Source organism: Panonychus citri, unplaced genomic scaffold (assembly GCF_014898815.1).
Source record: "Panonychus citri isolate SS breed McGregor unplaced genomic scaffold, ASM1489881v1 Contig00143, whole genome shotgun sequence".
Taxonomy (NCBI): domain Eukaryota; kingdom Metazoa; phylum Arthropoda; class Arachnida; order Trombidiformes; family Tetranychidae; genus Panonychus; species Panonychus citri.
In genome coordinates, this window is record NW_026515548.1 from 1,486,380 (window position 1) to 1,764,246 (window position 277,867).

The 277,867-nt window shown below is 32.9% G+C and overlaps 51 protein-coding genes, 1 long non-coding RNA gene, 2 other non-coding genes and 1 pseudogene across 73 annotated transcripts; 24 read left to right on the forward strand and 31 right to left on the reverse strand.

Moving 5' to 3' along the window:
- The first annotated feature begins 2,888 nt into the window (after positions 1–2,888).
- On the forward strand, positions 2,889–5,427 carry LOC128396304 (bursicon-like). 2 transcript variants are annotated; one of them, XM_053356874.1, is made up of 4 exons: positions 2,889–4,377; positions 4,491–4,696; positions 4,775–4,891; positions 4,961–5,427. In XM_053356874.1, exons 2-4 carry the CDS (start codon positions 4,502–4,504, stop codon positions 5,075–5,077), a joined length of 429 nt encoding a protein of 142 aa, XP_053212849.1. In that variant the 5' UTR covers positions 2,889–4,377; positions 4,491–4,501; the 3' UTR covers positions 5,078–5,427. The 2 variants fall into 2 exon arrangements, with proteins under 2 accessions (XP_053212849.1, XP_053212847.1); XM_053356872.1 differs by lacking the exon at positions 2,889–4,377 and having other exon boundaries at positions 4,412–4,696.
- A 58-nt stretch (positions 5,428–5,485) lies between these two features.
- Positions 5,486–7,927, reverse strand: LOC128396296 (epoxide hydrolase 4-like). Its single transcript, XM_053356864.1, has 3 exons — positions 7,254–7,927; positions 6,675–6,944; positions 5,486–6,585 (listed from the first exon to the last, which is right to left on the reverse strand). The coding sequence occupies exons 2-3, from the start codon at positions 6,897–6,899 to the stop codon at positions 5,755–5,757; spliced, it is 1,056 nt and encodes a 351-aa protein (XP_053212839.1). The 5' UTR covers positions 6,900–6,944; positions 7,254–7,927; the 3' UTR covers positions 5,486–5,754.
- A 435-nt stretch (positions 7,928–8,362) lies between these two features.
- On the reverse strand, positions 8,363–9,940 carry LOC128396293 (histidine-rich glycoprotein-like). Its single transcript, XM_053356860.1, has 4 exons — positions 9,840–9,940; positions 9,332–9,757; positions 8,900–9,259; positions 8,363–8,820 (listed from the first exon to the last, which is right to left on the reverse strand). The coding sequence occupies exons 1-4, from the start codon at positions 9,871–9,873 to the stop codon at positions 8,363–8,365; spliced, it is 1,278 nt and encodes a 425-aa protein (XP_053212835.1). The 5' UTR covers positions 9,874–9,940.
- LOC128396287 (glucose dehydrogenase [FAD, quinone]-like) lies at positions 9,577–24,961 on the forward strand. The gene is made up of 7 exons (XM_053356855.1): positions 9,577–13,077; positions 17,039–17,241; positions 17,303–17,492; positions 22,399–22,530; positions 22,625–22,746; positions 22,828–22,998; positions 23,092–24,961. Exons 1-7 carry the CDS (start codon positions 12,927–12,929, stop codon positions 23,980–23,982), a joined length of 1,860 nt encoding a protein of 619 aa, XP_053212830.1. The 5' UTR covers positions 9,577–12,926; the 3' UTR covers positions 23,983–24,961.
- Positions 13,206–15,262, reverse strand: LOC128396301 (bifunctional endo-1,4-beta-xylanase XylA-like). 2 transcript variants are annotated; one of them, XM_053356870.1, is made up of 4 exons: positions 14,971–15,262; positions 14,226–14,396; positions 13,953–14,154; positions 13,206–13,822 (listed from the first exon to the last, which is right to left on the reverse strand). In XM_053356870.1, exons 1-4 carry the CDS (start codon positions 15,173–15,175, stop codon positions 13,588–13,590), a joined length of 813 nt encoding a protein of 270 aa, XP_053212845.1. In that variant the 5' UTR covers positions 15,176–15,262; the 3' UTR covers positions 13,206–13,587. The 2 variants fall into 2 exon arrangements, with proteins under 2 accessions (XP_053212845.1, XP_053212844.1); XM_053356869.1 differs by having other exon boundaries at positions 14,226–14,408.
- LOC128396286 (stromal interaction molecule 1-like) lies at positions 17,855–21,622 on the reverse strand. 2 transcript variants are annotated; one of them, XM_053356853.1, is made up of 6 exons: positions 21,250–21,622; positions 20,294–21,001; positions 19,771–20,095; positions 19,540–19,700; positions 18,959–19,209; positions 17,855–18,896 (listed from the first exon to the last, which is right to left on the reverse strand). In XM_053356853.1, the coding sequence occupies exons 2-6, from the start codon at positions 20,966–20,968 to the stop codon at positions 18,287–18,289; spliced, it is 2,022 nt and encodes a 673-aa protein (XP_053212828.1). In that variant the 5' UTR covers positions 20,969–21,001; positions 21,250–21,622; the 3' UTR covers positions 17,855–18,286. The 2 variants fall into 2 exon arrangements, with proteins under 2 accessions (XP_053212828.1, XP_053212829.1); XM_053356854.1 differs by having other exon boundaries at positions 17,856–18,896; positions 20,294–20,795; positions 21,250–21,615.
- Trnaq-cug (transfer RNA glutamine (anticodon CUG)) lies at positions 24,282–24,353 on the reverse strand. The gene has a single exon. It is a non-coding gene; the product is annotated as a tRNA-Gln (tRNA).
- A 206-nt stretch (positions 24,962–25,167) lies between the features above and the next one.
- Trnaq-cug (transfer RNA glutamine (anticodon CUG)) lies at positions 25,168–25,239 on the forward strand. Its single transcript has one exon. It is a non-coding gene; the product is annotated as a tRNA-Gln (tRNA).
- A 4,026-nt stretch (positions 25,240–29,265) lies between these two features.
- On the forward strand, positions 29,266–31,517 carry LOC128396297 (transmembrane protein 53-like). Its single transcript, XM_053356865.1, has 2 exons — positions 29,266–30,083; positions 30,152–31,517. The coding sequence occupies exons 1-2, from the start codon at positions 29,940–29,942 to the stop codon at positions 31,028–31,030; spliced, it is 1,023 nt and encodes a 340-aa protein (XP_053212840.1). The 5' UTR covers positions 29,266–29,939; the 3' UTR covers positions 31,031–31,517.
- Positions 31,518–31,958: 441 nt separating this feature from the next.
- On the forward strand, positions 31,959–32,713 carry LOC128396305 (RRP15-like protein). The gene has a single exon (XM_053356875.1). It carries the CDS (start codon positions 32,080–32,082, stop codon positions 32,452–32,454), a length of 375 nt encoding a protein of 124 aa, XP_053212850.1. The 5' UTR covers positions 31,959–32,079; the 3' UTR covers positions 32,455–32,713.
- On the reverse strand, positions 32,592–34,983 carry LOC128396285 (DNA ligase 1-like). The gene is made up of 3 exons (XM_053356852.1): positions 33,452–34,983; positions 33,282–33,364; positions 32,592–33,213 (listed from the first exon to the last, which is right to left on the reverse strand). The coding sequence occupies exons 1-3, from the start codon at positions 34,959–34,961 to the stop codon at positions 32,686–32,688; spliced, it is 2,121 nt and encodes a 706-aa protein (XP_053212827.1). The 5' UTR covers positions 34,962–34,983; the 3' UTR covers positions 32,592–32,685.
- A 93-nt stretch (positions 34,984–35,076) lies between these two features.
- Positions 35,077–36,770, reverse strand: LOC128396292 (tRNA (guanine(10)-N2)-methyltransferase homolog). Its single transcript, XM_053356859.1, has 3 exons — positions 36,565–36,770; positions 36,424–36,489; positions 35,077–36,346 (listed from the first exon to the last, which is right to left on the reverse strand). The coding sequence occupies exons 1-3, from the start codon at positions 36,613–36,615 to the stop codon at positions 35,120–35,122; spliced, it is 1,344 nt and encodes a 447-aa protein (XP_053212834.1). The 5' UTR covers positions 36,616–36,770; the 3' UTR covers positions 35,077–35,119.
- A 135-nt stretch (positions 36,771–36,905) lies between these two features.
- On the forward strand, positions 36,906–37,619 carry LOC128396303 (protein PBDC1-like). The gene has a single exon (XM_053356871.1). It carries the CDS (start codon positions 37,027–37,029, stop codon positions 37,495–37,497), a length of 471 nt encoding a protein of 156 aa, XP_053212846.1. The 5' UTR covers positions 36,906–37,026; the 3' UTR covers positions 37,498–37,619.
- Positions 37,610–39,601, reverse strand: LOC128396288 (dolichyl-diphosphooligosaccharide--protein glycosyltransferase subunit 1-like). Its single transcript, XM_053356856.1, has one exon. It carries the CDS (start codon positions 39,513–39,515, stop codon positions 37,692–37,694), a length of 1,824 nt encoding a protein of 607 aa, XP_053212831.1. The 5' UTR covers positions 39,516–39,601; the 3' UTR covers positions 37,610–37,691.
- A 994-nt stretch (positions 39,602–40,595) lies between these two features.
- LOC128396282 (spectrin alpha chain-like) lies at positions 40,596–49,143 on the forward strand. 2 transcript variants are annotated; one of them, XM_053356844.1, is made up of 5 exons: positions 40,596–40,745; positions 40,988–45,014; positions 45,481–48,002; positions 48,068–48,683; positions 48,756–49,143. In XM_053356844.1, the coding sequence occupies exons 2-5, from the start codon at positions 41,019–41,021 to the stop codon at positions 48,882–48,884; spliced, it is 7,263 nt and encodes a 2,420-aa protein (XP_053212819.1). In that variant the 5' UTR covers positions 40,596–40,745; positions 40,988–41,018; the 3' UTR covers positions 48,885–49,143. The 2 variants fall into 2 exon arrangements, with proteins under 2 accessions (XP_053212819.1, XP_053212820.1); XM_053356845.1 differs by having other exon boundaries at positions 40,618–40,745; positions 40,873–45,014.
- A 137-nt stretch (positions 49,144–49,280) lies between these two features.
- LOC128396284 (CSC1-like protein 1) lies at positions 49,281–52,417 on the forward strand. 5 transcript variants are annotated; one of them, XM_053356849.1, is made up of 8 exons: positions 49,281–49,449; positions 49,510–49,586; positions 49,646–49,889; positions 49,953–50,700; positions 50,783–51,332; positions 51,420–51,742; positions 51,804–52,090; positions 52,161–52,417. In XM_053356849.1, exons 1-8 carry the CDS (start codon positions 49,321–49,323, stop codon positions 52,347–52,349), a joined length of 2,547 nt encoding a protein of 848 aa, XP_053212824.1. In that variant the 5' UTR covers positions 49,281–49,320; the 3' UTR covers positions 52,350–52,417. The 5 variants fall into 5 exon arrangements, with proteins under 5 accessions (XP_053212824.1, XP_053212826.1, XP_053212821.1 ...); XM_053356851.1 differs by having other exon boundaries at positions 51,804–52,081; XM_053356846.1 differs by having other exon boundaries at positions 49,646–50,700.
- LOC128396298 (aldo-keto reductase AKR2E4-like) lies at positions 52,275–53,543 on the reverse strand. The gene has a single exon (XM_053356866.1). It carries the CDS (start codon positions 53,392–53,394, stop codon positions 52,468–52,470), a length of 927 nt encoding a protein of 308 aa, XP_053212841.1. The 5' UTR covers positions 53,395–53,543; the 3' UTR covers positions 52,275–52,467.
- An 87-nt stretch (positions 53,544–53,630) lies between these two features.
- On the reverse strand, positions 53,631–55,239 carry LOC128396299 (IST1 homolog). Its single transcript, XM_053356867.1, has 3 exons — positions 55,081–55,239; positions 54,294–54,925; positions 53,631–54,230 (listed from the first exon to the last, which is right to left on the reverse strand). Exons 2-3 carry the CDS (start codon positions 54,793–54,795, stop codon positions 53,866–53,868), a joined length of 867 nt encoding a protein of 288 aa, XP_053212842.1. The 5' UTR covers positions 54,796–54,925; positions 55,081–55,239; the 3' UTR covers positions 53,631–53,865.
- A 426-nt stretch (positions 55,240–55,665) lies between these two features.
- On the forward strand, positions 55,666–58,783 carry LOC128396300 (tropomyosin-like). The gene is made up of 10 exons (XM_053356868.1): positions 55,666–55,822; positions 55,918–56,099; positions 56,158–56,283; positions 56,349–56,482; positions 56,538–56,655; positions 56,744–56,814; positions 56,911–56,986; positions 58,237–58,299; positions 58,402–58,471; positions 58,546–58,783. The coding sequence occupies exons 2-10, from the start codon at positions 55,986–55,988 to the stop codon at positions 58,626–58,628; spliced, it is 855 nt and encodes a 284-aa protein (XP_053212843.1). The 5' UTR covers positions 55,666–55,822; positions 55,918–55,985; the 3' UTR covers positions 58,629–58,783.
- A 2,890-nt stretch (positions 58,784–61,673) lies between these two features.
- LOC128396294 (deoxyribonuclease-2-beta-like) lies at positions 61,674–63,215 on the forward strand. Its single transcript, XM_053356861.1, has one exon. The coding sequence runs from the start codon at positions 61,682–61,684 to the stop codon at positions 62,888–62,890; it is 1,209 nt and encodes a 402-aa protein (XP_053212836.1). The 5' UTR covers positions 61,674–61,681; the 3' UTR covers positions 62,891–63,215.
- On the reverse strand, positions 63,032–65,018 carry LOC128396290 (lysosomal acid glucosylceramidase-like). The gene is made up of 4 exons (XM_053356858.1): positions 64,425–65,018; positions 64,180–64,349; positions 63,713–64,113; positions 63,032–63,631 (listed from the first exon to the last, which is right to left on the reverse strand). The coding sequence occupies exons 1-4, from the start codon at positions 64,956–64,958 to the stop codon at positions 63,186–63,188; spliced, it is 1,551 nt and encodes a 516-aa protein (XP_053212833.1). The 5' UTR covers positions 64,959–65,018; the 3' UTR covers positions 63,032–63,185.
- Positions 65,019–65,457: 439 nt separating this feature from the next.
- LOC128396295 (inositol monophosphatase 3-like) lies at positions 65,458–66,892 on the reverse strand. Its single transcript, XM_053356863.1, has 2 exons — positions 66,575–66,892; positions 65,458–66,502 (listed from the first exon to the last, which is right to left on the reverse strand). The coding sequence occupies exons 1-2, from the start codon at positions 66,733–66,735 to the stop codon at positions 65,539–65,541; spliced, it is 1,125 nt and encodes a 374-aa protein (XP_053212838.1). The 5' UTR covers positions 66,736–66,892; the 3' UTR covers positions 65,458–65,538.
- A 99-nt stretch (positions 66,893–66,991) lies between these two features.
- Positions 66,992–69,051, reverse strand: LOC128396289 (uncharacterized). Its single transcript, XM_053356857.1, has one exon. The coding sequence runs from the start codon at positions 68,951–68,953 to the stop codon at positions 67,388–67,390; it is 1,566 nt and encodes a 521-aa protein (XP_053212832.1). The 5' UTR covers positions 68,954–69,051; the 3' UTR covers positions 66,992–67,387.
- A 607-nt stretch (positions 69,052–69,658) lies between these two features.
- LOC128396086 (uncharacterized) lies at positions 69,659–72,513 on the forward strand. Its single transcript, XM_053356610.1, has 2 exons — positions 69,659–69,900; positions 70,007–72,513. Exon 2 carries the CDS (start codon positions 70,056–70,058, stop codon positions 70,851–70,853), a length of 798 nt encoding a protein of 265 aa, XP_053212585.1. The 5' UTR covers positions 69,659–69,900; positions 70,007–70,055; the 3' UTR covers positions 70,854–72,513.
- A 5,831-nt stretch (positions 72,514–78,344) lies between these two features.
- On the forward strand, positions 78,345–82,256 carry LOC128396268 (FERM and PDZ domain-containing protein 4-like). Of its 2 annotated transcripts, XM_053356823.1 has the most exons (4): positions 78,349–79,548; positions 79,730–81,405; positions 81,509–81,529; positions 81,806–82,256. In XM_053356823.1, the coding sequence occupies exons 1-4, from the start codon at positions 79,520–79,522 to the stop codon at positions 82,063–82,065; spliced, it is 1,986 nt and encodes a 661-aa protein (XP_053212798.1). In that variant the 5' UTR covers positions 78,349–79,519; the 3' UTR covers positions 82,066–82,256. The 2 variants fall into 2 exon arrangements, with proteins under 2 accessions (XP_053212799.1, XP_053212798.1); XM_053356824.1 differs by lacking the exon at positions 81,509–81,529 and having other exon boundaries at positions 78,345–79,548.
- Positions 82,249–83,653, reverse strand: LOC128396270 (inositol monophosphatase 3-like). Its single transcript, XM_053356826.1, has 2 exons — positions 83,308–83,653; positions 82,249–83,235 (listed from the first exon to the last, which is right to left on the reverse strand). Exons 1-2 carry the CDS (start codon positions 83,466–83,468, stop codon positions 82,284–82,286), a joined length of 1,113 nt encoding a protein of 370 aa, XP_053212801.1. The 5' UTR covers positions 83,469–83,653; the 3' UTR covers positions 82,249–82,283.
- An 885-nt stretch (positions 83,654–84,538) lies between these two features.
- Positions 84,539–90,045, reverse strand: LOC128396267 (uncharacterized). The gene is made up of 2 exons (XM_053356822.1): positions 89,041–90,045; positions 84,539–88,615 (listed from the first exon to the last, which is right to left on the reverse strand). Exon 2 carries the CDS (start codon positions 88,611–88,613, stop codon positions 84,873–84,875), a length of 3,741 nt encoding a protein of 1,246 aa, XP_053212797.1. The 5' UTR covers positions 88,614–88,615; positions 89,041–90,045; the 3' UTR covers positions 84,539–84,872.
- Positions 90,046–90,568: 523 nt separating this feature from the next.
- Positions 90,569–91,572, forward strand: LOC128396271 (39S ribosomal protein L32, mitochondrial-like). Its single transcript, XM_053356827.1, has 2 exons — positions 90,569–90,770; positions 90,877–91,572. The coding sequence occupies exons 1-2, from the start codon at positions 90,662–90,664 to the stop codon at positions 91,422–91,424; spliced, it is 657 nt and encodes a 218-aa protein (XP_053212802.1). The 5' UTR covers positions 90,569–90,661; the 3' UTR covers positions 91,425–91,572.
- Positions 91,573–94,647: 3,075 nt separating this feature from the next.
- Positions 94,648–111,347, forward strand: LOC128396205 (basement membrane-specific heparan sulfate proteoglycan core protein-like). Of its 5 annotated transcripts, none has more exons than XM_053356753.1 (16): positions 94,648–94,804; positions 95,157–95,369; positions 95,664–95,762; positions 99,178–99,753; positions 99,835–99,996; positions 100,078–100,209; positions 102,194–102,345; positions 102,452–102,724; positions 102,807–103,382; positions 103,448–105,363; positions 105,472–105,578; positions 107,193–107,348; positions 108,054–108,446; positions 108,718–110,261; positions 110,531–110,693; positions 110,801–111,347. In XM_053356753.1, the coding sequence occupies exons 2-16, from the start codon at positions 95,288–95,290 to the stop codon at positions 111,079–111,081; spliced, it is 6,612 nt and encodes a 2,203-aa protein (XP_053212728.1). In that variant the 5' UTR covers positions 94,648–94,804; positions 95,157–95,287; the 3' UTR covers positions 111,082–111,347. The 5 variants fall into 5 exon arrangements, with proteins under 5 accessions (XP_053212728.1, XP_053212731.1, XP_053212730.1 ...); XM_053356756.1 differs by having other exon boundaries at positions 107,193–107,312; XM_053356755.1 differs by having other exon boundaries at positions 95,664–95,753.
- Positions 111,348–111,539: 192 nt separating this feature from the next.
- Positions 111,540–134,678, reverse strand: LOC128396208 (RYamide receptor-like). The gene is made up of 4 exons (XM_053356761.1): positions 132,934–134,678; positions 112,902–113,002; positions 112,571–112,661; positions 111,540–112,272 (listed from the first exon to the last, which is right to left on the reverse strand). Exons 1-4 carry the CDS (start codon positions 133,741–133,743, stop codon positions 112,099–112,101), a joined length of 1,176 nt encoding a protein of 391 aa, XP_053212736.1. The 5' UTR covers positions 133,744–134,678; the 3' UTR covers positions 111,540–112,098.
- Positions 134,679–136,290: 1,612 nt separating this feature from the next.
- Positions 136,291–137,696, reverse strand: LOC128396210 (uncharacterized). The gene is made up of 3 exons (XM_053356762.1): positions 137,527–137,696; positions 137,160–137,453; positions 136,291–137,085 (listed from the first exon to the last, which is right to left on the reverse strand). Exons 2-3 carry the CDS (start codon positions 137,197–137,199, stop codon positions 136,337–136,339), a joined length of 789 nt encoding a protein of 262 aa, XP_053212737.1. The 5' UTR covers positions 137,200–137,453; positions 137,527–137,696; the 3' UTR covers positions 136,291–136,336.
- Positions 137,697–137,774: 78 nt separating this feature from the next.
- Positions 137,775–138,679, forward strand: LOC128396211 (CDGSH iron-sulfur domain-containing protein 3, mitochondrial-like). The gene is made up of 2 exons (XM_053356763.1): positions 137,775–138,159; positions 138,263–138,679. The coding sequence occupies exons 1-2, from the start codon at positions 137,878–137,880 to the stop codon at positions 138,446–138,448; spliced, it is 468 nt and encodes a 155-aa protein (XP_053212738.1). The 5' UTR covers positions 137,775–137,877; the 3' UTR covers positions 138,449–138,679.
- LOC128396206 (DNA topoisomerase 2-binding protein 1-A-like) lies at positions 138,607–141,118 on the reverse strand. The gene is made up of 2 exons (XM_053356759.1): positions 139,909–141,118; positions 138,607–139,830 (listed from the first exon to the last, which is right to left on the reverse strand). Exons 1-2 carry the CDS (start codon positions 140,572–140,574, stop codon positions 138,748–138,750), a joined length of 1,749 nt encoding a protein of 582 aa, XP_053212734.1. The 5' UTR covers positions 140,575–141,118; the 3' UTR covers positions 138,607–138,747.
- Positions 141,119–142,149: 1,031 nt separating this feature from the next.
- Positions 142,150–142,868, reverse strand: LOC128396262 (echinoderm microtubule-associated protein-like 2). Its single transcript, XM_053356818.1, has 4 exons — positions 142,851–142,868; positions 142,690–142,783; positions 142,352–142,584; positions 142,150–142,288 (listed from the first exon to the last, which is right to left on the reverse strand). Exons 1-4 carry the CDS (start codon positions 142,866–142,868, stop codon positions 142,157–142,159), a joined length of 477 nt encoding a protein of 158 aa, XP_053212793.1. The 3' UTR covers positions 142,150–142,156.
- On the forward strand, positions 142,578–145,420 carry LOC128396207 (major facilitator superfamily domain-containing protein 4A-like). The gene is made up of 4 exons (XM_053356760.1): positions 142,578–143,987; positions 144,056–144,214; positions 144,311–144,745; positions 144,826–145,420. Exons 1-4 carry the CDS (start codon positions 143,780–143,782, stop codon positions 145,359–145,361), a joined length of 1,338 nt encoding a protein of 445 aa, XP_053212735.1. The 5' UTR covers positions 142,578–143,779; the 3' UTR covers positions 145,362–145,420.
- A 10,710-nt stretch (positions 145,421–156,130) lies between these two features.
- Positions 156,131–163,674, reverse strand: LOC128396106 (echinoderm microtubule-associated protein-like CG42247). Its single transcript, XM_053356632.1, is given in 17 exon segments — positions 156,131–156,818; positions 156,886–157,118; positions 157,224–157,317; positions 157,384–157,638; positions 157,753–157,878; positions 157,950–158,099; positions 158,511–158,630; positions 158,698–158,847; positions 158,923–159,063; positions 159,126–159,212; positions 159,286–159,390; positions 159,460–159,535; positions 159,599–159,613; positions 159,615–159,755; positions 160,604–161,681; positions 161,763–162,054; positions 162,334–163,674. Coding segments are annotated over 17 exon segments (3,918 nt in total). The 5' UTR covers positions 163,057–163,674; the 3' UTR covers positions 156,131–156,686.
- On the forward strand, positions 157,967–158,929 carry LOC128396107 (uncharacterized). Its single transcript, XR_008326773.1, has 3 exons — positions 157,967–158,095; positions 158,180–158,420; positions 158,541–158,929. It is a non-coding gene; the product is annotated as an uncharacterized LOC128396107 (long non-coding RNA).
- Positions 163,675–165,123: 1,449 nt separating the features above from the next.
- LOC128396070 (uncharacterized) lies at positions 165,124–165,958 on the reverse strand. The gene is made up of 2 exons (XM_053356591.1): positions 165,848–165,958; positions 165,124–165,774 (listed from the first exon to the last, which is right to left on the reverse strand). The coding sequence occupies exons 1-2, from the start codon at positions 165,891–165,893 to the stop codon at positions 165,323–165,325; spliced, it is 498 nt and encodes a 165-aa protein (XP_053212566.1). The 5' UTR covers positions 165,894–165,958; the 3' UTR covers positions 165,124–165,322.
- A 366-nt stretch (positions 165,959–166,324) lies between these two features.
- LOC128396064 (uncharacterized protein DDB_G0283357-like) lies at positions 166,325–168,884 on the reverse strand (annotated as a pseudogene).
- Positions 168,885–171,145: 2,261 nt separating this feature from the next.
- Positions 171,146–176,743, reverse strand: LOC128396099 (ATP-binding cassette sub-family C member 4-like). Of its 4 annotated transcripts, XM_053356621.1 has the most exons (16): positions 176,470–176,743; positions 176,294–176,404; positions 176,058–176,178; positions 175,748–175,969; positions 175,590–175,679; positions 175,366–175,529; positions 175,174–175,299; positions 174,844–175,093; positions 174,659–174,778; positions 174,505–174,594; positions 174,149–174,435; positions 173,975–174,061; positions 173,147–173,913; positions 172,990–173,069; positions 172,780–172,930; positions 171,146–172,718 (listed from the first exon to the last, which is right to left on the reverse strand). In XM_053356621.1, the coding sequence occupies exons 1-16, from the start codon at positions 176,541–176,543 to the stop codon at positions 171,496–171,498; spliced, it is 3,963 nt and encodes a 1,320-aa protein (XP_053212596.1). In that variant the 5' UTR covers positions 176,544–176,743; the 3' UTR covers positions 171,146–171,495. The 4 variants fall into 4 exon arrangements, with proteins under 4 accessions (XP_053212596.1, XP_053212597.1, XP_053212598.1 ...); XM_053356622.1 differs by lacking the exon at positions 175,590–175,679 and having other exon boundaries at positions 176,470–176,742; XM_053356623.1 differs by lacking the exon at positions 176,470–176,743 and having other exon boundaries at positions 176,141–176,178.
- Positions 176,744–177,088: 345 nt separating this feature from the next.
- LOC128396263 (uncharacterized transmembrane protein DDB_G0289901-like) lies at positions 177,089–184,527 on the reverse strand. The gene is made up of 4 exons (XM_053356819.1): positions 184,368–184,527; positions 178,230–179,222; positions 177,822–177,950; positions 177,089–177,117 (listed from the first exon to the last, which is right to left on the reverse strand). The coding sequence occupies exons 1-4, from the start codon at positions 184,525–184,527 to the stop codon at positions 177,089–177,091; spliced, it is 1,311 nt and encodes a 436-aa protein (XP_053212794.1).
- Positions 184,528–185,930: 1,403 nt separating this feature from the next.
- Positions 185,931–188,065, reverse strand: LOC128396323 (oleandomycin glycosyltransferase-like). The gene is made up of 2 exons (XM_053356894.1): positions 187,732–188,065; positions 185,931–187,356 (listed from the first exon to the last, which is right to left on the reverse strand). Exons 1-2 carry the CDS (start codon positions 187,770–187,772, stop codon positions 186,081–186,083), a joined length of 1,317 nt encoding a protein of 438 aa, XP_053212869.1. The 5' UTR covers positions 187,773–188,065; the 3' UTR covers positions 185,931–186,080.
- A 410-nt stretch (positions 188,066–188,475) lies between these two features.
- On the reverse strand, positions 188,476–190,370 carry LOC128396322 (sodium-dependent glucose transporter 1C-like). The gene is made up of 4 exons (XM_053356893.1): positions 189,913–190,370; positions 189,643–189,801; positions 189,106–189,546; positions 188,476–189,029 (listed from the first exon to the last, which is right to left on the reverse strand). The coding sequence occupies exons 1-4, from the start codon at positions 190,118–190,120 to the stop codon at positions 188,482–188,484; spliced, it is 1,356 nt and encodes a 451-aa protein (XP_053212868.1). The 5' UTR covers positions 190,121–190,370; the 3' UTR covers positions 188,476–188,481.
- A 1,098-nt stretch (positions 190,371–191,468) lies between these two features.
- Positions 191,469–193,772, forward strand: LOC128396319 (acetylcholinesterase-like). The gene is made up of 3 exons (XM_053356891.1): positions 191,469–193,009; positions 193,218–193,390; positions 193,540–193,772. The coding sequence occupies exons 1-3, from the start codon at positions 191,535–191,537 to the stop codon at positions 193,569–193,571; spliced, it is 1,680 nt and encodes a 559-aa protein (XP_053212866.1). The 5' UTR covers positions 191,469–191,534; the 3' UTR covers positions 193,572–193,772.
- A 153-nt stretch (positions 193,773–193,925) lies between these two features.
- On the forward strand, positions 193,926–197,044 carry LOC128396320 (acetylcholinesterase-like). The gene is given in 5 exon segments (XM_053356892.1): positions 193,926–194,169; positions 194,969–195,715; positions 195,718–196,387; positions 196,587–196,759; positions 196,833–197,044. Coding segments are annotated over 5 exon segments (1,662 nt in total). The 5' UTR covers positions 193,926–194,141; the 3' UTR covers positions 196,877–197,044.
- Positions 197,045–202,916: 5,872 nt separating this feature from the next.
- On the forward strand, positions 202,917–204,907 carry LOC128396112 (acetylcholinesterase-like). The gene is given in 3 exon segments (XM_053356636.1): positions 202,917–203,850; positions 203,853–204,224; positions 204,421–204,907. Coding segments are annotated over 3 exon segments (1,509 nt in total). The 5' UTR covers positions 202,917–202,993; the 3' UTR covers positions 204,701–204,907.
- Positions 204,908–209,917: 5,010 nt separating this feature from the next.
- LOC128396087 (uncharacterized) lies at positions 209,918–214,462 on the reverse strand. The gene is made up of 2 exons (XM_053356611.1): positions 212,939–214,462; positions 209,918–212,881 (listed from the first exon to the last, which is right to left on the reverse strand). Exons 1-2 carry the CDS (start codon positions 214,290–214,292, stop codon positions 210,495–210,497), a joined length of 3,741 nt encoding a protein of 1,246 aa, XP_053212586.1. The 5' UTR covers positions 214,293–214,462; the 3' UTR covers positions 209,918–210,494.
- A 168-nt stretch (positions 214,463–214,630) lies between these two features.
- Positions 214,631–215,581, reverse strand: LOC128396264 (uncharacterized). The gene is made up of 2 exons (XM_053356820.1): positions 215,091–215,581; positions 214,631–214,890 (listed from the first exon to the last, which is right to left on the reverse strand). Exons 1-2 carry the CDS (start codon positions 215,446–215,448, stop codon positions 214,631–214,633), a joined length of 618 nt encoding a protein of 205 aa, XP_053212795.1. The 5' UTR covers positions 215,449–215,581.
- A 2,351-nt stretch (positions 215,582–217,932) lies between these two features.
- LOC128396101 (uncharacterized) lies at positions 217,933–219,850 on the reverse strand. Its single transcript, XM_053356625.1, has one exon. It carries the CDS (start codon positions 219,675–219,677, stop codon positions 218,076–218,078), a length of 1,602 nt encoding a protein of 533 aa, XP_053212600.1. The 5' UTR covers positions 219,678–219,850; the 3' UTR covers positions 217,933–218,075.
- A 46-nt stretch (positions 219,851–219,896) lies between these two features.
- LOC128396102 (uncharacterized) lies at positions 219,897–221,320 on the reverse strand. Its single transcript, XM_053356626.1, has 2 exons — positions 220,302–221,320; positions 219,897–220,218 (listed from the first exon to the last, which is right to left on the reverse strand). The coding sequence occupies exons 1-2, from the start codon at positions 221,280–221,282 to the stop codon at positions 220,003–220,005; spliced, it is 1,197 nt and encodes a 398-aa protein (XP_053212601.1). The 5' UTR covers positions 221,283–221,320; the 3' UTR covers positions 219,897–220,002.
- Positions 221,321–221,635: 315 nt separating this feature from the next.
- Positions 221,636–223,244, forward strand: LOC128396085 (uncharacterized). Its single transcript, XM_053356609.1, has 6 exons — positions 221,636–221,729; positions 221,794–221,853; positions 221,910–222,028; positions 222,124–222,430; positions 222,512–222,741; positions 222,796–223,244. Exons 1-6 carry the CDS (start codon positions 221,642–221,644, stop codon positions 223,180–223,182), a joined length of 1,191 nt encoding a protein of 396 aa, XP_053212584.1. The 5' UTR covers positions 221,636–221,641; the 3' UTR covers positions 223,183–223,244.
- Positions 223,245–224,792: 1,548 nt separating this feature from the next.
- On the forward strand, positions 224,793–231,097 carry LOC128396215 (ATP-binding cassette sub-family C member 4-like). The gene is made up of 14 exons (XM_053356771.1): positions 224,793–224,952; positions 225,027–225,140; positions 226,357–226,465; positions 226,540–226,848; positions 226,937–227,226; positions 227,299–227,548; positions 227,613–228,118; positions 228,195–228,281; positions 228,366–229,108; positions 229,180–229,259; positions 229,327–229,477; positions 229,550–229,780; positions 229,847–230,664; positions 230,751–231,097. Exons 1-14 carry the CDS (start codon positions 224,876–224,878, stop codon positions 230,946–230,948), a joined length of 3,963 nt encoding a protein of 1,320 aa, XP_053212746.1. The 5' UTR covers positions 224,793–224,875; the 3' UTR covers positions 230,949–231,097.
- A 14,354-nt stretch (positions 231,098–245,451) lies between these two features.
- On the reverse strand, positions 245,452–249,336 carry LOC128396216 (uncharacterized). The gene is made up of 4 exons (XM_053356772.1): positions 248,817–249,336; positions 248,293–248,435; positions 245,989–247,474; positions 245,452–245,885 (listed from the first exon to the last, which is right to left on the reverse strand). Exons 1-4 carry the CDS (start codon positions 249,215–249,217, stop codon positions 245,663–245,665), a joined length of 2,253 nt encoding a protein of 750 aa, XP_053212747.1. The 5' UTR covers positions 249,218–249,336; the 3' UTR covers positions 245,452–245,662.
- A 3,241-nt stretch (positions 249,337–252,577) lies between these two features.
- LOC128396214 (ATP-binding cassette sub-family C member 4-like) lies at positions 252,578–258,529 on the forward strand. The gene is made up of 16 exons (XM_053356770.1): positions 252,578–253,152; positions 253,236–253,346; positions 253,413–253,533; positions 253,798–254,019; positions 254,085–254,174; positions 254,244–254,407; positions 254,524–254,649; positions 254,732–254,981; positions 255,117–255,227; positions 255,304–255,393; positions 255,469–255,755; positions 255,836–255,922; positions 255,985–256,742; positions 256,831–256,910; positions 256,978–257,128; positions 257,197–258,529. The coding sequence occupies exons 1-16, from the start codon at positions 253,079–253,081 to the stop codon at positions 258,435–258,437; spliced, it is 3,963 nt and encodes a 1,320-aa protein (XP_053212745.1). The 5' UTR covers positions 252,578–253,078; the 3' UTR covers positions 258,438–258,529.
- A 518-nt stretch (positions 258,530–259,047) lies between these two features.
- Positions 259,048–264,411, forward strand: LOC128396212 (ATP-binding cassette sub-family C member 4-like). 4 transcript variants are annotated; one of them, XM_053356764.1, is made up of 16 exons: positions 259,048–259,206; positions 259,276–259,386; positions 259,461–259,581; positions 259,650–259,871; positions 259,930–260,019; positions 260,102–260,265; positions 260,340–260,465; positions 260,530–260,779; positions 260,866–260,982; positions 261,059–261,148; positions 261,219–261,505; positions 261,593–261,679; positions 261,742–262,508; positions 262,611–262,690; positions 262,762–262,912; positions 263,081–264,411. In XM_053356764.1, exons 1-16 carry the CDS (start codon positions 259,133–259,135, stop codon positions 264,316–264,318), a joined length of 3,975 nt encoding a protein of 1,324 aa, XP_053212739.1. In that variant the 5' UTR covers positions 259,048–259,132; the 3' UTR covers positions 264,319–264,411. The 4 variants fall into 4 exon arrangements, with proteins under 4 accessions (XP_053212739.1, XP_053212742.1, XP_053212741.1 ...); XM_053356766.1 differs by having other exon boundaries at positions 259,080–259,206; positions 259,258–259,386; positions 259,461–259,871; XM_053356767.1 differs by lacking the exons at positions 260,102–260,265; positions 260,340–260,465; positions 260,530–260,779.
- The last annotated feature ends 13,456 nt before the right edge of the window (positions 264,412–277,867 follow it).

Here is a 277,867-nt window from a genome sequence, read left to right on the forward strand (position 1 = left end):
TTTTTTTTCTTCTCACTTTTTAACTTCAATTCTAATCTCGTTATTAATGATTTTTTTATTCTTCATCTTTGTTTTTACTCATTCTCTTAATCAATCTGTATATATGAATCTTTCTCTCTCTCTCAGTTTAATTAATAAATGATGATCATCTTTGATCGCTGGGCATATATTTCAGATGAATTTAGATTGATCCGCTTTTTTTTCCTGGTTCATTGAGGTTTCACCATGAAGATGAGCCTTAATTATGTGAATTAAGTGAATGAGCGATGAAACATTGACATTGAATCTCAATTCCTACTCAATTTGATTCTTATTTGTTTCTCATAAATTTGATTCTTTCAACTTTATTATTATTCTGAGATAATCATGATGATGATGATGATGATGATGATTAGACTGATATTTCATGGAAGGTACAAATTTAGATCCATTTTAGCTTCCTGATTTGAATCAAATTCAAAATGGTTTCATATTCCGGGCCTGAGTTTAATTATTTGCATGTTGATAGATTTAAATTCATTTCAATTGATTCAACTTGAAAGGTGATCAATCAACAGAAACATGAATAATATGAAAGGGAAATAATTTTGTTTCTGGTTTAATTTTTGAGAGATTTTCTTAATTGTAGATTGTCATGGGTTTCATTTAATTGCTATTACCGTAATAGAGGAGGTTTAATTATCTATCTCAATGTTTAATCAACATGGGGAGCAACTAAATCAACGGTGAAATGATTAACAAATTAGTCGCAACGGTTATTTCAACTTTTCTCTTGGATTGTTTTAATTTAGTTGATCGGATTAATTTTTTTTTGTTTCAATTTTCGTTAATCAACTGATTGGTTAGTTTACCTTTTCATCATTTAGTGACATTTATTGTGATTTGGATTTAATCATGAACTGGACAATCGAGTTAATTGATTAAGGCAATAAATATCAACTAATTAATGGTTGAGTTTAATTGGGAAATTAAATTTATGGTGAAAATCATAAATTATCATCAAGTTTTTATAATCAGTGTTAATTATGTAATGATTAAGGCTTGGGTCATCTTACTGAGAAAATCAGTTGATTGTATATTAGATAGAAATTAGTTACAACAATTAGAATGATCTTAATTGTAATTGGTCAATCAAATTTTGTCTGTGAAGAAAATAAATTGATTTAATTACTGATCATTTCTATTGGTTTTGATGACATGAAATTGTCTTGATTAGTTGATTGTTTGTGTGCAACTTTTCAGATCAGTTGCAATTAATTTTGATTATCCCATAATTACTTTAATTGCTTATAGAAATAAAATTAAATTCCCACCGAATTGATTTCTCATGGAGCTTGGATCAAGTTAATTGCATATTATTGAAACAATTTATTTGAATATTACTTGAGTTCATCACAATATCAAGGATATTGATCATAAAGAAAAGGTAATAATTATCTAAATCATCAAGGCCTGGACTTGGCATCGTAAATGGTTAAGTTTGTTGATCATAATAAACACCGAGTGGAGGAAACTTGTGATTAGATGGTCACCTTGACCATTGGTCAGTTCTCTCTCTGATTTAATTTACTAATAGAATGAATCATTGGTAAGGTTTAAACGAATAAGAATTTCGTTTATTTCATCTTTAGATTTAATTTACTAATAGAATGAATCATTGGTAAGGTTTAAACGAATAAGAATTTCGTTTATTTCATCTTTAGAATCAATTGATCGATGATTTTAGATATTCTTCCGTTTCGAAATACTGAGAAACTAATAAGCACTTCGAGCACAATAATCAAGAGCATTTGAAGAAATTGTAATAAACGTCCTATTAAATTGATTCTTTGGACAATCACTGAAACTAAATCGTTAATCAATTGAACTCGATGAACTCCAACATGAGATTAAGTTAGAATTTCAGAAAGAAAAGAATCAATTGAACATGTAAATGATTTAAATTTTCTCACTGATCATTCAACTAACTTATTCTCGATTTCTGACAATCTAAATCAAAGTATTTTTAATCAATTGTCTAGTTGACGACAATGGTGATGATACAATGACGATTTAAACAAGTGATGGAATATGAATCGTTAGTGAATTAGAAAAAAACAGTTTGATCATCCAAATTTCAATAAACTAGAAGAAAAATTTTTGGGTTATCAACTAGTGAGAATATGTTAATAATAGGAATAAGAACAAATCTATTGATTGTTAATGAAGCAATCAAAATTAATTTTTGATTTAGCAGATAATTAGAACGCTACAAGTTCCATCTATGGAAAGAAAAACAAACTAATTCCAATTTCGCTGAGGAAATTATTAGACTTCAAGTTAAAAATCGTTATGATCTGTTGTCGAAACGATGAATTTCTTTATTAGAGAAGGAGAATCAAAGGTCATTTAAGGTCAAGGTAACTTTCAAAGAACATTTTCGCAAACGATCAGGCCAAGATTCCAAGTCTACATGATCGCGTCCGAGAAACTTGTGGCTTGAAAGATGAATAGAAGAGCGGATATTGAAAGGTCAAGGTCGTTAAGGCTTTTGGCAAACATCAATTTTGAAGGTCATTCGAACAAAGTTCACGAAAACGTACCTTCTAACTGCAAAAGTTTTGAGTCTCTTCGATTAAGCGATTTTCATTCAAATTTTTTCAACGAACCAATGGATCGGGTATCTGGATTCGAATTGTATCCAATCTTATGTATCTGATCTTTCTGATCTTTTCCTGGTGAATTTTCAACTTTTTCATGTTAATTTGATTTTCTAATTTAATTATCTCATTTTAAATTTTAATTTCTAATTTAATCTTAATTAGACTAATCCATGTTCGATCAGTAATAGGAATCAATTAGTTATTATTCAATTTGGAATTATAACAATTTATCAAAGATTCTTTTTTCTTTCTCTTTTTCTCTTTTCCTCCCTTTCAAATGTGTTTTTTTCTTTTCTCTTTTTCCATTGACCTGTCAATAATTGGCTTTTCTGATTAATTTCCTGTTTATTTTATTTCACTTCTTCTCTAATAGTGATTATTATTAATTCTATAAACTGATTCCCGATGTTTCAATTAATGGTTCTTCCTTTTTAAAACTAAAGAGCTTCTACTTGGTTACCCATCTACAGTTTTCCATTATTTTGTCACTTTATTTTCCCTCGCCCATTTTGTGTTAAGTGCTGCTGCCATTGGACCAGTTTTCAAATTCTTTTTCTCTTTCTTTTTCCTTTCTCTTCTCTTTCTCTCTTTATCCAACCTCTGATGGAACATTTTTATTTGGTTTGCATTTCGATTAATTGATTTCACTGGTTTTCCCGTTCGAGACTTGGTATCTTGATTTTTTTCCCTGGCATTTCGAGTTCTCCAAACTTGAGTGTTTACTGTTTTCTCTTTCCTTCTCTTTTTTTCCTTCTAATTCTGCACTTAACTGTGTTTATATTTCTAGTTTGGTATTTTTAGGTCATCTTTAAATTACTTCATACCCACCCACTTTCAGCCATTTTATCTTGCCTTCTCTCTCTTCTCTTCTATTTCTCTATCTTTTTCTATCTCTCTCTCTCTCTCTTTCCTGTCTTCCTTCCTTTCTATTTTTCTGTTTATCTTTCAAACTCTCCATCTTTTTCTAGCAACAACTTCTCTCTACTCTTTCTGTCTTTTTCTTTTTCTCTTTCTATCTCTCTCTCTCTCTCTCTCTCATCTTGATGCTTCTATTTTTCCCTCTATTCTTTTCTCCTTTATTTTCCACCATTATTTTTTTAGTGTCTTTTTCTTGTGTTCAAATTTATGTAATATTTTGACAATTATCTTTTTCTTGGTGGAAATGGTGAATTTACTTGCATTACTCTGGCTCGTCAAAGAGGCTGTGAAATGTAAATAACCAATTCTAATTACTCATATCACAGCCAGCTTTGATGATTTTGGTAAAATGCAATTCTCATCATCACCATTTCCTCCTAAATCTTGATTCTATCCATCCAACAAATCTCATATTTCAAAGGATCACATTGTTTACTTTTTTTCTCATTGTGCAGTTGATCAATTTTCTTTCAATTGATATTTTATCTTCTCTAAAGCTCATTGACCTGTTTACCTTTTTTTAGTCTTGACTTTAAACATTTTGATTAGTTGTAACTTTCTCTCTCTCTCTCTCTCTCTCTCTATGTTTCTCTGTTGGATAATATTTCTTAATTCACTGTCAGGGTTATCGATTAACCTTTACAACACTTTGTATCAACTGAAAATTTTACCAATGGAAATCCAACTGATCCAGTGAACTGTAATTCTGTTGATCTACAATATCAATATTCTCGATAGGAGGTTAGTTTTTTTCTTCCCTCTCCATTGAGATAAAATGAGCTGTTACAATGAGAAGATGATGGTCAATCGCCTCAAGGTCAGTATTACAAGAAATTAACCATTGATCATTTGATTACTTAGATCATTTATCAACTCGATTGGTTTGATTATACTTGAAAAGTTTTTCTTATTTGCAAATGAAACATTCAGATTTACTGTCAATGGATTTTGTTCAAGTGAATAATTTTTTAATCGCGATCATTGTTATCATGGTATTGATGTTAATCACTGGATTAGACGGATCATCGAAAGGATGCCATTTAAGGCCAGTTGTTCATGTACTAAATCGCCCTGGGTGTTTATCTAAACCCATTCCATCATTTGCTTGTCATGGTTCTTGTTCATCTTATGTTCAGGTAAGTTAATTGAGACTTTGAACTTTTTTTTCTTACTTCATGTGTCTCACATTTTCTCATGTTTATCATCTTGTTCAGATCTCGGGCTCTAAATTTTGGCAAGTTGAAAGGTCGTGTATGTGTTGCCAAGAAATGGGTGAAAGAGAGGCAACAATTGGTATTTTTTGTCCAAAAGAAACACCCAAAATTAGAAAGGTAAATTTTAATGATAATTAACAAGAATCAGTTTACTTTATTATCTTTTTTTCATAAACTCTTATTTAGATTATTACCAAAGCTCCTGTTGATTGTATGTGTAGACCTTGTACTGGTATTGATGGATCAACAATCAAGCCTCAAGAATTGATTAATTTGACCGAAGAATTGAAAAATATCGAGTAACATTTATCACTACAATCAACTCTTGCCGCAAGATTTAATCATATCCTAATTGGAATAATAATACACAAATGATCGGTGATAATTTGATGGATTAAGTTGAAAGATTATTAATTGCTCCAGCTATTTGTGTTGATTTGTATTCTAATTTGTCTAATTGATACAATTTTCTTACAATTAATCATCTTTTTTTTGTCAAGTCGATTTGTTGTTTACAATCAAACAAAATTTTTGATCAACTGATATCTTCAATTGGGTATGTTGATCATGGACAAACTGATTCAATCTAACGAAACATAATCACGATTTATAAATCAAATCAAATCATTAAATCATATTGTTGATTTTCTCAATCTTAATTGATATTTTCCCGTGTTTATAAACAATTAACGATTGATAATATCTACAAAATCAAAGTGAAAAATAGATTGAAAATTTAATACAATTTGAATTTGAGATTAAAATTAATTCAAGTGGATTAATGAAATCGAGGATAAACAAAATCACTTTTTACAACTTTCCAGATAAAAAAAATGTTGCAACAATTAACAAAGTAGAAAAAAAAATCAAGATTAAAAAGGTAAATTTATCAAATTAAGTCGACAGGTAATTTGATTGAAATGACGAAGCTGAGAAAGACGAACGGTCAACAATTAGGATAATCTAATGGACTCGATGGATTAATCATTGGGAGAGATAAATTTGCTGATCAGATCGTTAACAAGTTGAGGAGATTCGATATGAGCGTAATGTCCAATTCGAGGGATATTTTCAACTTCGACAGAGGAAAAGTATCTCTGAAGGATCGTCTTCGAACCCAATTTAGGACACAAAGTGGAATCTTTTTCGCCCCAAATGATCAACGTTGGATTAATTATTCGTATGGAGGGATCGGTACATTTTAGACAATCGATATTGGCTCGAAAATAGTTGAGGGCACATGTGACGGCCCCTGGTCGGGCGAAGGTGTATTTATATGCTTCCATTTCTTGATCGTTGAGCAGGGGAACGCCGATGGGTGAACGGAAGGTATTCTCGAGGAAGGCGAAATCTTTACTGAGGATAACAAATTCGGGCAGAAGATGAAGTTGGAAGAAGAAGATTTGCCAAGAGTAAAAGAATTGCTTCCAATCGGAGGTTAAAATTTCCGTGTAGAACTTTAATGGTGTCGAATTGATTAGAATTAATTTATCCACCATGGTTGGATTTTTCTCTGTGAAAAGGGTAACAATACAACCGCCGATATCGTGACCAATCAGAATCGCCTTTTCTTTTCCTAGAACTTGAATCAATCCTTTGATATCTTCCAGAATTGAATCAAATTCATAACTCTTCAAATAGGGTAACCGATCGGATTCATTGAAACCTCTCAGGTCCAAAGCGACGGTGAAAAAGTTGTCAAAATGAGGTAATTGGTTTCTCCAAGTGAACCAGAAATCGGGAAATCCATGAATGAAGAGTAACAGGTCATTTTTGGGATCGCCTTTGGCCACATAATGAAGATAAACATCCTAAGGTGGAAATGGACAAAAAAAAGTCGAACTTGAATATTGGAACGGAATCAATTGATCGAGAAAAGGAATAACAATCAAGCACTTACATCGACTTTCACTTTGGAATGTGAACCATAGATTGGATTTCGAAGACAATTGGGTTGACTGTCCCGTCGGCGAATTTGAAAATATTGTCGGCGATGCCGAATCATCGAAAAAAATGTGAAAATTAGAACAATGTAACCATAGAAAAGCGAAACCATGGCCAAGATCGATCGACGAATTAGTTCACGAAGGGAGATCCGAGTCATGGAAAAAGGAATCGGTATCATGGTTAATCGGTTTTTGGGTTAGCACTTTCGAAAAGTAATTAAAATCTATTAGAATCAAGAAGAGAATCAATTATTTGATTGAGAAGAATTAAAAATTTCTACATTTAAGGAGAGAAACACTTAAAGGAAGGTGATCTTTGATTCTCATTTTAATTGTTTGAGAACAACAAATTGAAAGCTCATTTCATTCATGATAATCTCTCATTTCATTAAAGTGAACTTTCAACTGAATTAATCAACAATGTGAATTAATTTTCTCAAACGATTAATTTAAGTAACTAAAGATGAAGATCTCAAGTCATTTGTTGTCCTCAAAGTAATTTAAACATTGAGAGAGGATGAAAAAAGTGTTACCTGATATGTGACCTGAGTTAATTAAAGAAAGAGACAATTGAAACAGCTAATCAATAATTACAATCATCAATTACAACAATTAGAAGCACTAAATTTGAATTGATTATAATCAAGGTTCCAAAAAATAAACAATTGCACCAAAACAACAACAGGAAAATCTTCAAGAGGCCAAGAGATTAACAAGAAGCAACAATGAGACGAGATTGTGATCGTTGATTGTTTGATTAAGGCACAGAAATCGTCTAATTAATGGAAACAATTAATTAGAATTGTGTAAAATGTGTTGACAATATGATGATGGAAACATAGGAAAAGACAAAAGGTAAAAAGGATTGACAAGGTTTTCACTTTGATTCCATTGATTGTTTACTAATTACAGGTGAACATTAGAACAGGTTAATTGTGGTAAACAATTAGATGGTTGATTGTTGATTGTTGATTAGAAGATGAGAACACATAATATAATCAATGGTGTTTTTTTGTTCTACAAAAATAAAAACAATTGAACAAAGAAACGCACATAAGGTAATGAGAGAATTGGAGGAAAATGTTGCACATTAAATTCTCGAAGGTTGTCAAGCAACTCTTTCTTTTTCTCTTCATTATCATCTCTTTTCTTTCTTTTTCTCTTTCTAATATAAATTCGTTTTCTTCTAAATTGTTACAAACTACCAATTAATTGAGAATTGAAAAGAATTTTTAAGAAATCAATTGAAAATGATTCACAATTAACAAAGAAAACAAGTTGAAATCGTTAACCAGTTTCTCTGTTTTTCTTTGAATGTTGTTGGAAAATCAGCTGATCGAGTAACCGAAAAGTAAACATTTGGTTTGATTGTTTTTCTTTGGAAATAATTTTTTCTTTGTTTAATTTAAATTGGAAAACAACAACAACAACAATTAATTAATCATTGGAACAAAGGTTTGTATCAAAAATAATTGGAATATATTAATTGTAATAAGTGGAAATATTGATTATCTATGTCAAGGAGATTCTAATTTTCTTGATTCTTTTCTCATGATGACAATTTAGTTTTTTTTTAATTCTGTATTTTAGATTTTGGGTTAATCATTTGATTTTTTTTTCCTCATTTGGTTCAGATTGGATTTTATTTTCTTCGTTTGATGAAACTGGCCTTTGGATAGTGGTGACCATTGTAATGGTGACGATGATGATGAGGATAATGGTGATTGTAACCTAAATGGTGAGGGTAATGAAGATGGTGATTGTAAGAGCCGTGATGACCATGGTGCCCGTGTCCGTGTCCGTGTCCATGTCCATGTCCGTGTCCATATGAACTGTGATGGTGTGGATGATGATGGTGACCTCCGTGGTCTAGGTAAATGATTGCATTCGACTTTTGTGGACTAGATTTGTGAAGGAAATGAAGGATCTCCCAACGACCTGATCGATTACCCGGAAGTACAACTTGACACCGAGCTTCAATATCCGATGGATAACCAGTGTGTTTAATATGAGAGCACTTAAAATGTGTCGGGGGAAGATGACTGTAAATTGGATGACGATGATCATATGAAGATGAAGCTGGATCATAGTATCGATGATCTATCATTTCAAACGAAATACAAAACAAAATGTTCATCAAATTAATTCCCTTCTCACTTGATTGATTTAAGGTACTTACCGTAACCATGATTGTAATGATGACGATAATCCCTTGGTGGGTGAGTTAAATCGTCGGCGACAAGTTCACCGTTAGTTGGTTCACCGGGGACATTTTCAATCGGAATCTCTTCAACATCACTTTCAATCGGATCTTCTGATAAAGTTTCCTCATCAATTGGTGTTTCGGTCACTTCCTCCGTCTCTGGGTCAACAAGTTCACCATTGACCATCGGGTCAACAGGTTCTGATGCTCCGTTACTATCAGGCCCAGCTAAATCATCAACACCTTCCTCAATCGGATCAACTGAATCCACTGAATCTACAACTCCGCCGTCGACAGCTTCACCTGTATTGGTTATCTCCGAGCCGGTTTCATCGACTACAATTAAAAACAATCTCGTCAAGTTAATTGGTCAAGTTGATTAGTTGGAAAAATTTTCATGACTATTACCTGATGGATAATAATGTCCATGGTGGTACTCAGGGTATCGATGATGATGATTACCGTAACTATGGTGAGGGTATCGATGGTGGTAATCACTTGGACCATAGTGGTGTCCATAATGGTGACCATTATGATGACCATTGTGATGACCATTGTGATGACCATAATGGTGATAAGGATGATGACCATGATGGTGATGATTGGAACGGAAATCATGATATGAATCTAAAAGTAAAGTTCCATCACGATTTGTTTCCGGTGTTGAGACTCGAAATGAATCAAACGATGCAGATGCTTTGGTTTCGTTTAATTGTTTCTCCAATTTCGATCCAGTTTGTTGATTATCATTCTGATTCCCTGATTGTGGTAACGTTAATCGCGGTTGATTTAATGATACAGCCTCAGAAATGGACAAAGACCAAGCCAAAGAAACTTTAAATTGTGAAAACATTGGAAACAAATATTAGGAAAACAATTAACCACTAAAAAAGAGATACAATTTAATCACAATTACCTGTTAAAACAGTTATACACGAGTTGATGTTCATCGTAACAATTAAAATTTCCAATATTTCAAATCGCAAAGGAATCACTTTGGTCAATCTATGTTGTTGATTGTTGGCTATTCAACTACAATTTAACTTTTTCCTCTTGATTGTGATTCATTTTATATACTCAGCAATTGGTCAGAAAGAATCAAATTAAAGGAGGATTCAAGATGAATCAATCAAAGGTCAATTATGGTTAATCAATATCTTAATTAACCTTTTACCAAATAATCAAAGACAAAGTCAAGTTTTCAATTGATGGAAAAAGTTTTCTTAATTGTTTACAATTAAACGAGAAAACTAATCAACAAATTTATTGGGCTGAACCGAGAAAAATGATTTACTTAAAATCATATTGTTTTCAATCAATTGTTGATTCTAATTGTTGAGTGAAAGTGAAACTCAAGCTGAGTTATTGTTAATTAACTTTTCCTATTTTGATAATTAACCAAATCAGTTGATAATCAAATCGATGGTAGTTAATTATTTCCGTTGTATTGGAAATATTAATTTGATTGACCTGATAACCTTGCTGATGATTAATTAAACTAGAAAACAATTAACCCCATTGAAAATCAGTGAAATTTAAAGATGATAATTTATCACAATTAAGGAGAAAGGTCAATGATTGACAATCTAATTGTCACTTACCAGACAAATTGATCATTTAATTTAAGACCATAATTTAGGCAAAGCAATTAACTTGCGACTAAATTTAATTGCTGTTAAAAAAAGGTTTATTTTAAACACAATTTAATTTCATGTAATTAAGTGTTTACCGTTATAATTAACAACAATTTCTTGCAAAAATGATCAATCAATTAAATTGCAAGCCAAGATATTTAAACTAATTGTTAGACAGAAAATAATCAATGACAAACAATTTAAATCAATTACAATAATCATCGATTGGAAACTAATAGCAAACAATTTAAATTATTAATATCTAATTGTCACTGATTCTCATCATAAATTATTTGATAAATATTAACTATTAATCCATTGATTGTTGATTAAATTTTCATTCTTAATCATAATTAACTTGATTAATGATTCCTTTCAATTATTTGATTACAATTTTCATATTTCATGGTGATTAACTTGTGCCTCTTGATTAACTAAGTTGCAAATCAAATTGTGTTATAATTTAATCAACAATTAACAAATTCAAGAGTTAATTTTGTACCTTTAATTGTAACTAAATCAGTTGATTGTTGGATTAAAAAACTAAAGTTTTCCCAAAGTTTAACACCTTTTAAATTGCTGGTTTACAATTTAAGCTCCAGTGATTAAGCCTTTAATCATATTATTAAAATGATTATTGTGTTGATTAAAGTGTTAATCATGATCCCGATGATTATGATCACTTTTTTAATTGTTACTATTAAATAAAGATTCAAATGTGATAATCATTATAAAAGTGATAATAATAGTTACGATAACGAAATATTTAGATTTCTGATTTGAATTCAATCAACCAGTTAACTTAATTGTTGTTAAATTGTTAAGAGACCAAAATCAGTTTCTATTGATAATCTTAATCATAATAATCTAAATTGTAATTAACTTGAATACATTAATCACTTTCATCTCATCTTCCGCACTTGAACTTGACTATTAAATTATTTTCGGTGAAAGTTAAAACATTAAATTGTTAATCGTTAATCACAAACCTTAATCACACAATTAACTCAGGCCATCCAACCTTAGATAACAATAATAATCAAGAAAGCAAAAAGTTCAATTCTTTAATTGTTACAACTTAATTGTAGCTTCATCTTATTATTATTGTTGTTTGTTTTTGGTTAATTTTTTCACTTTGATTCATTACAATTTATTAATTGTCTTGTTCATTGTTGAGATTGATTTTAACAAAACTGATCTTGTTTCAACTGTCAACAATTTAATCAATCATTGTGATCTTGATTATCAACATCAAATTAATCAATTGAGCTCAAGTAAAAATAATCAAGATAAATTTCAAGAATCAGTGATTAACGTGATTGTTTTTGATTAACCATGAAAAAAGGATTTGATAATCAACCAACAATCAAATAATTACTTAATAATAACAATCAAAAAGTTGTGTAACAAAAATCATAACTTAATTGAACAATAAATCAACAATTAAATGGATACCCAATGAGTTAAAATTACTCAACAAAATTTAACATAACAATCAAAGTAAATTTACTAATTACTAATTCCAATGAGTTGATTGTTGTCACCACAATCAAAGTTAATCGTTTCAACCATACAAGACTCTAAATCGTCCCGAAACTGACCAAATCATTGAATCCTCTCAACAATTAGTAGATTATCTTGATCACAATTTAACGACCATCATGATGGTGATCATTTACCACTACAATTTAAATTGCTTCTGATAATCTACAATATGATTTGTCATCGTAATTCAACCAACCGTTAATCGAAACGACCGTCACCCTGGGTTGGTGTACCCACCTTCAAACCCACTTCTTATCGTCATCCTCATCATCCTCATCATCTTCATCATCTTCATCACCATCTCTTACGATTGAGAATCATCATTTAACTGTAATCACTTAATCGGTAAACTTCATCTTCAATGGATCCAAACTGAATTTAACTGATTGTTGAAAGTCAACTTGAAACAATCTAATTTTTTTTTCGTTAACTTTTTGTATTCTCGATTCTCATCTTAATCACTATCATCATCATCTAATTTTTTTTCTCTCTCTCTCATAAATTGTCAAAGATTAAGGTTATGTGAGAAAATTAAATTGTTAACAATTTAATGTGTTTGTTTTGTTTTGTTTGTGATTTACCATCAAAACTAATCAACTGAATTGTGTTTCTGTTGATTGGACAAATTTTGTGCTTTTTAATTGTTCATCTTTCTAACTTTTTCTCTGTCCATTGATTTACCTGATTATGGATTTACTAATTGTCTCCATCTATTTTTATGTCAACTTAATTGTTTACTGTTGATTGTTAACTGTGAATTTGGGAGGCAAAAAATAATACAGACAATTTGTTTTTCGTTGATCAATTTTATTTAATCAATAACGATGATCGCTAATCCTGATCTTAAGACTTTAATTGGACTAATCCCTTTATTAGCGTTTTTTGGACCAACAATCGACGATCGTTCCGATAATAGTAAATCATCATCACTTTTATCCCGAAAAAATTGGGAAAAGGAATATGATTATATCATTGGTGAGTAATTAATCGTTAATCCGGCAATTAAATGATACAAATTTTCATCTAATTTTCTTAAAGATTATTTATTAATTGATAATCTACAAATTGGATGATTGTTATTCAACAATAGATTTTACAATAAATAAGATTAATTATCAACACTGTTGATGATTTATTGATGGTCGTTTTCAACGATCATGTTATTTAACAGATTAACAGATTTTCAACTGAATTAAATTATGGAAATTGGAAAGATTTAATTGTTTGGTTGGATAAGGGGAGAGAAGAGAGAGAGAGAGTTTGATGATATTGATGATGATGAGGAGGAAAAGGAAGAGGAAGATTAATTATCTGGCACAAACGCTTGATCCTTTCATGAACCAGTGGTCAAGTGTTTCCACTGATTAGTGTAAATGGTCAAGCGGATATAATGTTGATTTAAATTACAAATATAAAGACAATTGTTCAATAAATTTCATGTTTTTCTCTAGAGTCTAAATTAAATGTTAACTAATGAGCGACTCTCTAGTATTCGTGTCCACCATGTCCCCAGCCATGGTGCTTATCGTAACCGTGTTTGTGGTTCTTGTGGGCCCAATGATGACCATCGTCATATTTTTCCTTTCCCCACTTTTCGTTATTCTTTTTGTGTTGACCATGGTCACCCCAGTTCTTTTTGTAATCCTTGTGTTTCCAATCGTCGTTGTGTTTGAATCCACCTTGTTTCCAATGTCCCTGATCGTTGGCGTTGTGTTTTTCCCTATTAATATAACAAGAGAGAGAGAGACAATTAAGGTCAATCCGATCGTTTACAGAAAATCAGACAGTCGATCGACGGATAATGTCCATCACTGATCAATTGTCCTTCGTCATTAGATCCGATCACTTACCAATAGTCTTTCTTTTCTCCGTGTTTGTAGTCCTTGTGATTTCCACCCTTTGACCCTTGCTTATATTTCTTGGCGTGTTCCTTGTCCCATGAGTATGACTTTTCGTATCCATGACCTTTGTCCTTGTCGTAGTTCCATTTGTCTTCCCATTTCTTCCAGTGATCTTCCTTTTTACCCTGATCCCAATGTTCCATCTTTTTACCTGAGGAGCAAATTTAGAACAGAATATGAGTTTACAATTTTCTTTTTTTTTCTATCGATTGTTATTCTTACCTTTCTTTCCGTCGTCATACTTTTTCCATCCCTTGTCAGCCCAATGTTTCTCGTCGTGATGAGCACCGTTTCCCTTTTTGCCCCATTCTTCGCTGTGTTTCTTCCAGTCGTCGTACTTCTTGTTTCGATCTCCCCAGTCCTTGTACTTGTTCATGTGTCCACCTTTTTTACCTTCATTCGAAGCTAATTAAGATTAATTAATCACATAGATTTTCGTTGGTCCGTAAAAATTTTTCTCACTCGAATTCTGGTCAAACTTTTCAATACATTCAACTTATTGAACCAATTCCCTAATTCAGTTCGTTACTGTTTCTATTTAACTTAATCAACCCACTAGATTGGTTGTTTTTTCATTTAGTCTGCAGTTTTTTTTTCTCGATTGTTAATTAAGTTAATCATCTGAAAACTACTACAGGATTTGTAAATTGTAATATTATTCCTGTTCTGATTAAATAGAAATCACTGAATCAACTAGTTGAGAGTTGATTCCTGAAGAGAATCAGCAATATATTAAATCAGTGAAGATTTGGCCGAGTGATTAAAGAAACTGGGATGTTAATTAAGATCAACTAAATGGAAATGTAATGTTAATTTTTGACTCAAATTCGAAAAAAAAAATTTCTTTTTCGAAAGTCTTATTCTCTCTTCAAAGAGACAACCAAAGTTATCGAATTGTTTTCATCGAAAGTTTTGATTGTTCAATTTGTTTGAGAGAAAATGATTTTCACCACTTATGAACACTTACCCCATTCATCGTGTTCCCATCCTTTGGCATCGTAACCCTTAGGTTGACTCCATCCCTTGTGTTCCCATCCATTGGTCGAAGCGGCAACTAAATCACCAACAGTCAATCCGGTAGCACTTGAATCGGTTTCCAATGATTCAGCATTAGTCCATGAGATCAATGAGACATACACCAAACAAGAAACTAATGTTAACTTGATTATCATGATTTTTTTAATTCTTCAATGAAACAGACACAATATTTAGTAGTAGTTTAATCCTTGTCTTTTAGTCACTTACGACTGTCTGTGTCTTTAAACAATCAAACTCGAACCTTTATATACCTCGAATGTTCAAGTAAACACCCAAACCAAATTTCTCTCTCTCTCTCTCTCTCTCTCTCTCTCTCTCTCTCTCTCTCTCTCTCTCTCTAATTGAATTCTCAAACTTCAGGTCATATTATTCGAAGGGGGTGGGAAATTTTAGAACAAAAAAGAGGACGTGTTGACATCGACGACAGTGATGATAACGATAACGACGGCGATGATAACGAAAAGATATATTTATTTATTCAAATAGAGATAAAAAAAAGAGGGAGAGATACTTTAATCTAATGGTGTTCGATAATCTGGAATACAATATATTATATATTTTGAGATAATTCTGATGATAGTAACAGACAAATAAGTTAACCAACTACTTCGACCCCAATTTACTCCCGTTAATCGAAAGAAACACTTTTAACAATTAAATTAGATTCTAAATGAAAGCGGAACCCAATTCGAAACCCTGTAATCCGTCGTGTTCACACTTTCCATCTAAATTTTCATTCTTCCCTTCAACCATATCTCTCTTTCTTTTCTTTCTTTTCTATCATCATTATCATCATCTTTCTTTCTCATTCTCTTTCTTTATCATCACAATTCGATATCATCCAAATTGTCATTCTAATTAAACTAATTTTCCAATCCATTAGGTTGATGTTATATAATAACCACAATACGGAAGCCCTATGATAGTGTAAATTGTTAGCCAACAATCAATAACAATTATCATTAAATTTTTACCAATAGTTAATCAAATTAGATTGAATTAGTTGACAATTTAATCCCAAAGTTAATCCGACAAGGGAAATAATCACAATTTTCAATTGATTTGAGATTGAAACAATTAACACAATTCAATTATTAGATTGACTCAATGAAAAGTTTGAATAATAGTTTGTTAATTGTTGTTTAATTGTTTGTCAATATTTTTCTTTTGATATTAATTCATTGAAACAATTAATTTCTTAATCATGATCATGATCAACTTTTGTCATTTTATCAACAGAGCAAAAAGATTACAATCTAATGTGAACAATATACAATTACAATTAAATTGAAACAATCAACTGATCATAATTATTGTTTTTGTTATGATTAATTTTTGCCTCTCATAACAATTAACTAATTAACGGGTTTAACGAGTTAATTTTGATTGCGTTAATTGTGATTAACTTATTTATCTAGTTCAATCAGAAACATTTATGTTATTGTTAATTTAAATTGTTTCCGGAGTCTCATAATCTACCTTAATTGTTATAATAATATTAGATTGTCATCTTGGTGTAATTATATTGATCGTTAATCATCAACTGATTTCCCAATAATTTAAATTATTTTTTGTTTCTTTTTTCTTTCTCTTAATTGTTAATATTACAAAAAGAATTAATTTTCATGTTAATTTGTTCACCAATCATTAATTCCGCCAACAAATTAATATCTTGTTCATCAATTAACTTTCTCCTTCTTAACAATTAGTTAAATCATTCAAGTTCATTAAAATATTCACTCAAATATACAACCAACAAATTCAAGGATTCATCACAAAATAAATCAATTAAATCGAGAAACCAATTGATCTAATTAAGTTACGAACAAATCTATTCAATTTACTTCCAATTAGCTTAATGATAAACAGTAATTTTCATAATTTACCAACAATTAACTTTAACATCGAGTGAAATATTATATCATTCATTTGATTGGAAATTTAGAGAATCCAGAAAATTGTTGATTAATCGTAATTCTTGAATTATTATTGAATAGTTGGCGGTGGAACTGCTGGTTCAGTATTGGCGAGGAGATTATCAGATAATCCTGAACATCGAGTTCTGTTAATTGAAGCCGGGGGAATGGAAAACATCATGCATGAGATTCCATTAGCATGGTGGACATTGAAAAAATCTGAATACGATTGGAATTACCGAACGGAAGCTCAAGAAGTGGCCTGTTTTGGTTACGACGATAAGGTTTGTTCCAATGAGTTATTATCGAATTGTTAACAATCAACTGATCAACTCTCTTCAACAGCGGCTTGTTTGGCCTCAGGGCAAAGTTCTTGGCGGAAGTAGTTCAATGAGTAATATGATTTACGTCCGAGGAAATTGCCTCGATTTTGATGGTTGGCTTAAAGATGGAGCACTCGGCTGGAGTTGGGATGAAGTTTATCCCTATTTCCTCAAGTCGGAAGATAATTTGGACATTGAAATTGCCTTTAATGGTGAGTAATTAAGCTTAATTAACAATTAACTGGCTACAATTAAAAACCCATTAGGTAATTATTACTTAGGAGACAAACAATCAACGGTAAATCAAACTTTCAACTTGTAAACTTTCAATGTAAACATAAATAATTTTTACACTCCATTGATCAGCTGTTAATTAACTGATATTAATTAACTTTACTGTTTAACTAATCATCAAGATCAGAGTATTTGTTTTATTAATTATATCAGTTTCTCTTAATCACAATTAACCTTTTCATCAATCATTGACTTTTGTTTGCTTGTTTAAGGTTCAAACCTTTGGTTTAATTGTTGATCCTTGATTGTATTATGTTTATTGATTGATTTGAATTGTTGATTACGATGAAAATTTAATATTTGATGTTATCAAATAAATAGATTCAATTTTTTGTTATTGTTCAAATGTTACAAAGCTAAATTGTCGTAAGGTAAACAACCCTTGATTGTTACAAATTGATTTGTAGTTAGTTTTACGTTCCAATTGATACAATGACAATTAACTAATTGTAACAATTGATCATCAACAATATTGACATTATATTAAAACCAGAACGATGTAATGATTACTTAATTTCTGATAATATCCTAAATGTAACAAAAAAGTTTAATTGTCTTAACGATTATCAAGTTAATCAAGGTAATTTTATTACAATTTCTTGTCTCATTCCTGAACAATTAGTTAAATCATTTCGATGGTAATTTAAAGTAACCATTTGTTTAGATTATTTTTGAATATATGAATTGTGTTAATTGTTATTCTTTTTAAAGTTTAATTTGATTCTTTATTGGAAACACTTTGATTCGATGGTTCGATTTTCGTTGTATTTTCATCGGTTGATGATCTTTTCCGTTTTGAACTCATCAACTTGAACGATCTTCGAGCACCTTTGAAGTAATTGGAAATTGAGTGTTTATGTGGATGAGATGACGTTGGAATTGGTTTATTATCATCAGCTGATTGTTCAGAGGAATTAATTGTTTTTCCAATGGGATTAATTTTCTTTCCCTCTGAAACTAATTTCTCTACATCCTCGTCTTGATCGTTGATCGTTGATGAAGATGCTTCATTCTGAGTATCTTGTTGTTTTATTGCTTCTTTTATCTCGACTGTATCCCCATAGGAAACACGTGGTATCGATTTACGTGTTTGATGGTCTGAATTTGACCTTCGTTCGTCTTGTTGTTGTTGATCGATTGTCGATCCAATTTCCGTTTTGTTATCATCGATTGTTAAAGAAAATGATTTAGATACTTCGGTGTTTTTTGTATCATTTCCTCGTCGTGATCGTCTTGGTGCTCGACGAATCGAGCTCCAGGTTCGTCGGTGATGAGTTGAAAATGAACTTTCATCAGCTAAACTTGATGCTTGGTCCAAGAAACTGAATTAAAGATTAAGATGGTTAGTTAATTTTCAGTTGATTCGTTAATCTTGTTCACTTACCCATCTCCTAATGTAAATATCACTCTATCATGGTTATAGCTGGATGAAGATGTCGGCGGTGGAGGAGGAAGAGGTGGAGGTGATGGTATCGGTAGTGAATGTTGGTAAGAGTTGTAATGATGAGCCGGATAAACATTTGCATGGGGATGACGATGAGATGTTGAAGATACTGTTTCCAAATCTGAACCAGAACTTTCATCGTCCGGTGTTGACTCGTTTTGATCATTTGTCTCCGCGTATCCATTGGCAGGCTATGAAAATCATTCATCATGAAAGGGAAAATAATGAATCAATTAAGCAGTGAAAAAAGTTCTAATCCCCTCAAAGATTAAAGATTATCTTTAATCTCTATCCAAAGGATAAGAGGAAATGTTATTATCGATTCGGTATTGATATAAGATTGACGTCATCTAATCACACACACATGAAAGTTAATTCTTAAATTGATTAACATGCTATTATTAGAATTAATATTTTACGTAATCAAATCTTAGATGATTGAGTTTGATTATCGTTCATTGAGAACACAATTTGAATAATTCAAGTCGATCATTAATCCATTTCAATCAGCTGATATTTACCTCGGTTCTTGATAACTGTGCATGTAGATAATTGTGTTGAATATGATGTGATTGATGATAATTAGCTGATGTTGATGAAGTCGATAAACTTGATTTGTGATCTGAAGAGTGACTTGATCGAAACGATCGTTGATTAAATCCATATCGAGATATACCTGGACCTTAAGGTAGAAAAGGATTATATTAGTAATCGAAGTGAAAAAGAAATTGATAAAATATGAATTCGCTCACTTTTGGATAATGTTAATGTTTCAGTTTCGGTTTCAATGTAATTCTCGCTTGTTGATCGGTTCAGGTCAACAGGCGAAGGTGAATTTTTGTAATTGGTGAAAATTTCCGCCTGAATTTGAACGATTCCTCGATTATGGACTATTGGGAATCCACAGAGATGTTCAATCTGCTGCCAACGATACAATCGCTCCTTGAGCTCTTTGGTTATTTCGGAAAGCGCTTGTTTGGCCTGGAGAATACGATTATCAACATCGTCGATTGAAGATCCATGGGCGACTCGAAGAGAGCCGAAAAAAGTTGATCTTTTCCTCTTTAGTTTTTCACACTAATAAAAACGATGAAAAGAACAATAAACAAATAACACATACGAAAGCAATTAGAAGACAATTAAAAATCAGTTAGTTGTAATTTAGATAATTTAGATTAGATTATATTCTAAGGTGAAGATTATTAATTGTTCTCGGTAAGACAAATATCGCTACTGGGAACTTATTACATTTCGATCGGGTAATTGGTAACTTACCCCTTCTTTTGCGGCAGCTAATTGGTTCTCGGCTGCTGATCGCTTGGCGATATAATGATTCAGCTCAAGTTCGTGGGTTAATTGTAACCACAATTGGAGTTGATGAGGTGGTGCCCATGATTTATTAGCTAATGCAGTTTCCGCTCTGTTTAATTGTTCCCTTGTTTGTCTTAGCTCTTCCTCCAATTCATTGATTCGAGAAAAATCTGACCCAAGATCAGATGTAACCATGAGGCTCGATGAATTGTAGTAATTGTAAAGATCGTTATTATTATCGGTAATTTCTGAATCCATTGAATATTGATTTCGATTGATTGATTGTTCATCGTTGTGATTGCCTGTTTGTCTATTATTATGATCACTAATTGCTACGATATTGGATGATTGTCCGATTGATGTTGATTCCATTTTCACTTTGTCCAATTCCCGTTGTAGCTCGTGAATTTGATCTTCGGCCTTTTGTAATGACGCCATATCTTTGAGCATTTTTCGTTGATTAAATCTTGAATAACGATATTGAATTAGAGCAACAATTATACCAATTAAAGAAATGAGGAAGCTTAATAACACAATTAAATCTTTCGCTGAATGATGAACCTCTTTAATTACTCCAATGGGTGAAAAGTTCATTGATTTGATTGAAACTTTTTCGTTGAAGAAATCATCATCATCCATAACGAACTCATATTCTGAATCAATTCTCACAATCTATTGGAAATTAAGAGAATCGTAATTAATTAGATAACAATTAAATCTAATAGAAGTTAATTTTGAGCAGAATTAAATTACTAACTCAATTGTTTGGATAATACAAAGATTTAAGTCTAATTTATTAATAGTTGATTAGCAATTAAGCTTGACCATTAAAGAGATTGGAAAGGTTATCGACAATTAACCAAACAATTTAAGATCAAATTGATTATAAATATAAAAGATGAACTTAATTAGTTACAAACCTTTTTAAATGTTAAATGTTCAATCAAATGAATTGATTACCAATGGAAAAGTTGATTGATGGAAAATTGATTAACAATTAACGTTTCTAGAGGTTAACAATTTAATCTAATCACATGTTAATATAATCAATAAATGGACAATTTATTTAATTACAAGGATTGAAATTGACTTGGTGATTTTTTCTCGCTGCTTTGATTGCAATTAGTTAATTGTGATCACTAGTTTAATGAGATATAAATTGAATGATAATCAAAATTGTAATGAGACAAATTGTTATGTGACAATTATGGTTTACTGTTGACGCTTAAATTGATAACAATTAATCGACTAATTATCTTTATAATACCATATTAATCGTAGTTAGTTACTTGATTGTTATTAAATTACCTTTTTCTTTATCAATGGAAAATACAATTAAGATGATTTTTCATCATCAGGACACAATTTAACTTGAAAGATAATTTAATTGTTTATCAACTTTTATTAAATAACTGACGAACAATTAACTAATCATTTCATACATTAGTTAATCAGTTAATCTATTAAACCTTTAATCAGTCTATAAACTGATGATATGTTAATTGTTAACAATTTATTCAAGGATTCAGGTGATTCTGATTATTCAATTTCTCATATTAATTAATCTCATGGCCAATTATTGATCAACTGACAATTAATTGTTAAACCGATTCGATTGATTAACATTTTAAAATCTTAATTGTAACTATTAAACAATAATTAACTTTGTCTCTTGATTAACAGAAAACAATTAAGATTCATGTAAACTTCAATTAAATGATTTAGTTGAAATAAATTAATTCTTGTGAATCTTTTTAATTGATATGAAGCAAAGTTTTGATTAATTGTTAATTATCAGGTTGATTGATTATCCCAATTGTTAAAGGAAAAGGTGAGAAAATGATAATGATTGATTTAATGGTTGTAATCAATAATTTAAATTGTAACAATTAAATAAATTGTAAGTTCTGTTAATAACATTACACTTGAATGGACTTGATTATTGAGTACAAATGATAATTTACCTTTTAATTGTAATGGTTAATTGTTATTTCTGTTAAGATTTCTGATCGGTTTGACTTTCTTTTTTTCCCCTTAATTGTTATTCGTTAATTGTTGATTAATTACAGGTTATCATAGGCAAGGGGGTCTAATGGGAATCTCCAAGTCCCCGTTCACCTCTGATCTTGGACGGACTTGGCTCCAAGCGGGTTTAAGTTTGGGCTACCGATCAACTGATTGTAACAGTCAGAAACAATCAGGTAAATTAATCAATTGATTATCATTGTAGATGGTTAATTGTGTCACCCTTTAATTGAATTAATCGTTCTGTTCATTTGTTAATTGTTGTTTTAGGTTTTTCGATTCCTCAAGGTTTCGTTAAAAAAGGAGGCCGTTCGAGCGCTTATAAATCATTCATCGAACCAATTAAAGATCGTAACAATTTACATATTATGTTACATTCTCGTGTTACAAGGGTAACTAATTGTAGAGTGTTTTTTTCCCAGCAATTAACGATTTTTTTGCTTCTCTAAATTGATTGTTCTCTATGTGATTAGGTTCTTTTCGGAGATAATAAAAGAGCCGTTGGTGTACAATTTGATCGCGATTCATTATCGTTCGTGGTCTATGCTAAATCAGAGATTATCTTAACTGCGGGAACAATTAGTACACCTCATTTGTTGATGGTCTCTGGTGTTGGTCCAGCTGATCATTTAGAAGCCCTCAAGGTAGATTGATTCATTTGAAGAGTTTTCGATTCCGGGAAAGATTTTCTTGTTCTGATTGTTAATTGTGACTTTTTTTCATCGATTGTTGTTTAGATTCCAGTGGTCGCTGATTTACCTGTTGGTGAAAATCTTCATGATCACCCTGTTACCGGTGGGATCACGTTCTCGGTGGCCAAAGTGAAGACTCTCAAGATTGATGAGATTTTCAGTCCTCAAAATTTTCTCCGTTATTTGGTCTCAGGTTCGGGTCCGTTGACTTCTTTCGGTGGGATTGAAGGTGTCGCTTTTATGTCGTCCAAGTATTCAAATAGTTCACTTGATTGGCCCGACATTGAATTACTTTTAGTTAACGGTGATTTACAGGATGGATCCAGGGGAATGACAATTAAACTGAAAGATTTGTACAATACGACAAAGTCGATGGACACTTTTACCATATTACCGGTTATCCTAAGGCCAAAATCTCGTGGATGGATTAGACTGAAAACTGCTAATCCAGTTGATTATCCTTTAATTGATCCACTTTATCTAACTCACCCTGATGATATCATGGTGATGGTTGAAGCAATTAAATCAGCTCTCGCTGTTGGCACATCAAAACCTTACAAAGAGATTGACTCTTCATTAGTACCATTGATGATACCGAGTTGTGACCATTACGATTGGTTATCTGACCAATATTTGGCCTGTTGGGCTCGAGTGATGACCGGTACCATGGGAGACGCTGTTGGAACTTGTAAAATGGGTCCACCTTGGGATAAATCATCTGTCGTTGATCCAGAATTGCGATTACTTGGTGGGATTAGCGGATTAAGAGTTGCCGATGCCTCGATTATGCCAAAAATTATCTCCGGGAATATTAATGCCGCTGTTATTATGATCGCTGAAAAAGCGGCCGATATGATTGTCGGTAAAAAATTGGAAGCATTTTCAGGTCCAATTCCACCCGATTATTCATTATTGAAACAGTTAAATCGAAACTAAATCAATCAGATAAAATGGTTCGGTTGATTCGATTCTCTTTGTATTATAATCTTTTGTTCATCTATCGCTAATTGTTATTTTACTTTTAATTTGGACAACTAATTAAATCGTTTTTGTTCAACTAGAAAAAAATTAGTTAAAAAATTTAAGTTAATTAAAATCACCTTAAGCTTGGAGAGAGTCAAGACAAAATGGTTACAATGGTTTATTGTGAGTTCGATGTGAATTGTTAACTTAATTTGGCTTAGAATTAAAAAGGAACCAAAATTTGAGGCTCATGCGTAGAAGGCCAAAATTAAAGGTTCCACCGAGATTTGAACTCGGATCGCAGGATTCAGAGTCCTGAGTGCTAACCATTACACCATGGAACCAAATGTTAAGGGAAGAGGAAATTTTTTGGTGGTAACCTTGTTGACCAATTGGAATTAGTTGAGAAATTAGTTTGATTAGTTCAAATTAAAAATAATTAAGTTTTCACTCTGTTTAATTGTTTCCTTGTTTGTCTTAGCTCTTTCTCTAATTCATTGATTCGAGAAAAATCTGACCTAAGATCAGATGTCACCATGAGGCTTGATGAATTGTAGTAATTGTAAAGATTGTTACTATTATCGTTAATATTATCGGTAATTTCTGAATTTATTGATTGGTTGATTATTTAATTAGTTACAAACCTTTTTAAATGTTAAATGTTCAATCAAATGGATTGATTACCAATGGAAAAGATGATTGGGAAAATTGATTAACAATTAACGTTTTTGGTTATTAACAATTTAACCTAATCACATGTTAATTTAATCAATGAATGGACAATTTATTTAGTTACAAGGATTGAAATTGACTTGACAAGTGATTCCGATTATTAATAGATCTCATGGCCATTCATTAATCAACTGACAATTGTTAAACCGATTCGATTGATCAATATTTTAAAATCATAATTGTACTTACTTTAAATCTTAAGTCACAGATGACAATTAATCTTCATTCATGTAAACTTCAATTAAATGATTTAGTTGAGATAAACTTTTTCTATTGATATGAAACAAAGTTTTGGTTAATTCTTAGTTATTAGGTGGATTGATTATCCCAAGTGTTAAAGGAAAAGGTGAGAAAAATAATTTGATTGATTTAATGGTTGTAATCAATAATTAATTTAATAATAAATTTCCTCTGAATATAATGCTTGGTTCCATGGTGTAATGGTTAGCACTCAGGACTCTGAATCCTGCGATCCGAGTTCAAATCTCGGTGGAACCTTTAATTTTTGATCATTTAATTAATTTTTATCATGCGGTCGCAAAATTGCGACAAAATTTAACCACCGAACTGATTTAATGGTTTATTTGAAGTGGCGTTTATATCAACCCACCTTTTTTGTTTACTATTAAAAAATGACATTTTACTTGGATCCATAGTTGAATTACCAAAATTAAAAGATGAGCCAATGTTGGGGTTGGTTTGTTGTTGTTGTTGTTGTTGTTGTTGTTGCTGGTGGTGGAGGTGAGGTGGTGGTTGAGAAGGACCTAAAGAGCCCATTGGTATTTTTGGAGGGCCTGGTGGTGCGTTTTGAGCATTCTGGTCATCCTTTTCATCCTTGTTAACCCATTTTTGTAACCTGTCATCCCAGATAATTGAGGGATCTTTATCATCTGGAAGAACAGCTCGTTTTGGTAGTGAAGGTAATTTTGAGAATAGAAAATCAAATACACCTTTTTGTTTTGCAGATTGTTTAGAATCTAATGTATCACCTTCACCAGATTTATCTTTGTCATCACTTTTTGTATCCTCTGTTTCTCGGTCACGAGGGTTAACTTGTTGCTGTTGCTGTTGTTGTTGGACTGTTGTATCAAAACTGATATTGCTTCTCATTTGACTGTAATCTGTTGATGGTGATGCGATTGGAGATACAATTGGAGTTGAGATTGAAGGTGCAGCAAGTCCGTTGGTTGTTGTTGAATTGAAGTTATACTGATTTGAACTTCTGTATGATTGTTGTCCTGTTTCTCTTTCTTCGTATCTATTAAGGTCATAAGAAGCTGATTGGATTGAAATATAGTTCATTGGCTGGGACTGCCCTGACTCAATAAAATCTTGGTTTGGTTGTTGTTGTTCTTGCTGCTGATGCTGAAGTGGGGAGACGAGGGGTAATTGTTGTTGTTGAGTTTGCTGCTGTTGGTTTTGAAAGGGTATTGGAGGTTGTGACTGAAAAGGTTGAGGTGGTTGTGAAAAAGGCTGGAATTGATGAGCTGATGAACCTTGAAGAGCCCAAGGCGCTGGTTCTGTCACTCTCGGTGTTTGCGGTGGTGTATTTGTGGAAACATCATCAGCTATTGAGCTCATTGTTGAATTAGTACGTTGTCTCGGTCTCCAAGTTTGATTCCGTTGTTGACTGTTAAATTGGCTTGATGACTGACTGAAAGGAGCAGGTTGATTAAAGTTTAGCTGTTGTTGTGGTGCGATTGGTGGTGGTGGCTGTTGTTGTTGTTGTTGTTGTTGTTGAGATTGTTGTGGTTGTTGTTGACCAGAAACCGGAAAATTATCACTTAAAGAGATTGGAGTAAAGGTATTGACTGGTGTTGGAGCTGGTGGAGGTGATGGTGGTCTCATTGCTGGGGGAGGTGCTGATGATTCCACTGGCGTTGGTTCTGGAAGTATACTTGATTGCGTTGAGAGGATATTGAATGGTTCGGGTCTACTAATGTAAGAAACGGGTTCCGGTCTTTGAAACTGCGATGAATTAGGCCTTGGGTAGATTGAAGCTTGCTCATCAATCACAGATGAATTTCGTGATTTAAGTGGAGAGGAAACTAATGAACCAGCATTTTCCTCATCAATACCAACAGATAATCCACCGACACCTTCAACCAAATTATCAACAGAAACTTCTGAAACTGATGGTTCATCATCTCCAGCAATCGCATCACTTGATGCCAAACAACTTTCATTTGGTGAATCAATGAGAGATCCGGTAATGCGACTCTCTAGATCATCAATGATTTTGGTAACAAGATCCCAGTTAACATTGGCGTAATTGATCAATCCTGGGCTTTGATTTGTATAATAATTGACAGCTTCTCGTATTTTTTCACAATAACTTTTAGCTTGATTAATAAATCCATAGTCAAATAATTTGCAAGTAAATAAAACTTTGTAAGGAATGAAGTCGACAATAATCTCATCACAGTTTCTAGAGTACTCAAATATTTCATTGATAAATACAAGCTCCTCGGAATAATCCAATTTAACACCTCTCTTTGTATCAATCTCATAAGACGCAACAGGTGAAATTGAGATGAGATGTTGTGAATCGTTGTTTCTCAGAGCAATTATGAAATTAAGAAGTTCAGATGATGCCGCTGGAACAACAGAATTAATTTCACATTCATTAGCTAAAAGTATCGTGAAATGATGAAGACTTGAAATAGGTAAAGGTTTAGCGATATTCTTGTTATAATAAGTCCTTAATTTGTTAAGAAGACATCGATAGAGGATATAAAGGGCATCCTGATTGTTTAAAGTTGTATTGATAAACTTAGATGCTGCTTCCATCATGGCTATCGGTGGATTAGAATAGGAAAGAGTTTCTCTTGGTAAAGTGAGACAAGTAAGTGTCCAAAAATGATCCCAGAGATTATTTTTGGTGGCAAATTCTAAGGCATTTTTCCTTTGCCCAAGAGTTAATAAACGTCGGAATTGATTAATTTCGTTATTTTCTTCAGAGGTAAATTCAGCTTCATTATGATATAAAAGTAATTCAGCAATATCAGATCCAGAAATGTTACCATTCAATTGCACCAACATTTTCAATATTTGCCAAATCTGTTTCTTTTGTCTATCATAAATGGAAACTTCTATTGCTTCTCCAATTGTCTGATGTAAACCATCTTGAGCTTTGACAAATTCCATAACATCAGATTTGTCTGTTTTATCAATAACTAATGGACCAGGCCAAGTACTGATGCTAATTTTACTTTCATAATCAATTAATGAAGGTTGAATATGGTGGATTATTATATTTTGTCCATCAGCAACAACAAGTTGATTTAATGGGCCAAAGGTTACCCTTGAATGTCTAACAGGATAAAGTGGAGGTGTCAGTCTTTGTCTTCTTCCACCCGCTTCACTGCCACCATGAGTGGCTGAATACCAGCGTACATAACGTTTATACCAGTCAACAAAACCTGGAGGTAAATTATTAACTGGATTACCAGGGAAAGCACTTGGGTAAGCTGGAGGCACAGCAGCCGATGGATAACCACCACCAGCCATATTGAGAGATGGGGGAGGCATTGATGTATTAGCGAAACTATTTGGACCAAAGCTACGGTCAAATGATGAGCTACTTGTGTTAAGATCATAACGTTGAGGTGGACGAGAATAAGGATCATTTTGATAAGGACGTTGACGATTTTGATCATAACCTTGCATCGGATAATAAGGATACATTCCTGGACCAGGTGAAGGTGCACCATAACCAGGATAATTATGATATTGTGGAATTGGTTGGTAAAAATTTGGATTCTGTTGTGGCGGAGGTTGATTACCATAAGGTTGATAATGATTAGGATGATAGGATGGACCCCCAATTGGGCCACCATGTTGTGGCGGTGGTGGTCCACCATAATAACCTCCACCATAAGCATTTGGAGGTTGATGATGATAATGACTATAAGGCTGTTGATGGAAAGAGAGAGTAGCACCGGGTAAACTGTAAGATGAAAGTTGATCCGTTTCCCTGACCGAAGAGGCTCGTGAAATATTTGATTCAGTTGGAGAAAAACTGGGTCTGTGTGTTGGTGGACTGACAATTCTTTCCACTTCCACTTCAACATCAATTTCTTCCTCTTTCTCAATCACTTCTTCCGGTCTCTCCGGTCTCTCCGGTGGCTCTGAAGGTTCCTCATGGTTATCAGCAAAATCCCAACCATCCAGAGAGGTTAATGATCGCCTTAATTCACCGTTATCTTCCGATGTTTCCTCATTTAAATTGATATCACACATTTTATCCATTGCCACGTACAAATCACAGCAAAAAAACACAAGCCGGATTGATGATGATAAAAAAATAAGAGAGAGAAAGAAAGAGAAGAAGAGAGAAACAAACAACTTAAAACAAGAATCGAGTTAACTGGGTCTCCAAAAAGAAAGAGAAAAAGACACACAAACAGAAAGAGAAAAAAGAAAGAGTCAAATTTAGAAAAGAAAAAAAAAATTCTCTTTTACGGTTAACCTTCTCTTCCACCAGATGGCGACACCAAATTCTCTTCTATGTTTACATAGTCGCTAAGCCGAAATGAGATCAGGTGACCTCACCTTAGATAAGCTTACATAACAATCACCTTATTAATTGGTGATTGGAAATTAATTAATTAGTGATTTGAGTTGATTATGTGTTAGCAGTGAACTTGTTTGCTCTTTAATCTTGATTGAGATTAATTGGCAACGATTCGAATCGTGAACATTTAATAATCATCACCGTGGTTTTTGTTTGGGAAGAGGAGGAAGAGTTAATTTTTTTTCTCTTTTCTTTTTCTCTTACATTGTAACTTCTATTCTCTCTCACTTGCTGATATTCTTCTTTACCATTCACTCAACTCGTGTTTCTCTTTTCTCTTTCTTCCTCTTTCTTTTTCCTTCTTTTCATCATTAAAACCCCTCCGATGTCTTTGTTTTGTCAGATCTTCATAGTGGTTTGAAGATTTAAATCAACTTTTTTTCTCTCCCTTTTTTTCGCTCTCTCACTATTCCTCTTCCATTTTCTCGTCATCTTCATCATTCTTGTTCTTTTAAACATCATCATCATTTTTTGGTCATAAAAAACTGATCATCTGTAAATCAATTTGGATTCAGTTTTTCTCTACAATTAGTGTTGTTTGATTCCATTCTTTACTTTTTAAAAATCTCGAAAATCATCAACCTTTTCCATTTTCTCTAGAAAAGAAAAGAAAAATTCGCTAATGATAATGAATTTCTCCAATCTCTCGGTTAATCAACTTAGATGTTTGTCTTCAGGTGGAAATCGATCACTTTGCAAACTTGTCATTAAATCGTGTTTAAATTATCAACTACCTACCTCGTCATTTATCAGTATTAGATTAAAGGTAAGTCAAAATATACAAACGTTTAAATCAATTCCGATTTTAATTCAATTTTCTTCTCTATTTTTCAGCATAACCATGGCAATAATAGTAATAACAAACACGGAGTTCATTTCGTCAACAAAGGTGTCTCCATAAAATATGCTAATCAATTGGAAAAAATTAGTGATACTAATAACAAAAATGACTCTGATTCTGAACCTAAACGTTCAAGTAGATTGTTGGTTCTAATAGCTTGGATTCGTGCTGCTGAGAAAAATTTAGACAAATATCGTGATATTTATCTGAAAAATTATGGTTTCGATGTGCTAACCGTTTACACAAATCCAATTGATTTTATGTTTCCCACTTCGGGAACCCAAAAGACTGCCCATAATCTTGTAAATTATTTGGTCAATGAAGGAACCAAATATTCGGACATTGTGATCCATGGATTTTCGGTTGGTGCCTACGAATTTGGGGAAGTACTACTTATCCTTAGTAAAGCCTTAAAAGAAAATAATCCAAACGTTAGTGCCTATCATCGTTTGGTTGACACAATCAGAGGAATGATCTTTGACAGTGCTGTTGATGTCAGCGGTGCTCCACTTGGTGTATCACGTTCTGTTGGCGGTGAAACTTTTCTCGCCGATTTCATTCAACTCATTATGCGTTTCTATATGTGGTTAGCTTATCCAATTGCAACCAAACATTACCAAGCATCTTCAGCCATGTTTCACTCTATGTTTCTCCGATGTCCAGCATTACTTTTATTCTCAAAGCAAGACGTTATCTCCGACGCTCAGATCAATTTATCCTTAGCCGCTGAATGGTCTTCTCTTGGTATTAATGTAACCGTTAAAGATTTTAATCATTCTCGTCATGTTACTCATTATCGAAAGTATCCCGATGAGTACGAGAAGCAGATTGATGATTTTATCCGTAAATTACCTTATGCATCACCGTTTTAGATTAACCATTTCAAATTCTACAAATTAATAAGTGACCAATATTTGGATAGCGAAGCGAAAAAACAATCAACAAACTCAAATCATTCTCAAGTCAAAACCCAGAGCGAAAATCTAATTTACTTTTCTCTATTCTTCTTCAACCAAAGGTCCTAGTTATGTTATCTCTTTATCTCTCTCTCTCTCTCTATCTCTTTTTTGTTTCTAGTTACTTGTCAATTCTGATGATTATCGGTTCGATTAACATTTACAATTATCAATTGATTGTGAAGCTTTTGATTGCAAACAGCACTTTTCATCTTCATGCTGTGATCTCATGCAACATTTTCTGGTGTCACTCAATATTCATACTGATAAGTTAAGATTAGTTCATAATAATTGTTACATTCATCGAGTGTGGTAATGAATGTTAACGAATTAATCAACTAGCAATATAATAACAAAAAAAAAACAAAGTTAATCACATTCGATAATTAACAATTTCGACTTATCTGTTGAATATCTTCTCAATAACTTTTTTTCTCTCTAAAAGTTAACAACATCAATCAACAATAATCATCATTATTACTATTGCATCTCATCAAATCTCTGTAATTTTCAGGAATTTTTGTTTTCAATCCCTTCACTTATTCAAAAATCAGTAACAATTAAATTAGAAAATAAATTAAAATGAACAAAATTTAACGTTTTTTTCTGAAAACTGACAAACTTCCCTTTCCCTTTCATATAAACCACATTAAGGATTTTACTTCCTTCAAAATGTAATTAACTTAATTCAAATTCTCCTTGGTTTATTTCTAATTTATTCACAGTTTACTAATTAAAAGCTACTCAATTAACTAGAAAATTTAATTTTCATCAACATTTTCGCTACAAATCGACCCACCAGATGGCGCCGAATATCATGGTTGCCATGGTTACGAATTCATTTGTTGTCATTTGGTTTATCATATGGACCACATGGTGAAGTTTATTTAATTGATTATTTTTCATTTGGTTTCGTCTCTTTCATTGTTAATTATTTATTAGTTGTAAGTTTTTAATTAATTAAAATGTCGGCTGGTTGGTCAGATGTTCTTAATCGTTTGATCAATAGATCTGAGAAGACAAATAAGAAGCCCTTGAGTCGAGCTTTGGTCAACAAGGAAAAACCTTCACAAGGAAAATCGCGGAAACAGATTATCGTTAAATCGGGTTATGAAAGTGAACGGAAAAAGCCAAGTATTCAGGATAAAGAATATGAAAGGATGTTACAATCTATTGCTACCAAAGGTGTTGTTCAATTGTTTAATTCGCTTACAGCATTGGAAGAACCCGAACCTGAACCAAAGAAAGTGAAAAGAGAAGAGCCTGTTGCAAGTACTTCGGTTCTTGATAAATGGGGAGATTTAACTGTGGAAGATGATGAAGAAGATGATGCAGTTTGATCTGTTGGTAGGAAAAATTTATTATTCTATTTTTACTATTCATGGATCAATGGTTACAATCATGAAGATGCTAAATCGATGAGGAGCAAATAGGTGAAAATGTTGATAAGAAAATGGAGTCAAAAGAAACCAGAATCTTGTTAATGTATGAAAATCTTGTGATTGGATCGGTTGATCAATTTATTAAAAGAAAAAAAAACAATAAACCATTAAGTTGATTGGCTGAATTGTTCATTCAACATCCATTTCTTCATCGCTATCGTTACCTTTGGTTTGAGTTTTAATTTGTTCTTGATTGTTGTACATATCGACGACTTGCATTGCCGAAGTCGCTTCTTCAGATTTTTTGTCCTCTCGAATTCGGATAAAACGAGGAAATCGAAGAGAAATTCCTTTTTCAGATTCCAAAGAACCAAAAGCTGCTCGATGAACTGGAGATATCGATAAATCTGCACATTTGACTTCCCAAACTTGAACAGCATCAAACCAAACATCAGGTTTGATTGTCTGATCATAATTATAATAAGATTTTGGTCTTTCAATAACCAATTCTTTGAATGCTTCATATTGATTCTCAAGATCTTCATCTTTAAATCCAGTTCCAAGTTTACAGATTGATTGGAATTCCTCTTTTTCATCATCATAACAAGCTAATAAATAACCTCCATATCTACCGGTCCTTTTACCTTTTCCAATATAAGCTCCAATTACTACGAGATCAAGTGTATCACCAACACCTTCAAGGTAATCTTTTTTGATCTGAGGAAAAAAAAGAGAGAAAAATTAAATTATAAATTTAATTCCAAACAAATTGACGAATTACAAACCTTGAGCCAACTACGAGATCTTTTTGCTATTTCATAAGTCGCATCCACATCTAAAGTCTTGACCATTAGTCCTTCACATTTGGCTAAAGAAAATCATATATTCGTTGAAAAAGATTAGTTACAATTTTGAATAGAATAGAAAATAATATTAGTGTTAGAATTTAATTAACCTTTAATTGATTCATCCAAAAATTCTTGAATCTCATCGGTTGTTTCGACGTCTCGAGAAACGGCCATCATGAATTTCCCTTCGATATCTTTGAAACTTTCGCGAAGATGTTTACGTCGTTCACTAAGACTTTCGGTGACGAAAGATTTTCCATTTAAATATAACAAATCGAAAGCGAAAATACAAACATGCACTTTAATTTCATCTTCAGAAGCATCTTTCCTTTTCCTTGTACTTAACACTTGGAATGGGAGAATCTGTTTATCATGTGAATCCCATGCAACTGCTTCCGAATCGATGATGAAACTTTTGACATCCGGCTTGATGACATCTTTCATCCTCGAAATAATATCTGGATACTTGGATGTATTGTCTTCTTGATTTCGACTGAAAATTCTGATTTCACCATTTTCCATCAAATGAATTTGAGCTCTTTCTCCGTCATATTTAAATTCACAGGTAAATTTAGCTTGATTAAATCGACGAAGAACTTCATCAACACCTTTCGTCGGATGAGCTAACATTGGTTTCAATGGAACACCAGGAATCAATTGACACTTTTCGTCTAATGATTCCCATCCATGTTCAAGTAGAACGTTGATAATTTGTTGATAATTTGGACATCGACAGTAAACTGTTTTCAAAATTTGAGTAACTGTGTCCACCCGCGATTTGAATGAATCACTTCCTCTTTTTGATTTACCTTCGCCCAAAACAATACTCTGGGCTAAGGCTGATAATAACGATTGCTCTGCTAATCCAATTCGCAGTTTACCGGCTAAAGAACGGACTAAATAACGAGCTTCACAGTCTCTACAAGCGACAATCAACGATTGAATTTTATCGGTCTTTTTTTGACCTGAACTTTGTCCTGAAAACAGAGCAATTTCCCGGAAACTTTTGAAAACTCCTTGAACGGTCAATCTTGGTGGTCGGAACAATAAGCTCTGAGTAGTCCGACTATCCTCAGCAACCAAACCAAGATCCCCTTTCTTTTTGATATCAGCTTTAATGTGATCCACCTTACGTCCGGTAGCATTTGCTAAAGCTTTCATGATAATTGTCTCACCGATTCCCAGTTCAAGGCCTTCATATGCAGGACCCAATTTATTGAGACACAAATAGATTGAAGGAAGCAAATCCTCTGGACTTTTCTCCTTCACTGACCACAGGTAATTGGCAAGTATCTCGATCATTTTAAGACGTGATGACACTTCTTCTATCGCCTTCAATGTAAGTGTAAAATAAATGAATGGCGTTTTATCTCCATCCTTCCAAGAAGCATCTTTAATTGCATCATAATTACTCTTACCAGGATTATAGTCAACAGAACCATTGGTTGAAGGAGCATTTGGTTTACTCTTTGTCTCCGATTCTTCACGTTTACGTTTTAACGCCATTGTGGTGGAAATTGTTGATCTAATTAACACTAAGAAATTACAAGGTTCTAATTTTAAACAATTAACTCGATAACAACAAGAGACAATCTTTAGACAATAAGATTTAATCATTAAGAAAAGAATGATATTTACGCGCCTTTTTTTCTCCGCCAGGTGTCGCTTTTCTTCTAAGGGAAAATATTCTAATTTCTAAAATTTTGATCAATTGATTTGGAGAAAAATAAAATTAATTTAATAGAAAACTTATTTTTATTATTAATTTGATTGTTTTATTCTTTGATTTTCTCTTTATTTTTTAGACCCAACGCAGCCATTCCTTCGAGATACAATTCTCTAAAATTTTTAATTATCTCAGGAATGAAAACTTGACAATTAGAATCATTTGAAATCTTCTCATAAGAAACTAGAACTCGAGAAACGTTAAATTTCATATCTTGGTTACAACAATCAACTAAACGAAATGAGGGATGATTTGGTAAACTGTCTTCCATTTGGTAATCAGTTATCCTTGGAATCCAGAAAACTAATCGACCTCCAATTCGTAAATTTTTTAATGCCAATCGAAACAAATCTCTCATAATATCCTCGAACGGATAAAGAACCTTAGATGGATAATGACAATTTAAATATTCTTCGGGTACTTTGTAAGTTTCATCGTATTTATCAGTTCCTATTTTTCTTGAGTTTTCCCTAATTCCATAAGGAGGATCAGTTATAATCGCATCCACTTCAAATGGCCTGAATGGAGATCTCGAAGCATCGGCGACAAAAACATCCAAATAATTAGATGTTAATCCGTATTGTTGGAAATTGGCATAAACACTTTCGTCGGGATCTCGTTTGGTTGCATATCGACGGGAGGGTTTTCGTTCACCGTGAAGTAATTTGTAATCAATGTCACTGCCGATGGTAAAGGCTCCATATTTCGCTGCGGCCACTAACAGGGATCCCGAACCTACGAACGGATCATAAACAATGTCACCATCTTTGACGAACCCCAAATTGGCCATAACGGCCGTTAACCAGGGGACCATCGAGGTGTTACTAATGAATTTACGTTTCTTAAGGCTAACATCATGAGAGAATCGGTTATCTCCATTGGTAAGGAATCGACCAAAGAAAATATCATAAGGTTCTTTCGGTGCTGAATTAGATAATAGTCCAAAATATTCAATCAGATAGAAATGATTATCTGGTTCGGTCAAGTTGATCGGCCCTTCAAATGGTAAAAACGAAAGTTGCTCAATCTTATCGACCTTTAATTGACTAGTGATCTTTTTCCCATAGGTTTGAACGGTAATTTTAAATGATCGATCAGCACCAGTAAACTCTTTCTTTCTAATCAAGTCACATTGTTTAAGTTGAGAAATTAAATCTTCTCGGTTTGATGAATGAGACCAAAGATGAAACAATGATCGTACACAAACAGCCCGACTAGCTGCTTTGATTAATTTCTCTTCTTCTTCAACTGTATCACTTTTAACAATCAGGAAAGGCTAATATAAAGATAAGAGAAACAAATCAAATTAAATTATCATCATCCAAAAATAGAATAATAAACAAATTAACTTACATTTTCCTTTGGAGTATCGGAAAGTTTTACATTACAATTGAATAGAGTTAAAAGAGCTTTAATCTCCTGTGGGTAGAACAAATTGAAGAAACAATTAACCAATAATTCACACCAATAACAGCACAATTAGACGATACTTACAGCTAATCTGAAAGCTGGACTTTCTTGACAAAACCAAATTAAATAATTCATTTAATATTCACAAATGATCAACAAAACAAAAACAAATGCAAATTCAAAACATAAACTTCATTAGATTTAAGCTTATCTTTTATAAAGACTAAACATAAACAGAATTGTCTTGAGTTGACCAACTCAAATTGTGATTAAAGTGAAAAAGAATAAAAAAAATTAATAACAATTAGAAGCAATTAGAAGCAATTTAATTAAAAGTAAACAAATTTTTCTTAACAAAAGATTCACTCGATTCAAAAGGAACCGCTTCAAGTCCCATGCTGAGTCTTAATTCGGATCCAGATTCGAATCCAAGTTCCGAGTCCCGAGCTGAAAGTAAATTAAGTTTTCCTTTTGATTGTTACAATTAATATTGTTTTTAACTTTAATTGTTGGGTATTTAATTGATTGGATTTTGTGAGAGGTTCAATGGCTGCATCAATCAAATCGCTGTTCACCAAACCTGCTGATGAATTTGTCAATGATCCTGAGATTGAACATCTTTGGACAATTAAAGCTGTTGATCAAATGATTGTTCATTATAATCTAATTTCAAGTGTTCCACCTAAAGATCTTAAATTAACCAAAAAAGATGATATAATTTATGAGAAATTTTGTCAATCATTTCCTGATTTTCCTTGTGATAAGTTTAAAACGGAAGATTTAAAATCGGACGAATCAAAAGCTAAATGGAGACCATTTTGTGAAGAGTTTAAAGGAGAAGTTGAAGATTACAATTTCGCTTCTCTTTTGAGACTTGATTGTACCGGTGATTATTCGGAGGATAATACAGTTGTTGTTCCAAGAATACAATTTTTAGCCCTTGAAATTGCTCGAAATAGACTTGGTCACAATGATAGTGTTTATCTCTCGAAAAAAGCAAAAAACGAACAATCATAATTTTCTTTCTTCCTCCTTACTGAAAACCTTCTCAAACCTCAACTTCTAACAAAAATCTGATTTATATTTTTCTCTCCATCTTCTGTTATAAAATAAAGGTACAATTTAAATGTATTAAAAAATTCTTTTAATCAATTTAATTGTAGTAGCCCAGGCAAAATATTGGAAATGGAAAAGAAGAGAAAAAAAAATGTTTACAAAGTTCCCGAAGTCGCAACCATTTTCTTGGCTAATTCTGCCTTCTTTTTGGTAATGTTAAGATCAGTGTCGAGATAAAGTGACTTGTTGACCTTTCCGGAGACCAATTTTTCAACAAGTAATCGTTGTTGATGAAGTTGCTCTCGTAATTCTTTATCTAATCGTTGGAGTTCATTAATTTTATCCAAAAGTGAATGTGAGGCTCCTTCACTTTTCATTCGGGAAACCAAATCACTTATTGATTGTGATTCTTGTTTAAGATCAGCGCTAATCTGTTTGATAGCAGTTTGAAAAGCTGAATCATCTTTCGAGGTTTTAAATTTGTTTGATGTTTGGTCAAATTTAGCATATAAATTAGTCCGTTTTGCATGATGATTAATAACCGATTCAACTAAACTGCTAACACGTTGACTACTCTCTTTACCGGGATTTTTAGTTAAACTAAAATCAAGACGTAAGATTATAATTGTCAGGATAGTGATGATGATCAGTGAGATGACAAAAAGAATCGGCTTTTGGAGAGTGTTAATTGTTGCGTTAAATGTAAAGGTAATTTTGACATTTTGAATATGATCTTCAACCAGGTTCGATTTTCGTAAAACAATCTTAGGCTCTCCAATTGTGTCCAAGAATGACATGTGAATTTGATCCTTTTCCCTAATCACGGAATAAGGTGTATTCAGTTTAACGTCTGTAGCTCCTTCGGGTAAGATGATGTTAATTGTGGCCTCGTCGATAACTGCGTTATCAAAGATATGATCAACAAATGGAATCCTAAGTGAATATTGGTCACCCTCATTGGAAAGATATTCTGACAATGGAAGTGAATAACCAATAACATAATGAGTTTTCCAACCACCAAACAAAGGGAATCTTGGCCTTAGATCGGCGATCACATTTTTAAGACCATTACGAAGATTAGAAGTACTAATGTTTCCAATTTCATCTCGATAATAGACATCATAGGCTGATGGTGGTAATTTTGTTCTAAAGGTTTTAATTGATGAGATTCCATTAGTTGGTTCTCTTTGAAATTCATATCGGGAAAAGGCTCCTCTTAATTTTGCACCATCATGATGAATGTCAATCACTTCTTCAATTGAAATAACTCCTGACCAAATGGACAGATGAATATTTCTATCCAATTTTGATACGGTTAGGAAAGGTGAATTATTCTCATAGTGAACTTGAAGTTTTGATTGAGTAAAGGCTGCGATATTTTCATAAGGTCCATAGTTGATATTTTGATTGGCAGTTGAACTTGGTTTCAATTTGGTGTAAGATTCAATCGATCCAGAGGCTAATTTGACTTTAGTTGTTTGACTTTTGGTCAAATATGGACTGAAGAAGTAATGATTTCCATTGTAGAGAACTAATTGTCTCTCTGATTGAGAGATTGTATTAGGATAAGGCTCAAGAATATGGGTAAAAACAGCTTCCACTTCAATACCATCCAATGAAGAACCAGGGGCAATCTTGTTCTCACTTAAATCTAATGACCAGGCCTGTTTACCATTGGGTAAAGTCGATGAAGAAACCAACAAATTAACCTTTGATTTATCACTTTTAACCAGAGAAGCTTCGATAAATGACAAATGGGCCAAATGATTGTCATCGAATGAGACCAAATATTTATCCACCGATGTCTTACCAGAGTTTTCAATCACAATGCGACACGTAATGGTTACCAGTTGGCTGGTTACGTCTATCATCCGGTCAACTTTTCTATTGATAACATCACTGTAATGATCGCCATTAACGATCGAAGAGGACAATCCGATGATCAGCAATAAGCTGATTGTTCTAATAATCATTGACATAATTAAAGAAAAACAATAGAATAATTAAATTCAATTAATTTAAATTCTAATGTCTTCAATTTGGTTTTGGAAAGAAAATCCTAAGGCTTGATCGGTATTCCAACAGATGGCGCTAGTGGTTCATCGGTTTTTCGGTTACCAGAATTAAATTTAATTCAGTTAATCAATATTCTTGTAATTTAACTTTTAATTGCTTTTAAAATTAAAGAATTTTTTTTCGATAAATGTTAACTAATTGAATCTGATTTTATGGGTGTTAATTTCTTGAAAATAATTTTATGATTCAAGCGAGAAGATCAATAATAAAGTGATAATTAGGATAATCAATTTATGACAATTTACTTTTTCAGTGATTAGTAAATCAATTGATTTGAATTTTTGTGAATTAAATTGTTAAACAATGAAATTGAAGTTTTTCGTTGTAAATTGTTAATTTGTTTTCTCTTTCATTGAGAATTAATTTAATAACAAAACACTTGTAACAATTAATCCATCACAAGGTTAACAGATTAACAATCAATTAGACAATTAAAGTTTCCATGATTGAAATTAATTTCTATCATTTAATTGTTAATCAAAGAGGAACAAAAAAAGCTAAAAAAATGTTAATTGTTGTGAATACCAAATCAATAAATTTCCTCATCAACTAATTATAACAATTGAAACGAAACAACTAAACTTGATGTTAATCACAATCACCGATTAACCAGATTAACTTAATTGTTGGATTAATAAATGTCAATATCATAAGAATAATAAACTAATTGTACAAAGAGAAAAAGTTAATTGTTTTCTTTTTTCATATCGATCATCAGAATTTCCGATTGTTCAGTCTAATTGAATTGGCGATTTTTTTTTTGATGATGAGACAGAAATTAATTCTTATTAAAGGTAAGAAGAGAATTTATTTTCTATCATGAAACATGAAGACAGAATCATCCACACCCAATGAGAATATGGAACACGAGAAAGAGAGAGAGAAAAGAAAGAGAAGATGAGAAAAGGTAAAGATGATCAACAGAGAAAGAGAAAAATTAACAAAAAGAAAGAGAATCGATTCTCTGTTTTGGTCGATCGAAGCGACGCCAAGCGATCGAATTTCTTTTAGGTGAAGGACACACAACATATACTCGACTACGCCCTGAGTTGTGTTTAAATTAGTGAATTAATTGAGTATCGCAATCGAATTTAACTAAATACTGTGTTAATTGTGGTTAAATTATCTATTGGGTAAGTTAATTAGAAGAGTATTTGATTCTCATGTGTTAACTATTGACTGTTTTCTTTAAATTCTATTTTGTGTCTTCCCTTCAATTTTCACTTTTCTTTTTTTTTCTCTTGTGATTTATTTTTAAAGGTCTCTAGTTTTACTTACCTGGATATAAATTTACATCTATTATTTTATTTATCACTTTAATTGTTTGTGTCTGTGTTTTTCTTTGTTTCTCTCTCTTGGTTTTGCTGGTTTTTAGAAGGTGATTGATTATTGTGCAAGTTTCCACCATGGAAACATCTACATCCAGTGTTACCACCAAAGAGATTTCAATCTTGGAAACTGTTGAAGATATTCAAGAGAGAAGGGAACAAGTTCTTGGAAGATATCAAAGGTTTAAGGAAGAAGCTAAAGAGAAAAGAAGTCTATTAGAAGATTCGAAGAAATTTCAATATTTTAAAAGAGATGCCGATGAGCTTGAATCTTGGATCTTGGAGAAACTACAAACAGCTTCAGATGAATCTTACAAAGATCCAACCAATTTACAGGCTAAAATACAGAAACATCAAGCCTTCGAGGCGGAAGTAACTGCTCATTCAGATGCCATTGTTTCTCTCAGTGCTGGTGGAGGGGAAATGATTAACCAGGGACATTTTGCCTCTGAAGTTATCACCCATCGTCTTGATGAACTTCACCGATTGTGGGAGCTTCTCCTTTCCAAATTGATTGAGAAAGGACTCAAACTTCAACAAGCTCTTTTACTCGTTCAATTTAACCGTCAATGTGATGAGGTTATGTTCTGGATTAATGACAAGGAAACATTTATTACCAGCGATGAATTGGGTCAAGATTTGGAACATGTTGAAGTACTTCAAAGACAATTCGATGAATTTCAGAAAGAGATGGCAAGCCAAGAATTTAGAGTTCAAGATGTTCACAAACAAGCCGATAAGCTTATTGGAGAAAATCATCCCGATCATGAAGTGATTGTTCGCCGTCGAAACGAAGTTGAAGAAGCATGGAAACGATTGCGACAACTTACTTTACTTCGGCAACAGAAACTCGCTGGTGCCCAAGAGATTCAAATATTCAACAGAGATGCTAATGAAACTATTTCCTGGATCCTTGAGAAAGATTTAGTTATATCTTCAGATGATTATGGTAAAGATCTTGTTAGTGTTCAAGCTCTCCAACGAAAACATGAAGGGATTGAAAGAGATTTAGCTGCTTTGGAAGACAAAGTTCTCATCTTAGGTCAAGAAGCTTATCGTCTTTGTGAACTTCATCCTGATCATAAAGACAAAATTCAAGCTAAACATTCAGAAATTGTTTCTAATTGGGATAAATTAAAATCTAAAGCTCAAGGAAGAAAACAACGACTCGATGAAAGTCATCTTCTTCATCAATTCTTGGCTGATTATCGTGACCTGACTTCATGGATTAATGATATGAAATCAATCATTAATGCCGATGAACTTGCTAAAGATGTTGCTGGAGCTGAGGCTCTTCTCGAAAGACACCAAGAGCATAAAGGTGAAATCGACGCTCGAATGGATAGTTTTAAGGCAACTGACGATGCTGGTAAAATTTTACTCGACCAAGGAATTGCAACTGATGAAGTTCGTGAGAAACTAATGAGCCTTTCCAGTGAAAAGAATTCACTCCTTGAATTATGGGAGAACAAAAGAATTTTATATGAACAATGTATGGATTTGCAGCTATTTTATCGTGATACTGAACAAGCCGACACTTGGATGGCTAAACAAGAAGCTTTCTTGGCTAATGAAGATCTTGGTGATTCATTAGATTCTGTTGAATCGCTGATCAAGAAACATGAAGATTTTGATAAAAGTTTGGCAGCTCAAGAAGAGAAAATCAAAGCATTAGATGAATTTGCTACCAAAGTGATCGAAGGTCAACATTATGCAGCTGAAGATGTTGCACAGAGAAGAGCAACTCTTCTTGAGAGACGAGCCGCTCTCATTGAAAGATCTGAAGCTCGAAGAGCGATTTTAAATGATTCCTATAAATTACAACAATTTGAACGAGATTATGATGAAACTAAAGGCTGGGTCATGGAAAAGTTGAAGACAGCATCAGATGAAAGTTATTTAGATTCAACTAATTTAACTGGTAAACTTCAGAAACATGAGACATTCAAGCAAGAATTGACCGCCAATGAGCCCAGGATTAGTGAACTTAACTCAAGTGCACAGTCTCTCATCCAAAGTAATCATTATGCCGCACCCAGAATCAGTGAAAGAGCTCAAGAGATCAGTGAATTATGGTCTAGTTTAGTTGAGGCAACTGAACGTAAAGGAAGTAAACTCACTGAAGCAGCTGATCAGCAACTATTCAATCATGGGGTTGAAGATATTGAACTTTGGCTAAATGAGGTTGAAGGACAATTAATGTCTGAAGATTATGGTAAAGATTTAACCTCAGTTCAAAATTTGATCAAGAAACATGCTCTTCTTGAATCGGATGTTGCTGCTCATCAGGAAAAAATCAACGATGCCATTGCCCAGGCTGATGAATTTATCGTTAATGGACACTTTGATGCTGATAATATAAAATCAAAGCGTAACAATGTCGTCGACAAATACAAGTCACTTAAAAAGCCAATGATTAGCCGACGTAATCGATTGAAAGATGCTCTTCGGTTGCAAAAGCTTTTCCGTGATGTTGAAGATGAAGAGGCTTGGATGAGAGAGAAAGAACCAATTGCTGCATCAACTAATCGTGGTCGTGACTTAATCGGTGTACAAAATTTAATTAAGAAACATCAAGCTGTCATGAATGAGATAAATAACCATGAACATCGTATCCGAACTGTTTGCTCGAATGGTGAAGATATGATCAACGAAGGTCATTTTGCATCCGATGAGATACAAAAAAGACTCTTCTCTTTGAACGATAAATGGCAAAGTTTAAAGGAAAAAGCAAACAAACGAAAGCAGGATTTAGATGATTCTCTTCAAGCTCATCAGTACTTTGCGGATGCAAATGAAGCAGAATCATGGATGAAGGAAAAGGAGCCGATTGTTGGTGGGCAAGATTTCGGTAAAGATGAAGATTCAACCGAAGCTCTTCTCAAGAAACACGAGGCTCTCATGGCCGATCTTGAGGCCTTTAGGAACACGATCTCGAGTCTACGTGATCAGGCAGCTGCGTGTAAACAACAAGAAACACCGATTGTTGATCAAACTGGTAAAGAGTTTGTCATGGCTCTTTACGATTATGTTGAGAAATCTCCTCGTGAGGTTTCAATGAAGAAAGGAGATGTTCTCACTTTACTTAATTCCAATAATAAAGACTGGTGGAAAGTCGAAGTCAACGACAGGCAAGGGTTCGTCCCAGCGGCTTATGTCAAAAAGATTGAAGCTGGTCTTTCAGCTAGTCGACAACATCTTGCTGAACAAAATTCAATTTCAGCTCGACAAGGTCAAATTGATAAGCAATATGTTAACCTTTTAGATCTTGGCGGTGAACGTGCAACTCGACTTCATGAATCATGTAAAGCTTATCAAGTGGTTCGAGAGGCCGCTGAATTGGGCCAATGGATTCGCGATAAAGAGCAACATGCACAAGTTCAAACTGTTGGTGATGATTTGGAAGAAGTTGAAATTCATCAGAAAAAGTTTGACGATTTCCAATCTGAATTGAAATCTAACGAAGCTCGTCTACGAGAAATGAATGAAGTTGCTACCAAACTTGTTAATCTTGGTCAAACTGAAGCCGCTGTCCGAATTAATCAACAAATTGACGAATTAAACTCTAAATGGGTTAACCTACAACAAGCAGCTGACAAACGAGCTGAACAACTTGGTTCAGCCCATGAAGTTCAACGTTTCCATCGAGATATCGAAGAAACTAAAGATTGGATTCGTGAAAAAGATGAAGCTCTAAACAATAACGATTACGGTAAAGATTTACGATCAGTTCAAACGTTACAAAGAAAACACGAAGGTTTGGAACGAGATCTCGCTGCTTTGGGCGATAAGATCAGATCTCTTGACGAGATCGCCCAAAGACTGATGAAAACACATCCAGAAACCGCTGATCAAACATACCAAAAGCAAATTGACATAAATCGCGAATGGGATCAATTAATTGCTAAAGCAACTGCTCGACGTGAGAAACTTGATGATTCCTATGAACTTCAACGTTTCCTTGCTGATTATCGTGATCTAATGTCATGGATCGTCTCAATGAAAACTCTAGTCTCTTCTGATGAGCTCGCAAATGATGTAACCGGAGCTGAAGCTCTTCTTGAAAGACATCAGGTAATTTTCCATTATTATTATCATCATATTTTTCTTTAATCATGTTTCAATAATAAGAAGAAAAAATCGTGAGTCACCCTGATTAACAGAATTAGTAATTTCCATATCTACACTAACCACTCCTTAACTCCTACACCCAGCTCACTATTCAACAAAGATGAACACTGTTGATGTAATTCAACCTTCAGAAATGTTAAACAAAATGATTAGTTAAGTGTAAATTTAACATGAATAATGAATTGAAATTTTTAAACAAAACAAAATAGATTGACGGTTTCTATTGAATTAATATTTTTACCACATTACTGATAACTAAAAATTCTTATTCATTGCAATTTAAACCTAATTATAAATCCTGATCCTAAATGACGTTGATTATATTTTCATATAAACGAAACATTTAAATGTCAAAAGTTTTCTGTATTCCGATAAATATAAATTTATTTTCTCTTTGTTTACATTTCAGGAACATCGAACTGAAATTGATGCTCGAGCCTCAACTTTCCAAACATTTGAAATATTTGGTCACCATTTGTTGGACAGAGGTCATTATGCTTCTGATGAAATCGCTGAGAAGATGAGAGAGATCGCTCAGGCAAGAGATGATCTTGAAAGAGCTTGGTTTGCTCGGCGAGCTAAGCTTGACCAATGTTTGGAACTTCAATTGTTTTATCGAGATTGTGAACAGGCCGAAAACTGGATGGCCTCTCGTGAGGCTTTCCTATCTTCGGATGATATGGGCGGAGATAATGTTGAAGTATTAATTAAAAAACATGAAGACTTTGATAAAGCGATAAGTGCACAAGAAGAAAAGATTGCACAATTAACTTCACTTGCTGACCAATTGATTGGTCATGATCATTATGCATCGCAACCAATCAAGGACAAGAAAGATCAAGTTTTGGATAGATGGCAGAATCTTAAAGAAGCTCTGATTGAGAAGCGTTCTAAGCTTGGTGAATCGCAGACTTTACAACAATTTTCACGAGATGCTGATGAGGTTGAAAATTGGATTTCGGAAAAACTTCAAATGGCACAAGATCAAAGTTACAAAGATCCTGCAAACATACAATCAAAACATCAAAAACATCAAGCATTTGAAGCTGAACTTAATGCTAACAAAGACAGAATCACTTCCATCATTGGTATGGGTGAGAAACTGATTGATCAGCATCAATGTGCTGGCTCAGAAGATGCTGTTCAAAATCGTTTAACCTCAATCAGGGAGCAGTGGCAACATTTATCAACAAAGACAACTGAAAAATCATTGAAATTAAAAGATGCCAATAAACAGCGAACCTTTAATGCTGCCGTCAAGGATTTAGACTTTTGGTTGGATGAGATTGAAGGTTTATTGAAAACTGAAGATTCTGGTAAAGATTTAACATCAGTTGAAAATCTCATCAAGAAACATGATCTACTTGAGGTTGATATTTCTGCTCGAGATGATCGAATCAAAGATCTTGACCATTTAGCTGATAGTTTAATAGAATCTGGACAATTCGATCCTTCTGTTATCCAAGAGAAACGTTCATCGATCAAGGAACGTTATGAAAGAATTAAAACTTTAACCGATAATCGTCGACAACGACTGAATGAAGCCAATACTTTACAACACTTTTTCCGAGATATCGCCGATGAGGAATCATGGATTAAGGATAAAAAGTTACTAATTAGCTCGGGTGATTTCGGCCGTGATTTAACCGGTGTTCTTAATCTTCGCAAGAAACATAAACGTTTTGAAGCTGAGCTTGCGACTCACGAACCTTCCATACAAGCCGTCCAAAATGCCGGTCAAAAACTCATGGATCAATCTAATCTGGGAATTCAAGAGATTGAATCGAGACTTCAAGCATTAGAAAATAACTGGCAAGATTTGAAGTCATTGTCGGGTGTTAGAGGAAATAAGCTTGAAGAAAGTCTTGTGTTCCAACAATTTTTAGCCAAAGTAGAAGAAGAAGAAGCTTGGATCTCAGAGAAGCAAAAACTGATCGCCGTTGAGGATTATGGTGATACAATGGCCGCTGTTCAAGGTTTAATCAAAAAACATGATGCATTTGAAGCTGATTTCACTGTTCATCGGGAAAGATGTGCTGACATAATTTCCGCTGGTCAACAATTGATTGTTGAAGGTAATCATCACAAAGATACCATTGATCAACGTTTGAATGCTCTTCACGCTCGGCTTGATTATTTACAAGAAAGTGCTCGTAAGAGAGCCGGTAAATTGAATGACAATGCAGCTTACCTTGAATTCATGTGGAAAGCTGATGTTGTTGAAAATTGGATTGCAGATAAAGAGGTTCAAGTGAGCAGCAAAGACTATGGTCGGGATCTTTCATCCGTTCAAACTTTATTGACAAAACAAGAAGCATTTGATACTGGATTGGTTGCATTTGAGCAAGAAGGTATCCTTTCAATTACACAATTGAAAGACCAATTGATTGCCAATAATCACATTCAAAATGAGGCTATTATGAAGCGTCATGGTGATGTAATGAACCGTTGGAATGAACTTTTGGCTGCTTCACAAGCAAGAAAACAGAAACTTCTTCACATGCAGGAGCAGTTTAAGATGATTGAAGATTCATTCCTTACCTTTGCTAAAAAAGCTTCTGCATTTAATTCTTGGTTTGAGAATGCTGAAGAAGATTTAACTGATCCTGTTAGGTGTAATTCTATTGAAGAGATACGAGCTTTAAGAGAGGCTCATCAACAATTCCAAGCTTCTCTAACCTCAGCTCAGACTGATTTCCAACAATTGGCTGAACTTGATAGTCAAATTAAATCTTTCAACGTTGGTTCTAATCCGTATACCTGGTTCACCATGGAAGCTCTTGAAGATACCTGGAGAAATTTGGAGAAAATTATTCACGATCGTGATGCTGAACTTCACAAGGAATCACTTCGTCAAGAGGAAAATGATCGACTACGAAAAGAGTTCGCTAAACAAGCCAACAGTTTCCATCAATGGCTCGCAGATACAAGGTAAGTAAATTATTCTCTCACTTAATTGATTAATTTCTAATCAAATTAACCTTATCTCTGTTTAGAATGTGGCTACTTGATGGCTCAGCGATGAGAGAGGGAACAGGCTCTTTGGAAGCTCAACTCGAGGCAACTCGAAGTAAAGCGACCGAGATTAAACTGAAGAGAGATGACCTGAGGCAGATTGAAAGGTTGGGTGCTACTCTGGAGGAACATCTTATTCTTGACAATAGATACACCGAACACTCTACTGTTGGACTTGCCCAACAATGGGATCAATTGGATCAACTATGCATGAGAATGCAGCACAATCTTGAGCAACAAATTCAAGCCCGAAATCAATCTGGTGTCTCTGAAGAATCGCTTCGTGAGTTCAGTATGATGTTTAAACACTTTGACAAGGAGAAGGGTGGAAAACTTAATCACCAAGATTTCAAAAACTGCTTACGAGCCTTGGGTTATGATCTTAAAATGGTCGAGGAAGGGGAGTTCAATCCTGAATTCGAGGGTTTATTGGACCAAGTTGACCCCAATCGTGATGGTTTTGTAACTCTACAAGAGTACATGGCTTTTATGATTGGTCGGGAAACTGAAAATGTTTCTAATCGTGAAGACTTTGAAAATGCCGTCCGGGCCATCGCCGAGGAGAAGCCTTATGTTACCTCCGAGGAATTATATTCTGTAAGTAAAACTTTTCCTCTCCAATGAATTGACTGATTTCATCTCATTCTAATGAACTTTTCTCTCTCTCAGAATCTCACCAAAGACATGGCAGATTATTGTTTACGTCGTATGAAACGTTATGTTGACCCCAAATCAGGACGAGAAATAACCAATGCCTATGACTACGTTGATTTTACACAAACTTTATTCCAGAATTAGTTTCCTGCTAAGTTTTTTTTCCTTCGCAATTTCATGAAACACGCTCTCTCTTTTTCTCATAAAAAAATCAATCAATCAATTATATATTATAATCTCTACCACCGCCACAACTTACATGAAAAACACCACAATCACTTGTCGCTCTTTGCTCTTTATCTATTCTTAAAATGGTATTTATCCTTATAAAAACCACAGACTATTAATTAATATTATTGTCATGATTATTATATACACCAAATATATTTACGCTAAAACCAAATCAATTGATTTCCAATTATTACTCATATGAAACTGTAAATTAATTTATCCAAAACTGAATTGATTTTCCCGGGAAAATAATCAAATCAAATAATCTTTACGATTTATAATCCATCACAATTAAGACCATTGTTGCCTATGATTAGGTTAATTTGATTGTAATTGTAATAATTCAGAAATGACTGACAATCCAGTGGTTACGAACACTTCAAGCTCTGGGTTCGCGTGCAGTTTGGTGGCCATTCAAGATGGTAATGACACTTTCGCGATCATGGTCACATCAATTGCGAATATCCTTGCGTTTTCAGTGAGTATAAATGAACACAATTAACTGATTGTATTTGTAATTCGGATTTTCGCCCATCAGCTTATGGTTGTTGCTACTAAATTTCTCATTTCCAAAGCGATGAAAAAATGCAAAAAAGGAACCAAACGAAATGAAAGGTAAAGTTGATTGTTGTGATTAAAGTAAATTCTGATTGATTCTGATTAATTTTCTCAAGTTGGTTAACATTTGTATTTTGTGAAAGACCACAAATTATCCAGCATAATATTGTTCCGATGTCGATTGGTCATCATTCGCATCCCATGTCAACATTTTCGCCTCATTATTCATTTGGTATGCGAGAAACGCCCGAGGCATCAATCCAGAGCACTGAGATTTCGGTGGCTAATGAATTACAATCTGCGGATCGATCGAAATCAACAACGGTCTTCAATGAGGTCGAAATCGTTGATTGTTTACATGTTAGTAATTTAGAAGATGATCTGATGGTCAATGATAAAAATCGCGAATTTTGTCTTGTTCAGGGTGAATTAGATTCTGAGATGGAGAAAAAGGATTCTGACCCTGACGGAATTTTCTATATAACAGATGAAGCGATTCGTAAACGAAGAGGAATCGATGCTCTTAATTATCTTCTATTTCTCCGACATTTGATCTATTTTCTTGGATGTGTCGCATTTCTTTGTACGTTCATCATTTTACCGATTAATCTGATGGGCAAAGACACCAAAGGTCAAGGATATTTTATTCATTTGACCATCGAAAATGTTCCCCCGGGATCGCAATTCTTTTGGGCTCACATTTTGGTGGCCAATTCATTTCTACCGATTGGAATTGCGATCTTACTTCACAATTATACAGCTTCAGTGCTGCAACATGAAAGGTTTGCCTCTCGAACTTTGTTCATTCGCAAGAAAACAAGTAAAAAACCAAAGCTCGCACGAGAAGATATTGTTTCTTTAGTTCAAGAAATTACCACCAACGAATTGGTCATCGAGGGAATTCAATTCGTTTACGATGTTCGAAACATGAGACGACACAAAGATGATTTCATTTGCAATTTCAGCGCAGAAAAATTTTGTCTCAATTATCTTAACAATTACGACGAATCATTTGAACTGCGGCCTTATTCTTGCGGCCAATGGTTAGGACTTTTAGGATTAGGATGTTTTTTCCCGAAAACATATGCACTGACCCACTATCGACGAAAGAAATGGGAGGCCATTCGAAACTTAATCCGTGACTACTCCAGAGTGATTTCCCGTGCTCAAGGTTGTTGATTTTTCAGAATCACTATCGATTGCCACTCGAAATTAATCACTTTCTAATCGTTTAAATTGTTCCCCTCATTCAGAAGCCTTTTTCATAACATTTAAAACTGAAGAAATGACTCGAAATGTGTACAATCAGATCAATTGTTCGTGTTTCTGTTCAGCGTGTTGTCGCAATTTATCCCCTTTATCTACACCTCACGAGACGGAATCGTGGAAAGCATCATTCGCCCCCGACCCGATGGACATTAATTGGGACGCATTGGTAGTTAAGAAGAGGAACATGTGGGTTCGATCGTGTTGGGTCAACATGACCCTTTTTGCGATCTTTTTCTTCTGTACCACCCCATCTTTCGTCTTACCTTTCATGTCCAACTGGTCAACTTTCGAGTCGTTCACCGCCTGGCAACAGGCAAACAACGTCTACGGACTAGAACCGCTCTCGTTTCTGGCCCAATACAGTAAACCTTTGGCTCTACTTTCGATCGCCTCCGTCCTGCCCAATGTCGTCTTCTACTTTTCCTCTCTTGTCCCTGCTCCATTGAAATCGGAACAAACTCACGCTGTCATGTGGAGAACCTATTGTTTTATGATTCTAATGATTATCATAATTCCTTCACTTGGACAGTCGAGGTAAAAATCGATTGATTCGTTTTCTCTTTTTGCTTCGAAAACTATTCAAAGTTTCGTTTTTTTCTTCTTCTTTTCACCAACTAACAGTTTCCACGAAGTTGTTCGTAGTATCGTAAGTAAACAAACGTTCCAATGGTACTGCTTATTCCATTCATATGAATATTCATTCTTCATCATATACGTCGTTCAATCGGCGTTCATCGGTAATGGTTTAGAACTATTGAGATCTTCTCGAATAATTTCCTACTTTTTTGTCAAGATATTCCAAACATCAAGTGAAGCTGAATTCGATCATGAAATCAATCAAATTGATCTTGAATTTAATCTTGGATTGAAATATTCTCGAATTCTTTTCATGGTAACTATGATTCTATTGTACAGTGTATCTTGTCCACTTATAACGATCGTCGGTAAGTTGACAGTCTAGAAAAAAAATTCTAATTCATTAATGATGTTTAAAATATTCTTCAGGCTTAATTTTCATGGTGATCAAATATTATGTCGATCGTCATAGTCTCTATCATTCATGTTATCCAAGTTCCGTTTCATGTAAAACTTATCGTCGGATTACCGTTATGTTTTTCTCGACGATTGTCATGATGCAATTTCATTTGTTTACAATAATTTACACCAAAAACGCTCCAAGAAAGGCATTAGCATTTGACCTGATTCTTTTGCTAATATCATTGGGAATACTCCCTTGTCTTACCTCTTTGGTTCGTTCGGCGAAATCAACTGATTCATCGAAGGTACATACAGTAAGTTCAACCTCGATTCGAAAATAACGCAAAAATTGATCAATATTTCAACGATTTTTGATCATTTCAGACAACCAATCAACCGACTGACGATCAACAAACGACTGATCAATCGGACAATCAACCAAATTGGTGCTGTTGTGCTTATCTACCTGAGATAATTAAGCAAATGGGAAAATCTAAATTTCAACCCAAACAATTTAATGACGATACTGAGACAGCCAGTTTAGATACTCGTACGAAAGATACAAAGGATTAACATGATCAACAATCAATTCTTTCAATATTAATTAATTATCATTAAAAACAAAATTTTCTTCTCCTTGATTATGATATTTGAATGTAAATCTTTCCTTTCGATTCGAGGCTAATTAAATTCACCGTTCGAACGGGTAAAGAGGATGATCTTTGGTGGCATCGAATGTGATAGTTCGTACATTTTTGTTGATCGATTTAATTGTTTCCATATCTTGTTGAGTTAATTGGAAATCGAATATTGAAATATTTTCAATCAATCGCTGTTTACTTTTAGTTTTCGGGATAATTGAAAGGCCTCTTTGGTAATTGTATCGCAGAGCGACCTGAGCCCATGATTTGTTGTATTTAGCACCAATTTTGATTAGATGAGCGTCTTTTGATAGATCGTGATGATTAGCGACAATTTCAACTCTACTTACATTAGCAAGTGGAGAGTAACAAGTAACCAGGATTCCTTGAGATTTACAGTAATCAACTAAATCATCATTGGAAAAGTAAGGATTAACTTCAATTTGATTGACTGTCGGTTTGATTGAACAATTAGCGAGTAACCTTTCCAATTGTGATACAGTAAAATTAGAAACTCCAATTGATTTAGCCAATCCTGCTTTGTAAACATCTTCCATACCCTTCCAGGTTTCCAAGTAATCAACATCAGAGATTTTATTGATTCCTGATTCAGGATCATTATCGTAGCCCATTGGCCAATGGATTAGAAACAAATCAAGATAATCTAATCCGAAATTAGCTAAACTCTCCTTACAACTATCCATCACTTGGGATTGTCTATGTTTATCATTCCAGCATTTTGATGTTATCCAAATGTCATCTCTTTTCAATTTACCAGAATCGATCACTGATCGAACAGCCTGGCCGATTGGACGTTCATTACCATAGATCCAAGCACCGTCGATGTGCCGATAACCGGCTTCTAATAGAGCAAATTTGATTAAATCATCCGCTTCTTCAATGGTCAATTTGTATGTACCCAAACCGAGAGCTGGGATATTCCGACCATCAGATAGAGTGAAACAAGGAGATGACATTTCAGAAACAATTAGAGATGATTGACACAATTAACTTAATTGCTTGGCCAATAAGAAGAGGCAAAGGTTGTCGATTGTTTCAAATTGATCACAATCAACAAAACAATTACGTTTGTAACAAAAGGTTAGGGTTCTTATTGTAAGGAACAACTGACTTTCCAAATTGTAGATTTTTAATTTTCCCTTGAACAATTAATTAAACGAAAACTGAGTTTCAATTGTTATCCGATTATTAATTGTTGTGAGATTGTGTTTAATTGTCCATTGTTCAGGTTTGTACAATTTATTGTTGACTTGATTTATGTGACAATTTTGGTAATAAAGTATTATGATTATATGAAAAGTAAACCATTGGGAGATAATTAAATGAATCAAATTTGTTTGGTGTAACTAAGAATCGTAATTAACTATCAACAGATAACAAGATAATTGATAAAAAGGTAACAAGTGATTATATTAATTTGAATCGATTCATTTTGATCTTTTCAGAGCTTCAAATCTTTTTGTCAATTCTTCAAATTCTGCATCCGCTTTCATCTGAATTGCTTCCGGTTTATTGTGATCTTTTTGTTGAGATAGTTGAGGAATTGAGGTTGGAACTTGTGGTAAAACATTTTCAATATCATCTAAATTGTCGCTCGTGTTGTTAACATCGTCTTCGGATTGAATGGTTGATGTTGACCCATTGGAATCTCCATGGGAAGGCGATGGAACCAGAGCGGGACTTGGGTCATCCGATTCGAGGTCTAACAGGAATCGGTCCACCATGTTGAGGTTTTTCTCATTCAGAATATTCGGATCGGGTTCATAAGCTAAATCCAAGCTTTTTGCAATCTCTGTGAAGAAAATGAGATCAACAATTAGAATGATCACAATTTATCTGATTTAAATCATCTTACCGACTAAATATTTTTCCACCAATACTTTGGGAGGAACCTCAACACCCAATCGATGAGCTAATTTCTTGTTGACTCTTCCAAGTGAGTTTTCTCGAGCGGCGATTGCGAATTGTTTCCCATATTTCTTGGACAAAAGATCGGCGACAACTTTCAGTTCTTGACATCCCTCGACTCTTGGTGCTGCCCAGATGATTGACGAAATGGCCTCAACCAAACCTTCATCAACGGTTCTCATTTGTTCAATCATTCCAAATCGGGTAATCAATAGATCACAATACATTTCGAGCATTTCAAATGCTTCAACCAGATAATCCTCTCTTATGATATGTTCAACTCGAATCCGAGCTCGATCAATTTTACCAGTGAAAATGTATTGACCGATTTCATTGCGAGATTTTTCAGTTAATGAGGTTTTCTTTTTACCAAGTAACCTTAATCTTTGGATTGATAATCTAAGATTAGTCTTTAATTTGGTAAAATTTGGTGAAATTGGAGGAACCATTTTGAGTTAATCCAATTGCTCAAGATGAGAAACCGAAAACCAAAACCAAAACAAATTCACAAAAAGTAAACAAAAATCTTTGACAATCCAAATATCCAGAGAACCGAATGAGCGATAATCAACAATTAACCTGAAATCGAATCAATAAAATCAAGAATAAACAACAATAATTAATGACAACAATATAGAAATCAACTGAAAGATAGAAACAATCAAAACAATCAACAGATTTGGTCCAAGAACATTTTGGTTACCATGAAATTAGTTGACATTTAATTAACTTACCAGACAAAATGAAACAGAATTCAAGTTAATCAGATTGATCAGTTTAGTGATATTTATCAATAGTATCAGATGAACAATTAAAGGAATGAAACATTGAGACAATTAAATTAAGTAAACAAGAAACATTATTCTCGGGCCTTTGATATTGACGTTTAATTGTAAACAACAATCTGGTTAATTGCTTAGTAACACAAAATTTTAGGTTAGTTCAAAAGGATTGGCGGTAAAAATAATAATGCAAATCAAGACAAACAATTAGCAAAACAAAATTCTTAATTGTAATTGAATCATTTGATTGGCTATTGAGAGGGAATGTAATTGATTCCAATTATTTGAAATTGATTAATGATTACATTGAGATCGGTGTTGAAATGATGTTGTTGGTGATTCGAGTGATGATCAAAGTTTAGCTACTCGAATGATTGATTGTTAGATAAACAATTATTCTTGGCTTAATTCAACAATCAGTCAATCAGTAAATCAGTAAATATGATTTGAAATGAATTCATCTAAACATTCACCATGTTGATTACATGATATAAAACTCACTAGGTGATGAAGATGAAGATGAAGATGAAGATGAAGACAAGGATGAGGATGAACAAAAAAGTTGCGTGTAAATTTACATGGTGAAAGTTTCATCCTTATTTTCAGCTGAACAACAGATAATTTCATCACTTGTGCTCTGTTCATCATCCTCATCTCATCATCATCATCTTCTTAATTATAATCTTAAGGAGAGGCAAGTAAATTGTTCTTGTAATAAGAATCAAGTAAACTTTAATTTCCCAGTGAATTTGGTTTCATTGTAAAAATTTTTTTTCTTTCTTGTTACAGTTCAACTTATCTAATTGTTTATCGTTAATTGTTTATCAAGTGATTAACTACAACTAATCAATCTCAAAATGGAAGCAATCAAGAAAAAGATGGCGTCAATTAAAATTGACAAGGACAATGCTATGGACAGAGCTGATACCGCTGAGAATCAATTGAAAGATGCTCAGACCAGAGTTGGAAAAGTAATTAGAGTTAATTGTGTTCCTTGGATTGTTGGTTAATTGTTTTCTTATTGTTTAGGCTGAAGAGGAAATCCAAGGGCTTGAGAAGCGATTAAATCAGATTCAGGAGGAGCTCGCAAAGGCCACTGCCGATCTCGCTAAAGCCAATGAAGATCTTGAAAGTAAAGAGAAGACCTTACACTCCGTGAGTTAATTTAATCGTTAGAAATTAAGGTTATCAATTAATTAATTGTTTCGTTGAAATCATAGGCTGAGAATGAATTGGCTTCGTTGTCTCGAAAAGTTCAACAACTCGAGGAAACTTTGGAAAACACCGAAGAGAGAACTCGAACTGCTCAAGTTAAATTCGAACAAGTTTCTCAGGCCGGTGAAGAAAGTGAAAGGTAATATTGATCCAATTTCGAATAACAATTAACTAATCAATTGACCTTAATTTAGATTACGAAAAATGTTTGAACATCGTTGTACCGTCGACGAGGAGAGACTTAAAGTATTGGAATCTCAACTGAAAGAAGCTCGAAACACCGTTGAAGAGGCTGATAAGAAGTGCGATGAGGTATATAAATTAATTAACACAATTAAAAAGAAAATAAATCAAATTCGATTGTTAATTGTTCCGTTTAAAATTAATTTCTATTTCCTAGCTCGCCAAAAAAGTCGCCGAGGTTGAAGATGATCTAGAACGAGCTGAAGAGCGAGTTCAAACTGGTGAAGTGTAAGTATTTAAAACTAAACAATTGATTATAATTAATGATTAATCAAATCATAAGAATTTACAACAATTAGACTAAATTAACTTAATTTATTACAGTAAAATCTTGGAGTTAGAGGAAGAGTTAAAAGTTGTTGGTAACAATGTGAAGTCATTGGAAGTCGCTGAAGAAAAGGTAAATTGTTACAACCCAATGAAATAAATTGCCAACAATTAACCCAATTTCCAATCAATTTCACTAATAATAATCACTCCCAATATCAGCTAAGCTAAAGTTGATTAAGTTTCCTTAAAGTAACTGATATCAGATAATATCAAATAGATTAACATTTAGATTTAGATGTGGATTAAGATTATGATGAAGAGGATTACCAATAGATGATTAGAAAGATAAATGAAATAACAACAGATTCTTAATAAATGGTTTAAATTGGGATAATCTAGATAATCGACTGGCTTAATGCCCAAGAATTAAAATGCTAACCAAACAAATTTCACTGTTGATCATCTTCATCTTGTCTCTATTTCGTAAATTGTTGAGAAAACAATTGTTCCTAAATTTGTATTGTAAGATTTTCATGAGACTTGCTCTCGATTTAAATATAAACAAAGTTAACATGATGATCTAAATGTTGATTAACTTAGAAGGAGAAAAAACAACCGTTAGGAACTTTTTACTTTCTCTCTCGTTCTCTCTTGATTTGGTTGAGTTGATAATCACACTTTCTCACTCCAACGAATCAACAGAACAACAGAATTTTCAGAATTTAGATTCGTACCTAAGACATTTACTCATTTTTGGCGAGAGGAACCAAATTAGATGCCAGAATATTATCTACCCAGATTACAGGGTAAACCTTTATCATGAACGGATAATCAACTAATCGGAAAGTGACAATATCATCATGACAACTTTCAGGATAATCTTCAGGATTATCTTCATGTATCATGTTCATGAACAAATTTGATCATGTTGATCATTTTTGCTTTGTTTCAACAACTTTTTCCCCTCTAATTTAATGTATATTTTTATTCAAGTAAAATGATAACATGAAATTAGATTGAGCCCTTTAATTAGAAACTATTTTAAGCAATTAACTAATTTAATCGTGGGTGTAATGTTAGATTAGATTGGGAAATGAGTTGGTTTTCCTTGTTTTGTCAACTTTTTGATTGTTTGATTTGATTGTTTGATTGACAATTAACTGGGATTTGTTGTTGTTTGTTGATTTATTGTCAATTGTGACAAAGACTTTGATTCAATGGGAAATTAGAATTACAATTAAAGGCGTTGAAGGAATTAAAAGTTGATTTTTTATCTCTCACAATCTAACAACAATTAATCTAATTGTTCTCACTGTTAATCAGTTAATCATTTTTAATTTCTTCTTTTTTTCTCTCTCTTCTTTAATCATCACAATTAAGTCTCTTGCCAAACAAGATGAATACGAATCAAGTATTCGTGTTCTAACAACTCGACTACAAGAGGTAAGTTTTTCTTCTTGCTGTTCACAATTAAATCGCTTAATTGTCAACAATTTGAATGGAAATTTGTTAATTGTTCAATCATGTTTTCGATTATAATTTAAGGCTGAAGCTCGAGCTGAGTTCGCTGAAAGAACAGTTCAAAAACTGCTCAAGGAGGTTGACAGATTAGAAGGTAAAGTTTTTTTTTCTTTCTACAATTAACTGATTGTTGGAATTAACTAATTGTTCTATTTTAATTATTATCAGATGAATTGTCTCACGAGAAGGAGAAATCAAAATCTCTTACTGATGAAATGGATCAAACTTTTGCTGAATTAACTGGTTACTAAATTGTTACGACAATTTAAAAGTAAAATCGCTTCTGCTACACAATTAACTATTTCCAAAGGAAAACGAAAGTAATTAATCAAATCAATGAAATTAATTTAAATTCAATTGTTAAATTGTCTCAATCAACAACAATAAATTACTTTATTTCCTTTAATTGCTTTTCTTTGTTGATCTCTTCCAATCAATTGATTGTTACTCTTTAATTACTATTACATATATAAAATTATTTCAATTATTAGATTAGTTAATTTGTCAAATGTAAATGGACACAAAATAAATACATTAACAATCAATTTAGTTAATTGTGGTTCTTAATTGTAATCAGATGATTGGCTTTTATCCCAAGCTACTTATTTGGTAATATTAATTGTGAGTTAATCTCAATTGTATTTACTTGACGATTTGTTGATTGTTAACAATAAACAAACTTTGAGAGGAAACAGTTAACATTGTTAAATATAAATTGTGAATCCATGATTTGATTCAGTTCAGTTGATCAACTGAACTTTTTTACACCGAGTTAGTTAACTATGGATTTTGTTATAACAACAATTTGGCTTAAGAAATTAAATTTCATGCCAAATCCAGTGGATTAGGATTAGGATTAAAATACAGAATCAAATATTTCCCAAGACACTTTGAGTATTATTTTCATGGGGAAGCAAATGAAATTCATGATATTCATTGAAATGGAAACAGATAATCAACTGATTAACATGGTAATCGAATATGTTAAATCCAATTGATTGTTGGAAATTAAATTAACTTGAAAAGTTTTCGAGATCATTTTTTTTGTCTTCACCATTTAAACTTTGGTTAATTGTGGACAATTTAATATTCATTTAGGTTTGATTTTTAATTGTGATAATAAATTGGCAACAATCATTAATCAAACTATTCAAGTTACAATTAACTTTCAAGAGGAATGAATAATTGACAATTAAGATCTCAACTTCTGTTTAATTGTAGCTTCCGTTGAATATATTTCCCTGTCACTAATTAATTTACTAAATTCATAAGTTAATTGCCAAGTTTATGTTTAAAGCCAAAAAAAAATTAAAAACCAAAAATTAAGTTAATTAAATTCACAATTTGATTAATTATTTCAATTGTTGAATCTAAATTTAAATTGAAAGGCCTGAAAATTTAAGTGTGAAGGTAAAACTTTGACAAGTTTACAAGATTCTGATAGATTAATGATTAACAATTAGATGTTAATTGTGTCAAGATTAAATTTGTTAAACTGATCAAAAAACTAATTATAAATTTAAATTAATCTAAAACCTTTGAAAATATTGAATTTCAATCAACTTGTTGTTGTTATTGTTTAGATATTGGATCAGCTGTTTACCAAGAAAAAAAGTGAATCGAGTTGATGTTTTCAAGTGATTAATTGTTTTCTAATTACACAATTTAATCAATGAATTTTGAGTTAGTTTGTAGTGGACAATTAAAATATTGTCCATCAGTGGTTGATGTTATTGATCAATCTCTTGATTGTTATATTGTTGGTTGTTATCAGTTAATTGGTGAAGGTGAAGATTCTGGTTTGTCGGATGATCAATTAGCCAACATTAATCAACGATTGGGTTGTCTTGTTTACATTGATTCGTCGGTGATTAAGTTTAATTTTGATTGTCCTGATGGTGGTGTGTTTGATTTAAAGGTGATTAAAGACTCTACTGGATCGGGTTGTGGTCAATGTTGGACTGCCCATTCAAATGGTACAGTCGCTTGTTATGGTTTAATCAATGAGACGATTGTTTTAAATCAAAGGATAATTACTGGTAGTTTAATGTTGTGTTCATTGATTGTTTGTGATCCAATTCTGGTTTGGTGATTGTCGGTGATTCTGATTCAAAAGTGATCGCTGTCCAAAAGGATAAGATAATTGCTGATTGTAAGGTTACCAGTTCATCGGGTGATCCGGTTTGGTGTCTTAATTGTATCCAATGTGATTCCAATTCATTTGTTATTTTCTCGGGTTCTGAAGATTCACAATTGAGAATTAGTTTACTTCAATCTGGCTCATTCTCGCCAATCTTGAAGACAATTAAAGATTTTACCGCTGGTGTGACTTCAATTGCGATAATTAACAATCCAAATAGTGAACATGATGATGGCGAAAATCACAATTACGATTATATTGTTTACATTGGTTCTTATGATGAGACCATAAGAGTTTATCGGCTAATCATTTCCATGGATGGAAAAGGAGACAATTTAATGGACCAACAATCAATTAGTTTGATTTGTTTACAATCAATTGGTATAAATAATTCGGGAATTTGGAAATTGATTCCAATCAAATCGCAACAGAATTGGCCTTACATTTTGACCGCTTCCATGTACGCTGGGGCTCACATTGTCCAAGAGAAATCAATTGTAACATCGATCACAATTCCCAACCAATTAGATGATAAATCTTCAAGTGATCATTTGATTTATGGTGTCGCTGGAACAGTTAATTGTAATCAGATAATTGTCACTTCATTTTACGAGAAAACTTATCATATATTTAGACGCTCTTTTTAAACACCAACAACGCACTAATTGAGAATCAATTGACGCGTTTCTGTCAACCAACTTGTTGAAAGAAAATTGATTGTGCCAATTACCATGTAATTTATATTCGTATTTTCTGAGAAGGCAAAAAATAACACCAATTGCATGTGGTAAATTCATTACCATGAAATGATGATTCAAATTTCAATGATCTTTCAGTTGAATGGGAAAAGGATGTTGACTCATCAGCGCCATTTCTGTTTACAAACATTTCCTTTTGAAAGTTGTGATGTTTTTGTTTTGTCTCCGGTGATTTTTCCTCATTTTTGTTTCTTTTTTCATGTTAATTACTTTTATTTAATCGATTTAAAACATTTACCATCACCAAGATGATCTAATTTCCATTAAGTGACCTCAAACTCTACGGAAATCCGCAAGTTCCAAGGCGTTTTTTCAATTTTGTTTCTTCATTTTCTCATCAAACTTATTCAACTTTTTCTATTTTCCTGATACAATTTCAATTCTTTTTCATTTTCAACTGATTACAATGAATTCTGATCTTGGTGATGCATTGGTGAACTTTTTACTGGTTTTTTGTATGTTCAGTTTGTCTCATGGTGACCCGATAAGATGCAGAAATGACCAAGGAGATTCTGTCGACTGGTCAGTTGTTTACAAAATACCAAAGGAAGCAAAAAATTATCAATCCAATGGACTTGAAGCTGTTTATTTATCGGACAAAGGTGAAAGTTCATGGAAACTATCAAAATACCTAATGAATGATGAGAAAAATTTGATCGGATTAACATTGTCACCATTGTATTCCTCTGGTGGAGATTCATCTTTAAATTATATTCTTTATTCTGATCAACCTCATAAAGGAGATACTCTGGGGGCTGGAGGTCATTCCAAAGGGGTCATAGTTTTTGACTCAACATCGGGCTACTGGTTAATCCATTCGGTTCCCTCATTCCCACCCGATCCAGCGACTTCATCTCGTTATGATTATCCTGCCACCGGAACAATCAACGGACAAATATTTCTATGTCTTTCTTTTAACACTCACGACATGCTATCGGATATAATTGAACAATTGCTTTACATTCAACCTCATGTATTCAGTAATTCATTGAGTCAATCAGCTTTCCAACAATTTCCCCAATTAAGTTCACTAATTGGCAAAAAGTGGATCAAACAGCCTCACAATCAATTAACTCTGAAAACTATTGGTGGACAATCACTGATCAGCTTTGGAAAAAGTCCCGATGCTCATATTGACATTTATTCACAATTAGCGGCTCAATCATTGAAGACTGACCTGTTAGCCGAAACCTGGAGGAGAGGAGCTGGTGGACCTTTACCCTCTGAATGCCAATTAACTTATCAGGTTGTTAATATCGACGAAATCACAATCAACTATTCAGACAAATCAGCGGTTTGGTCTTACATGGAGGACCATTCAAAATGGGCGATTAGTGGACAATCAACTAATCCATACATTTGCATCGGTGACATCAACCGTATGGCCTCACAGGCTAAACGAGGCGGTGGCCTGGTTTGCATGAAGAATCAGCGGGTTTGGAAAGCTCTTCGTGGTTCCATCAATCAATTTGAACCATGTCCTCGAAATAATTCCCAGAGAAATCAATCATTTTTCCAACGGGCTCTCCATTTTTTCACCAACATATTCACTTCTAAATTTTCACTTCCAGCGAAAACAATCACCAGAGATCGAAGGAAAAAGGAACTCAGATGAAACGGGAAACCATCGATCAGATCATTCCAACGGAAATATCATATCACTCGAGTGACTCAGTTCTCACAATCAACTTACAAAAATCATAAATTATTTTTTGACGAAGAAACAATCTAATCAATTTGACGATAATCAATGAAATTATTTACAAAAATCTGATCAGCGATTTAATTGTTTCAAATGATGACATGAGAAAAAAACATCATATGTGTTTTTGTCTTGAACATTTTTAATTATCTTTTGATGTAAAATCATTGATTGGTTGTAATTGATATTTAAAACAATCAAAATTTGATTATAAAGCAATCACCATGTTACGAATTGATCTTGGTTTGAGTGTTGTTGTTATCGATTTGCTAGCGAAACCATTGATTGTCATATCTACATGATCATTGTTGGTATTTAACAGAATTAAAACTAAATTGTTGTTCGGAGTGATGAATGAGGTAGTGTGAACATTGGCCGGAGCGTTGAGAACACTATTACCAACTCGAGTTGATCCGATGGGTAAAAATTTCGTGAAATGGGCTAATGCATAGTACATTGGATTCTTGTAATACTCTTGGGAAGTTGCGTTGATAACGATTGTAGCATCGACCCAATTCTTTGCCCAATTAGGTCCACCATCGGTGTTTACAGCTAAAGCCCAGTCGGTCCACCCTGTTGACCAATGTTGAAGACCTTCCAGAATATCGATAGCATAAGATTCAGCTCGATCCCAAGCACCAAGGAATTGAGAAGCTAAAAGAGAATCAATTGAAAAGAGATGAGAATCAAATTGTTCCGTTATTCTAGAAATACAATTTAAGATAATCAACTTACCAATTCCGAAATTACCCGCTTCACTTGAGAATAAAAAGTAATTCGGATATTTATCATGGACTTTGGATAAAATTTGATACGAAGATGGATAATTTCGAGAATACCAATGATAAGCGATACCGGTGACGTAAGAAGCGGCCTCAGCATCGTCCAATAAGACGGATGAATAACTTTCGATATCGTTAGTATTATCATCGTTAATCATGAGGGTTAAATTTTCCTTTCCCCAACCAGCGGCTTTAAGAGCTGGACCCAAGTCGAGTTTAACAAAGTCTCGAATCTCTTCAGGTTTCATACCCAAAGCATTCCAAGCATAACCTGACCTGAATCCTTCAGCGGGTTCATTTTCAGTGGTCAATCCCCAGAATTTGATTCCTTGTTCCAAGTAAGCATTCAAATATCTAAAATCAATAAGATAAAATAATGTTAACATTCAAGTAAATCGATAGTTGATTTTAATCACTTACTTGACATAATATTTAGCCCAGAGTTTGTAATAAACATCACCGGGTCCCCAAATTAAGCCTCCGGCACCATTCAGTTGATGATTAACTTTCATCCACGCAGGGGATGACCAAGCTGAACCAAAGGCTCGGAACTGAGGATTCAATTCCTTAGCCAACTTGAGTAATGGAATCTGAATATAAGATTTTTCGATAAAAAAGATCGATTAATAGAATCATGAAAGAAAAACAAGAGCATCGATACTCACTCGGTATTTGGTGTCTTCTTCGGCAAGAGCGAAATGTTTCAATTCAAAATCGAACTCGGTATCGTCCAAGGAATAAGCTCGAACCGATGAATCAGATCCGCCGATTGGAACTCGTCCAATATTGTATTCGAGACCATTAGGTCCAAAATAATCTGCCATAAATTGTCCAACTAAATCATCTGAAAGTGTATCGATGTTAATTGCTGCTCCATCGGTGAAACAACCACCGAAACCCAAAATGTTTTGCTTTTTATCATTGACATCAACGTTCAACACAAATTGATTGTCATTGTAAATCTTGGCCTTTGCTTGATCAACGGTAACAATTGTCTTCTCTAATCGTGAGGTTTTCTGATCTGAATCGTAGATGAATATTTTACCATGTTCGAAGGTCTTTTCAATGTCCAAAGTGTCACACGAATTTGCATCACAAACACAGACAAACGAATCGGCGGTGTAAGTCCGTTTATTACATTCGCTTGCTAAGGAAACGGAGAAAACAAGAAACAAACTAATTAAAGTTAGAAAACTCATCACGATTAACGAATCAACTTTTCGAGAACTCAACACTAAATACAATTAAACATTTTCTCTTCTTATATTTATACACCAATAAACTAATTCTTGCCAAGAATATTATCTAATTAACAGTTGATCGTTAATCGAATCCATTGTTTTATAATCAATTTCCATCTGACGAAAACAAAGCAAAGGTAAATGATAATTTCTCTGATATTTTTACATAACAATCAACAATAATTAACAACAATTCGATGTAAATTAATGATTATTATTGTTCCATGTTATTGTTTTACGATTAAATTGTTGTTACAAAATTTTGCTCTTAATTTGTTGCTATGATGATGATAAAAGATACAATGTACTTACATATTGATCTTGATTCGTGAAAGCGATCGATCAACTTAGAAAATGACCTGAAGTTCTGATCTTTTCTGTTCGATGAAACTTTCATCTGTAAGCTCGAATATTTTGTTCAACAATTTCAAGAACGAAAGAAACAAAACTCAAAATCTATTCTTTCAATCATTTTATCGTCATAATAAATTTACATTTAGATTAATGTATTTAGTAAATGTACTATTAATCTGATTGACTAAATTTGATTGTGTTTTGTATTCGAATGAGAAATTAAATCGCTGAAAAGTTTAAGTATTTTTTCATGATTCATTTTCAGAGTTGCTATAAGACCGTTTCTATTGTAAACATCACCGGTATCGTTGTAATCGATTGGATTTCCCTTCAGATCGGTCATGATACCATTTGGAATTGAATTGAGTAAAGCATTTGGAGCGCAAATGTCCCACTTCTTGATCGATGTACTGTGAACATAAGCATCGGCGAAACCCTTGATTAACTGGAGTGTCTTGTAACCCGAACCACCGGCACTTTTCACATCGTAACTTTTATCATCGTTTTTGTACATTTTGGCTAAATTTGATTTTATATCTCCAGTATGTGAACGAGATACAATGAATCGTAACTTTGATTCACTTTCACTCTTCATTGGAGTTGGAACATTTAAAATTAAGTCTTCGATAGATTCGGAGAGTCCGGTGTCTTTCCAAGCCCAATAAGTTTCCTGGCTGAAAGGTTCGTGGATAATTCCTATGGTGGCAACACCTTTCACCGCAACACAGGCCATTGTTGTGACATATTGGGTCAGATTCTCTGAGTATTCTTGGGTTGCGTCTAATGGATCAATCCAAACAACCAGATCTTCCATAGAGACCATGGAACTTGGTAGATTGTGAACATCGTCCGCATAAAGTACATCTTGAAGTTCACCGAAAGGCAAGAAAAATCCTTCGCCCTCGGGGCTATCTTTTTCTTCTGAAATGATTCGTAGGCCAGGAAATTTAGCCGATACTTGAAGAACCATCATTTGGTGGGAACGTAAATCTCCTTCGGTTAATAATTCATCTTTCCCATTCTCGTCCTTTGATTTAGATCGACTATGTAATTCTCGGTTCTTCATCACTCCGACCACTTCTTTGCCCCCTCTTTCCGCTGCTTTGATTAATGTCACCAGAAGAGTCTTCAGATCAATAGATTGTCCTCTGAAAAGTTAAACAACAAACAAATGAGAACCAAGATTAGTAATGGAAATCATTGAAATTCTGTACACGTACCCAAGGGATGTTGGTAGATTTGGCTCTCGTTTTCGAGCTTTAATGTGATTAAGAACATGATTAGTGATTGATGATGATGAATACAGAAGATAAATGCTAATACACAAGACTAGAACTACTATAAATCCAAAAGGATTTACTCGAATCATGTAAGGCCACATTTCTGTTGACCCAAAGTATCAAATACTCTGTGATACCAGATGAAAGAGAGTGGAAAGTAATTAAGTGTCATGAACAGTCAAAAAAATACGAAAGAAAAAAAAGAAACAATTAATTAACTAATCGAGAAAAAATGATTAGTAAATTCGATGAGAAAAAAACAACATGAATTCACAAGAATAGATAAAAAAATGTAAACAAAGATTTAAAAGGTAAACATGAGAGAGAGAGAATCGATAGTATCAGCTGTAAATGTGCGATAATATCGAATCTTAATTAGATGAGTGTTTAATCGGATGAATAGAAAATTTGTTTAATTAGAATAGTCTTTCGACTAATCATACAAACAGGATTAGTATTGTTGTTATGTATGGATAATAGAGTTGGTAGAAAAGGGAAAAAATCAATGGAAAAATTGATTTTGTTTTCGATTCCAACTTGAGGTAGTTTGGTTTCCATTTGGAACTTTTGAACTTTTATCAGTGATATACATGGAATAATGTTGAAGTTTCGAATGATGATTAGTGATGAATGTTAGATGTAGTTGGGGTGAAAGAGAATTATAAGTTAATCTTTGTTTTTTGATCAATTCGAAATGTAAACAAAGTCGAAAATGATTTGATCAACTTGACAAGATTATGGATAATGTTGAGATTATGCTGCCAATTCGTTTGCTTCGAGTAATATTCCTTGAGTAAATAGTTTCGATAGCGATTGGTTTTGCCAATACTCGATACTTTGCAGTGAAAAGGAATCAGTTCTGGTGAAGATTTTATCCATGAAAAGTTGTTCGAAAAAATTGACGGAATTGTTGTCGTTCCTTTTGACGATTGTTGTTTTATCATGATAAACGGCATAGTTGGGATATTCGAAAAATTGAAGAACTTCTCGGCTTCGAACAAAAACTCCAATGATATACTTCGGGCTGGTTTTCTTAGGCAGTGTAATCGATGATGGGACAGGTGAAGGAGGAAGATAGATGATCTGCAAAGGAGTTAATATAATATTCTTCATGAAATTATCTCCAAATTTACGATTCGAGCCGCGATCTGCAACACATTCAAGAGCTTTCTCGAGTTGGCCAATAGCTCCAAGAGAAAAATGGGAATTGAATAGCTCATAAAGAGCTTCGACAATGATGTCCATTTTTCCAGCGGCGATGTAAGAATTGATCTTCTCGAAAAGGATATTTTTGTTATTGTAGATAAAAAGGTCATCGGCAAAAGCATAAGAAGTAGAATTGACACATTCAAGAGCGTATTTAACTTCGAATGGGAAATCGTTCTGCAGAAAATCTTCTCCATAATTAACGAACAGCTTTTTAATCGCCATGAATTCAAGATCATCACAAGAGCTACTCAAGAAATCAGCATGAATCACTCTGATGAGAGTCGATAAATTTTCTCTTGATTGTTGATGAATTTTGAACATTAGAACAGTACTTTTTCCAAATTGATCTCGAGACAATATTCCAGAATTCCAGTCATTCCAAGAGTTCCAATCATTTCCCTCTTTTACAAGTAATTCTGGTGGACAGATTAATCTAAAGTAAAATTCACCATCCAAATCGTTCACTGAGGTATAGAATTTATGAATTATATTTTCATCGACCTTTAGTTTGAACAATTTCTCAACCCTGCCTTTGGTTATCATGAAGTTGAGATGGAAAATTTTGGCTTTGTTATCAATTTCCACTGAGATTTCATTGATTTGTATTGAATCAGATTGTTGTGAACAATTGGAATCAAAATGAATGGCAAACTGGTTCGTTCTGATCAAATTTCCCAAAGAAAATGAATCAACATCCATATTAATGACATTTAAATTGGTTGGAGGATCGAATAAACTTTTAGGAGAACCATCGAGTTTCCATTTGATTTCATATCTTTTTCCTGATTGACAAATATTGTGAATAAACGAGATCATCATATCAACGGATATCAACGGCAATTTAGCGGTTACCCAAATGAAGTCCATTCGTTTTTCATTGAGCCGTTTGAGTAGATTACAGTTCACCTCATCTCGATTTCCAATTGCAATGAATTCACCTCCTTCTAGACGGTAAAAGTTTTCCAATTGAGCATCAATTGGCTTCAATTCCATCAAAGAATAAGCAATTTGTTGAAGTAACAACGACAATTCATTTTCTCCGAAAACATAATCAACGGGCAAAAGATCAAGATCGAATTTCGCATAACATGAAGATTCTTGAGAAAACATAATTAAAGGAAAGAATATTAATCACTGAGAGAGACAGAGAAAGTAAACAACAAAAGATTAGAATTAAATTACAATTAATTTAATCAGAGAACTTTCAAAATCTTGACAGAAAGAAAAAAGATCGAGTCTCTTTGGAATGAGTCCAATTCTAATAGAGTGAAAGGCAGATTCCAATATCGAATCCGAAGAATCTGATATTCTAAAATCGATACTTTGATCGATGTATCGAAATAACTTTTTACCTTTTTGTTGATTTTTAATGAGAAAATAATCAAAATTGATGATTAATTAGAAAGAGATTAAATTAATTGACCTAATTAAACGAAAATATCGAGAAGAAATTGGCGAAACTGTTCAAATATGTTGAATGGAGCAAAAGAATCAATCGAAGACAAAAAATTTCGACTCATTTTTGACGTTTTTGGTTCGATGAAACAATTAACTTTAAATAGGAAGTTTAATTAGAAAAGAAAATACCAATAATTCCAACAATTAACTAATCCTTTAATTATCCATAAATATATCAATTCCTAGATAAATCCAATGTTCATTGATTAGTAACATTGATTAACAATATTGATAGAAAAGTAATACAATGTAATTAAAAGACAAAATTTTTCCGGGATTAATTAGTAGACAAGGTTAACAATTAACTCTTCAAGGATTGATTTAAAGTTGACGTGTTCTAATTTATCAACAGTTAAAGATTCTAAATAAAAAAAAAGATGATACAATTCACTCACCAGTCAATCTCTAAATTCAATTGAATTGAGTTCAGTTAATTGTTCCAATTGTCGATTCTTTTACTTTTCTCCCAAATGTTAATCGGGTTGCGCAGATTCTGAGCCAGATGATCAGTCAACTATTATTTTCATGTTTCCATCTGATTGTTTACTAAATTTCTCCCTGAAATCAACTGAATATTAACTCGATTAACTAATTGTTAGGTAAGTAAACGAACAATTTGACCAATTGGACTCTTGTTTCTTTCTGTTTATCAAAATCCATCAAAGGGTTAATTTTGTTTTCTTTTGTTTTTATTTTTTTCTTTAGTCTTGTTGATGTTTTTCATGTCTTTCTAAACGTTGATCATTTATCCTTGATGATGAATTTACTTACATCTTATTACGTGGTTTTCATTGTTATTATCAGTGGAATTGTTGATTATATTGATTGTTACTCAGCTGGTGTCAAGTTGAAAGATGTTGACAGTTTGGTCTTCAAGGCTGGTCAGTTTACCTTTAGTCGCAAGGGTGGACACTCTGAGCCTCAATTAAAGTGTCTTGGTGGACCAGTTAAGTGTAAACATCAACCTAAATTGGTTAAATGTTACAATCAAGGAATCAAAGGTTCAGGTGATTCATTTCGAAATATTAATTGGCGATGTGAAGCTGATCTTGCTGATGGTTATTCATTTGATAAAATCAAAGTTAATTGTGAACCATTTGACTATTCAAATGATTTGGTTGTCAAAGGCTCTTGTGGCCTTGAATATGTTTTAGATTTTGACAACGATGATGATGATGATGATGACGATGATAAAGACAATGGTGACAAAAAGGATCGTATTAAAAGGCAAAAGAATATTGGAAATTGGATCACCTATTTAATCACCAGAATTCCCAGAAAATCAGCTGAGCTATTTTTCCGAAATATCTTTTCATTTGTCTTCTTCTCTGCAATTGTTTACTTATTTTTCTTTGGTTGGCCTACTCTTCCAAGAAGAAGACGATCATCATCATCAACCCCACCCTGGAATCCTGATGAATCAACTCAATCAATACCCAATAATAGATCGAGATTCAATCGACAAGATCGTGAAGAAAGTATTTGGGCAACAATCATCAAAGTGATATTGGAATTTGCATTTGAAAAACTATTGAAAGCTTTCATCAGATGAACGGTCAATTGTCCCTTCAATTGGTCAGTTTGAATGGACGATTCTCATAAAGTTATCAAAGGTGATTCGATACTTGGATTGTGATATTTTCTTGAAACCAAAAAGCCAAAAAGTTTCGACGAAAACCTTGGTTAGAACTTTATTTTCTCATCAAATCGAAATCAAAAAAGAAACCCAACCAACTTGATTAACCCTCAGATTAATTGTTATTGTAATTTAAAAATGTCCCTTTTAATTTCCTGCATCAATACTGATTGTAAATGATAAATTGTATCATAAAAGACCTTAACTGTGAATATCCAAGGTTAATTGTTACTTAAACTCAAACCAACTCATCATAAACCAGATTATCTAAATAAGAATAATTAAATTGTTACCCTGACAATTGTCAACGACTTTGACAATTACAAGAAGACAAAAACAATTGGAACAAGAAATCGGCGGATTAGACAAGAAATTAAACTTGGTGACAATCTATTAATAGATAATCAAAAATTAGAATTCAATTCTATTGTAATCGATTGTAATCATCTTGAAGATTAACTAACAATTTGTTAACTAATCAAAGGTCAAGCATGCTCATTGTTGATGATTGATAAATTGCTTTAGGCGCCTCTAATCACATTGATGGCAAGTTAATAATTCACCAACAATTACCCTTACATGTTAATCAATCAATTAACTTTTCTATTGTTAATTTAATTACCTTTTCCATTGTTAATTACTCTGCCTTTCCAATGGCCTACAGTGAACCCAATGCCTGTGAACTTAATTGTGCCCACGATGAGTTGACCAGTTATGGTTACGAATCAGAACTTTTTGTCGAACCAAGTAAAACAATCGATTTTCTCTGTGTCATTTGTCAACATGTCGCTAAACGACCTAGGACCCATTCCCAACTAGCCGATGATGTTACATGTAAAGTGATCTTTTGCTCCGAATGTTTAAAAAGTTATATTCGCCATCATGACAATTCCTTGACCACTTCGGAAACTCAACGATATGCTCTCTGTCCATTTCGATGTGGTGCTAATTTAATTATTCGAGGAGTGAATCGTAACATTACATCAATTCCAAAAATAGTCTTGAATAAATTGGCCTCATTACAGATGTTTTGTCCATTCGCCCGAGGGACAGTTCGATATTCAAAGTTCGAGAATCATTTACAAAATGGTCAATGTGAATGTCGAGGATTCACTTTAAATGAGAGATTATCATTAGAGAAAAGAGTTGACTCCATGTTGAATAGGGTTTGTTCCGAACAATATGAGACCGATGAACTAATATTAGTTCGTGACTTCGCCCGATTCATTTTAGATTCACTTTATCCGGATTAAAGGATAATCTTTTCCAGGCCTAATCCATAACATCTTCCAGAATTAATGTAAAAACCAAAGGTAACAGAAAAAAGAGGAAAAGGAAATACAACAAATCTAATCTGAGTTTTTTTTTCTACAAATTTTCTAACTCCTTAATTACTTAAATCTTTATCTAATTAATATATCGTGAGAATTTGATTACAACTATCTAATCATTGACTCGTTTTTTTTTCATTCGCATCAATTTTTGTAACATTAATTCAATTGATTGATTAGATTGTCAAGACAAACTAATAACGGTTTTCATTTACTCAATAAAATCCAAATTGCTAATCATTGAATTCTAATTGCAATCATGTTTTTTAATTACTTCTCTTGGTGGATGATAAGATTAAAGGTGATTACAAGGTAACTTTGTTGATCGATTGGGGGGTGGGAGTGGAAACAGAGATTCAGAGCTGCTCCATGGTGGAGATCTGGATACATGGAGGGTGGAAGAAAATGAAACCAAGAGTTGGAACATTGATCCTGATTTATTATTAATATTCTCATTGATTCTTTAAATGTTTTCTATTAGATAATTGAAATTAATTCTATCATATCATATTCTAAATTAGAACTCGACTGATTTGGAGGGAGAAAGTGATAGAGAGACAGAGAATCTCCATCAATTTGAATCAACTTAATTTCTAAATTGTCGCGAAAACAACAAATATAATCACCATTCCCCGTCAACCAGTTCCCGGTTCCTCTTACTCTTCCTCCTCGAACTCAATTCCACCCTCTTCATCAACACTCCACCATCAACCAGCGAATCAGTTACAATCATACACACACTCCCACTCTCTTCGTCACCACCACCACCACCTCCACCATCTTCATCACCTTCAACAACCTGGACCCTCATCTTCATCACCATTGGCTCTTAGGCATCCACAGCATCCACAACAACACCAATTGATTTCGAGTGTCACCTCAGCCAATCCCAATCAACAACAATTGATTAAGAATCGACAACAACAAAGGGCCGTCGGTGTCGGTGGTGGTGGCGGTGGAAACCTTGGTTCGCTTGGCGGAAGAATGTACCTACTGGTGTCGAGCTACGAAAGTCGAACCGATGGTCCAACCTATGTAACCACTCGAGATGCAAACATAATACAGAAATTAAAAGCTCTCAGGATCATCGAGGAGCCACTTAAATTTACTAATTACAATTGTTACAATTATAAATTTGAATATCCGGACATTTGTGTCCTCGATTGGTTTCAATTGCTTGGATATCGAGTGCAAACAATGGCCATGACTTATGACCCCGGTGTCGCTTGTATCAAACACATTTGGACGATGTATGTGTGAATCAAGAGCAATTTAAATTGTTCAATTCAATTGCTGGAAGCCATTCAATTAGATTTTCATATTTGCTATCTATTAGGGTCAATTGTTGCCATGGATTAACAATCAACCATTGAAATCATCAAAATCGATTGGATTAAAAACTCGAACCTTGCAAACATCAATCATTGAAATTAATCCAATGATTAAATGATTACTGGTCATGATTATCACAATTTAGAATCACAGTTAATTACATTTCTCTTTTTACTCGTTTCTTTTGCTTTCCTTTCCAACAATTAAACTAAACAATCAATACTTTTGAGCTTCCCTTTTCATCAGCATTGTTTTTTTTACCTCTGATAATTTTTTCAACTAATCATTATGATTAATTAACAATTAAAAGTTGTAAACACAAGAGAAACAAAAAAGTGCTTCTTACAATTAAAAAAAACTAATTAAAGACTAAATCATTGTGGGCTTTTAATCACAAGAAAATTGGATAGATAATAATTTGATTGTCTCCTCGCCAAGATTAACCTTTGATTGGATTTTTATTTATCTTCTAATCAACAATTAGTGTTTGATTGTAGTAAAAAAAGAACAACAAAAAAAACAATAGATTAGATTGATTATTGTAAAAGAAGATGAGTGATCATATATTAATTGTATAGATTTAATTATAATTATAATTTATATAAATATGATTCTCTAAAGATTCATCCGAGAATCTAAAGTTAAGTTTAAATTTCTAATGTCGGATGATTGACGTTCTGTTAATACAATTGATGAAGATGATGAGTTTTCTTTTCAAACTGTAGTGAAGTGAAATTTCAACTCGCCCTCCAAAACAGTTACTTATCTAACTCATAGAGGGAAAGACAAAATTAGTTATTTCATCATCTCTTATAACCAAAGATGAGTAACTAATCAACGAGCAAAGAGTAATATAAGACTGCGACCTCCTGAAAAAAGAGCTGTTTGGGGATAAATCTCACGCGAGTCGCCACTGTCGTTTTTCTCTTTCTTTTTCCCTTTCTTTTTACTATTTTGATTTCCTCTCTTACTTTTCTCTTTCTTTTCGCAAAAAATTGGTTAAAGCTTTAATGAATGTTAAATTCAAGCTCAATTAAAATCTCGTTGAAAAATGGCCTTAAAATCATTCAGAAAACTTTTCACAATTTAGTTGACGAAAAGACTACTCTTTGTCAACGAGTCATTTTCAAAGAACTAATTAACTATCATCAACCTAATTAACTATTTTTAGTCAACTTTTAATTTTAATTCAATTCCATTAACTACCATTGATTAATTACCAACCGTAATCTCAATTAACCAAATGAGTAATTTGGTCTCTCTCCCCTTAAATTGTAACAATTAACCAATGGCAGTTGGTTATCAATAATATACTTCTTAGAATGGATATAAAAGAGATGATTTTCCTTAGGAAAATCAGATACCAAAATTAATCTAAGATTAAATTGTTTTAAATTTCTCTTAGAGAAATTATTGTGTCTCAAAGTTAACCCTAAATTAATTAGTTAACCTTAATCAATTTCACCTTGTTTTTTATTTGTGTTCCCCCATATTAACCTTGTGCTTAATCACCTAAGTTGATTTACCTTCATATTACCGTTTTCAATTTAGTTTTGTCAGTTCAAGAGGTAGTCATTTAATCACAATAAATATTTAATTTTTTGTTATGATTCATAAATTGTCACTTGGTTATTTTTATCAATCTTAAGACAACGGGAAGTAACATCCTGAAAATCGTTGAGGACTATTCAAACTCTAACGGTTTCAAACATCCGAATATTAAAGTGAATTGCCGAGTTTTCTCAGTCTCTCATTTTAATCTACGACAAAACAATTAGTTTTGATAATTAAGGAAGAATTAGAGGAGAGAGAGAGAGAAAAAAAAGAAAGATTTGTATGAGCGAGAGGGAAGAAAAAAGAATATTGAGTTTTAACCATCAACCTTATTGGTTTTTGTTGGTTTTAGTTGGATAATTACTTCAATTTTAGTGATAATTTAAACACAATCAAGTAATTGATTAAAACAAGAAGAGAAATGAAAAGAGCTGTTAACACAATTACGTTCATCAACTAAAGACAGTTTTATTTAATTTTGTTTGGGTTTTTATACGGAGAGAAAAACAGTTGAGAAAACATTTTAAAGTAATTGGTCCGTTTGAATATTTGGATTATGTTGTTGTTTAGAGAGAAAGAAAAAGACAGAGAACATGAGAGAGAGAGAGAGTAAGAGAGGGAAAATAGACAAAGAGAGAGAGATTGGTTTTCAATGGCTGTTGCCAAAGAGTAATAGCAAGAGAGAGCACTTGGATGTAACCATCGATAAGGTTTTATCTCTCCTTATCTTAGGGAAAAGGATGAGATCCAGGTGGAAGCACAATTCGTTCCGTACAAAACGTTACCGAGTCGCGGATTCGGTAATTAGAGCCTTGTGAAGAGAAAGTTACGAGAATCTGGTGCTTCCACCTGGATCTCATCCTTTTCCCTAAGATAAGAAAGATAAGAGCTTATCGATACATTTCATTAAGTGCTGTCTCTTGTTATTACTCTTTGGCTGTTGCGGCCTTCGGGGGCTTCCCACTAGTTGGGGGGAGCTCGGCTTATTCCACGCTTTCGCGTATTCACCTACCCGACTATTTTAGCCGACGTACTCAATCGGCTGTATATAGTTTAAACTACTAATCGAGCATCTAAATAATAAAGGGGGAGAAAAAGAGACTCGAAAATAATGAGTTCCCATGTTAAGCTTAAGGGTAAAAACGAAAAAGTTGAAAACGCTTACGGTAGGGGGAGAGGTTATTCGTAGGGGCCTAATCCCACGCCAGAGGCTTCTCTCCCCAATGCTGGATCATAGCATCAGTACTCGCCTCAGGAGTCGAACGCGGGGCCACAGAGGTAGTAAGGCCAATGTAAAGGCTTATCCTCGTCGCTAACCACTGGACTACAGCAGAGAGAGAAAGTAAGTTGGCGGTTGGAGCAACAAAGAAAAATAGTTGAAGCTCCTAATGGATATTGGTAATGATAACAATCATCTTAAGATGAATAATTATAATAATAATAATAATAATATAAAGATAATTAAATCATAGAGAGAAAGAGAAAAGCGTAATTAAGAGTAAATGGTTAATTGTGATTATGAGAATTGACCAAATGTAAATGATCATAACTTGGTTGTTATTTATGTTATATTGAAGATAAATATATAATTCGATTCACTGATTAATTATCTTTCTAATGATACCCTTATGATAATCTAATTCTGTGTTTTTATGATTATCGGGTCTGTGTCCCAAGTGTTCAACTGGACCTTAATTATTGACCAAAAATCAAAGTTTTTAGTTAATTACTTTTGAATCAATTAACCAATCAATTATGTTTATATATTGTCTGAATGTACTAATCAAGAGCTACAAGTTTATGTACAATTGAGCATCTAAATAATAAAGGGGGAGAAAAAGAGACTCGAAAATAATGAGTTCCCATGTTAAGCTTAAGGGTAAAAACGAAAAAGTTGAAAACGCTTAACGAAATGATTCCAATGATTAAATTGCTGTTAATCAAGTAAATTTAAGTTGAAATTAACTCTAATAAACCAACAGTTTTCATTGATTCGCATGTTAAATTTGATTAGTTGGATAATTAGGAGAGAAGAAATTAACTAATCAACCTAATAAATTATAATCTTTTAACGTATTTTTCTTAAAGAAATTAAGAAGACGAGGATCAGTCTTCATTCGGACATCAGTGTTAAACAATCCTTCGTACATTGAATAGTCGATCTTTGGTGCGGTGATTGGATGAAGACGATAATCAAAGTCGCTTTTGAACGCTGATTCTGATGGTTTATTACTCGAGGTGAAATCTTGGAAAATGTTGACCACAATTTCTTCATTCAAAACATGCTACCATTTATGAATCGGAAACCCTCGCTAGTTGGACTTGACCAGTGGAATGGTCACATTAAGACCGGGGAGATGTTGGCAAATAAAATTAGTGGCAACTACTCATCTCCTAACCAGAGACGAGTTAAAAATAAAAATAGCGATGAAGATGAAGATGAAGATGGAGATAAATATAAAATACCATGTAAACTACAGTAAATCACTTGGAAGGAAACACAAAATCATTAATGTAACGTAAAAAGTTACTTGATGAGTGATAAATGAATTAAATAAAGTAAGAACACAATTAGAAGAACTTTAACTAATATAATTGAACTTTTATCATCCAATGGTTGATCCAATGATTGTAATGAATTACACAGATTATTGGAATGGGTTAACTTAATTAAAAGGATAATGACAAGATGAAATCTATTAGAATGTTTTAACTTGAATGTTGTGATGATTCTAAAAGAAATGAACATTCTATTAGTAGATGATCTGGTTTTATACGAGATCGTCGAGAGTCACGAGTGTGTCATGTGAGTTGAAAGTTTATTCATCTTTGTCGGTTAGTAATAAAAGATTCAGGTTGATTAGTAATTAATAATTATGATCCAAATACAGTCAAGTACCTAAAATTGTTCACTTTTTGTACGGGTTATTCGTAGAGCGGGTGATTTGAAAGGGGTGAAAATTAATCAATAATTTTGATCAAAAAAATATTTTACTTGAACTAATCCTCTAAACAATCAGAAATTGTCATGAAAATGATAATTTTAATCTTTTTAAATTATTTTTATGAGATTTAATTAAGAAAAAAATATTCGCTCTAATTAATTCAATGGGGGTTAGTTCCAATTAGAAAGATGGAGCTACGATCGGTGGACAGTTTTGGGTACGGACAATTTCAGGTACTTGACTGTATAGTAAAGACCATATATTGATTAACACGAGCAATTGGTTATGGAAGGACGTAATCCTAAATAAGGGTTAAATGGTTATTGGTTATTGATAATGAACGGATTTATCCTTGTACGGGTTTGTAACCAGTGATGAATAATTAGACTGTAATTTACGTTACATTTCCCCCGACTAGAAGTTGAAACAGTCCCTTGTTTCAGTTTTCACTGTTGCAAAGTCGTTGATTTCTTGGATCCTTTAGTCTTAGAGGAAGTTGAACGCCAATTCAATGATGAAGATGAGCTTTCGCATGTTGTACGGGTTTGTAACCAGTGATGAATAATGAGACCGAAATTTACGTTACATTAATTTGAAACAGAAAGCATTTTATTGAAACTGATCTGCTTAAAGTCAACTCATCTAATCCGTTCAAGTCAAAATATCGAAACACAATTCATTTTTCTAAAACAGAATTCATTTTTATCGGAACACTAAAGGCTATTTCTATCTCAAGACTAGTCCTACACTTTAAATGGATTCGAAGCACTTTGGCCTTAGGATGATAAACATACTAATTTCGATAGTTTTTTCGATAAAAATGACTTGTGTTCCGAGAAAAATGAATTCTGTATCGATATTTTGAGCAAAAAAGATTAAGCGTCTTAACCTAAAACGGATTAGTTTCAATAAAATGCTTTGTGTTTCGAATTGTTGATTTTTTGTTCCCTTCCAAGTGATTTGACTGTAAATGTTTTTAGTTAGTTGGGATGATATTCCCTTTCTCCCAATTTTAAATTGATAAAGTTCTCGTATAAAATAATAAAGTAAAAGTGACAATTGATAAAGTGAATCAATATTACTTCAATCAGTTTCCCTCAAAATTTCTGATATGAGTGAAAACGCCAAAAAAAATCACCATAGTTTCCCGAGTTAATCAAAGCCACCAAGGTGAATATGATCAACACCAGGATTAATGTTATCATAACCCCATGGAAATAGTAGTGAAAATAACCAATGAACTTAACCTCAGACTGTAAGAATAGACTTTGACTAGATAACTGTTCAGGTTGGATGTCAGAGTGAAAGCAAATTCTGCTCCGTGTAACTGTTTATTGTCCAAGAACATTTTCAATTAATGTTTCATCATTTTAGATTGCTAATTGATTTACTGTTTAATTAGAAGTTGATATTAATCAAAATGTTTTTCGAAAAAATAACTTACCCTAGGTAATTAAAACGCAACAAATTCCATTTTATTCCCGAATCTTTGTCATTATTTTTCTCCTTTTCTCTATTCATCTCTTATATTATCGATCGATTTCCCTCCCCCTCTTTGACTGTTCTACTTTCTCTTCGAGTTCACCAAGTTCATTTACCTTTTCTTTCTCTTTTTTTTCACCTTTTCTAGTGCAAAAAATCCTCCTTTGAAGAAAGAACCAAACTGCTCAGTAGTTCCTGATGATCGAACTTATTACATTAACCCCTCGAACCAATCGACCACTTTGCTACCACCGATCGACGAATGGGATGCGGGGGATCCTTGTTTACCCTATGGATGGGAAATCGCCTGCGACTCGGTGGGAAAAAACTACTACATCAACCATATCAATAAGACAACAACATACGAGGATCCACGAAAGGTTGATCATTATGAACCACCCGAACCTCGGGAGGTTGAATTGGTTAAAGAACCTGAGAGTGACTTTGGATTTATTCTTGGTTCGGAAAATCCGGTGGTTATCCGCTCAGTCCGAGAAAAAGGCCCAGGAGAGGGTAAACTACTCGCCGAGGATAAAGTACTTAAAGTCAATGGTGTTGATGTTTCTGAATTACCTCGAGATCAAGTGATGGACATGATTTCGGCTGGTGACTCAGTTAAACTAACGGTTTGTCAGCCCAATTCGTCTCGTTCATCGGCCATTCTAACAGCCGCTAAAAAAGCTAAGGCACATTCATCTCGAGTTCGATTCGCTGATGGAATCACCATTAAAGGCTTCTTTCCGTTCCAAATGGTAAATGCAGCCAATGAACTGATTCCAATTCCTCATATATTGAAAGTTCAAACGGAAATCGGTGTAACCAAAATATACAGATTCGGTCGATCGATAACTGTACAAAACTTTGTCGATTCTCTAACGAAAAAGCTTGACCTTCGCTCACCAGAATGCTATGCTCTGTGTGCGGAAGTTTATAACAATGCGTACGAACCAAAAAGGATCTCCATTCTTGACCCCAAAGAATTGGTTTCCAAAATCGTAATTCGACTTCGTAGAGTTAAGAAACTCCGATACATGCTCAGGTTAACCTTCCTGCCGAAAAATATCAAGACTTTTATCGACTACGATCCAAAGAGTTACGAATATTATTACACCCAGTGTGTTAATGATCTAATTCTGGACAGATTTCCACTCGATTTATACAAGGAACCATTCGTAGTGTTCCGTTTATGTGCTCTTCGAGTTTACGTACACGCTTTGGAAAATAAGTTGATCAATAAGCGAGGAAAAGTTAAGATGAAAAATATCGAATACTTTTACGGTTTACCTCCTTTCGTACCAAAATCTTACGTCGAAACAATGTCACTTTCATCAATTCGAACGGGTCTCAAGAGACATATTCCAAAGTATCGAGGTCGATTTCTAAAAACTCAGAAGAGACTCACCGAAGAAGAGGTGAAGACAAAATTTCTAGTGACCATCAACTACACGACTTGGTATGGAAGTAGGTTTTTCCCCTTGAACAATCGTATCAAGCCAAATCAAAGATTATGGTTACTCATATCACCTTTGTATGGGATTTGCCATTATTATTATGGGTTCAGAGTAAACGTAAAATCCTTGGGGCTTATTGAAGATGTGACCGGGATGCATTTTCACAAAGAAGAAGATGGCAATTTTACTGTCAAGATAAAGCTGAACGGACCAATTGAAGAGCCACCGCTCATTTTCAATCTCAATTCTTGTGATACTGAACAACTTTATCTGACCATTAAATATTACCATCAAATTTTCACTGAAGAGGAAAAGGAAATAAAACAGATTCACACCTATTGGAATGCTGGACCTAAATGGTGGACTGCTTCAGGTGAGATAAGTTTCACAATATCGAGTCGAGAATCAATTCTAATTGTCTATTCAACTAATTGAACTATTATGCTTTTCTTTTACTTCTCAAAATGCTATCAAAGATGTACTATTATCACGGATTGGTAAGAATATTGAAACTTTATCATTTTTTAAACTATCAATTTTTTACTTTTTTTTACCTCCTTTACATTGAATATGATTTAAATACTATCACAATCAAAACCACAACTTAATTCAATGATTAGTTAGGTTTCTTTCAACTCAATTTAATTTAAATTCTTTCAAAGGTTTCGAATGTTTAATTTTGTTTTCTTTTCCTTGTTGATCTTCACACTTACTTGTTAGCATTTATGTATTAATATTATGTACATTGAATTATTGATTTATTGATCTTTCAGCTCCAAGATATTATGGTCCACACATGGTTAGAGTTGCCCCCTGGTCATATCCAAAAGCAAATCCAAATGAGTTACGAGCGGTTGACTTTTCCAAGCCATTGAAATCCTCAAGTCTTGATGATAATGGTTATGAATCAAATAGAGATGAATATGATCACCAAACCTTCAAGCCGATTTCTGCTGCAGCAAGTATTTCCTCCCTTGAAACGGAACCAGAGGAGAGTGGGAGAGATGATCGCACAGATAATCCATCGGATTAAGCCACATTCTAATCACTTTGTTAACCTTTTCAACTATTAATACAATAATTGATGGGACGAAAAACGGACAAAAATTTTACAAAAAAAAAGTTCCCAAATCATTTGATCGTTTTCAATTATCCATTTAAATGTAAAAGTCGAATACGAAATTGATTAGTAAAAAAGATGATTGTTTGAAAATCGTTTTCATATAATCTAATCTACTATTGTGACTAGATTTATTTCGAGTGTGAATGAGAAATTAAATCGCTGAAAAGTTTAAGTATTTTTTCATGATTCATTTTCAGAGTTGCTATAAGACCATTTCTATTGTAAACATCACCGGTATCGTTGTAATCGATTGGATTTCCCTTCAGATCGGTCATGATACCATTTGGAATTGAATTGAGTAAAGCATTTGGAGCGCAAATGTCCCACTTCTTGATCGATGTACTGTGAACATAAGCATCGGCGAAACCCTTGATTAACTGGAGTGTCTTGTAACCCGAACCACCGGCACTTTTCACATCGTAACTTTTATCATCGTTTTTGTACATTTTGGCTAAATTTGATTTTATATCTCCAGTATGTGAACGAGATACAATGAATCGTAACTTTGATTCACTTTCACTCTTCATTGGAGTTGGAACATTTAAAATTAAGTCTTCGATAGATTCGGAAAGTCCGGTGTCTTTCCAAGCCCAATAAGTTTCCTGGCTGAAAGGTTCGTGGATAATTCCTATGGTGGCAACACCTTTCACCGCAACACAGGCCATTGTTGTGACATATTGGGTCAGATTCTCTGAGTATTCTTGGGTTGCGTCTAATGGATCAATCCAAACAACCAGATCTTCCATAGAGACCATGGAACTTGGTAGATTGTGAACATCGTCCGCATAAAGTACATCTTGAAGTTCACCGAAAGGCAAGAAAAATCCTTCGCCCTCGGGGCTATCTTTTTCTTCTGAAATGATTCGTAGGCCAGGAAATTTAGCCGATACTTGAAGAACCATCATTTGGTGGGAACGTAAATCTCCTTCGGTTAATAATTCATCTTTCCCATTCTCGTCCTTTGATTTAGATCGACTATGTAATTCTCGGTTCTTCATCACTCCGACCACTTCTTTGCCCCCTCTTTCCGCTGCTTTGATTAATGTCACCAGAAGAGTCTTCAGATCAATAGATTGTCCTCTGAAAAGTAAAACAACAAACAAATGAGAACCAAGATTAGTAATGAAAATCACTGAAATTCTGTACACGTACCCAAGGGATGTTGGTAGATTTGGCTCTCGTTTTCGAGCTTTAATGTGATTAAGAACATGATTAGTTATTGATGATGATGAATACAGAAGATAAATGCTAATACACAAGACTAGAACTACTATAAATCCAAAAGGATTTACTCGAATCATGTAAGGCCACATTTCTGTTGACCCAAAGTATCAAATACTCTGTGATACCAGATGAAAGAGAGTGGAAAGTAATTAAGTATCATGAACAGTCAAAAAAAAATACGAAAGAAAAAAAAGAAACAATTAATTAACTAATCGAGAAAAAATGATTAGTAAATTCGATGAGAAAAAAAACAACATGAATTCACAAGAATAGATAAAAAAATGTAAACAAAGATTTAAAAGGTAAACATGAGAGAGAGAGAGAATCGATAGTATCAGCTGTAAATGTGTGATAATATCGAATCTTAATTTGATCAACTTGACAAGATTATGGATAATGTTGAGATTATGTTGCCAATTCGTTTGCTCTGAGTAATATTCCTTGAGTAAATAGTTTCGATAGCGATTGGTTTTGCCAATACTCGATACTTTGCAGTGAAAAGGAATCAGTTCTGGTGAAAATTTTATCCATGAAAAGTTGTTCGAAAAAGTTGACGGAATTGTTGTCGTTCCTTTTGACGATTGTTGTTTTATCATGATAAACGGCATAGTTGGGATATTCGAAAAATTGAAGAACTTCTCGGCTTCGAACAAAAACTCCAATGATATACTTCGGGCTGGTTTTCTTAGGCAGTGTAATCGATGATGGGACAGGTGAAGGAGGAAGATAGATGATCTGCAAAGGAGTTAATATAATATTCTTCATGAAATTATCTCCTTTCCTTTCCAACAATTAAACTAAACAATCAATACTTTTGAGCTTCCCTTTTCATCAGCATTGTTTTTCTTTACCTCTGATAATTTTTTCAACTAATCATTATGATTAATTAACAATTAAAAGTTGTAAACACAAGAGAAACAAAAAAGTGCTTCTTACAATTAAAAAAAAAACACTAATTAAAGACTAAATCATTGTGGGCTTTTAATCACAAGAAAATTGGATAGATAATAATTTGATTGTCTCCTCGCCAAGATTAACCTTTGATTGGATTTTTATTTATCTTCTAATCAACAATTAGTGTTTGATTGTAGTAAAAAAAGAACAACAAAAAAAAACAATAGATTAGATTGATTATTGTAAAAGAAGACGAGTGATCATATATTAATTGTATAGATTTAATTATAATTATAATTTATATAAATATGATTCTCTAAAGATTCATCCGAGAATCTAAAGTTAAGTTTAAATTTCTAATGTCGGATGATTGACGTTCTGTTAATACAATTGATGAAGATGATGAGTTTTCTTTTCAAACAATTAGTTTTGATAATTAAGGAAGAATTAGAGGAGAGAGAGAGAGAGAAAGAAAGATTTGTATGAGTGAAAGGGAAGAAAGAAGAATGTTGAGTTTTAACCATCAACCATATTGGTTTTCATTGATTCGCATGTTAAATTTGATTAGTTGGATAATTAGGAGAGAAGAAATTAACTAATCAACCTAATGGATTATAATCTTTTAACGTATTTTTCTTAAAGAAATTAAGAAGACGAGGATCAGTCTTCATTCGGACATCAGTGTTAAACAATCCTTCGTACATTGAATAGTCGATCTTTGGTGCGGTGATTGGATGAAGACGATAATCAAAGTCGCTTTTAAACGCTGGTTCTGATGGTTTATTACTCGAGGTGAAATCTTGGAAGGGAGAGTTACCATCATCATCGTTACTGGAACGTTTTAATCGAGGATCACGACGCTCAGTTCCAGGTAAAGGTGGAGTTCCTGATAGAGAATCTCTAAAGTCAATACCAGAATTTGATCCTGTCGAGCCTACGGTCAAGGTGGCGGCTGATGAATTATTAGCTAAATTTGTTCCACTTAAAATGTTTTGCCAGAAATCAGCGTGTTTATTTTCATCGCTTGTATTGGCTGCTGGTTGGGTCACTTGGAGTGTCGTTTGTCGGATAACATTTAACATTTTAACGATGTCAAGTTTACTTTTCACGTTTTTGTCCTTTTTCGACTCGTGTTTCATTGGGGGTGGTGTTGTATTAGGAGCGTCTTTAAGGTTTTTCAAAGCCGCTTTAACGGGCTCATCTTCCGTGTCATCATCTGAATCGGATAAAAGTTGCTTCATCTCTCCTCCACTTGTAACATCCAAAGGTTTGATCATTTGGTCAGATGATTGACCAAGATCGGAATCATTTTTCTCTTTCTTTATGTTTGATTCATTGAAAAGAAGGTCATTAGATTCGGAGTCTTCAGGAGTACCAATTTTCTGATTATTTGAAATACGTTGTAATAAATGTCGTGCAGCAAGAGGCAAATTATCAGGTATACTAGATGATGCTGATGGTGATGAATGTTCAACCTTTATGGATGAGGTGGATTCCATTGTATCCTGAGGGGAAGCAAATGAACTGCTAAATTGTTGATTATGGGAAATTGGATTGAAATTAGTTTGACCAAGTTGGTTTGTATTAATATTATCATGCCCAGCTGATTGGATTGAGGATAAATTGACTGACGGTTGATTAGAGGTTAATGATGATGAGCTGATAATTGATTCAATGGGCACTACAGGCTGTGGACCATTGAAACTGTTAACAGCGTAAAGAGGAGGAGGTGGGCCAAGATTGGTAGATTCTTGGTAAGGACCGGGAGGAAGATTTTCTTTAAGTGGAGGTAGTGGCATTTCTTCCGGCATCACAGGAATAGAGTACTGATTGTTATTTACAAAGGAAGGCGTTGAAAAGGAAGATGGATGCTCGTTATTAGCATTTATCAATTTTGGCTGCATTGGTAAGAGGGGAGGTGGACCTGAGGGAATCATCGTCGTTAAACTGGACGGTGAATTATTTGAGTGAACTGATGGTGTTGAGGATATTAAGGCTTGAGAGTCAAAAGGTATTGATGGCGGAGATGAATTTAAATTTGGTAGATGATGAGGTGGAAGCGATGATAAATGATCCGGTGGTAGACCTGGAAAAGATGATGAATCAACTGGTGCTGGACCTGGGGCACCCATGGGTGGAGGTAATCTCGGTGGTATTATACCTGATGAAGGTGGTAACCTTAAATCTTCATCATGAAAGCTCATCTCGATTAATTTATCATCTTCATTGACTGGACCAGAAATGGGATCACATTTAGATTGATCTGACATGGTATCAATATAATAAGACATGACTTTGGGTCCACCACCACCACCGCCTCCACCCTCTGGTCCTTGTCTCATCATCATGTCCATTTTATCATTACGATAATAAGGATGAGGATCACCTTCGGGTTGTGGTGGTTGTTCAATTATTGCAAATTCTTTCTCGATTAGAAACAAATTTCTTTTCGTACCAGTATAAGCTAATTCCAATTCTTTCATCTCTTGTTGCCATAACCATGTTAAATAGGAAGTTTTCATCTCTTCGGTTGGATCACCAAGAATTGCAGGTTTCTTTGCCCTGGAATGATTGGAATCACCTCTATTAACCTCATCGGGTAATTCACCGGAATCAAGATAACTTTTAAGTAGAGCTCGAGTTTCCTCTGTAAGAGGTTCATGGCTAAATCGACATTTATCACCTGAATAACATTCAGCACCAGTGTGGTAAAATTTACAAGGGAATTCACCATGCATGAAAAGACAACCATCGCCTTTACCACAAAATCCTTGGAGATAAAATTTACAAATATCTTTTTTCTTGGCTGGTTGGGAATCGTGGGGAAAGGGACATTCAGCGCCTTTGTGACATTTACCATCAAGATAAAATCTACAAGTATTTTTGGGTGATTTCTCACGTTCTCTGTCATTTTCTTTAGATGATTGATTTTGAGGAATCACAGAAGGATTTTGAGATGAAGATGATGTTGTGGTTGTGGTTGTTGACGGTGATGATGACGATGTACTTATTGGTGTTGTTGATGAGGGTGATGTTGTTGTTAATATTGATGCAGTTGTGGTGGTTAATGTTGAGTCTGTTGTTGATGTGACTGTTGTGGTTGTGTTGGTTGTTGTTGTTGTTGGTGATTGGGTTGATTGTTGCTGTGACTGAGACAATTGTTGGGATTGCGATTGATTTGAAGAGTGAGATTGATGGTGATGGTGGTGATGATGATGATGAGATTGATCGATGCCCATCATTTTATCTCTGTCTCTGAATCTATCGCGATCTCGGTCTCTATCTCGATCACGGAAATCTCGCCTATCACGATCTCTTTCTCGCCAAATCATTCGGTCCATTGTTCGTTCTCTCATCCTTCCACCTCTACCCCTTCGATCTCTAAACCCTCTTTGACCAAAACGATCGAATCTATCACGAGAACGATCTCTTGATGATGGGCGAAATAATCGACGATTTTGACGGACAATTTCCCTCATCTCTCTAGGATCCGATCCACTTTGAAGTCGCTTAAGTTTCTCCATCATTTTCTCAATTTTTTCCCTCTTCTTTCTCTGGCCTTTGTCTTTACCAGATTTTAACATCTCCTCCATTTGTTTAACCATTCCCTTGAAAAATTCTTCATTAAAATCAAGAGAATCATCATCAGAATCTGTTCTATCACTTTCATCCGATGATCCAGTGTCATTCGCTTCCCCTGGTTCCCTGGAAGCGGCTCGACGCTGTTTCGAAGGCCTTAACCCATTATCATCTGAATGATCTTTAGATGAGCCACTTTCTTTATCTCCTTGATCTTTTCCATCCTCATCTTTGCCATATTTTCTTCTTTTCCTTTTGTCAGAACTGTTATTCCTTGAAGATGATGATGTGCCTGCACCTGAGGTGCTGTTGTTGTTGTTGTTGTTGTTGTTGTTGTTGTTGGTGTTGGTGTTACTTGTGCCAGTGCTACTGCCACTGTTGGTGCTATTGTTACTCTTTTTAGAGTCACTTTTCTTTGAAGATGACCTATTTTCATCTTTCTTGTTCCTTTCAGAAGACCTTGAAGTTGAATTATTACCAGATGCTGAACTTGTGGATAGACCACTAATTAACAACCCGGACCCACTTTTATCACCTTGATTACCAAATGAAAATGCAGTTGAAGTTGATGTTAAAGATGATGAATTGGTAAACGTTGTTGCTCCTATTGTGGTTGGTGTTGTTGTTGTCGATTGAAGTTGTTGCTGTTGTTGGAGTTGTGACTCATCCTCTTCATCATCATCAATGATTTCACCTTCTTCAGCATCTTCGTTTTCCATTTCTGTTTCCTTTTTATCAATGGGATCACCACCTTCCTCCATAACTTACAAAAAGAATGAGGGAAAAGATGATAATTATATAGAGTAAATTTTACCAGAGAAAAATGTAAATTGTGAAGACCGAATGAGAGAGAGAGTTTAGCTCAATGAGTCAAAGTGAGTAAGAGAGAGAGAGAGAAAAAGGAAATCAAAGTGAGTGTTTGTATAGATAAAAAAAGAAAAGGGGGGAGGTGAAAATGTCAATTTGAACACACAGAATTAATTGTGCCCCATTTACAATTATTGTGCATCCGAAAAAAAAGGTTAGTCAAAGTAAAAGAAAAAACTTAATCGATTAACAAAAGTGCGTGTTTTCAGCTTCACACCATTGAAATTGGACAAAAACAATTTGTTTCTTTTTCTTTGATTGTTGATTGTTGGATGTTGAATGTTGGGTTGATGGAGAAGAAGAAGAAAAGGTGATGCTCACTAGATGGCAGATCGATCGAAAGATCAAATTCCTTCTTTTTTGTGTTGATGTTGAATCTCTTTGCTTTTGGTTTGAAAATAATCAAAAGTAAATTCAATTGTTTTTGATTATTAAAAAGGCAAAAAACAAATGATAATTACTTTTTCATTGAGTGTTAAAAATAGAACGTTTTGTGAAATGTATACTTGATACTTTGGAAATCCAGTGAGAGTAAATGTATGTATTTGTAAGAGTAATTGTGTATGTATGTGTGTATATGTATGTATATATGTGTGTGTGTGTATTAATGTGTATGTGTATTTGTATGTGTGTGTGTGTGTGTGTGTGAGTGTCAATGCAAAAAATGTGAAAGTTTAAATGTTAGAGAACCAAATCGTAGACAATTAATCATTGTAAATTAATCAATTATTGAAGAAAATTATTAATTTTTAGATTGTAAGCAAAAAAAAATAGAAACAAAATAAACTGAAAATAAAAGTATAAGGGAAGACAAATTTATATGAATGGTTTGAAAAAACATAAAGTGAAGTGATCACGAGCGAGTCCTACTTGAAAATAAAGCTCATTCAATTGAATATGTCAAAAGAAACAGGGAAATAGAAAGAGAAAATAGAAAGAGAGAGAGACAGAGAGAGAGAGAGAGAGAGAGATGGACTGAGACAGAGAAAGAGATCAACCAACTCCACCTTTAACATTAATGGGAAAGAAAGAGGAAGATGGAAGATAAAATGAAAATAGAAAGAGAGAGGAAGTGATGATGATGAAAATGTAGAAGCAGAAAAATATCGAAAGATAAAAAGACAGACAAATAGAAAGAGGGAAAAAGAGAAAACCAGAAAAAGGTGATGGCGGTTGAAGAGAGAGAGAGAGAAACAAGGAAGGGGAAAGGGAAAGAGAATAGAAACAAACCAATAAACTCGTTTATCAGGTTTTTTTCTAATTAGAAACAATTAAAACCAGAAGAAAAGAGTTTCTCACTTAACAAAAAAAACGGTTTTTACTTTAATCCGTTTCCATTAACAAGAAAAAAGCTTAATTATTGATTAAATTTTCAATGGAAAAGAATTTAAATTTCTATCCCCCTTTTCCCCTTTTCTCTTTCATTGTTGATAAGAATTCACAGGAACAGTGGCGACTTCTTTTATCGGATTAAAAGACTACTCTGAATCTCGAAAAATTAACTAATGAGAATTACTTTTAATTATGATAACCAATAGATGACAATTTAATAAATGAAACGTTTGTTTTTTATTGGAAAATTAATATTCTAAATCCAATCAATTTACCCTTTTATTGTATTTATCTTTTTGCATTTTTTTTCTTTAATTGTGATTACAATCATTATAAAGAAGATTCAATTTTATCCTCTCACGAGATTGTAACAATTTATTTCCCCTGATTTTCAAAACAATTAATTAACAATTTGTATTAGTCGTTGTGCTTATCAATCGGATTTAATTAAATTCTCTTAATTTAATTTCTTTTTTCCTCCATTTGAATTGACCGCCATTCTTTTCCCTGGTTACTGTAAACAACTTAAACTTCATCACATGTTTACATTTTGTCTCATTTGATTTATTTTGATTAACTGATTTACCTTTTAATTAGTCATTAATTAATTATGTTTTTTGATAGATTGAATGTTTCGTTAATTAGATCTTATTGTTATCTAAAGTATGTTTTCCAGAATAGGATCAATCTCTTTGGACCAGGAGGTCCATTTGGTCCTGGTAATGAACCTTTTTATTTTTTGATCCATTTTGTTTTCTTTAATTGTTAATCTTTATTTTAGTTAATTGGTTTTTTATTTTGTTTTTCTCTCTTTTCATATAATAGAACCTGGTTGTTTGATGCTACTTCCATTGGGTAATAATATTATTGAACAAAGAATATTGGACAATTATCATCAGTATGATTCAAATGTTTCTTCTGAAAAAGAGACTCCATCTTTTTTGGATAATATTTTTTTCGCTGTTCCTAAACAAAGGAAAACAGTTGAACAAAGATTAAGATCGCGATTCGGTGCTGCCCAATGGGGACCTCATGGATCTAAAATGTTAAAACGTCGATTTGATTTGGTTACTTGTGAAACTTGTGGAAATTATCGTGAAAAGATTCGTTTGTGTCTCCATTGTTTCAATAGAGTAGAAGAAGAAAGTAAGACAATTAAAGAAGCCATTGCCCGAGAATATGGATTGAATCCAGTGGAAAAACCAATGGAAATTCGGTACAAAAATGACCCAAAAAATGAAGTTACCGATAAAATATTGATCGAAGTGGACAAAGAGAGACCAATTTGGTTTAGCAAAAATTTATTACAACGAGCAAATGAAATAATACCCGAAAAAAGTGTAACAATATCAGATGATGGATCCAAAAAATGAAAATCATCAACAAAACCAAAACAAAATCTTGTTAGATATTGTAAAAATGATTACAATTATAGTCAAACATCACAAGTACATTTATTATATGCTTAATTGTTGTAACTTTTGCAACTAATTAAACACAACAACAACAACAAAAAACAAACTTTTCGTTGTAAACAATTAAGGTAAGAACAAAAAAGATCTGAGTTAACATCGGTAATGAACCATAAACTCTAATTTGAAACACTTTGGCAGAAAAAGAAACGAGTGACACTTGATCACAATTTAAACAAATCGACCATATTTACGATAATATGGAATCAATTGATTCTCATGTTGAGCATAATAATCTTTCCACATATCTTTTGATGATGAATAATTAAGGAGATAAGCCAACAATCCGACCGGCGGTCCTTTCCCTCGGCGGGTTAAGAAACCAGCGGGCATCCCGTATGGAATTACTCCTAAACTGTGTCCCAATTTAGGTGAATCATCTTCATAATCTTTGAAAATATCATGAAATCCAAATCTAATTGAGTAAAAGAAACGATCGTAAATTGGTTCAACAAGATTACACTGAACAATTAATCCATTTCCAACAAATGACACAATCACAATCACGATAAAAAGGGTTAACTTATTTTCCATTATCTTAATCTCATAATTTTTATCACTTCGATATTATAACATTGACACTGATTTGATGACCATCGAAACAATCAAAACAACACAATCATAATTTAGATATTAATCTCATCTTGATTGTTGTAATCTCTTGATGACAATTTCAATCCAGCAAATGATGTTAATACGGATTAAGAAGCAGAAAACAAGGAGAGGGAGAAAAAGAGAGAGAAAGAGATTAACAAATTGCTTTTTTTGGATTCTAAAAAAAAAGAGGTGCAATTGAATTAGAGGAACAACGAACTGTACATTTACCTGTAATCCATGACACCCACCGAACACAGGGTGATCCATTTGATGGCGAAATTCATGGCTGAATGAACGACAGAAAATACTCCTTACCTGGATTAGAATCATTTGTTTATCTCTTTATTATACCAATAAGAACATGTATCAATTATAATCAAGATTAGATCGATAACAAGCAATTAGAATCAACAATTAGAATTAGCAATTAAAATCGGCGGGAAGGAAGAGGTAAATTAGTTAATTGTTAAACAAATCAAATCTGCGATATGTTAATCACTTTTTCCGTTTTCTTTTCTTATTATTATCACTTTCACTTTTTCCAACATTCGTATTTAAATTGTTCCATTAATAGAAAGTCAACAATTTAATAAATCACAATATGATTGGAAAAAGAGAGAAATAAATTAATCTAAAATAATTGAGAGCAATTAAAATTGAATTAGAAAGACAATTAAGTGGGAGAAAGAAAAATTGTTCAGAAATTATTATGAAACGATTGATTTAGATTCGGATTTGATTGTTGTTAACTTAATTGTTGATCAATCATTGGATTGACAAATTTATCAATAAAGAAGGAGAATTAAAAAAAAATTAAGCTAAATGATTAACCCATTGGACCAAATCATGTAATCGATGATTAAATAAAAACCTTAATCATTTATTGGGATAAGAATCATGATCAAGTTAATCATTAACAATCAGTTTAATCATCTCATTAATCAATTGAATCCAATGATGGATAACAATTGATTGTAAAGTTATTTAATTATTATTATGTAATTACAATTAAAACTTGTTTTCGCAATTTGTTAATTGCAATCAATTTGTATCATCGGAATTTTAATTGTCATCTTAATTGTGTCTGTAACTTTTTTCACAGACACAGAGATTTAATTTAATTTGATGAAATTAATTTCAATCATAATTGATTATAATTTAATCGAGAGACAACAATTTAAATTCAATTAGTACGTTAAATAAACAATGATCAAGTTAATTAACTTAATTTAGTTACAGCAATCAAATTATATTATTATTTGTGTGTGTATGAAAATATTAATCAAAGCTTTTGATAAATTGAAACTGTTGATTAACAATTAACTTAAATCGATGCTGATTAAATTAAATAACTACATGAGCCCTTGAGGCAATGATTAATTGTTAGACTGTGTTGTTTAGTTTAATCACAATTAATTAATTTCCAGGTCAACTTTTTTCTGTTTAATTGTTAATCAAGTTCATTGTCTGGTGAGATGATCAACTAAATTATCAAATTAAATAATTTCTCATCAAATGTTTAGTTAATTAATTGAAAATAATATCAAATATTTGGATTCAATTAACCAGGAAACGTTTACAATTAACTTTAAACTGATCAACTGATTAGAGACTTAATTGTTTATTGAAAAAAAGTTACTTTGTTATTGCATAATTTGGCTAATTAATTGTAACAATTAGCAGATTGTTATCTATTAATAGAGTCAATTACAAATTTTCATGTCATTAAAAGCATTTAAATTGTTTCAATTAATTGTAAGAAAACAATTGAATTGCAATTAAGTTGATTTTTGATAAATCACCAAGAATCAAACATAACCATTAAAAAGTTAAATTGACAATTTATTGATTGTTATTAGAAGTTGATAATTGAACAATTTCAATTTCCCTTATTCTGAACATCATATTTACAATTTATTTCAATTACAATTAACTAATTAGCAACAATTAAGCTTTTCATTGATTTGGCCAACACGTTGAGTCAATTAATTTAAATTGTTCACTTTAATAAAACACAATTTTACATAAAAAATTAACATAGAAGACAATTAAAAACTAATTGTCGTAATTAATTGGGATCATTAATTTTTAACCAATCGAAAGTTCAATTTTTTAATTACCATATTAAATATCAGGTAAACAATTAAAGATTGAAATTGAATACAAAAATATTAAGTTAACCAGAGTGATTAACCTTTTCCCCCGTAAAAATCAACAACAATTAGCCAACAATTAAGAAGGAAATTATTAATTATTTCACCAAAAATTCACTCGAACTCTAAATTGCAACGAAATCAGTTCACCTACGATCTAAGGTCAGTTTCTACTCCCAACTGACCGCTGATAACTAACTAATTATCAACACAGCACTTTACACATCAACACTAATTAAAGTTAATTCCATCCAATGATTAACTAATTGTGTAATCGATAAATAATCAACCGATAATGTAAGAAAATCTAGTTAGATGTCGCTGTGACTTTCCAATTTCTTGTTACCTTTTTGAATGAAAACAAAACATTGAGTTAAAAGTGTTAATTGTTGCCCAGAGTTGCAAGTCAATGTGTTGACCACAATTAATTAAATTTCCATTCCACAATTAGTTCAATTGTCAACTGGTCAACAATCAATTAATTTTCTATTCCAATTAAATCAAAGGTAAAAAAAGAGAGGAAAAGAAAAGGTAAGTTAACCGATTGGATATTTTTCATTTTCTTTTTTTTTATTTATTCTTCTTAGAATTATTTTCTTCCCTTGTCTGGTTATCTCTTTCTCTCTCTCTCTCTCTCTCTCTGTGTCTCTCTCCTTCTCTCTCAGACTCTCTCCATTTACTAGCATGTAGTTTCTTTGATTCTATTTCTATTGTAATTAATTAATTCTCTTCCCTTCTCTCTCACTCTCTCACCCTCTCTCCCTCTTAATTCTGTCATTAAACTTGTGCTCCTCTTCTGATTCTGTTTATATGTAACATAATCAACAACAATCAACAATAAGAAATTAACTCTACTGTTTACATTTGTTTTTCTCTATCAAAGTAATTAAATCGTAATTGTCTATTGGAACCTCATCGTAATCATCAACTTTTATCCACATCAACCTTGATTGTTATCAATTGTTTCATCATCACCATCACCATCATCATCATCAATTAATCACTTGGTGAAAAATGAGAAAAAAATTGAACAATTTATTTATATTTACCTGTTTTCTACTTATACAAACGGTACATTCCGCTCACTATCCTCAAGGTAAGTGTGTTTTTAATTAGTCGTAATTATTGATTAGTGTTAATTGAGTTAATCTGTAATTTAAATGTAACAATTTCAATCTTTTTGCAACAAAAAAATTGCAAAGAAAACACATTAGTTGAAACGACAACGAAAAGAAATTGAAAAATTGAAAAAGGATTTGGGAGGATAAGCTTAATCCTTTCCCTTTCGTTGGGATAAACAAGATAATTAATCAATCTCTTTAATCATCTTCTCTCTCTCTCTCTCTCTCTCTCTCTCTCTCTCTCTCTCTCTCTCTCTCTCTCTCTCAAGCACCTGATGATGATGAAGATTCTGATATCTATGGGAGCGGCAATGGTCCTGATCCTGAAGGAGAAAGTGTTTTCCCATATGAAGAATATGGTAAACATGGTAAATATTATTATCCTTTTGAATAATTTAATTCCTTGAATCGGAATCGTGATTATAATTATTACTTGTTCCAGTCTAAAGTTACATGTAATTTGATTCACCATCTTTTCAATTAGGTTAAGATAATTGTTGTAGGCTTGTTACAATTAGATGGGATGATGATGATGATTAAAAGACAATCATGATATTTAATCAACAATTAAGTAATCATTACACTTAATATTATTACTTTGGTTAATCTTTAATTGAACACTCTCTTGTTGTTATTAACTTTCTTTACATCTTTAATTAACTTAATCAACTTGTTAATACAAGTTAGTTAGTTAATTATCTATGGTCAGCATATTTTCAATTAGATGATAATCTAAGGTGACCTTGAACTTGTAATCTCTTAATTTTGTTGTTGTTACTCTGATAATCCAATACTGAACATGATGATTATAGATTTACATGATTAGTTTGATTTAGTTTTTCTTTTAAATCAATTAACTGTTTCAATCTTTAATTTACTTCCTCTATTGATAATATAATTTAAAGATTTACTCATGATACTATTGATTTGTTTTTCTCTCACTAATCAGTTAATTGTTGGTCATCTTCTTAATCCGAAAGTCGTTGATCCCGAATAATTTGTTAATCATTTAGAGTAACAAATTTGTAACAATGAGTAGCCAGTCAATCAATTAATCATCAATGATTTTAAATAATTTGATACTTTTTGTGTGTAATTAGTTAATCATTTACCTTTTTTTTTTTAATTTCTTGGAAATGAAATTTTCTCGATTTGATCAAATTAAATGATTTCTTTTTATCAATCAAACTTGACAGTTAATCAAAGTTAGTTGATTATCAATTTTCAATAATTTACACATTAGTTGTACAATTTATATTTTAATCCAGTTTCAATCCAATTGAGAAATCAAGTTTCTCTTAATTAAATTAACTTTGTTTGTCTTTACATCCCATATATACCTTTAAGCTTGAATATTATCAATTAGATGATTAAGATTGATTAAGATGCCATTTTGATTGATATTGATTGCGATGATCAATAAAATGACAAGGTTACAATTAAAACTTGTTAGACAATCAAGTTAAACCAGGAATTAAATTATCATCACTTGTAATCAAAACTTTGGATCACAATTAACCATAATATTTAATCAGTAATCAATATAATTAACTTTAGACTTTCTCAATATAATATTTACTCTTCAATTGATTGTCACTTTAATTATAATTGATTTTTGTTAAACATTAATTGAGATAATCAAAGCTAATAATAAATTATAATAATTAAATGCCATTGATTATAACAGAAGTTATAATTACTGAGTTTGTAGAGTAATTTACAATTGATTAGTACCTTGAGATTTTTTTTAATTGTTATCATCGTGACAATAATTTACAACAATTAACTGTCACTAGAAATTAGTATTTACATTGATGATTAATAACTGATTTCTATGTAATAATAATCAATTAAAGATAATGAAAACTAATTATACAAGTTGATTGTTGCCATTGTCAGACAATGAGATAATCCAATGATTTAAATCACAATTTAAGTTGAATATGTATATTAATTACATTTAGGTGTTACAATCAGCCTACACTAATTAACTATTGGTGTCTCATTGTATTATCATTAATTGTGTTTATAACAACAATAATTAACTAACTACACCCGAGACATGAATGGATTAAGTTGTTGTTGTTAATTGTTGACAATTAAGGTTTTGAAATTTCTTGCCATTTGCTTAGCTTGATTGTTGAATTAAATTTAATTCACTTTTACCAAAATTTCTGTAATTTAATTTGTCAGCCCATTAATTTAATCAATGATTTCATATTTATTAATATTCACCAAGAGAAACAAAATTAATTCAAACAATTAATTTTATATAATACTCACAATGTTTCCCACTGTCAATTTATTTGATTATCATGATTACTCAATTAAACTTTTGGGTAAATCAACATTGATAATCATTCCTGACAACCATGATTCCTGTTTAATCTGAATTGTGATTTAATTTATGAGTTAAATAAGGAATTACAATTAATTTTACTTCATTTTATAATCAACTTGACAAGGTTAAGGTAAATCATCATTAAAATGAAAATTCAACTTTTTTTTTCTCGAAAATTTAATTCCACTCATTAGTAACTTAACTATCTACTAGATGGCGACACTGTACAGAAAAGTTTCTTTTATTATCTGATATTGAACATTGAATATCTGTTGATTGTAATGCTTTCAATTAATACAAACAATTTGATTTTTCTAATAACAATTTGATTAATTGCTTTAGTTGGATGACATGATCGGTTTCCAATGAAAAGTTTTTTGTTTCTAATTGCAACTGATTGTAATAATAATAATTATTATTATTGATTCTCAAGAGGATAATGATAAATTGTAATTACAATTTATCGGATTAAATGTATTGAAAGGGTTAATTAAATCAGTCAGGGGTAAATTAAGTTTAATTACATTGATTACCAAACATTCAATTAATTTAATTCTCTTGTTTCTTTATAATAGTTAATTGTAATGATTATCAAATTACTTGAGCAATATCAAGATTTACAATTAGTCTAGAAAGTTGATTAACTTTTTTACACTATTTTGATTTGATTGTTTGATTAATTAAGTAAAATAAGTAATCAAATATAGACAAGAAATACTTTTAATGATTGTAATCATTTAATTAAGTAAACAATTAATTACTCTGAGTAATATAAAACATGAACCAGAAACAGATCTAACAATTAATTGATTAACTAATTATATTGATGAAACACTTGATGCATCACAATTAGTATCGCCTCTCATTTACTTTTTCAAACAATTAGCAATCAAAATTTTCCTTACATCAATTTTAATTGCATTCAAATTTAAAACAATCAACAATTGTTGAGAAAAAAAAATTAATCAATCAATCAGTTCAAAAGTAAACACTGATTCCAACATTTGATTAATCAACTACAATCAGTGTTGCTGTGCATTTACAATTAAATACCAGTATCTAGTATTTAATTATCATCTTAATCATGATAACGATAATATCATCATCTTAATCATTTGGGTGACAAATGATGAAGATGCTAAGTGAGCAAAGTCCTTTTATTTTTACTTTTAGTTTTCATCATTTTCTTTATGCTTTTTTTAGACATTATCTTTAAGAGTTAATTAGTTTACTAATTGTTCAACAATCAGATCGATATTGTTGATATTGATTATATAAAATTGAAGAAGAAAAAAAAACTCAATATTAGAAAAGATAGAGAAAAACCCGATGAGAAACTAATCATAATTATCAATGATTATCTCAATCAATCTTTTAATTGGACAAATTTATTATTATTTTTTACACTCTTTCAATTGATATATTTTCTCCCCCACAATCAGTTAATCGTCACAACGTAACCACATCAACGCCAGCACCCGAAAAAAGCACATCGAGGGCACCATTCAGATGGCCACCCTATTCTTATCAATATTTTATCACAACACCTTCATCACTATTATCACAACCTTCATACTCTTATCCTTCATATCCTGGAAGATCCCGAGAAATGCCAATAACAATCACCACCTCGACCTCTACCACGACCACAACAACAACAACAGCAGCAACCCCAATTTCCCATGTAAAATATTCATGGCAAGAATATCAATCATCAATGAACCATGGAAATTCAATTGATCGAGATACGGTTTCGATAAAAGTTTATCCAACAAGTCAGATAATCTATACAACCCAAGAAGTTGTCATTAGATGTCGAGATGAAAGTTATCGTCGATTACCAGTTATATGGAGTCGTTCCGATGGTAGGCCAATGTCACCCGAAGCTATCGATAAATCTGGTCGTCTCATTTTACCAAATATCAAACTTTCCGATGCTGGTGAATACAAATGTTCACCAATAGATCAAAATTATCATTATTTATATTCCAACATATCAAAGGTTATTGTTTATCCAAGTAAGTCAACTACTGATTGAAGATTGTTGTTGATTAAAATTAACGAGCAATTAACACACTCACAATCTTAATATTGTACAGTTGAAAGCCTACGATCTCAACAAATGGCCTCAGGCTATGAAGTTTTCCAATGTCCATCCAGTAATTTAGAAACTTGTCCAGAGAGCACTAAATGTATTCCCAAGGCATATTTCTGTGATGGTGAATTAGATTGTCCCAATGGAAAAGATGAAGATAATTGTGGTAAGTTGATCAACAATTAACTTTCGAAAAATAAGAAAACCATTAATCATTTAATTTCTTTTTTAAATCATCAACAATCAGAATCATGTAAGTTATATCAATTTAGATGTCGAAATGGTCAATGTATTGATAAACCAAGAAGATGTGATGGATCAACTGATTGTCGAGATGGTTCAGATGAAATTAATTGCGATAATAATATTAATCAAAAAGGTAATTAAACAAAAATCCCACACAAAAAAAGTCATTGCTATGCGACATTAACTTAAATCAACAGAATTTAAATATCAGCTGATCAACAATTAACTTTTTCCTCCCAATCAAATGTACTAATAACTTTTTGTTTTCAGCCAATTGATCAACAATTTTCAAGATACAATTGAGTAAGTAACAATTGACTTTATCCATGAAAAAAAAGTACAACTAATCAACTCCAATCAATCAATTAACTTGACAAAATAATCAAATGATTTAATATAAATATTAAGAGAGAATCTTTCAAGTTTAATTAGAAGCAGTAATTTGGTTGATTGTTGAAGAAAAAAAAGAGAAAAGTTAATTACAATCAATAGTAATTACCTTTTCTCTCATTTTCTCAGGTCAACATTCTTTACGATGATATTAATTTTGATTGTAACAATTAAGTGAATGTTGATTAATTTTCGATATCTTATTTTCATCTCTTGTGTGTTTATGTTGTGGCAAAGGAAAGGGAAGATTATGATGGAAGATGAGTAAAAAAGCCTCTTAAGAAGACAAATCATCTTGTATCTTGCTGGCAGATCTCTCGAAAGCCACTTCTCTTCATGAGTTAAAATCGATTCCAGTGCCGATATATTTACGCACTTACCACGTCGCTGTTTCAAGAGAAGATGAACAACAAGATGAAGAAGAAAATGAGAGAAGATAAATTTTCATTTTCTTTTATTTTTCTTCTTCTTTCAATCTTCTCTAATTCTGATACTATCTAAGAGATTAAGAGGGAGGATAGAGAGAGAGAGAGCACAATTTACGATAGATAATTTAATTGGTCTCTTAATTGTGACTATTAACTTGATTGTTTCATCAGTTTAGTTATCATCTTCACACGGGCAAGGATGTTGCCCACTGAGTCGAGAAAATCTAATCCTTATAAAAGGATAACATCATTATCATATTCACCTTCATCTTCTTTATCCTCTTCTTCATCTAATTGTTTATCTGTGTCTTCATCTAATTGTTTACCAATGACAAGACGGAATAATAATTTACATAAATATCTTAATTGTTGCTTAATTGTTATTCCATTGATTGTTTTACTTAACCTTCAAACTGTTACCAGTTTAACCTGTGCCGATAATCAATATCCTTGTGCCGATGGGTTTCATTGTGTAGTTGAAACTTATCTTTGTGATGGTGATAAAGATTGTGCCGATGGTTCAGATGAATCCCGATGCTGTATGTTTCCTAAAATTCATGATAACTCATGAGATTCTAGAAATATAGCTAATATATGGATAATCGAATAACATTTTTTCGTAACTTTTTTTTTCTTTTCTTCTAAAAGCTAATCCAAGCTTCATTGAAGGTGATCATGGGGACAGATACTTACGAGAAGGTGAAAGTATTTCATTAACATGTCGAGCTACCGGATTCCCGATTCCAGCGATTCGTTGGAAATTCAATGAAGCTTTTATCACTTCGTCCAATTCCCGATTCCGAAATCAAAGTGCCAATGGTATTGGTACTTTAACCATTACTGGTGCTAAAAAGGATGACGAAGGAACCTATGAATGTGTCGCCGAAAATGCAAACAATTATGTTCACTTTAACTCTGCAGTTAAATTGAGAGTTAAATGTAAGTTGATTAGTAACAATTATCCTTTTTGATTAGATTAATTTTCAACTTTCTCTCCGTCTCTTTCCCAGCCCGTGACAGTGCCAATGATTATACGACACCAAGATCAGATCATTATTATCCCCAACGAGGTTTGTTTGTGATCTCAATTGCATCCTAATTGCTGTTTCAATTTTCTTAATTTAATATTAATCATTTACTTTTTCCTCATTCAAATTTATGTTGATCGTTTTGATTATTTTCGACTTTTTTTTCTGTTGATTTATTAACTTAATGTCTATGGCAATGTTCAATTTTGTGGGTCCATTTTTTTCATGGAAATTTTGTTATTAATTAATCATTTCTTAATCATTAAATTAGGTAATGTTGTACCTTTACAATTATCAATTGTACCACCATATATGGACGTTGAACGAGGTGCTTTCGTTCAATTTGCTTGTGCTTCGTCAAATCCTGGTGCCCGATTAGATTGGGTCTTCGAACAAGGTGAACTACCAAGAACGGCTTCTGTTGTAAGTGTTGTTTTGTCGCTATTTGGACAATTGTATCAGAATCTATTAGATGGGAAATTATCGAGAATATTTTTGAATGAATGATTTTGTGTTTTCTTTGACTTAGATTGGTGGCACTTTGACCATTCGAAATGCCCAAGAAACTGACCAAGGAACTTACATTTGTATGGGAACTGGAACTTACGGAACTAAAGCTGAAGCAGAAGCAAGATTAACCGTTAGAAGGCCACAATCAATGGTCACTGTGAATATCGTTCCAAGATACGTTGAAATTGAAGAAGGTGGTAATGTCATTCTGACCTGTAATTCATCGGCAACTATCGGTAGTACTTATATTTGGTCTTTTAATCGGCAACCACTTCCTCCTGGAGCTGAAACTGTAAGTTATCACTTTTTGATTTTTCTTGGGAAAATCGATTACAACGATTGATTAACTAATATTCAATTATTTCTCAATCAAGAGCAATAACAATCAATTGAGAATCCGATCGGCCGATCAACGTCATTCGGGTTACTATCAATGTAGTGTCCGATCTCAATATGGAGCTGGTGATGCGGCTGCTTTGGTCTCCATTAATCCAGTTTCAAGTGAACGTCGACCAGCAATGCTTGTTAAACCTTCTCACGCCGAAGTACCGATTGGTGGGTCTGCTCGATTCCTTTGTAATGCAACCGATCCAAGACCAAACCAAATTATATGGCAATTTAAACGAGGCCCATTACCTGCTGGTGCTCTTCAATCCCGTGAATTATTAACAATCAACCCAGTAAATGAAGCTCATTACGGTGAATATGTTTGCTTGGTATCAAACTCTTATGGACGAAATCAGCAAATTGTTGAACTTCACCGACCAAGTTCATCAGGTAAGAATCCAGTTGTATCTACTGGTCCGCTAGTTGCCATACAGCCTACGGATGGAATAAGTGTAGAAATTGGAGGTTTCGCTCGATTAGAGTGTCGGTCAAGTGATACTCCAGCCGAAAATATAAGATGGACTGTTCCGGGACGAAGAGATTTGCCTGAAGGTATCACAAGCGTAAGTATTATGATCAAATTAGACACTTTTTGGATTCTTATTTTTTGATTTCATTCTTATTCCAGGTAAATGGAATCTTAATGATCCGATCCGTTACCGAGGTTCATTATGGTGTCTATACATGTGAAGCCACTAACCACCTTGGAACAACTCTAGAAATGACTGAAATACGTCGACCCTCATTGAATCCAAACATATCACCACCCTATCGACCAGTCACAGGTCCAATCGATGCAACAATCGAACCACAACAACAAACAATTGTTCAAAGTAATTCAGGAATCCTTCGATGTATGGTAACAGGTTTACAAATTCCAAATATAATTTGGTCTAAAGTTAATGGAGTTTTGACCGAACGACATCGTATCGATGGTGAAATATTACGAATTGAAGATGCCGTAATTTCTGATCGAGGTCTTTATGTTTGTAAAGTTGAATCTCCACCAGGAACTGTTGTAGCTCAAGGATCGGCTATCGTTGAAATTGAACCTCGAGAAGCTCCAATTGTGGAGATTTATCCATCGGTATCTCAATCTATTCCAGTTGGAGGTTCGGCACTTTTCCAATGTCGACTCACTGCTGGTATTCCAGAGCCTAAAATTCAATGGACCCGAGCCGATAATTCACCTTTCACAACAACCACCGAAACTATCGAAGGTGGTGTAATCAGATTCCTCCAAGTTACTGGACCTGAAGAAGGTGTTTACAAATGTACCGCTGAAAACATCGCCGGTCGTGTTGAACACGAGGTAACACTTCGAATTGAGAGAAGTGAAATTCCAGTATCTCCACCCAGACCACCTTATCCTCCCCGTCCAAGGGAGCCTGAAGATGAAAATGATCGACCCGAATATCCACCAAGGCCAAGTACTAAAGTTTCCGTCAAGATTAGCCAACGATCACCATTAATGATTAGAGAAGGTGAACCTTTGGTGTTAGACTGTATTGCCGAGGGCTCAGTGGATGCTCAGGTTATTTGGTTGTCCAATTCAAAAGGTCAATATATCACAAAACCATCAATGCGACGAAATGTTTACCAAAAATCAGACACAACATCCGAAGATACCGGAGATTATCAATGTATGGCTCACTCTTCAGTTGGAACTACTCGAGAAACGATTCGAGTAATGGTCGAACCCAATTCTGGATCTCAAACTATCCCTCATCGTAACCCCTTACAACCGACAGTAACTCCTTATGAATCGATTCGTAATGTAACCTTGGGCGTTGGTGGATCGACTGAGCTCAAATGTCACGCCTCAGGTCCTGGTTTAGCTTCACCCACAATGACCTGGACTCGGGAATCAGGTCCACTTCCAGAAAATTCATTCCAACAACAAGGTACATTGTATATTGATAGGATTACCGAGGATAATAGTGGTACTTACACTTGTACTGGTCGAGGATCGAGTGGTGAAATTGTTGCCATCCAACGAGTACTTTTAAATGTCCAATCAAAGTTGACCCTTCACCTTGATCCCGTTTCTCAAGTTGTCTCTGTTGGCCAACGAGTTGCAATCAACTGTGTTGCCCCTGGAGCAGGAGCTGAACCAGTAGTGATAACTTGGAATCGTGAAGGAGCATCAATGTCATCAAGAACCCGAATCATTGGAGGACAATTGCTTTTCACTGAAATATCAACAACCGATACAGGAAGTTACATTTGCAAAGCAACAAGTTCCCTAGGAGAGGCTCGAGCTGTCGCTCATGTCCAAGTTGGCTCATCATCATCATCATCATCATCATCAAGTTCCCATCAAGACCATTACCAGCCCAGTCCAACACCCGTCAATCCAACTCCTTATTATCCACCAAACTATGAAACTCGACCTCCTCAGGGTAAACGAGAAATTGTTGACCAAAGGTCAAGTAAAACACTTTCCTGTGAATTCCGTCGTCTTCCCAATCATATAATTCAATGGGAATTCAATAACTTAAAAACATTACCACCCAATGTTGCTCCCTATGGAAATAACCTTGTGTAAGTGGCTTTTGTCTTATCACCAACAATTAACTAAATCTAATCATTTGTGTCTTGAGAGGATGAAACACTTAATTAAAATCAATTTCCTTATTTCCCTTAATTTAGTATATCAGATATTGGCAAAATGAATGAAGGACGTTACATTTGCAATGCCCATTTACCAGGATCCGAACGACCAATTGATCGTGACTTTATTGATCTAATTGTTAGAGGTAAGAAATTAACAGTCAATAATTAACTAATCATCTGCATGTTACCTGCATGTTACACCTAATTGTTTGTTGTATTAATGTTTCACTGTTAATTTACCGCATAAACATAACAACCAAATTAACAACAATCAATTAATTTTCCGATTGAGGAAACAGTTTTAAATTTTTCACTTTTTACAGATTAAAAATATTCCACTATCACAATTAAGGTTCAAGTATATTAGTAAATTGCGATGATTAAGAAGATGGAGAAACTAAATTATCATGATTATAATTTATCACATTTATTTTTCAAAGTTAATTATCAAATTTACAATTAATATGAAGAAAACAAATAATAGTTAATCAAGTGTTTACTTGTTGATCAATTGAAAGTCCAGTAAAAGTCAAGTATCTGATAATCAATTAAACATAAATCTTACCAATCAATTATCAATTTTACAACAATTAACCATGTAATTTAGTTGTGTTTGTTAATCACTAGTGATTACCATTGGTTTTAACACCCTTTTTTTCACGATTATCATTATTAATTATGATTAAATTAACCACTCAGACATTAATTGTTATTTATATTAAGATTGACAAACACTTAATGATCAGTAAATTGCTTACACTAGGCAATCTGATTTAACCAATGAAAATTTAACTTGACAATCAATTAGATGATTACCTTGACTTGATAATCTGCTTATTTATTAGTTTTTACCAGTTTCTCAATTCAATTTCTGCTTAATCAGCTTCTTAATATTAATCAATACAATCAACGATTATTATGATTACTATTACAACCTATTTGAAAAGGCTTAAGATTAACAATACATTTTATTAACTCTAATATTTAGATAGAAGATTAAATTGTGATTAACTTACTAATTCTTACATTAATATTAATCTATCTTTCTTAATCCATTTGATTAACCTTTTGTCTTTGTCCACCATTAATAATATTCTGGCTGTTTAATAGCATGATTAAGCTTTGGGATTAACGATTAATTACCGATAAGATTGAAACAATCAAATCAATAATTTCATATATTTAATTACAGATAAAATCAATGAATCAGCAACTTCCATACCAACAATTAATTCACTGGACAATATACCTTTGATTTCTCGTAAAATCAAACCATTTGATGAACATTATTTCTGGAAATAATCTAATTCTAATCAATGGAAATTAACCATTACAACCGCAATCTAATTAACAATTAACCCATTTACAATTTACTTACTTTTTAGTTTCAATTGATTATACCTTTTTAATTAATCTATCATTTACTATTTGTTGATTTCTGCCATTAACTTTGTCTTAACAGTTTTCTCATTCGTTGCCAAAACAATATTTTTGTTTTTCCAAACAATTAATCAACACGTTGTTACAATTAGTACTTTATTTAAATAACAATTAATTATAATCACTGGTCAATGTTTACAATTAATTGATAATCTTTTTCTTATTACAGTTAATCGTCCAAAATGTCATCAATCAATATCGTCTCTCGAAAAGAGTGTCTTCTCGAATTATTCGTGATTCGAAACTTTTTTTTTCTTCTAATTCTTATTATCCAATTGATATTAACTTTTCCATGAATTTTTCTTTCTAATTTTCAGATATTTCATCATGTTCTCCTTATGAGTTTAGATGCTACGATCAATCTTGTATTGATAGAGAATTGAGATGCAACGGAAGGCCAGATTGTCGCGACGGAAGTGACGAACAATTCTGTCACGGTGAGGAGTTGCCTCCTTTGGATTGTGATGATAATTGTGCGTCCATTGATTCCCATTTGTTTTAACAATTAACTCTAACTCTCACTAATCATGATCAACCTCTTGTCAATTCACAATTACCATCAAATTTAATCTTCAAAATAAGCTTAATACCTGAGCTTTTTTATCCTCATCAGTCAAATGCTGCCAACACCTTTAACCAATTTACCGTTAGGTTTTTGTTAATCTCTAAATCAATTTATCTGTCTACTAATTTAACTTAATTTTCACAGTTAATCTTAATCTCTATTTCTCTAGATATTATTAGATAGTCAATTCGACACCTATTTCTTATATTCAAACTGTCCGTTACTTTTGAATGAGTTTAATTTTCATTAGGTAATAATTAATCTCTTAATTCTAGACAATTACAACTTGTAATACAATCTCTCATTCCATGTTCAATTCAGAGCTCAGTTAATCATGACACAGATAATGATGATAATAGATTGACACAATCTTCTTGTTGTTCACCTTCGTTTCTGTGGATTTTCATTTGATCCTTTTTTCATAATAATTGATTGTTCTCAATTTTATCATCTCTCTTTCTCTTACCTATGCTTTTCTCTTGCTTGTTTATCTTCTTCATCCTCATCCTCATCCTCTTGATTTCTTTTTCTTTTTCTCCATGTTATCCTTTCTTTATTTCCTTTTATTTGGTGAAATAATTTTCTCTTTCTCTTTCTATTCTATTCTCTTTAGATTCGCAAGACTCTTATCCTCGATCACCAGATACCCGATCACGTTATCCATCTGATCCTCGGCCATATTATCCTACTTATCCCACTCAACCATCTTATTCTGATCCTCGGTATCAATCTCAACAACCAGTTCGAGTTGAAGTTAAAATTGAACCTAGTGAGCCATTGGTTACCGTTAATGACGATCTTGAGTTACGTTGTCGTGGAGATCAGCCTGATTATCGTTATGAATGGTTTAAAGATTCCCAACCAGTTCGAAGTGAAAACATCGAAATAAATCACAATATTCTAACTATTAAGAAAATCAAACCCGAAAATGGTGGAGTTTACACTTGTAGAGCCAGAAATCGTTATGGATTCGGAACTGATGATCATGTTGTCATGATACAAAGAGGTAAAGAGAGAGAGAGACAATCGAATCTCATTTAATAACATCGATACCAAATTAACTCAATTTATATTCGATTGGAAAGAAATAGAAAATCTCTTTGTTTTTTTCGAAATATTTTCAGTTCATTAACTTTTTTATTCTGCTGAGAAAAAAACTAGCAAACCTTGGCGATTCTCTGGTTATTAATATCATGAGTCTTTGAGTTACTCATTTTTTTTTAGAATTAAAATATCGACTGATTGTTTCTTTTTTCTTGAAACATTTTCTTCGTTAGTTTCACCTCAAGATGACATTAGGATTGTCGAAGCTGATCTTGGTTCATCTGTTGGTCTTGACTGTCCACGAACTATTTCTGGAGCTGCTTATACTTGGTCTCGACCTAATGGACAATTACCCAAAGAGATTGAAACATCAAACGAACGGTTAATTGTACGAAAAATTAAACCAAATTTCGGTGGTCAATATGAATGTACAGCGAAATCTGCTCAAGGGTCAACAGTATCTTTCGTCTCATTGGTAGTTAAAAAAGTTATCCCTCGATTCCGACGTGATCACAATTCACACATTAGATTATCAGCTATCCCTGACCCAGAGAAATCATTTGATATTGAATTAGCTGTTAAGCCAGAATTTGGTGAAGGTGTCATTCTCTACTCTTCGGGTCCCGTTAATCCATCAAATGGTCAACGAAACTTTATCTCCATCACTTTAAGTCGAGGTTTTCTGGAGTATCGAATTCGAAGTGGATCAGCTGCTGCGGCGAAATTGAAATCAACTAAACCCTTACCTCTCAACGAATGGACTAAAATCGTTATAACAAAAGATGGACCTAATGTTGTCCTTTTAATCAATGATGCGGCTGAAGTTCCGGTTACATTGACCGGTGATAATCTGGATCTTAAACTAGGTGAACCACTTTACATCGGAGGTGTCCCAAGAGAGACTGAAATAATATCGGAAGCAGGTTATCTTGAAGGCTTTAATGGTTGTATGTCTATCCTTAAAATCAAAGGTCGGTCCGTTCTGATGGCCGATGAAGGTGAAATTTTCAGTGTATCATCTTGTTCAACTTGTTCATCTGAAGTTTGCTCAGGTCACGGTGCTTGTCACGAAGATGCTTCAGTAACAACGGGCTTCCAATGTATCTGTCACCCTGGTTTCTCTGGTTCTAACTGTTCAGCCAATGTAGATGCATGTAAAGAGGGTTCATGTGGCCTTGGTAAATGTATCAATCGACCTGAAGGTGGTTATGATTGTTATTGTCCATATGGACGAACCGGACTTCGTTGTGAACGGGAGATAACGATTCGTCGTCCATCTTTCGGGGGTAAATCATTCGCAGCATATCCATCACCTAAGCCCATCACAGCCGAAACAAAACTCGAGGAAGAGGAAACCGCTGGCACTCCAAATAAACCAATGCCACAATTACAGGTTAAAATGCAAGTAAAACCAAGCCCAGAAAAAGAGGGTATAATCATGTACTCAGGTCAAGACGATTCGGGTAAAAATGATTTCGCAGCGATCGCGATTAAAAACAAGGCCATTGAATTTTCTTTCGATGCCGGATCGGGACCTGCATTCATCAGAAGTGCCCCATTGGAAAACTTTGACGATTTTGTTACCTTTAAAGTTTCCACCCATGAAAATATCGGTATTTTAACGGTCAACGGTAAAGAATACACCCAAACTGCCCCAGGCCCAACTAAAAGTTTACAATTAGAAACACCAGTTTACATTGGTGGTTTTGATCAGCAGAAAATGAAATTACCAAGATCACTTAATATTTCCCATGGTTTTGACGGTTGTATTGCTCATGTAAGTTGATTAGCATTTGTTTATCCTTCTTAGAATCATTTTCTCATGCTCTCATTATTTTCATCATTTATTTGCTCAAATTTCATCCTAACACAAACAATATAATATAAACTGACAGTAAATGAATGAAACAATTTATCGAGAAAGAAATTAACTAAATGACTTGAGCAACAACAACGAAAAACTTTCCTTTTGTTACCATTATGATAAAAAAAATCTTTATCCTCTTTTATATCATTTCCACCTCCACCTCTCCACCTCCTCTACAGGTTGAAGTAAATGGAGTCGCCATTGACTTTGCAAGTCAAGTTTTGGATGCAGCAAATGTAGATGATTGTGGTCCCCATGATTCATGTACTGAGGCTAATCAACAATGTCAAAATGGAGGAACTTGTCAAGGTGAATTATGTGTTTGCCCAACAGATTTCACAGGTAAATACCATCATTAACAGATGAAATTGATTTCTTTTCTTTTCCATTAACTGTATGAACCAATTAAACTGAACCAAATCTATTGTATTTTATTTATCCTGTTACAGGTCAACGTTGTGAGACATCAATTAAATCTGATGAAAGCCTAGGAAATACACTCAACGCAACAACAGCAATTACAACAGCGTCTTCGACAACAACAACATCAATATCAACAGCAACAGCAAATACTTCATCAATAACATCAGAGACAATCAATTCTATAGTAACAGCAACAAGCCAGCCAACGATGGGAGATGTAACCTTTTCCTCAACGGTTACGGATGCAACAACTTTACTACCAACAGAAACCACCACGAACCCACCGGTCACACCAGATGAGGCTTAATAGGCTTCACCATTGATAATTTAATATCATTTGAAAAACATTTACCTTTGTCAATCTAACCAAAGTATTAACAGTTTAATTAGTTGATTACAATCAAAAACATAACTATCTAATCAAACAATTTTGTCAACATCATTGAATTTGATTAACTCTAATCAAACCCATTCACTTATTTTGTTAATTTTGTCTTTTAATCACTTGAAATATTTGGACCGTTTTTTTTGCTGCATTTAAATTAAAATTAAATCGCTTACCTTAACTACTGATCAATTGTTGCTAATTATTAAGAAATTAAGTTGATATTCAATTGACCTAAAGGTCGAAAAGCTCTGACCAGTTAGATCTCAACGGGGAATTGATGTATTCAAACTACGAAAGGTCACCTTTCGATTGGTATTATTGTTTTCAATTCTATTGTTGAGTAAAAGTTTTTAACGAAATTCAATCAATCGTCACAATTAAGTTTTGATTAGTTTTGTTTTATTAGAAAGAAACAAAAAAAGTTCATTTGAAATGAGTTTTTTGCTTCTCGTTAGGAACTTGAAGTGATGTTAAAATCACAGATTTAATTACAATTAGATGGTTAATTAACAGTATTTACAGTGAATTTGTGAGTTCATTTGAAATCATCTAATCAACATGATTCTCGAGTAAATTAACGGTACAATTTAATCAAAGGAGAAACAAAAAATGAGTTAATCATTTTTAAAATCATCAAAGATAATTACAAGTTGTAATTAAAACGAGGCTGATTTAGATTGGAGGGTAAAAGAATAAGCTAAAAATGATTGTTGTTTGTGTGCTTTAAATTGTTGACAAATTGTGAAATTAGATCACAATTGATTTAGAAAATATAATCTATCAAATTAATTTAAATTGATTTTCAATGAAATACCTTTGGAGAAAATGAGTTTCAATTCATTTTCTCATTGATTGTGATTACCATTGTAACCGCAAATCATCAGGTAACTTTAGTCGCAGATGAACAATTTGTTAATTAACACAATTAACAGTTGATTATTCAGCAACAGCACTCGATCCAATTGATTTTCGATAGATACTTGTATCGGCAAATTTGCGACCGGTAAAACTGTAGGTCAGTCCGTTCGTCGATTTATCATTGACCACCATACATTTACGAAGAACCCGACAAATTCTGAACCTCGCCACGAATTCAGCTTTGAATCTTTCCTACAATTAGCAACAATTAACAAAGAGAAAACAAAACAATTAGCAAAATCATTTGCATATTTTAATTCATTGAAAAATGCAAATTGTTACAATTAGAAACAATTTAAAACTTAATTATGATTCAAACTTGAAAGATTATCATTTTTTTCAATTCTTTTAAAACGATTTCCTTTTTTTAAATTGTTTTACTAATTTTTTTTCTTTCACACTAATTATCCAAAATTATTATCCTATGCTAATTAAAACTCTACTATTAAATTATCACATTGATTAACAATTAAAAGTAATTAACACTTACCCCATAAATTGCGTATATGAAGGGATTGTAACAAGAATTGGACATTGAGAGCCAATGGCAACCAAACCAGATCAGGTTAATATATTTATATCTGTATTTAAATTGCGATAATAAAGTTAATTGTTGATAATTAATGAGGAGAAACACTGATTATTTCAACGATAAGAGTGATAATAATTGTCCTTTTTTTTATCCGAATAAAAAAAACAATAGTAATCATCATTAACTCTCATGAATTTTGAACACAATTAACAGTTAATCCATTGGAATATATGAGATTCTAGCAATTTATCATCCCTAAATTGTTACAATTAGTTAATTATTAACTTACGTATTTATGGATGGATAAATTTCTTGAAGGATATTATACAATTGAAATGGTAACCAGCAAATTGCAAAAAGTGCAACCACAATGAACAGCATTTTAATCACCTAATTAGAGGAATAAGAAAATTACAATTAGTGTTTAACAATTAGCAAATCATTAGCTTTTTAGTAATCAAGTTTACCAACATCGTTAATCATTCAATTTAAATATAAGGTACAACCTTTATTTGAAACAATTAACTGATCAAATTGAAGATATGATTTGATTGATTTGAGAAAATTGTAATTTTTCATCACCATCAGAATGATTGAAATTAATTATCAACACGATTTAATCTCGGAGTCTGATTAATTTTGGACTATTAATTATTCAGACATTTTAATCATTACTGATATTAGGGATTAGTGATGATTAACCTGATTCTCTGAATGAAAATCAAATGATAAATGAAACGAAAGGTTAATGGGAAACAATGACAATGAAAATATCATTCGAAATGAAGATTTGGATGATAAAAAAGTTCTGAGACAATGATAGTAATAATAACTTCAAGATTCATTTAACATGGAACAATAATTTTCTTCAATTCTCATTTTAATTCTGTTCAGGGGAGGAAAGAGAAAAAGCCGAAAAGGAGAACGAATAACAATTCGATAAAAAAAAGTTCTATTCGTATCAATGAACTTAATCAGTAGTATTTTTGTTCCCTCCATCAGTTCTGATCATATTCATGAAATATGAATTATTATCATGATTAGAATCAACGAACCGAGTGAAACAAAATTCCGAGATTTTTATTATTATTACCATAACAATGATCTTAATTTATATGTACTTACAATGGTAAGAGATAATCATGATTCCTGATCACCTGAATCTTGGCGATAGATGAAATTTCTGAGTCTTAATTTATGTTAATTGTATTTCCACTCAGATTGTTAATTATCTTTCCAGATTTAACTTGTTATCTCTTGTAATTATTGTGACTCAGTTGATTCTTGTTATTAAATAAAAGTGAAAGTAAATTGTTCATCAGTTAATTAACTAAATTAATCTATTTTAATTGTAACAATTCATAATTTGTCTCAAGTTTCTCAACCAAACCAACAATTAACTAAAAAGTTTCTTACTTTGCTTTTTTCTTTTGTAAATTGTTTCTCTTTTTAGGAGAAAAAAAATAACAATCAAAGCTAATTCGCTTGTTAATCAGATGATTATTTAATCCTCTTACAATTGTATTAATGACTAATTGAATTGTTACTATTTTCGATCATCATGATGTAATTTTCAATTTCAATATTTAAATATTTATTTTGTTTTGATTGTTTATTTTTAAAATTCATTCGATTATTTTTTTCTATCGTCTCAATTTGATCAGAACTTTTTTTTTCTTTTCTTTTTCGAGTTGTTCTTTTACCTTACCTCTTTTTCCTTTTGGGGGCTTACTGATTCTCAGGTATTCTATTGCTAAATTATTATGGTTATTATCATAATAATTTTTATCTCAGAGAGAGAGAGTAAAGAAAATTTCTGAATGGAAATGAACGTTCAAAAAAAACTTTGAACTTAATTTGTTCTTATTTCGAACTTGCTTGTGATTCTAAATTTTTTTCATTCAAAATTTTCATTTTTTTACAAAAATGAGAAAATATTAGATCGTGAATTTGAGATTCTCTCTTCGATTGGTTTATTTTCTGTTTAGATGATAACAGTAAAACGAGATAACTAAGATCTTATTGATGAAAACTACGAAAGGAAGGAATAAAGAGAGAAGAAGAAGAAGAAGAAGAAGAAGAAGAGAGAGAGAGGAAAAATGATGCATTCATAGAACTCAAGAGGATAAGAATGCTTAAGAATATGTTGACTATCAAGATAGATCATGAATTTATTTGATATTACTCAATATCGTCAAAATTATGCTGATGAAAAAATGCTAATCTGACATTGAAACGAGTCAAGTGAAAATCATTCAGACTCTTGGTTTCTTTAACCAATCTAATCAACCTTATCAACTATTTATCTCAGAATTTCATAAATTTCCACCCTAACTCATGGCTAATATTTTGAATATTCTGTCAGCATGAGATCAACAAAAAAAACCTTCCAATTAGCAATTGAAAACATGTCCATTTATTACTTATACCATAATAACTTAAGTAAAGTATCGATTGCAATCAACAAGCTATAAACGATCAATTGATTTACAGAAATAAGTTTGACATTTGAATTGCAAATCAATCACTACTCTTTTATAATTCTGCTAAGCTCCAAACACTCAGCAGCTATTTTTATATCGGTGAAATTTGCCATGGAATTTTTAACCTTTACTTTTGATTGCTCACTAAATCTTATTCTTAAGTAACAATAACACCACGAGAACGAGTAAAATGTACAAATAACTGTTTGTACATTTACAGGTAACTGAGACTTGCAACTTGAGAATAAAATAAATTCTGAAAGCCAATAATTTACCCAAAAGCGAGAAATTTATTTCTAACATTACACGAAAACACTGAACTGAATAGAAGGTGAATAAATAAACAGAACTTTCTAACTATTTATAAATGTTACCAAGGAAATAAAGAACAGAATGAAAATAAAAGTAATAGAAAAATTTTGTTTTCTTCTGATACTTTTTTCTTAGCTACAACAAAGGCTCAAAATTCAGGTGTAAATCATTTTTTCCCCTCTAATTGAGATTCTGACCTTCAGGACGATTATGTTATCTTTTACCTTTAGTCTTATTCTAATGGAAAGATAAACATTATTATTAATAATGTATTAGTTGTGAGGTGAAATAATATCACCAGATTGAGTTACCATGAGACTTGATGATGTTAGAATCTTTCATCGCCTCAGCTATTGTGTTTACTTTATCAACTTTTTTCTGTTGGAAACAAAAATAAGATGATGAAACCATTTCAATTGTTGATTATAATTGAAGATTTCAGTTTGATTGGTCGACAATTTCATCAATATCACCACAGTATCAGTTTACCATGAAAAACAACGGATTGAACTAAAGAAATGAAAAGTTTCACAAGAAATTCATGTACATAATATTATTTTCTCTCTCTCTCTCTCTCTCTCTCTCTCTCTCTTGTTTATATCTTCATGAGACTTGTCATCATGAAAAGAGAAGAAAGAAGCAAAAAGACAAAATTCATTTTCATAATGATGTCTCATTCTGTTTACCCTGAAAGCTATCATCAGAATCATTCACGGTATTTATTCAGAACTTTTCTCCCCCTCCTCTCAGCTCAAAATTGATAGAAAAAGATGAAACTTGAATATGTTACTTATACTCATGATAATATATAAATCATCTTTATCATCATGGTTTCTGAATCATGCATGATATAAACATCATCATGAGTCTTAAAGTGTATTGATAAATACATTATTATCAATGTATATTAATATAATATCATATTTTCCATAGATTCTTTTCAAATGATTTTCTAACTTAGATTCTGATATTTGATGAATATCAATCCGAATTGATCAAAATGATGGATATGTTGAACTCGCATGGGTTCACATTAGTCCTCACAATAAGTTGAAGGAAAATGATAAACTTTGGCTCTGATTTTTTTCTCATCATCGTGATCTTCAAGCCAAGGACCTTAAAATGGCCTCTAAATGACCCTTAACCCGTCCAGCAAAATTAAGAGGAAATTATCTGCTATTAATATACAGCCGAAGACTAAGAGCTTCTTTGGACACACAAGTAAAGCAAATAAACTTGGATAAAAGAAAATAACTAATATAATATTTGTCATGAAATCCTTGATAAGATTCCATGATAAAGTTGATAGATCACCTTTTTAATGAATTAAATGTATCTTCTGTTGATCCTTAATCAAAATGGAAATGATTGTTGCAATTTTTTTCCAAAATAAATCAAAGGATGAATTGTTATTTGGAATTTATTTTACCGTGTTGACAATCCATTACTGAGGATAAAGCAAATGTCCATGATAACAATGAGAAAAAGTGAGTTACTTTGTTCAGAACTTCTCACTTTTAAAAAGAAAATTCCAAGATCTCTGAGATTTTGCTTTTTTCTACTCAAAGAAGACTTGAACTCGGATAAGAAGGTGAAATTTAACAAATCTGTTTAGTTCAGGCACTCATGGATGAACATGATATCAGCATAGGCTTCCATCGGAATAAGAATCAGAATATTCAACTCTTGGAAGTAGAAAATTGTTCTAAAAATATCTCACCTTTAATCAGGATAAAATCCATGATAAATGCGATCTTGTTTGGTGAACATTTTTACCAAGTTTCAAACAAAAAACAGAAAAAAATTAAATTAAATCCTCAACATGAAATTAGAGATTCTGAATAATTAACTATTGATAATTTGGGTTAATCTTTCCTGGGAAAAGCAACTGATTCTTGGTGAACTAATTAATAAAATATCAACTTGGGTTCGATGTCGAGATATAAAAATTATAATTCTAAAAAAACGAGCAAATTAGTTTCCATGAATAATTGATTCTTCATGAGGATAAAATTTTCAAGCGAAAAACTTTTTTTAACTTTTTTAATTTTTTTTGAATTCTTTGAATGCTACTATTATTATATTACGCTAGTATTATTAATAGAATTGTATTCATAGATGATTGATTATCAGAAATTAATCGACTTGCATGTTGAAAGTTAATTGATTAGTTTGGTTAATTATTGTTCGAGAGTAAATTGATTGTATCTTTATCGAAAGTACGATGAAAGTAACGTTAATATTTTTCTCTTAAAAAAAAAGAAAATGAAACTTTCGTTCTCATGTTTTATTAACTGTTATCAAATTAAATCTTTAATTTGATTAGTGATAGAAAGATTATTTTTATAACTAAAAGGATAATCTTCTAATATGAATTAGATTATAATTGTCCTTTTGAACTCAACCCAGGTTTGGATGAAAGTATTTAATATTAGTTACTTGGAATGAAATTCTGAACAAAAATTGTAACCATTCATGTTGGATGAATTCAATTTTGTGACATGAAAAGTTTTGGAGACAGAAAAAGATTCAATTGTTTCATTCTGACAATTTCTTGAGGCAAAATAACTTTGTAATTATTATGATGATGATGATGAGCAGAAACAATAACTTGCTATGGATGTCAAGCTTCAGGTAGATTATCATGAATTTCATGAAAAAATACAATGTACATGGAAGATTAAACTGTGATCAAACGATTTGGTTATTCGAGAAAAAGTTCTGGGAAAATATATTTACGTGACTTAATGAATAATAATAATAATCTTGAAAATTCTGATTTCGGAACTTTTTTACCTCTACTTACAATATATTCAGAGAAAAGTAAACAAAAGTTGTTTCTCTTTCATATAATCCAATTCCCTGAGTTGATATCATGACAATTCAGCCTCCCTGTAGCTCTGAACATTTAATCTGAAGAATTTGAAAAGAAAATTAAGTTTTTTCTCTTGAACTTTCAGTCTCTTTTGTATCATGATCAGAACTTATCGGATCGAGGTAAATACTTAACCATTCAATTAGCATTATAATATTTATTGAATGAGTAAATATTATCGTCACTATCTGATGGCACTTGATTTTCATGATGAAAAGAAAACAAAAATTAAAACATGATGCAAACAATGTTACTCAATGACAATAACATGTTTATTTGTATTCACTTGGTTCATGTTGATTATATGAAATTCAGGAAAAAATCATGATGAAAACTTTATCATAATGATATGAAGCATATATAATATTAATGTATGAATATATGAACAATATGAACCTTTAGTAATTCAATTTCTGATTCAGACTTTGATATTGACCTTGTTATCATGTAATCCACCCTGATTATTAGCATAGTAAATAACCAATCGTGATTAATATTCCAATCAGTTCAATAACATTTCAGATATTCTAATACATGTAAAATAATGGTGAAGATAAAAGTTAATATTGAACTTTATCATTGCCCTTACATGAGAATCTTATTTTTCACCAAGAAAATTCAGAGATTTTGTTATGAATATAACTTAATGGGTTCTTATGGTGAAGTAGACACTCAATTCTAACCATGATCGTGGTGGTAAAAAAAAGGTTTATCCATGGAAAGAAATTCATTCCTATCACTGAGACTTGAAACGATTTTAATATTTGCTTTCACTTTAAAAAATATTCTAAAAGAAACAAGGAAAGATTTCGTTCCAAGTTCTGAAAATAGAAACTGAGAAGAATCAAAAAACACCTTGGTTACATGGAAAACGACAAGATGATAATATCCAGGGATTCTCGATGATAATACCTGTGTAATTTTTTTCTCTTCCCTGAGTGTGACAATTGAACCATCATTTCCTTGTCTTGTTAACAATTTTCATTCTTTGTTATATTCAAGTTCTGAATGACTGAAAGAAAAAATTCCAATAGAACATGAAAAAAATCAACAATAACTCATGGTAACTCATTCTAAATCATTTGTGTCTAGATCTATTTCCAAGGTAATTGATTACAAGTAGTAACATGATACAAATCTATCCGATTCTTGATAAATAATAACAGGGAAGTTTCAATCTCCAAGCAAAATTTGATTCAAATTGTTCGAGAAAAAAGTTCAATATATCATCAACTTCAACTCGAATCATTTAAGCTTTAAAATCTCAATCTGAACCTGATAATGGTTTTTGATTTTCTTTGATTGTTTTCAGAAACTTTTATCAATCCAATAAAGTTAATCATCATCATGTAGATGAACTTGAATAGATTCAGCAAAAAAAAAGTTCATTTATCATGAATGCTAAATGTGTAAGCGATCATATTCATAAATCTACATGAAGCTTTAACGACTTTAAATTATTACAACCTAATGATGATCATCATCACCATCTACATTAAGATCATCATGATGAACATTATTCATCACCAGAATTATCATTAGCATCGAAAGTTTAGTAAAGAAAATGAAAAGTTTGAAAAAGTTTTTTTCTCTTTTCTCCTAAACTGATAAAAATCCTATTCCTTTTACGTCCTCGTCATTTTATTTCAATAGAATGTTAAAAAGTATGATCAAATCCATTCGAATCCAGTCAAGTGTGTCCACTTTAACCCCATCTCGATATCTAAATAACATTGACCACTGGTCATTTCTACCTTTCTCAACAACCTAATGACAAAAATAGTTCCAAATGACTTTTAATGGAAATTTTTCCAATTTTACTTCTTATCTTCTTCCTAGTTTTCATCAACTCATCATTTCCTATTATTATCCAATAGTTCAGGTTAATATAAAATGTTAACAACACAACAATACAACATCTTAATAGTGGTCAGTTGGTTGCTCGTCTAGTTTAGGTGGTCAATCAGATTTTAAAGAAAAGAAATCCAACCAAACCCTTTCATTGTCCAGAGAAAAAACCTCTTCTTTGTAATTAGGATGAGATTTTTGTCCATTGAGTTTCCCTGCTTCGATTAACAATAGATAACTTTGATAAAAACCTTCGATTGTATTATTATTATTTTAGAACTGTAGCCAAATACCTTGGGGGCATTTTCTCGTCATTCATTATTAACTGTTAACTAATGAAGAGAGTTGATTGTTAACCATAACAAAATTAAAAGCAAAGTTTTTGCTCGGTTAATTTGGTTAACTGGAAACTCTGCTCATGATAATCAATGGCTTTGATTGCTTATGATCGTTGGCTAATTGTTATGGTTAATTGTGTTGATTAATCTTTTGAAATTTTGTTATTAAAAGAAATTCATTGAAAGTTATTAATTTCATGTGACTTTGGATTGCGATTAAATAAAGCTAATTGTTTCTAATCACTTTCAATTATAATAATATGATTTTATAATTACAATTTTAATCTTAATTGTTTATTTACTCACGTAGGTAAACTAAATTAAATCTAAAATGATTAAGGTCATCAGGTTAAATAAACTATCATGTAATTTGTGTTAACTATTTTTTCATCAACAATCAAAAAGTATTTACATCGTAATGATAATAATTACGAGTTACAATTAGTACAACCCTGAATTCCCAGCTCGCTAATTGTGTAAACATTAATTAACGAATTAATAATTAATTGTTTACACTAATTTTATTCTGATTATTAAAATTATAATTAAATGTTGGGTAAATTCAAACAGGAAGTTTACAGAAAGAAATGAGCGAGAAAATTTATCACAGATAAACAAAAAAAATGGCTTCCGGGTTGACGGAAATTATTAATATCTATGTGACTTTATTTGGACCTTGATAATATATTAATCATATCAGAATTCTGATTAAATTGTTCCAATTTAATTCCAGACTGCACACAAACAATTCATCTTACAAAATGCTAATATTTCCTTTTATAAACAGAGAAAAGGAAGAGAAAAAAAGTTCTAATCGAATTGGGAATGAGAGAATTCATTTTCTATTGTTGATCATTAGGCTGACGATTTCTATCATTGATTATTCTGTCAATTGTTATCAGATTAATGTTGATAATTGGTGAATTAATCAGTTAGTCAACTAATTCTAATCATTAATGTTGATCGAGAAAACTTTTAATCGTAAATAAATCAAAGGTGAATTCGTGGTTCTGATGAATGATTTAATATTTGAAATTCTCTTTGGTTTGAAAATTTGAATAATAACTTTGAAATTATTACGATAGCGATGAAAAGTCCTCATAGAAAGTTCTGAAATCACCATGACTGTGACTCTTTATTTCCTATTTATTTACAAGGGAGACTTTCGTTTGCTCATAAGATTTGTAAGAGAAATATAAAAAATATTTGTTAAGACTTTCGATTGATTCGAAGACGATTTTATACTTTTTTCGTGTCGATCAGTTTTCTTCATTACCATGGCGATAATGATGAACAAATAATTGGAAGAAAAATGGATTGGATTTTATTTCCACTTTTATTTCATCATCAATAACTATCAGGGAGTGAAATTTATATTGGAAAATGTTGAAACAATGATCATTGGTGATAAAAGAATTGCTCATTAACTGAATAACCAAAAGTTCTGGCATCAAAAAAATTATATCAGTTTCCTTTATCGAGCTCCCATGTGATCTGAATGGTCAATTTTTTTTCACCAAAGATTGTCTATTGTGTTCACTTATGTATCATACTCAAGTTAATATCATTAAGATTGGACAAAAGGTAAGGCTCGAAGATTTTGTTCTTCAAAAAATTTCGATTTCGATTTAGTTCTAAACTGTTTTTTCCAATGGTTATCTAAACTTTTTTCACAATTTATTAAATTACTAAGAGTAAATGCTTGAAAACGATATTGAGACCATTTAAAAAGTGAACCAACAAAGTTCTGTAGCCTCAGAATGAAAATATCAGGTTGAAATTTTCTTCCCCTGACCCAAGTCATCATTGTCTATGATCTAGGAACTTGAATGTAAACACATAATCGACTTAAACATATATCTCGTCAGTTTGGTTCGACAATTAGATTAATGAGACAATAGACTGTCATTGAATCGCCATTATCAAGGTCACATCCATGAACTTCTCAGTAAATTTGATGAATTTCAAATGATTGACAGTTTGGATTAAAAGAAGAAGAGATGGAAAAAGATTAATCATGTTTATTCATGATTCCTGAATAGAAAGAGACAGAGAGAGCAAACCAAATTCTATAATTCTATCGATCAATTGTCTGAAATAGATAATACTAACAAAGATGAACAGATAGCAAATACCATGAAATTTTCTTGAGTATGAAAACAATTTGGAAAATAATTTTACTCTTCATCATGACGATGATGAAATAAACATGAACATTGTAATATTATTTGTAAGAGAAAATATTTACTCTATCGTTTGCTGTAACTCCTACAGGGATTTGTTTTATCTTCATAATTGTTATCATGAAATCTATTCAAAGGGTATGTTAGTATCTATTATATCATGATGGAATAAACAAAATCCATGCTAAGCTTTCATGAAAATTTGAGTGATAAAATTTTGAATTTTCACTTTCACCGTGAATAAAAAAATTCCCTAAGCGGAGAAAAAGATTTCACCTTGATAATAATAAGATGATTAACATTTAATTATCTATCAGTTTTTTTTCTCGTCTCATGTTAATCAACAGTTGATTAATGTTAGTTGCCCATGAGTGAGAATCATCATGACACCCTGAGCTAATTAGTGGAAAGCTCCATGTACAAGTTAACAATTAAAAGTCAAATGATTACAGGAGTAGAAACCAGCAAATTGTGATGAAATAATACAATTAATCTAATTTTTGTGTCATTTTTGATTAGCTATATGATTAACTTGTAATCTAAAGTTAATCGCAACTTATTATTAACTAGTATTATCATATGATAACAATTTAAAGTTCATATTCAGATGAAACTGTGAATATTTATCATGCTTCATGACTGATTATCATAATAACAGTAAATCTTTATAGTAAATAATATTACAATTTAATCAGGTTATTCAAAGTTATGCCTTTCGCTGTTGATTGTTGGCAAATTAACTATTTTAATTAGATGATGTATATCATGTAAACATTTAGCTCAGAACTTTTCCAAAATCAGTGGGACATGTTATTAGAATTGGTGTCGAGAATCAAATAATAATGATCGTTAGAAAAAGTCAACAATCTATCAAAAGTTATCAAAAGTTGATATTTTTTCTCAGCAAAATTTCAATATATCGACTGAACATAAGTTACAATAAAAGTTCAGGAAGTTTAAAAGTTGATGTAATTGTTATTATATCGATTTTATTTTCTTCACTTTGCCAATAATTATCATGAAAATCGTTCGATATATCATATTGATGGAAAGATAATCGATTGACCTGAGGCCCTTCATTGAAACTTGAGTGAATTGAGTTTCTTGGTCATTGATTGAAAGAATAGTATTGAAATTTGATTGAGGAAATAAAAACTATTTCATTTTCTCTCAGATCAAAGTTTTCGCTTCTTCATCTCCTCTCTTCCGTCACATCATGTCAATCATCATCTTTTCCTCATTTCCGTTTCTCTTCTCTCTCTCTCTCTCTCTCTCATTCTTAGATTTCCACCTTGATTGTTGATGAAAGTTAATTGAAATTAGACAAGACTATTGTTGCGCTTCAGACTTGAGCTTAATTAGTTCACACTCGAAATTAAAAGTTTAGATCTTTTTTGCTATCGAAATGAAAGTCGATGTTGAATATGATCTTCATCTAAAATGTGAAAAAGATGAAGACACGAAAGGAAATGATAGAAACATTTGACTGATCATAACACTGAACATGATTAATGAATAATTGATTACCCAATAATCAACGGTTGATTAGCTCAACACACAAATAGACAGAATGATAAACATGAAACATTTAACATCATCTCTGAGTTTCCGATTGTAACGGAAAAGTTAATTGTTAGGAAGGGAGAAAAAAACTGATTAAATTGACAGCTAATACCAAACAATCAAATCTAATTATTCAGTCTAATTAAATTTTTCCCTGAAAATGTAGACAAACAATAATATCATTAATTTAAATCAGCTTTGTTACTGTTTTCCTAAAGGTAATCAAATAGCTGAACTAAATCAACACTAATCATGATTAAGGTGAAAATGTAACATTTGAAACATGCTACCAGAGATAAATTAAATCTGATTACAAATCAGAAACTAATTCAGGGTAAAATTAGATCAATGGACCAAATAATTTAGCAATATTATCATCATCTTCTTGGTTGGTATTGTTATAATCATCTGATCATCTGGGAGTGATGGTCAGTAGGATATGAAAGCATCTAAGATGAGTTAAGCCTCAGAATAGTGAATGATGATGAAGATAAGGATGAAAAATAATAGATACGAAAAAGAAATCAGCATTGTGAGGATTTGATCTTTATCCCTTTAGGCTATTGGTCAGTTAATTTGATGTGGATGAGAAGAATGAGTTTACAGTTGATCTGATCCGATCTGAAAATGATTAACAGGAAATTGAATATAATTCATTTCCTCAAGTGAACATTAAATCTTCATCCAAGACTCATCTTCATCTTTATCATGTTCATCCCCATGAAAGTAAACAGTTTTATTGAAAATAGCTTCATAGTCAACAGGCTAAAATGTAATTCAATTGGCAAAAGTTATCATGATTACAATACTAATGATATAACAATATCAGCATTAATTTAATAACGATAATGGTTGTAATCATAATAAATTGTCAGAAAAATATTAATATAATAATAATGTGACAACAATAGAGATGATGATGGAGAGAGAGAGAGAGAGAGAGAAAGTTATCTTTAGAACTTTTTTCCTTCTAAAGAATAAAATTTTTTACTTTTGGTACTGAAGATGTAAAAAGATGAGAAGGTGATATTCTTAGCTATATATATCACAAATACCCACCGAGGGTATTCATAAATTTTATTGAATTTCTCTTTGTACTAACGATAATGTAAATGAAACCATCGTTGGGAAACACTGATGTAAAGGTAAAAACTGCTTCCTTTCAAATTAATCTGCTTATTCTTGTACAAAGTAATCAAATGGAAGGTGACTCTCACTCTCTCTCTCTCTCTCTCTCTCTCTCTCTCTCTCTCTCTCTCTCTCTCTCTCTCTGTCTCTCTTTCTCTTCTTTCTTACTTTCTTTCTTTCTCCCTCACATTCTCATCATCATCTTAGATTTTACTTCATCTTTATCATATTCCAAGTTCTCATGTTGCCTCAAGAGCCAATTAAAATTCATTTGAGCAAAATAAATAATCATCTCATTTCCATTCCTTGATCATCATCTTTATCATGGAAGATAAAAATGATAAAATAATTCATTTCTTCATGATAAAGGAAGAGAATGAAAAGAGATAGAATATGAAAAATGATTCCTTTCGACATATTGTTCTGTCATTAATTCTTGTTAATTTAAATTAATCAGCATTTAAAACTCTTGATCACTTAAGCCATAAATCTAACAAGATATTAAATTGTTTCATATTAACTTATACATAATAATTAGCAATCAAAAGAAGTAGACAATCATTGAGGCTGTAAATTAAATTTTTATCATTCTTTTGATATTTTATTGAAATAAAATGGTGACGCTTTCAGGAAGATTAAATAATATTCAGGATAACAGAATATTTTTTTGTCCAACTCAGTTTCATGTTGATTTTACCCTGAAATTGATGTTGATAATTGAGTAACTATATTCTGATTTATTATCTCATATGTCTTGGTTGAGCTTTTGTCTATCATCACCATCATCATCATTAGAGTATCATTATCATGAATACCCTGAATTACTTGAAAGAAAAAGATAATCTTCTTGATGACCTTTCACTAATAATACTTTCTCATCAGAGATAATCATGTTAAGCTCGTTATTCTGGTTCGATCATTTTCATTCATGGTGACCAGTAACCTCCCTTCATGGTTTTTCATGGAAATTCAACTTTCAATAAATTGAGAAGGTTAATTACCAAATGTTAATCCATTGATTCAGTGATCAGTGATCAGTAATCAGTAATAATCAACCATGAAAGATATTCAGAATTTCTATCAAATTAATGAAACCGTAATTTTTTTTCTTCTCCCAATTTAATTTAATCATCATTAACTTTGATCGACTCTCAGAATCTCTGAATTGATCACTGATTCTTTTCCTACTTCTTAGGTCAAAATCTCGGAGAAGAAAAAATCCCTTCCAATTATAATTTACTTTTCTAATTAAAATTGTTGAAAGATTAATGAGTTTACAAGCAAAGTTGAGATTAATTATCGTCCAACTTGTGATTTAATGAGAAATTTAAATTAGATTATAACTCTAGTTAATCATAGGTATAATTATTTCATCATAGAAAAAGGGATAAAAAAGTTATCAATTTTTTGCTCCACTTTTCCATTTTTAGCTACTGAATACTCAGTGTTTGGAATTGGAAATTTTGTCTTGACAGGATTGATAATAATCATGAGATACTTGGAACGGAAATGTAAATTATATCAATGGAAATTTTATCGTCGATACTTAAATTGTAAATACTATGTAAAAACTGTTTTTCTCATGCAATTTTGAAAAGTTCATATGAATAGATGAATTTCAGAGGTGAAAAAGAAACTATTTCATGATGAGTTTTATTTTTCTTTTCTTTTATTCTGAATATTAATTTCGCCATTTTTATGAGTAATTTCAATTGTTTTCCTTTTATTGTTGAGACATAAGAATGAAACAAAAATCCACCCACTGAATTGTTCCAATTTTTTATTCTCAACAATTTCCTCATCCATTTTCATGGTACTTTCATTTTTCATGAGAATGAGAAAAAAATTCATTCAATTGGTTAACCAATTACTCTGGTCAAGATTAGTTCATAATTGATTAAATCAAGTTACTTAAGTTAATTGATTGTTTTTAATTTAATCAATTAGTGTTTGATTGAATTGATCAAAATCAATAAACAATTTACAACGATGAGCAAAAAAAACTGAAAACGTGATTAGATTTTAATTTAATTATCATTGATTGTAAATGAGATTATAATTTGATATTGACCAATGTCCAGACTGTTGTTAATTAACTTGATTTAATTGTACACTTGATTGTTGTGATTTTTAATTGTTACAGTTGATTGAATCGATAAACACAATTAACTCATAATCGTTACGATGAACAAAAAAATCTATTGGATTAGATGATGAAGATAATTTAATCTTGAGCTTAATTAGAAATTAATTCTAATCAAATTTAATTACAAGTGATTGTTTTTAATAGAAACAATTTTAATCTTATCATTTATTTTTGTACATAATTAGATTAATTATCATGATAATTAAAAAGAGATAAAAAAAGTTACAATCAAGTTTGAAAATGATTAATTTAATTAACTAATACAAAAAAAAAAGATTCTGAAACAATTTAAACTTTGATTATCTAATTAACTTTGTTTGATTTTATTGTCAATTGTGATTTTTAATTAGCAAGAAAATTACATTAAACATTTAGACTAAATTGTTGTAACAATTTAATTCAATTGAATTGATTTCTCTTTCATATATTACCTTTTGAATGTTATTCTGGAAATGATAATTTATTACAATTGAATAAATTGTTCCTCAAGACATGATTATGTTGCAAAAGAAGATTAATTTAATTGTAACAATCAAACAAAAACTAATGAAATAAAATTAGTGAACAATTTACATAAGAAAAAGTTGAAATAATTTAAATTTCTGATTCCAACAATTTAATCTAATTGGTGATCAACATAAATTGAGTTAAAATTTAAGAGACAATTTGATTGATTGGGATAAATTGTTGTTGATTTCTAGTTGATTAAGTTGAACGATTATTAATCAAAAAGGTCCAATTGAATCTAATGATCTTAAAGTGATGAATTAAATCAACTGAACCATCAAATAGTAACAACAACAATTAACGCGGGTCAATGAATGATCATCAACCAAGGAAACAAATTAATCGACCAAGTGTAACAATTAACTTCAAGGTAGAAAATCAATTTAATATTAACAATTTACCGATGAAGGGAAAAAGAGGAAATTGAAAGTTGATCAGTTTCATGATGGAAGAGGGAAAAAAAACCTTCCATGAAATTGTTCATGATTCGGATACGATGAAATGAAAAGTTGTTACCATGAAAATATCACCTTATTATGAACATGTGAACATTATTATTTTGAATAAGTGAAAAGAAATTGTGAAAATATTAATGATAAAAAGCATTTTTTATCCAGCAAATTATTCAGCAATTTCATGGAATCGATAATGATTAATGGACTATATTTACTTTAATTGTTGATCATTTTTAGACCAAATATCAATATAATATCATATTCCCGTGATACATTATCATGAAAATTTTATTCTATTGATCAAATTTGCACCTTACCAATAACGGAAATGATAATGAACATGTTGCACTTAAAAACTGCCTGAGGGGATATTTTTTTCTGAGTAGACCAACATTTGAATAACATTATCGATATTACCAATGGTTTATGATTCAGTTTCATTTCTTTCCCTGGACTCAATTATCATAATCACCTTCATGGTTCATGTAATTAAATTTTATTATTGTTATTAACTGACTGTTGAAATGAATTCGGGAAAATCTTGAGACTTTTTTGAAAGCTCAAAGGTGATTAACTATCTTGTTCTTGTTTCATGATATAATCATGGATATCATTTCAAGTGCAACTCATTGAAATATGAGACTTTTCTTGTTTTCTCATCATGAAATCGAAAAATATTTTCCACAAACTTCCATGAACTTTTGTGGTGTTAACTTGTGAGCATTTCCTCATCTTGGAAAAAATGATTACCTTGAACTCAAGATATTTAAAAAGCTTCCTGTTCGTGACCATAAAAGGTACAACTGAATTTTGAATCTTCAATTTCAAAGGGGGAAAAAGTTCAATCATCATGTAAAAAGATAAAGATGCTGAAATTGAGTCATAATCCATGTATAAAAATGGTGAATTATTCAGCATGATATTGAAAATAAAATGGAACCTCCCGGAAATTTTGACTTTTGTCATTCAAAAGAATCAATGAATCAGAAGAAAATCGGAATAATAATATCCTGAACTTCACCATGTTTCAATTACTCTTGAGATCTTCACCTTTTAATTGTTTCTATTTGTTTCCTTATCAAGTTGTGATCTTCTGATTCCTTTCAGGTCATAACTTTACCCATGGAAATTCAATTAGAACACTTATATTGAATAACATATTTCAGGGGAAATTCAGAGGATAAATTGATTACGGAAGTAAAGAAGAAGAAAAAAAATGGTGACATTATTATCTCAAGATAAAAGACATGATTCTGATATCAGAAAGCCATCATGATACCAATGATGATGATGATCCTCCTTTGAGAGATAATATCAAGAAGCTGACAAAGACAAAAGCCTCTATTGAGTAGAGAACTGAACTTTCCTGGTTTAATGAGAAATAGATGATAACAAAGATAATGAAAGATAATGAGTGAGTGAAAAAGTGAGAAAGATTATCATCATTATCGTACAAATGAAGGTGATATAAGTAAGAGTAAAGATAAATGTTATATGCTGACGATGCTTTCCAAGCAATAAACAGGCAACTAAATTATCATGTAAATTGTCATGTTAATTGCTGACAATTAACACGAGATAAACTCATCCCAGTGTCTAATTGAAATACAAATATAAAAATCCCTTGAACATTGAGTGTACAATTTGTTGGCTTTAACAGTCGATTTCATTTGTATCTTAATTTAGGAAAACAAAAGATTTCTCAAGTCAAATCTAAGAGGAGAAACATGATGATCATGATGAAATTATAGAAAATTCTGATTTCTCATGGGATATGAATCATTTCCACTCGACTAGTTGATTTATGAATCAATGGATTATTTTTTTTTCTTCAAACAATAACAAAAAATAACTTCCAACCAATTGATTGTGATGATGATTATTACAAAACAGAATTCTAATACATAATAATATCTCATTATCTATTGAAATTATCATGGTTATTTCTGTTCATGAATTTCAATAATCTGATATGATGAATTCAGGAAAATCGTAAACATGTTTACAGTGGCAGATTTTTTTGTTGCTGAAACATTGTTGATAATTTAAATGGTGGTTCATTGTATCCATAAAGTTTGATCAGAAATCAGCAGATTAACAATCAGCAAGATGATAAAATGTTCAAAATGTTCAAAATTTACATTATCTTTATGATAGTTATCATGCAAACTGAATATTAGATAGTCTTGAACTTCTCAGAATTCATGAGACATTCGGAAATTTTCATTCCTTCCGCTTTTTTTAAAAGTTCAACATCACAATCTTCATGATCATCATGATGTATTTGATTGAACACCATTATCTTTATGAACCCATGAAAATGAAGTTCTCACTGTATAATATAATCTTTGAACTTTTAAAGGTCTCACATTGGTCATCCTTGGTCACTACTCTATGATATCCAGGGAAAGTGTAATTTCAATGATCCATGAAAAGTTATATGATCTTAACATGTGGACAAATTTTCATGAGTTATAATATTAATATAAACTGAATTCTTGAAATTTGAGTAGACTTATTAAAAAAGTAAAACTGACCGATATCATGAGAGAAAATGAAAAAAAAATTATTATTTTCTCTTTCTTTGGACATGATGGTGATCATGTTCTGTCATTTGTTTTAAAATGATGCCATTAAATGAAAGATGACCAATGGATGGACAACCAATTTCGATGTTACCTGTGGACATGATGATTAAACTTGAGATTATGTTCCCATAGATTCTTGAACTTACCTATGAGAATAAATTTGACCCTTGATGCTAATAATGGTCAATTATCATTATGATTATCTGTCGATAACAATTGTACTCATAATGATAATATGCTGTTATCGTAATCACATGAAAATAACTTTTACCCACCCAAGTTATTCATCTAATATCTTTATCCTTTCCTGATTCTCATCCATGATATTCATATGGTAGAAATATAAGAATTTATTTGTGAATGAATTGCAAAGAAAATCTAATGAAAATAATTGATTATCATTCAGTTTTTTTTATCAAATATCTTTAGTAGTCATGAAGATAACATTGAATAGGAATAATAATTCCTGGTGAATGATTGGTCTGTTGTTCTTGAAAAGGAAAAAGTTTCAATGATGATAAACCAATAAGAAGATGATAAAGATTCTGAATAAGATATCACATTATATTAAAATTCTCCCATGTATTTATATGCTAATATTATTAATATTTTTCTTTTCACTCATTCATTCATTTTTACCCTCATGATAATCATGATATTCATTCATTGATGATTCATCATACTTTTATTTTGAATGATATTAATGATGATGATGATGATGTTCATCATCATAGTACGATGCTAATAGTTTGATAAAAGATAATATTACCTTAGTAAAAAAAGAAACTCAGATGATGTTGAGATATTATCACTTAGATAATAATGGTGATGATTATGATTATTATGATGGCGATGAGAGGGAAATGTTTGTTAATCAGATAAACTATAAGTTAACTGGACAAGTGATAATGGTTTTTCAAGGATTGGTCATCGTAATCATGGTGATTATGATAATGATCCGGTGATAATGAATTAGATGAGCATCTTTTGAGCTGCCATTTTCTTTGCTGGCAAAACGTTTCATCGGTGAAATATTATCATCAATTCTGATAATGAGTAATCTAATAATGTATCAATGTGTGTTTCTGTTGAGAGGTTATTGTTGTATATGAGTTTTCATGATTGTTGAAAGCTCGAGAAAAATATAAATCTTGTTTATTTATTAGTCTCTCCATTTATTCAAAGTAATCTGTTTGATTGTTCATTCATAGTTCTGAGTATGATTAAAGTGGACAGGGAAAAAGTATTATTATATTCACCAAATGATGTCTATTAAATGATGAACATTGATAAATAACTAAAAGATCACAATTTGAATCTAATTCTGTTTTAAGTTGACGTTTCAATCACCCTTTTTATCTGATAACTATAACTTATTATCTAAATTGTTTGCTTGGTTTTTAATACTATTATTCAATGTTTACTATTTCCTCAATTCTGGGATTTAAATTTCATTTCAATTTGCTCAACAGTTTCTGTCTCTCTGTTGAAAATCAAATGATATTATCTTGGGTCAGACAATCAAATATTAAAGCAGTTTGATTGTTAATAAAATCATTTATCATGTAAACTCAATGAGTGTTTAAAATTCAAATCAGCGATTATCATGAAATCTTTTCATTGATACTCAGTCTCGTCTCTGAATAGTTCAAGATAAATTCAGTTGGATAACTTGCTTAGAATAATTTGAATCACTTGAGATTATTTAAAATTCACAATTTCTTATGATCATATTATTTAATATAAAATTTTCTTAATCTTCTCAATATATTTTCACCTTATAAACAAAAGGATATTAGATTTAGATCGAGGGTTAATGGATGTTGGTTAACTTTCGATTATTTCTTGTATCTATTAATAATATTTAAATTCTGTTGAGAATAAGGATAACTTACTCTTCTTTTATTCTGAAGGGCTCTCGTGTAGTCGTTTCGCTTAGCGGTTGTTGCGTCGACTTTACTTAAAATAACCGCCATGTGAATATAAGCAAAAGAGATTATGAAAAGCGGAATAAAATATTGTAGGGCCACTAGGAAGTGGTTATAAAGTCGCCAAAAGTCCCGTGGTAGATTGTAAATGTCGCAAAAAGGTTCGGTATAATTAGACGTTTGATGTGACCAAAGGTAACGAACCTCCCAGTTGATAGCGTTTGGAGCTGCGAGTAAGAATGATATTAACCAGATGAAGGCGATTATGTATAAGGCACTTTTCTTGTACATTCGGGTGGCCAATGGTCGGGTTACTGCATGATGACGGTCAAGTGAGATGGCGACTAAGGTAAATATGGACACATTAACGGAGATCACTTGTGCAGTTGGGCAAAGAGAGCACATGAAAATGGGTAATACCCAACGTTGAAGTAAAGCGGCCTGGAATTGGAAGGGTACTACAAGGGAAGCAATGACCAGATCGGCAACGGCCAAATTGGCGATGAAAAAGTTGGTTACGTTTCTCATTCGCTTGGAATTGATTACAATCCAAAGAACCATTGAATTACCAATGATTGCAGAAAGTGATACAAGTAGATACATTACCGTTAGAAAGATAATTAATAAAGGTGGAATTTGATAAATTCCAGATTCATCGATTTCCTCAGAGGGAAGTGATGTCGGCGATGAAGCTAGAACGGAAGTGGAAGTATTTTTAACCGTCGAAACGGATGAAGATGATGACGATGAATCAGAAATGAATCTGGTCTTATCCATAATGTGGACGATGATTTGACACCAACAATTTAAACTGTCACAATCAATCAAACGATTATAATCACACAGCAAATTAAATCCATGATGAAATATTATCGTAAACAATTGAACTGACAACAATTTGGTTTATTATTATCGTTTGTATATCGATACAATCAAACAATTCACTTTATTTTAATTGTTGGATTTGTATCATTTTCGATTTTTTTTTCCAATTGTAATCTAATTGATTGACAATTTAATCTCAACGGTGAAAGAAATGAAAAACTTTCCTGTTCTCCTCAAGTCTAATGGTAAACATTTAATGAACTATTCTTTCATGATAAATGTTACGAGAAATTCATGCGTCAGGGAAAAAAGTTCAGTCTCAATGAATTCAATGGTTGAGTTATATTGAAATAGATTCTGTCATGAGCCATGTTCCATGTTATTGTAACTATTATCATTAGATGATGATTATTGTGATGTTTTCTTAAGTCCTCTCATTAGGTTTGATTTGCTTGACCGTTGGTCATTAAGTTTCACTTTCGGTCCAAATTTTTGACCTCAAATCAATGAATCAGTTAATTGTTTTCTCTCTGCTTTTTTTTAATCATTTTGTTTGTATCACAATTACAACTAATCGTCATCATTATTAACGTTTTAATAAATTAAACGTGACAATTTAGTTATTGCTCATTGATTTTGTGACTTGAAACAAATGAAACACTCTAACAATTAAAGTTAATCTAATAGCGATGATTAAATTAATCTAATTGTGATTGAAAGTCCTTTTCTAGGCTAATTAACTAAGAAACTTTTGTCTACTTATTTAATTAAAGTCAACAGAGATCATTAATCAATGGGAATCTATTTGATAGTTGATCAAATCAGTTTTAAACTTGTGAATGATAATCTTCAAGTCTAATTAAACTTTGATTAAATTAGAATTAAGAATGAATCAAAATTGATTAACATTGCAAGAGAGTCAATTAAGCTAATACTAATTAATAGGAAATAGTTTCACCATTGAGATTAATTAAATCAATCGTGAGTTGATCAATTTCAGGGGTGGAAAAATAATCAGTTAATTGTGATTAACAATCTCAAGGTAACCAAATTGAAAAATCGTAACAAAAATATTATTAATGACAATCAATGGTGATTATCATGATTCAACTACTGATCTTTAATTGTTAATGATGATTAAATGAGACCAATCAAATTGAAATATCAAGTTAATAATCGATTAAAGTATCACAACAATTTAACTTAATGGTTATGATTTTCACCCAAGTGATTGAGTTACAGTTTAAACAATCATTTAGTAAATTGTTCAGAAAATAATCTACCAATAAATGACAATTTAGTCGTAATAATAATAATATGTATTCACTTACATGGTTATTCAGTTGAAATTCAATTCTAAATACAGAATAGACTCAATACAATTGAGATTATCATGAATATCATGAAGAAAAAGTAACATTATTGGTAACATGGTTTCCATAATGTTCTTAATGATTTCGATTGCAATTGTTTCTACAGAATAAACAATAATCTTGATGATGATGATGATGATGTTTATATAATCATGATGGTCACTTGGATCATTTCATGTTCATCTTCATGGAAATGCCTTCATGTTACTCAGTTCAATTCGCTATTTTTTCATATGTATAAATCCTCTGATTGCTTTCACCAAACAGGAAACGAAAAAGTTACCATGAAAATCATCAGATAAAAGGATAACTAATAATAGTATGTTCATCATTATCTTCATGATGATGTTCAGCTTCATGAACAATCAACTTTATGAACACTTACCAGGAGTTAATTTAAACTAATATTATACCAGAATGAGTGAATCTTTGTACAATCTTACATGTGACAATTAACACCTTCCATTTTGTTGATTTATTTGGAGTGACCAATGGTCAACTCTTCTTGTAACATTCAATTCAATGGTAATGTAATAACGATAATGTTGATTGTTTATCGAGATTAATATTAACTGGTAACTTATTAGCTGCGAGCAAACTAATAATATGATTACATTGGAATCGAAGTATTCATTTTTTTTATTATATTGTTTCCTATTCTCATTTCGGAGTTGTAATCATTTCAGATTCTTAATTCTTCAATAAAACAGTTATGTTGGTCAAGAAGATGAATTAAAGTGATTGGAGAAAAAAGAATTACTATTACTGGTCAGTTCTGGCTACTTTTCTTCTCAAAGATTAATAATATATCACTTCATGATCATTCACGATCAACTTATTGTTACCAAATAATTTGATTGTTTCTTATTATTCTGGTTACATCTTTTATCCTTTGTACATGATACTTGATTTTTTTTGCTTCCATTTACTTAAAGAGTTTTTTTTCTTGTTTCATTTTTTTACTCTCTCTTTGATATTTATCAGATTCCATCAGGAAGGTTTATGACTTGATTCTGTTTCTCCAAGTGTAACTTAATGAATAACTTTTTTTTGCTGGACTATTGACTACTTGATATATTTTGGCTGTTATTTTGATCTTTGTCTGTAATTAAATAAATCGGATGAATTGATTAAGGAATTATCTTTGATTGTTGATATTTTACATTCTCAGGTTAGACACTCAATTCAACTCCGGAAGAAACGGTATCAGGAGTGACAATTTCCGCCAACATTGAAAATTGCCTGTAAAATATGTCGATATATTGTTTGAATTGATTGAGGATTTCGGTTAAAATTGATTTGTAGTTGGATGGGTTGGATGGATTGATTTGATTCGATAAATCTTTCACTTGGTTTGATAAACCACGTAATTGTCGGACAATCGAGGAGGCAAACACTTTCTGGGAATGACTTGATGTCGTTTCATTGGCCTTGATTTCAACGTCTTCAATGTAAGCGGCTAATCCCTTGAGTGAAGCATTAATAAGCTCTTTTTCCTTGGTAGCTGATGAGTCAATGGCTTTAAGATGATTCAGTAAATAGTCGGGCGTTAATTGGGTTAAAATGGGTGTTTTTAACATTTCAAATTGATTTGCAAATGTTTCAATCAACAATGAGAATTGGGTAATGTAATATTTCATTGATTTCTGGAAATTATTGATCCCTTTAGGAATACAAATAACTTGATCTTTATCCATTGACTTTATATCTTGGGCTAAATTATTCAAAGATGAATGAATTATATCACACAATGATCGTTGATCTTGATTGATTCCGACTGATGATCCAACCGACTTAATGTGTTCCATGGTGTGTTCAATTCTGTTGGTCATTAAGTCCTTAATCAAGGCTGGACTGTATTTCATGATGGCATCTTGAAGGAAAGAGATGTCTTCAACAGAATCGCAGGCAATATCTTTAGCTAATAGAAAAAAAAAGAAGGTAATTAACTGATTGTCTATGAGTTATAAAGTTACATTGGAAGCAAAAACTCACCTAAGAAAAGACAAACGATTGATAGAATTTGAATCAACATTATTATTCCTTTTTCAGTTTGTTGTCAACCCAATTAACAATGATTAAAATATGAACAATATTCACAATCCATTTTATTGAAACAATTGATAAATTGTCACCCTTTTTGAAATAATCATGATTTGTTGCCATTGATTGTTTATCATTATTGAAACGTTTCCAGGTAATAAAATCATTTCATTGTCAGCTTATGGTTAAACTTCAATCTACTTTTCCACCACTGATTTAACAGGATCAAAAGTTACATAATCAAATCTAATAATGATAATAAACAATTAGACAAAATCAATTACAATCAAATATTAAGATCACACAATTAAAAACTTACCTTTTTCATCATCATTTTGTCTCCATTTTGTATTGATAATTTTCAGGAATACCTTCACAACCTTCATAACGGTCAAGTTTACAAAATAGAAAATATAATTGTTGGTCAATTAAATTTGTATACAATTAAAGGCTAAATAATTAGAAGTAAATTAAATTTGGTTCTCATTTTGAAGAGCAAAAAATAAGAAAAGAACAAAAAATAAGCTCCGCCCACGAAAGAAAATCACATGAGTTAATCAGCTGATTTTTTTTCTATTCTTCAAATGAAATGATCTCTTTGTTGTTCTTCTAATTTTTAATTAACTAATTGTTTAAGAATTTTGGTTTTTTTCTTTCTCTTCATGTTAATATGGTCACTCGACGAATTATTCATAAAATTAGTCTGAATAGTGTCACATTATGTCCTCTCAGATATTCATCTTCATCTAAATCACCAAAAGATTTTAATGATCTAAATGAACCAAGTGAACAAGATATTCAAGAGAAATTGAATTTAAAAGAAGCCAAAGACAAATTCTGGGAATATCATCAAAAAGATAAGGGTAAAGTATATTCTCTTAAGCCAATTAAAGTGAAATGTAATTCGGGTAAAATTTACCTTTGGTGTTCATGTGGTTACTCAAGGAATCAGGTATTTATCCGATTTAAAACCTTTGGAAATTAATTTGTTACGAAAAAATTATTGATATTCTATTTTTTCTTCTCAATCTTATCTTAAATCTTTTCTTCAACAGCCATTTTGTGATGGAACCCACAGGGTAGAACATTATGATATCAAGTTGAAACCGATTCCATTTGAATGCAATGAGACAAAAGATTATTGGTTCTGTAATTGTAAACAAACAAACCATCGGCCATTTTGTGATGGGACTCACCGGGAGCTGAAAATTGATGATGTAAAACCAACAATTAGACATTGAATTCATGTTTTGATAAAGAAAAAAGAAAATTTATTTCATCAAAAATATAATAATAATTACAATAGTATATTGTTTAATCATAGTAAATTTAGCTATTATTTAGCTTACAAATGTCGATTGTAAAAAAGTTACAAAGAAAAAATTATTCACATGTATAATTTTGTGAGTCAGAGAAAAATTTTAATAACTGAATCAAATAAATTGTTAACAAGGTGATTCATAATAAGGCAATTAACAGGTACAAATTGTTTTGAGAAAAAAGAAAGAGAAAGAATAAGAAAAAGTCATTTATGAAATTATCAAAGGTCTTCATATCGATAAAGAATAGGACAAGGAGTGGAATCAATTGTTTCATTGTGATTAGTGATTTTGGTTATTTTGATTGGTGAATTGCCACCGCCAATTCTTAATCTCCTTTTACCATTAGGACGATTTCCATTTGATCCTTCGATTGCCTCGAGTTCTTTTAATTTATTGTCCATGTCAGTGGCTTTTGTTTCCGCTCGAGCTCTAAATATTTCCATCCGCTCATCTTGATCCAAGTCTTGGGTTGATTGGATTCGATTGAGAAACTTTTCAATTGGTGCATCAATCGCTTCAGGTAGGAGAACGTTACCTCGAACACAGTTTAATAACCATTCAAGGTTAACTTTACAAATGGGACGAACTTTGTCATGGTGCCTTCTTATGGACAAAGCGTCTTTACTGGCCATTTGATGTCCGCAGATAACATGAGTAACTGTAGCGACAAGATCGGTATAAACAGTTCCACCACAACGAGAAATGTATTTCTTGATATTTGCCTGATCGGCAGGAGCAAAGCCACAGATGAAAAAGCTAAGATCTTTAAAGATTTTGTCGCGTTCAGCGTCCAAAATAGGCGATGAATTGAGTAATTGTTGTAATTCAACATTTGGATCCAAAGATGTTTGTGTTTTTTGGATTTCTTGAGAATTCTCGACTGAATTTCGGTGCATACTACCATTTGGTCTTTGAGTTAGTTCTAATACTGCTTTGAAATTTCGTTCAAACTCTGCTTTCTTTATTTCCAAAATGGCTTCTTTATCACGGGCACAGAATCGAGGATCGTTTTCGGGTTGGGGAAAATGATAATCTCTGGAAACAATCAACCAATCCAAATTCACAATGTATATTTGATGCTGTGGATCATCAAGCTTCATGGCTGCCTCATACTTGGGACCTTTTTTTTCAGAAACAATTAAATGAGTAGTGTAAGGAGAAGTAGATGCTCCCAATTCACTTCGTGAATGAACTTGAGTTTCTCCTGGAAATTTGTACTTTGGTAACTGTAAACCTTTACAATAGGTACCACCATTTTCTTTTATGGTTCTAACCATTTTAGTCCTCGTATTGGTGTCAAACTGAAGAAAGCAAAAAAAAAATAAGAAAATATTAAAATATTAGAATAAAGTTGGAGAAAATTAAGATGTAAAACTTACCCCAGAAAGACAGAAATGCATCCCAGCGAAAATCGGGAGTTTATATTGATCAACTATCTCTTTGGCATCTTTAAGATTTTCCCTCATTTCCCAGCACCTTTCAACCCATTCAGGTTTAATTATACAGGGGGCATCACAAAAGCGTCGTAAATGAGTAACTTTAGCAGTGGTCCAATTATCGGCAATAACAAAACGAGTCCGTTCATGTAGGCCACGTTTCACTGGAGCCCCCATGCTGAACAGCCTCTTGGAGATTTGTTTACCTCTCCTAAGTCCAAAACCAGAAACGGTAACATGACAATTCTTCATGCAAATACTGGTAATTGGATACTTTGATAGTGGTAGATGTTTAATTTCCCTTGGGTTAATTGAAAGAAGTGCGAAAGCGGTAAAGACTCTTAAGGCGATGTATTTAGGGCTAACATCACGATTTTCTTTGAATTTCTGGGAACACATAGATCGGATCTTTTTCGCTTCTCTTGAGTCGATCGCGTCAATAACCAATACCGATCCTGGAGATTGATCGGCCAATCTTTCCACATTTTCAAAACTAATCCAAGTTGGTTTCAAAAATTCCCGATTTAAAGAGGTAAATGCTTGTTTCATATTATCAGAAACCTTTGCGGTTTGAAGGAAATAAATGGGCTGTGACAGATTTGTCTCCATTTTACTCAACAGATTTGTATATATACAAAAGTAAAAAGAACACAAGAATAAGTCAACTAATCGAGCGAGAAAGTGTCAACAAGCACAGACCAACAAATGGACGTTATTTAAAGGCAAGCAAAAAGAGACACAAACACAAAGGACACTATGAGAATCCGCCGACTCAACTTCAGCTTTTAGTTAAGATAATCGGCTAAAGAGAGAAACAAATCAAACGTTGTTAAACAACCAACTTGTTGAGCAATCCAATTATACAATTAAAACAATCAATTATCATACACAAACCAAAGGATTATTAGTAAAATTAAAGAGAGAAAAAATCAACAAACAAATTTAAAAAAATGACTTTCAAAGTTGATGCACATATAATACGAAAGGATAGCTAATTAAGCTATTTGAAGAGCAAAATTAGCTGAATTGGTTTAGATTAACAGGTTGTTCGGTGAATTAAGAATTGAAAAGGTTAAAAATTGATAGAATTAAAATTATCTCAGTGATTAAAAAATCGTAATCAAAAAAAAGATTAAAACAATAACAATGAATTTGTTTTCTTCCCAAAGAGTTTCAAGTTTTTTTATTCTTCCTTTTGATTGGTTGAAAATGTTAAGCGAAGAAAGAGAAAAAAGTAACTCCATCTATCGATAAGATTAACAACCAATTGGAATTCGAATTTTTTTCTTCCATTTAAATTTTTCTAAACCTTAATTGTTTAAGAAAATATTTAAACTTTTCTTATTGATTGTCTCATCTTTTATTTACGATTTCTGTTAATTAGTGTGTTCAACTTTTCCGTCTCTCTTCTTCTGATGAACTCTTTCTAATTCCATCTTCTAATTGTAACACACGAACTATCGTCTTGGGATTTTAATTGTTTGTTTCTCTTCTTCTGATTTAACCAACGTTTATTATCCCTGATGATTAACTGCTAATATTTTTTGCTCTTTGTCTCCACAATCGTCTCAACAGTAAGTTGTTACTTTATCTTATGGTCAACAATTAACTCATTGATTGGCCTTTAACGTCTTCTATTATTAGTAATGGTTTCATCGGATCACTTTGTTTATTTGCTGTTGGATGATCGTTTAACCTTATAGGTATTTTTCCAACATCTTTTTGAAATATGACCCGCAACTTGCTTGTTTTCTGTTAATTGTCCAGTTTCTTCAACAACAAGAAAGAATTAACAATTGAAAATAATCAACCTGATGCAGAAATGGTAATTTTTTATCTTGTATGCGAAAATTTCTATCCATTATGATTTTTTTTTTCACATTATTTTGTTACAGTTTTGATCAATTAGCTATTTTCCTCTTGTCACCAGATAATTAGGACAGTCCCAATAATCTCATGATCTTTGAATTTAATCAGAATCGTTGGATGTTTCTAAATGGAAAACCAGATTAGAATTGAATATTCAACACTCCATTTTCTAAGAGTGTAATTTAATTCGCATTATTTGATTATAATTCGATTCCATTGTAATTGGTATATCCAAATGAATTCTACCAGAGGACAGGATACTGGTATGATCGTTGCCATTTCACAAAAATTTGTAGAGATTTCATGGAAATGGGGATTAAATTCAAAGGACATCATAAAGGTTCCAAAGGAAAAGTGTTCCATCAAAATTAGCTGTTACCAGAGATGAATTATCTGAAAGAAAACGAGCTTCCACCACTCCAGTTGATCCTTGTTTTCTCATGTAAAAAGCAGCCTGTTGATTTCGGAAGAAAAAGGAAACAATTTATCATGAACATTTGTTATTGAATTCACTCACCATTGGATCAGAACATGGATATGAAAATAGACGAATGTGACCATCTTCATCGCCAGTGACCAGATACTTTCCATTGGGTGAACAATGACAACAAACATTGATCACTTCGTTGATATTGTGATTATCCCAAATACCTCTTACATCTTCACCTCCGGAACAAGTTGCCTCATGCCATTTAAGATTTTCAGATGATGAAGATATTCCAGTTAGATATCTAAAATTTGGAAGATCCCCTAAACAGAGTAAAAAAGTATCAAAGAACAAATTTAAAATCACCAATCCAATCAATATTTGTTTTTAAAAGCTCAATGGAATTGAAAACAAACTAATCCACTTACAAATTATCAACTCTTGATAATTGTTATCATTTACTGAAGTTAGAAGGAAACAATTGTCAGTTGACCATTGAAGACTCAGAATTGGATGTGGACCCTTGAAACAGACAAACAAACAATGAACATTTGACAAGAGAACTCAAATCTAGCCCAATTCTTTTTACTGCTTTCAGATCAACCATATCTGTTAGTACCTTTGAATATAAATTGATTAGTTTGACCTGAGGGAAAGTTGATTAAAGTCTTATTTGTTATTTATTATATCCAAATGAAAACAATCAACTAGAGTTTCAATTGTGACATTCAAAGAAATGACCACATAAGACCCAGAAGATTTACAACCACACGGAAAATGACAATCAAAACTAATTGATTGTTTCAGATTATGACATTGAAAATTTCTTATCATTATAATGAACTCAATTTATTTGTTGTCAATCTCCGGTAAACTAACAAACACGATCTTACATGATAATAATCTTACATTTAATACATTGTATACGTAATTACATTTTGACTAAGACACGTAACCCTTAATCGCCATTAAATTGTTGATTAATATCTAATCATTTGAACGTTTTAGTCTACCTCTTGAAATGATTAACAAGTAACTTTTAATACTTTATTGTTTCGGTAATTGCATCAATTAAGCTTGTAACACATCATCTTAACTTATTTATCTTAATTGTTTACATACGAAATGAGAAATACCAGTTGATTATCATCAATCATTTGTAATTACTTGTGTTTGTCTCATTTTATCCTTTCAGTGATTAACAAATGATATTCTGAGGCCACTGCCGAGAGATTCAAATCTAATCATGATCATCATTTTAATGAAGATGCTCATTGAAAATCCTTTTGATTTAAAGTTTCACCTTAACCAATATAATCATCATTTAACATGATCAACATTCACAATTGTGATTGAAATTATAATCTTTTCCGTATTAATTGTAATTAAATCTCATTGTTTTTTCACTGAAACTTGTTGAGCTCAAAGTGTTCAACTGTGATCTTGTCAACATTTTGTGAATATTTAATTTTAAAACACTCAATTGGATATCTTATTGTTAACAATACGTAATTAAAAATGGAATTGATTAAATTCGTTAAGACAAATAAATATAAAATCTTTAAAACTTTATTAACTTATTTGACCTTCTCTGGTCATGGAGGGGTCAACACTTTGATAGGCAGTTCATTACTCGATCTTCAGATTAAAGTTCAAACCTCATTTTCAACAGTCTCGAAACTTATTCCAGCTCGTGCAATCGGCTATGTACTTGGAGCTTCATCTTGTAAGTAATTTTTATCTTGTTATCAACTGATTGATTGAAACACTAATCTAATTACTGATAATCCATAGGTGGTCTCTATGAGAAACGTATAGACGATTATCTAATCCTTTCAATATCTAATTTTATTGCTGGTCTTTTCCTAATTCTTGCTCCATGGTTCAATATCATCGAATTGATATTTGCAAGTATTATCATTTCTGGATTTGCCCAAGGGGTTTTGGATATCTGTATGCACAATTTTTTCTTAAATTTTAAATCTCAATATATCATCGATAAGGATCATATTTAATCATATTTAATTTTTTCTACATTTTTTTCTCTAGACTGTAATGTGATCATCTTAAGGATTTGGGGTAAACATGGAGTCAATTGGCTTCAGGTTCTTCATATGTGTTTCGGTGTTGGTGCTTTGATTACACCGATTTTTACTCGACCTTTTCTATTACCTAACACAGAATCAGATGATACAAATGTAATTCTAGCAAATGGTACCAGCGTCAATTCAACCCAAACTAATCAATATACACCTGAAGATGTAAAAGTTCAATATTCATTCATGATTGTTGGTGGAATGCTGTTTATCGTTTCAATTCCATTCTTTTTCTGTTACTTACATGATCGAAAGACAAACAGTGAAAACTCAGCTGAACCAAAAGCTGAAGAAATCCAATCCAATGCAAGCACAACCAAGAAGCTCTGTGCAGTTATAATGACCGGAATTCTCGCTAATTTCGCATTTGGAACTGAAACTGTAGTGGGCAAGTATTCTGATAATCACTTCAAATATGCTATTGGTCTATTAATCTTTACTCTATTTTTATTCATCATAAACTAATAGGTAATTTGTGTACTGCATTCGCGGTTAAAGCTGATATAAAGATGGACAAAAAGACGGCGGTTTTAATAGCGACAGTATTTTGGTCCATGTTTTCATTTTATCGATTAATTTTTATTCCAATGACCTTATTTATCAAGGAAGGTCGTCTCTTTGTGATGAATCTTTTCATAATACTCGCTGGTACCTTTGTTCTAGTACCAAAAGCGGCATCTCAATCAACATTCACTTGGATTGCATTTGTTTTACTTGGAATTGGCTATTCACCAGTATTCTCAATCTCTTATGGATCATTGGGGAAATACTTTCCAATCACAAACGCAATGACTTCTTATATCTTTGTCAATGGTGTTATTGGTGAAACCATTCACACTACAATTTTATCAAAATTCATTGAAACTAAACCGATAATTTTTACTTATTATCTTGGGGCAATGTCCATTCTTTATGTGATAATTAGTTTAGCTCTTCCTTATTATTGTAAAAAAGTGATTGGTAAGCCCAAACCTAAGGAAACCAACGAAATGAAAAAGTTTTAATATCTAATTTTATCCTAATCAAAGACCAAAAAATCAAAGGGTAACCAAAGAGAAAGTGATCAAACAATTATCATAATATTAAATGTATTAAATGTTTTGTCTCAGGTGATCCTATAATTTAAACAAACACAATTAACTGGACACCATTTATCATTAAACAGCTATGAACATCAAGTGATCATTTAACTGGAACAATCATAAACTATATTATCAATTAATAAAACTATACTACTATTAATTATCAATAAACTATTACAATACATTGAAATGAAATTTTTTGTCTAAAATACTAATTTCGGCATCAGGAATTTACTAGGACTCAATTTCAAGACAATCAAAAAAGGCCAAAATTTCATGTGAATTTCAACGGTATAAGTACGTACCTTTGAATGCCAATTACTCCTGAACGAAAAGTCAGATCAAAAAGATGATTAGCTCGGTTTGTTCGATAATTTTAGAACTATCAAATGGCCGCAAAAAATTTCTCGAAAAAAGTTTTTCATTCAAACGTACCACTTTTCCGACTTTGAGGCCACTGCTCGGTAATAGCTTTATAGAAAAGTTCTGAATCAGAACACAACAAAACTTTCACATTTTCTCTGTCGAATTGCGAAAAAAAATCTGACATAATAAATAGCCTAGAAATGGTAAAGCGTCAAAAGTCCGGATATTTGGTTGTTACGCCCTGTATATAAGTAGTAGGGAAGCGTACGCCTCTAATGCAAATTAGTTTCAGTGTTTGTGTGCCTATTTTGCATCTGCATTAAGTATTTAATCAAATGGTGCACTAATTAGTTTTTAATTGCTTTTTAGAAAAAAGGAAAAATAACAGTTATTTAATGAGGTTCAGAACAAATAGAAACTGGTTTACCAAGAGGCACTTTATACCGTAAAAGGTACCGAGAAAAACATGTAATTTAAACAAGATAAAAATTAAAAAATAATAATTGAATAAATAGAAGTTCAACTGTTGTTATGAATTTGATCAGAAGACTTATGTGAAAAGAGTATAAAAAGCGAGAGGACGATGAAGAAAAATATCATTCGTTAAGTGAATTAGAAAAAGATCATATCGTTCAATAGTGCTTAAGTTTTAAACTTTTTGTTCAATTAATTGTACATCTCTCTCTCGATTGGAACTTGGATTCATCGGAACTTTTTCACCACCCATTTTGAAGCTGATTCAGTTTACCAACATCAATACATCGTCTCTCTCTCTCTCTCTATTAGAACTTGGGTTCATGTGAATCCATTAATTGTCATCAACTAGTCCAATCTTCTGGCTCAGCCAGAAGCGGAAGTGGGGAAAATACTAATAATAAACAGGGATGCGTTTTTAATAAGCAAGAGTTTAATTATCTGAATTTAAAAGAAGTGCGCATTTTGTCTTCAAGTTACTGAAACTTTGTTACTCGCCAAACTTGTTTCATTTGTAAACAAAAATTTGTATAGTTCACTCTATTTTCATAATCTTCTTGGAAAAGTAATCTTTGTCGACAACTAAATCAATTAGTCTATTATGTTTTAACAAAAGGTTCCTTTTTTATTACTACTCACCTTCGGTAAGTGATTTATCAGTTATGCTTTTTCATTATTTAATTGATTTTATTCTTGATAATTATTCAGCATGTGTGATGGCTGTGCTATGGAAGCAAGCGGAACGAATTCAACTGAAGATCAGGAGAACAAAGCCTAGTCATTGATCAAAGTAAATCATTTTTCTTTTGTTATTTTTATTATTCATGTGATTTTCATTGTTATTATTTAAGAGGATAGAAGTGAGGCGACCCTCATATATACAGGGCTATTCAGCTATTTTTACCGATGTTTTTTTGCGATTTTCTCAGCAACTAAGAGTCAGAGAGACGCAGACTTGAGTGATATGAGTTTGAACGATACTCAATTGTCATATCAAAAGATCAAGGTCATTCAGGTCATCGGTAAAATAACACGTTTCAAGGTCATCTGAAGGTGATACAGTTATTCTCCAGATTTTTTAATTCTGAAAATTGAATTTAGACATCGCTGTTGTCACAGACCTTGAGATATTACAGTTTAATTTAATAACTGTTGAAAATCTTCTATTCAATAAATTTATCCTAACGTGCTAAGCAAAGCTCATAGAAACCTCAAAACTTGTCAGTATTAACTCTGCATATTTTTTTTTGTTGAGTTACCTTCAGATGACCTTGAAACGTGTTATTTTACCGATGACCTGAATGACCTCGATCTTTTGATATGACAATTGAGTATCGTTCAAACTCATACCACTCAAATCTCGTGTCTCTTCGACTCTTATTTCCTGAGAAAATCGCAAAAAACATCGGTAAAAATAGCTGAATAGCCCTGTATAAAAAACCCCAAACGTCATTTTTTTATCTCAACAACAGGATAGACATTACATTTTTTTCAAACTCCAAATAGTTAGCTCAGTGGTTAGATCACTTGCTTAACAAGTTTACTTGAGTTCGAATCTCACTTGAGTCAAAAATAATTTTTTTTCTTATTTATTCATCACTAGATGGTGCTAATGATAATGATGATGGAGGTAATGATGAGGTTAATGAAGGTAATGGTAACGAAGGTAATTCGGATGGAGTTAATTCTGATGGAGTTAATGAATATCACAATGAAAATGATGTGCGACAACCTTCATTCACGGTAAATGCGATCACCTCTGAAAGAACCGAGCAATAAACATCTGCGATCAATTCACCGACTTATGAAAAAACATGGTCACCTGCATCTCATAACAATGAAGATTTAACAACAAATAAATCCGCTTTTTTAACAAAATTATTCAGAAAGCTCGAGCTGCCCCAGGTCTTTTGAGCCCTTTGTTAAACAAAAATGTGGACATTGACTCCAGAGAATGAGTTATTAACATGGCAGACATATCATGAGATCAGAAAGATTTCAGATTTAATCGACCCAGATGATCTAGACCCGAAAAAAGAAATATCATATGAAACATTCAAAAAATTTGCTGATAAAAAGAGTGTCCCAATGGATTATGATGAAGAGGTTAAACGACAAAAACTTGTGTTGAAAGAAGATGCTTTTAAATATTCATGTAATTATTGTGATGTAACCATGTCAGAATTACCTGATTTGAAACGTCATCTTTTTGGTAAAAAAGAAATAACCAAAAATGATAAAACGCCGAGATATTGGTATGTCCCTTGTCACGTGAGACGAACAGAAGAGAATATACCGACAAAGAGGTGTACCAACCGCTGGAAAACAGTTGCACCTAATAAATTTCCATGGGCTAGCTTAATATGCTATGATGATGACTATGAACCTGCAAATGACGATTTCACCATTCCTGAAGAGCATCAGAAGAAGATGGATTTGTACCACTTTGAGGAAAGAACCGATGAACAAATAAAAAATTCTACAAAATAAATTGTAAACTTTTTGTAAGATTTTTAGAAGAAAATACTATTTTCATTAAAATCATAATCGATACTTGCAAAGTTTGCAAAGCTACGGGTTCATTGATTTGTAAATAGTTCAGAGATAAAGCATAGACCTTAGTCAACAATTAATCATCATCAAAATTTGCACCAGAAAGTTCATTGTCTCTCTCACACCAATGTTAACTTAAGTGTAAATTTATTCAAATTTAATTTTACTCAAAGCTTAGAGTGAAGTGAATTGTGAATAGTCTAGAAATGATCAATAGCGTCCTGATAACAATCAATTATCATGAAAAGGCCAACCAGCAAGTTCATCGTCAAATAATTGCTTATTACGATCACAGATTTCGACTTAAAACTAAGCATATGCATCAACTTTGCTTTTACCTTCACTTGAAGTTGTTTCAATGTAACTTTTTTATCAAACTTAAATCTCTCTCGGAACTTAACTTTACTATCATTTACCCTCAAGGTATTAAATTCAATTCAGTTCAAATCTTTTCGGTAGATAATAATCTTAATTCAGATTCGTTAAACTTATTTATCATTAGAATCTGTTTAATCTCGCCCGGTTTAAAATTTGATTCAATGTAACTTTTCTAAGCTTACATTACTAACAAATTTATCAATAAGATACATTTACGAAATTATTGAAACTTTTCCATAAATCATCATTTTGATTCTCATCACGTACCTTCAATAAAAAAATCATATAAAAGAAGAATTAGCAAACAATAAAAATCATATCAGAAAGTTTCATCCATCATGATCTGTGAAATGGAGATTATGTTCTTTCCACCAACGCGTGGCCTTTCCAATAGCGTAAGTATCGAATCATCAATTTCAATTTTACTATTAATTTTGCATCTTTTTTCTTTTTTTCATCATAGGAAATTCCGGATTTGACCAAGGAATAACGGCTTGATGACAAGCTATTCTGGAGCTGGTTTTCATGTTAAACAGTATGGTGGATGACTGGCAAACAAAAGCTGGATCTGATTTTTTAGACTACTATATGTCGAAATTTATACGAAATGCTGAAAAAGAAGTACAAACCAATGGAAACCCCACATGGAACAACATGTGGTTAATGGCCCAAGTGAGAAGTTTGGAAGCAGCTCTCTATTATGGTTATCGACGATATAACTTCAATTTTATGCCAACCGCCAGTCTGGGACCATTCACGTTCCCTGATTTACAATTCAATGATTTAATCATCCTCCACACTAAATTTTCAGCATTTTATTATTTCATTATTTTATTATTTCATTATTTTATTTTATTTTTGTTTTTCATTTTTTATTATTATTTTTTGTTGTATTATTTTATAATTTTGTTTTCACCTGCTTTTTATTTTTAACTTTTAGTTTTTTTTCTTGTATTTTTAATCTTGTTTTGGTTTTGGTTTTTGTTTTTGTTTTTCATTTAATGAAATTGCTCAAAGAAATCTTACCTTCCTCGTTTTCAATCGGTTCACATTAGCTAAACCTTTTTCTTCGCGTTGATTCAAGTATAAAAGAACAAAATATTTATAATAATCTATCATTTACCTTTTTACTAACATCAATTGTATTCATCATGGTAAGTTGCAATTTATGATTTTTATCTGAATCTTTTGTTTTCATTACTTTTTCTTTTAGTCATCACTAGCAGAACGACAATTGACAGACGAAAAATTTTGGGTAATATTAAATGGTATAAGGTACGCGTCGGTACAAATGAATGAAGAATGGACTAAGGATTTCATGAAAGGATTCGCCTCAATTTACGTCCAGAAGCGAATGATTGAGACAGAGTTTAAAAACAATGCAAAAACCGAGACAGAAAATGTTGTACTAATTAATATGAAAAACGCTCTTTACATTCAAATCAGAGAGCGTTTTCTTTATTTTGTAAAAAATTCAATCAATTCAAATAAAAATAATTGTCAATTTAAATTCTGTTTCGTGCGCAAAAACCCATTATATATTCTTGCTTCTTCTTAGATTTTTCATTAACAATAATGTCTTTTACCAACGAGGTTTATCTCTTATGCGTGAAAGAAAGTTTGCAAGAAGAGGGAAAAAATCGTCATCCTCATGATATTTTTCGGTTTGATAATCCGTGTTGTGGAATTAAAGAATTTGATCTTTTTCCACTAATTAATTGTGCCTGTCCACCAAAATTTTGACCGAAAATGCGAGTCATTTTCTCGCCCTACGGTGAGTTAAATCGTTTACGTTGAACTTTTTTTAAATATTTTATTCAGTTCATGAGCATTCAGGTAATCGTGACTGGCGCTATCAATGGATGTGTGTGTACTGCGGTTTATGCTTCTCAAACCTACGTAATATTTTGCTACATGTTGTTGATGTTGACATTGATGATGATATTCAACCTCGAAAACCAGGATGTGTGGAACGAATTAAACGTGGGGATCTGAAGAATCGCGGATGGCACATTGAACCGAAAATTCGTCATTTTTTGAACGAATAATCTTATTCCATCCACAAGATTTTATTGCTATTCCAAAGAAATGAATCAACAATTTGTCAAATATGCCTTCTCTCTTGAAATCGCTTTTTTCAACATCAGTAAGTGTGAAGGATTATTTACTGATAAACAAATTTCTTTTTGTTTTATGACCTGGAATAGTAATGTAGAAGAGGTCACTCAATATTATCACTCAGTGCGAGGATATTTCAGGGCAGATATCATTGTCAATCATAAAAAACATAAATCAGCCAAGGAAAAACTTGAAGAGGTTAAGCTACGCCTTAAATTAAATGATGCACGGTGAGTGGTTGAAATTCAAAATTTAATTTAACGGTCAAGGATGATATAAAATCCAGGATCTTGAATGTTTTTTTCTCATTTAAGTTTTATTCTTTCTAGTGTTTGGGGATCTAATTGTAAGTTAACTGTACTGGAAAAATGAAATTTCTCATGATTTTTATAAAGACAATGTAACTCTGGTTTACTCAGATACTGATTCATTTGCTAAGACTTCGGATTAGGTCCGCACGTTTAGAGACCTGAAATTTTTTGTACATATAGCTCATGTCAAACTACATATTATGTGCAAGTGTGGAATTGAGGAAAGATCTAGTTCCTGAGATACAGGGCTTCAAAGTTGGATTTTGCCATAGAGCTCTATGCATACTGATGCTTTTTACCTCTTGATTTTTGTATGTGTTATACCTTATGGTATGAAGTATTATCATGAAAAAAGTTAAGAGTCTAGCTACCACGGGTGAGTACTTATAGTGTGTTCTTTATGAGACTTAATTCATCTTTTACTATAATTAATGAACCACTGCATATAGAAGTATTAAATTCAATATCAAGTCAAGGTCATTTAGAGGACATTTTGAAATCTAGATGCATTATTTTTCTGTGTATTTTTGCTATGCTAGAACCTATCCAATTATATAGGCGTAATGAACATATACGCCGTATGAGGGCGCTGGAATGATAATGTTGCGGTTATAAGCAATAATTTGTCATTATCATTCCAGCGTCCGAGTTGGCAGGACTCGGAGAACAAAACCTTGGCCCACTTACCGTTCTTGGGCCCCAGGCTTCCAGGCACCCGGTAAACAACATCTGTTTGGCCAGTAAAATTCAGCTCTACCTCCTCGTGGTACTGGCTGGGTAATGCAAACAAAGCTCTGGTGATGTTCAATCTCAATATTATGTTAATTACTTTATGTTACTACTTAGACACCTCTGCACTTAAACGGCGCTGCGAAAATTTTTTGACCCCTCCCACTCGAGTGGGCGTGGCCGATAGCGGCTTGGTAAAAAGCATTAGTATGCATACAGGAAAACTTCATTTTTACCCATAGAGCTCTATGGCAAAATCCAGCTTTGAAGCCCTGTATCTCATGAAACTAGATCTTTCCTCAATTCCACACTTGCACATAATATGTAGTTTGACATGAGCTATATGTACAAAAAATTTCAGGTCTCTAAACGTGCGGACCTAATCCGAAGTCCAGCCAAAACTTGGAAACGAGGCTCAAGAAAGGATACTGACCGACTCATACAAGTATGCATGTGTCTATTGTAGATAAAAGGACACTGATCTCTTGTGGGTTAAAAAACATGTATTTGGAACTCGAACTGGAGAAACGAACATTAGAAACGCATGCTATGTTCGAAATTCTCTAGAAAAGAATTCATCAGGGTTTCAGGCAAGACAGCATTCCCAGCAAAATTTACTTTAGCTAAGATTATTTGCAAAAATGATGAATACATCACCTACACAAGTGATGGCGAACCAAACTTTACTGAACCAAATGAAATGAAGCAGAATCTAAGTAATATCGTTGTGTAAAACAAAAAAAGACCTGGCAAAGGACGACCTCCTCTTGTCTACACCAATATTTATTCAGCCAGATGTCAAGAGCGTCTCATGACGGAAGAAATGATAACTACTATAAGAGAAGCTGATGCTATGGTTTTAGCTAGACCAACCACCAGCATTGAACCAGCTCACAGCTCACGACAGACTGCTACAGAGCCCATACAACCACAAAATGATGTAGTTCTCAGAAAGTTACTAACATACTAGGTCCATGTTGAAGGTTATTGCATGAAAAAGACGGAGAAATCCGTTACTGTATCAATTATGGGAGAACCGATGCATCACCTTCAAGATTAACAAATTTAGAACAAATAGATACTTATAAAGAATTGGAAACGCAGGAACAAGTTAAAGAATGGTACTCACGCTGCCCCATAAACAGTCCTTGTAAAGGAATTGAAATTTTGGATGAAGAGATCGACATGATACATTAGACATACATTATGCGATAAAGTTTTATCAATGATGCACAAGTGAAAGTTACCAGTTATGTTATTTTAGGTTAGGTTGGGTTAGGTTCATCAAACCAAAGACGTGCGTGTGACTTTTTGTGTTCTTTCACACGAATACCTTAAAATGACCTTCGAACGCTACCTCCGTTAAACGACCTTGAAAATCGTAGGTTTGAGCACTACAACTCAACAGTTCTCTGGTCAAGTCTGACATTCATATGACTTTTAGCTCTGGAGTATTTAGTGTAATAGCCGTAGTGGATAAAAAACGCGCTGTACATCCATGATTTCCACCTCTAATAATAAGTGTATGAAATCTATCATTTCCATCCTTATTCTATTTTGAATTAACGTTATCTTGGCCTTTGTGATCAATATTACATTAGTTTACGATTTTCTTCGATTATTTCTTTCATCCTTGGTAACTTTTTGTATCAGTTCTTTTGTTTATATTAACGTTGATAAGCGCATTTGTAAGTGGAAAGTGATTAATCTCTTCATGATGTAAATAATAATATTTGCGTTCAATTATATTGAGATATGCGGGTATTGGTTCACCTCGGACTAATTTCAAATTATATTCAAAAAGACATTCATTTGAAAAAATACCTTCTTTGACATTTTTTGGTTAAATACATAATTATCGTGACCAATGTCGTTGACCAATTGATAAATTTTCTTGTGTTTTTCCCTTAACCAAATCTCAATCAAACAGCTAAATCCAGATATTATCAAACTTTCTTCCACACAAAAAGGGCGTAGCATTTTAAAAACATCTATTAAATCTTTTTGAATAGATTGACTTGCCTTAAGTCGTGTGTTTATCGAATGATAACCCACCACCTGTTCGTGTCTCGTTACACAAAAAAACAGTCTGGGTGTACAATTTGAGTGTAACGCCTGTGCGGCGAGACTAACTTGACCACTTTTTGCCAACTCTGAATTTTGGTAGCATGACATGTAAAGACCATTGGTATTTCTTTTAAATATTTTGGTGAAAAGATTAGAGCGAGTTCTGACCAACAGCAGTCAATAAGCAAAGGAGTCAGCTCGTTGTAAAAGTCCATAAAGAGATCTAAGCGCATAAGTCCGGGATCAGTCCATTCAAAGATCATGTTTCTTAATCTTTATCTAAAAGAAGAAGAGTAACTTTTTGCTATTAGCAATAGATAGCCTTGTGATTTTTGCATGTAAATAATAATATTTGCGTTTGGTTATATTGAGATATGCGGATATTGGTTCACCTCGGACTGATTTCAAATTATATTCAAAAAGACATGTAACCTGAACACCGAACTTGCCGTACCCGAACTTGGTTTGACGTTATTCGAGGAGTCTTGGATGGTATTTAGAAATTCGCGAAAGTTTTGAGAACTCGGAAAATGAAGATTAAAGGTAAGTAAAGGTAAAGTGTGTGAGTTTGTTGAGATGAAAATAGTTCATTTAAATTCGGAATTGTAATCAGTTGATTACAGAAAATTAGCCGCAGCTCCTTATGGCTGAATGCATCAGATCGTGATAGAATTTGGTTCTAGTAAACCAAACCAAGTTACACCCAAGGACCCGTCAAAATTTTGTTGTAAGTTTTGTGAAGTACCGGTTGCGCTTATAGACTTGATGCGTCATGAGACGTGAATGTATGTAGTATTGATTGAACATTTCAAGGTGATCTGAAGGTAATTCAACAAAGAAGAGTATTCAGAGACACTACTGATAAGTTTTGAGGTTTCTATGAGCTTTGCTATGCACGTTAGGATAAATTTATTGAATAGAAGATTTTCAACGGTTATTAAATTAAACTGTAATATCTCAAGGTCTGTGACAACAGCGATGTCTAAATTCAATTTTCAGAATTAAAAAATCTGGAGAATAACTGTATCTGATCTTTTGATATGACAATTGAGTATCGTTCAAACTCATATCACTCAAGTCTGCGTCTCTCTGACTCTTAGTTGCTGAGAAAATCGCAAAAAAACATCGGTGAAAATAGCTGAATAGCCCTGTAGATAAATTTACGGTTCAACAAAAAACATGTTATCAAAAGTTTGCATTTAATGAGTTTTTCATATTTCTTTTTATCCCTAACATCAGTACTAGACTATAACTATGTTATTTTTCACGAAAATTGGACGATAAAACCATTAAGAAAAAAATTTGACTGATATCAACCAGTTCTGATACGGCGAAAGTTGATCGAGATTGATTTTTTTAGTTTCAATTTTCTTTGTAGAAAATGAAGAGAATGTTCTATCTTTTTATTTGGTAACTCTTTTTTAGCAAACATTCCATCTTTTCAAATTAATTCTTAATGAGATGATTTCACGTTTTGTTAATTTAGTATTTTATTCGCGATTCCTACCTTTTCTTTGTAAAAGTTGACATGATTATAGTCTAATACTGATGTTAGGGATCTGAAAAAAGTTTTCATAAAAAATAAATGCTAAAATAATAATTAAAAGTGAAAACGTAAATGTCACCAGAGTTTCAATTCTCAACTAAAACCCGAAACGGAAAAGTGGGCAGCTAAAATCATGATTTTTATTCATTTCGAGAAGTGCTCTATCGATTACACTAGTGGTTGAATCAATATCGACTGATCAGTTCGTGAACTTCCCTTGTTAGTTGGTTTGCCCTTATTTAATCCTCGACTCGGTATCGTTTTGTACGGAACGTATTGTGCTTCCATTCTATCTTCTTCAAATAGCCTGAAAATCAGCGTAAATTCAATTGACAACAATACAGCTAAACTAAATGAGTTTGAGGGTAATTTTATATCATTTGCGCATCGAAAGCGATGAGAAAATCTTGGTAAATTTGAATGCCTTGATTATTTAACTACTGATAAATTGTCGTTATCACCTTTGTTGTGCGTAATGAGGCGATTAAACTAATCTTTTTCGAATTTGTATAGCTGTTTTTACAATAGACCTTGATTTTATCACTCAATAAATTAACATAATTATACATTTCAAATCATTTGATTATACATCTATTTCATAGATATTGAAACATCCAAATGAGTTCTACCAGAGGACAGGATATTGGTATGGTCGTTGCCATTTCACAAAAATTTGTAGAGATTTCATGGAAATGAGGATTAAATTCAATGGACATCATAAAGGTTCCAAAGGAAAAGTGTTCCATCAAAATTAGCTGTTACCAGAGATGAATTGTCTGAAAGAAAACGAGCTTCCACCACTCCAGTTGATCCTTGTTTTCTCATGTAAAAAGCTGCCTGTTGATTTTGGAAGAAAAAGGAAACAATTTATCATGAGCATTTGTTATTCAATTCATTCACTCACCATTGGATCAGAACATGGATATGAAAATAGACGAATGTGACCATCTTCATCGCCAGTGACCAGATACTTTCCATTGGGTGAACAATGACAACAAACATTGATCACTTCGTTGATATTGTGATTATCCCAAATACCTCTTACATCTTCACCTCCGGAACAAGTTGCCTCATGCCATTTAAGATTTTCAGATGATGAAGATATTCCAGTTAGATATCTAAAATTTGGAAGATCCCCTAAACAGAGTAAAAAAGTATCAAAGAACAAATTTAAAATCACCAATCCAATCAATATTTGTTTTTAAAAGCTCAATAGAATTGAAAACAAACTAATCCACTTACAAATTATCAACTCTTGATAATTGTTATCATTTACTGAAGTTAGAAGGAAACAATTGTCAGTTGACCATTGAAGACTCAGAATTGGATGTGGACCCTTGAAAGAGATAAACAAACAATGAAACATTGGGAACAAGGGAATTGAATACTAATTTGATTTTACCTTGAGAACTGAAACCTTCTCATAGACGAAACCATCATCGAAAACAGGTAACAAGTACATTACTCCATCATGAGCACCGGCAGCCAAAAAATTACCATTGGGTGAATAAGATAAACAGACTATTGGAACTTTACAGACATTTAATTGTGCAGCTAAATTACCAGAATTGGCTTCGAGTATCTGAATTACACCATTGACACCGCCAACGGCTAATGCCTGACGGGAAGGGTGAACAGCAATCGACAAGAGTTGAACCTTTAAGAAGATTATTTTTTCCCCGAACCAACAAACAAGTAAGTAATTAATTACTGATTATTTCAAGGCGATTTTCTCGAGAATCTTTTCTAAATTCAGAATTAATTTACTTACATCTAAAATACTTTTCCATGTTAATCTTTTGTCACCCCAACGACAAACCTTAGAATCTAATGCACACGTAAAAAAGGCATTGTCCCCTGGAAGCCCAGCGATACCTCGTAATCCCCCAGAATGACCCTGAATGATTATTTGGAAAAACGATAATTAGTGAGAAATATTATGCAATTTTAAAGTTAATGGTCACTCACCTCACTGAGAATATCAAATTTCTTGCCATTTATTGCTGACCCATAAGCGATATAATTACCCTGAGTGCCAACATAAATGTTGAAATTTGGATTTCCCTTGGTGTTGATTGTTGAACAAACTGAAGTTATTCCTCCAGCATCTTTGGGTACCTAATTAGTCAAATTTAAAGGTTAAAAATTGATCTCAATTGTTATAATGTATCGATGTTCCTCTCTCACTCTATTTTTAGTTGGATGAATTTCGAAGAAAATCAATTGGTTAAATCGATTTGGTCACGAAAATTATAATCAATGTTCATTAACATGAATTATCAACCTACGTTTTTTTTCAAAACATACTAATCGAGTAACTAATAAGCCATCAAAGATCAACCCAGTTATTCAAATCTGTGATTCATGTACATGAATTTTCAGTTGGAAAAATGTTTCATGTCTAATCAACATTATCGTTTTCGTATATTATTATTATTGGTAAAGTATTTAACTTTTAAATTACTCAAGTCAAACATAGATACTGATCAATATTGATATTGATTATATAACTTAACAGTATTTTCTTACCATGATTGTATTAATTTGTCGAAACGTCAGATCACTGATGTCCCATGTAATGAGAAGCCCATTTACATCACTTGAAACCAAAATGTTATTGGAAAGATATTTAATGCACCCAATTGAAGTCTATGATTTGAAAGAATTGGAAAAAAAATCAGTCATTCTATATATATCGTGTTAATATTTAACTGACCTCTTGAGCTTTGAGGTCAGTTACTCGGAAGACCATTCCGTTGTCAGGATTTTGTGACCAGAGAGTGAAAAAGCCATCAGCTGATCCAGTTAAGAAATCGCCATTAGATAAAAAATCAATACAAGTGAAAAGAACTGGTTCCTTTGATTTCTTTAAAAAGAAATTACAACAATTAGACGTTTTGATTAGCCAACTGATTTATTAATTTTTCGAAATCAACTCAACTGGTTTGATTAAACTCGTTGGATTGTATTTGGAACCAATTGATTGCCAGAACGTTAAGTGTTTCAATCCAAAAGTAATCAAATCTCCTCCTTGGGGAAACGGTTTCACTCCGATTAATTTTACATCTTGAGTTAATTTGGCCTAAAAAAACGCAAATTAGTTAAATTGATTAGATTTTCAATTAACTTAATCATCAAACATACACTTATTGAGGCAACTTCGTGATTATTTTTCCAATCCCAGATAATCAAATTAATATTATCTTTCCAACAAAGTATCAACAGGAAGCCCTATGGATGACAAAAGCACAGAATCAAGATTAACAATCTCGACGAAAATTAATCGTTACAATGTAACAATTACCAGATTAGTAAAAGAAACGGAAATTATGGAAGTGGAATGAGCTAAATTTTCATAAACAGCCGAAGTGGTCAAATTACTCGAATCCCAAACACGAATCTCCGAACCCTTGGGAAACAGAAAGAGAAACAGTTAAACGAAAGATCGTTACAATTAACTAATCAATGAACAACTTACCGAAAACATTGACTTATTATCAAGAGTATTTTCATGAGTAGTTGCAATGAATTTACTCCGCTCATCTAAAGCCATACTAAAGAATCAAAAGTTAATTGTATGGACATAAATCGTTGATTAACTGGATCAAACTATTTACCATTGGATATCATGTGTGCTCCATGTAATATCTTTGAGTTTGATTACGAGGATTCCAAAGGACAACAATTGATGCCACAAAGAAAACGATCTCATCGGTTTCAAGAATTGCTAAATTGTTACAATTAGTACTCTGGTGATTACCTTTATAACCATACCTGTGACAATCAACAGTAACAAAAGAAAAATCAATATCAATGTTACTAAAACATGATACAATTAATTTCCTTATTACCGGTCATATCTACTCGGTGGTAAAGTGTTCAATTAACTAATTACAAAATGGTGATAGTATTAATTATAAATGTTCATTGATTGTTGACTATTTTTCTTCCTATTGACAAATTATGAAGAGGATGTCAGAGTTTCTTGTAATGTTTTCTTCTTGCTATCGTTAATCATCAGATTAATAGTAATGATAATTAACTATCATTTTGATGGTAAAGTGAATGAACTAAAGTTAATCAATTCCATTTTCACTGGGATTAGTATTAATTTATAACATGAGAAAGTTCAATGATACTTTAACTATCGTTTATTAATTGTCTAGATTAATTATTAACCAGCTAATTATGTAGATAGACTGAGGTTAATAATTCAATTTTGATTGTTGTTTAATCTCATCTGGTTGAGTGAACAATTTATATTCAACATTCATTATGGTTAAAATGATATTAACCAAAAAGCTGCAAAAAGAAACAACAATTTAATTGTTGCAATCAAGTGATTAGATTTAAAGGAAATGAATTGATAAATTGATTGTTGATTCGATAATAATAACAGTTACAAATAAAATCGTAAAATAATTACTAAATTGTGAAAAGAACACGAAATTCATGAAAAGATTTTCGATTAGATCGAGTTTCCAATTCTGATCATATGGAATCATTACTATTATGATTGTCGAATCAATTTCAATTTCAATTTTCCAATGAAGATAATTTTCTCATTCGGAATTGATCATGTTCTTAATCAAGCTAATTGTAAAGATAATTATTCAACTTACACCCAAGAGAGTTGAAAGTTTTTGTCAGGAACGTTGATCCCTTTGAATAGATTATCATCCGAGTTAATTGTTTGACCATTTGGCGTTTTAATTGTTTCGATGTAATTATCATCATGAGCAATTTTCTCCAACACTGACAATCGATCGGTATCCGTTTCGTCGTGCTCATGGTTGATAATATCTTCAAGAGAAACCATTGATGAGCCCGTGCGTCGACCTCGAGCCGTTAGATCGTCAACTGTACCGATATCACCATTTTCTACATGACTAAAAGCCGATGAAACTCGAGCTCGATTCCCAGTTCGCTTGGTAACTGACCCGCTATTCTTGGCACTTTTTTCCTTTCGTCGATTCTCAACTTTTAATTTAACTTTATCTTTAATCATCTCAGAAAATAATCTAACTCTTTCCTCATCGTCTAAATTGCTATAATCAACTAACTGTTGATCCTTGATTGTACTTTTTACCTTGGCATTGTTAATTGAATTGAATTTACTTTTCGAGTTGATTGTTTTCAGCTCATCCTCTAATTTGGAAGCCTTGTTATTAGTTGATTGTCGCTGATTATCAGACAGCGATTTCTGATCATTAACATCAACCGGTACGAAAACAACAGGTTCATGATTAGCTGATGATTTACCTGTCGTTGTATTTGATGATGAGCTACTTGATTTAGTTGATTGTTGCTGTTTGTTAATCCATTTCTCTGTTAAAGGATTAGTCTGGTTACGTTTAATTTGATTGTCATTTGATTTGGTGGATAATTTTTGCTGATTTTTGTCTTTGTTTGATTTAATTGTAACTGGTTTACTTTTATCATTAGATGGAAATGTTTTACCCTCATTATTATTACTGATTGTTGTTAATTTATCTACTAATCGTCCATCTAATTTACTTTGATTTTTAGGTTTGAATCTATTTCGTGGTTGACGAGCTCGTGGTGATGTTTGTGTCGCAATTGAAGTGACCTTACTCATCGGCGTTTTCCTTTCACTAACAGTTAGAGGCCAATCAACTGATCGCATCTGATTAGTGTCACTATTTGTTGTCTTTTGTGTCCAAATCTTATCAACAGATTCTAAGGTAATTATAAATGGTTCCAATTACTAAATCTATTCATATGTATTAACATTTAATGTACTCGCAATCGTTTAATTACCTGTGGAATTAAAACTCAAGGTTGGTGGGGGTGTCACTCGATGCTGCTTTTGGATATTATCCTGAGGTAAAATATCTTGACTTCTATGGGAATTCATTGAAGTTTCAAGTTCTTCGTCTTTAAAACCAATCAGATTAATCGATTCCAATGAACTTGGTCTTTGACGATGATTAAATGATCTGAAATCGTTATTTCCAGTATTGCGAATAAATTTATCCCGATTTTTGGCACTTTCGATATAAAATATTGTGAAATCACTTAATTGTCTCTTTAATTGTGATATACTTCGTATCTAAATGTAATCGAGATGAAAAGAGAAATGTAACAATCAAATGGTAACAATTGAAAAAATATGGAAATTTTCAGATTAGATTGAAACTGAAATTATTTTCCACCAAGTTTTTAATTGTTACAATTTTGTATTATTTTAAGAGATTTTCGGTGAAAAGTATTGATCAGTAAATTATTAAATCGATAAAAAAGTAATTATATTGAGTAAAAGATAATTTTGTTGTATTAAACAAAGATAATTCTAAATAGTGGAAGAAAAAAAGTTCTATCATCAACTGACCTCTTCTCCGTCACTTGTGTACAATCTTCGCGCATCCTTGACCATCACGGCTTGTCCAAGATCTTTGACGACCAGTTCAAAGGTTCGTTGTGATCTGAGATTAAGAAAAACTCTCGTTCGCAGGGTCGGATCTTTACGGTTTACAATGGTCACTATTTTACCCTCCTTAGAGTTAAGAGATTGACTTCGAGGTGAATGGTCAAGAATAGAGGGTAAAGTTGAAAGGGGAAGGGTTGATGAGACGCTTTTAACACCCTCACTGTTTAAAATAATTCCGTTATGATTATTGGCACCTTTACTTTGTTTATCTTGTTTTCCATAGGGTAGAACCTGAAATCGAGTGCTATCCGAAATAACATACGATAGACCCGATTCAAGATCATCTATTGAGGTGACCCGTTTACCATTTACTGTGAAAATATATCGGACACCAAAGGTTACCTGAGATTTACCGTTAAGATAATCATAAAGTGAGGTCAAACTGTGAAAATCTTTACCAGGTACAATAGAGACTCGAATACCTGGTTTAAAAGGTTCACCATTGATATAAAATGTAACTATTTTGGCACGATGTTCGGATGCTGCTTTTAGCGCTTTCGAACCGGAAGGATTAAGATCATACTGACCAATGGTCTCACTCCCATTCCCACCACCAAATCGACCGGCATTTGGACCACTTTCATTGACATTTTTCAATTGTTTCAATCGAGTTGAATCCTGCATCTAATTGTGCAGAATCAAAAATGATTTGATCCAAAATTTAAAGTTGATTATTGTTGAAACAATTTGCACACAATAAACAATTGTCATTAATCAACATTTTATCAAAAGAAACAAAAATCAATACTTTTAATTGTAACAATTTTTGAGCAATTTGCAAAATAATAATAAAAAAACACAGGTAAAACTCAGGTAGATTGAAATGATTGAGATAATGATGGTTCACATGAGGGGTGGTGATGATTATCATGAGTGAGTCAGAACACTGAATTGTGAGTTGAATCAGTTTTTTATGTTCATCTAGTAAAGTAAATGAACAATTATCAGAGCATATCGGTTGAAATAATTAACAATTGATTCACAATTAACCAGAGATTCAGGTATATTAATCAAAGAGATTGCAAAGAGTAAATCATATTGAATAATAATAGAATAGGCAAAAAAGTAATCCAATTTGATTGGTAAGAAAACGATAACCACAATAATCTGAAATCGTTTAACTGTTCATGATTAATTTTTTTCTTCTTTTTCATTTTGTAATCATTTTTATCGTACTCATAAAAATCGTGATTAACTGATTCCAAAAGTTAACCTGAGATTTTGATAGTTGAACATGTTACGGTTTCATTAAGGGAATGACGAAAAAGGAAAAGTTCTGAATTGTAAGTGAATCAGTGATCGATATTTTCATTTCATTTTATTATTACTAAAAGTCCATATATCATGATGAATTTCATGTTGATGATGGTGATGAATATGAGGCTGTAAATTTATTGATTGATTTCCGATGTAAAAAAAATAACAATCAACATTAAGGTTAATTCATAATAACAGTTGAATGATAATGACAATAATTATGGTGAATACACTGAAGGGATTGATTGAAATTTTCAATGAAAAACATTGATAATGATCAGAAAAGACAGAGATATCTTGTAAATGATCATTAAATTGTTAGATTGTCAATATTTAATTGTTATCCAAAGTGATTAGTGAACTTATTTTTTTCCTTCTCTCTCTTAATCAATTTTCGTAAGTTAATTGCCGATGATTTGATTGTACGAAAACATTCAACTAATATGTTGGTACTTTTTGTGATTTGGTTGTAATGAAAACGAAACGGTTAATTGTTACAGAGAAATTTTCGCTCTCTTAATCTAATTGGTAAAGGAAATGAATGAGAAATTAATTCAACCCACAACATTTTAACAATTGGATTGATTAGATTGTAATAGTTAATTCAGGAGAAGAAGTTAAATGAATACTATTGAAAGAAATGAAATAAAAAGAGAGAACCTTTCGAACCAGAATTGAATGAGTTTTGCTTAGAACTTTTTTTTTCAACCTCGAACTTGCCAATCATTTGGATCGATAATTTCTCAATATGATAATAAAGAACTGGAGAAAATAATAGTCGCAATAATCATCTGAATAAGAGGGAAAATGGATATTTCCATCATCATCCTTGGTGGAAAATTGTTCTTGTGAAAAATAAAAGTTCCCATCGATTAATTTTCCTTCACAATTTCAATTGTTATTGTAAATTAACACCATTAGCTGATTAAAACTGCGCCATCTCATCTTAATCACGTCCTTTTAGATCAACGCTACTCTCAGAGTGATTACTAAATTGTTAATTATCAGTAAATCATGATACATCCGTTTGTTTATTATTATTTCCACCGAGTAACAATTAACTTATTCACTGGAATTCAAATCATTATTTTCTACCATTTATTGAAACCTTCTTCAAACAATTAACAATCGATTCTGATTTATTAGATTTAAATGGTTAAATCAATCTCATTGCTAATAGTTAATTGTAATCATCCAATTTTCCATGAGATTTAAACTCTCATAGGAATTTAATTGTTCTGATATGTTCACCTATTTGATTCAATTGATTATCTGCTATTACAATTTGATAATCTAGCTTCTTGTTAGTTAAAAATTAATTGTAACCATCTAACAATCAATATTAAATTGTTGTCAATGATTTATCGTTAGTTTTATCTGTTGATTTGTAGTTTCTTTTTCCGGTAGGAAATAAATTGATTATCGATAAGTTAATTGTGTTCAATTAATGTTTTTTAATTGTACTGTGATTCTTAGCTAATAATCAATAATAATAATGAATAAAAGTTATGATTTAGTTAGGGTTTAATTGTTGTTGTTGTTGTTGAAGGTTAATTGATTTTATTTAATTTACAATTAATCGGCTTCTTGTTGACCAAATTCTGGATTGAATTCAAACTTTGGGTTTACCGAATTAAATTTTCATCGATGAGACTAGTGGCTGTAAATTGTTTACATAATTAACTATTGCAGTTAATGTGGTAATTGGATTTGTCGTATCGATTGAATCTGGAAGCGGAAGCTGCTTACAGAAAGCGGAAACGGAAGAGATTTTCAAATTCTCAACCTCTTGAGATCTTGCTGGAGAAAGAGTAGATGACTCTCGAAATATTCGTTGATCATTGTTCATTTGTACAATTGCGTCAACGAAAAGGTTAGTTATCGATTCGACAAATTTAGAAGCGAATTCATCATAAAGTTCATTTGACGAATCAAGTTGTTCCTCTGATCTTTGTAGAATCGATAATTCCGATCTCTGTTTAAGAACTTGTTGAACAGAGGCTGGAGATAATCCATAGACCAACAATTTACCTGCAGCTTGACATAAATCAACAAATTCCTCCTTCTTAATTGTAGCTCCATAAACTGCAACAATCAATCAAACAATTAGAGAGATACAACAAATCGTTTTAACAAATCACAAACTGTTGAAACTTACCTGTTGAAAAGGTGATGACAACAATTAAACTTATCGATAGCTTCATTTTTTTTAATTCAGTTTATTTTCACTTGATTGTTGTATAATCAATGTTAATCATTCAACTAACTGTTAACCATGTTAGATATGATTACTTTTATATTACATTTGTTTGCTGATTATCCTATTAATCTGCTAAATTTGATGACAATTGGCTAATTATAATTGTCGTAGTCAAGATTAAACAAATGTTTGCTGGAAAAACTTGTCGTTTTTGTCTTTATAATTTAATCTTGAACTAAATTATTAGTGTAATTAAATCAGATTCAAGTATATAAATCATATGATCAGAAATTCAAGTGATGTATTAAAAACAATTAATATGATTCCAAATGATTTCCCAACTAAATTTGAATTAATCTACATGCACTGGTAGATTAATTCATAGTAATGGATTAAGGAAATAGCAATGGTCTCATTCAATATCTTCACAACTAAAGTTAATCTAATCTCTCAAGTTTTGACATTAATCAACTTTAATATATTTAAATCCAAATGATACAATGTTTACTCAATCGATTGGCTTATTTATTTATATTAATAATAATATAATGAAGATGAAGATTAATTAACAAATGAACTGAAATGTTGATGGAAAAATTGATGATCCTCATGAAACTGAATCGCACGGTTTTCGTTGACCAAATTTACGAGCGTAAGCACTTCTGACCACATTATCGCCATTATTAATACTATTATTATTATTATTTTCGTTAGCATCGGTGCTACTTTTCTTGTAACTGTTGCCCATTGGCACTAAAAACCCATAGACATTATATGAGCCATCGTTTTTCTTATAATTGGTTTTGAAAACTGGACCAAAATTGGAATTGCTTCCGTTTTGATCATCTCCATACGAGGAAGATGGAGAATTCGAGGATGCTGGTCCATTATCTTTTCGCGTCTCTCATCATCCCAGGCCACAGTGCGAAGTGACTAATTAATTATCACGAAAGAATAGGAAAAGAAATTGAAAAAAATTGATCATTTTGTATTTACCGAATTTCTTTCCATCGTTTATTTACCTTGACATATCTCGAAAGGTCCTGAAGTCCGTTATCCAAAGGTCGAGTTGGTTTACCATTTGAATATTGGCCATTGTTGTTATACTTGACATTTCCATCAGCTGATTCTGTCTTTTTATCGTATTTGGCTTTTCTGTAACCAGATTTAGGTGGTGCATTAAAATAACCATTACGATTATAACCTCTTGATCTTCGAGGATTAAATATTGGATTAAGTTTCTCATCGACCAATACTTTGGCCACAATTCCATCGATCACATCCTCTGGAATATCTGAAGATCCTTTACCTTTACCATAACCGAAACCAATACGATTTGATTGAGAATAACTTCCAGTTGATATTGATGGTTCTGCATCTAATACAGATAGAGAAAGAAAATTAAAACACCACAATTAACTAATCTCATCGAACCGTCTAAACCTTAATCACAATCTTAATTATACGCAAAAAGATTATCCAAGTAAAAAGTATATACTCAATTCAATAGACTTTTACAATTAACAGACATTAATTATCACCATTATCTTTATCTTGATAATGATTTTCAGCTTAACCAAAATCAACGTTTTCACCAATTTAACCATCAGAGCAAAGAGATTAATTAACAGAAATTTTTTTAATTATTCTCATTTAACTCATGCTAACACTTTGATTCTTTCACTAATCTCTTAATCTTATGAGATAATCTTTCTAGTGATTGATCAAATTACTTGCCAATCGGAAATGTAACGACAATTATTAAATCATTAGTGATTAAGGACAATGAATAATTAATGAATGTTGTCTGATTGTAACAATTTTCATTCATAGAATTGGCTGTTCAGTGCCAATGAATAAAGTTTTTTTCGTGTTTAGAAATCAGTTTACTACAATTACTCAGATAAATGACCGTTAACACGAACACAAAAAAGTGACCTTTGAGGTCAAGAATAGCGTGATTGTTTATTTTTCTCAATGAATGAAGATTAACTTAATTAAAATTAAATTCACTTCACAATATTAATAATCATTCTGTCCAAGTAAACGACTCAGATCTAAGTAAACAATAGTTATCAATATGTTTTTCTTGAGAGATGAGTGAATTTCATTGAGTAATTAGTGAGAAAAAGTAACAACAATTAACATTGTTAGACTTACCTAACATTGATGGATAAATAGAGTTGATCCCTTGAGCACCATATAAAAAGGGATTAGGCTGATGAGCAAAAGGATTAATAAATGATCCATGATGAGGATTAGGATAACCAGGTGACCAGATTGAATCCATAGGCATTAAATCATGATCGATAGATGTGAACTCATTAAATGCTGGAAAATGGTGATTAAATCCATCAAAAGCAAGATTATCATGAAAAAGTGGATTAGCTAATAATCCAAAAGCTGGAATTATTGAAAAATTAACGAAGATCAACAAAATAGATGAAACAATTAACACCATGATGAAGAATTACTGATAATTGTTATGGTGTTAACAGAATGAAAATGAACAGCTTATGATGATGAAAATGATGAAAATCGAAATTAGAAATGATTAAATTTGATTCGATAATCACAAATGTAAGAAGATGGAGACGAAAAAAAAAACTTTTTCAACTAAATTAAAACTTATTATCATATAAATCAATTGAATCTAAATTTGATTAAAATGAAACAATCGTTTCTTGAAAAATGTAAACAAAACAAGATTGGAAAAAAAGTTACGATCAGTTTGACAGGTAAAGGTAAACAACAAGAAAAATAATAATAATGATAAACAAAATAAACAACAATCAGTATGAAAGCATTAAATCAACTAAACCACAAGAGATGACAAAACAAGAAGCAACAATAATACAAGATGAAGATGATGAAAACTGAGTAACTCTCATGATCGAGTAACGGTGAATGATGAAACGATTCGTGTTAAACGGTAACTCGATGTATTTATTTTATTTTAATTGTCTTTACATTCATTTAGATAAGTAAATGAATGGTCAACATGATGAGTGACCAACGAGCTGAAACGGGACTTTTTACTTTTAACGATATGAGAGGCAGAAAGAGTAACTGGTTTACCGGGTTCCTCTCTCTCTCTCTCTCTCTCTCTTCGTACTATCATGAATTTAGGTTCACTGAACTTGACTTTATGTAAAAAAGATGAAGGAAGAAGATGCTAAATAATGATGATCATGATGATGACAAGGAAGATGAGAAGAAGATAAAAGTTTGAATGAATGAAAACAAAGAAGTAAAAGTTTTGTTGTTGTTGTTTCTTACTTTTTCACATTCTTAATTAACACTAACCCAAAGTGATGAGCAACTAATTATTTTTATGACCATCTCTCATAATTATCTGGACAATTAGATGGATTGTTAATTGAACTAATTAACCAGGTAAAGCTTGTTTATTGTCTTCATCAATGAAATCATTTTTCATCTTTAGTAGTAGTTTTCTTACTAGTAGTAACTAACCTTGTATAGCACAATTTGTGTGTGTGAAATTATGTTAATCTCAAGTGATGAGGATGCTAAAACCCTAAAGAGAAAGAATGAGAGAGAGAAAGAGAGAAAGAGAGAGAGAGAGAGAGAGAGAGAGAGAGAGAGAGAGAGAGAGAGAGAGAGAGAGAGAGATGAGATAAAATTCGATTAAAAATGTGACAAGTACTAATAATAGTCTAGAATTTACCTGTTAAACTTATGGGAACCTGAGTAACCTAATATTTTACAATTAGAATGTCGAGTAATTCAATTAGATTAAAGGTAAGAAAGTGTTAATCCAGTTCAAGAAAATTAATCCAAATACGCCAAAGGGACTGGACAAGGTCAGGCCTAAGTTAAAAAATTGTTTTCCTTTCAGACCAATTAAATGAACTATTTTAGATTAACAAGATAATCCCAAATGATTTAAATTAACGGAAAACAATGACCAGTTATTTATTTTTATTTAATAATTGATGAAACAATAATTAACTTTTTGTTTCCTAAACGCTAATTATATTATTACAATAGTAAAATGATGTTGTAAACGGTCATCGTGAGTGTTTCTAATTGCTGTTGGTTTGATTTTAATTGTTTCATTTTCATTTTCATCTTCATCACAATTAAACTAAATATAAACCTTATTGGAAATAATGATAATATTAATGACAAATACTGACAATTAATAAATAATCACGGAAGAGGAAACATCATGATCAATAAATTTTATTCCCTAATCCTGATTAATCTGAATTAGTGTTAATTCAATTTTCCAATCATGTTTACTATTCAACAATCTATTTGTGAACTGATTATCCAAAAATTAAACAATTAGATCAACAATATAATAAAGTAAATATTGGTAAGTAAATGAATTTGATTCAAGTATTTTAATTCCTTGATTAAAGTATTCAAATTGTGAATGAATTTTTTTTTCTCCCTCATGAAAGTTACTAAAAAGTTTCTTAATAAAGCTCATTGTTGTATTATATTGGCGATATTAACGATTATTAAATTAAAACTGATACTCTTCAAGATTAGAATCAAACTCAAAGTATTAATCCGATGAGATGTTTAAATCTTAAAACAATTGGTTAATTATGATTATCATGGTTGTTATCTGATCAGATTCACGGAATCGTGGTCATGATAACCATGATAATTTTTCTTTCTTTTAATTTGATAATTTGATCATTTATTATTTTCCTGTTTTCATGACTCGTTTCCACTCTGATTAAACTATTTCCGTTTCATCCGATGCAAATTATACATACTCAGATTTATATCACTCAGGAAGAGATAATTTCCAGAAAAAATTCATGGTAATCATTTAATCATCACATCTTGGCCATGATTAAGTATATCAATAGGATTTTAGACCAAAATTATGATATAATAATAACAATCAACCAGATAGTAATCAGCATATTAAGAATATGAGTTATTTTCAGTCTTTCTATCAAATGGTCATCACTTTTTGTTTAATTGGTCATCAATTGATCATCATCATCAGAATAAGAATTAAATTTCCTTACCAATGAACTGAATTAAAAAATGAATCAAACTCAATGAAATTGAAGAAGAGTAAATTTTCAGGTTAATTTTTGATATTGAATCTGAATTACAATTAACTAAATAATCATGTTAATCTTAATATTATATTATAAGTGAATCAAAAATAAAAAAAATTATTAACTCTTAACTTTTTTTTTCCTACAAGATATTAGATATTTAGATTATTTAATTATAATCTTAATCAATTTAATTCAATTGCTCTTCAATTCAAGTACCTTTCTATTGGTCATTTATTCAGGTCAATTAAATTGGAAAACAAATTTATTATTATTAATAACGTGCCTTAATCAATTGATTGAAAATTACATGTTGGTTAAGCTGTCCATTAGTTGGTGGTCAGTTTTTGTTGTTGTTGAATTATTAATAAGAAGGAAAAAGGTTCAGGTCAATTTCATTAATTGAAAATCAAAACTAAGTAACGAAGTAAATTAAGTAACATGAAATTAAAGATTAGATAAAGTTATTGCCTAGAATCTAATTCATCGGATTAACAAATTAACTTTTCGACAATTAACTAACTACTACTGTAAATGCACATCGAAAACAATTGATTAACAATCGGTTACATGTTTTGAACGATAAGATTTCTCAGCAATAGTGAATAACATTTTAGCATATGAAGGGCCAGTTTTAGAAACTAATGATTTAAAGTGACTATTTTCATCTTTCAAGAGTAAATATGGTTCTCCATATTCAATCAATTGACCAGCGTCCAATAAGATGATCTTGTCCATGTCGATTATTGTATTTAGTCGATGAGCTACAGTTAGGACAGTACAGTCTTTAAACTCTTTTCTAATTGTTTCCTGAATCAGTGAATCAGTTTGATGGTCCATATTTGCAGTAGCTTCGTCCAATATCATTATGCGATTCCGTTGTAAAAGAGCTCGAATAAGACAAAGTAATTGTCGCTGTCCTAAACTTAAATTAGATCCACCTTGAGTTACTATTGCATCTAAACCACCAGGCATAGACTCGATTGTCCGTGAAAGATTTACGGCTTTAAGGGTTGACCAAATGGATTCATCTGATTGTTCACTTAATGGATCAAGATTACTACGAATTGTTCCAGTAAAAAGAAGTGGATCTTGTGGTATTATCGATATTTTCTTTCGTAAATCATGTAAACCAAGTTGTTGAATGTCAATATTGTCGATTAGAACATTTCCTTGAAACTCTGACAATCGAAACAACACTGATATTAATGAACTTTTTCCAGCACCAGTTCGACCAACAATACCAATCTTTTCTCCTCCTTTAATATCGAAAGTTAAATTTTTCAAAACTGGATTAACTGATCCTGGATAAGTAAAGTAAACGCTATCGAACTTAATGTTTCCAACATCAGGCCATATTGAAGGTAACAAGTTAGACTTGGTAGTTTTCCATGAAGGTTCAGAAGGTAAATCACCATACTCGAGGACTCTTTCGACTGCAATCATATATGTCTCAAGATCAGAAGTATTTCTAATTGTCCATTGAAGAGCTCCAAATACTGTCAACATCGTTGATAAAATGAGACCAACTTTACCTCCTTCGAATTGGTCCGAGAATGTTAGAAGTATTGTTAGAATTACAGCAAGCAATAATAGCATTACGAAGTCGAGAATTACACCGAGCAAACGATTGGCACCAAAGAGCATAAATTTACAAGAGTTATTGTCATTCAAGTATCGATAAAACTGCTTAATATACTGAGATTCGTACTGAAAAGCTCGAATAGAAGTGAGTCCTTCGTAAGTTGAGGCGATCTGATCATAAATCGGTGACCTAGCTGAAGGAAATGAAATCTAAACATTAAAATTAATCCAAAATCAATCATTTTACCGACTCACTTTGTCCTTCAACCCTTGATAAGAATCGAGCCGATTTCAGGTATATTTGCCTTACGAAAACACTGAAACAAAAGACAGCAATCGCTGCAACAATAACGTATGGTAAAACTACTGCAGTGATTATAATTAGTCCAAAAAGTTGCAATAGATCCTATTAATTAAAGACTTAATTGATTTAGAAAACAAACTTATTGTAACAATCTAACTTACCGAATTAGTAATGATTGTATAATACGCAAGTGTCACGTCGATAACTCCGATATCCCGAGTAAATCTGTTCAATATCCGACCTGAAATTCATTCAAAACAATTTCCAAGTTCTCAAGTATTAGAATAACAACTCTTAGGTTATACAATCAAAACTTACCCACAGGATTGTTCTCAAAGAAAACTATTGGTGTTCGTAACAATTTACTGAATATTCTATTGTGCAAAGTTTCAGAAGCTTTCAAACAAATTCGATAGTTCATTCCGAGTCTAATTACAACTCCAACTAATAAGGATATAATTAATCCCAAATAGATTAAACCATTTCGTGTAACAAAAGGTTTGGAATATTCTTTGAAACTCATTCCATCCAAAGTTTCATTGAATGATTGTGATAATAAAAGCGACTCATCTGACCAATTAGATAACCAAAGATCGACATAGTTCATGATTCCTTGAGATGCGAATGATGTTATTAGGAAAATACCGATCAATATTAAGTTTCCACCAGCTAAAAGATAATCCAAATAAACTCGACCTTTAAGAGAACCAGATGAGATTTTTTCTTCACGTTGTTCCATTTGTTTCTCAATGATCGAAATTTCATCTAATGGATCCATAAATTGTAAAGAATTAACTTGTGTCAATGTTTTCGATTGTGTTTTGGTTAATCGTGATGGTGCTGGTAATCCATAAAGTTCATCAATCGATAACATTTCCTCTGATTTCTGATTATTCGTTTCAATTTCATTTGATTCTTTAAGAAACTTGATGAAATCTATTCCAATATTATTCAACTCCTTGAACGTACCAAAAGCCAATGCTTGACCTTCATTCATGATGAGAATTTTATCTGATCGCTTTAAGAATTGTAATTGATGAGTAATCAATACTCTTGTTTTTTCTTTGAGATAACCATTGATGCATCTACCGATTACAGAATAAAATTAAAAATCACAATTCGACAAAGGATCAATAGTTTACTTACTTATCGAAAAGATGTTCAGCTACTCCAGGATCAACGGCACTTAGTGGATCATCAAGAAGATAAACATCGGCATCTTCATAAACCGCTCTGTTAATGGTAATGAGATTTCGGGAAAATGGTCAATCTAACTGCCGATTGAAAAATGTACATATAATAAACTGAAATGATACTGACCTTGCGAGAGTGACTCTTGCTTTCTGACCACCACTAAGAGTATAACCTTTCTCTCCAACCCAAGTATTGTCTCCATATGGAAATGATTTTAGGTCTTTTCTCAATGAACAAACGTCAATTACTTTCCGATATCTTTTCTCATTATAATCACGACCAAATAAAATGTTCTGTCTTATGGTCCCAGCAAATGTCCACGGTTCCTGAGGTGAATAAGATTTTTTTCCAGAAACAATACACGATCCTGATACGGTTACAATCTCATCAAGAAGAGCCATCATTAAGCATGTCTAATAAAGAGAAGAGGAAATTACTTGTAATTTTATAAGATCAGTTAGAGTTTCGATTTCTAAACTCACTTTGGATGAACCAACCGTACCAATGACCAGTAATAATTCACCAGGTTCCAATTTCAAGGATACATCTTTCAAATGGTCAATTTTCAAGCTCTGGGAGATTAAACATTATTATTTATTCAGCCATATTTTGATTATTGAACAGTAATTAACTTACATTATCCCATTTACCACGAAATCTATCTAGTTTAATAGAACCTTTGGGAAGACTGGTTCCATAATTATTAGATGAATTATTCAAATTGGTAGTTTTTTTATCGTCCATTAGAAGCAAATCCTGAAAAAGTTGACATCTTTCTACTTTATTTACATTTTATTTCGATGACTGTGTTGAAAATTTACCTGAATTCTTTTAATAGAAACTCGAGCTTCAGAAATTAATCCAATTGCAAGACCAATGTGAAGAGTTACTGGTGTTTTAAGTGAATTACAAAGAGATAAAGTAATGAATACTAATTCTGGAGTCAATGGTCTTCCAAGTATCACATGGATTAGAAGGCAAGCAAACACCATGATCCGAGTCGCTGAAGCGTTTGCAACGATGTTCATCAATCTAAGAATCGATGAATTGTATATTTTGACCATTTCTTGTCTAAAATAAATAAAAAACTAGTCAGCAAATAGTTAATTGTGATAACTTTTGTCAATTTTTTCTTGTGATTTGTTACTTACTTTCTTATTTTAGAGATAATATCAGCAAATGATTGTTCCCATGTGAACATTTTGATTATCTTAATCGATGAAATCATTTCTTCCATTGATTTTATCCTTTTATCAGTAAGAAGAGCTGTTTCTCTCCTTTCAGATAATTATGAGGAATAAACATTATTCAAAGTTATTCTTATTGTAAGTAAAAAAATTTACCTGAATTTATTATAATATTTTCCACACATCGCTTGAAAAGGCATAAGGAATACTAGAACCACAAGTAGTCCTAAACTTGCGAGACCCAGAATATTTATCATGTAGATTAGACCTGCAACTGCCATAAACGGTCCAATAAAAATGTACATTATACTGAAAGTCAACTGGAATGATTGAAAAAAACGGACATTAGAACATTTAAAAGATCGAAACTTCCAACTCACATCATCGAATCTTGAAAGATCGTTGGATATTACGTTCAAGATATAACCAATATCAGTTTTCATGGTTGCTGCTCGACTCATTTTCAAAAGCTTTTCAGACGAAAGAGGATTAGATGGTTAATTTCTTGGCAGAATTTGGATCTTAGGACAATTTTTACCTTTTTATAAACTAATACTGTGAGTGCAGTTCGTATTCGAAGACCTTGTCTATTAGTTGAAAGAAAAACGTGATGTCGAATCATTCCAAAGGAAAAAATAGTGACGGTTAATCCAATAGAATAGTATAAGCACTCATTCCAGGTCACATTCGAGTAATTGTTACTTGAAAAATAGCGAACAATTAATCCAAGAAGAAAAGTTTGTATAAAGTTTAACGAATCCTAAAAACAAATTGAGTTGAGAGAGAGAGAGAGAGAAAGAATCACATATTCATTAAAAGCCAATTAATTGATTTCATGAAATAAATACATCAACCGTTAAGAAAATACAGTTTAAGACTGTCGTTAGTCCATAGGTTTTGATGATGGTCTTAAGTAAACTGGGAGCCTGACCTTTAGATTTAGCATCTTTAATTTGCCGATTCCAATTTCTATTTGATAATTAAAAACAAATCGAGTAATTAAACACTTTAACCTTAGAAGCCCTACAATTTTATTTCATTAATAATATAGAAGTATTAATTGTAATGAATACAAGTAACTCACCTTTCTAAATCCGTTGTAACCTTAAGAGCTTCATCATCACTAGGACACTTGAAAAAATCGTCTTTATTTGGTTCACGACTGAGACCGATCCACATGAAACTTGCATGCCAACTAGAAAATTGGATTTGGTGAAAAAATAAATTGAAAAAACACAACAATATATCAAATGAACTTACAAGAAGAAAATTTTTGACAATAGACAAGCATCATCATAGTGACTTGGATTAGTGATGGTCTCCGGTCTATCCATTTACTTGATGATACCCAAATAATAAGCATTAATTTGTTTGGATGATTTGAAACACTTTTTAACAAGAAAAAAGTATCAATAATATTGATTTGAGTAAGAAAACAAAGATTTGAGATCAACGGTAATTGAAAAATTTCCTTTTGATAATCAGTATTAATCAGAGATTTTATCTTCTCAAGATATCTTATCAAATAATTCATTACGAGGCAGTTATCACTGTCACATTTATAATAATTACTTGACTACTTTTTGGATGTCAACTTTATTTTTTATTCCAAAACTTTGTTGCGATTGACTGAGTTCGTCAGAAGTGGTAGAACGTTCAATAGATCCTCTAGAGGATTAGTATGGATTATTTGAATTGCGGAATTTATCTGTTTAGTCCATACTCAACTCAAATAAAAATTTTATGTAATATCATTCTAATTATTAATGGTTGCATTGTCAAGTTAATCACCAATAGGACTTGTGTTTCATGATCTGAATAATCCATACAGTAATGTATGATGCATTACTAATAAAATTACTGAAATAAAGGTTTACAATCATAGAGCTGCTGATTTTCCCGGCATTGCTTCAGTTCAAAAAGGCAAAAGCAATTAAAGAAGCTCTTGTTTGGCTCGTCAGTAACAACTATCAGCCTCTTTCTTTTTCTTTTTCTACTGAACTTTTCCCTCGCACCGTAATTTTCCCTCTTTTCTCTTTCTTTTCCCTCTGTCTTCTTCTCTTTCGACAAAGTATCGATGACCATCGATTTTGGTAAAAATTATTGAATCACAATCGATTATTGGCAAATCCAATAATCGCACACCACTAAATGCATAGGGAGGTCATTGATGAACCTGTTTGTTGCATTGATCATAAGCTGAATCGTATTAACGATTCATTGACTCATTGAGACATCGTACTTGGACCTCATTTGCCAAGTGAGAAATATTGATAAACTATTCAAATAGATAAACAATTTCAGTGATGTTGAGGCCTATAACTCTATAAAATCATTTCGCCTCATATCCTTTATTCTGCGAGCTTATTGCATTCTGAAATTTACAGTGCAGACCATGAAAATCCTGATTTATTATTAATGTGAAAGAAAATGTCAGTATCTATAAAATTCTTTATTGGTAAATTTCCTTCTCGAGTTTTAAAACATGGATATTATTTAAGCATAGCAGTAACAAGTTTTGCCAGACTGATTTACAAAGGATAAAATCGCTGAAGTAGCCGCAGCAGAAGATCCTGATGAGCCAGATGATGCTGAGTTAGCAGATCCTGAACCAGTTGATGAACCAGTTGATGAACCAGTTGCTGAACCAGTTGCTGAACCAGTTGCTGAACCAGTTGCTGAACCAGTTGATGAACCTGAAGCAGCAGCAGAGCCATTACCGGTAGCAGCAGATGATGATCCTGATGAACCATTAGCAGATCCTGATGATGATGATGAATTTGAGTTACCGGCAGTAGAAGCGGTAGAAGCTCCTGATGAGCCTGATGATGAACCGGATGATGATGCGCCAGATGATGCTGAGTTAGCAGATCCTGAACCAGATGATGTACCAGATGATGAACCAGTTGCTGAACCAGTTGATGAACCTGAAGCAGCAGCAGAGCCATTACCGGTAGCAGCAGATGATGATCCTGATGAACCATTAGCAGATCCTGATGATGATGATGAATTTGAGTTACCGGCAGAAGCGGTAGAAGCTCCTGATGAGCCTGATGATGAACCGGATGATGATGCGCCAGATGATGCTGAGTTAGCAGATCCTGAACCAGATGATGTACCAGATGATGAACCAGTTGCTGAACCAGTTGATGAACCTGAAGCAGCAGCAGATGATGATCCTGATGAACCATTAGCAGATCCTGATGATGATGATGAATTTGAGTTACCGGCAGTAGAAGCGGTAGAAGCTCCTGATGAGCCTGATGATGAACCGGATGATGATGCGCCTGATGATGCTGAGTTAGCAGATCCTGAACCAGATGATGTACCAGATGATGTACCAGATGATGAACCAGTTGCTGAACCAGTTGATGAACCTGAAGCAGCAGCAGAGCCATTACCGGTAGCAGCAGATGATGATCCTGATGAACCATTAGCAGATCCTGATGATGATGATGAATTTGAGTTACCGGCAGTAGAAGCGGTAGAAGCTCCTGATGAGCCTGATGATGAACCGGATGATGATGCGCCTGATGATGCTGAGTTAGCAGATCCTGAACCAGATGATGTACCAGATGATGTACCAGTTGCTGAACCAGTTGATGAACCTGAAGCAGCAGCAGAGCCATTACCGGTAGCAGCAGATGATGATCCTGATGAACCATTAGCAGATCCTGATGATGATGATGAATTTGAGTTACCGGCAGTAGAAGCGGTAGAAGCTCCTGATGAGCCTGATGATGAACCGGATGATGATGCGCCAGATGATGCTGAGTTAGCAGATCCTGAACCAGATGATGTACCAGATGATGAACCAGTTGCTGAACCAGTTGATGAACCTGAAGCAGCAGCAGAGCCATTACCGGTAGCAGCAGATGATGATCCTGATGAACCATTAGCAGATCCTGATGATGATGATGAATTTGAGTTACCGGCAGAAGCGGTAGAAGCTCCTGATGAGCCTGATGATGAACCGGATGATGATGCGCCAGATGATGCTGAGTTAGCAGATCCTGAACCAGATGATGTACCAGATGATGTACCAGATGATGAACCAGTTGCTGAACCAGTTGATGAACCTGAAGCAGCAGCAGAGCCATTACCGGTAGCAGCAGATGATGATCCTGATGAACCATTAGCAGATCCTGATGATGATGATGAATTTGAGTTACCGGCAGTAGAAGCGGTAGAAGCTCCTGATGAGCCTGATGATGAACCGGATGATGATGCGCCTGATGATGCTGAGTTAGCAGATCCTGAACCAGATGATGTACCAGATGATGAACCAGTTGCTGAACCAGTTGATGAACCTGAAGCAGCAGCAGAGCCATTACCGGTAGCAGCAGATGATGATCCTGATGAACCATTAGCAGATCCTGATGATGATGATGAATTTGAGTTACCGGCAGTAGAAGCGGTAGAAGCTCCTGATGAGCCTGATGATGAACCAGATGATGTACCAGATGATGAACCAGTTGCTGAACCAGTTGATGAACCAGTTGATGAACCAGTTGCTGAACCAGTTGATGAACCTGAAGCAGCAGCAGATGATGATCCTGATGAACCATTAGCAGATCCTGATGATGATGATGAATTTGAGTTACCGGCAGTAGAAGCGGTAGAAGCTCCTGATGAGCCTGATGATGAACCGGATGATGATGCGCCTGATGATGCTGAGTTAGCAGATCCTGAACCAGATGATGTACCAGATGATGTACCAGATGATGAACCAGTTGCTGAACCAGTTGATGAACCTGAAGCAGCAGCAGAGCCATTACCGGTAGCAGCAGATGATGATCCTGATGAACCATTAGCAGATCCTGATGATGATGATGAATTTGAGTTACCGGCAGAAGCGGTAGAAGCTCCTGATGAGCCTGATGATGAACCGGATGATGATGCGCCTGATGATGCTGAGTTAGCAGATCCTGAACCAGATGATGTACCAGATGATGTACCAGATGATGAACCAGTTGCTGAACCAGTTGATGAACCTGAAGCAGCAGCAGAGCCATTACCGGTAGCAGCAGATGATGATCCTGATGAACCATTAGCAGATCCTGATGATGATGATGAATTTGAGTTACCGGCAGTAGAAGCGGTAGAAGCTCCTGATGAGCCTGATGATGAACCGGATGATGATGCGCCTGATGATGCTGAGTTAGCAGATCCTGAACCAGATGATGTACCAGATGATGTACCAGATGATGAACCAGTTGCTGAACCAGTTGATGAACCTGAAGCAGCAGCAGAGCCATTACCGGTAGCAGCAGATGATGATCCTGATGAACCATTAGCAGATCCTGATGATGATGATGAATTTGAGTTACCGGCAGTAGAAGCGGTAGAAGCTCCTGATGAGCCTGATGATGAACCGGATGATGATGCGCCAGATGATGCTGAGTTAGCAGATCCTGAACCAGATGATGTACCAGATGATGTACCAGATGATGTACCAGATGATGAACCAGTTGCTGAACCAGTTGATGAACCTGAAGCAGCAGCAGAGCCATTACCGGTAGCAGCAGATGATGATCCTGATGAACCATTAGCAGATCCTGATGATGATGATGAATTTGAGTTACCGGCAGTAGAAGCGGTAGAAGCTCCTGATGAGCCTGATGATGAACCGGATGATGATGCGCCAGATGATGCTGAGTTAGCAGATCCTGAACCAGATGATGTACCAGATGATGAACCAGTTGCTGAACCAGTTGATGAACCTGAAGCAGCAGCAGAGCCATTACCGGTAGCAGCAGATGATGATCCTGATGAACCATTAGCAGATCCTGATGATGATGATGAATTTGAGTTACCGGCAGAAGCGGTAGAAGCTCCTGATGAGCCTGATGATGAACCGGATGATGATGCGCCAGATGATGCTGAGTTAGCAGATCCTGAACCAGATGATGTACCAGATGATGAACCAGTTGCTGAACCAGTTGATGAACCTGAAGCAGCAGCAGAGCCATTACCGGTAGCAGCAGATGATGATCCTGATGAACCATTAGCAGATCCTGATGATGATGATGAATTTGAGTTACCGGCAGTAGAAGCGGTAGAAGCTCCTGATGAGCCTGATGATGAACCGGATGATGATGCGCCAGATGATGCTGAGTTAGCAGATCCTGAACCAGATGATGTACCAGATGATGAACCAGTTGCTGAACCAGTTGATGAACCTGAAGCAGCAGCAGAGCCATTACCGGTAGCAGCAGATGATGATCCTGATGAACCATTAGCAGATCCTGATGATGATGAATTTGAGTTACCGGCAGTAGAAGCGGTAGAAGCTCCTGATGAGCCTGATGATGAACCGGATGATGATGCGCCTGATGAGCCTGATGATGCTGAGTTAGCAGATCCTGAACCAGATGATGTACCAGATGATGAACCAGTTGCTGAACCAGTTGATGAACCTGAAGCAGCAGCAGCAGATGATGATCCTGATGAACCATTAGCAGATCCTGATGATGATGAATTTGAGTTACCGGCAGTAGAAGCGTTAGAAGCTCCTGATGAGCCTGATGATGAACCGGATGATGATGCGCCTGATGATGCTGAGTTAGCAGATCCTGAACCAGATGATGTACCAGATGATGAACCAGTTGCTGAACCAGTTGATGAACCTGAAGCAGCAGCAGAGCCATTACCGGTAGCAGCAGATGATGATCCTGATGAACCATTAGCAGATCCTGATGATGATGATGAATTTGAGTTACCGGCAGTAGAAGCGGTAGAAGCTCCTGATGAGCCTGATGATGAACCGGATGATGATGCGCCAGATGATGCTGAGTTAGCAGATCCTGAACCAGATGATGTACCAGATGATGAACCAGTTGCTGAACCAGTTGATGAACCTGAAGCAGCAGCAGAGCCATTACCGGTAGCAGCAGATGATGATCCTGATGAACCATTAGCAGATCCTGATGATGATGATGAATTTGAGTTACCGGCAGAAGCGGTAGAAGCTCCTGATGAGCCTGATGATGAACCGGATGATGATGCGCCTGATGATGCTGAGTTAGCAGATCCTGAACCAGATGATGTACCAGATGATGTACCAGATGATGAACCAGTTGCTGAACCAGTTGATGAACCTGAAGCAGCAGCAGCCATTACCGGTAGCAGCAGATGATGATCCTGATGAACCATTAGCAGATCCTGATGATGATGATGAATTTGAGTTACCGGCAGTAGAAGCGGTAGAAGCTCCTGATGAGCCTGATGATGAACCGGATGATGATGCGCCAGATGATGCTGAGTTAGCAGATCCTGAACCAGATGATGTACCAGATGATGAACCAGTTGCTGAACCAGTTGATGAACCTGAAGCAGCAGCAGAGCCATTACCGGTAGCAGCAGATGATGATCCTGATGAACCATTAGCAGATCCTGATGATGATGATGAATTTGAGTTACCGGCAGTAGAAGCGGTAGAAGCTCCTGATGAGCCTGATGATGAACCGGATGATGATGCGCCAGATGATGCTGAGTTAGCAGATCCTGAACCAGATGATGTACCAGATGATGAACCAGTTGCTGAACCAGTTGATGAACCCAGCAGCAGAGCCATTACCGGTAGCAGCAGATGATGATCCTGATGAACCATTAGCAGATCCTGATGATGATGAATTTGAGTTACCGGCAGTAGAAGCGGTAGAAGCTCCTGATGAGCCTGATGATGAACCGGATGATGATGCGCCTGATGAGCCTGATGATGCTGAGTTAGCAGATCCTGAACCAGATGATGTACCAGATGATGTACCAGATGATGTACCAGATGATGAACCAGTTGATGAACCTGAAGCAGCAGCAGAGCCATTACCGGTAGCAGCAGATGATGATCCTGATGAACCATTAGCAGATCCTGATGATGATGAATTTGAGTTACCGGCAGTAGAAGCGGTAGAAGCTCCTGATGAGCCTGATGATGAACCGGATGATGATGCGCCTGATGATGCTGAGTTAGCAGATCCTGAACCAGATGATGTACCAGATGATGAACCAGTTGCTGAACCAGTTGATGAACCTGAAGCAGCAGCAGAGCCATTACCGGTAGCAGCAGATGATGATCCTGATGAACCATTAGCAGATCCTGATGATGATGATGAATTTGAGTTACCGGCAGTAGAAGCGGTAGAAGCTCCTGATGAGCCTGATGATGAACCGGATGATGATGCGCCAGATGATGCTGAGTTAGCAGATCCTGAACCAGATGATGTACCAGATGATGAACCAGTTGCTGAACCAGTTGATGAACCTGAAGCAGCAGCAGATGATGATCCTGATGAACCATTAGCAGATCCTGATGATGATGATGAATTTGAGTTACCGGCAGTAGAAGCGGTAGAAGCTCCTGATGAGCCTGATGATGAACCGGATGATGATGCGCCAGATGATGCTGAGTTAGCAGATCCTGAACCAGATGATGTACCAGATGATGAACCAGTTGCTGAACCAGTTGATGAACCTGAAGCAGCAGCAGAGCCATTACCGGTAGCAGCAGATGATGATCCTGATGAACCATTAGCAGATCCTGATGATGATGATGAATTTGAGTTACCGGCAGTAGAAGCGGTAGAAGCTCCTGATGAGCCTGATGATGAACCGGATGATGATGCGCCAGATGATGCTGAGTTAGCAGATCCTGAACCAGATGATGTACCAGATGATGAACCAGTTGCTGAACCAGTTGATGAACCTGAAGCAGCAGCAGAGCCATTACCGGTAGCAGCAGATGATGATCCTGATGAACCATTAGCAGATCCTGATGATGATGATGAATTTGAGTTACCGGCAGTAGAAGCGGTAGAAGCTCCTGATGAGCCTGATGATGAACCGGATGATGATGCGCCAGATGATGCTGAGTTAGCAGATCCTGAACCAGATGATGTACCAGATGATGAACCAGTTGCTGAACCAGTTGATGAACCTGAAGCAGCAGCAGAGCCATTACCGGTAGCAGCAGATGATGATCCTGATGAACTGTTAGCAGATCCTGATGATGATGAATTTGAGTTATTGGCAGTAGAATCCTGATGAGCCTGATGATGATTGTTTGATGTTGGTCACTGCATAGTTTTGATCATCAGATGATGGTTTAGCAGGTTGTCTCGTTTTTGGGTTGCTGGAGCTGGTTGATTCTATGGGTGAACTTTTGGATCCTGCTTCGGACATTGAAGAGGCAGAAGACATCGATTTGGCAGACGAAGAAGCAGTGTCTTTCGGTATCTTTGGGCTACCGTTTTTTCCAAAAAGATTCATGGCAACACTAATAGACCCATCTTCGTTGTTGGTAGATGGCTTTCCGAACATACTCAAACCAGAGACATTGTTGTATATTGAACATACAATCACAATTAAAGGAATTAGTTTGGTTAAGGTTTGCATTGTAGGTTTAGATGATTTGTTCTTATAAGGTAAGTTATTGAACGTTGACTGATAAATTTCATCTTTTACTTGCGGCTTTTATACGACTAGATACAACAGTTGTGTAAATAGTTTATACTCCAGAACTGTTATTGAGTTCGCGTCAGTTTTTACAGGGTAAACAAAGTTTACAGCTCTCATGATTGTTATTAAAACATTCTCTCTCTCTGTGGTGAATTTCAATTCAAGTATTCATAAAAAGAAAGGAAATAATTATCCGTGATTATCAATGATTAGGGTTGATTGAAGCTGTTTAAAGTTATCAAAAAAGTCATACAATATATTGACTCAGACAAGTCGGGAAATTGAATAGTTTCATTTAATCATTCAGTGCAAGAACTTTCAAAATGTTATATATTCAAGATTCAATTCTAGACATGTTATTTTATGGTAATTAGGCAAAAAATATAATAGACGAGACCATTTTCAAAAGTCAAAATTGCTATGTCTTTGTCTTTATGCATGTAATGTGTTATCTAGCCACATGCACATTGTTATAAATGGCTAAACAAGAATAATCAGCTATGTTTAATTTCATCATTCTGAATGTTGTTAACAAGATTCGTAACAATCTTTAAAAGTGAACCTTGCAAGCGCCCTAACTTTTGACTGACCTATTAATAATAACTGGCAGTTATTAGCTGCAGTCAAAATATCAATTGTGTAAATTAAGTTGTGAATATCAATATATCGATCGACGAGACGATTGTTAACCCAAAAATATTAATAGAAATCTTAATCTATCGGCAGATACACAGATTTATTAAACTATATATATCGATGGTATAGTTTCGTTTTGACCATAATCTATTAATCTTGATACATTGCGTGTTAATTAAGGACTGATGAAAATGTATTAATGTAATAAAACAAAACCAGATTCTCGGCTAGAAAGTAAGTATACTAATTGAAAGGAAAATAAAAAAATTCAAAAGCTCAAAACAGACTAGAAAAAAATGTAGACTAGAAAACTTGACTCGGACTGCAAAGGTCACGCAATAGAAAGTAACTTTTTATCATTTATGATTTCGCCGGCAACAAAATAAAATCAGCCGCAATTAAGCAAATGAATACAAATAAAGTTTACTCGGGATACTCTCTTACCGATTCATGACCGTGGAGTTGGTACTTATATCAATCGCGAGTCGAATGTCAAATCCATAGAAAAATAGATCAAAACCAAATTTAAGGCTTGTTGGACTAAAGCAGAGATAAATTGAATAATTATGATTCAATCGGAAATCTTTCAACAAGAAATGTATTAATTATTGATATACGCAGCTATAAAATTGATGTCCTTTAACACATTGCAGTTTATTTAAAATTGTGATTTAAGTGCCATGGTTACATAGTATCGGCTAATTAACAAGGTTGTGTTACATTTGTTTTAACTCCAATTTCTTATGTTGTCTGATTATTATCAATGGATATTTAGGTTATTATGACTGTTTAATTTTTTCTATGAAATCTTCTATTATCTTGACTGCTTTTTCTCGAGTTTTATTAGATCTCATTGATGCAGCGATCTCTTCAATCTTCTTGCTCATTTCATGATTATTTAATGTCTCTTCTATTGTGGCAAGGACATTTTTCTCATCCAAGTCCCAAGGATTTAATCGTCTTCCTATTCCGCAATCAACGACACGTTGTGCATTATCGAATTGATCGAAAAAGTAAGGAATCACAATCAACGGTTTTCCAGAATAAATTGTTTCAAGAAAAGTATTATTTCCACCATGAGTGATCACCAAATCAACCAATTTAACAATTGCGATCTGGTTAACATAGTTGGCACCCCACATATTATTTGCCAGTTCAATCTCATCACCTCTTGGTCCTTTTGATACAATGAAACGATTAGGAGATTTTGATAGAATCGAAATCAATTTTCTCATCAAGTCGACATCAACTGACCCCAATGATCCAAGAGAAAAGTAGATTAATTTCCCTGGCAATGATGCGATCGATTCTGGTATAATAAATTCACTCTCATCATCTGGTTTACGGATCAATGCATCAACAAGAATCCATTTATCTTCGGGTTCCTTAGGTTCACATTCGTGATAATCAAGTTCTTCGGGATAATGATAGAAACCGAAATATTTCGGAACATCAGCATACCAGTTAGTTCCTGGTATTTTTGGTACATCATGCGATTTCCACCATATCTCAAGTTTTTCTCTTAATCGTGCACATGAAGATTGGTAAACATGCCTGTATTTTTCGCTCTCATTAGGATCACCATTCACAGAGAAACCTGAAAACATTGGTGGACCGTGGGGATAAAGAGACAGTGGATTCATGGAAAATATTGGTATATATGGTATTGGAGATAAATATAATGCTGGATAACGAGTAACAAAATCACCTATCAATATATCAAACGAATCTTTATTTTCATTGATAAGTTTTTCCATGGCTTTATTAGTAATCTTATAATCATCAACTACCGAGGCAAACATTTCTTTATCTTCGTCTGTCCAATTCGAATATCGGCCAATAGGATCGTCACGAAATTTGTTCATATTTTTTTCGGTCCATAGCAAGAAAGGCTGATTAGATAGTTCGTCAAAAATTGATTCATCCAAAGGAATAAACTTGAAACCTCTTAGATCAGCCAGTTTTTTGTATCGTATTCGATGAGCGAAAGTCACTTCATGTCCAGCTTCAGCTAGAATCTCGCCAAATCCAAGAGTACAATTGATGTGACCAAATCTTTGCGAACAAAGTAGGTACTTTAAAACTAAAGTTCATTTAGGAATTTCAAGATCATAATTCGTGATGAATCGATTGCAGTAATCGTTTTTTAAAAATAGCGCTAATTTCTTGTAATATATGTTCAAGATTTCTTAAGGCCAGTGAGGCGAAACGGAAATTGTTTGCAATTAAAAGAACTTTGAAAATTTCAATCAAAATGATTAACTGCTATCTTTGGTAGAGTGAAAGGCCCCTTTCATTAGAAATCAATTGATAGATAAAAATATGATAATATCTTAGAATAAAATGATAAAAAGATTCATCACTAATTATGATCTTAAAATGATCTTTGTCACTAAATATTACAAATTTAAACGTAAAAAATTTACTTACGCGTCCACTGCTGAAATTAGTATACGGTATTTGGGCTTCATTTTGATTATCGGTGCAATTGAACCGCTAACGAGAGTTATAAATCACAATTAACGAAAAACCTTCAGTTGATCACTCGCACAGTTTAAATTCTTGAGTGGCAGTTTTATCACTAATTTTACAATATTTATATCGATCGACATTCACAATTTAAGGTTAAACAGATAACGTAACCATAGATTTAAGATAAATCAGAATAAATTTCCTAAATACCTCCTATCATAAGCTTCAATTGTTACATGTATGTAACAGATTAGAATGCATCTAATAATAAATCATACAATTTAATTGAATGGAAATGATAATCTCTAGTTGATTAAATTAGGCAATATAACATTATAACAATTCTGCTTACCCATCTAACAATAATTATTTGAATGATTTTACTACACAAGTACTAATCTTTCACAAATCATAGCTTATCCTCATTTAATTGTTAACCTTGTTATTTAATCTATTAAATTATGTGTATCATGATGGATTAGAGAAACAAGAAGTTTAATGAACTCATGATAACATGACAAAGTTTGTTTCAGTATAAAATAAGATTAACAGAACTTTGCTGCTTTACTGATTGAGAAAACCATCAAGCACCTTCAATTGGATGGAATAAATCAAATGATTGTCACCCTTGTAAACCACTCAAGTATCTATGAAATTGTGTTAGATAAAAAACAAGAAAAAATGATAATAAAAGTGATAAAATTTCGTTCAAAGTTCTTGCATCTCTTCAGCAGGTACGCTGGTGAAGTGAGCCTTTGGTTTTTTAATTACTTTCTTGCAATATACTGGAAGTGTTCCACTAATTATAACAAAAATAATGGAAATGGAGCCAAGATAATAAATGAAAAATATTGGTTTTGATTCAACAAATTTGGAAACAATTGAAACGTGAATCGTTTCACCAATAACACCATTGATGAATATAAACGATGTCATAAAATTTGAAACATGGAAATATTTTCCCAATGAACCATAGGCTATTGAAAATATTGGTGAATGGCCAATACCCAATAAGATGAAGGAAATCCAGGTAAATGTTGACTGAGAAGCAGCTCGAGGAACCATAACAATTATGGCGATGATTATAATGAATAAATTGACCACAAATAGGCGATCCTCTTTAATGAATATTGTCAATGGGATGAAAATCAATCGATAAAATGAATACATTGTCCAGTAACAAGTTGTCAATAGAACCGCATCTTTTTTGTCCATTTTAACGTCGGCATTAACTCCAAATGCTGTGGCCAAATTACCTAAGTTTGCGGAATAACCGATTCGTATGTAAACTCAAAACTTTTGAAAAAAATAATGAAGATTTCAAGTACTCACCCACAACAGATTCGGTTCCAAATGAAAAGTTCGCAACCAAAGCAGCTATAATGACAGCACCCGCTTTCGCGACTGAACTGGCCTCTGATTTGACTTGTTTCAATTTCACTTCTTTAACTCCAATTTTCTCAGCTTTTCTATCATGAAGGTAACAGAAAAAGTATGGAATTGAAACAACCATTAGCATACCTCCAACTATTCCGAAAGCATATTGAACTTTAACATCGTCAGGAGAATAACTTTTAGATGTTGTCGTATTAGTGTGTGTTACATTATTTATATTTATCAATGAGTTGAAATCAGCTGATTCGATGTTTGGAAGTAGAAAAGGTCGGGTGAAAATTGGTGCAATTAAAGCACCAAGACCATAAGACATGTGTAAAACTTGTAACCAGTTGATTCCGTTTTCACCCCAAATCCTCAAGATAATCACGTTACAATCTGAAAGATGAAAGAGCAATCAATCAATAAAATGTCAATAATTGATTAATCATCTCGAATATGTTGATGACAAGAAAAATTAAAAAAGCAACTCACAAATATCGAAAACTCCTTGAGCAAAACCAGCGACTATCATCAAAATGAACACATATTCAAGCTGAGTGAACCATGGAGATAGAGAGATACAAATCGCACAAATAAGAGTCGATATCGAGAGGACGAGATAATCATCGATACGTTTCTCATAAAGGCCACCTTAGGGTTAAATTAAAAAAAAAAGTTCATCAAGATAATTGATTTTCATTCATACAAGAAGAACCGCCAATATTAATGAGGAAATAAAATTAACAAATTGTTGCTACTCACACGATGAAGCACCGATCACATATCCAATTGAACGAGCGGGAACCATTCGTGATGTTATTTCAAATGAACGTTGAACTAAAATCTGAAGGTCAAGTAACGAACTGCCCACTAAGGTATTGATACAACCATGGCCAACGAAGGTCATATAAGTTAAAAGTGTCTTGAAGATTTTGTATTGGTTGTTCTGGATAAATTTAATCAATTCCATTTTCTAGTCTTTTTCGATTGATTAGTTTAACGATTAAAAATTCAATTTATTATGTATATCATTTACTTGGCATTATCGTCAATAAGATTAACACTATTGTCTAGATAGTTGATTAAAGTAGAGACGATTAGTTAATCACTAAATTGAGCACATTTTAAGTTTTCTTATCATATTCATTGTTGACTGAATGTTAATCAAATTACAAGTCTTGTTAATGATTATGAAACTTAATAATATTTGCTTGTTGTTTTTGTGTTTATCTGCCTTGTCTTTATTCATCATCTTAATCATTATAATACATTATCTAAATTTGTTACCATGACAGTTAATCTCCTTGATTGTAATCATTATTTACATGATGATGCGAATCAACTCATGTGATTAAATCAGGTAATTCAGGTTTTCGTGTGAACATTTTTCATTCACTTTCCATTTTCAAGTATTCAAAGTGCTTCAAGATTTGTACACAACTACTTATCTTTTTAAAAGAAAAAACTTTCGACGATATAATTTTGGAAAGTTTTAGATCTCATGAACTTGCAATTAGTCCAAAATTGAAAACAAAGGAAAAACCTCCAAATAAGTGACCTCTTGACCACTTTACAAATGGAAAATATCATTAAAAAGTTTAGTGTACAATCTCATGTTTACTACGGAAATTTTTGTTGCATAGAATAAATTTTTTCTGAATCGAAACTTTATTTATGCAGAAAAAGTTTTACCGTTTACAAGAGAATAGGATGTAATCGAGATTTAATTGGTTTCTATTTGTAATCAATCAACAGAAAAATGTAAACATTGAATAATAATCACAATTAGTGATGTAAATTATCAATAAACAAAGTATTCAATTGTTATGATACTACGGAACTGTATGTAGAAATCAAGTTTCAATATTAATAGATTCGAGTACAGTTTCCTTGTACGAAACTAGAGGTAATAAAATGCTAAAATTGGTGAAAATCAATCATAATTTCGCAAAAGAATAAAAAATCGAGGTCGACTACATGTATATTGCTTAAGGTTCACAATTGATAGCAAAGAGAAAGCTTGAAGTTTTCTTTAATAGGAACAATTAACTGCAAAATGAAAAAAATACAGTGAAACTATGCTGAGCGGCTAATAGGAACTGAATTGGCTTCCAATAAATTGAAATGATTTTACGACTTTAAGTTATTTTCATGTTATTAATTAATGTTCGATGTGTTGTTTTTAGCTTTTTTTCCTTGGTGAAAGTCTTGATACTTTTGATTGAAAAGATCAACTAGATATGAATCTCTACGAAATGAATTTTCGTTATGAGATTTGCTGACATAGTGAAATGAGAGTTAGACAGAAAGATGGAGAGAAAGAGCTCTTTATCATAAATTGGATTAAATGTAATTACAATCATTTATTGCTAATTGAGATCAAAATGATGTTAACATTGATCTTTTTCCTGTTTGGTTTAATTGTTAACCTTGATTTAGTTTTGAGTGAAAAAGACTGCGAGGATAAGCCACAATTGGATATAACTACAGGAACAATTAAAGGTAAATCAGTTGACTTTCGTGGATCTAAAATCTATCAGTTTTTAAATATTCCGTTTGCTGAACCTCCAATAAATGACCTTCGTTTTAAAAAGCCGATACCAAAGAAACCCTGGAGAGGAGTAATAGACACCAACCAGTGGGGATCCTATTGTATTCAGAATCTTTATCCTGGTTTCAATACGAATATAAAGTTTGATGAAGATTGTCTTGTGTTGAATGTTTTCGTGACTCAATCCGCTATTAAAGATAAACAACAAGATGACAATAGGCGATTGAGACCCGTTCTGGTTTGGTTTCATGGCGGTGCCTTTAATTTTGGTTCAGCAAACATGAAGGAACGTTACGACGGATCAGCTTTAGCAGCTCTTCATGATGTTATTGTGGTTACTGTTAACTATCGTCTTGGTCCTCTGGGTTTCTTGTATCTACCTGAATCAGATATTCCTGGAAACATGGGTCTTTGGGATCAAAAATTAGCATTACAATGGGTAAAGGATAATATCAATACTTTTGGTGGTGATTCTGATAGTGTGACTATTTTTGGTGAATCGGCTGGATCAATGTCTGTCTCTGCACATATTGTATCTCCACAATCGAGAGGATTATTTAAAAATGCCATCATGCAAAGTGCATCGATTTACGATCTAGATCGTTGGACAATCAAAGATTTAAATACAAAATTTTTCAAAGCCATTGGATGTCAACCGGGTGTCAATATTTCTTCATGTTTATCGTTGTACCAACCACTCAAATCACAAGTAACCAATGATCTCATGTTCTGGCCAATATCAGGAGATGAATTTTTACCATCTCATCCCGAGTCTATTGTTTCGAGTGGAGGTGTTGATCCAAATATTAACGTTCTATTAGGAACTGTTGGTAATGAAGGAGCTTTTATGTTGGTACTCAAAGATCCGATTACTTTTCATCCAATTAATCCATTGAATTTAACTCTACCTCATGCAAAGTATATCTTTGGAAAACTTTTTGGTAAATCGCTGACAAATTACTATTCTGATAGATATTTGGTTAATGTAGATCCAAATGATTCTGATAATATACGATTAGCTGTTAGTCAAGCTCTAGGAGATACAATTCTCACTTGTCCGACTTATGCTTTCGGTAGAGATTTAGTTAATTCTGGATCAACTAATGTATATGCTTACTATCAATCTCAACGACCATCTCAGTCAATGCTCCCAATCGCAACACCAAGTAAATGGTTACCTGCAACTCATGCTGACTGTATCCCAATGGTCTTTGGTCTTCCTCTAATGAAACCCACCAATTACACTATCGAAGACACAATATTGTCCATGATCATGATGGATGCTTGGGTTACCTTTGCTCGTGAAGGGTGAGTGTCGATTGATTTTCATACTATCTATTATTATCATATTATTAACCTTGGATTCTCACTTACTTTTTTAAATTTGTGATAATCTAATCACTTTAACTCATCACACAATAAACCAAGATGTTAGACCTTTTTACTTATTGATAATACATTGTATGTAAAAGTATAAATAACTTGTAATGAGTTTTGATCATTCTCGTAATCTCAGTAAGCCCCCAGCAGTTGGTCAGCAGTCATGGTCACCTTGGAGTAACAATTCGCATATGGCGATGACATTCGATGCAAATAAAATTGGACTTATTGAGTCTCAGTCCATTGAATTTTGCTTCAAAAATTGGCCCTTTCCACTTGAAAATCAATATCCAGTGACATTCGAATCCGGTATGACGATAAAAACTAATTTAAACTTACTAAACTTTATTCAACTAATCAATTTCTCATACATTCATCATCAAAATAAATGCAAAATTGATTAACTGTCAATGTCTTTGTACTTTCAATTAATTTGTTTTCTCATCTAATTCCTGCAGGAGTATTTTCCGTGATTGAAGATGACCAGTGAAGTAACTTTCAATGACCAACCGAAATGAGTGGGATGAATCAATTTCTGATTCGTTGTCCATCCTTGTAAGAAAAATCTTTTAAGATAATCTTTCAATTATTTTTTTTTAATATTAGGAAACTCGACCAAAAGATTATCAATCAGAATTTAATATGAAATGATTGGAGACTTGAGAAAACGAATAAAAAATAATGAATAATATTTTCTCAAGATGTTACACTATCTGTTTACACCGTCCGAAATTTTATGTTGATGATTAACTAATAATTCATTAGTTATTACTAAAAGTTATCAATTTCCATTCAGATAATAAAAAAAAAAATGAAACAAAATACAGTTCTGGAGGATTTAATTAGGAATCTATCGAAAAGATCGCCATTTTTTAGTGATATAAATTGTGTATTTGATAATTAAATATTGCTAATTAGTCAGTTAGATAGAGAAGATTCTACTCTAGTGTTTTAAATTAATCCATGTTTAGTTGATTTCGATTTTTTCGATCAAGGTCATTTTATCTAATAGCTCACCTTGACGTTTCAAAGACGCTGTTTATTATCGAGAAACTTGTTGATGAACTCGAACCACCACAAGACACAATGTGAGTCTTTAGTAAAGACTATTTACTGTTGATTATTTGCTCTTTTAATTTACACATTAGATATAATATGAAGAGCACTTAATTTAATTTCAATTTAATTAGATTTATCATTAAGACGCTTATTATGAAAACTTTTGTTACATAGAATAAATTATTTCTCAATCGAAACTTTATTTATGCAGAAAAAGTTTTACCGTTTACAAGAGAATAGGATATAATCGAGATTTAATTGGTTTCTATTTGTAATCAATCAACAGAAAAATGTAAACATTGAATAATAATCACAATTAGTGATGTAAATTATCAATAAACAAAGTATTCAATTGTTATGATACTACGGAACTGTGTGTAGAAATCAAGTTTCAATATTAATAGATTCGAGTACAGTTTCCTTGTACGAAACTAGAGGTAATAAAAGGCTGAAATTTGATGAAAATCAATTATAATTTTGAACAAAAATAGTAAAACCTAATGCTAATTAAGCTGATTAACAAATATAATTGAAAGTGAAAAGAAAGATCGAAACTGTTGAAAATGGGAACAATTAACTGTAAAATGAAACAAATGAGATGTGAAAACCATAACAGAATTTAGCAATTAACATCAAATACTTTGTAATGATTAGAGACTTTGTTAAAAGGAAAAGATTAGATTATTTTAAATCATACCTGTTAATGAGGATGCGAGGGAGTCACTAATCACTATTTTAATTGATTGTAATCAACATCATTCACATTGTAATCACTATGAAGGTAACATTGATTTTTCCTGTTTGGTTTAATTGTTAACCTTGATTTAGTTCCAGGTGAGAAAAACATTAATGATGAACCACAATTGGATATAATTACAGGAACAATTAAAGGTAAATCAGTTGACTTTCGTGGATCTAAAATCTATCAGTTTCTAAATATTCCGTTTGCTGAACCTCCAATAAATGACCTTCGTTTTAAAAAGCCGATACCAAAGAAACCCTGGAGAGGAGTAATAGACACCAACCAGTGGGGATCCTATTGTATTCAGAATCTTTATCCTGGTTTCAATACTAAATACAAGTTTGATGAAGATTGTCTTGTGTTGAATGTTTTCGTGACTCAATCCGCTATTAGGGATAAACAACAAGATGATGTTAGTCGACTAAGACCCGTTCTGGTTTGGTTTCATGGCGGAGGCTTTAATTTTGGTTCAGCAAATGTGCCTGAGTTTTACGATGGAACCGTTTTAGCAGCTCTTCATGATGTTATTGTGGTTACTGTTAACTATCGTCTGGGTCCTCTTGGTTTCTTGTATCTACCTGAATCAGATATTCCTGGAAACATGGGTCTTTGGGATCAAAAATTAGCATTACAATGGGTAAAGAAAAATATCAATTCTTTTGGTGGTGATTCTGATAGTGTGACTATTTTTGGTGAATCGGCTGGATCAATGTCTGTCTCTGCACATATTGTATCTCCACAATCGAGAGGATTATTTAAAAATGCCATCATGCAAAGTGCATCGATTTACGATCTAGATCGTTGGACAATCAAAGATTTAAATACAAAATTTTCAAAGCCATTGGATGTCAACCGGGTGTCAATATTTCTTCATGTTTATCGTTGTACCAACCACTCAAATCACAAGTAACCAATGATCTCATGTTCTGGCCAATATCAGGAGATGAATTTTTACCTTCTAATCCCGAGTCTATTGTTTCAAGTGGAGGTGTTGATCCAAATATTAACGTTCTATTAGGAACTGTTGGTAATGAAGGAGCTTTTATGTTGATACTCAAAGATCCGATTACTTTCCATCCAATTAATCCATTGAATTTAACTTTACCTCATGCAAAGTATATTTTTGGAAAACTTTTTGGTAAATCGCTGATAAATTACTATTCTGATAGATATCTGGTTAATGTAGATCCAAATGATTCTGATAATATACGATTAGCTGTTAGTCAAGCTCTAGGAGATACAATTCTCACTTGTCCGACTTATGCTTTCGGTAGAGATTTAGTTAATTCTGGATTAACTAATGTGTATGCTTACTATCAATCTCAACGACCATCTCAGTCACTGCTTCCAATTGCAACGCCAAGTAAATGGTTACCTGCAACTCATGGTGATTGTATCCCAATGGTCTTTGGTCTCCCTCTTTTGAGACCAGAAAATTACACTATCGATGACACAATATTGTCCATGATCATGATGGATGCTTGGGTTACCTTTGCTCGTGAAGGGTGAGTACGAGTGAATTGTTTTTCTAATATTTACGAAGGATAATTAATTCGGTACTTTCGAAAATCTAACTATTTCAAGCGTGAGAATCATAAGCAGCCATGGACATAGATTATGAATGTTCTCAATTTATTATTAATTGATTTCGGATAGTTAATGTAATACTTGTTCAATTGAATTAATTTTATACTTTTTCCCCAGTAAACCTCCGCCAATAGGTCAACAGTTATGGTCGCCTTGGAATAATGATTCTCATAAGACAATAACATTCGATGCAAATAAAATTGGTCAAACTGAATCTCAACCCATTGAATTTTGCTTAAAACATTGGCCTTTCCCGCTTGAAAGCCAATATCCATTAACGTTCGAACCTGGTAAGATAATTAAAATATCGAAAGTTATAGTTTTAACTTTTCAATTAATTTATTTTCTCATTTTATTTAACAGGAGCATTTTCCAAGATCGACGATCACGAACGTAGTGACCTTTAATTATCAGTCTAAATGAATCTTACTTCCCAATGCTATTGGATTGTAGATATTTTCTACTTTACTATGATTGATTGGATAAAAATTAGCAATTCAATGCATTTAAAGTTTTGATTATTCCACCAAACGGATAACGACACGTTATTAAATTAGTTCAAAAAGACTAAGAAATATCGTCCGATTATTGAATACTAGTGATGTTTTTGGTTCTAAATATCTAATTATATTGTCGAAAGCTACTAGGATCGTGAAACAAACTTGGAGCAAAATATTCAGCAATAACTAGAACAATTATAATAATTAGAGCAATTACATAAATTATCACGATACTAATTAATTGATAAACGAATTGAGAAAAAAGATAAGTTAGTAAATTAAAGATATTTTTCAAAAGTTCGTGAAGTTTGGATAAAATTTCAATCTTTTTACAAAGATACAAAGATAATAGATAAGATTGTAAGGGGTGATCACTAAAAAACCGGACTAACGTTGTTCACTAATAGCGTTGAAACGGTTAATAGCAAAAATGTCCAAAATATATCGAATTGATGCTAAGGAATCAGTTAATCAGTATGGCAAGTTTTATTGAAATTAAACAATCAATTAAAAAGTTGTGGTCTAAATTTGAGAGTTTTTTGTAAATTTGATGCCAATTAAACATCACGAATAATAAACGATAGACCAGCAAAAAATATAGTCAACATGATTGTGAAGAGAGTTGAGAAAAAATTAGGACCAATTAAAGTTGATTTGAAAAATTTGAAGCCAATGTCATGACGAGTGACCCGATGGATGAACATGATCAACTGTGACAATAAAGAAAGAGAAAAATCAATCAAATCAAAAGAAAATTAGTTGTCATCTGAATTTACCTCAAACTTCATATCAGCTGATTCGTTGAATAGAGTTAATTTGTACAAATCATTGAGACAAAGATAAGATTTGATGTTAATCTGAATTAAACTGAAAGTCATGTGCAGAATTACACTCGGGCCGATGTAATGTGAGATTATTGATGATAAATGCCGATCGAAAATATAATCATTGATGATTAGTTGATAAGAAGCGCAAATGAGACAAATAGCAAAGTAAAGATAAACGATCGATACGAAAACACCCAAAGTTCGTGCGAGATAATCGGTTAATTTGATGGTCTCACTGTAAATACGACGAATCTTTTTAATCTCTTGTAAATTTGGACCTTTTTCAACTTGAATTGAGATCAAATGATTAATGTAATTAAACGAAGCTGTGATCAGTATCGTCGAATCGACAAGTAAACAGAAATGGAGACAGCAAAAAAATGTCACAATTAGAATTCGATAGATTAGTCTGTACATAACTTGAATGAATGAAATCCAATCAGTCGGAAGAGGAAGTTGATCTCTTATCATCCATGAGATCACGATGATCAAGAAGAACATGAAGAATATGATCTTGAACCGAAACCTTTTTCTAAACACGAAACTATTATTAAACTGGTTCGAAGGCAGTTCGATATTCAACCAGAGTTGATGAATTTCGTTCATTATTGAATCACGAAAAGTCCATTGGTGAGTAATAAGAATGTAGAATAGAATTATATCTTCAGCCAGGAATCTGATGAATAGAACTCGTTGAGAATCAAATGTGAACGTGAAATGAATAAATGTCTGATCGTAAATGGTTTGACCGATCAGAACCATTAGAATAATATTCCAACAAAGTTTTCTTTTCATTGAACATTTACTGAAAAAGAAAAACAATGGAAGATGCATTTGAACATAAGCAGGCGAAACATTCTCACCCTGGTCCATCATGGAATCGACTTGAAATGAGAATAATTCAATAATTGGAAATCAGTTTACCGAGAGAATTCTAATCAAATCGATATTTTAACCCTCTAAGATTGAGCCAGTTCACAGCAAGAAAATCAAGTGATTAATTGTCCTGATAAAGGTCAGTTGATTAAAGAATGGCCAGTTTGACGATTATCATTTAATTGACTTTTTTATTCAATAAAAATAGTAACAGAAAAATTTCTTACAATTGGTTTAGCTCAACATTGGGAAAAACATTCAAACAGTCGTTTTATTATAACAATTGCACTTAATTGTGAGACTTTTACAGGTTACTTTGATTAATGATTGAGTTAATTGTTCGTGGGTCAATAACATATCATTGGAAATAATTAATTTAGTCATGGGATGAATGTACGTATCGAGCGTTTGGCATAAAATTAGAAAATTATCAATACTCATCGCAAAAGTTGCGATGATAGCATGTGGTAACTGAAAACTTTTCAATAATCCTTTGTCTAGTATCCAAGTAGATTATAGCCATTCGAAGCTAATTTTTTATGGTCAATAAACCGATTTAAACAAGAAAACATTGTCAAAGCCTTAGAAGCTTTTATGGGACAATCGAATGAACCAATTAAATCTCCGATTGCATTAGAAAGTATTTCATCGAAGACATTGTTAGATAATCCAATTTGATTCAATATTGTGATCAAAGGTTTATTCAGATAAGCTTGACGTTGACAATGACAAGTCTTACTACTCTATGTTCACAACTAAAGGATCACAAGAGATTCCACATGAGAGGGAAAAGTAGAAGGAAAAAAGAACCGCGAATTTCGATTAACTTTAAAGTTTCGAAAAAAAATCGCATTTCCACTCAAATAGATGCTGTTTATTAATCAGATTTTAAGGATGTAACTTGTATGATTGAATGAAGATAAAATCAGTTTTAATTAACTTTAAAGTTACGAAAATTTACCGAAATTGACTCTATTTTTTTATCACATTCGAAGGACTCAATAGTAAAATTTTGTTCGACTTGATCGAAATTACATTCATGATTACCAAGTTAGTTGTGAAGTTTGTCGATTGTTTTTCTTTTGCAAGAAATCCAACTAGATTCAGTATTTGCTTGAACTAAAATTCCATTTAAAAAGATCTGAGAAATCGAAGTTCCAAGATATCGCAGCGCTTGTGCTGTTATAAATCCATGTTCTTTGAATAATCTTTTTTGAACAATTCGTTCGATGAAATCAGTTCCAAATCGAACATCGTCCAAAAATTGGGTAAAGTCTTTTCCAGTGATGTCATATCTCCGAATGGAGAACGGACCACATGATGTATAAGATTTATCATCATCTTGAAAATAGACGATAATAATACTATTTAGATTAACCCTTTCAAATATAAATTTTGTTCTGGACGGTGTTGGAGGCAGATAGAGCGTTCGGTTTGGTGTGAGAATTATTTTCTTAACTAACTGATAATTTCGATTGACGCTTCTTTCGTGAGTATCATTTTTTAGACTGTGAAAAAGTGCAACAAAATCAGTTAAAGTATTTGTAACTTCACCATGGACGATTTGTTCGAAAAATTGGTAAAGAACTTCAGTTAGAAGTTTTTCTTGGCCATCATCCAGTTTCGATTGAATAAAGAGGTAGAAAAGTTCTTTTGTACCATTAATGTAAAGATCGTCTTTAAATGCATATGAAAGCGAGGTGATACATTCTAGAGCGTATTTCACCTCGAATGGAAAATTGTTATCGAAAAGTTTATCAGAATAGTCGACACAATAAGTAGAAATTGGACTGAACACAAAGTGACGAGAGTTATCGAAAAAATTTGAATACATGACCTTTAAAATTTTAGCATATTCACGATAATCGGAGGAATCAGTTTTAATTTTAATCATAAAAGTGTTGCTTTTACCAATTGTTTCCGCTGAAATTATTGCATACTCAGGCCGGGCGATTGAATGATCGTTACCGATAAATTCCTCATTAACACTTTCAATGTAAAGTTTAGGTGGAAATTTAAGTCGAAAGTAAAACTCAATTCCATCATTCAGACTGGTTATGATTTCGGCGACACTATCAGGTTGGAACGTGAGTTTGCATCTTTTATCTTCGTAGGTCGATGTAACGGGATCATAGTAATTGATCTTGAATTGAACTTTAAACGTTCCCTTGTTCTGAATAACAATATCCTTGAAAATTTTACAATTTGATGTGGTATGTTCAACGTTGAATTTTGACCCAAGGTCATTGAGATGTGTTACAAAACGGTTATCATTGATTAGATTACCGAACGTAAATGAAATAACATCCAAAGTTGTTGGTGTTATAGTACTAGAATCACATAATTTGTCCAATGTATCGACATCGAATTGCCAGAAAATATCAAATCCATCATCATTCGACATTGCCTGCATGAACGATTGTATCATTTCGCCCGCAAAAATATGTTCGATTACGGACAAAACAGCCGAAATAATGAAAGAATTGTTATTGGTCAAGAACTGAATAAATTTACGATTCACATCACTTTTTCTGCGATTAATTGGATTAACTTTAAATTCACCACCATTAAAGCAATATAAATCATCCAATTTAGCTGATATTGGATTAATAAAAGCCAATGTACGGGCGATTTGGCCAAGAAAAGCGGGAATATCGGCCTCTCGTAACATTCCATCATAAAATATGGGAGTCAGTTGAAAATTTACTTTGATATTATCATCGTTTATGGTTTTGACGCTTAAGGCCATGATGTTCAAACAGATTAACAAATCTATAAGATTTATTATGTTGAAAAGTAGAGAAACTAAAGCAGTAATGTAAGCATTTATTAATAGAATTAAATCAAAGGGTAGTTTTACTACTGTAACAAGGAAGAGAGACTATTACCTAGTGCACAATTTCACAACAATTACTTTAATCATCGACCAATCAACAATTAAGAAACAAGCAAAGAGTAAAAACCTACTTTCTACTCTTTGAAACCAAATTTAAACCTAATCAACTCTCGTAACTTCAACAACACAATGACTTTGAAATGAACCAAGTTAAACAGGTTAGATTATCAGTAAAATCAACGATTAAATTGTTGGGCAATTTTCAAATATTCAAATAAAAAGAGTAACAATTAACAGATTAATATTTGAAAAATTTTCGTTTTAATGATAACAACCAATGGAAAAAAGATAATTAAAAACAATGACAAGTTAAAAATATTTACAGGTAAAAACAATAATGAGGAAATAAAAACATTCAAGATTAATCATTTTCATGATGAATTAAACTTGAGCTTCTATAATGATTCCTTCCATGAATAATTCAGTTAGAGATGACCCATGATATTTGTATGAATTTTTCGATAATAAGCCATGTTCACCAAAAAGTTTTCGACCGATCAGCTGTTTGAGGAAAAAAGTTCTACAATTGGAATCTTTTATCTGATTGGCGAAATCAGATTCTCCAAATCCTTCGGATAAATAGGGATAAGGTGAGCTACATGCATGCGAATGATCATCATCTCTTAGATGAACTTTAATTAGACGTGAAAGGTCAGAATTTGCCGAGATGAATTTAGTTTCAGATGATGAAGGTGGAAGAAAATTGTTCTCATGGTGTTATTATTCGTTTCATACACTGAATTTTATCTTCGGTTTTCTGGCTAACTTCAGTTTCCTCGCCGATTGTTTTCACAAGAGCGTTTAAACTTTCGAAAGCATCAAGAACATCGGGATTACCATAGAAATAGGAATTACAGATCATTGAGACAGAGTTAAGATTTGACAACAGGATAATCAAGTGATTAATTGTCCTGATAAAGGTTAGTTGATTAAAGAATGGGCAGTTTGACGATTATCATTTAATTGACTTTTTTATTCAATAAAATAGTAACAGAAAATTTCATACAATTGGTTTAGCTCAACATTTGGAAAAACATTTAAACAATCGTTTTATAATAACAATTGCGCTTAATTGTAAGACTTTACAGGTTACTTTGATTGATGATTGAGTTAATTGTTCGTGTATCTATAACAGATCATTGAAATAATTAATTTGGCTAAACGATACTATAGCCACCTCTTTGATTGTCCTGAAGTTTTCGTGGTTGAAACCACTCATATGTGTACTATGAATTTGCGGAAATGTCCAGTTACAGGGCTTCAATAACAGAAATTTGCATTGAGCTCAATGGGATAATTCTTGATTTTGCTGAATGGGTACTCAATCAATCTTATTTTAAATCATACCTGTTGATGAGGATGCGAGGGAGTCACTAATCACTATTTGAATTGATTGTAATCAACTTCATTCACATTGTAATCACTATGAAGGTAACATTGATTTTTTTCCTGTTTGGTTTAATTGTTAACCTTGATTTAGTTCCAGGTGAGAAAAACATTAATGGTGAACCACAATTGGATTTAATTACAGGAACAATTAAAGGTAAATCAGTTGACTTTCGTGGATCTAAAATCTATCAGTTTTTAAATATTCCGTTTGCTGAACCTCCAATAAATGACCTTCGTTTTAAAAAGCCGATACCAAAGAAACCCTGGAGAGGAGTAATAGACACCAACCAGTGGGGATCCTATTGTATTCAGAATCTTTATCCTGGTTTCAATATAAAGTTTGATGAAGATTGTCTAGTGTTGAATGTTTTCGTGACTCAATCCGCTATTAGAGATAAACAACAGGATGACAATAGGCGATTGAGACCCGTTCTGGTTTGGTTTCATGGCGGTGGCTTTAATTTTGGTTCAGCAAATGTGCCTGAGTTTTACGATGGAACCGTTTTAGCCGCTCTTCATGATGTTATTGTGGTTACTGTTAACTATCGTCTTGGTCCTTTGGGTTTCTTGTATCTACCTGAATCAGATATTCCTGGAAACATGGGTCTTTGGGATCAAAGGTTAGCATTACAATGGGTAAAGGATAATATCAATTCTTTTGGTGGTGATTCTGATAGTGTGACTATTTTTGGTGAATCGGCTGGATCAATGTCTGTCTCTGCACATATTGTATCTCTACAATCCAGAGGATTATTTAAAAATGCCATCATGCAAAGTGCATCGATTTACGATCTAGATCGTTGGACAATCAAAGATTTAAATACAAAATTTTTCAAAGCCATTGGATGTCAACCGGGTGTCAATATTTCTTCATGTTTACTAACTTTTAAAAACTTTTTGGTAAATCGCTGATAAATTACTATTCTGATAGATATTTGGCTAATGTAGATCCAAATGATTCCGATAATATACGATTAGCTGTTAGTCAAGCTCTAGGAGATACAATTCTCACTTGTCCGACTTATGCTTTCGGTAGAGATTTGGTTAATTCTGGATCAACTAATGTATATGCTTACTATCAATCTCAACGACCATCTCAGTCACTGCTTCCAATGGCAACGCCAAGTAAATGGTTACCTGCAAGTCATGGTGATTGTATCCCAATGGTCTTTGGTCTTCCTCTTTTGAGACCAGAAAATTACACTATCGATGACACAATATTGTCCATGATCATGATGGATGCTTGGGTTACCTTTGCTCGTGAAGGGTGAGTACGAGTGAATTGTTTATCTAATATCCACGAAGGATAATTAATTCGGTACTTTCGAAAATCTAACTATTTCAAGCGTGAGAATCATAAGCAGCCATGGACATAGATTATGAATGTTCTCAATTTATTATTAATTAATTTCGGATAGTTAATGTACTTGTTCAATTGAATTAATTTTATACTTTTTCTCCAGTAAACCTCCGCCAATAGGTCAACAGTTATGGTCGCCTTGGAATAATGATTCTCATAAGACAATAACATTTGATGCAAATAAAATTGGTCAAACTGAATCTCAACCCATTGAATTTTGCTTAAAACATTGGCCTTTCCCGCTTGAAAGCCAATATCCACTAACGTTCGAACCTGGTAAGACAATTACAATATCGAAAGTTATAGTTTTAACTTTTCAATTAATTTATTTTCTCATTTTATTTAACCGGAGCATTTTCCAAGATCGACGATCACGAACGTAGTGACCTTTAACTATCAGTCTAAATGAATCTTACATCCCGATGATATTGGATTTGTAGATATTTTCTACTTTACTATGATTGATTGGATAAAAATTAGCAAATCAATGCATTTAAATTTTTTGATTATTCCACCAAATGGATAACAACTCGTAATTAAATTAGTTCAAAAAGACTAAGAATATCGTCCGATTATTGAATCCAGATGATGTTTTTGGTTCTAAATATCTAATTATATTGTCGAAAGCTACTAGGATCTTGAAACAAACTTGGAGCAAAATATTCAGCAATAACTAGAACAATTATAATAATTAGAGCAATTACATAAATTATCACGATACTAATTAATTGATAAACGAATTGAGAAAAAAGATAAGTTAGTAAATTAAAGATATTTTTCAAAAGTTCGTGAAGTTTGGATAAAATTTCAATCTTTTACAAAGATTCAGAGATAATAGATAAGATTGTAGTAGTATGAAACCATACGCTTCTGGGCCGGAAGTGGACATCTACTTCCAGACAGACTAATTCCATCCAAAGCGTATGGGTTCAATGGCGCTGTTTTGCTTACTCAAGTTTAGAATGGTTAAAGTTATTAACGAAAGTCGAAGTCTTCAAGATAATGGTTTGGTGTTTCAAAGATTCAGAGATGAACAATTAAATTGACTGTTTGCTTAATTGTAAGTTAAACATCACGAATAATAAACGATAGACCAGCAAAAAATATAGTCAACATGATTGTGAAGAGAGTTGAGAAAAAATTAGGACCAATTAAAGTTGATTTAAAAAATTTGAAGCCAATGTCATTACGAGTGACCCGATGGATGAACATGATCAACTGTGACAATAAAGAAAGAGAAAAATCAATCAAATCAAAAGCAAATTAGTTGTCACTTGAATTTACCTCAAACTTCATATCAGCTGATTCGTTGAAGAGCGTTAGTTTGTACAAATCATTGAGACAAAGATAAGATTTAATATTAATCTGAATTAAACTGAAAGTCATGTGTAGAATTACACTTGGACCCATGTAATGTGAGATTATTGATGATAAATGCCGATCGAAAATATAATCGTTGATGATTAGTTGATAAGAAGCGCAAATGAGACAAATAGCAAAGTAAAGATAAACGATCGATACGAAAACATCCAAAGTTCGTGCGAGATAATCGGTTAATCTGATGGTCTCACTGTAAATACGACGAATCTTTTTATCTCTTGCAAATTTGGACCTTTTTCAACTTGAATTGAGATCAAATGATTAATGTAATTAAACGAGGCTGTGATCAGTATCGTCGAATCGACAAGTAAACAGAAATGGAGACAGCAAAAAAATGTCACAATTAGAATTCGATAGATTAGTCTGTACATAACTTGAATGAATGAAATCCAATCAGTCGGAAGAGGAAGTTGATCTCTTATCATCCATGAGATCGCGATGATCAAGAAGAACATGAAGAATATGATCTTGAACCGAAACCTTTTTCTAAACACGAAACTATTATTAAACTGGTTCGAAAGCAGTTCGATATTCAACCAGAGTTTTTCTAGAATGTACATCAAATACATATCAACATCTCCATTGAGTTGAAAGTTGACAAGAATTTGGAATAGGAATAAGAATTTGTTCAAGAGTTTATTTCAATCAATAAATTCCTTAAAATATTTTCGAAAGAAACATTTAAATGTTTCTCGTCTTTAAAATTCGATTGGAAAACTTCAAGTGAAAATCCGATTCTCCCAATACCAAGAGAATTCGCATTAGGTGGGGCAGGAATAGACATTAAGAATATATTTTCGTTATTAATACAAATGAATAAACATTTAAATTAATTGAATTAATCACATTCAATGAAAGAGAGATAACAATCAAATGAAACCGTTAATTACAACTTATGAATCAAAAGAGATTTCACATGAGAGGGAAAAAGTATAGAAAAGAAGTGCGAGTTTCGATTAACTTAAAGTTTCGAAAAAATCGAAAAATCGTATTTCCAGCAAAATCGATTCTATTTATCAGAATTTAGGGATTAAATTTGTAAGATGGAATGAAGACAAAATCAGTTTCAATTAATAATCAACTTAAAGGTTCAAAAATTGACCGAATCTGTCGAATGTTGTTTAGCAGAAATTCCAACTAGATCCTGTATTTGCTTGAACTAGAATTCCATATGAAAAGATCTGGGAAATGGAAGTACCAAGATATCGCAGCGGTTGTGCTGATATAAATCCATGTTCTTTGAATAATCTTTTTTGAACAACTCGTTCGATGAAATCAGTTCCAAATCGAACATCGTCCAAAAATCGTGTAAAGCCTGTTCCAGCGATGCCATATTTCAGAATGGAGTATGGCTCACATGATGTATAAGATATATTATCCTCTCGAAAATAGACGATAATCATACGATTAAGATTAATCGTCTCAATCATGAATTTTGTTCTAGACGGTGTTGGGGGCAGATAGAGCGTTCGGTTTGGTGTGAGAATTATTCTCTTAACTAACTGATGATTTAGATTGACGCTCCTTTCGTTAGTATCATCTTTTAGATTGTTAAATAGGTTAACAAAATCAGTAAAAGTATTTGTAACTTTACCAAAGACAATTTGTTGAAAAATTGGTAAAGAACTTCAGTTAAAAGTTTTTCTTGGCCATCATTCAGTCTCGATTGAATAAAATTGTAGAAAGATTCTTTTGTACCATTAATGTAAAGATCGTCTTTAAATGCATATGAAAGCGAGGTGATACATTCTAGAGCGTATTTCACCTCGAATGGAAAATTGTTATCGAAAAGTCTATCAGAATAGTCGACAAAATAAGTAGAAATCGGACTGAACACAAAGGGATGAAATTTCGTGAAAAATCTTGAATACATGACCTTTAAAACTTTAGCATATTCACGATAATCGGCGAAATCAGTTTTAATTTTAACCATTAAAGTGTTACTTTTACCAATTTTTTCCGCTGAAATTATTGCATCCTCAGACCGGGCGATTGAATCATCGTCACCGATAAATTCCTCATTTACACTTTCAATGTAAAGTTTAGGTGGAAAGTCAAGTTTAAAGTAAAACTCAATCCCATCAGTCAGACTGGTTATGATTTCGGTGACACTATCAGGTTGGAACGTGAGTTTGCAACTTTTATCTTCGTAAACCGATGTAACGGGATCATAGTAATTTATCTTGAATTGAACTTCAAACGTTCCTTTGTTCTCAATAACAACATCTTTGAAAATGTTACAATTTGATGTGACACTTTCACCGTTGAATTTTGACCCAAGGTCATTGAGATGTGTAACAAAACGATTATAATTGATTAGATTACCGAACGTAAATGAAACTGCATCCAAAGTTGTTGATGTTATACCAGAAGAATTACATAATTTGTCCAATGTAGCGACATCGAATTGCCAGATAATATCAAATCTATCAACATTCGACATTTCACGCATAAGCGATGGTGTCAATTGGTCTGGATAAATATTGTCAATTCGTTCCACAACAGCCGAAATAATGAAAGAATTGTTATTGGTCAAGATCTGAATAAATTTATGATTCACATCACTTTCTTTGTCACAAGTTGGATTAACGATGAATTCATCGCCATCAAAACAATATAAATCATCCAATTTAGCTGATATTGTATTGATAAAAGCTAATGTACTGGCGATTTGGCCAAGAAAATCGGAAATATTGGCCTCTTGTAACATCCCATCATTGAATATGGGAGTCAGTTTAAAATTAACGTTGATATTATCATTTGTGGTATTGACATTTAAGGCCATGATGTTCAAAGAGATTAACACTGGATTAAGAAATCTATAAGATTTATTATGTTGACAGCAGAAAAACTAAAGCATCAATGTAAGCAATTAGAATTAAATCAAAGGGTAGTTTTACTACTGTAGCAAGGAAGAGAGACTATTACCTAGTGAACAATTTCACAACAATTAATTTAATCATCGACCAATCAACAATTAAGAAACAAGCAAAGATAAAGAGACTTCAGTAGTGTTCACACTTAGAGCAAGAAAAGCGACACCTACATAACTGAAAGGGTTAATTTCTTTGTGAACTAATCTCGTAGGTTAATCCAATACTAATTGCATTAATCCGCTAGGGGGAGACTGTGAAACAGTAGTTGCTCTAAGTGAGTTGCTAGCCTAGAGGTTAGTGTCGTGGACTCTAGTCCACGATGACACGGGTTCAATCCTGGCTTGCCTACCCATCTGAAAATTGTAAACCCCCCAATTCAAAAATGTTGTAAACAAACTGTAATGGTCTAGAGATGCGCCATTAAGCTCTCTAATCGCCCAATAGGGCCAAAAACAATAAAATCTAAGTGTGAACACTACTGTTTCTACTCTTTGGAACCAAGTGTAAACCTAATCAACTCTCGTAACTTCATCAACACAATGACTTTGAAATGAACCAAGTTAAACAGGTTAGATTATCAGTTAAATCAACGATTAAATTGTTGGGCAATTTTCAAATATTCAAATAAAAAGTGTAACAATTAACAGATTAGTATTTGAAAAATTTTCGTTTTAATGATAACAACCAATGGAAAAAGATAATTAAAACAATGACAAGTTAAAAATATTTACAGGTAAAACAATAATGAGGAAATAAAACATTCAAGATTAATCATTTTCATGATGAATTAAACTTGAGCTTCTACAATGATTCCTTCCATGAATAATTCAGTTAAAGATGACCCATGATATTTGTATGAATTTTTCGATAATAAACCATGTTCACCGAAAAGTTTTCGACCGATCAGCTGTTTAAGGAAAAAAGTTCTACACTTGGAATCTTTTATCTGATTGGCGAAATCAGATTCTCCAAATCCTTCGGATAAATAGGGATAAGGTGAACTACATGCATGCGAATGATCATCATCTCTTAAATGAACTTTAATCAGACGTGAAAGGTCATTGCCGAGATGAATTTAGTTTCAGATGATGAAGGTGGAAGAAAAATTGTTCTCATGGGTGTTAATATTATTCGTTTCATACACTGAATTTTATCTTCGGTTTTCTGGCTAACTTCAGTTTCCTCGCCGATTGTTTTCACAAGAGCGTTTAAACTTTCGAAAGCATCAAGAACATCAGGATTACCATAGAAATAGGAATTACAGATCATTGAGACAGAGTTAAGATTTGACAACAGGATAATCAAGTGATTAATTGTCCTGATAAAGGTTAGTTGATTAAAGAATGGGCAGTTTGACGATTATCATTTAATTGACTTTTTTATTCAATAAAATAGTAACAGAAAATTTCATACAATTGGTTTAGCTCAACATTTGGAAAAACATTTAAACAATCGTTTTATAATAACAATTGCGCTTAATTGTAAGACTTTTACAGGTTACTTTGATTGATGATTGAGTTAATTGTTCGTGTATCTATAACAGATCATTGGAAATAATTAATTTGGCTAAACGATACTATAGCCACCTCTTTTGATTGTCCTGAAGTTTTTCGTGGTTGAAGCCAATACTCATATGTGTACTATGAATTTGCGGAAATGTCCAGTTACAGGGCTTCAAAAACAGAAATTTGCATTGAGCTCAAATGGGATAATTCTTAATTTTGTTGAATGGGTACTCGATCAAACGTGGGGAGGCTATAGCATAATCTTACCATTAATTTAGTCATGAGATGAATGTACGTATAAAGCGTTTGGCATAAAATTAGAAAAGTATCAATACTCATCGCAAAAGTTGCGAAGTTAACAGTTAAGTAAATGGAATTGGCAGAGTTAAAATTTGGTTTGATTTTCTTACGTTAATCTAAAAAATATTGTCTTCATTTCCCTTCATTATGATGTAATTGTGAATTGTGATCAGAGTTTGACAAATGAAAACTGATACACCAGATCCACGAATTGAAAGAGTGAAATGTTCATCGGTGTCTCTCGATTTAAAATGGACAATTCTAACACGATGAGATATTTGTTTCAGATTTTCCTTGAAAATTTCGATTTCTTCATCAATCATAGTTTCATCTTCGACTAAAACTCGATAATTTGAATTGACCCAATAATCTGGAACTTTACTCGATTCAATGCCATCACAATATGTACTTTCTAGGACAAGGAATGTCATCAATCCTATTAAATCATTAGTAGAATCGAATAAATTATTTTCGAAATCAAATAGTTGCCGCTTTTTTTCGATTAAAGCAAAGATTTCATTCAATATGTCACAGGGCGATTCTCTCTTTCGCTTTTTAGAAACATAAATATTTGCGATGTCTGAGAACAAAATTTCTAAAAAGAAAACAATTCTTGTCACATCGCTTTTGGTGGCATCCATCTTATTTAGATGCGAAGTACACCAATCTCGTAATCGTGACAAACATAATTCAGACGTTTCGTGATTTTCTGTGAATGTTCCATTAAATCCTCCTTTCCTCGACGGTGGGTCAATTTCGGTGACAAGAGGAGCATCCGATTTTTTATCAGATAAAGATAAAAGTTTAATGAGATGTTCGGAATACTTTCCTATCCAAGGAAGTCCATAGAAGCGCTTATTCGATTTACTCTTTTTAAATGTCACTTCGTAATAAGCGGAAGCTTTTGCGAGAACAGCTTCTTCATATTCTTCACTTTCCTTGTCCATTCCATCAAATTCACTATAAAAAGTGTCTTCCATTTTTTTAACCAATAGATGATTAATTATGTAGATTATAGTTTCTTGGCGATCATTAGCACGTTTCAAAGGAACTTCAATGAATCTTTCGCAACCAGAATTCCCTGAAATCTGGTTGAGAAGTTCAGCTTCTGTTGTGAATTCGCTCATTTCTAAGATACAAGTAACGATAGAACAATAAGACTCATAAGCTTCCGTTGCTTGTTTGGCATACTTTTTGCTTCCGCTTCGTATGAGTCTAGGATCGAGAGTTTGATCAATGAGTTTACGTTCAACTGTTCTCGCAAGGAAAAGTTTGTAAATGAAAACAATCCGATAGATATATCCCAAAGCTCTTGCAGAAAGATAACTCGGTGTGACTCCCAAATGCAAAGAATGATCAGGAGCTCTTTTGTATCTTTCTTCGTCCAATAAATTGGTAATGATTCCCGTCTTGACAGAATCAAGCGCTATGGAATATTTCAAGGCCAAATCTCTGCATATTTGGGATTTAATTCCATCGGAAAGCATATCAGCCCAAACGCTATGCGAACTTGCGATTCGACCAACTACACCGCCTTGAATATAATTCGTGAAAAATTCAACGATTTCCTTGTCAATTTTACTTTCATCAAAAGTTTCTGAACTTCCTACATCCGGAAAGTTCATGGGTTCAGAATGTTGAATCTCTCTGTAAATGGTTGACCATGTTGCCCAAAACTCATCACCATCGCAATCAGATCCTGCCATTTCATCAGCATGAGGACGAGGACCATCAACAGGAAAAACACAATCACGGATACCATGTAATTCTGGTATATCAATTGCTTTCAATTCTAATACATCACCCGGATCCATACAAGGAAATTTAGTGACATTAACTTCACCAGTCAAAGGTTTATCCGAATCACTTGGAAAAATGAAAACTTGTCCATATTTCAATAACCCTTTTCCTAGTCCATTACTTTTCGACGTGGCATCGGTTAGGAACTTTTCTGTCGTTTCATCAAAAAACAACGATTTCTTTGGGCCTCCAGGCGTCGAGTAAATTAGTTCATCATTTTTATCGAAAATCTTGATCAAGTTGGAATCTGGATCATCACTGTCACTTGTAGGCACAACTACATAAGGTAAATAATAAGTTGCAGTTGGGTCAGCGACCCCAAACAATGTTCGAGCAGTGTTGAAATCTAATGGGATTCGAGCCTTTTGTTGAATAATATCAAGACCATGGTGGAAAACAAGCTGAAGAGAATTTCGGAAAAAGTAGTCTCCAAGTAGATTATAGCCATTCGAAGCTAATTTTTTATGGTCAATAAACCGATTTAAACAAGAAAACATTGTCAAAGCTTTAGAAGCTTTTATGGGACAATCGAATGAACCAATTAAATCTCCGATTGCATTAGAAAGTATTTCACCGAAGACATTGTTAGATAATCCAATCTGATTCAATATTGTGACCAAAGGTTTATTCAGATAAGCTTGACGTCGATCAGCGATCTTAACGATTCCAAGTTGACCAGGCTTCGAATCAATTTTTCGCATACCTAAAAGTAGAAACCATTAGTTGAATTGATCGATTGGTTGTTCAATTGTGGACTTACTTTCTCTCAACACGATGACTTTTCCTTTCAACTTTTCACCCAAACTAATCATTCCTTTACATCCGAAATAGCGAATTTGATAAGCTGTTGGCATTTTCATTTCTTTATCCGGATTCACCTTAATTGAACCTTTCGCTTTCAACTCTGACCAAATATATTCAGCGAGCTGAGGGGACATGAGACCACAGCCATCGGTAAATGTGTATGGATTCTTAGAATCAGGATGTTTCCCGCCTTCAATATCTTTGGTGTATCGAACCTCAACATCTTTCATGTCAATAAAGGCCATAGATTGAGTGAGACTAAGACCATCTCGAGCTAATTTCTTCGAGATCCCTTTTGCTTTGCACGAACCAATTTCCTCTCTAATTTTCGCTGCATCACGACCCATTGTATCCTCGGCATAAAGTACCAAACCATGATCACGAAGCTGTGATGAAGAAGCACCAAAAATACGATAATTTCTACCGGCAACATTGAGGCTTGGTAGAAGACGAGCACCAATACATTCATTAAGGAAATAATATCCTGGCGATGGAAGTTTAGATTCGGGGTCTTGTGATTTTTTACGCTTTTCTTCAGCATCGATATCTTCCTTCTTTCGCGTGACAGCAAATCCTAAATCATTCATATTCTCATCTCTAAAACTGACTCTCAACACGTAGTCTTTATCCGCAGCCTCAAGGAATTGCGATGATTGAAACGTCAATTCTGGTAAAATTAGTTTTCTCGTCGGGGTTAATATAACTCGTCTCAATAGTTTAACGCATGAACTGGATGAAGATTTTATGTCTTTTATTGATTTCCATTCTTTCACTACTTCTGTGAGAATCACTTTCAATCTCATCAGACCAAAATCGACGTTTTTGTAAAGATACTCATAGAAAAGTCTATTCAGCGCACAGACCAACTTTTCAATATCTTTAGTTGCGATCAGACACTTAATGATACTGATAAAATGATCAATTTGATCGTTCACAGTTAAATCATCTTGGAAGGCATTTGAAACTGATTGAATACTTTGGATGGCGTAAAGTACTTTGAAAGGAAAATTGTCAATCGGTAGATCAACAGGTCGATGCTCGATGACTTCGATAAAACCAATTGAAACTTCCAATTCTGAGTAATGACGCCAAATAAGAAATTTAGACACAAGATCAATAAAATGCGTGCGATTATCATCGAGTGGAAGATGCAACACCAAAGTAGAACTTTTGCCAATACAATCAGACGTAATATATTCACAGTCGTGCCAACGAGTCCAAAATCCTGAGCCTGATTTGAAATACTGTTTAAAATTTGGATTCGAATGATAAAGCTCATAGTCGAATTTATCAAATTTACTTTTCATCATATCAATTTTCTCAGGATCCAAGTCTTCGGTGGCAATGAAAATCTTTGGTTGATAAGCTAAACGAAAGAAAACACTCGTACCAGAGACTGACCTCGAAACGATTACTTGCTTAATCGACTTGAATTCGAAGGAGAGTTTAAATTTACGAGTTAGATCCGATTCAACATTGAACTGAACTTGATACACTCCTGTATGATCATTGATTGATGATTACAACAACTGACGTTGACAGTTACTACGAAATCGATTCACTGAAACTCCATCATTCGTTGAATATATCTAACATTAACGAATGTACACTGACCTATGCTGCAACACCATTTACCACGAATGAGATGCTAATAATAATAGATCGCCCATTTGAGACTTTTGAAATGCTCAACAAATTTGGTTCCATTGATGATATTACCAAAACTGAATCCATTGATAATTATTTGTTCTGAATTCTTACTAGAACAAGAATGGAAACTATCAAAGTTTACGAAAGGTTTATCATTTCCTTTGATTAATTTCCATAGAAAACCAATTTTTCTAGAATGAGCATCAGATAGATTAACATCTCCATCGGGTTGAACGTTTGTGGACAAAGGAATCAGAGCTAAAGAAAAGATTAAAACAGAGATGATATAACGTACAGGATATTATAAAACAGAAGATGAAGCCAAAAGAGTATCCCTAATAACGGACTCTTTTTGAGATTAAAATAAGAGAGTAAAATGAAGGAATACAGACTAGAATCTTCTTAAATTCAAAAGAAATTCTATTCAATGTAAAGAGCAAATTGTAACTTGAACTCACCTGTTGATCTCGATAGGCAGTTGATTGCATTTTCTAAAAGAACTTTTGGTTGATACATATAGATGAATACTTCCCATAGACCGACATAAGATTCACTTCGAGTCTTCTCATCACTTTGGGTACTTGTTTTCAGATGGACTAATCCATTTTTTTCCCACTTGTATAGAGAATTAGTACCAGAGAGACATCTGAACTCAGCTCTTGGAGAAATTATTTCAATCAATAAATTGCTTAAAATATTTTCGAAAGAAACATTTAAATGTTTCTCGTCTTTAAAATTCGATTGGAAAACTTCAAGTGAAAATGCGATTCTCCCAATACCAAGAGAATTCGCATTAGGTGGGGCAGGAATAGACATTAAGAATATATTTTCGTTATTAATACAAATGAATAAACAATTAATCACATTCAATGAAAGAGAGATAACAATCAAATGAAACCGTTAATTAAAACTAATGAATCACAAGAGATTCCACATGAGAGGGAAAAAGTAGAAGGGAAAAAGAATAAAAAAGAAGCGCGAATTTCGATTAACTTTCGTTAATAATCAAAAATCGTATTTCCATTGAAATAGATGCTATTTATTTATCTATCAGATTTTAAGGATTAAATTATATATAATTAAATGAAGAAAAAGTCAGTTTTAATTACGAATTAACTTTAAAGGTACGAAAATTGACTCTATTTTTTTATCACATTCGAAGGACTCAATAGTAAAATTTTTTTCGACTTGATCGAAATTACATTCATGATTACCAAGTTAGTTGTGAAGTTTGTCGATTGTTTTTCTTTTGCAAGAAATTCAAGTATTAAATAGATCCTGTATTTGCTTGAACTAGAATTCCATATAAAAAGATCTGAGAAATCGAAGTACCAAGATATCGCAGTGGTTGTGCTGATATAAATCCATGTTCTTTGAATAATCTTTTTTGAACAACTCGTTTGATGAAATCAGTTCTAAATCGAACATCGTCCAAAAATTGGGTAAAGCCTTTTCCAGCGATGTCGTATCCCAGAATGGAAGATTTACCACACATTGTATAAGATTTATCATCATCTCGAAAGTAAACGATAATCATACTATTAAGATTAACCCTTTCGATCATAAAGTTTGTTCTAGACGGTGTTGGAGGCAGATAGAGAGTTCGGGTTGGTGTCAGAATTATTCTTTTAACTAACTGATGATCTCGATTGACACTTCTTTCATAAGTATTAATATCATCTTTTCGGACGTAAAAGAGCCCAACAAAATCAGTAAAAGTATTTGTAACTTTACCAAAGACAATTTGTTGAAAAAGTTGGTAAAGAACTTCAGTTAAAAGTTTTTCTTGGCCATCACCCAGTTTCGAATCAATAAAATGGTAGAAAGATTCTTTTGTACCATTAATGTAAAGATCGTCTTTAAATGCATATGAAAGTGAGGTGATGCATTCTAAAGCGTATTTCACCTCGAATGGAAAATTGTTATCGAAAAGTCTATCAGAATAGTCGACACAATAAGTAGAAATTGGACTGAACACAAAGTGACGAGATTTCTCGAAAAATGAATACATGACCCTTAAAATTCTGGCATCATTATAATGATCAGAGGAATCAGTTTTAATTTTAATCATAAAAGTGTTACTTTTACCAATTTTTTCCGCTGAAATTATTGCATCCTCAGGCCAGGCGATTGAATGGTCGTCATCATCATTGTAAAGTTTAGGTGGAAATTTAAGTTTAAAGTAAAACTCAATCCCTTCATTCAGACTGGTTATGATTTCGTTGACACTATCAGGTTGGAACGTGAGTTTGCATCTTTTATCTTGGTAGGCCGATGTAACGGGATCATAGTAGTTGATCTTGAATTGAACGTTAATCGTTCCTTTGTTCTCAATAACAACATCTTTGATAATGTTACAATTTGATGTGACATGTTCACTGTTGAATTTTGACCCAAGGTCATTGAGATGTGTAACAAAACGATTATTATTGATTAGATTGCCAAACGTAAATGAAACCGCATCCAAAGTTGTTGATGTTATATCACTAAAATCACATAATTTGTCCAATGTATCGACATCGAATTGCCAGGAAATAGCAAATCGATCATCATCATTTGACATTGATTCCATAAATGATGGTATTAGTTCCAGATAATCATGTTTGCTTCTGGACAAAACAGCCGAAATAATGAAAGATTTATTATTGGTCAAGATCTGCATAAATTTACGCTCCAAATCACTTTCGTCGTAATAAATTGGATCAAAGATAAATTCACCATCATCATAAAAATACAAATCATCCAATTTAGCTTTTATTGGTCTGAGAAACATCATTGTATCGCCGATTTGCTCAAGAAAATCGGACATATCGTCCTCTTGTAGCATTCCATCATTAAATATGGGAGTCAGTTGAAAATTAACTTTGATATTATCATCATTAATGTTATTGAAATTTAAGGGCATAATGTCCAAAGAGATTAACACTTGATTAAGAAATCTACAAGATTTATTATGTTGACAGTAGAGAAACTAAAGCAGCAATGTAAGCAATTAGAATTAAATCAAAGAGACTATTACCTGGTGAACGATTTCACAACAATTAATTTTCTTAAATCCAAAGAGAAAGAAAAAAAAAAGAGAGAGAGAGAGCAGTTTTTACTCTTTGCTTTAATCCTTAACCATTGGTTAATTGTTGATTGGTTAATAACCAAGTGTAAACTTAATCAACTCTTGTAACCTCATCGACCCAATGACTTTGAAATGAACCAAGTTAAACAGGTTAGATTATCAGTTAAATCAACGATTAAATTGTTGGGCAATTTTCAAATATTCAAATAAAAAGAGTAACAATTAACAGATTAATATTTGAAAAATTTTCGTTTTAATGATAACAACCAATGGAAAAAAGATAATTAAAAACAATGACAAGTTAAAAATATTTACAGGTAAAAACAATAATGAGGAAATAAAAACATTCAAGATTAATCATTTTCATGATGAATTAAACTTGAGCTTCTACAATGATTCCTTCCATGAATAATTCAGTTAGAGATGACCCATGATATTTGTATGAATTTTTCGATAACAAACCATGTTCACCGAAAAGTTTTCGACCGATCAGCTGTTTAAGGAAAAAAGTTCTACACTTGGAATCTTTTATCTGATTGGCGAAATCAGATTCTCCAAATCCTTCGGATAAATAGGGATAAGGTGAACTACATGCATGCGAATGATCATCATCTCTTAGATGAACTTTAATTAGACGTGAAAGGTCAGAATTTGCCGAGATGAATTTAGTTTCAGATGATGAAGGTGGAAGAAAAATTGTTCTCATGGGTGTTAATATTATTCGTTTCATACACTGAATTTTATCTTCGGTTTTCTGGCTAACTTCAGTTTCCTCGCCGATTGTTTTCACAAGAGCGTTTAAACTTTCGAAAGCATCAAGAACATCGGGATTACCATAGAAATAGGAATTGAAAAGTCGAGTCAATGCTTCAGTGACAAGGTTGGTTCTACCATCCATAACGAGAGATTCAATTAGATTGTAAAAAGCGTCCTGATTGTTATTGACAATCAGATCGTCAGCAAAGGCAAACGAAAGTGAATTAATACATTGAAGAGTATATTTTACTTCAAAGGGTAGATTACGATCAGTAGCATCTTCAACATGATCGATGCAATAATTTTCCATGGGAACACAAACAAAATTACAAGCTCGATTTCGAAAAATTGAATAAAACTCTGGAATCATGTAATCGATTAATTCATCACTATCTTCAAGTTCCATTCTTATTCGAAGTACTTTACATTTACCAATAATTTCTCGAGAAATAATTTCACAATCAGTCCATTGGTTCCAACTATTACCTTCTTTTACCAAGAATCTTGGAGGATAATCGAGTCGCAAATAGAAATCACTTGCATAATTTGCACTTGTAATTATCTCGATTATCGAAGGAAAATCAAAGATAAATTTACACCGAACATGTTTCAATTCTTGATTGGAACCAGTACAATAAGAGAGTTTAAATCTGAGAACCATTTCTTGAGTTCGATGAGATAATCTAACGGTAATATCGCTCATCAAACCGAATCTTTTTCCGATTTTGGTTTGGAAATCATTTAGATGACAAACAAAACGATTTCCATTGATCACATTACCAAAACGAAATGAGGTTACATCAAATGTAGATGAAAGTTCTTCAGATGAACGGTCAAATATACAATCAGGTCGACAACTCCAACTGATTACATGTTCGGGTATATGGCAGCAAATTGTATCGATTAGAGATAAAAATTCAGATTCATCAATTTCAAAAGTTCCATGTAGATAAACACGATGGTTTTTAGCTAATTTCTTCAAGAATTTCATTGAATTCATCTCGATTCCACTCTCATTGTCAACGAAGTGTACAACACCAGAATCGCTATTGACCTTATATTTTCCTTCAATCTCAATGTTCCGGGTTTCACAAAGGAACAAGGGATAACCGATATGTTGGAATAATGAATTAACCTCTGACTCGGTCAATTCTATACCTTTGATGGAAATGTGAATGACAAAGTTTATTTTGATAATACTCGTTTCAGAAGAGGACATGATGATTAAAGCACAATGATTAACGAAATTAACTAAAAACAATATGAACAAGAATAAGTAAAATAATCGTTAATGAATTTCACTAATATCAAAGGTCATAACGATAAATATAATCCATTAAGATGAATAATTAATACTGAAAATAAATTGTTACAATCTTCAAGTTAAATTGTATCTCAAGTGTTAACAGAAAATGATAGATGGCATAATAGTGATTCTAATTGATAATAATTGGCTGATTGTTGACAATTAAATTTACAATTAAGATGAAAAACCGCCAATTATGAATTATGGATTTTTTGCTTTTGAGACTCACAATTTTTCATCAACTGTGGCTATTCAAATGGGTGATATTTGGTGGGTTCACACCGAATACATCTAAAAATCCTATTGGACCAGGTAAATGTATCGATGGAAATGCCAAGACAAAGGTAATACAAAGGGTCAAAAGTGAGGTTACAAATGAAGGTGATATGGTGAATAGATTAGCGAAAGTTAATCCAATATCGTGACGACCCATTCGATACATGAGTAGTGAGTTCTGTATATGAGGTAAAAAGGAATGGATAAAAAGGGTTAAAAGGGTTAACACAAGTTCTCATATATATATGAGCTTATTGTTACCTCTCTGTAGTATTCAAATGTTTTATCAGCAAATGAAAGCTCGTAGACAACATTGAAATACTTTGATGCAACTGTATTGATTTTAACAGCATTAAAGGTAACAGCGGATGTCATCGAAACGCTAATGAACAGGCCGAAAATTGAGAATAAGATATCGACCAAGCTAGAGGATAAATATAGTAATCGGTAAAGTCCGACCAGCATAAATGGTACAATGGTTATGTAAACACCGGCAATATAACCATGGAGAAATTTATCAATCAATCGAACCGATTCTTCACCATAGAAATGAAATTGTCGAAGTTGTTGAATTTTATCAGTTAACGATTCCGAGTTTTTATTTACCAATAAACTATTGAGGTTTCGATTAACGTACATGAAAATAGCTTCGATGTGACTTGACACTTGTAAGAGAAAATCGGCAATCATACTTATGATGACACATTGGATGGTACTTTGGGCCAGATTGGTGAATAAAATTGTCGATAGATTTTCAAACGATTTCCAAGTTGACGGATCATCAAAATTGAAAGAAGATAGAACACTGGTCATTGCGTTTATCGCTGCAAGGGACCAAACTATTATTCGATTCATTCGACGACTTTTAATTAGAAATTCGATTGTTTCTCGGTCATTGTTTAGATCAGTTTTCGACCAGATAGAGAAAAATTGATCGAGATATGGCCATTGAAATCCAAAGATTAGAAAAAGATAGTTGTACATATTTTTAATTCCATTGAGAGTTCGCCATAAGCAAATATTGACCTCATTTGAGTTTTGGAATCGCGTAAGGTTTTTATGAATGACAGAATAAGTGAGTCCACCTTGGAAAATGGTTATCGATAATAAGATGATCTTTAAGACTCTCGAAGACTTTTTTTCTTTACTTCTAATGGTCATGAAAATACTCGATAAATGTACTTGTTGATTGGTTTCGGATTTTGGTTTCACTTTTGCTGTTTGAATACCGTCGATTCTCATGATTCTTGAACTTATTTATTATATTAACTGAACTTGATCGCAACAATTTCGAAGTGTAAGTGAACATTTCTCGAATTAATTTGTTCTTTTAATCATCTAATCAATTTATTCTCCAGACAAAGTTATCAAAGTTTTCTAAAAGCATCGGAGTTATTGTTCATTTATTATTAGTTTTTCTTTTCGTTATCGATAATGAACTTTTCCTATTAATTTTCCTTTTAACGATTTAATGGATTTACATAATTAAGTGATGATTATACATTTAAAGGATATGATTACTTAACAAATTAGATTTAGAATCCTTGATTTACACTTTTTTTCACTCGAGTTGATTAACAAATCAACGATAAGGTAAGAGTATGTTGATTAATGATCTACCTAATGATTGTTTTCTATTGATTTTCAATTGGATATTTGATGTACAAGATTTACTCAGATGTTACCAAGGTAGATTATCCAATAATCCCATGTTAATCTAATCATTAATCGTTTCTCTTTTTTCTTAATTTAGTTGATAGTAAATGGCGTCAATTGATAATCTATCGTTTAAAACGAGTAAGATACTTACAATGTAAGTAATGGATTATCTTGGAATCTTATTTTACTCTTGATATTTTATCTTCTTAGTAGGTGAAACCTTAATCCATTCAATTGATGATGAAACAATAAACTACAATTGTCACAGTGATAATTATCGTATTGATAAAGATAATCTTTCACTTTCTGGTCTATTACCTAATCTTAAAGTGAGTTTTTTTTGGTTATGTTAATCCAATTACAGATTAACGATTATTTTGACACTTTGTTACTTTTGTTTTACCTGTTCGATTGATTTTGACAGATAGTTGATGTTTCGAATTCAATAACTGGATGTATTCTTGATACTCTTAACTATCGAAGATTATTGGATATGGTTAAAGAAAATGTTCGAGGTTTAATCTTTCCAATGCAATTCGATAATACAATGGATAACATGTTAGAACAATGTAAAAATATCGAAATGATTGCAGCCCATTGTTTAGGTTGGCGATCGAGGAAAATAATGATTGGCCGAAAGATCAAACAGTTATACCTCAACTACGATTCTTTATCCTATTTCGAGAATCGGATTAGATATTTTCCAAATCTAATTCGATTGCATGTCTATTGTTAGTATCAAGTTGTAAGAATTGGTATTGATCGTTTTTTTTCTCGATCATTTTCAAATATTTAGTTTGAATTAATTTCAGATCATTCGGATAGATTAAGATTAAAGCCCAATAATCCATTGTTACGTAAACTTGAGATTATCGAGTTAGCAGCGATAAAAACTTTCTCCGATTCATCGGCTTACCATGGATTCCGTTTTATGGACTTATGTCCAGCATTGAAAAGTGCCTACCATTCATTTGACTGTACTAGAGGGATTATCGACGTTACTGAGATTAATTTTAATCTTCAAGATTTAGTTATCTATTATGTAAGTTCAATCGATTGAATTTAGTAATTGTTTCAATTGGACACTTTTCTCCAGAAATTTGATAGTGGTCAATCATGGGAATCGTTGGAAAAATTATTATCAAATTATCCAAACTTGAAGCATCTCGCCTTGAGAAAAAATAACTTAATCCATGATGAACATATAATCAAGGTGATCACCTTGTTACCGAGATTAGTTTTACTTGATGTTAGAGGGTCAAGGTGGATAACTCAAAGTTCAGCTGAAAATTTGAGACAATTTTGTTCAAGAACAAATCGATCAGTTTATTTTTACCACGAGCCAGGACATGCGAAAATTCAAATCGATTGGTCAAACTTATCGATTAGACATGAAAATATTTCCAAAGGATTTGATTTTATGAGTAACTGTTTTCTTAAATCTTTTTCACAACTTCCAAGGCTTATGGATAATCTTGATTAATCAATAAATCATTTAAATTGTAATCCAATTCTAATATTAATTGTCATTAAGAGAGAGAGAGAGAGAGGGGGGAAAGATCATAAAAAATTGGTTAATCCAGTTAACAAATCAAAAAGGCAATTCTTCACAATTAAAATTGACAATCAGCTCAGCTGATTTACTCTGTTAATAATTTTTATCTCTTTTGTTCAGATTTTTAATCCTTTTTACCCTTTGATGTAGTTTTTTTTGCTCATTCAAATATCAAGTTGAAAGATTATCAATTAACCTCATCCAATGAAAGATTGAATTTACTCTAATCTTTGTTTCTTCACTTAAACAACTAACCTAATCTAATCTTAACGATGAAACTCAATATTGGACATATTGAGATGCTCTTTAGTTGTCCTAATGATCGAGATTGTATCTTAAAAATAGAGACAGAGGGTTAGTCAAATCCAATAGAAATATTTCACTAAAATTGAGATAATCTGATACAATTGAAGAAAGTGATTGAATATTAACCTTGAAGTGATGAGAAGAGAAAATCATCAATGGTTTAAAAGGACGAGAATTACAGCAATAGTAAATCTTATTGTCCTTATTAACGCCTCTTCATTCATTGGATTTGAAGATTTTAATTGTTTCCATTTTGTTGGATTAACTTGGATCATTTAGTGATTTCTTTTTCTACTTTAAACTTTTCCTAATCAACTTTTGTTTCCATAAAGTTAATTTGTTTTAATTGTGTTGAGTGGTGAATTATCTTGGTGATAAAAACAAGTGAATGTTTATGATGATGATAATCATCAAAAGCAACATTTTGATAAGTATTATTTAAATTTTTATTAATACAATTTTAACTTTCATTACTTGACCATCGAGTGACCATTATAATGGTTATAACCATTTACAGGCGGAATTTACCTACTTTACGAGTTGGAATGAGCCGTTAACCGACTAAAGATGACCTGTACAAAGCTCCTGATGTCGACGAATCATTTAAAGCAGTGGTTGAATTTGAAAGGTAAATCAAAATCTTTGATAGACCTTTGACTCCAGAATTGACCTTTACCTGTAGATCAAATTTCCGTTATTTATTCTTGAGTTTTGAAAACAAATCTCAAAGAAAAATGACGCAAAGAAGAGATGAAATGAATCCCATTCAAAAATTGATCGAACCTCAAGTAATCTAAAGTTAGAAAATTAAAAGATTCATCACCTCTGTCGATTTCATGAAGTCTTACCTGCTTTGAATGTTTCATTTCTCCTTGAAAGTCGTTAGTCCTCGTGTCGGTTGTACATCCATTACCAAAATCATAATCATTTTCATTGCTATTAAACTACAAGTACAATTGTTTTAATATTTGTACTAATTAAATGTTAACTTCACCAGTTAATGTTAATAATAAATAACTTAAAATGATTTGAATTTGTTGATCTACACTCGAATTAGATAGCAAAAGAAAATATCAAATGCTAATAATAATAGTATTATAAACCTGGAAAATACATGATGTTACCGTTAATTACATTTGTCAGTGGATAATAAAAATTGAATGAAAACTTTTTTTTATCATTTCTGATAATTTTCATTTTATCTTTACAATAGATGGTAAATAAATTGTATATTTGCTTTTAATTGTTGCTAGAGTGAACCATTCAGTTTTAATTGTAATCCATTCTTATGATGTGCAAGTGAATACAATTAAAGATGGAGATACTTGTTCAAGAAAAATTGAAACCACTTCCTCATGATAATTGTAACTTTTTCGTTAGGATATTCATTCTGTAAGTAAAAATTGATTGTCGCTACGTTTCACTATGATTGTTGATTGATTTTTTTTTTCATTCGATTGATTCAGTTGGATATTTCCACTTTTTCGTACTGGATACAAGAAGAAAGATTTAAATCAAAATGATATTTACCAAGTGAGTGCTTATGATCATTCGGACCAACTACGAGACCAATTAAGACGGTAAGATGATCAATTTAATTCCTATCAATATCGTTAACGGTCTTGCGATTGAAAGTGAATCTTTTTCATTGAAAACTCTTCTAATCGTTGATTGATTGGCTTGATTTCTGCTAATCCATTTTTCTGTGATCAATTGATTTTGGTGTTTTTTTCACACGGTAAATTGTTGCTTATTTATCTGGGTTAATGAGTTTGGTTTATAACTAACAGAAATTTATGATGAACTAATAGCAGTTCTTTTATCGTGTTATTTGTAGCTTTCAAATGCTACATACCAGAGATATCATGATAATCAAATCTGTCCGTGATTATAAAAGTTACTCTCAATATCTGATTGAATTTAATAATTTCCCTTTCGTGTATTTCCTACAATCTAAAATTAGATATGAATGTAATTAGTGTTGATCTCATTTAAACATTCATGGGGAAAACAATTGGGAAAGATTTGAAACAATGTGGAAACTGAGATCATAAATCCATTTTATAAGATATGAAAAGAGCGCCAAGATATTGTTAATCTGATAAAATCTATTGTAATAACCTGTGGGGATAAATTTTGAGACTTTTTGTTTTAATTTCAATATTTAGAAAACTGCTTATGTCAATTTCGTGAAAATCATGATTATGATTTTTCATTACTTCATGAAGACTCATGTGAAATTTTATTCATTTTGGTCGAGCCATTTGACCACAAATTAATATCAAAGTTGAGGGAGAAAAAATTTAAAAAGTAATTACATGTTATCTCTATGAGAGTCTTAACAATGGGTTAGATAGGAATTTTTCAATTTTAGTAGAGGGTGAAAAAAATGGAATTTTCGTTTTCGATTATCTCTTTTCGGACTATCGATAAAAATGCATCGATACTGAAATAAGATCAAATTTTCAAGCGGATCCTGAAAAATCTATTTTTATCAAAATCTGAGAATCCACTGACAAGATATTAAAAAATATCGAAAAAAAAATATTTTAAAAAATTTTAATTTCAGGTCAATTTGATCTAATATATTATCGTCACTATTAACCTTAATGATGTGAAATTTGCAGACAATGGTCTCACATGTTTTAACTATCAGAAAATGAAATTTCATATGAAAATTCAGTATAGTTTTATTTTTATGAAGGTTTGACCAAAAAGTCTCAAAATTTATCCCCACAGGTTATATTAATAAGTTGATAAAATAACGAAATATTAATAATAGCTAATTGATTACAGCGAATGGCTTAAAGAGTTGAAAAAAAAGAAACCCAATTTGGCTTTGGCGGTGATCAAATCATTTGGACCAAGATATATAATCTCATCATTAATCATAACTGGATATGAAGTAAATGAACTAACGAAATTGCATGTTAATTAGTTTTGATGTTAATTATTTTTCCACTCATTATCATTTACTAGCAACTTATTCTGAAAATTGCTCAGCCCTTTCTTCTTGGTGCGATATTGGACTATTTCAATGGTATCGCTTACACGGAAGGTTATGATATCTATTATATTTCCATAGCTTTTTGTCTTTGCTCGGTCATCTTTATAATCAGTCATCATGCATGGTTATTGTACATCCTACGAATCGGAATGAAAGTTCGTGTGGCCGTTCAAAGTCTACTCATGGAAAAAACATTCGCTCTCAGTAAATCAGCTCTTTACAATAACAAAGGAGGAAATATAATTAACCTAATGTCAAACGATGTCACCAAATTTGATGAGGTAAAATTATTTTCATATAAGTAAATATAATATGATTTTTACTCTCAATTGTTTTTCTTCATTTTCTGATTCGATCATGTGGCCTTAGTGTGCCATGTTTGCTCATTCAGTGTTCATGGCTCCTTGTGAGGCTATTGTGATCTCCGTCATTCTATTCAATAGTCTTGGTTATCCATACATAATTGGACTTGTTTTACTTCTCGCATTTGTGCCCCTGCAAGCGACCATTGGGAGAGCTTTTGGAGCCGTTCGTAGAAAAACGGCAAAATGGACTGATCAGCGAATTCGCATAATGAGTGAGATCATTAGTGGGATGAAGGTGATCAAGTTATATGCTTGGGAAAAACCGTTTGCCGATATGATCGCAAAAATAAGAAGGTACCATCGGTTATTATCTCTTAAGTTCACTAACAATTCTAATTTTTTTATATTTTCTCTTCATGATGTTAGATCTGAAATAATGCAAATTCGTAAATCATGTTCATTAAGAGCGATCAATTTTACTCTGATGTTTGTCACCACAAAGACAATTTTATTCGCAGTTTTCATCACTTATGTTCTAACTGGACATGAGTTGACCGCTAAAAATGTATTCGTAACAACAGCTTTTTTCAATTCGTTACGTTTATCACTAACCAACCAATTCCCTCAAGGAGTATCAAATATATCGGAAGCTTTGGTTTCATGTAAAAGATTAACGGTAAATCATTTATTCAGCGTTTAATGTGAACATTTATAAAAACATTTTCTCGAATTTTATTCAGGATTTTCTTTTACTAGAGGAGAAGAAAGCTCTCGATCTAACATCGAATAGCTCATTTAAGCAAGTCTTTAGAAAAGATCAAAATAAAAAGCATTTAAAAGTTGCGAATCTAGTGGCCACTTGGGATGCAACCGATGAAGAACCGACACTAAACAAGGTCACATTCAAAGCCGAAAGTGGTAATTTAGCTCTTGTTGTTGGTGCTGTTGGATCAGGGAAATCGTCACTTCTTTTGGCAATAATGAAAGAAATTATTGTTAAAAGTGGAACCATTGATATAAATGGTACTTTATCTTATGCTTCACAAGAATCATGGACATGGAATGCAAGTATTCGAGATAATATAACATTCGGACAATCGTTCGATGAGCAAAGATACAGAAAAGTACTCGAAGTAACTGCTTTACAAAGAGATGTAGAGATCCTGCCTTATGGAGATAAGACACTTGTCGGTGAACGAGGGGTTGGATTAAGTGGCGGTCAAAGGGCAAGAGTTAATCTCGCCAGGTAAGAATTACTAGTGAATCAATTTAGATTTGTTTCTTTTCTAACCTTCATTTTTCTTCTTTCTTGTTTTTTTAAGAGCAATTTATCGTGAAGCAGATATTTACCTATTCGACGATCCATTAAGCGCTGTAGATGCGAGTGTCGCTGCAACGATCTTCCAAAAGTCAGTTAAATCTAAATTAATGGACTAATGATAAATTGTCAAACTCTTATTAATTATTTTCTTTTACCTCTCATGTACATTCAGATGTTTCAAAGATTATCTCAAGGATAAGGTTGTTGTTTTGGTAACTCATCAAATTCAATTCTTGCGACGAGCAGACAAAGTTTTAGTCTTGAATGAAGGAAAATCTAAATTCTATGAAGATTCATCAGAATTTGACGATGGACCCATGGGAGTTGGTTTAGCTATTACTCAGAACCAACCGAGTGGTAAAGCCCCACAAGAACGTAAAAAGTTAGAACGGTCAGACTCGACGATATCAACCATTTCCATTTCATCTGAAATCGCTGATACCATCGAGGAACAAGTTACACTTGATGAGCCGAGAATTGCTGAAGAAAGTAAAAGTACCGGTGGAGTTGCTTCTTGGGTCTATTGGGCTTATATCAAAGCAGGAGCAAATGTATTCACAATAATCATTTGTATTCTACTCAATTTAGTTTCTCAATTGCTGTTCAATGGTACTGACATTTGGTTATCTGTTTGGACTAATGGAGTTCAAGGAGAATCAACAGTCAATACTATTCCAATGATCTCCCTAAACGAAACCATAATTTCGAATGACACTATTATCGAGCCTCAAGATTCACAATTGACCTACAACTCGATTGTTTACTCTGTCATGATTGTCGCTCTTATGATTATCACACTTGCCCGTTCATTACTTTTCTTTTACATGTGCAACTCGTCATCAATTAATCTACACAATTCAATCTTTTTCCGAGTCTTAAGATCACCAATGTCTCTCTTTGAAAGTCAACCAATAGGTAATAATAAGAAAAACTTTTGATTATCGTCAATAAGATTCACTTACAAGACCTTTTTCCATTTCTTTCAGGTCGAATTCTCAATCGTTTCTCCCGTGACTTGGGTATTCTTGATGAGCTTCTCCCTCTCAATGCTTATACTCTTATTCTAGTAAGACTCATTATACTAGAGCTTTGATTAAATAATTACATTGTAATTCTATTGATTTTCAATTTAGACGTCATTCCAAGTTACTGGAATTCTGGTTACCGTCACTTACGTATCTTGGTATTTAGCTTTCCCAGCTATCGGATTAATGGTTTTAGCTATGATCTGGAGAGCAATTTATATTCCAACGGGACAAGCAATTAAGCGTCTCGAAGCTATAAGTACGTTGAATGACAAGACAACCACAAGTAAAATCTATTACCGTTATATTTATTCATTATTCTGATTTTCAGCTCGAAGTCCAGTCTATTCTCATATTTCATTGACAATTGATGGTCTACCTACGATCAGAGCATTTGGAACTGAAGAAATGTTCAGAGATCAGTTTCGCATTATTTTGAACAATCACTCTTCAACCTGGTTCCTTTTCCTTTGTGCGTCTAGAAGTTTAGGAATGTGGATCGATTGGACTTGTGTAGTTTATGTTACAATTACGACTTTTGTTCTGATAACTAATTCTGGATGTAAGTTTGAAACTCCTTCGAGAAAACCTTATTCATGATATTGATTGAATTTTGTGTCTTACAAAGTGGTGCCCGCTGGAGACGCAGGAATGGCTTTATCGAATGCCGTTGGACTAACTGGGTTAATGCAATACTTTATTCGACAATCGACCGAATTTGAGAGTCAGATGACTTCCGTTGAACGTGTTGTTGAATATACTAAGTTGAGTTTAGAAGCCGAATTGGAGAGTGAGAAACCACCGCCACCCGAATGGCCAACAAAAGGTCTAATCAAGTTCAATGGAGTAACACTTAAATATCCAACAGCACCCAAGCCAACCTTGGAAGATATTACAATCATCATCGAGCCTGGTGAAAAGATTGGTGTTGTTGGTAGAACTGGGGCTGGTAAGAGCTCGTTGTTATCATGTCTATTTAGAATCGTGGAGTTTGAAGGAGCCCTTGAAATTGATGGAATAAATATTCAGAATATTGGTCTTCATGATTTACGGAAAAAAGTTTCAATCATTCCTCAAGAGCCAGTTCTTTTCGCTGGAACAGTTCGAACCAATTTAGATCCATTTAATGAGCATAAAGACCACGAACTATGGGAAGCACTTGACGATGTTCAGTTGAAAGAAACAGTTCTTGAGTTACATGACCATCTTGACCATGAAATAAGAGAAGGTGGATCAAACTTTTCTGTTGGACAACGACAGTTGGTCTGTCTTGGTCGAGCTTTGCTTCGTAATAATAAAGTTCTAGTGATTGATGAGGCAACAGCAAATGTCGATCTTAAAACGGACTCTCTTATCCAACATACGATTCGAACAAAATTTTCCAAATGTACCGTGTTGACAATTGCCCATCGACTAAATACCATCATTGACTCTAATCGTGTTCTAGTAAGTACATTTGTTTACATGTTCAAATCAAAACTTCATTTACCTTACGATTCATTCATATCTTGTTTTTGGTTTTATCATCGTAGGTTTTAGATGCAGGTCAAGTGGTTGAATTTGATATTCCATATGAACTGTTACAGAAAAAATCGTCAATATTTTCGCAACTTGTCACTCAAACAGGAAAATCGATGAGCGCAAAATTACTCAAGATGGCTGCTGATGCTAGACCACAAAAGGAAAACATCATGAGTGAACATCATGAAGATAATCATGAAGATATTTGAATGTATAAAATGACGAATATGGAAAAGTAAAAATGTTCAAATGATAATGTAGAAGAGAATACGAAAATTTTGTATAGTTTGAATACGATCACGTATAAATAACAGTCTGAGAATGTGTAGATTAAACTTTACAGTCATTTCAACTTGAATTGGTAGTTTCTTTACAATGAAATGGAAAATTTTTAAAATGAATTGGCTAGCCATTAAGGTGAAAGCCTTAACTCCTTAATCCTTTTATGAGAAATTGGAGTTTCTTTAAATAAAATGGAAATTTTTGCAAATCAATTGGCACTTCGAAATAGACTTCGAGCTTGATAAGTTCTAATTACACTCCACACCTCTGTTAAGGAAACACCGTTTTCTAAGTCGCCATCTAGTAGCATAATAGTTAGAATATCAATCAGACGATTATGTCACACAAGATTATGTTTAAGTAAAACATGAATAAATTAACTGTTTCTATTAAAGTGAATATACTAAATCAAATTAGTGAAGGTGAAATGCAACGAGCAACATGGTGTTAACCCTTCAACTGTAACAAAGATCAAACAAAAGGAACAAAAACATCGAGAGCTTTTTGTAAAAGACGAGAAAGTTTCGTTTGTACAATGTTAGTACCCAAAGAGTTGATGACAAAATTTTAGAATTTGTGAAAACCGCTAATTCGAAAGGATTTTCAATCAACCATCGAATAATCAAAGCAAAAGCAATTGGATTAGCTGATGATGAAGGTAAAAGTCTGAAAGGTAATCCAAGTTGGTTTGAAAAGTTCAAAAAAAGAACGGGTTTAACTTATAATCAGGCTCGAGGTGAAGCTAAATCGGCCAATATGGACGTTGTTGAATCTTGGTTTGAAACTGAATTACCTCAAATAATATTAGCTCATAGTGGTTACGAAATTTGGAACGCCGATGAAACTGGATTAATATATAAATCGATTGATTAACGGTCATACTTTCATGAAGAAGCAGATAAACACGGAATTAAACAACATAAGGAAAGAGTCACAATCTTGTTTGCGGTTTGAGCTGATGGTAAAAAAACCCACTTGTCGACGGAAAAAGTGCTAAGCCTAGACCATTTAAAGAAATACTTTATAACACCAAAAAATTAGAGATTGATTACAATCATAGTAAGAAAGGTTGGATCACTACGAGTATTTTTGAAAAATGGTTGACAAATTGCAATCAAGAGCTTCAACAAAAAAAAAATATTATTTATCGACAATTGTCGACCTCACATCACCACCGAAGGTCTAAATTGGTCCAACATAAAAATAGTATTCTTACCACCCGGAACAACCAGTCACTGTCAACCATTAGACCACACTTCATCACACAAGTGACCTTAATGTTTTTCTTTCTAGTTTAATGGGAACAAATGAATCTATTGAAGATTTAACTAAATCAATAACTTTACTTGAGGCTATTCAATGGATATCAGAATGTTGGTCAAAGGTAACACAACTAACAATAACTAATTGTTTTCAAAAGTGTAAATTTTTCTTAATTAAAATTACACTACATTATTATATATATATTTATTATCACACAGAGACTCAAGAAGTTGTCTTAAAAGAGGTAAACAAAAATTGTTTTCACAGAGGTGTGGAGTGTAAGCCAATTCATTCAGTGTTATGACCATGTCTTCCCCTAAGATTTAATATAACAAAATTCCTGATTCTGTTAAAAAAATAATCATTGATTCTGACAATCAAGGAAAAAGAGTGAAATTGATTTCTGAAATAGTGAAAATTACTCCATCAACAATTAACAATATTATTCAACGTTGGAAAAAGTTCGATCATTCTCCTAAACCAAGAGGACACCAAAATTGAGTAATGAACAAAAACAAGAAATTAGGTCATGGGTTGATGATAATTGTCAATTAACTCTTGATTTATTTAATAGTGGAAGAACGAAGAAATGAATCAGTAGCAAAAATGATGATTTTATCATCACCATCAGAGATTCGAAAAAACTTTTCACTCGAACTCGATTTTAGACTTTCAAGTACACTGATATCACTTAAAGAACGAGGCAGAGCTAGTGTCTTGATAGTTTTAAGGTGAACTTCATGTTTTTCCTATTCTCTTTCTTTTTTCTCCTTTTTCTCCTTTTTATCCATTTTTGTTTAGTTGGCACCTTTATGGTGACCAACTCGGAACTAATTGTAGTTCATTAAGTTAACCTTGTTTAATTTAATTGCTTGGATCTCTTAATTAATTAAAGTGATTAAAACAAACTACCTGCGTGATTATTATTGGCCAATGTCAAAGGTTTGATTTAATAAATTTATATTGACCTTACAACGTTGGAAGTTGGAACACTGGAAACCCAGAAAAACGTGCTCTTATAATTGTCCTTTTGATTTGATGAAAAGTTGACAGTCAGGCGGCTTTTTCCTGACAAGGAATTTGAATCATTGTTAGGACTTTATTTGCCTTATTGAAAGTTAATTTTATATTAAGTTTCACTTCGAGTAATGGGATTGGAATTAGAAACTTTTCTGTTCATTGTTGACTATTCTTAGAGGTTCATGAGAATGTCACGATTTTGAAACAATATTATCGTCAATTAGATTCACTTTACCCTTACATTCTGCTCGAACACAACACCAGTAGTTTGAATCACCAACACTTGTTTCTTTCGATGAACATAATCATTTAAAACTAATAATTTAGAATTTCTATTCAAACTCAGAAATCATTATTCACTTATGTTGAATAAAAAACTTAAGTAACAATTAAGAAGAAATTTATTATTTACAATACACGCGAATTTATTGAACTAGTGAAATGACAAGAAAAAACTTGGCTGGACTTCGGATTAGGTCCGCACGTTTAGAGACCTGAAATTTTTTGTACATATAGCTCATGTCAAACTACATATTATGTGCGAGTGTGGAATTGAGGAAAGATCTAGTTCCTGACATACAGGGCTTCAAAGTTGGATTTTGCCATAGAGCTCTATGGGTAAAAATGAAGTTTTCCTGTATACATACTAATGCTTTTTACCTCTTGATTTTTGTATATGTTATACCTTATGGTATGAAGTATCATCATGAAAAAAATTAAGACTCTAGCTATCATGGCTGAGTACTTATAGTGTGTTCTTTATGAGACTTTATTCGTCTTTTACTATAATTAATGAACTACTGCATATAGAAGTACTAAATTTGGTTGAACAGCAAGTCAAGGTCACACAATAATGTCAAGGTCATCTCAAGGTCAAATTACGGTGAGTAGTCTATGATGTTTTTCGCTGGTAGAAATATGTATAATACGCTCGCTGTAGACCAGAACGATGTGTTCGGAGTATATGCAAACTTGTATACGATAGATAATAAAATACAAATAGAAGTGACGTAGCCATGCGCAATCAGATCTATGATTTATCCACCTTTCAGTTGATTCACGGACTCAGCAGAGGATATGAAAATTTTTTTGACCCCGGGAGGGGTCAAAAAAATTTTCGCCGCGGCGTTTAAGTGCAGAGATGTTTAAGTGGTACTATCAAACAATCTGTATAGCATATGCTAAATATCACCAAAGCTCTGTTATCTAGCTAGTACTAGAAGGCGGGAGATCTGATTCTCGCTGGCTGAACAAGTGTTGTTCACCGGGTGGCTGTAATTCCGTTACCAAAGAATGATGAAGTTTTTATTCTCCGTATCCTCCTAAATCATGTCCATTGATCTTAAGAACTGCAATGATAACGATAAAAATTTGCATATACAACACATATACAGCATTGTCAGTACCTTCTGGCGGTGTATAAATGCACCGATTATGTGTGATTCAATAGGTTATTTTATTACAAAACCACGTGCAAAAGTAAATACAAATAGATTGTTCAATGACCCTGAAACGACCTTGACATTATTGTGTGACCTTGACTTGCTGTTCAACCAAATTTAGTACTTCTATATGCAGTAGTTCATTAATTATAGTAAAAGACGAATAAAGTCTCATAAAGAACACACTATAAGTACTCACCCATGATAGCTAGAGTCTTAATTTTTTTCATGATAATACTTCATACCATAAGGTATAACATATACAAAAATCAAGAGGTAAAAAGCATTAGTATGTATACAGGAAAACTTCATTTTTACCCATAGAGCTCTATGGCAAAATCCAACTTTGAAGCCCTGTATGTCAGGAACTAGATCTTTCCTCAATTCCACACTCGCACATAATATGTAGTTTGACATGAGCTATATGTACAAAAAATTTCAGGTCTCTAAACGTGCGGACCTAATCCGAAGTCTTACCAAAAACTTTCATTTATATTAATTCTTTAAAAAGTTTGGCAACATCTTAGTTTATGGTAGTGGGCGGGTCAATCAGCTAATTACTACACTAGTCCTACGAATGAAAATTAACTAATTATTCAATTAATTGTTTTGTTTAAATTAAATATAAATAAAATAATAAATAAATAATAAATAAATGAGCTTTTTTGCTCTCTTAAACCTATCAATAGACTTATCGATATATCGGCATCTTGGCGATATATTGACTGACTTCATTAACCAATTTTTCAATTTTGGCTACACATTAGAAATAAGTAATCGCGGATGCATCTTGGCCTCAGCTGATTATAAAGTAACTAACTATGAATTTTATATGAATATATACTTTGTACTAACTCTAATCTTATTTTCCAGTTCCGTATTGCGAATTTAAACAACGCTAATGACCAGGTCTTGCGGGGTTCCCTGATTTCGCATACAAAATCTCTAAAATATTCCGGATCTTGACGGTTCATGAAATTCCACGTGCCATTTTTCTCAAATTGCTGATGTACAAAAACGTCTTAAAGACGAAGCTATTGGGCGGCCCATAAAAAAGAAAAACACATAGTATCAGGAGACATGTTTGGCAATTTTTGGAAAAGATAATGTTAAAGAGTATCCATAGGGCCCACATTGTATCACAAGAGCCATGAGTGCATTTTAACCTGGACAAAGGATTGCAGCAATCAGTGGCTTTTTTCGGGAACACCTCACAAGAGCGGAAAAACACTTCTGTTGAGACAAGTGACTTTGTATTGCTGCGAAATGGCCCAAGAACAAACGGAAGCATTGATTTTTTAGGTGATTTGGACATCGCCAATCCGTTTGCTGGTGGTGTACTTACTCCTGATCAAAGCTATTTGAGCGAGTTAGTTGCATATACAGTCGTGAAAAATGAGTTTCGAATGGTTTTTAATCATTCGCGCAACTTAGCTACTAAAATCAATTGATAATCTTTATCATCAGTGATAAGACTTAGATGATTTACTCATTGATTTTTCTTATCTTGATTGTTTAATCTGTTAATTTTAGTCACTACCTGCGCGAATGATTAAAAACAATTCGAAACTCATTTTTCACGACTGTATGCATATGCATAGCTATCCTAGCCGTTTTAATTTTCCTACTAAATAAGTGAATAAATAAGAGTCTCAATTTATTATTATTTTCTTCTAAAGCATTTTCGATCACCTTATTAAACAATTTTGAACAAAAAGAGGGATTAAATGAAACAAAGTTGAAGAGATTAAAAGAAAAGATAAATATAAAAGTTTAGTCAGTGGCTAATCAACATATTGGGCTTTGAGATAGATGATATTGAACCTTGCCAGCTTGAATTTTGACATATTTATCTAGCTACACTGCGTAAAAAATGCCCTATTATGAATTTTGCAAATGGAATTTACAGCTTTGGAAGCATATTGTGCCGAACATTCAGATTGTAAGATAAAACTGATGAAGATAAAATACCAGAAAATAATTATAATTAACATCTATAATATTCATACAGATTTCTACCAGATAATAGGACTAATTTTTCAACGTTCCCTCAATTAGCAGGTTCATTGTTTGTTTACTTTTTTGTTATAGTAGTTGAAATATATAAAGTCCAGGACAACCTTTATAAATCCAATTAGCAAAAAGTAAGGTCATTTTTTTTTTGTTGGGAATCAAGGACATATGAAATTTGAGTAATTATTCAAGGTCAATAATTCCAATATTTCCTAAATCACAACGGAAATAATTCTAGGATTTTCCAACTCATAAATGGAACATTGATTTCTTCGTGTATAAAGCTTTCTTTTTTTAAGCCAATCATTCACAACAATGTTTAAGTTTAAGTGTACTGAGTGTAAACGAAATTTTAAAATTGAAACTAATTTCAATAAACATGTTGAGAAGTGTCAATTTGTAGTTTCTTTTGGACTCACCAGCTTTCAATCATTCATTTTACAAAAAAGTGCATTCAGACAGTTTTTGGTATTCTTCATTCTTCAAAATATTGATTCAAAGGATCCAGAGTGTTTATTCACAGAGAAATCAAAGGTTTTTGAATGTTTATTAAAATATGTTCATGAAAATATTGGATGGATTGAATTTGTTAAACCAGATGGAAGTGAAATTATCACATATCTTTGTTCAGCAATAAAAACAGTAATAAGGATTGAACAAATTGAGGATTTTCTACTAGAATATACGTGGATTAGTGAAAATAGATGACATATCGAAATTTGAGAGAGCCAATCGTATATCAATTCACGTTTATTCTCTTGACATTGACCAAAATGACATAACACCATTGAAGTTGAGTGATTATCAGTTTGATATAAACTTGAAACTGTTCTATCATCGAGAGCATTTTTTATATTAAAAACTTCGCTCGTCTTCTGAATACTCGAATTCCGAACCTTACATGATGGTGATTAAACCATCTTCATCAGTGCTTATACATAATATGAGTCTAACTCATGATATGTATCTCTATTCTTATCATAATTAAATTGTTTTATACTTTTAATTTGATATGAAGCAAATGACTGAAATTTACTCGGGAAAATTTTATCGCTCAAGGTTGTCCTGGAATATATATATTTCCACTACTGTTATTATGTTTTAAATAGGTGATAATTATGCCTCGATCAAATTTATCAATTAAATCTAATTAAAGTTCAACTAATTAAAGATAAAGAAAATAGTTTAAATTGTGTCGACCTACAAAAAAAATCAAAATCGGTCGGTCATCGGTATTTCGGTGTTTAGAAAATGATGAATTAATAAGTGAAGTTTATATCAATGGTTATGCTAAAAAGAAAAGGTAAGAAAATTTTGTTCCAATTTCAATCAAGCTGAACTAATATATTTTTTTTACTATTTTTACAGAATCGAAAGGAAAATATCAATGAAAAAGCATGATGACCTAGTCAAGTAATTTATCTTATTGTGTCAGAATAAAGGAGTTGCACTAACATCATAAATAATAATAGATAAAGTTAAGTAATTGGCAATTTAATTAAATCGAGATGATCTCGACTGTACATGGGGATGGTTATATCGATTCAAGGATAGAGTGAATTTGAAACAGGGAAAATTCAGTGGAGAGAGAAAGTATGTTGACACAAAGGTGATCAATGAATGGAAGACAGTTGAGATACCAAGAATGATGATCGATTGGAAAATCCTTTCATATTTAATTGTGATGAAACTGGTTTGTTTTGGAGACAAACACCGAGTAAAACTTATTTCATCTCAAAGAGTGATCAAATTGGAGATAAACTATTCAATGAAAGAATTTCAATTCTATTATTTGTCAATCGTTCCGGAGATGAACTACCACCACTTATTATTGGTAAATCGAAACGTCCTTGGTGTTTCTATTCTTTTAGTTACTCACCAACCAAGTGCTTGGATGACCAGTGAGATTTTTTACGAGTGGTTAGTTAATTGGCATCAGCAATTGGAACATGAAAATAAAAAAGTTCTACTCATTCTGGACAATTTAAAAGGACATTATGTTGATTTCGATCTATTCCCATTGATTACATTCAAATTTCTACCACCGTCAACTACTTGCCTTACTCAACCTCTTAATGGGGGTATTCGTTCATTTAAATCTAAATACTTGTCATTTTTTGACAAACATTTATTATCAACACTTGAATCTGGTCATTTATGCGAGTCTGTCAAAAAAGTAAATTTAACTAACGCAATTGAATGGACTGACATATCCTGGAAACTAGTCTCTCAAGAAACTGTTGTTAATTGTTGGTGTCATTTTGGTTACACTGAATCGATCTCATTGAATGAATCTCAAAATATTGATCTTAGTAATGATCTCCAAAGTGACCTTAATTGTTTAAATTTCAATAATAATGTTAATTGCTGTTAGGAGAAGAAACAAAAAAAGAAGAAGAAAAAAACTCTGAGAGATAAAGAAACAAAGTGAAAGTGAAAAATGGTGATTAATTAATTAGTAATTTTTATAACAAGATTTCCCCCCGTTGCTTTAAACTTATAAAGGTGAATTCTAAATCACTTGATAAAATAAAACAACACATAAAAATCAACAAAAACAGGAGAAACAACAAGGCCTTCATCTCATCCATCACTTGAGAGCCACACCTCACAACAACAGCCAGTCGAATACAACAAGAGCTATCATAACTATCATATCTGACTAAGGTCGAAGGTAATTATTCTGATAAGTAAAGATCGCGTTGAGTGGATTCTTGAAATGGAAAACACTATCAGAATATTGGCGCCAAGGGTGAACATTAACTTCGCAATAGCGGTAAGAATCTATGATCAATATGGCCTGATGGACGGCATCAGAGCGAAAGATCTTGTAAAAGAACTGATTCAGGAAAAAGACATTAAGATACTTCATGGTTCGAATTGTGTAAAAATACTATCTGAGGATGAAACTCTTCTTGGAGACATCAGGAACTTGGTCAGCAAACAAAAAAACTGGTCAGTGGAAAAACTATCACTTCTCAATCCAACCATTAAAATTTTGCTCCCGAGAGAAAAAGCGATAGACAATCTGAGTGATTTTATTACTCAAATACAATTGAGAAACTGAAAGTGAAACCAATATGCTTGGTATAAAAGATCTTGAAGCTGGACGAACCTGTTGCAAAATCATTCTGGAAGATGAGAAAAGCAAGAACGAGTTAACCACGCTCCTGGACTCGAATGAAGACAATATAAAATGGAAAATTCCTGAACTTCATGAGCCTATGATTAGTCTCTCAGTTCTCAATGCGGATGGTAATCAACAAGAACAACAGTAACAACAACATATAAAAGGAGAACACTCTGCTGGAGATAAAAAATGCCCAAGTTTGATTAAACAGATTAAGCTTGCCTTAATTAAAATCAATCATCAATATAATCATATTATAATTAGACAGTACCCTTAAGGCCCTTCGAATTTCCTACCATCAAGAACCGAATCTTCCCTCAAGCTCAACAATAATCCACTTAAATAGTATAACCATTGAGGGAGCCACTCTTGCTCACCTTTTTCCTCCTTTTTTTAGCTATTAAACTGAAAACCAAACGTAAATAAATAACAAATCATCCTGTTCCTATTATTTTACATTGTGAAATGAGTATAAACGTTTCAGAAACTCTGGAAATCAACAAATCAGATTGTATCGCCACCACCATTATAAACAACATGGATGAAGATACCATGAAAATTGATCTCTGTGAACTGGAAGGTGAAGCCAAAGCCATTGTTTCCTTTATCTACCACTGGATCTTCCTTTTAACCGTAGTGAAATTGCCACTGTACTTAAACACAGTAACCCAGCGCTCAGTGACTTCTTTGATAAAGTACATACCCTTAATGATGGCAGGAAGAGGAAAATTCTGTTTGCACTTCCCATTTCAGTAAGGAACCAACTTATCAACAATTCCCTCAGTATCAGATTTCAACTCACTGGAATTCAACTTTTTGATGAGATTCGTGATGTTGAACCTCTGAAAATACTAAGCGACATTACATCTGGAAAAATTGGTGAACTAATCAATGAACTTACCCTATTCCGTGGTTACCAAAAACGAATTTACTTACACACAGAGCATCCATTTGAGATTGGACCATTGATAACCACTGAGGAAATCAACAAATTTAACCTTAGATATTATCGTATGATTCCCACACTTTAAATATACCGCTCGACTTAACTTCATGTTGGTTAATCGTTCGCCTCACCGTCATTGCTATGGTAACAATCATAATCATAACCTAATCATCCATTTTGTTCCATCACATTACAACTTATTCATGTTCATCAGTTTGAATCTCATATAAAATTCTCTCTAAGACCTTCTCTCCCTCTGTCCTCTGTCTTGTAATTGTAAATATGAGGCTTCACAACAATATACAATCATAGTAAATAAAATAAAATCAATCTTGACTACTCAACGCCTCTCTGTTATCAACAACACATTCTCTCCTTACTCTGATTACTTGCTCTCCCCTCTTCCTGGATATATGACAAATCCTCCTTAATTTTTCACCTTACAATCACATATCAACCATACAAGTCTCTCTCTGTTAAACTCTGAAGAATCTCTGAAGTGTAAGAATGGTCAACATCGGTACTTGGGGTGAAAGAAACTACTGCTTTCTGAACTTCAACAAACAAACTGAACTCATTGTATATCTGAGAAATCAACAAGCCAAAGATACATTTATCAACAATATCAGTTTAGATAATTACCTTAGATTGCTGATCAATAAAGGGTTGAAAGTTAAATCGCTCAGAGTTAAAATTCTGATTCATTCAACCTCGGTGGATGAATTTCTACGCTTACTAAAAGGTAAATCCTGGTGGAACAATCAGCTTATGCAAGTAAAACCCAACCTAAGGGTCAGAAGAGCCTTTGTTGTCTATCATAGAGAAAAATTGGAAAACAAAAACTTCCTTGAAAAGATGGATCAAGATCTCGGCTCGGTTGATATTAATACTATCAAGAAACTTAAGATGGATTAACCAGAATCTCCTTTCATGTTGGAAAAATTGATGCACTGGAAGCCAACAACTGGCAGATTACTATTGATGATGAAAGATACAAAGTTCTAGATGAACTGAAATTTGAACAATGTCCGTGTTGTACGCGTTACTACAAGGTAAAGGAGGTTCATCGATGTGAAGGGAAACCTAAATGCTCCAACTGTGGTAATGCATTAACATCACAGGAAAAAAAAGAACGCCGTTGTGAGAGACAATCTTTCTGTATTCCCTGTGATGAACGAGGTTACACGCCTTGGCATCGGAACAGTCGCGTTAATTACTGCGAAACTTTCGAGAAATGCATCATAAAAGGCAGTAAGAACTCTAGCTTTGACCCTAACAAACCTTTTAGGATCGCTACTTTTACACCAGTAACGAACTAAGAAAGGGGAAGCAAACACAGAAGGAAATGACTTCCAATCAACAATGATTTACCGTCCAAACTGAAAACCCTTAGATAATCAAGTAGATCAGTCAAGAAAATCAGTACTCTCCAAACAATTCATTACAAATCTTTACACGTGTCCACCTGCTGCAAACAAACCTTTCAACGCTGAGAGAAATTGAAACACTGTCATCGCAAACGGTTCCTACTCCACTACATGTGTAACCGCATAAACAACAGTCATCTACCTCGATTGCGTCCATTAGTCGCAAACGAAACACCTCACCGTGCGTATAAGCAAACAGTTAGTGCAAAGTTAATCACCTATACAAGCCAATATATATCTCTTCATACCACTGTGAATGAAAACAACAACATTTCCTGAGTTCATGGAATCCCACAAGAGACTAACTGAATCGCACTGTAGGTGCAACAAGTGCAAACAATTCCAAATCCGCAAAGCTGAAAAAGCAAAGGAAAAAGAAATGGAAGACAAATTCGAAGCAAAATTAAACGCAAAACTAAGTGCGCTTAAAACATCCCTCCTAAAGGACTCTTCGAGCCATGGCGAAACACAAGAGCAGGTGTCACCCAGGGATCGCAGTAAGTGACCTTTGGGTTGACCAGACAAAGGAACAGTTCGAACAGAGACGTCAAAAGATGGACTCAACTAGGTCAACTAAGCACTCAGCAAAAAGCAGAGAATTCTGAAGCGATGCTTCCAGTGAGTCAGACAGTGCAGAAGAATCTGAAAACCCAAACGCAGCCGAAGACGAAGACGCCCCACCACCAAAGAAAGATTAAACGCACAAGCGACAAAAACTCATTTGTAAAAATCATCCGCCAGATGGCGCCTTAACCCAAACCCTAAAACATATAAAAGCAAACCCACCCAAATAAAATTCATCATTTCCTCAATTTTCCTTGTTGTGTAAACATCAAAATCAATCCTTCCAAAATTGTTGGAATTGGTTGAGTTCAATTATTATGTTGACTTTCTTGGAAAGTTACATTGACTTTCTTAGAAAAGCAAAGATAAATTTACCTCAGAAATGGTCAACTTATTTATTGATTTTTAAAGTTGCTAATTAAGGGATAATTAATTCGTTTTTTGTTTAAATAAATCAAACAACAATTAGTTGATTGTTGTAAACTTTCATTTACTATTCTGTTATTTGGTCATTTATAAAATCCCTTAAAATTGGTGTGAATTGTTAACTCAAATTAACAATAAGTAAGTAGATTAACTTACCTTCAATTGATTAACATTATTTAATTACAATTAAACTTTCATTTAAACCTAAATTGTGATTCATTTAAATTACTAGAATTAATAAATATCAACTGGTTATGGGCGCAGTGATGCATAATAACTCAATTGTTAACAATTTCGGTTTGGTTGAAATTTTCAACGGTAAGAATTTTGATGTTTGGAAATTCAAAATGATGAATTGTCTCAAACGGGAAGGTTTGTGGTCGGTTATTACTGGTGAAGAGGATACTGGTGATCAACGAATTTTAATCTATTTCAGAGACGTAATGAATGCTCTTGGTTTACTTTGCTGTTGTGTTGGAGCAAAATATATTTGTCTAATTAAAGAAGCAACAAGTGCTAAGGAAGTTTGGAATATTATGATTAGAACTTTTGAACGTAAAGACTTGGCGAGAAAAATGATTATTAAACAGAAATTGGCAAAATTTACAATCAAGGTAAATCAACCAATAATTGATTCCATTTCCGAATTGGAAAAGTTGTGGTTGATTAACATCATTTAATTACAATTAAACTTTCATTTAAACCTAAATTGTGATTCATTTAAATTACTAAAACCAATAAATATCAACTGTTAGAAAAATAAATCAAGTCCAAAATCAATACGCGCGCAAGCCATAGAAAAAGAAACTGAAATTCCTAACAGTATACAGCCGTGAAAATTGAGTTTGTGCTTTTTTTTAAATCATTTGCGCATCTTGATTAAAATTATTTAAATCATTATGATTATGTTGGTGATTAGATATGTTATCAATACTTTATTGAGTAACCATTTTTTTCAATTACTTCACGTAAACGAGAATTAAATGAATCATAAAATGATTTACAATAATTAGTTAACTGTTTTCTTTTGTTCCAATGATCCAAAACATAATTTTTCATTTGTTACCTATTATTTTGTATATCATGTTCATTTAACATTTCAAATTTAATATCTCCCCAAACATTTTCTATTAAATTCAAGTCAGGGAATAAGGTGGAAGACGAAGAAGAGTACAATTTATCCCATAGAGAGCATTACAACAATTAAACCAATCTCTAGCTAATAGAGAAGTGTGAGCGGGACAATTGTCATCGACCCAATAACATGGATTCGAACCGAATCGACTCTTGATTTGATCAACGCCAACTGTACTCATAATCTCTACGAATGTTTGACTATTAAGTCGTGAATCTAAATCAACTAAAGTCCCTAGGCCTTCGTAAGTCATCGCACCGAATACAGATATTGTTTGTCGATGACAATGGTCTTTTTATGACAATAAATTGGTTCGTAACGTTGGCACCGATATCGTTTCACTAATTTCGTTCCTTGTTTTTCTGAAGAGAAACAAGATTCGTCACTGAAGACACATTTCGTTACGTCAATGTTTTCGTTCAGAACAGCAAATGTTACCCGATTTGATCGACCTTCGTCACTCACTTTAGGTTTTGTACTAGCATTACGAGAAATTAGTCCATTCGATCTCAGGTAACGATTAACTGTTTGAGGTACACAGTTTAACTCCAGTTCTTCGACTATTTTCGTTCCATGTTTGAACGGGTCTTCGATACTCTTAAGTAAAATTGATTCTTTTGATCCATCGGTCAAAACGGAGTTACCTTTACAATTAGTGTAACGAGTATTGATGTTACCTTCTTGTCTAAAACGATTTGCCCAACGACGAACTGTCTCTCTATTTAAATTCAACTCTGTTGAAATGTCGTAATTGTTGTATCCTTCACTTACTAAATTAGCAATTTGAAGTCTTAGTTGGTCACTAATTGCTCTTGGCATTGTAATTAAATCAACTAATTAACAATCAAAATAAGGTAAACAACAATAATAACACGTTGGTAAAATGTGTTACAATTGTTTTCTCCTAAATCTTTTATTTATCTTATAATTTAATCTAATCAATAATTTTAATCAAGATGCTCAAATGATTTAAAAAAAAGCACAAACTCAATTTTCACGGCTGTATATATTCATTGTTTAAGTGGTCGCTCAAAGCTCATCAACGATGACTACTTTAATTCAGCTATGTAATAATAAATATTTAATAGGCATGAATCTTTTTTGCATGATAATCGAGATTATTCAAATCCTTTTGAAGCCAATTATTATTAAAATACAATAATTTTCGTTATTATCAATAGTCAAAAAGTATTAAACAATCATCTTGATTAGATAAAATTTGTAATTTTGTTAATAAATATTTTGTTCCAACCAAATAGTTGGGCGTCAAAATTATTAATAGTTCCAGAATTTGGATGGAGATCGATTCGGGTATCTGGTTTGCAAAACTTGTCCAGAGGATGAATTATCAGCTAAACATTTCATCACATTTGCGATGCTCTTGGTGTCTTTAAATTTATTGTTTTCATCGCAAAACGATTTCTGCATCACTCTAAAATGATCTAATCGATTAATAGCTGAGTGTTTGTCCAGGCAGGTTTTAATTGATTCCATTTTACTGTAAAAAAGGAATGATGGAGTAATTAATTGTCAATTATAAATTGATAATTGTTCAGAATGACTCAGGTCACTTATTTGTAGTTCAATAGTTGATAACTTACCGACACATTAAATCCATTACATTAGCTGATTTATCATTCAATGATAACCATGTACTGGCTGGTGATTCGAAACAATCTTCCAGGCTTGATTCATCTGGATGGTGACTCTGTTCATTTTCATTCATTTGGTGGTTACGTTCATTGTTTGCCCAATCGTTATCTGGAAATATCCACGACTCTGGTCTCAAAATCTTCTTCTGGTCTTTCCATCTTCTTTCTTCTTCCTGTCTTTCTCTCTCTAGATTTCTTGCGATCTCTTCCCTCATTCTTTGCTCTTCATCTGCTCTTCTTTGTTCAGCCTCTCTTTTTCGTGCCTCGATCTCATTCCTTTGTTTCATAGTTTCCATTTCAAACTCTCTGCGTCTCATTTCTTCTTGTCTCTCTTTTCTTCTTCTCGATTCGGCTTCTTCAAGCTTCCGCTGATGCTCTTTTTCAAGTTCTGACCTTTTTCTTTGTTCATTCTTGTAGATAGAGTCGAAATCTCTAATATTCTTTCGATTATTTCTATTGTCTCTATAGTCATTTTCCTCGTTATTCTGTCTTATTACCGAAGGATTAATTCGACTCTCTAGGAATTCAAAGTCTTTATCTTCATCACTTTCTTCACTTTCTTCTTCGTATTCATCTTCCTCTGATTCTTGGCTTTCAATTGATTCCCTCATTTTTCGTCGAAATTCTTCTTTGATTCTTGACCATTGTTCTTCTTCGATATCTATATGGTTGTCATTATGATTGTGACGCGATTCACCTTCTCCGTCGACTTCATGAAGTCTTACCCGCTTTGAATGTTTCATTTTTCCTCGAAAGTCGTTGGTTTTAGTACCGGTTGTAAATCTGTCATCAAAATCATCATTATTTTCATTGTTTCTTGTCGAATCTGGTTGCTGATCTTTAAAGAATCCATCTAAAGCATCATTTTCATTCATTTTTTCAGGAATTGAATGACGAGAACGCTCAGGGACCAGGGACCTGGGTCGACTGTTATTTTCCCGAGTTTTCAAGATGATAGATTTTTCCGAGTCTTTATCGACTGTCAAGTTGTTCATATCGTTTAAACTTTGCTGGTCATTGGAATTGATATTAGTAACATTAGTAAGATGAACAGGTAATCGATTAGGTGACATTTGCTTGGCTGATGAACCGGGAGCAAGTGATTTAGTTTGATCAACAGGACCATTAGTAGCTGGTGGAGGTGATGACAAGGTTGTTGACGATTGTGTTGTTTTCTTTTCGTTAGTTTGATTAAAACAAGGAGTTACCTTTAAACCAGCATCCCAAAGTCCATTAACAAATAGTTTTACATCTGATGGACATTTGTCAAATGAAGATATCTCACATTTAGATATGTCGTCGATAAAATGACACATTTGACCATCAAACCAATTAATCTTCCAGCCAAACCAATTCTGTTTGTGGATATTAGTTGAATAGCAAATCGTAGATGTATCGATTGAATTACTTTTAACACATTTAGATGAATCGATTTCTATTATGATAAATGAGTAAAACAAATGACCGTTTTGTAGTTACAATATTAAATCATAATTGGTGTCAAATAAATACAGTTAAAGTTAAGAAAATCAAATTCTATTTCGAAAATATCATCAAGATGAAAATCAGCAAATCATGATTCTCAATTAGATTATGATTGCAGGTTCACACAAATTTTCAACGACTGTTGCTATTTAATTAAATTTATCAAATTTGTGGTAAATTGCAGCAGATATTTCAATTGAGATGTTGCAAGATGAACAATCATTAATGTAAAAGATTCAGAAACTGTTGATATCATGGACTGAATAAATGTTATTTGATTGTTGCGATTCAATTCAAAGAGCAATGAAAGTTTTAACTATTTTGATCAAATCACTTCTGCTTTAAAATCCATGTCTCAAATAGTATGGATTAAAATCAATTTGTTGACGAGACTCAAGTCAAGGGATTCTAATGAGATGCAATCAAATTGATAATGTATCCCAGAGGGGATTTAAACTAAGATTCTTATTAATAGCTGTAATAGTTGAAAACTAACATTGACCTGACAAGATCGCCTCTAACCTTTGTTTCGTTTGATTAAAAGTGAATAAAATAGCATCTTGATTGGCAATTTCTCATCACCACTGATCTTTGAGCTATGATATTCCTTAAATTGTGTGAATCTGATAACTATGGAAGATACTGCTGATTCTCTTCATTTCCAGTCTCTCTTACCTTAACTGATGAATTTTATTATTTATTTATTTCATATTTCATCGAACTATTCGTCAATTCGATAATGTTTCGATTTATTTTATTGATACTTACTTGTTGCAATGAGTGATGCGTTATTAACATAACTTAACTGAGCTTGGAAAAAGTCCTTAATTGTATTGAAAAATTGTATCTCGGATGCAATCATGCAAGGTTTTATCAATTTCGGAAAACAATTAATAATGTGTTGTAAATCACTATAATTATTTAAAGAGATAAGAAACAGAGTTGACAATTAGAACTTGTAGGAATAAGAATCAATTAGTAAAGTTATTTTTTCAAGAATAACTGTTGCAATTGTAACAATGATGATTATTATTATGTCTTTAATATAAACATTTAGACTGATCATTAAAAAAATATATCTAAATATTTAGTAAAATGAAATAAATCTAGCATTCATTTTACTCATAGTAACTATTGACGATTTTTCTGGATCAAATATTTATATCAATTTTCGCAAATGCTGCGACTCTCAAGCCGAAACAAATCGGGTAAAAGCGGAAATGTTGGCCTTAAGGTGATATCTTGAACCTTCTAATGATAAAGAATGGTTGACAAGAGAAAATCTAACTTACTTGGCTAACGAAAGTTGTCCTGAATCAGAAGAAGATTTTGATTGGGATTTTTTTGATGTTCCAAAACCTGATTGTCCAGAGAAGAAACTGGACGACCCAAAATTACCCGCTCCTCTTTTTACCCTTCCTGATACACCATTGGAACCATATCCACCCCAACCACCAGAGCCTAAATCATTTTGATCACTCGATGGACTTTTTGAACCAGTTGATGGACTATTAAGACATCCATAAAAGTCACCAGTGATTGTTGATTTATCCAGAGAGCTACACTTTTCCAATGAATAATAATCCAATGATTTCGTTAGCCAATTTCCAGATTCAGCTGATTGACCAACATTAATTGACAAACAAACAATTAGAAGGATAAAAATACTCGAGCATTTGTATAAATTTAACATTGTAAATTAATTGATTAGGAACCAATAAAATGGCACCAGAAGAACAAAATAAAAGTTTAGAACTGCAAGATTAGTTTGGTATTGAATTTCACTCTTAACAAGATAATATTAAACGCTGTCAGTAAATTGAGGCGATAAAACAATTAATACAAGTTATATATTCACGATTATCTTTATTAAATCAGAATTCTCATCATCAGATGGATGATTAAGAGTTACAAGGGATGATTAAATTATCTTTGACAATCTATGATAGTTGTTAACCAGAAGCAAACAACAACAACAAAACTTTGCAAACTGATAATTAGTTTTATGACTTAATTGTTATTATTTTGTAATTTTCCCTCCCATATGAACTCAAAAGGAAACAGTAATAAATCAATTTTCCTTAAATCTTGTTTCCATCTCCTCAATTAATTAAACTTGAACCATTTCCATCAATTGAAAGTAAATATTAATGATTATTGACTCGTTTATAGTTGATTTCATCAGATGATAAACAATTTGAATCAAAGGATTATCATCATTAATCTTAACCATTGTCAAGTGAATGTTTTATTGTTGTTTTCTTAACTCATTCCTGTTCCTAAATAATTAACTAATTGCTCTTCACTTTTTCCAACAATTATGACTCTATTATTATATGGTTACTATTTATTTATCTTTTAGATGAATGATAATAGATTAAGTTAATGATTACTCGAGTAATCAGATCTGATCAGGGAAATTGTCATGAATCTAAGTAAATCGTTATTGCGATGTACCAAAAGTTTCATCAGAATTTACTTCTTCCTACGAAATCCATGGAGAAATTAATAGATCTTAAATAATCAGTTCTTGCAACTAATAAGCTCAAGTTTACCACAACAACTGAATGTTGAATTTGTGTCAACCCTTTCGATCTCCATTTGTAATTGACAATTTAAATCATATGCAAGTTATTTTGGTTGGTTGAACATAATATGTTTGTGGCATTGAAATTTTATTGGCTTTGATCATTTGAATTCCATCCGACTAAGTCGGAAAGAGCTGAAAAAGAAAATTTTTTCAAGAAACAAAGAAAATATTGTAAATAAAAAATTCGTTAACGTTGACAAATCTTCTTTTCAAAGATTAAATGAAAACAAAATCAGTTTGAATCACTCATCACATGGAAAACTATCACTACAATTGTATTAGTGTTATAAAATTTAATGGACTCAATGACCTTAATTTTGATATATGATCATTCAAACAATTTTAGTCTTGAAACGAGCCTACTTTATGTTTCTTTTACGTCGAGCTCCTTTTTTCATCATATGCTCTACGACAATTAAACCATGAAGATGAAGAGATACGAATTTGCATCAACAAGAGTTTATATAAGAAGAGATAATCGCCGATTCGTTTCTCATAAAGGTTACCTTAGGGCTAAAGGAGTAAATAATAGATTTCAAAGAGATTTTCAAAGTACTGATAATTGATTTTTCGTCGATTTACGGGCTTTAAAGAGAACTTCGAGATTTTTGATTGACATGAAAAAGCTATTATTGTTAAAAAATTAGATATGAAGTTCGCCGAATTTTGTTTTGCCAGAATCTAATTAGATTTAGAATTTGCCTGAATCAAAATACCATAAGAAAGATCTGGAAAATGGAAGTACCAAGATATTTGGTCGATTGTGCCGATACATTACTGCATCCATGTTCTTTGAATAATCTTTTTTGAACAACATAAATCAGTTCTAAATCGACCAGAAATCGGGTGAAATTTAGTTTATACAGTACAGTGTAGTTTCATCGATGTCATATCTCAATTTGGTGAATGGATCACATACAAGGCTAAAAAAGTTCAAAACTTTTGATCATTAATTTAATTGATTAATTGATGATATTTGATTGATTTTTCTTTCACACATATTATCTTTTAGGTCTTTAAATAGTTCAACAAAATCATCAAAAGTTCTCTTAACTTTACAAGTGACAATTTGATAAAAAATTAGTAAAATACTTCAGTAAAAAGTTTTTCTTGACCATCATCCAGTTTCGATTCAATAAAATTGTAGAGAGATTAATCAATTAATCTAACCTATTCATCACCACAGAAAATTAAATTGTCGAAGTTGTTAAATAATTGATATACCGGTGAACGATTCTGAGTTTTCATTTATCAATAAACTTCTACGTTATTGAGGTTTCAACTGTTCAAAGTGATTACCTTGTTATCGAGATTAGTTTCACTTGCTGTTAGAGGGTCAAGGTGAATAACTCAAAGTTCAGCTAGAAATTTTGTTCAAGAACAAATCGATCAGTTTATTTTTACCACGAGCCAGGACATGCGAAAATTCAAATCGATTGGTCAAACTTATCGATTAGACATGAAAATATTTCCAAAGGATTTGATTTTATGAGTAACTGTTTTCTTAAATCTTTTTCACAACTTCCAAGGCTTATGGATAATCTTGATTAATCAATAAACGATTTAAATTTTAATCCAATTCTAATATTAATTGTCATTAAGAGAGAGAGAGGGGGGGCGAAAGATCATAAAAAATTGGTTAATCCAGTTAACAAATCAAAAAGCCAATTCTTCACAATTAAACTTGACAATCAGCTCAGCGCTGATTTACTCTAATTAAATGATACCCACTTTTAATTGCAATTTATCAAAAGTCTCACACTAATTGTCTACGTGTGTTATATTTTCTATCATTTTATTAGAGTAAACATAATAATATAATTACTATTTAATTGCTGTAATAATGGAAATAATTTCATCCTTTTTACCCTTACATGTTGTACATGTAGTCTTTTGCTCATTCAAATATCAAGGTAAAAGATTATCAATCAACCTAATCCAAAGAAAGGTTAAATTTACTCTAATCTTTGTTTTCTTTAAGTAAACAAGTTCAAGGATAATCTTTGGGTTAGATTAGGTCATTAGTAATAATAATAGTTTTCTCAGTTAATCTTAACCTTATTGTTTAAAATTGAATTGATGCCAAGGAAAATATTATCTGAGGTTTGAAGAAATGGGAACATTTAGTTGATTAACTAAATCTAATTACAATTAACTTTCTGTTACTGGTTAATGATGAAATCTAATATTGGACACATTGAATTGCTCTCTAATTGTCCTAATGATAATTTTGATTTTATCTTTAAAATAGAGATAGAGGGTTAATCTAATCCAATAGAAATATTTTACCACAATTAAGATAATCTTATACAATTGCAGAAAGTAATTGAATATTAACCTTGAAGTGATGAGAAGAAAAAATCATCAATGATTTAAAAGAACGAGAATTACATTAATAGTAAATCTAATTATCTTCATTAACGCTTCTTTATTGTAATGGTTACTAAATTGTTCATCGATTTAATAACAAACTGTGGTTTCGTTTATATTAATACGATAAAATTGATTGGATTTAAAGATTTTAATTGTTTCCATTTTGTTGGATTAACTTGGATCATTTAGTGATTTCTTTTTCTACTTTAAACTTTTCCTAATCAACTTTTGTTTCCATAAAGTTAATTTGTTTTAATTGTGTTGAGTGGTGAATTATCTTGGTGATAAAAACAAGTGTATGTTTATGATAATGATGATGATGATGATGTGAGGGTGGGGATATGTGATTATGATTAAGAATATGAGATAATCTCAAGTTAAATGAATATTTTTCTCAATCCCCTTGTGTAAATCAAGTTGCATCTAATTTTTTTCTTTTGTTTTTACAATTCCAATCAACTTGCCTCCTTTTTTTGCTGCCTTTTTATTAATCTTCATTTGATGAGTGAAATTGTTCACAATTAACAAACTAGTATTATCCTAATCTGATTGTCTGTTCAACTTGATTGGTGATTAATCACCAATAACCAAATGGATTTACCAGAGTTAATTACTAAGCCGAGTCGTTATGATGAAGCTTCACTCTTATCAAAGGCAACATTTTGGTAAGTAATATTTAAATGTTTACAATTTCAACTGGGTCAACTTTTCATTACTGACCATCGGGTGACCTTTAACCACTTTACAGGTGGAATGCACCAACATTACGAGTTGGAATGAGTCGCGAGCCGACTAAAGATGACCTGTACAAAGGTCCTGATGTGGACGAATCATTTAAAGCAACAGTTGAATTTGAAAGGTAAATCAAAATCCTACCAAAAAGTATCAGCTGATTTAATCATTGGTTTTTCATTTAAATTAACAGAAATTGGGATCGAGAAATTAAAGATTCTAAATTAGCAAAGAAACAACCAAGTTTACTCAAAGCGATTATTAAAACCTATGGATTATCAACCATTTTCAATGGGATTCTATTAACTATCGATGTAAGTAATTAAATATTATCATGTAGATAGTTTTTTTCTTATCTTTCATAATAATAAAACCATTGAGTCTTTTCCCTAATGATTAACTGGTATAATCGCTCTGATTTATCATGAATCAATATTGACTTAGTGGTTCTCACTTGACTTGACTGTACTATCATTTGATTGTAACTAATAATTGTTACCAATCGATTAAAAGGATTAGAGATAAGCTTAATGATGGATAATCTCTCAGGATTAATACTTTTCTATTGTTTTCCATAGGATACGTTAAACTTGGTTCAAACTTTCCTCCTTGGATCAATAGTTAGATACTTTTCGAAGCAAAATTACACCAATGTGACATTCAATGAATGTTTAATATGTTCTATTGGATTAGTGTTGACCATTTTCTCTTATGGATTAATCCGACATCATGTTATCATGTTAACCCAACGACAAGGATTAAGAATTCGAACTGCATTAACTGCGGTTGTTTATAAAAAGGTAAACTTTTCTTCTTTCGATAAGTTGAAAAATATATTCTAACCAGTCTAATATTTTCGTATTAGATATTAACACTTAGTCGAGCTGCAACAACCAGAACGGACATTGGTTATATTCTGAATATACTGACCAATGATTTAACAAGATTCGATGAGGTGAGTTACCTTTTAATTTTTCACACAAAAAGAAGAAAAATTTTCTTATTAATCTTTTTCCCCCTGCAGCTCATGTTTACCATTATCTATGTTGTTCTTGGTCCCTTGATGGCGATCGCTGTTCTAATTTATATGATCCATGTAATTGGATTAGCGAGTCTTGGATTAGTATTAATTTTGGTTCTTCTCATTCCATATCAAGCAGTTACTGCCAAATATTCAGACAAATTCAGGTAAATTTGATTGAGAAAAATTGATCACAATCCTTTAACTATTATTTAAACCTAATATAAATTTGTTACCAAGTTGAAAAGCATTCTAATTATCAAATTCAATCAATTAATTACAGAGGACAAACAGCCAAGTTAACTGATAAACGAATCAAGTTAATGGAGGAAATGATATCAGCAATTAAGATAATTAAAATGTTTACATGGGAAAAATCATTTGCTGATATAATTTCATCAATTCGAAAGTGAGTTCATTTATTATTAATCTGATCAAATCAAATTACTCTTATTGTTAATTAATTATTGGAATCTAATCAATTTAACCAGGCAAGAAATGTCAAAGATTCGTAATGCAGCAATTCTGAAATTGATGAATATCTCCGTTCATGCATCTGCACCACGTATCATGCTTTTTTCATGCCTCGTTTTCCACGTGCTCCTCGGTAGACCTTTGACCCCAGAATTGGCCTTTATCACTTTATCACTGTGCAATGCTCTAAGACTACCAGTTACTTTTCACATAGGTAATTCAGTTGGCTTACTTTTTGAAACTTTGGTTTCAATTAGAAGGACTCAGGTACAGGGGGAAGAATAACAAATCGAAAAGATTATCTTTAGATATTCATTAACCATAATTGATTATGGTTTTCAATGAATTTTTTCCTTGTACTCATCGATTCATTAATTCTGGTTTGTTTTTTCGTCCTCGCAGGAACTTTTATTATTGGATACAAGGCAAACCATGAGCTTGACCAGTAGTGAAGACTTATCAACACCCAAAGGAACAATTTCGATCAACAATTACCATGGAAAATGGGATAAGGTATATAACTTTTTCCCCCAATCGTTTAAGGTGAAAACTGAAAGACTAAATCATATAAATTTAACTTTACTTTCAGAACTCGAATATAATTAATCTTAAAAATGTTTCATGTAAACTGAATCCTGGTGAATTATTGGTTGTCATTGGAACCGTTGGATCGGCTAAGGTAAATAAGAGCTGTATATAAGTTTCGTTAGGTGAATAATGTTAATCTCTTTTTATTTTTTCGCACGAACTTTAGACTTGTCTTGTAATGGCTCTTCTTGAAGAGATCGCAACAGTTTCTGGGACATGTAAAGTTTTCGGAAGAAAAGCTTATTCACCACAAGAATCTTGGACTTTTTCTGGAACAATTAGACAAAATATTTTATTTGGAAGAGAATATTCAGAATCTAAATATCGTAAAGTAATCGAGGTTTGCTCTTTAAAAAAGGACATTAAATCTTTCCCTTACGGAGATAACACTCTTGTAGGAGAAAAGGGATATTCTCTAAGTGGTGGACAAAAAGCTCGAATTACTCTTGCAAGGTCAGTATCATACCAATTTAGACATGTTCGAATCTCGAGTTACATTGACCATTTCCTCTTGATCTCATTACCATTAATAGAGCAGTTTATGAAGACGCCGATGTCTATCTTCTTGATGATCCATTAAGTGCCGTTGATCCTGGAGTAGCTGAACATCTTTTCGATAAGTAAGTAAACTATTGATCCTATTTTCGAATTGCGATTTTTAAATTTATTCTGTAATTGATAGATGCATCAATGGTTATCTGAAAGCGAAAACAAGAGTCTTGATTACTCATCAATTACAATTCTTAAAGCGAGCAGATAAAATTCTCATTATGAATGAAGGCGAATCAATTGCTTTTGGTACATTCAAACAATTGAATAATATTGGAATAGATTTTATCAAGTTTCTTAAAGAAACGGAGACGGAAACACCAATTCAGCGAGCTGATGAAATGTTGTCAATTGATGAGCTTTATGATGGACCTAAAGGTGAACAGAAAACTTCAGCGAGAGGACTCAAGCAGGTCAACTCGTTAATGCTTGGAGATGATACAGATATTAGTAAAATCATAAGCCAACAAATGGAGCTAAAGGAGGAAAAGCTTACCTTTGGTACTTTGGGTGGTCGAGTTTATCGAGAATATTTCTTAGCTGGTGGAAATATCGTCTTTATTGTAATCTTCTTAATGACAACTTGTTTATCTCAAGCGATAATTAACTATGCCGATTGGTGGATATCTGAATGGTCAGATGATTCCCTCGCTCTTTCTGAATCATATAATGAAACCGTGGCCGGAATCGATTTCAAAGAATATTCTAGACCTTTTATATCGAGAAATGCAACAATCTATTCGTGTGTCATGTTAGCGTTACTAATCTCAGTGTTCATACGACTTGGAATGAACTATCGAATTTGTCTCAAAGCTTCAGAAACTTTACACAATAGAATATTTGCTCGATTACTTCGAACACCATTAAATTTTTTCGAAAACAATCCAGTTGGTAAGTAATAAAAATCTTAATTTCTAATCAAAGAATAGAATAAAATTTTTCATTGACTGTATGTCTTGATCATCATTCTTACTCGTAGGTCGTATATTAAATAGATTCACTCGTGATATGGGAATAATTGATGTTCAAATCGCTAATAACTTAGTATTCATGAATTTGGTGAGTAAATTGATTTCATAGAACTTTGATTTCAAATTAATTAATTTGATTGTTTTGTTTTTCTTAGAACCTTTTACAAATTGTTGGTGTAATCGTAATCACCGGCATCGTATTGCCGATTGTTATTATTGTTGCGATTGTTGTTGTATTCGTAATGTGGTTTGTACGAAAAGTATACTTACAAACAGCTCGATACATCGTTAGATTGGAAGCTCAAAGTGAGTTTATTTTCTACATTAATTTAGATGAACAATTAATTTTCATTTTTTTTTTATAATTTAAACAGCGAGATCACCGATTTACAATCAAGTTGCGACAACTTATGAAGGATTAACCACAATCAGAGCGTTTCAATATGAAGCTAAATTCATTCGACAACTTTATCGGCTCATGAATGATAACAATTCTTGTAAATTTATGTACTTTGGGGTTAGTCGATTGATTGGAATGAGCCTTGATTTATCGATTATTTTTCTACTTGCAACGATTCTCATCTCGGTACTTTCGTTTCCTGATAAATTTCCAGGAGGTGAAGTCGGACTGGTAATCTCAACATTATTATCAGTCTTTGGTTCCCTTCAATATGGTATAAGGTTAACGGCTGAATTTGAGACAAACATGATCTCAGTTGAAAGAGTTCTTGAATATGATAAACTACCATTGGAACCATCATGGCAAACACTAAAAGCCAATTTATTACCCAAAAACTGGCCTGTTGTCGGTAACATTAGATTTAATAATGTTTTCCTAACTTATCCTGGTTCAGTAAAACCAGTATTGAAAAGTTTGACCTTCAATGTTTCGGGAGGTGAAAAGATCGGTATCGTTGGTCGAACCGGTGCTGGAAAAAGCTCACTGATTTCGGTGCTGTTTAGATTAACTGAATTTGAAGGTAACATTTCAATCGATGGTGTAGATATACAAGAACTTGGACTACATGATTTGAGGAATAAAATTTCAATCATTCCTCAAGATCCACTTCTTTTTACGGGAACCATTCGTAGTAATCTTGATCCACTCGACGAATATACCGAAGACTTTATCTGGTCAACCCTTAAAGCCGTAAATCTTTCACGGACAATCGAGTCTATGCCTGGTGGTTTAGATGCAATAGTAACTCAAGGTGGATCTAATTTAAGTTTAGGACAACGACAATTACTTTGTCTTATTCGAGCTCTTTTACAACGGAATCGCATAATGATCTTGGACGAAGCTACTGCAAATATGGACCATCAAACTGATTCACTGATTCAGGAAACAATTAGGAAAGAGTTTAAAGACTGTACAGTCCTAACTGTAGCTCATCGACTAAATACAATAATCGACATGGACAAGATCATCTTATTGGACGCTGGTCAATTGATTGAATATGGAGAACCATATTTACTCTTGAAAGATGAAAATAGTCACTTTAAATCATTAGTTTCTAAAACTGGCCCTTCATATGCTAAAATGTTATTCACTATTGCTGAGAAATCTTATCTAATGAAACATCCATCACAATCTGATGAAGAATTGAAATCTTAATTGATTAATCTTAAATTACATGTAAAACCGAAAAGTATCTCCAACAATAATCAACAATTAGAATAAACAAACTCGAAGGTTATAACTATTAACTATTGAAGTTGTCTTTGTTGATTATTTTCAATGTTCTGTTTTCTTATTGCAAGAACAGAGATTGATAAATCGTGTGTACTTGCAATCAGAATAGTTCTTAGTTTCTAGCAATAGATAATTATAAACTTTACTATGTGAAAGTCAAAAATTTAAGCTAATCAATATCAAGATCATCAATTAAAATTCAACAATCAAGCACGTCCGCTTAATTAATTTACAACTTTAACCCGTTCTTGTGGTATTAAAACCTTAATGCTTCTCAATTTGATTAGATAAAGTAACATAATATCTTATGTTTTACTAAGGATTAATCTCAAAGGACCTCAAACCTTATCATAATTAGATTAAGATGACAAGTAATTAAAACAAAAAAAGTAGAGTAATATACCAACTGATTGAAGAATCAGATAAGTTTTTTATCATTACAATGATTATCTCGACAAATTACAATTATAACCAATAGATTGTCATTGAACAATGAGATTAGCTCACTAACAAGTATTAATACTTGAAGTACTACAAAAAAATAGTCATAACTGTTTGTAAGATAAAATTGTCACTTAATTGCTAAATAATAAAGTTGATGAGTTGCAACAAGTAGAATGGATCAACCAGAGACAATCACTAATCCATGCTGTTATGATGAAGCTAATTTCCTATCAAAGATTTTTTTCTGGTAAGTTAATCTTTTCTTATAATTTTAGTCGATAAATCATCATTAATTTAGACCAATATTAAATTAAAGGTGGAACTTTAACCTAATTCGAATTGGCTTGAAACGTGAACCGACTAAAGATGATTTATATAAATGTCCTAGTGCCGACGAGTCGTTTAAAACGACAACTCAACTCGAAAAGTAAGTAATCTTATTCTAAAGTCATTTAGTGACAATCAATCAATTCTAATACAATTTTCTTTACCAATTAATAGAAATTGGGAGCATGAGATTCGTTATGCTAAATCGAAGGACAAAGACCCAAGTTTACTTAAAGCGATCATTAAAACTCATGGATTGACGACAATAGTTCACGGAATTTTATTAACGATCAATGTGATTAATCGATTAGATCTATGGCATTAATCGTAGATTTGCTGAAAATTTTTCTTTTAATCATTCAGGATACATTGAATTTGGTGCAAACTTTTCTCCTTGGATTTATTGTTCGATACTATTCGACTGATAATTATACTAATGTGACCTACAGGCAATGCTGCTTTTACTCTTTCGGCTTAGTACTCGCTATCCTAGGCTATGGTGTACTTCGTCATCAGCTGTTTCTATCAACTTCGAGACAAGGACTTAGAATGAGAACTGCACTCACAGCATTAGTTTACAAAAAGGTAACTACAAAATAAACTCTCACGAAATAATATCATTAATGCCACACAAATTTGATAGCTGTTATCAATGAGCCGAGCGGCCTCAACGAAAACTGATATTGGTTATATGCTGAATTTGATATCAAATGATCTTTCACGTTTCAATGATGTAAGTCAATTCTTTAAACTTAAATGCTTTGAATTGTATGTTCTATCAATCATCAAATCATCGAACCAATTATTCTTATTAGTTAATGTTTAGTGTTATTTACATTGTCTTGGGACCGTTAATTGCGACTGCAGTTTTGCTTTACATGATTTACCTTCTTGGAGTTGCGAGCCTTGGATTAGTTTTTGTACTTTTGTTTCTGATGCCGTTTCAAGTGCTCTGTGGAAAATATTCTGATAAGTTTAGGTAATTTAATTTAGGTATTCAAAACTCATTTAATTAGACCTTGAAAGATGCTCTTTTTGTTAAATCGTTATTAGAGGGAAAACTGCACTTATATCGGAAAAACGAATAAAATCTATGGAGGAAATGATTTCATCGATAAAAATTATCAAAATGTTCACATGGGAGCAATCGTTTGCTGAAATTGTCTCAATTATAAGAAAGTAAGCCAAATATTGTTAAATATTGTGCTTGAAATAATTATAGATTTGTCTTGTGTAAATGAAGAAAAGAAATGGAGCTAATTGGTAAATCAGCGCTTCTCAAACTTTTGAACATTATGGCTCATGCATCGGCTACGAGAATTATGATATTTTCATGTCTTGTATTGCATGTTCTTCTTGGTCGACCCTTGACACCAGAATTAGCATTTGTTACAGTATCTTTATGTAATTCACTGAGAGCAGCGATCACCTATCATATTAATAAAGGAGTTGGACTTTTTTTTGAAACACTAGTTTCAATAAGAAGAACTCAGGTAAATTAGTTTAAGTTATTCTCATCTTTTATCAATTATTATTGAAAGATCGACTGAGAACTCTGATAACTGTTTTTTTTCAATAGGAATTTCTTCTGATAGATGACACTGAAAGTATAAGTCAACCAACTAACTGTATCATTAATGAAATACATCCAAAAGGTTCGGTAATTCTTGATAAATATGGTGGTAAATGGGATAAAGTAAGTTAATGAATCTATAAGACTATTTTCGATGATTGCTTTCTAAATAAAACTTATACATGTATTGATGATTAAGAACTTAAATATTGACCATTTGAAAGATGTGTCATTGAAATTGGAGCCTGGTGAATTATTACTGGTCATTGGTACGGTTGGTTCATCCAAAGTGAGTTTAGAAATCGAAACTCTAACTGATCTTATAAAAATTACAAGTAATTTCCTCCTCTCTTTATTAGACATGCTTAATGATGGCTCTTCTTGATGAGATTGTAACCGTATCAGGATCGTGTATTGTTTCTGGAAAAAAATCTTATTCACCTCAAGAATCATGGACATTTGCTGGGACCATAAGACAGAACATTTTATTTGGTCGAGATTATAATGAGAAAAGATATCGAAAAGTAATTGACGTTTGCTCATTGAGAAAAGACCTAAAATCATTTCCATATGGAGACAATACTTGGGTTGGAGAGAAAGGTTATACTCTTAGTGGCGGTCAGAAAGCAAGAGTCACTCTCGCAAGGTCAGTACCATTTCAGTTTATTTTATGTACATTTTTCAATCGGCAGTTAGATTGACCATTTTCCCGAAATCTCATTACCATTAACAGAGCAGTTTATGAAGATGCAGATGTTTATCTTCTTGATGATCCATTAAGTGCCGTTGATCCTGGAGTAGCTGAACATCTTTTCGATAAGTAAGTAAACTATTGATCCTATTGTCGAATTGTGATTTTTAATTTTATTCTGTAATTGATAGATGCATCAATGGTTATCTCAAAGAAAAAACAAGAGTCTTGATTACTCATCAATTACAATTCTTAAAGCGAGCAGATAAAATACTCATCATGAATGAAGGTCAAGCATTGGCTTTTGGTACATTCAAGGAGTTGAATAATATTGGAATAGATTTCATCAAGTTTCTTAAAGAATCAAATGAAATTGAAACGAATAATCAGAAATCAGAGGAAATGTTATCGATTGATGAACTTTATGGATTACCAACACCATCACGATTAACCAAAACACAATCGAAAACATTGACACAAGTTAATTCCTTACAATTTATGGATCCATTAGATGAAATTTCGATCATTGAGAAACAAATGGAACAACGTGAAGAAAAAATCTCATTTGGTTCTCTTAAAGGTCGAGTTTATTTGGATTATCTTTTAGCTGGTGGAAACTTAATATTCATCAGTATTTTCCTAATAACATCATTCGCATCTCAAGGAATCATAAATTATGTCGATCTTTGGTTATCTAATTGGTCAGATGAGTCGCTTTTATTATCACAATCATTCAATGAAACATTGGATGGAATGAGTTTCAAAGAATATTCTAAACCTTTTGTTACAAGAAATGGTTTAATCTATTTGGGATTAATTATATTTTTATTAATTGGAGTTTTTATTAGACTTGGAATGAACTATCGAATTTGTTTGAAAGCTTCTGAAACTTTACACAATAGAATATTCAGTAAATTGTTACGAACACCATTAAGTTTCTTTGAAAATAATCCTGTGGGTAAGCATAATACAACATTCTTGTTTTATAATTTAAAAGTGCAATTTTATGAATAATACTTGAATACTCAATTAATCTTGAATTGGTCCAAATAACTTTTAGGTCGGATATTAAACAGGTTCACTCGTGATGTCGGAATCATTGACGCAATCATCCCAACGGAAATCGTTTATTGTAATGTGGTAAGTTGGTGTTTTTTATTTTTCTTTTTCATCCATACCTTTAACTGGTTTATCAATTTCTAAAACATTAGGATCTATTGGAAACCATTGGCCTTATAACTGTAACATCAATAATTCTACCCGTCGTCATTATACTCGCAGTTGCCATTGCTTTTATTACTGTGTTCGTAAGGCAAATATATACAAGATTAGCACGATACATCTTTAGAGTTGAAGGGCAAAGTAAGTCGACCAATCGTAAACTTCAATTTACGCTCGGAATGCTGTATTAATATCAAACTAATTAATATCAATTCAATATTCAATATGCATGATAACTGTTGGAAAGAAAGTTCATAATAATAAGTTAATAATCAAAGCATCTTTTTCTTTTTGATTTCATCAATAAAGCCAGGTCACCAATCTATAATCAAATCGCTTCAACATACGAAGGTTTAGTTACAATAAGGACATTCAGCTATGAGTCTCGATACATGAAACAATTTTATCACCATTTAAATGACAATAATGCTTGTATATTCATGAATTTTGGTGCGAGTCGAACTATCGGAATGATACTTGATTTGGTTATGGTTATGTTAATGATCATAATAATGACCACTGTTTTAACTTTTGATACAAAGTTTGGTGGCGGGGACATTGGATTAATTATATCAACGATGATTTCTCTTTTTGGGACACTTCAATATGCCGTTAAATCAACAGCTGAACTTGAGACATATATGATAGCAGTCGAAAGAGTCCTCGAGTATGGTGATTTACCTTCTGAACCTTCATGGAAAACTGTCAAGTCTAACTTGTTACCTTCAATATGGCCTGATGTTGGAAACATTAAGTTTGATAGCGTTTACTTTACCTATCCAGGATCAGTTAGTCCAGTTTTGAAAAATTTAACTTTCGATATTAAAGGAGGAGAAAAGATTGGTATTGTTGGTCGAACTGGTGCCGGAAAAAGTTCATTAATATCAGTGTTGTTTCGATTGTCAGAGTTTCAAGGAAATGTTCTAATTGACGGTATTGACATTCAACAACTTGGTTTACATGATTTACGAAAGAAAATATCCATAATACCACAAGATCCACTTCTTTTTACTGGAACAATTCGTAGTAATCTTGATCCATTAAGTGAACAATCAGATGAATCCATTTGGTCAACCCTTAAAGCCGTAAATCTTTCACGGACAATCGAGTCTATGCCTGGTGGATTAGATGCAATAGTAACTCAAGGTGGATCTAATTTAAGTTTAGGACAACGACAATTACTTTGTCTTATTCGAGCTCTTTTACAACGGAATCGCATAATGATATTGGACGAAGCTACTGCAAATATGGACCATCAAACTGATTCACTGATTCAGGAAACAATTAGAAAAGAGTTTAAAGACTGTACTGTCCTAACTGTAGCTCATCGACTAAATACAATAATCGACATGGACAAGATCATCTTATTGGACGCTGGTCAATTGATTGAATATGGAGAACCATATTTACTCTTGAAAGATGAAAATAGTCACTTTAAATCATTAGTTTCTAAAACTGGCCTTCATATGCTAAAATGTTATTCACTATTGCTGAAATCTTATCTAATGAAACATCCATCACAATCTGATGAAGAATTGAAATCTTAATTGATTAATCTTAAATTACATGTAAAACCGAAAAGTATCTCCAACAATAATCAACAATTAGAATAAACAAACTCGAAGGTTATAACTATTAACTATTGAAGTTGTCTTTGTTGATTATTTTCAATGTTCTGTTTTCTTATTGCAAGAACAGAGATTGATAAATCGTGTGTACTTGCAATCAGAATAGTTCTTAGTTTCTAGCAATAGATAATTATAAACTTTACTATGTGAAAGTCAAAAATTTAAGCTAACCAATATCAATGGATCAACCAGAGACAATCACTAATCCATGCTGTTATGATCAAGCTAATTTCCTATCAAAGATTTTTTCCTGGTAAGTTAATCTTTTCTTATAATTTTAGTCGATAAATCATGGTGGAAATAATAATTTTCTTGATACAATTTATTCTGGAAGACTGTTGATTGTGATTCCTTACTTTTTCGATCAATTCGATAATGCAAAACGGGGCGTTGATTGCGGAATAGGAAGACGATTAAATCCTTGGGACTTGGATGAGAAAAATGTCCTTGCCACAATAGAAGAGACATTAAATAATCACGAAATGAGCAAGAAGATTGAAGAGATCGCTGCTTCAATGAGATCTAATAAAACTCAAGAAAAAAGCAGTCCAGAAGCAGTCAGAAAAATTCCATAGAAAAAATTAAACAGTCATAATAACCTAAATATCCATTGATAATGATTAGACAACATAAGAAATAGGAGTTAAAACAAATGTAACACAACCTTGTTAATTAGCCGTTACTATGTAATTTTCAATTGAACCATGGCACAAAAATCACAGTTTTAAATAAACTGCAATGTGTTAAAGGACATCAATTTTATAGCTGCGTATATTTATATCAATAATTAATACATTTATTGTTGAAAGATTTCCGATTGAATCATAATACATTACATGCATAAAGACAAAGACTTTTGGTCAGTCATAGCAATTTTGACTTCTGAAAATGGCTATTATATTTTTTTTCATAATTACCATGCGAAAATAACATGTCTAGAATTAAACCTTGAATTAATAGCATTTTGAAAGTTCTTGAACCGAATGATTAAATACTACTATTCAATTTCCCGACTTGCCTGAGTCAATATATTGTATGAATTTTAACCTTTAATAATTAAGTCATAGTGTAGACGACTTTGAATTGAAATTCAACACAGAACGAGAAAGTTTTAATAACAATCATGAGAACTGTAAACTTTGTTTATTCTGTAAAAACTGACGCGAACTCAATAACAGTTCTGGAGTATAAACTGTTTACACAACTGTTGTATCTAGTCGTATAAAAGCCGAAAGCAAAAGATGAAATTTATCAGTCAACGTTCAATAACTTACCTTATAAGAACAAATCATCTAAACCTACAATGCAAACCTTAACCAAACTAATTCCTTTAATTGTGATTGTATGTTCAATATACAACAATGTCTCTGCTTTGAGTATGTTCGGAAAGCCATCTAACAACAACAAAGATGGGTCTATTAGTGTTGCCATGAATCTTTTTGGAAAAAATGGTGGCCCAAAGATACCGACAGACACTGCTTCTTCGTCTGCCAAATCGATGTCTTCTGCCTCTTCAATGTCCGAAGCAGGATCCAAAAGTTCACCCATAGAATCAACCAGCTCCGAACCAGCAACCCCATATGACGAACAACCTGCTAAACCATCATCTGATAAAAGCTACTCCACATCAAATGCTGACGATTCTGATGACTCCGAAGATGACACAGATGATGCAGAAGAAACTGTGCAGTCACCAACAGGTGATTCAAACACCTCATCCGGTTCATCATCAGGCTCATCAGGAGCTTCTACCGCTTCTACTGCCAATAACTCAAATTCATCATCATCAGGATCTGCTAACGGTTCATCAGGATCATCATCTGCTGCTACCGGTAATGGCTCTGCTGCTGCTTCAGGTTCATCAACTGGTTCATCATCTGGTACATCATCTGGTTCAGGATCTGCTAACTCATCATCATCAGGCTCATCAGGCGCATCATCATCCGGTTCATCATCCGGTTCATCATCAGGCTCATCAGGAGCTTCTACCGCTTCTACTGCCGGTAACTCAAATTCATCATCATCAGGATCTGCTAACGGTTCATCAGGATCATCATCTGCTGCTACCGGTAATGGCTCTGCTGCTGCTTCAGGTTCATCAACTGGTTCATCATCTGGTACATCATCTGGTTCAGGATCTGCTAACTCAGCATCATCAGGCTCATCAGGCGCATCATCATCCGGTTCATCATCCGGTTCATCATCAGGCTCATCAGGAGCTTCTACCGCTTCTGCCGGTAAATTCATCATCATCATCAGGATCTGCTAACGGTTCATCAGGATCATCATCTGCTGCTACCGGTAATGGCTCTGCTGCTGCTTCAGGTTCATCAACTGGTTCATCATCTGGTACATCATCTGGTTCAGGATCTGCTAACTCAGCATCATCAGGCTCATCAGGCGCATCATCATCCGGTTCATCATCGGTTCATCATCAGGCTCATCAGGAGCTTCTACCGCTTCTACTGCCGGTAACTCAAATTCATCATCATCAGGATCTGCTAACGGTTCATCAGGATCATCATCTGCTGCTACCGGTAATGGCTCTGCTGCTGCTTCAGGTTCATCAACTGGTTCATCATCTGGTACATCATCTGGTTCAGGATCTGCTATCATCATCAGCTCATCAGGCTCATCAGGCTCATCAGGCGCATCATCATCCGGTTCATCATCAGGCTCATCAGGAGCTTCTACCTTCTACCGGTAACTCAAATTCATCATCATCAGGATCTGCTAACGGTTCATCAGGATCATCATCTGCTGCTACCGGTAATGGCTCTGCTGCTGCTTCAGGTTCATCAACTGGTTCATCATCTGGTACATCATCTGGTTCAGGATCTGCTAACTCAGCATCATCAGGCTCATCAGGCGCATCATCATCCGGTTCATCATCCGGTTCATCATCAGGCTCATCAGGAGCTTCTACTGCTTCTACTGCCGGTAACTCAAATTCATCATCATCAGGATCTGCTAACGGTTCATCAGGATCATCATCTGCTGTGGCTCTGCTGCTGGGTTCATCAACTGGTTCATCATCTGGTACATCATCTGGTTCAGGATCTGCTAACTCAGCATCATCAGGCTCATCAGGCGCATCATCATCCGGTTCATCATCCGGTTCATCATCAGGCTCATCAGACCTACCGCTTCTGCCGGTAACTCAAATTCATCATCATCAGGATCTGCTAACGGTTCATCAGGATCATCATCTGCTACCGGTAATGGCTCTGCTGCTGCTTCAGGTTCATCAACTGGTTCATCATCTGGTACATCATCTGGTTCAGGATCTGCTAACTCAGCATCATCAGGCTCATCAGGCGCATCATCATCCGGTTCATCATCCGGTTCATCATCAGGCTCATCAGGAGCTTCTACCGCTTCTACTGCCGGTAACTCAAATTCATCATCATCAGGATCTGCTAACGGTTCATCAGGATCATCATCTGCTGCTACCGGTAATGGCTCTGCTGCTGCTTCAGGTTCATCAACTGGTTCATCATCTGGTACATCATCTGGTTCAGGATCTGCTAACTCAGCATCATCAGGCTCATCAGGCGCATCATCATCCGGTTCATCATCAGGCTCATCAGGAGCTTCTACCGCTTCTACTGCCGGTAACTCAAATTCATCATCATCAGGATCTGCTAACGGTTCATCAGGATCATCATCTGCTGCTACCGGTAATGGCTCTGCTGCTGCTTCAGGTTCATCAACTGGTTCATCATCTGGTACATCATCTGGTTCAGGATCTGCTAACTCAGCATCATCAGGCTCATCAGGCGCATCATCATCAGGCTCATCATCAGGCTCATCAGGAGCTTCTACCGCTTCTACTGCCGGTAACTCAAATTCATCATCATCAGGATCTGCTAACGGTTCATCAGGATCATCATCTGCTGCTACCGGTAATGGCTCTGCTGCTGCTTCAGGTTCATCAACTGGTTCATCATCTGGTTCAGGATCTGCTAACTCAGCATCATCAGGCTCATCAGGCGCATCATCATCCGGTTCATCATCCGGTTCATCATCAGGCTCATCAGGAGCTTCTACCGCTTCTACTGCCGGTAACTCAAATTCATCATCATCAGGATCTGCTAACGGTTCATCAGGATCATCATCTGCTGCTACCGGTAATGGCTCTGCTGCTGCTTCAGGTTCATCAACTGGTTCATCATCTGGTACATCATCTGGTTCAGGATCTGCTAACTCATCATCATCAGGCTCATCAGGCTCATCAGGCTCATCAGGCGCATCATCATCCGGTTCATCATCAGGCTCATCAGGAGCTTCTACCGCTTCTACTGCCGGTAACTCAAATTCATCATCATCAGGATCTGCTAACGGTTCATCAGGATCATCATCTGCTGCTTCAGGTTCATCAACTGGTTCATCATCTGGTACATCATCTGGTTCAGGATCTGCTAACTCATCAGCTCATCAGGCGCATCATCATCCGATCATCATCCGGTTCATCATCAGGCTCATCAGGAGCTTCTACCGCTTCTACTGCGGTAACTCAAATTCATCATCATCAGGATCTGCTAACGGTTCATCAGGATCATCATCTGCTGCTACCGTAGGCTCTGCTGCTGCTTCAGGTTCATCAACTGGTTCATCATCTGGTACATCATCTGGTTCAGGATCTGCTAACTCAGCATCATCAGGCTCATCAGGCGCATCATCCAGTTCATCATCCGGTTCATCATCAGGCTCATCAGGAGCTTCTACCGCTACTGCCGGTAACTCAAATTCATCATCATCAGGATCTGCTAACGGTTCATCAGGATCATCATCTGCTGCTGCTACCGGTAATGGCTCTGCTGCTGCTTCAGGTTCATCAACTGGTTCATCATCTGGTACATCATCTGTTCAGGATCTGCTAACTCATCATCATCAGGCTCATCAATCAGGCTCATCGGCATCATCATCGGTTCATCATCGGTTCATCATCGGTTCATCATCAGGCTCATCGGAGCTTCTACCGCTTCTACTGCCGGTAACTCAAATTCATCATCATCAGGATCTGCTAACGGTTCATCAGGATCATCATCTGCTACTGGTAATGGCTCTGCTGCTGCTTCAGGTTCATCAACTGGTTCATCATCTGGTACATCATCTGGTTCAGGATCTGCTAACTCAGCATCATCAGGCTCATCAGGCGCATCATCATCCGGTTCATCATCGGTTCATCATCAGGCTCATCAGGGCTTCTACTTCTGCCGGTAACTCAAATTCATCATCATCAGGATCTGCTAACGGTTCATCAGGATCATCATCTGCTACCGGTAATGGCTCTGCTGCTGCTTCAGGTTCATCAACTGGTACATCATCTGGTATCTGCTAACTCAGCATCATCAGGCTCATCAGGCGCATCATCATCCGGTTCATCATCCGGTTCATCATCAGGCTCATCAGGAGCTTCTACTGCTTCTACTGCCGGTAACTCAAATTCATCATCATCAGGATCTGCTAACGGTTCATCAGGATCATCATCTGCTGCTACCGGTAATGGCTCTGCTGCTGCTTCAGGTTCATCAACTGTTTCATCATCTGGTACATCATCTGGTTCAGGATCTGCTAACTCAGCATCATCAGGCTCATCAGGCGCATCATCATCCGGTTCATCATCCGGTTCATCATCAGGCTCATCCGGAGCTTCCTACCGCTTCTACTGCCGGTAACTCAAATTCATCATCATCAGGATCTGCTAACGGTTCATCAGGATCATCATCTGCTGCTACCGGTAATGGCTCTACTGCTGCTTCAGGTTCATCAACTGCTACATCATCTGGTTCAGGATCTGCTAACTCAGCATCATCAGGCTCATCGGCGCATCATCATCAGTTCATCATCGGTTCATCATCGGTTCATCATCAGGCTCATCAGGAGCTTCTACCGCTTCTACCGGTAACTCAAATTCATCATCATCAGGATCTGCTAACGGTTCATCAGGATCATCATCTGCTGCTACCGGTAATGGCTCTACTGCTGCTTCAGGTTCATCAACTGCACATCATCTGGTTCAGGATCTGCTAACTCAGCATCATCAGGCTCATCAGGCGCATCATCATCCGGTTCATCATCCGGTTCATCATCCGGTTCATCATCAGGCTCATCAGGAGCTTCTACCGCTTCTACTGCCGGTAACTCAAATTCATCATCATCAGGATCTGCTAACGGTTCATCAGGATCATCATCTGCTGCTACCGGTAATGGCTCTGCTGCTGCTTCAGGTTCATCAACTGGTTCATCATCTGGTACATCATCTGGTTCAGGATCTGCTAACTCAGCATCATCAGGCTCATCAGGGCTTCATCATTCTTCTACACTTCTTAACTCAAATTCATCATCATCAGGATCTGCTAACGGTTCATCAGGATCATCATCTGCTGCTAGGTAATGGCTCTGCTGCTGCTTCAGGTTCATCAACTGGTACATCATCTGGTTCAGGATCTGCTAACTCAGCATCATCAGGCTCATCAGGCGCATCATCATCCGGTTCATCATCCGGTTCATCATCAGGCTCATCAGGAGCTTCTGCTTCTACTGCCGTAACTCAAATTCATCATCATCAGGATCTGCTAACGGTTCATCAGGATCATCATCTGCTGCTACCGGTAATGGCTCTGCTGCTGCTTCAGGTTCATCAACTGGTACATCATCTGGTTCAGGATCTGCTAACTCAGCATCATCAGGCTCATCAGGCGCATCATCATTCATGGTTCATCATCAGTTCATCAGGCTCATCAGAACTACCGCTTCTGCCGGTAACTCAAATTCATCATCATCAGGATCTGCTAACGGTTCATCAGGATCATCATCTGCTACCGGTAATGGCTCTGCTGCTTCGGTTCATCAACTGGTTCATCATCTGGTACATCATCTGGTTCAGGATCTGCTAACTCAGCATCATCAGGCTCATCAGGCGCATCATCATCGGTTCATCATCAGGCTCATCAGGAGCTTCTACCGCTTCTACTGCCGGTAACTCAAATTCATCATCATCAGGATCTGCTAACGGTTCATCAGGATCATCATCTGCTGCTACCGGTAATGGCTCTGCTGCTTCAGGTTCATCATCAACTATCTACATCATCTGGTTCAGGATCTGCTAACTCAGCATCATCAGGCTCATCAGGCGCATCATCATCCGGTTCATCATCCGGTTCATCATCCGGTTCATCATCAGGCTCATCAGGAGCTTCTACCGCTTCTGCCGGTAACTCAAATTCATCATCATCAGGATCTGCTAACGGTTCATCAGGATCATCATCTGCTGCTACGGTAATGGCTCTGCTGCTGCTTCAGGTTCATCATCTGGTACATCATCTGGTTCAGGATCTGCTAACTCAGCATCATCAGGCTCATCAGGCGCATCATCATCGGTTCATCATCCGGTTCATCATCATCATCAGGAGCTTCTACCGCTTCTACTGTAACTCAAATTCATCATCATCAGGATCTGCTAACGGTTCATCAGGATCATCATCTGCTGCTACCGGCAATGGCTCTGCTGCTGCTTCAGGTTCATCAACTGGTTCATCATCTGGTACATCATCTGGTTCAGGATCCGCAAACTCAGCATCATCAGGCTCATCAGGAGCTTCTACCGCTTCTACTGCCGGTAACTCAAATTCATCATCATCAGGATCTGCTAACGGTTCATCAGGATCATCATCTGCTGCTACCGGTAATGGCTCTACTGCTGCTTCAGGTTCATCATCTGGTACATCATCTGGTTCAGGATCTGCTAACTCAGCATCATCAGGCTCATCAGGCGCATCATCATCCGGTTCATCATCAACATCCGTGGTTTCTGGTTCATCTGTTGTTGCATCTTTCGTAAATCAATCTGGACAAAATTGTTTCTGTTACGCGTAAAAACTTTTTATGTATTCCACATAATATAATCGATTTAATAAACTCTCTATAAGGTACATGCTGTAGCGATAAATTTGGTTTCATCATTATTTTAATAATTCGCGTTACACCAACATCCTTTTTGAGTTATTCAGTCTGCTTTCAGAATATTTCTTTACATGATCTGCTCGTATGGATTTTCATTTGTTATTCAGTTAAATATGAGCAACACCATATTAGGACTATTCCCAGTCTAATTAATAACCAACAAAAGGTGAATCAAGATTTATCTTCTGACTCTTTTATAGTTACCTATTATCTAGTATAAATACCGAATCAATGTAATTGAAATCATTCTATTCACCAAGAGCACCAGTATCAACAGTATCAACATAATTATAAGTGTCAAAAATTTGATTGTGACAATTAACTTGTCGAAGCCATTATTTATAAATATAACCTTAAAATTATAACATTGTGTCTATTTTCAACTGAGTTCGCTCGGTAACGTTACAATTTGAAAATTGAATCCTGTTGTTTTTTAAGCAGACTTAGTTTCTTTCTTACTTGAGATAATTTCATGACAAATTACGGCTTCGAGGGTTCAGAGCAGTAAAACACCTGGCCACTTCGTCAACATTTCGTTTTTTTCAAGAATAACCGAGATAAATAGATAAATTTTTCAATATATTCAATTTAGAATATTAGCTGTCTAATCACAGTTTTTGAATCTCAAACTACAAACTTCAATTACTAAAACCTTATTGAAGAATTAGATAGATCAATAGAATCTCATCACCAGAATATCAGCAGTAGAACTTGGTTAACTCGATCTGTTAATCTTCGATCTTATTTATCTCAAAGGTTAATATGTTGATAAGCCAGGTAGCCTGACTAATTCAAGTTAGATCACTGATTATCAGAAATCATTAACAATAATATGCGCAATAGGGTAACTAAAAAGTAGCGAATTAGTCAAGATTCACAAGTTGATTGTATAAATCAATTACAGACTTACCTCTCTTAAGTTATAACCTCCTTAAGTTAAAAAACAGAGCCATCTAATCTCTCGTCGAGAGATGAGAATCTTGTAGCATTAAACGAATCAAAATTTTTAATTTAATTTGACTTTTTGACCAAATTTGATTGCTGCCAGTTAGTGAATTTTAACTCGTCCTTCCAGCTTAAGAGAGATAAGACTGTAGTAAAAAGCTGCCAAGAGAAATAATTTAATCGGCAAGCGAAGAACACTCGATATCGGTGAAAAATCAAAAGTAAATCAACCAGAACCTCCAGAATTAAGTTTTCATTTGACTACTTGAGAACATTATTAATTAGTTAATCTTCTTTTCCTTTAATTTTTGTGCAATTGATTTTCATCAATTCACTTTTTGCGCAACTGCGCTATATCATAGGGACTTGGGACTATTTCTCATTGAATTTTTGATCTTAAAAATCGGTCAATATTGTTATAAAGAGTTTGAAATCGTTTGATGAAATAATATTTAATGCAAACAAACACAAAACATTTAGGTGTTTAAAACTTGAGTGTAGTTCAACTTTTAATTTACTTTAGTTTCTGCTAGATCATTTTAGTATCAAAAATTGATTGTTTTTTGTAGCCTTGATTAAATTACGGTGGCTTAACTTATTCAGATATTTCTTAGTATTTTAGTTTCGGAAATATTAGCCCTCGAAGATAAAAGGCCACTAGCGATTCCGTTCTCCATTCTGGTAAAACTGTTGATCAAAAGAAAAAATTAATTGACTCACGATGTTAGCCCATACTAGGATAGTCTCAAAAATTAAGTTATAGATCATTCTCGACACTTGGGACTAATCGTTGTCCATTTATTTAAATACAACGGAATTGTGGCCGGAACACTTCAGATACTTTTTTCCAAAACAAATTTGATTTTCTGTAAGGGCATGAAAAGTTTTCGATGAAATAAAAATTTCAAGATCTAAAAATTTATCTTTGCTGAGAAAAAGTGGCCTGTAGTTTTAACTTCAGTAGTATGAAACCCTGTTTAATTTTCAGTGAAAATATCAGTCCTAATACTACCTATAATAATCACTAATGATCGTGAGTAGTACCCATACTTAAGTCTATTAACCCTATTTACCATGTAATGTTTATAGAGAAAGACAATGTCTATAAAAATTCTCGCCAACTGCGAATCGATTGATTTTCGGTGTAAATGTTAGTTTTGATGCTATTAGTAACAAGCATAACAAAATTCCAACACTCAAAATTTGTTGCTGCTTCTATATTGTCAGTCTGTTGTGTTTGTTATCTTTCATTTTGTTGTTGGTTTTCAGTTGATTGTTGTTCTTGTCCTTCCCTCTCTTGTTGCTGTTGATGATCTTGTTGTTGTTCTATTTGATATTTAAAATGAAAATGAAAAATGACTGTGTTATTAATTACTCATGATTTATGATAATAATTTAAAACATTTCGAACTATATTATTACTATCCGCCGTATTTGACATGTTTACATCGAAAGCCATTAAGCCATTAGCGAAAGATTATTAAACATTCAATAATAAGAAGTAAAGCTTGAGACTTACCAAATAACTAAAGGAATTGAAACGGTACATAAAGTAAAAGCATTGTTATTTGCGTTATAAAATAATTTAATCAAATAGATTATTAAAATATGTATTTAAGGTATGTATGTTGACATATGTACATGGTGTGAATTATGTGTACTATTACACACTACACTGTTACACATTAGTACAATTTCATATGTTCATGATGTGTGACATTTGATGTATAAAGTATGTAGAAAAACAAACGCAATAATGTTAACTGTAAGGTTGTAGTTGAAAAGTAAACAAGAAAAAAGTAAACAGGAAAAAGTAAACAAAAAATCGTTCAAATGATTTGTACAATTGGACTGATTATCTGCCGGCAATTGATCAACAATTAGGTAGAAATTGATTGAAATGATTTGTACAATTGGAGTAATTAAAAGCCAACAATTTATCAACAATTCAAGAGAAATTGATTCAAATGATTTGTCGCATTGTAAGACTTTTGTTTGCACGAAATGTAACTAAAAAAGCTAGCAGCTCTACAAAAAATCCACGCAAAAAAACACTGTAGTTCCAAAAAGAAAAAGTAATCAATACATTCATATTCATCACAGCTCATATTCTTCACCCGACAACAAACAGAACCCAAATCTGAGCCTGTTAGGCGATTGATCAAGTTTTTTTGGATCATGCGCAATCACTTTGCATCTCGTTCGCGGGCTATAGTGGTTGATCTTTAAAGCAACTAGTTTACTTCTAACTAAAGTATTTTCTCTATGCTCAAACACTTTCCAATGTTTCTTTTTCTTTTTTAAACTCGAAATAGATTATTCTAAATTGTACAAAAAATATCTTCACTATTGCTCCAGTGATTCTTAAACTTTGTTTTAGTTTGTGATTTAAATTTTGAATGTTCAATATTAAGAAAAGCAAGTTTGAACATCAAAAGGTTTTATGCCCTTGGAGAGCCCATCGTTATTGACCAGGATCTTCTTATTTTTTTAAATACTAATAAGCTATATCTTTAATTTCAATCGTTACTCTGAAATTTAACAAAGTATTCTTTTTCTTTAGTCAATAGAAAGTAGGATATTATATATTATGCGGAAACTTCAGATCTCTCTGAAAAAACAAAAAATTTCGTTCGTTATCGAATGAACTATTTTCAAGAATCGCCGTCTCACCAACCGATAGAACCTTATTTATTGGAACCAAAATCTGGACCCGAATCTGAAACTGAACCTGAGCCGGCGTTATTGCAGATAAGAATGGAACTCGAATCAGAACACAATCTGATATACAAAGGCACGCAATATTCAATCGTAGAAATCTCAACCTCAAAGATTGTGAGCAACTTATATTCGAAAAATTTCCTGGAAAAGTTCTATAGCCGGCAACCAGGAGAAAGTAGCTACAAATGTTTGTTTCACCAAAATTGTCCTCATGCCTTGAAGAAAAAGTGAAAACGGAATGGTCACGTGATATGTTGCTTAGTAACAAAAAACACGTAACCATTCTACTGCATTAATTTGAAGGATTTTATTCGAATTTATATAAATAATGAACAATTTTTGCCCCACTTTCGCTTCTGAGTGGCTCAGAAGCGGAGGTTTTATTACTACTAAATTCGAACTCGATTTTCTCGAAAACTACTGATTAGATCAGGAAAAAATAAATATATTTGGACTTTATATTTGTGGCTCTACAAATACAAAAAAGTTTCAACTCTTAACTCAAAACTAAAACTCGGCGACCATCCTCCTTATTTAACTGATTATCTACATTATGTATTTTCTTATTACAAGATTATAGATTAGTAAACCTTGTGTATACTTGAGATAAGATTCGCAATCACTATTAATAGACAACCTTTAAGTCAAAAAATCAGAAAGTGTTTCAGCCAACAACTCATTTTTTTTTCTTTCGATTGTATAAAATGTCGTTTTTAAAAGATGTAGAGTAGATTCGAGCTTAAATTATTATTAATATGATTTTCAAACGAACCTCATGCTTTTTGCTTCTAGTTGAACTCACGAAAATTAAATTATTTCTTATCTAATTTTATTTTATCTCTTTTCTTTGATCTTGTTGTTTAATTTATTTTTTCAAATGATTTGGTCTCTATCTGGTCATATTTTATGCTTATAATATTATAAATGACTTTTTATATAAATATGAAATCTATCAGTAAATCATATGCAAGTCTAATGGATGCCTGCAGAGTGTTGAAAGTGTATGCAAAGTTTGTTAGAACCTCATCACTTTCGATTGCAATCTCGATGTAATGAAATATTTGCATTACTTGGAATTCGAGGCCTTACAAGTGGATAAATCTTTGGAGCAAATACAGGCAGAATTGGATGTTAAAATTGAAAAAGGCCAGCGAAATGAAATTCAATCTGTAGTTGTGGAAGGAAGAGACTGCGTTCGTCCGAGTTTTGTGATTTGTTCAGAAATGGTCAAACTGTGGAGAAATTTAATTGCAATAGAACAAAGCAATGAATTACCACAGTTTAGTTACGAAAAAATTGGTACATATCTTGTTGATTACAATTCACAGTCCATTGTTTGTGGAAACTCTGAGATCGCAATAGAGGACATCTTGGCAACGCTCTAGATAAAGAGTCAAATGATCACAACGTGGATACCAACTCTGGTTATTGTGGATCACAGAACCCTGTTGCTTGTTACCAATTACATGATTTATTTTCTTTCGAATTTAACACTCAAGACATTGAACAGAAGAACGAGATTCAAATTTCTGACAGAAACTGTTGATTTGGAACCATATTCTGATTGCAAGTCTGAAAAAAGCAAAAGACAAATCGTTTATTCAACTGATACTGATGGTGGCACTGAATCATCATTTGATAAAAAAGCTCGGATGTCATAAGATAATTCATAGGATCATAATACGGCTTTTTACGTGTCAAAAAATTTCTTGCAACATGTATACATATAAAATTATAATGAGTTGAGCAAATAAAATAAGTAAGAGTTCTGATAATGTTATCATAACAACAATGTTATCGTAAATGGAACTCATTTTCAAAGATATAAAATAAA

Excerpts from the sequence above, each read along its gene's own strand:
- LOC128396208 (XM_053356761.1), bottom strand. The coding sequence starts at position 133,743 with ATGGATAAGACCAGATTCATTTCTGATTCATCGTCATCATCTTCATCC. Across the intron at positions 112,662-112,901 it reads ATTTATCCATCCATAAATAC|ATATAAATATATTAACCTGA; the intron begins GTAAGTTAATAA and ends ATTTAAATACAG. Across the intron at positions 112,273-112,570 it reads TCATATACGCAATTTATGGG|GAAAGATTCAAAGCTGAATT; the intron begins GTAAGTGTTAAT and ends TGCTAATTGTAG.
- LOC128396305 (XM_053356875.1), top strand. The coding sequence starts at position 32,080 with ATGTCGGCTGGTTGGTCAGATGTTCTTAATCGTTTGATCAATAGATCT.
- LOC128396263 (XM_053356819.1), bottom strand. The coding sequence starts at position 184,527 with ATGTTCGGAAAGCCATCTACCAACAACGAAGATGGGTCTATTAGTGTT. Across the intron at positions 179,223-184,367 it reads GTCCGAAGCAGGATCCAAAA|GATCTGCTAACTCAGCATCA; the intron begins GTTCACCCATAG and ends CATCTGGTTCAG. Across the intron at positions 177,951-178,229 it reads AGCTTCTACCGCTTCTGCCG|GATCATCATCTGCTGCTACC; the intron begins GTAACTCAAATT and ends ATGGTTCATCAG.
- LOC128396292 (XM_053356859.1), bottom strand. The coding sequence starts at position 36,615 with ATGAATTATTTAATTTGGTTTTGTCAAGAAAGTCCAGCTTTCAGATTA. Across the intron at positions 36,490-36,564 it reads GTCCAGCTTTCAGATTAGCT|GAGATTAAAGCTCTTTTAAC; the intron begins GTAAGTATCGTC and ends TTCTACCCACAG. Across the intron at positions 36,347-36,423 it reads CCGATACTCCAAAGGAAAAT|CCTTTCCTGATTGTTAAAAG; the intron begins GTAAGTTAATTT and ends TCTTTATATTAG.
- LOC128396287 (XM_053356855.1), top strand. The coding sequence starts at position 12,927 with ATGATCGCTAATCCTGATCTTAAGACTTTAATTGGACTAATCCCTTTA. Across the intron at positions 17,242-17,302 it reads GTTTTGGTTACGACGATAAG|CGGCTTGTTTGGCCTCAGGG; the intron begins GTTTGTTCCAAT and ends TCTCTTCAACAG. Across the intron at positions 22,747-22,827 it reads TACATTCTCGTGTTACAAGG|GTTCTTTTCGGAGATAATAA; the intron begins GTAACTAATTGT and ends CTATGTGATTAG.
- LOC128396303 (XM_053356871.1), top strand. The coding sequence starts at position 37,027 with ATGGCTGCATCAATCAAATCGCTGTTCACCAAACCTGCTGATGAATTT.
- LOC128396212 (XM_053356764.1), top strand. The coding sequence starts at position 259,133 with ATGGATCAACCAGAGACAATCACTAATCCATGCTGTTATGATGAAGCT. Across the intron at positions 262,509-262,610 it reads CTTTGAAAATAATCCTGTGG|GTCGGATATTAAACAGGTTC; the intron begins GTAAGCATAATA and ends AATAACTTTTAG. Across the intron at positions 262,913-263,080 it reads CTTTAGAGTTGAAGGGCAAA|CCAGGTCACCAATCTATAAT; the intron begins GTAAGTCGACCA and ends TCATCAATAAAG.
- LOC128396282 (XM_053356844.1), top strand. The coding sequence starts at position 41,019 with ATGGAAACATCTACATCCAGTGTTACCACCAAAGAGATTTCAATCTTG. Across the intron at positions 48,003-48,067 it reads CAATGGCTCGCAGATACAAG|AATGTGGCTACTTGATGGCT; the intron begins GTAAGTAAATTA and ends ATCTCTGTTTAG. Across the intron at positions 48,684-48,755 it reads CCTCCGAGGAATTATATTCT|AATCTCACCAAAGACATGGC; the intron begins GTAAGTAAAACT and ends TCTCTCTCTCAG.
- LOC128396264 (XM_053356820.1), bottom strand. The coding sequence starts at position 215,448 with ATGTCTATTCCTGCCCCACCTAATGCGAATTCTCTTGGTATTGGGAGA. Across the intron at positions 214,891-215,090 it reads CTGCCTATCGAGATCAACAG|CTCTGATTCCTTTGTCCACA; the intron begins GTGAGTTCAAGT and ends TCTTTTCTTTAG.
- LOC128396102 (XM_053356626.1), bottom strand. The coding sequence starts at position 221,282 with ATGAGAATCGACGGTATTCAAACAGCAAAAGTGAAACCAAAATCCGAA. Across the intron at positions 220,219-220,301 it reads CATTTGAATACTACAGAGAG|AACTCACTACTCATGTATCG; the intron begins GTAACAATAAGC and ends CCTCATATACAG.
- LOC128396284 (XM_053356846.1), top strand. The coding sequence starts at position 49,321 with ATGACTGACAATCCAGTGGTTACGAACACTTCAAGCTCTGGGTTCGCG. Across the intron at positions 50,701-50,782 it reads AGTGATTTCCCGTGCTCAAG|AAGCCTTTTTCATAACATTT; the intron begins GTTGTTGATTTT and ends CCCCTCATTCAG. Across the intron at positions 51,743-51,803 it reads TCCACTTATAACGATCGTCG|GCTTAATTTTCATGGTGATC; the intron begins GTAAGTTGACAG and ends AATATTCTTCAG.
- LOC128396301 (XM_053356869.1), bottom strand. The coding sequence starts at position 15,175 with ATGATAATCAAGTTAACATTAGTTTCTTGTTTGGTGTATGTCTCATTG. Across the intron at positions 14,155-14,225 it reads GTATGACGACGGAAAGAAAG|GTAAAAAGATGGAACATTGG; the intron begins GTAAGAATAACA and ends TTTGCTCCTCAG. Across the intron at positions 13,823-13,952 it reads GGAGAAAAGAAAGACTATTG|GGAAAAACACAACGCCAACG; the intron begins GTAAGTGATCGG and ends TTATATTAATAG.
- LOC128396285 (XM_053356852.1), bottom strand. The coding sequence starts at position 34,961 with ATGATTAAATCTTATTGTCTAAAGATTGTCTCTTGTTGTTATCGAGTT. Across the intron at positions 33,365-33,451 it reads TTTGGATGAATCAATTAAAG|CCAAATGTGAAGGACTAATG; the intron begins GTTAATTAAATT and ends GATTTTCTTTAG. Across the intron at positions 33,214-33,281 it reads GATCTCGTAGTTGGCTCAAG|ATCAAAAAAGATTACCTTGA; the intron begins GTTTGTAATTCG and ends TTTTTTCCTCAG.
- LOC128396086 (XM_053356610.1), top strand. The coding sequence starts at position 70,056 with ATGATGAATTTACTTACATCTTATTACGTGGTTTTCATTGTTATTATC.
- LOC128396319 (XM_053356891.1), top strand. The coding sequence starts at position 191,535 with ATGATGTTAACATTGATCTTTTTCCTGTTTGGTTTAATTGTTAACCTT. Across the intron at positions 193,010-193,217 it reads GTTACCTTTGCTCGTGAAGG|TAAGCCCCCAGCAGTTGGTC; the intron begins GTGAGTGTCGAT and ends TCGTAATCTCAG. Across the intron at positions 193,391-193,539 it reads TCCAGTGACATTCGAATCCG|GAGTATTTTCCGTGATTGAA; the intron begins GTATGACGATAA and ends TAATTCCTGCAG.
- LOC128396300 (XM_053356868.1), top strand. The coding sequence starts at position 55,986 with ATGGAAGCAATCAAGAAAAAGATGGCGTCAATTAAAATTGACAAGGAC. Across the intron at positions 56,483-56,537 it reads GCCGGTGAAGAAAGTGAAAG|ATTACGAAAAATGTTTGAAC; the intron begins GTAATATTGATC and ends ACCTTAATTTAG. Across the intron at positions 56,987-58,236 it reads TGGAAGTCGCTGAAGAAAAG|TCTCTTGCCAAACAAGATGA; the intron begins GTAAATTGTTAC and ends ATCACAATTAAG.
- LOC128396262 (XM_053356818.1), bottom strand. Across the intron at positions 142,585-142,689 it reads TTATCAAGAGTTGATAATTT|GGGATCTTCCAAATTTTAGA; the intron begins GTAAGTGGATTA and ends TACTCTGTTTAG. Across the intron at positions 142,289-142,351 it reads ATCCATGTTCTGATCCAATG|GCTGCTTTTTACATGAGAAA; the intron begins GTGAGTGAATTC and ends CGAAATCAACAG.
- LOC128396289 (XM_053356857.1), bottom strand. The coding sequence starts at position 68,953 with ATGTTTTCTCAAGAATCTTCATGTTATGCGAAATTCGATCTTGATCTT.
- LOC128396295 (XM_053356863.1), bottom strand. The coding sequence starts at position 66,735 with ATGTGGCCTTACATGATTCGAGTAAATCCTTTTGGATTTATAGTAGTT. Across the intron at positions 66,503-66,574 it reads AATCTACCAACATCCCTTGG|AGGACAATCTATTGATCTGA; the intron begins GTACGTGTACAG and ends TTAACTTTTCAG.
- LOC128396087 (XM_053356611.1), bottom strand. The coding sequence starts at position 214,292 with ATGATGAAAAGTAAATTTGATAAATTCGACTATGAGCTTTATCATTCG. Across the intron at positions 212,882-212,938 it reads AGTCATCGTGTTGAGAGAAA|GTATGCGAAAAATTGATTCG; the intron begins GTAAGTCCACAA and ends TTCTACTTTTAG.
- LOC128396293 (XM_053356860.1), bottom strand. The coding sequence starts at position 9,873 with ATGAACATCAACTCGTGTATAACTGTTTTAACAG. Across the intron at positions 9,260-9,331 it reads TGGACATTATTATCCATCAG|TCGATGAAACCGGCTCGGAG; the intron begins GTAATAGTCATG and ends TTTTAATTGTAG. Across the intron at positions 8,821-8,899 it reads TCATTACAATCATGGTTACG|ATCATCGATACTATGATCCA; the intron begins GTAAGTACCTTA and ends TTGAAATGATAG.
- LOC128396286 (XM_053356853.1), bottom strand. The coding sequence starts at position 20,968 with ATGGATGATGATGATTTCTTCAACGAAAAAGTTTCAATCAAATCAATG. Across the intron at positions 20,096-20,293 it reads TAGCTGCCGCAAAAGAAGGG|TGTGAAAAACTAAAGAGGAA; the intron begins GTAAGTTACCAA and ends CGTTTTTATTAG. Across the intron at positions 19,210-19,539 it reads CACAGTTATCAAGAACCGAG|CCTGCCAATGGATACGCGGA; the intron begins GTAAATATCAGC and ends TGATTTTCATAG.
- LOC128396216 (XM_053356772.1), bottom strand. The coding sequence starts at position 249,217 with ATGTTAAATTTATACAAATGCTCGAGTATTTTTATCCTTCTAATTGTT. Across the intron at positions 248,436-248,816 it reads GGACAACTTTCGTTAGCCAA|TGATTTACAACACATTATTA; the intron begins GTAAGTTAGATT and ends AAATAATTATAG. Across the intron at positions 247,475-248,292 it reads CGCATCACTCATTGCAACAA|AAATCGATTCATCTAAATGT; the intron begins GTAAGTATCAAT and ends TTATCATAATAG.
- LOC128396271 (XM_053356827.1), top strand. The coding sequence starts at position 90,662 with ATGTTTTTTGATAGATTGAATGTTTCGTTAATTAGATCTTATTGTTAT. Across the intron at positions 90,771-90,876 it reads AGGAGGTCCATTTGGTCCTG|AACCTGGTTGTTTGATGCTA; the intron begins GTAATGAACCTT and ends TTCATATAATAG.
- LOC128396268 (XM_053356823.1), top strand. The coding sequence starts at position 79,520 with ATGTTTTTCGAAAAAATAACTTACCCTAG. Across the intron at positions 81,406-81,508 it reads TAAATGGTGGACTGCTTCAG|ATGTACTATTATCACGGATT; the intron begins GTGAGATAAGTT and ends ATGCTATCAAAG. Across the intron at positions 81,530-81,805 it reads TGTACTATTATCACGGATTG|CTCCAAGATATTATGGTCCA; the intron begins GTAAGAATATTG and ends TTGATCTTTCAG.
- LOC128396290 (XM_053356858.1), bottom strand. The coding sequence starts at position 64,958 with ATGAGTTTTCTAACTTTAATTAGTTTGTTTCTTGTTTTCTCCGTTTCC. Across the intron at positions 64,114-64,179 it reads TGGGCTAAATATTATGTCAA|ATATTTGAATGCTTACTTGG; the intron begins GTAAGTGATTAA and ends TATTGATTTTAG. Across the intron at positions 63,632-63,712 it reads AGCGGGTAATTTCGGAATTG|CTTCTCAATTCCTTGGTGCT; the intron begins GTAAGTTGATTA and ends ATTCTCTTTTAG.
- LOC128396288 (XM_053356856.1), bottom strand. The coding sequence starts at position 39,515 with ATGTCAATGATTATTAGAACAATCAGCTTATTGCTGATCATCGGATTG.
- LOC128396207 (XM_053356760.1), top strand. The coding sequence starts at position 143,780 with ATGGAATTGATTAAATTCGTTAAGACAAATAAATATAAAATCTTTAAA. Across the intron at positions 143,988-144,055 it reads TGTACTTGGAGCTTCATCTT|GTGGTCTCTATGAGAAACGT; the intron begins GTAAGTAATTTT and ends GATAATCCATAG. Across the intron at positions 144,746-144,825 it reads TGGAACTGAAACTGTAGTGG|GTAATTTGTGTACTGCATTC; the intron begins GCAAGTATTCTG and ends ATAAACTAATAG.
- LOC128396085 (XM_053356609.1), top strand. The coding sequence starts at position 221,642 with ATGTTGATTAATGATCTACCTAATGATTGTTTTCTATTGATTTTCAAT. Across the intron at positions 221,730-221,793 it reads TTTACTCAGATGTTACCAAG|TTGATAGTAAATGGCGTCAA; the intron begins GTAGATTATCCA and ends TTCTTAATTTAG. Across the intron at positions 222,029-222,123 it reads GTCTATTACCTAATCTTAAA|ATAGTTGATGTTTCGAATTC; the intron begins GTGAGTTTTTTT and ends TGATTTTGACAG.
- LOC128396267 (XM_053356822.1), bottom strand. The coding sequence starts at position 88,613 with ATGGAGGAAGGTGGTGATCCCATTGATAAAAAGGAAACAGAAATGGAA.
- LOC128396070 (XM_053356591.1), bottom strand. The coding sequence starts at position 165,893 with ATGAAGCTATCGATAAGTTTAATTGTTGTCATCACCTTTTCAACAG. Across the intron at positions 165,775-165,847 it reads TGTCATCACCTTTTCAACAG|TTTATGGAGCTACAATTAAG; the intron begins GTAAGTTTCAAC and ends TGATTGTTGCAG.
- LOC128396298 (XM_053356866.1), bottom strand. The coding sequence starts at position 53,394 with ATGTCATCTCCTTGTTTCACTCTATCTGATGGTCGGAATATCCCAGCT.
- LOC128396101 (XM_053356625.1), bottom strand. The coding sequence starts at position 219,677 with ATGTCCTCTTCTGAAACGAGTATTATCAAAATAAACTTTGTCATTCAC.
- LOC128396304 (XM_053356872.1), top strand. The coding sequence starts at position 4,478 with ATGAAACATTCAGATTTACTGTCAATGGATTTTGTTCAAGTGAATAAT. Across the intron at positions 4,697-4,774 it reads CTTGTTCATCTTATGTTCAG|ATCTCGGGCTCTAAATTTTG; the intron begins GTAAGTTAATTG and ends CATCTTGTTCAG. Across the intron at positions 4,892-4,960 it reads AAACACCCAAAATTAGAAAG|ATTATTACCAAAGCTCCTGT; the intron begins GTAAATTTTAAT and ends ACTCTTATTTAG.
- LOC128396322 (XM_053356893.1), bottom strand. The coding sequence starts at position 190,120 with ATGGAATTGATTAAATTTATCCAGAACAACCAATACAAAATCTTCAAG. Across the intron at positions 189,547-189,642 it reads TCAAGGAGTTTTCGATATTT|ATTGTAACGTGATTATCTTG; the intron begins GTGAGTTGCTTT and ends TTCATCTTTCAG. Across the intron at positions 189,030-189,105 it reads TGGAACCGAATCTGTTGTGG|GTAATTTGGCCACAGCATTT; the intron begins GTGAGTACTTGA and ends CCGCAAACTTAG.
- LOC128396215 (XM_053356771.1), top strand. The coding sequence starts at position 224,876 with ATGGAGATACTTGTTCAAGAAAAATTGAAACCACTTCCTCATGATAAT. Across the intron at positions 227,227-227,298 it reads ATGATCGCAAAAATAAGAAG|ATCTGAAATAATGCAAATTC; the intron begins GTACCATCGGTT and ends TCATGATGTTAG. Across the intron at positions 227,549-227,612 it reads TTTCATGTAAAAGATTAACG|GATTTTCTTTTACTAGAGGA; the intron begins GTAAATCATTTA and ends AATTTTATTCAG.
- LOC128396210 (XM_053356762.1), bottom strand. The coding sequence starts at position 137,199 with ATGTTGATTCAAATTCTATCAATCGTTTGTCTTTTCTTAG. Across the intron at positions 137,086-137,159 it reads AATCGTTTGTCTTTTCTTAG|CTAAAGATATTGCCTGCGAT; the intron begins GTGAGTTTTTGC and ends TTTTTCTATTAG.
- LOC128396211 (XM_053356763.1), top strand. The coding sequence starts at position 137,878 with ATGGTCACTCGACGAATTATTCATAAAATTAGTCTGAATAGTGTCACA. Across the intron at positions 138,160-138,262 it reads GTGGTTACTCAAGGAATCAG|CCATTTTGTGATGGAACCCA; the intron begins GTATTTATCCGA and ends TTTCTTCAACAG.
- LOC128396206 (XM_053356759.1), bottom strand. The coding sequence starts at position 140,574 with ATGGAGACAAATCTGTCACAGCCCATTTATTTCCTTCAAACCGCAAAG. Across the intron at positions 139,831-139,908 it reads TGCATTTCTGTCTTTCTGGG|TTTGACACCAATACGAGGAC; the intron begins GTAAGTTTTACA and ends TGCTTTCTTCAG.
- LOC128396323 (XM_053356894.1), bottom strand. The coding sequence starts at position 187,772 with ATGAAGCCCAAATACCGTATACTAATTTCAGCAGTGGACGC. Across the intron at positions 187,357-187,731 it reads CTAATTTCAGCAGTGGACGC|ATTTGGTCACATCAATTGTA; the intron begins GTAAGTAAATTT and ends TTGTTCGCAAAG.
- LOC128396205 (XM_053356753.1), top strand. The coding sequence starts at position 95,288 with ATGAGAAAAAAATTGAACAATTTATTTATATTTACCTGTTTTCTACTT. Across the intron at positions 95,370-95,663 it reads TTCCGCTCACTATCCTCAAG|CACCTGATGATGATGAAGAT; the intron begins GTAAGTGTGTTT and ends CTCTCTCTCAAG. Across the intron at positions 99,997-100,077 it reads AAAAGATGAAGATAATTGTG|AATCATGTAAGTTATATCAA; the intron begins GTAAGTTGATCA and ends ATCAACAATCAG.
- LOC128396297 (XM_053356865.1), top strand. The coding sequence starts at position 29,940 with ATGATAATGAATTTCTCCAATCTCTCGGTTAATCAACTTAGATGTTTG. Across the intron at positions 30,084-30,151 it reads TTATCAGTATTAGATTAAAG|CATAACCATGGCAATAATAG; the intron begins GTAAGTCAAAAT and ends TCTATTTTTCAG.
- LOC128396299 (XM_053356867.1), bottom strand. The coding sequence starts at position 54,795 with ATGGTTCCTCCAATTTCACCAAATTTTACCAAATTAAAGACTAATCTT. Across the intron at positions 54,231-54,293 it reads GGTGGAAAAATATTTAGTCG|AGATTGCAAAAAGCTTGGAT; the intron begins GTAAGATGATTT and ends TTTTCTTCACAG.
- LOC128396296 (XM_053356864.1), bottom strand. The coding sequence starts at position 6,899 with ATGATACCGATTCCTTTTTCCATGACTCGGATCTCCCTTCGTGAACTA. Across the intron at positions 6,586-6,674 it reads ATTCCAAAGTGAAAGTCGAT|GATGTTTATCTTCATTATGT; the intron begins GTAAGTGCTTGA and ends TTTCCACCTTAG.
- LOC128396099 (XM_053356621.1), bottom strand. The coding sequence starts at position 176,543 with ATGGATAGACCGGAGACCATCACTAATCCAAGTCACTATGATGATGCT. Across the intron at positions 174,062-174,148 it reads GCAAGAGTCACTCTCGCAAG|AGCGGTTTATGAAGATGCCG; the intron begins GTCAGTATCATT and ends TACCATTAACAG. Across the intron at positions 173,914-173,974 it reads GCTGAACATCTTTTCGATAA|ATGCATCAATGGTTATCTCA; the intron begins GTAAGTAAACTA and ends TGTAATCGGTAG.
- LOC128396294 (XM_053356861.1), top strand. The coding sequence starts at position 61,682 with ATGAATTCTGATCTTGGTGATGCATTGGTGAACTTTTTACTGGTTTTT.
- LOC128396214 (XM_053356770.1), top strand. The coding sequence starts at position 253,079 with ATGGATTTACCAGAGTTAATTACTAAGCCGAGTCGTTATGATGAAGCT. Across the intron at positions 253,347-253,412 it reads GCAACAGTTGAATTTGAAAG|AAATTGGGATCGAGAAATTA; the intron begins GTAAATCAAAAT and ends TTAAATTAACAG. Across the intron at positions 254,408-254,523 it reads AAATATTCAGACAAATTCAG|AGGACAAACAGCCAAGTTAA; the intron begins GTAAATTTGATT and ends AATTAATTACAG.
- LOC128396270 (XM_053356826.1), bottom strand. The coding sequence starts at position 83,468 with ATGTGGCCTTACATGATTCGAGTAAATCCTTTTGGATTTATAGTAGTT. Across the intron at positions 83,236-83,307 it reads AATCTACCAACATCCCTTGG|AGGACAATCTATTGATCTGA; the intron begins GTACGTGTACAG and ends TTTACTTTTCAG.